Here is a 211,840-nt window from a genome sequence, read left to right on the forward strand (position 1 = left end):
GAAGAAATGAGAGACCCACTAGGTCAGCCAGTCCCACACCCACTATTCCCAGCAACTGCATGAGACAAAACTGAGGGGGCAGTCAGTCACATCCACTCCTGTCCTTTGCTAATTTAGTTGGCTTGCTTGTATATGATTGCTGTATTGAGCAAAGTTCTTTCACCTCTCCCATGCAAAACTGCCCTTTCTTATTTTGGTTCTCTGCGTCTCTGACTCTGTGCTGGTTTCAGTCTGTTTTACCCGACTGGAAGTCACCACAGTTGCAAACCACAACTACAGAGAATGCCTCTGGAAGCTTTTCTATACACTGATCATAAACAAGATTAGAAATATCTGTCCTATAACATCAAGCTTTTGTGAAGTCTCTTCCTATTCTTTCACTGCACTGAGGAACTGTCTCCTCTTTCATTATTAGCGCCTTCATACCTACAATATTTCTAGATGCAATGTTGTGTCCCCACTTATTTCAGCATGTAAGTGAAGCAAAACACATTGAGCAAGGTAGTGTCTTTTACTAAGCCAGAAAATGAAGTCCATATTCACTTCCCAAGAATTTCATTGCTCTTCTCTTGTGCGGCCAAAGTAGCTCCCACTATTTATCTTGCTTTTGCTTGCAAAATCCAACTTGGCTTGACTTTTGACAGTTCCCCCGTTATCCATTGGCCTTCTGACCTCTGCCATATGTCTTTCCCAATCCATCCTTCCAGTCCTTGCAGGCCTTCTATTTACTGACATGTAACTTGATTAGAATAACCAAGGTGACAAACAATAAACCCATATGTTTACTTTGACTTGTAGCTTGTATATCATGACATATTTTTTTCCTAGCATGGGTGCAAGAGCCAGCTCTTCTGAAGGAAAGATCAAGAGGTCAAGGCAAAGCAAAAAAAGAGGAAACAAATGACTAACAGATTCATGCTGAAAATCCAGTAAGTTCTGGTTCTCTAAGTGTCAGGTTTCACTAGACTGACAGAAAAGGTTGGATAGAGTCTAGAGGAAGCATTGCAGAGAATAACTAATTTTAACAGCTGACTACAGAAAAGGACCCAAAGCATTTTGTTCATAGAGCAGTATCTGAAAACATCCCTTTTAGGAATACCTTGACACTCCAACTCTACACACACAGTTCAGACCAGGTAACACTAGTCATATTTTCACTTCCCTCTTCACTGTTATTTATTTAAACCTCTCAACACACTGATGCCAAATGACAGGCACTATCAGAAGGGCTTCACTCCAGTGGAAGAACTTGATTCTATGTTTCAAATCAAAGATTCCTGCAATATATCTTTGATTTATAGCCTGTCAGATTAATTGAAGAGCAGAGAAAAATGTGATATATGTATATATTTTTCCCCCATGAAGGTAGCATGAAATGTCCTGTTCCCCTCTTCTTTCAAGCAGAGAGAGATTGCATCAAGGTATGACCATCACAAGCCACAGTACAGCTGTCAGCCCTAGTGTTCTATTGATTTAGAAACACAGAACTGTCTGAGTTGGAAAGGACTTTTAAAGCCAGTCTAGTCCAACCTCCCTGCAGTGATGAGGGACACATGCAGCTTGATCAGGTGCTCAGAGCTCAGTCCAGCCTGTCTTTGAATGTCTCCAGGGATGGGACATCTGCCCCCTTCCTGGGTTACCTGTCTTCCCATAGCCTTCTCTTCTCCAGGCTGAACAGCCCTCAGCCTCTCCTCATAGGTGAGGTGTTCCATCCCTGGGATCATTTCTGTGGGCCCCCTCTGGATACATTCCAACAGGTCCATGCCCCTCCTATACTGAGCACTCCACATCTAGTATGCAGTGCTCCAGAGTGAGCCCTCATAGCATAGAGCAGAGAGGCAGGATCCCCTCCCTCACTCACCCTGCTGGCCACCCTGCTTTGGATGCAGGCCAGGATACAGCTGGCTTTCTAGACTATGAGGGCACACTGCTGGCTCACATCCTGCTGCAGTCCAGATGTACCCCCAAGTGTTTACGTATGAGATTCACAGAGGATGAAGCTTCAGAACACAGTAAGGATATAAGTAGGAATTAACAAAGACCTGTCCCTACAGTGGTGGCTGGTGACAGGGCTGTCATGCTGGGACAGCTCTGCTGAGCAAGAGACACCACAGCACAGGGGCACACTCTGTACCCATGTGTTAATCCTTGCCATAAACCATCTCTTCTCATCAGAGGTTTTACTGGAGAATGCTTCTGTTTATGAGGCAATAACCATCTTCAGGCCCAAGTAAATTTGATAGCCATAGGTGGAGGAGATTAATGGATAATGCTATTACTGAGCAAACAGAGAGAATGCCAGTCATTGTGGCTGGCACTAGATACTAAAAATATAATTTGTTCTGGCCTCAAAACACACATACATACAGGTCAAAGAAAAAAATCTACCCAAGAAACAAAAGAGGCAGTGACACCTCCAGGTACCTTGATGTGTTTTCTCTTCCCAAGCCCTGAGACATGCAGCACAAAGACTTCTTCTGTTCAGAGCAGGCACTGCTCCAAGATCTGCCCCAACATTCTGCAGCCATCTCAGGTGTTTGCCAGCCTTTGCTCCCCAGCTGGAGCTGAGCATGGGCACAGCCCACTGATGTGTACCCATACATGCTGCAGGCGGCTGCTTGGCTTTTGATGGGTTTCACCAGAAGAGGGATATGGACAGCCATGGAAATAATAAATGATATAAGGAAATTGTATGTCCAGAGCAGGAGACTGAAATCTTCTTTGTAAGCATCAGGCAAAATGGAAAGGCAAATCTGGAAAAGCCAGAGAGCTGACCAAGCACCAGCCTTGCTATGTTGTAGTATGCAAGGGCATGCAACCAAGACACACTATAAAACAATAAAACAATAGTTCGGTCCTCTTGGAGCAGCAGCAAGAACAGAGGCAAGTGGTTTGTGTGCCCACACTAATAGAAACAGTGCCAATGCACTGAAATAAAGAAAGCAGCTTTGGTTTAAGGGTAGAAACTACTACATTCTCGTGTAAGATATAATTTGCTATGAGGTATCTTGCCAAATATTGCCCCTCCTTCTGAACTATGTGCTCTACAAATGTGGGAAAAGAGTGAGGGACAGAAGAATTTTTCTTTACTGCATTTATGCATTTAACAAAAATGTTGAGCAACAGAGGCCATAGTGATGGTTATGTCAACAAAAGACCTGTCTGATCTCAGAATAAATGGTGACTGCTATTGTCAGAGCTACTGCTGAGAATTAGACAGTAATTAAAACACAGTTGGGTCAGGATACCACATTCCCAACAGTTCAAGGTGGAGATCATCATTATATGCAGGATTTTGTTGAAAAGCACCAACAGAATGCTCAATGGCACTTTACAGTAAAATAGTGGCTGACTAAGATAATTCAGTTTCCATCATTTGAAATTCTGACTACCTCCAAAATATCTTAAATTCTCCCTTTAGGAAGGATTTATTCTCAATGCTGATAGTCTCTATCTGATAAATGAGTCATAGAATACAGTGAATAGTCTCATAAATATAACAGCTATGAATGTTTAATAAGTTTGGACCTTCAGAAGAACACCAATTTAAGTCAGCATGCTTAGTAACATTACTCTGTCACATCCAAGTAAATACTGGGATCCACAAAAAGCAACATCTATACCCCTGAGTCAAAGGACTGACAATTATTGCTTTCTGAAGGCTACTGTTTCACCCTTCCCAGCAGCCACAAATGGCTTCCCTTTTGTTAGAAGGCACCTTTTGCACATCAGGCTCTCTCTCCTACTTCCTCCTCTGGAAGGTTTAGCTCCTTCTGCCCATTCCCTTCCTTAATTTCCATTGACAATAGCAGCACATAACTAGTTAACTTCATACTAGTTACTCAGAACCTGCTCATTGTTTTTGCCTACAGTATTGCTACAACATTGTCGGTCAGTCCTCAGGTCCTGCAATCAGTTTTGCTGTTGATAGATTTTCCTTCTCTTATTTTCTATGTCTTTGACCTCTTCTACTTCATCAGTCTCAGGAAGACGAGAGATTTCTGGCTTACAAATTTTCCACCCTTGGAACATCTCCAACTAATATTTTGCTAGTTCTTGTTGTGTCCTTGTGACTACGTTGAGCTGCCATTCCTAAAGCAATTTTACTGTATTTATTTCTTCCTCTCCCAGGATGAGAACACATAGTTCTTATTCACATTGTCTTGAATTCAGTCTTCACAGCACTACACACATTTTCAGCAGTTTCCTTCATTGTAGCTCACTTGAATTGTTTTGAGGATATATCCCAGAACACTACACATTTTCTCTTCCTTTGTTAGTGGCTGCAGTAAACCCATGAGACCAGAACTGGCATCCTAACTGTTGCTTGCCATACTCCATGCAAAAAGACAATTTATTACACTAATGGATTTAACATTCTGCGGCTGAAGATTTACATTCTCAGCCATGCCTGGCACGCAGGGTTGGCAGCTCTGATTACATACCAGATTAGCAGACCTAAATGGCACAGCACATTCTCAGATCTAAACAAAGACCTCTCTAAGCCCCCCAAAAGGAAGCTGTCAGAGGGAGTAAATTATCGTGGCTCGTGGAAGACAGTGGTACAGTTTCACCAGCCAGAGTTCAAGCTAACTTCATCAGTTCCTGAGGCAACCAATCCATGCAGTCATCTCTTTTTGAAGTATTTCTATCACTTGTTTTCTTATTTCTGTCTGCACTTCTGCTCCTAATGCTGATCTTCAAGCTGTCAGGTGAATGGTTCTCACTTCTTTCAATATCATTGACAATGATATGTCAGTATTTTTGGTAACAGTAATGATTTTTGTCTGCTGGTCTAGGTACTTGGCTTGTACCCTTTCACTATTACCAAATTTAGCTTTGCTGTTATGTTGCAATTGTTGTTTAATGCCATATGTTACCATTCCTTTCCAATTAGCTTCTCTTCTAAACACATGTGATGGAGAAACTTTTTATTTTCTAAGCACACACTGCCAGACAAAATTAACATACAGCAAGGCCTTTGTCTCTTAAGTGAGAGCAGCGTGTTTATGGCCAAAACACCAATAAAGTTATGACAACACAACCCAGGAGAATACAACTCAAAGGCTGCCTGCTGATGTCACAGGTTGTATTTTCTTTAGCACAGAATTCCTCTTGCCCCTGACACCAGGAAAAACAAAAGGATAGAGGAAAACAAAGAGAAAGGCAAAGGCAATTGAAAAACAGATGAAGTAAGGGCACATGTTCTACAATCCAATACAGGTAGAGTCTCCGACTCTGCACATTCTCCTTCTTTGTTTAGTTAAAATGAGACTGAAGGTCAAGGAGCTCCTTCCCAACAATCAGACAACAAATGAGCCAGCATCAAATGCCTGTGCGAATCATAGAGAGGAGAACTCATATATTTTACTAAAACCCAGGTTACACCCAGCTCCTTGGCCTCATCTGACCCCAACACAGAGAAAGATAAGAAAAGTCACAGCATCATAAAGAAAACTTCCTTCTCCACCTGCTTTTCAGCTCTGGAGTCCTGTAAACTGACACTGTCCCTTTAAAATTAAGTCTTTTCTTAGAAATCTCAGGGTTTTCATATAACTAGAAAATGTTTGTTTTTGCAGAAATAATTTGTGCATCTTTGAACTGGAACCTCCTGTCCCAGAGTATAAGTTATGGCTGATCATAACTCTCTTCACAGGTAAAGTTTTGTAAAGGAGGAAACTGTTCAGAGGCCTTCGAGTAAACAAGTTTCAGTGCATCCATATACTTTGCACACGTATGTTTCCCCTGCAGAACTGCATATACAAGAGCAGGGCACCACTGTTACTATCTTTAATTAAATGTACTGTCAAAGTGCATTAGACTCAGTCTCAGCACATGCAGCAACCAGTGCACCTGTGAGGTACACGGCCCTTTTCTCCACCCAAACAGCACGAGGATGGAGAAAGACCCTGGAGCAATTGAGTACCCAGGTCAAAGAAGTCCTTCAAAGGGTGAGCGTTTCTGGTGTCCTGAAAAAAGATTTTCACTGGAGCTTAGAATACGAATAAACAATTACTGAAATAATACAAGGTTTTATGATTCTCGACCATGATAAACCTGACTTGCTAAGTCCCACCCAAACTACAATTGAGGCACTTTTTTGATTGCTTCTCTATGTCTCCTGCCCAATAATACAGTAACACTTTACAGAGATGAGAGCTGAGCCTTCAAATTGCAGAACTGGCTTCTAAGAGGAGCCATACATACAACTCACAGGGCATCAGGTCAGTGCCCCTCCAGCTATTTTTTTTTTTTTTTGTTTACTTAATGAAAGGTCATAACTAATTTAAGTCATCCAAGCCATCGTTTAGAGTAGCTGTTCATGACAATGAGAGTTTAAAATTCAACTTTGTAAAAAATTAGAGGAAAGGGATTTAGAGAATGAATAAAGTCCCCCTGCACTGCAGCTGAAGTGAATGAGACATCCTGGTGCTTTGTTTACAGTCACCAAATGTCAGGCAGCACTCAGTATGCACAAGCTGTAGTACACACAAGATCGTGGTTTGCTGCAAGACCCTGTAGCTGTCAGTGAGGAGGAGGCTGCTGTCTTTCCCTCTGATGTTCAGAGCTCAGTTTCACACCAGTGATGAGTTCTGTTAGCTAAGGACTCCCAGAAAGCAGGGAGGACTCAGCCTGGGTGGAGATGGACTTCAGCCATGAAATCTGGATGCAATCCCATGCTGTCAATGTCTCTCATGGATGTATGTCTTTTATTAGGAATCACATAAGGTGGCTAGACAAGAGTCTGATTCCCACCTTTTCCACGTCCCACAATAACTTCTTCAAGGCTATGTCACTGCTGCTTCTTGCACAACACACACTCCTCATGCTCCTCTCCAGTTGTATAGGGCCAGGCCATCCTTATGTAATGCTATTGGCATGGCCCCACTCTCTGCTGCTGTCCCCTGTTCACAGACAATGTCTTACATATTTCAGTCCAAACTCTGACCCATAGCCAAGGAAGCCATGAACACTACTCTCTACCTATACCATAGCCAACAGAGCAGTCCAGGTCCACCTGTTGGCCCCAGCCCCCAGGCTGCTAATAAAGGGTGAAGCAGAGGCACAGAGGTTAAATAGCTCCATCAAGCTATGGAGCAGAGCCTAGTTAGGCATCTTAGAGCTGGGATACAGTTAGACCAGAAAATTTCAAATAATCATTCCCACAAACTTCTTCTGTGGTGATATTTCTAAACAATACCAGGGAACATTCCTTCATAAATTGTGCTGTGTTCCAGTTTCCACATTATAGCTATGATGTAACTCAGTAACACTTTGTCCCATCAAGCCCAGCAACAATAGATTTTAATCAGGGCATTTGTCTCAGAGAGACAATGGGGAGTTTTGATTAATCTGGCACCTAACATTGGCAGTTGCCTATGAGGGATTTTTTAAAATTAATTATTTATTTGTGTGCCCTTGACAGCTCTTCATTATGCCATACGCCAAAGCTGAGGGCTGCCAGGAGAGCTGCAAAATCATCCTATGCCATTTGACATGCAAAGAACATATTTCATTTCAAAAATACACGATTTCTGCAGAAGCACAAGGAAGAAGATGCTCTTCCCCAGATCTCCCATCAGCCAATCAAATGATCATCAAGGACATCACAGTCAACCATAAAGGCTGGTCAATCCTCCGAGACATCACTGGTGAAAACCCCACTGCAGTGATTGAGCAACTGAGAGAGGGGAGTGGACAAGGGTAGCACTGCATCACTGCTCTTCAGTGGGCTGGTTGGTCCTTTTTGCACTTCCACAACTTTTCAAGCAACTTAGACCATGAAAATCATATAAGTTTCTGCAGAGAGTAGAGTCCTCTGCATACTGAGTAGGTGTGGTTGAGATTTCAGCTCAGAAGCCATAGCTTTTCCTGGATATGGTGACTGACAACCATTAAAGACACAGGAGCACAAGCTACAGGCTGGTATGACTGCAAACAAAGAGAAGACCCAATTCTGTTTCCCCATGTATTTCTGTGAGGCTCGATGTTGTGACAGGAAAGAATAGCCAAGATGGTGAGTGGCCTTAATGACCTGCAATACTCTTGATATCTCTGTCAGCAAGAAGTGCCTAGAACTTCTGCCAGGCTTGCAGGGTGGGATGACGTATTTTTCTACTAAGACATATGGATAACTTGCATTGTACCCTCTCACAGTCCCCTCTGGTCACTGCTGAGCAGTCCTTCTCCCCAGCTTGCATGCCAACAGCCTCCCCATGTCACCTGTCCATCCATTGCATGCACTGTGTTCATCACCAGTCCTTCTTGCTACCAAGGCCAAGCTGGTTCCCTGCAGCCACCTACATCCCTCACAATGTAGTCTCAAAAAGCTTTTCTGTGACAGGCCAGGATATATAAAAACTAAGGCTCAGGCTTGTTCTTAAAGTGGGTTATTGCCAGACAGTAATGCTTAAACATTAATGCTTAAGAGCATCAACACTTGAGAGCTGAAAATTTAATGGGAGTTTCTTTTCAAATCAGCCTTTGGCATTTGCAATCCAAGAATAATTGGCACAAGGTGGGGAGATGATGATAAAACAAACAAACACAAGACCCAGTGAATAAAACAGAAGAAATATAGTAACCAAAGCACACAATCAAGTCCCAATGCAACTATTAGCCTCAACTCTCACTCCATCCACAAGACCCTTCCATCTTCTGCTGTCACTACTTTCATTGCAGGAGTTCAAACAAAAAATGACTACTTCTGGTGTAGGTTCAGAGAAAGATAGGGAGCTTCTCCAGTGGAGAGAAATGACAAGTAGCAGGAAATGCCATACTAATGTGTACAAATCATCCTTCTTGGGCCAAAGATTAACAGTTGTTTGTTTTGTGTTTGTTTTTTTTTAATAAAAAAGCAGCTTTCCCAGTATTTTGAGACCCATTAAAATTCCAGGTGTCCATGCTTTCCATCAACACTTTCTTCTACTCTTATGCTTTTACTGTGTTTACAGTGTACAGTACACAAAGTACTGCTCTTGCAAAAGATTTTCTACATGTTGATGCTGGAGCTGGAGAAAATTCTCTAGATCAATGTAGTCAGCAGAGAAGGAGCTTGAAAGTTATTATCAGCATATTACTCATCTTGGTCAATCCCCACCTCCCATTCATTTCAATAAAGTTATGTTCATTTCATTATAAATCATGGTTTGATTTGTCAGGAAGTGAAATGCCCACCCAAGCCAAGATAATATGGTACATTGTACATGTCACCACTACATCTTCAACTCCTTTAGAGTTAGAAGTTGTGAAAGAGAAAGGTCTTCTTATATTAACACTAGATTTTTATCAGATCAAGTCTTGCAGTAGAAAAAAATCATGTATGAAAAAACATATTAAAAATGACTGAAAGTAAAAAAAAAAGTCACTGCTTAGAGCATATAAGCCACCCCCTCGTTTATTATGTAATTTATCCAAAAACCCCTAGCCTTCTCATGACACCTTCTGCTCTATTTGTTTTGGTTTTTTAGGGCTTTAAGATAACAAGTAAAAACCTGCCTGGTTTCTTAAAAGCCTGGTTCATCTCCTACCTTGGAGATGTAGATATGCTTCTCTAAGCAGATACTGCTCCCAGAAGTGATTATATGGGCAACTGTACCCACAGTTACTCAGTGCTCATCTGATCAGAAACCAGATACAGAAAACAAGGGTCCACAGCCAGTGATCCCCAGGTGAGTTCATCATCAGAAAAAGTTATACATTCACCCTTCACTTTCTTTAATATAAGGCATTTGACACAGATATCTGGATTTCTCCTTTGAATTTCATGGGTTTTTTTGGAGTCTAGTAGGTTTAATTACTTCCAGATTTTACAGTAAAAATTAGAATGCTGAAAGAAACTTAATGTATGATTTGAGGTTTTTGTTGTTTTTTTTTTCCTTAAAACATAATCCATTACTATTATTTATGTCTTTGGACTGAGTCAAAGTAAGAAAACAACTGTGACATAAATGACATCTTGATATATTTTGGTATACCACTGAATTGCGTCAATGAAATGACTTTTAGCTGTTCAGCTTAGATTCCTGAGAAATCTTATCATGATTGTTGTGGAACACAAGCCAAAGTTGATGTTGTTTGCTTTTTTAATTCAAAGTGGCAAATTAAGGGAAATGCAATGTGTTCAAGGTGACTCTGAAGGATAACTCAAACAGTGGTTGACTTTGGGAAAGCAGCAATGGCTGTGATTATGTAGAGACACGGGCAATGAGGTAATCATCAGAGTAATCACCAGATATATAGGTGACTTGAGATATGTGACACTGAAGAGCATCATACAGCATGTATCTTTCATTCTTTCTTAGTAAGAAGGCAGTGAATTGACATCTTCATTTCAGCTTTGAGTTTGCCATCCTCTTACAGCAAAACCCACTTTTTTTTTTTTTCTTCTGCTGAAAAGCTTGATTGATAGAGCACATTGCTAGTGAAAGCTGGTTCCTAATCAGTTCCCATAGAATCACAGAATTGCTCAGGTTGGAAAAAACCTTAAAGATCATCAAGTCCAACTGCAACCTAACCGTACTACCCTAACTCTAACAACCCTCTGCTAAATCATGTCCCTGAGCACCACATCCAAACAGTTTTTAAAAGACATCCAGGGATGGTGACTCACCCACCTTGCTGGGGAGCCTGTTCCAGTGTTTAACTACCCTTTCTGTAAGGAAGTTTTTCTTGATACCCAACTTAAACCTCTTCATGCATAACTCCTCCAATAAAACATTTGTTACATTCTGTATACCATGCTTTTATGCTAGCAAGAAGATCAGGGTAAACCTTTCAGCTCTGAGAAGTAATTTCTCAGATCTAATCTGATTAGCAGTTTTCTCCTCTGAAAAATCCATGGTTTCTCCATCACTACCCTTATTTTGTTTACCATTTATGTGGATGAGCTTCCAGCTGCAATCAGCATTTGGGCTTTCAATGGCCTGTGAGTAGACTAGAGGAAGCTGGTTCATTCACTCATCAGAAACGGTCAGCACAGAAAGGACTACATCTACAAAGGAGATCTTGCACCGCACTGAGTTCAAAGCAGGTCTATCTTCTTACACATATTCTGTCTCTCAAGGAAAATGGGGACATTCCATTTTGCTGAACCAAACAGGCAAACAGGAATGCAGAAATAGTGTTCAAATAAAATTGACTATCCACACTGCCTTATAGAATGATGAGCACTCTGCATTGATTTGTTGTTTTTCTCCAGTTAATGCCTCCCAAAGAAATACTACAGTGCAAGGATTTAGCACTAATTCTTTCATTTCTGCCAGGTCACGTCTCCCAGACCATGTCTATGTGCTGCCAGTGCCATGTGGGAGCAGTTTTGCCACAGCAGGGCTACCTGTGATGATTAACAAGCATGTGCACTGAGTCCCTTCTGTGATCATGCTGCTTTGCTAGAACTTCACACTGTCATAAGTCATCCTGAAAGAGCAGCTCTGATTTGGACCTTGTGCAAGAAGTGCCACAAAAGAAATGAAGCAAAATTAGCAGTGCTGGTATCTGTGTATCACTGCAGGTAAACAATTTTACAACCAATCTACGCATTCCATGAACTTGACTAAAATGACTCATCTTGATTTCTTTGATGCAAAGTTGTGGTTGAAAGAAAAAGCCACATCAAGCTGTTTTCCATCTTTAATCTTAAAAATTAATGACACAATGTCTGTTGTTGCAGATAAAATAAATGAGAGCAGTGTGTGTGACGTTTCCTGGCTTGAGCAATCCTAACCCTCTACATGGTATGATAATTCCAAGGCTCTCACAAAGTAATTGAAAGATACCCAGGGCTTATTTTATTCCTGTGCACCCCCCACAACCCCCATTTTCTCTTGAGGGAAAACAAGAGAAAAAGGAAAGCATAATTTTTGTTTTAAAGTAAGTGCAAGAGGTGTAGAGCTATAGAAAAATAGAAGAGTTAGGTTTAAGAAGGGAGCAGCAGCTGGCAAAAGTACTGGTGGCTTCATGCTCCTCAGACATAAAAACTGCGATAGCCCAATAGAGAAGGACAAGAGGACTACCTCCACCCAACAGCTCTTCTGCTCAAGAGGTACCTCCGTCTGGTGATCCTCTAGACAGTCACCCTCAACACAGTTTGCCCCCATACTCAGCACCTATCCACCATGCTGGTGGCAGTGTATTATGGTACCTCAGATAGCTTCCTTCTGGGGCAAGCCCTTTTAGTATACTGTGTCCTGCAGTAGCAGGTATGACACTTGATAAGCCAGGAACTTCCTATTTTTCAAACATCAGTTAGAGCAGATCCACTATTTTTCAGTTAGTGATCTCAATACACTTCATAAAGTAGCAAGAAACAGGTTTTCTCAGCTTCTCTTAGCAAGAACAGGGAAGAGGAAGGGTTTACTCAGATCTGTTAAGAGCACAGAGGAGGCCCATCATGATGTCTATGTGAAGATCTTGCCTCTTGGCAGCTCATAAATTTGCGGAGCCTCTGAAGACAGGGGAAGCCCAGGCTGGAAATGTTACCAACAGGTGCTCCAGTTGTCCACAGCTCCTGCCATACCCATGCTGTGGGATGAAAGGCTGCCCAGGGCAAGGAGTCCCAGCTCCAAGCCCTAAATCTCTGGTGACAGTGGGAACTGGTGTAGCCACAGCTCCCATCCCTTTGTCCCAGAGCTCTCTCTGGCTCCATTTTCCCATGTGGAGGGCCCACTCTGTATGGCACGATACACTAAAGCTGCTTGGTGCTCATCCAGAATTTGTACAGTTCTCTTGCAGGGCACTAACCTCTAGGCATGACCGCCATCCAGATACACTCTCTCTCCACCACACTTTTTATCTTTCCAGACAGTAATTGCACCTAAGGAGGCTCTCAGATAGAGATCAGTAGTAACACTTTCTCCCTCAATGCCATTGTTCTTCCACTACTCAAACGGCTTCAAGTGACAGATTTGAAAAACAGCCAGGGCTTGTAAAGTGTGGGAATGGAAAGTTTCTGAATGCTGGCAAGCGCTTATCAACCCCTGCATTGTAATATCGGCAACCAAGTGGCACTAGAGCTGCGCCAAATTAGGTGGAAAAGGAGTGCACACAAAGAAAGATTGATAGATTTCAAGGCAGAATTGCTACGAACGCAAATGCTCCTGGATAATTTCACCCACTATTTGCTGCAGCAGGAGCTCCTCCTCAGTAGCATCCCTAACAATTGCTCCCTTATGGAGGGAGACACAAACATCGAAGCTTTCCTGCCACAGGGCAGTATCTGCTCTACCTAATTTTGCAGCTTTTAATCCTATACTCTCAATCATAGTTACCTGGGAGAAGTATTTCACTCATTTATGACCTGTGTATCAACTTAAGAACTGAGTGCTCAGGCTGACCTTCAAAGGGAAACATTACTAGGTATCAGTTGCTTCACAGTGCCACAGAAGATGTCCTTGCTCAAGAATATGCACTGAGTGTGTTGGTGCATGTGCACTCTGGTCAGTTCTGGCACAGATTGTGTAATCTCACTGATTTGCATTTGGTGCCCAGCTTACAGCACATGGGAACATCAAATACTTTGCAGTCATACAATGCACAGCTTTTCCCTGTGGTAAAGAGCATCCGGGCACAATTCACAATGAAGCTACTTTGATGTGACAGAATTTCCATAAGAAATTTTCCATGGAGAAAAACCAAAAACAAAAACCAAGAAACAACAACTCATTCAAAACATCGCAGAATGGCTTAGTTCAGAAGGGACCTTAAAAATCATCCAGTTTCAACCCCCTGCCACGTGCTGATTGCCACCCACCAGCTCAGGCTGCCCAGGGACCCATCCAGCCTGGCCTTGAACACCTCCAGGGATGGGGCACCCACAGCCACTCCGGGCAGCCTGTGCCAAGGCCTCACCATTCACTCACTTAAAAAATTTTCCCATGACAACCAATCTCCTCCCCTCCTATCAGCTTAAAACCATTTCCCCCTTGTCCTATCACTATCTACCTACACAAAAAGTTGGTTTCCCACCTGTTTATACAATAAATAAATAAATAAATAAATAAAATTTTTTTTTAAAAAAATCAAAGTTAAAGTTACTAATAGCCCTGCAAAGCTCACAAGCAATCTCAATTAAGATGTTCCCAAGGATGCTGGATGTCCCCACAGCCAGGGGACATTTAAACATATCTTCCTTGAGAAATAGGGAGTAATCACACTGTGGTCTGTTGGTAGAGCAGCTGAGAAGCTATTTCACCATGAAGGACATACGAAGAGCCAAGGGGCAGGAAAACCCAAAAAGACAGCTTGCCCAAAGTTTATTTAGTACAGTGAGTGATGCTTGTTCTGCAGCCTTCCTTTGCTGAAGGCACAAGAGACATAACATCCACTCACCCCATCTGAAAATACATCCTGCCCAGGCCAAGCCTTGTGGCACACACAGCTGCAACATGCCAGGAGATGCTTCAGCCAAGTCACCAGGTCAGGTGCCTTTTAAAAGACAGCCTGCGTACTCCAGGCAGTGAGAACAAAGCATAGAGGCTAAATGACTTAATAAGAAAAAAGGTACCTTCAGCAACTGTGGTTCTACCCACCTCTGCTGCACTTCATTTGCTGAGGTGAACAATGTATTAAATTACACTTAGCCAAGGAGGTGGGGGGGGGGGTGGGGGGGAAAGCCTGAGGAGTTATGTGAGAAAATCCAGTTTTGGAATTGAGGAGGGAGAGTTTCAAATAGCAACGCCTAAATTTACTGTTGATTGAGTCATAGTTTGGAAGTGGTGCTTTCACCCTAAGTGTAGATTACTCAAAGGGGTGGGAAGGATTTCACCACAGCTTAAAGAAGTTGCCAAAACACCTGCTAGAATTTGCAGGGGTCAGGGTAGTGCCAGCACCATGTTATATGCCCACGAGGTAAAACTGAGGTTCTCAGACTTCCATGACTTCATGACAGTAAGTCCTGCCTATTGTAGACTCTCTCTTCAAATTAATATGCACTCAAGGGAAGATTTGCATCTTGAGAAAGCAGTTGCCAAGCTGTATATATATTTATTTGCTGTGAAAAGTTATTAAGTAAATAAATACTCCCCAGTTCACTTTTTAAATTGCCATTTTTATGCATGAACTGAAAGATGATTACAGCTTGGTGTGCCCCTGTTATTTTATTCTCCTCCCACCCAACGCTGGAAAGACAAAACCTTTACTCAGTGGGTGTATTAATAGATAACTGAGGTAAGGACAAGGCATTAAGATCTCTGGTGGGATCTCCTGGCAAGCATTGGGATGCTGAGCAGCCTCTGGGCTGGCCCTGCTTCCAGCAACCCTGCACATAGCAGGGCTGTTGAAACTAGATGATCATGATGGTCCTTTTCAACCCAAGCCATTCTATGAACCTATGAAGTCGGGGCCAGGTGTCTTTCAGAAATTCCTACAACACTAAATTATTTTACAAGTCTATAATTTTATAGCCTTCATCACAAACACAGGTTGACGTCAGTCATGCAGTCTGGCAAGGGAACAAAACATGAAAGAAATTTCATCCATATTGCCAGTTTTCAGGAGCGATTAAGTACAAAATCACCACCCTGTAATTAGCTTAATCTCATCATTACGCCTCTCCCATCACCACCAAGAGCCACACAACCAGCACAGGGCTGGTGATAGATCAGAGACCCACAGGTGAACCAGATCAGAAGGGGCAGCTCAGCACAGGGCAGCAGCAGCACTCTTGGGCACCCCAAGGCTTTGGCTTTATGGCTTGAGTTCTGAAACCTAGTGGCCAGCATGACTATTTTACAGCCCTGAAGAACAATCTAGAGAAGATGCATTTTACTCTGACTTGCTCAGGAATTATCTCATTTATGTAACTGGATGGACAAAACCCCTGTTCACACAGACCCTGAAGAACAAGCAGGTGGCATATCACTCAGAGACCATCAGGATTACTAGATTTTCCCATCACAAAATTTCTCCAAACTAAGCTTTTAGTTTCATTTCTAAGGAGATAACACAAGTTACTATAGACACAAATCCCCATTGCAGAGTCAGCACTGACCAGGCACTGCCAATCTCCAGGGCAATGAGGGAAAACAGAATAGAGAGGTGAGAAAACAGAAATGGAGAGAAAAGGAGAACAACAAAGATTTCTATATAGTTAGACTCTAGTATAAGTGAGAGCTTAATAAAAACCATTGTGAAATGCAGTACATGCCAGTGGTTAAACACATACAAATCCAGCCACTCACCTGGGACAGTCCCAGCACAGCCTCCCCCACAGCCATCAGAAAGGGAGGGTGGGAGGGCAGCTGGTTTATAAAGCCCTGACCTGGTGCAGGGAGGGTTCCTGCTCTGTGGCAGCACGGCTGACCACATCACAGACCAATCTGTGAATCAAGAACTCCTGGGGATGATTGGCAGCTCGTTTGCATCTCTGAGCATTTATTCTCCCAGCTGGAAAAAGGGTTTCCAGCCCTGGCTTCCTTACAAGACCTCAGAATTCAAATGTGCAGGGAAAGAAATGTCATTCTTAACTAAGGGCCAGCATTTTTCTTCTCCAGTACTTACTAATAAAAGGTTTCTTGCCCCCAGCCCACCTGACACCCTGCTGATGTTGTCAGGGACAGATGTGATTCTGAGCCTTGGGGTTCTGAGTAGTGCAGGGATGGGGCTTAGTGTCCTTGCGCTCCTGACTACTAAAATGCCCTGTTAATTTTTTACTTAATGGCCTTTCATGGCTTCAGCTATAAATCTCCACAAAAAGAACCAAGTTAAAAATTGCCTAATGCACAGGGACACGCCCTAAATAGACACAGCAGACAACACATGTACAATCACAATGGATCTGTATATTCAGGTCAATTATTAACTCAGTGATGCACATGAAGTTTAAGGCCTTGCCATTCAGAGCTTAATGAGTTCCAAATAAGATTTCATTTCTTATTTCAACATATGCTTTTTATAATCTTTTATTCCACACCTGAACTCACCCCCATATACATATCCATATATTCTTTCAACTGGGATGGGTGGCAACTCATCAGGACTTCATCATGAATTGGCCACTTTGGGGCTGAGTTCTACTATGTCAAGATTTTATTTTAAATGCAAGTCCAGAAAGGCCCCTGACAGCCCCCTCCCTCCCATTGAGGGACCTTTCTCACAGGGCCTGGTGGACACACACAGTTGGGCCACTAAGCCCCGATGAACACATACATCCCTTCTGGCCATATCCTTGGTTTCGGCTCCTGATCTTCATCTTTACACCACTGGAGCTCAGAGGCATTACATTTAACTATTGCCTTTAAGAACTTCCTCACTGAGAGAGAGCAAGAGGAACATCACCTGCAGGTATGAGAGCCCAGAAGGTCATGGATTAACGTTGCTTGGTGGTGCTCATCACATCTGCAAATTGGCACCATGCTGCCTTAGAGGCAACACAGGAGGGGTGGTACCTATTTTCCTCGCAGGTTGCTTAGCAAGTCGTGTGCTACCAGCCAGATGACTCTGCAGTGAGTCAACAGCATATTGCCACTTTGTCCCCATGGCACTAAAAGTGATTAATGTTGGGTTATGAGTGAAAGCTAAGTTGCTTCACTGCCTTAGTCACTGTCAACTAATAGTGGTGGGTTTGCTTGAATTTGCCATGATGGATAGGCAGAGGATCATTTATTTACTCGGGCTTCAGCTCCAGTCCATCCAGTGATATACACCCAGGGAGGTGGGAGGTCCCTGTCCATAGAGGTGATCAAGAACCATGGAGATGTGGCACTGAGGGACACAGTGAGCATGGTGGGGATGGGTCTGTGGTTGGACTAGGTGATCCTAGAGGTCTTTCCCAACCTTAATGATTCTATGGTTCTATGATACATGAAATAGGAACAAAACACCCCAGCCCTGGCCATTCTGCTGCAATGAAGTGTCTGTCCACCACGTGAATTCTCCATTGCAGTCTGTCTTCAGAGTCAAGTCAGACAGTGATCTACGAGGAATGCAGATAGACAACTCCCCAGTTATTTTGGTAAATGCTTGCTATCATTGTAAAGCAGAACATCATCTCTGTCACAGCTTCCCATGAGTAAAGACATCCTTGCTCACGAGAAGCCTAACCCACTCCCCAAACAATCCTGGAGTACCTCACACCACTGTGTTATTCTGGGGAGGATAGGAAAGAAGCAGCACCCAAAGCAGCTTGCTGACCAACCATTTCTGATGTCAGCTACATGGCAGTGAGATCAAATTTCTGCATGACAACCAAGAAACCATGGACCTCTGATGGGTTATAACCACAGCCTCTTTTTTCCCCTATTAGTTACTTCAGCAATCACCAAATTTACACCCATATTCTCACATGAAATTCACTGCTTTAAGGCCACACCTCTGAGAGTAAGCAACTGTGACTGCCTCAAGAAACAACAGCTGTGGCTATACAAACCCCACCACAACGTGAGGTAGAACTGTTGGAAACTGGGAGTGGTGCTGGAATAATTCTTGACTGGGACAACGTTCTTAGTCCTAAAACAGCTGTGCCAAACCGCTGTCCTTAATGTTTGCAGCCTCCATGCTTTCATGCTGAGCTTCCCTTCCCTGTGCTGCCACTGTCTCACAGCCTCTCATTCTTTACTCAGCTTTTCCCTGATTTTACTACTGGGTGATGTCATGGAGATCTTAATTCCCAAAGTAGTGCCAATTATCCAGAATTTTTTCCTTAGGGAAGATGATTGGCTTTGATAACTCTTCATAAAGAAACTACTCCTAGCATTGCATGTGCTCAAGGCTATCCAACGTAAGGTTTCTAGACCCTCTCCTTACAGTCCTTGCTGTAATATACTAAAAATAGATGCAGAAATCATTGCAGAATCAAGCATTTCCTACCCAGGTAAGCCTGGAAGTATTCAGCTCCTTTCAAACAATGAGAATGAGGAATGTTATTCCTCTGCCTGCTCCACAGCTGGGACTCACACTTTTAACTGAAAGACTGCATTGTTTTATACATTGGAAAATTAATTTTGAAATGCTTGCTGTTGAGGATTTGTATGAGATTAAGCCACAGCTTTGGCTTAGCTCTACTCTTGGACCCTGGCTCTCCTCACCCAATACCAGCTCTTTTCAGCTCCTGTCCAGTCATAACCACAGCTTCTAGGTGTGTTCCCAAGGAGGTCTTTTTCTTATAAGCTCCCCTCTCGGTGTCTGCATTTGGCAGGGCTCACAGACTATTCACGGTCTTGCTTCTGTATTGTATCGCCGAGAAATGGAGCCAGTCCCAACAAGAAGAAACGGCTGCAAGACATTTTGCTATGGTCAACCATCTCTCCTGTCAATTCTGAGAGGGCACTCAGCACCATGCGGCCGCAACGCATGGCTCTCCTGCACACATCCAAGCCAAGCAGAGCAGAGACGAAACACAGGCTTCTTACAAACAGGTTTATTTGCATTTTGACTGGAGCACAGATTCTAGATACAGATTTCTTCTGCACAACAGTACAATAGCCAGTGCAAAATACGCTTTTTCTTTTTTCTTTTCTTTTTTTTTTTTTTAATTCATGTACAAAAAAAAAACCCAAACAAACTAAAAGACAAAAAGTGTGGCAGTATTTACTCACAACTGGTACGCCTCAGCCTCCAACCCACCCTCCTCTATTCGCCCTCACCCATAATGCCAACTTTGGGGTCAGCATTGCCCATCTCCAATGGCTGCATTGTCAGTGAAAAGAAGTAACTTCCATAGCCCTTTGAAAGACAAACACTTGCCCCAAGCAAAATGCAAGAACAGCAGGCTACTTAAGGGAAAAACATAGGCACACTGACTGCTTACCTGCTCTCCCCACAAAGTGCAGAAGTATTTCAAAGGATGGCAAGGAAAAAAAAAAAAAAAAAAAAAAGAGAGAGAGAGAGAAAAAATAAACAGCACAAATCAGAAATGCACAAAAAAATTAGGTACCAGTTTAACCTATTTTGAAACAAAGGCAAAGATACTGAAATGCACCTCCACTCTGCCTTCTGATATTCACCCACGGGAGCAATGACCGACACCAAATGCACATTCCCACTTGGAGCAGTACCCTGTGCTGTCAAGCAGATTATAATCTTAAGAAAATATGTGCACTACTAGCATAGGGTAAAACCATTTTGTAAAAGAAGGAGAAAGGCAAGACACAGCCTGAATACAACCATTTTTTCTGAGAACAGTCGAAAAATGAGAACAGAGACAAAAAGAACTGTCCCAGTCATCCACCTGGCAGTTGCTAGAATTACAGCCAATGCTTAAACAATATGACATCAAGGTAGGAAAGTCACAGTACAGCTGTTCTGCTTAGGGAGTAACTCTTACTAACTTAAAAGCATTGGGCTGCCAAGTTATCCTTAACTAATTGTCAGAAGCTGTAACGTAAAGCTGCAGTGTTAGCTCAAGAACGTACTCATCTTCACCAAGGCTTGGGATTTATATTGCAGAAATTCATCAAGTTTACATCACTCCAAGTGTACCATGCCCAAATCACCCACAGCTCCAGCTGTAGACTTTTTCTACCCAAAGACTGACTGGACTTTGAAGCTTGACTGACAAGAGCTCTTTACATTGAACTGCAGTTAAACGAAGTAGAGTACCGCTTAAAGTCAAAGGACACAAGTACTCAGTACATATATGTGTTGAAACAATACGGCATGTATGTGTATATGTCTATATGCATAAATATGTATATGTTACATTGTAAGGAGAGTGCCTTTCAGAACTTGTCAACTGCAAGAAACATTTTACCACCTGCAAATCCTGAAAGTTCAGTTCATTTCACACCAAGATGATGTGAACTAAAGTATCTTCTAAATTGAGTTATTTTTTATATTGTATTCAATTCAACCTATTCTTCTATCCTTTCATCCCCAGCAGGCCCACTTTAACTCATAGGCTTATGTTCAATGAGAGCCCACTGAGAAGTGGACAGGCTGGGGCATCACACTACTTGTTAATACTTGTACCACCCAGAGCTGATAAGGGTCTGCAGAGCTAAAAAAAAAGTCTCATTTAAATTACTTCGAGCAGGAGGTTTCAATCCCTACTATTGAAAAAAGAATTAGGGACTGAAAAAAAGATATACAATGTAACAGGCACTTAAGGACAGAGCAAATGCAAAACCCCTCTAGGCTGTTTACATGGGGAAAGCTACTTATATCCCATGCCTTTAGCCTATGTATGTTGAATTTAGACATCTAGCCCAGATTAATTATTTGTGCTTCTTTTATTCTTGAATAGAAGGTTTTCCCAACACCCAGAGATGGAACAAGCAGAAATAACTTGTCATTCCTCTAAACTCCAAGCTAGCTGGTGTCTAGATCTTTATAGGTGTGTATGCTACTGGAACACAAGCCTCCAAGTTTCTGCTGGGACAAAGGTTCAGTAAGGACTAGGTTCAACTCTGTCAAGAAAGCATAAGCCTTACGTACACATTAGTTACACAGCTTAACAAACAAGATAGAATAGATAAAAACAGTAGAGCCCACCTAGTAAGACAGTATCCCTACTCTATATAATTGTTTACTCCGGAATACCTTCTTACAGCATGGAAAGGAGAACAAGATATATTGTCAAATTCGTCCTTATATCAATATAAAATTATTTGATTTAAAGAATCTAAACATAACAAAGCCTTAACAGAGTTATTCATGTTCAGAATTAATCACGCAATGCTACTGAAATAGCATCAGGACTTCCACATATACTTCCTTATAGCAAGATTTGCCTCTAAAATAACTAAGAACAAGTTATATTCTTCAAAAATAAGCGAACAGGCCTTAGTTCCTAACCTTGAGGCTGCCTCTGTCCTTCCTTTGCGCTGCTGTGTTTCAGTATTGCTGTGTGCCCAGAATTTCACAGAATCACAGGCTTCAAGGACATTTTAATACTCAGAATCACAGAATGACCCGGGTTGGAAGGGACCTCAAGGATCATGTAGTTCCAACCCCCCTACCTAGCAGGGCCACCAAACATACACCTTTACTAGATCATGTGTAGGTGAATCAGCTACACTCTTCCTACCAACCCCAATGAGCCTTTTAAATTGCCTTCATCAGGTCAGATTCACCTCTCTTTAGTTGTATACACAAGCAGCTAGGCCAGATATACAGTACTGAACCAATACTGCATGAGAGCATGAAAAAACACAGCCAATCTTCTGAAGCATCTTCCATAAGAGAAACGAGGTAACAGCCCTGATACACAGTGATATGTACACAGTGGCATGCAGAGCAGGCTGCAGCACCAGGTGAAACTTATGCCTTGCAGACAGAATAAGGAACATCTACATCATCATTCAGTCCAGGGCAGCTGCAGGGATGGGGTTTGCCTTCCACTGTAGCTCACCCTGGGACAAAGCTCCTACATGCTCACATGACACAAAGACCAGCAAGAACTGCCCAGCCTGGGCGAGAAGACAGAAAGTAATAGAATAGTTCACTTGGAAAGGACCTTCTAAGATCACCTAGTCCAACTGCCTGCCCACTGCGGGCTAGTCAAAAGCTAAATTGTGTTACTGAGGGCATTGTCCAAATGTCCACTCGTAGACACAGGGGAAACAACCACCTCTCTAAGAAGCTTGTTCCAGTGTTTTACCAGAACTAAAAGTTTTGGTCACACATGGGCTTCCCCTTCAGCTGTAGTTTCACTTCAGTGCAAGGGTTACATTTCACGCGGCCACAGCTTTCTCTCAGAAAGATGATGTTTTCCAGCTTCCAAAAGGGAATTTCTTCCCCCAAAGACTCCCCCAGCCACTGTTTGGCCACCATGAGGTCACTTGCCACTTTCTCACCTACACCGCCTGGTCCTTAACAAAGCAGCTTCACGTTCCTTCAGTTACTTCAAGAGGTGGAATTGCCATGTCGCAGAGCCTGAGAGTCACTTTAGATAAATGCTACAATTCACGGAGCACCAGGACAGCCAGTTGTGCAAGATTGTGCCTAAGTATGCAATTAGAGAAGTTGGCTGAAGCTTTTCCCATTGTAACATAGTTTTCTATTCTAGTATTATTTTTGGTGTAAAGAAACTGGTGGGGATGGGTGGTTGTTTTTGCACAAAGCTTGATGTTTTTAATGAAAAAAACTGTTGCTTTTCTCAGTATTTTGCTCTTTATTTCTGTAGGGAAAATTTGAAATGCATCATTTCTGTCAGAAAAAAAAATAACCGTCCGTGTCTGTCCGAATTCTTCCAGTGTCAGCTGGGAGCTGTAATTCACAGGCTGCACGTCCCCTTCTTTCCCAGAAGGCTGAGCTCCCGGGCACCCCTCCAGCCTTCGTGACGCATTCTCCCTTTGATGAACCCGCAGTAAGCACATCATGGGATCTGACATCCAGCCAAAGAGCTCAGCCCCAAGGGAGACATGGCGCTCAAGGCACTCGAATGGCAATTTCTGAGGTCTGCAACAGTAGCTGAAACTGATGCTGCATTAAGGGTCAAACGGATTTAATTAAATATTTCCATTTCAAAACGCTAGAACATTTTATTTGGCGTTTTCCAACTGATTATTTCTCATTTAAAAAAAAAATATATATATTCCATTCCAGGAAAAATTTTGGTATTTCAGCTTTCAACCCAGGTGAAATGAAAGACTCCAGAAGAATGGATGGTCATTTGGCTTGGGAGACCCAAAAAACCAAAAGCCTCCCCCCATGCTAGAAGGGTGTGATCCAGTTTGCCTTTGGACATCAGTGGAAGCCACTCTTAGTTAGCTACATGGAGTCTGGATGGCTGCCCAAAAGACCAAGAGAGGGTGGGGTTGACCATAGTTGGCAATATCTGAAACAGGAGTCAAGAGTGAAAAAACAAGAATACAAGAAGCAGCAACTAAGATGATCCATTACCCAGGTTCAATCTAAACACGGTTTTACATACTGTACTAATTTTCATCTCCTAACTACTCACTATGATAAAAAAATCTAATTCCCAGTTACTGTTAAAGACAGCAGACAATTAACGCTTTGTAGTGTGGAATAAACCCACGGTATTAATTCGTCAACAGCTCTGTAGCTTTCAATAAGCAAAACATTTCCTTGGAAAATCCTCATACACTCAATTCAAGGAGACTATTTTAAAGCTCAAGATAGAATACAGTACTGAACTGCTTGCCTCAGGTTATACGTTCCCCCTTGAACCCTGCAGAACCGTACTGTTGGATGGATGTTACAGAAGCTGTCAGGTCAGACCAAGGTCTATGGACTTTAAACGTATCTACAGGTGGAAAGCAGCTAATTGCAAGCTTCCAGGACTGATGCTCTGAGCAGGGACTGGGCATCAGTTCTATTCTCTGCATTGCTGTCTGATGCAGGTTAAGCCCCAAGCCTTCCACCTCAAAGAGTAAAAGAGGATCCCCAGGGAGCCCATGTCCATCAGCAATGGGGTGTGTGGTGAAAGCCAAAATAATAATAACAAGCCACATTCAGAACTGTAAATAAATCAATTCACCCAACCATGAGGGGTCTAGAGAACTGTCTTGTTGGTTTTTTTTGTTTTTTTTTTTGTCTTTCCCTTTAGTACACGGCAGATGTTTCTAAGCAATATGCAGAAACCTCAGTTTTTAAGACTGTAGAGGAATGGAGGGGGGAAGAAACATGGACAAGCATTGAGAGTGTTCTCAACTTCAGATTCAAAACAAAGAAAAAGAAAAAAAGAAAAAAGAATATCTGCAAAAGCAAGTTTTTCCTTAAGCTGTTTGGTAATTCTTAAGTTCATAGGAGCATTTTATCCAGAAGGTTCTTCATGTTTCCAGTCTAGGTTGTAGCAATCTCAGTGAGGCACTAAATTTTAGGCTGTCAAAGTCTTTCTGTGCAGCAGGGTCATTTTAAAATGATGTGGTAGCCATCATTGCTTTCAGCTGTAACAAAGAAATGCAAAGCATTTTTTCACTGATTTTAGAAAACAACACAGATGAATAACTCCAGATTTTCTTAGTTTTCACTAGTTTGCATTCTTGTTCCACAACCCATTCATGACAATCAGTGTTGAACATCTAGGTCAAAGCATTTACATTAAAAAAGAAACAAAAAAAGCCCAACATATCAGCATTCCTCTTTGCTTTAAGACTTTCTGCTCATTTATGTCAGAGGCGTTGGTGGAATTATGGAAATCTTATAGCAGTGTAACAAAGGAAAACACATAGCAGTCTATCAGTAAATAGATGTAACTTCTTGACTACCTTTAAAAATAACATTAGTTTCCTCTTCAGGACACCAGCACTGAGTTTGTGAAAAAGTTTAGTTGCACTGAACAGAGAAAATACCTTTAGAAACACATAATAAGAGCACCAATAGTTACCTTTTAATGTGCTGATAACAAAACAAGATTCATCCTGGAAGTTCTGCACCATCTGAAGGGAAGAAGAAAAAAAAAAAAACCCACAATATTTTTAGCCATTTAACTCAAGTTTCTTTTGGTGTCAATACTAACTTTAAAGAAGTTACCAAACAAAACCTAGTGTCTATATATTTCTCAGTAATCCCATCCATATATTATTAGATGTACATGAGTGATTACATGAAGTCCTTGCAGCTGTTAATGCGCTTAAGAGAAAGTTATATTGAAGTGCTTTGCCTGGAACTGATCTGGCTGGTTCAGCATTTTACTCATCCTGCTCCTGCAATTTCTTTCAACACTCCAGCTAACCTATTAATTCCATTAAGAGACTTAATCTTTAAATGATGCTACACCATTTTAGTCTGAAGATAGGCCCTCTCTCAGCAAGCATAATATACACATACACACAGGTGTGTGTATACATGCACAGATTCAGCAGAACCATAAAGCTCAGTTGTGTTTACATTAGGCTCTAGGATAATACCTAGAGGTGTTCAGCCCTGAGAAATAAGCTCCTTGCTGAGTAAAGGCATACTGTTAACATAAAGTTATTTCAGAAGTGTCCAACCAGTAGTTTTGACCAGACAATACCTAGAAATGCCGTGACTCCATGGTTAAGAGACTCAGCTCGCTTCAGGTCTGATCTGAACTACTCACTTAAGTTTCATCCATTGTAAATGTTTAATCCCATCCCAGAGCAGCTGTGTGGAAGTGAGGAAATAAATCACCTCCTGGAGGTGACTCCTGCAGCTGAAGCAGACCCCAAAACACCTAACTTCAGAATGGAGGTGATCAGATCCTCTCAACGATAACCCAGAAAATCCAGCTTTATTCAAAACCTTTCTCCTAACTACTGAACACTGTTCAGTACACACAGTAGAGTGCTTTCCAGCTGTAAGTTCTCACAATAAACACCCTCTTCACCTGCTTTGGCAAATCAAACTTCATTGGCCAGTCTGTGTGCCTGCACCTAATGATGCATGAAGTACATTCATGCAGTGCTTCACTCTTCCCACTATACTACCAGAACAAGGAAAAAAAAAACCAAAAAAACAAAAAACTCACAAAAATAAAGCAATAGGTATTGTTAATAATTGACTTCAGTAAATAGTTAGAGCCTTATACCCAAGCTAGTTCAGGTAATTCCCCTACCAAGAGTTGCCTTCAAGCACTTCATGTCCATAAAAGCATTAAGGTTTCAGATTTAATCAGGCTGAAATAGCAAGGAGACTTCAGGAATAAGCATTACGCCCTTCATTTTAGACTCCTGTTGAGACCTATGCTCTGCTTCATTTGTTTTAAAAATGTTTCTTACATATGAAGCTCCCTAAGTGATTCTGGTGCATTAATGAGTAAGTCATTTACGGGGGATAGGGAAGAGGAAGAAGGGCAATTCGCTATTAACCTGCAAGTTAATGGAATGGACTAAATTAAGCCATCATATAATGGGACACAAGCAGTTAGCAGAGGTTCACGAAATCATAGTGTGCATTTACACAGTGCTAACTCTGACCCGGTAGTCAGTCAGTCATTACTTGGCTCTAATGACTGTCCAAGATGTAAGATTAATTGCCCTGAAGATCTGCAAACTTGTCTTCTCCAGAAAACTTTCCTATTCATTTCTAAAGGATCTCCCTTCAGATCTTCATTTGGGAATTTGTTTAAGCAGCCAAAATGAAATGGAAATATATGTTCTATAACACAAAAACTTTAAAATCACACCAAAGTCAATGTTATGCATGAATGATATCAGCTATTTGCTTTAACTTTTTGGGGTTAATGATCTTGCAAAGTTACCTTAAAAATTCACTCCATAATTTAAAAGGTCATTCATACTTCAAGAAGTCGGACAGCTGTTACAGCTCTGATAGTTTGCTTTAAACCCTTACCTCGTTGCTCACTAATACATGGATCCCTGTGGGTCCCTGACGATAGATTCGATTTATCTGCTGTGGAGAAATGCTGTACAAATTTGCAATCTTCTCCATTAATTCCAAGGTGGTCAACTCTTCCAAGAAGATTGCATGATATACTGCAACAAGTTGAAAGTAATTACAGAGTAATTATAGAGTAGTAATTACAGATAACACCAAGATATTCAATATCAACAACCAAATGGGTTTAAGATCAAGGTTCAGATCCTGACAGTAAGTAAGCAAGCTTAGTACATTCAAAGATGACCCAGATAAGGCTCTTGATACTTAATATTTGGGTTCAGCAGGCAAATAAGACCCATGCCAAATTTGCCCAGAGGAAATCATAGGGACTAATGACAACATGTCTCACAGGGCACAAAAAATAATAATCTTATGGGGATGTTAGTATTGTTGGATAATCTACTTCTAAATTTTGACATTTTAAGCTTCTGCTAAGTAGAAAAATACAAGTTTCATAGAAGTATTATTTTATTCGATGTTACAGCCTAACAGTATCAAAACTGGGATAAATGGGGCCTCTTTAAACCATTCAACAGAGCTCAGGCAGAAAGTAGTATTTTCAGAAAACAAAATCCATACGTAAAAGCTTACCACACAGACTGCCATCTCCATTCTCTCGTTTTTGGTGGAGATGGGATCTGTTTTGCTCTGGTTCTTGACAGACATAAATTGTCATCTTGGGTCTTACATTTCTATGGATTATTAAAAGATAATAATGAGTTACTAAGATCTAAAATTGTTCCACTCAGCGCCGAACACTGAAAGATGGAATCATTCAAACTGTTCATAAATAATCAACTCAGTAGAACAGCTTTGATTCTGGTGGCTAAACGACTTCGGAAGTCTGACAAAGTCCACTTGGGAAGTGGTGGCAGACTGCAGAGCACCTTAACTTCCTTCAGGGTTGGATAAGAATAAACAGCATTCAGCATTTGCAAAGCAGTCCATCAAACCCTTCTTTACTGATTTAAATTCTGATCAGATGAGGAACTTAAGATGTTGCCACTTAAATTAAATTTTAGAGTCATTTGAGGCTCTAGATTTATTTTGTTTGTTTGTTACATATGACAGAGATGCAAGACAGAGTACTGAAGGCTGTGTTGCATATGAAGTAGATGCAAACTATCAGCTGATAACAAATAAACCACTGGAGATCCACATTATACTGCTTAATTTTTAACTCACACGAGAGTTTGGGAGCATTTCTGATCTGTGCTTGGATTTGAATACCACTGTCATCTCCAGCCTTTAAAACTACCTTTTGAGGTGTTAAAGGGAGGTCTAAGTGCTACAGCTCTAGGATTAACTTAGAATTAACACTAGAAGTGTATCAATTGGTGCTGCAATAACAAGGAAAGTAGGAAGGAAGAAGTACAAACCTTCCTTTGATTGCATTAAACAGCCGAATTCCATCAGCAGGCCCACAGATCTGAACAAAATCTTCTTTGGACATCTTCAGTAAGTCAGCACCTACATATTTCAAATTGATTTTTTTTTTTTTCAGAAGTTAAGCAAATCTTAGCTTCCAAATTGCATGCATGGGCAACAAAAGAGGGAAGGGAAAGGGAATCCACAAAGTTAAATTAGATAGATGGGACAGACTGCAAATTGTAGAGAGGTGTATGCTACAAATTCATCATTGAGAAATGGAGTGCTAGAATCCATCAGAAGAACAGGTCCACAGGAAGATATTCAAGCCAACACAGAAACAAGCTTCACTAAATGTCTCAGTTTTCTTTGACTGCCACACTCATCACATTGTCACAAAAGCCCCTCAAGGCTTCAGTGTCTTTAATACTACCCCATTCCACCATCTTACTGCTGTGTACAACAGCAGTAAGGAAGGGTACAGCAAAGACAGATCCAGACTCTTCTCAAAGGTGCACAGTGACAAGGCCAGAGACAGCAAATGGAAGTTGAAAGATGAGAAATGCAGATTAGGTAAAAGTGAAATTTTTTCACTGTGAGAGGAATCAAGTATTTGATTAGATTATACAGATCATAGAATCATGGAATGTTTAGGTTGGAAGGAACTTTAAAGATCTAGTTCCAACCTCCTGTTATAGGCAGGGACACCTTCCCCTAGACCAGGTTGCTCACAGCCCCATCCAATCTGGCCTTGAATGCTTCCAGGGAGGGGGCATTCACAGCCTCACTGAACAATCTGTTCCAGTGTCTCACCAACCCTCACAGTACACAATTTCTTCCAGATATCTAGTCTGAATCATGGATTGTTCAGCCTTGGAGACACTAGGAATGCAACTGCACATGGCTCTAAGCAATTTGATCTAACTGAACTTCCTTCAAGAAATGTGTTGGAGCTAAGGAACTCAAGAAGTCCCTTTCCAACTTCACGTCCTTTATTTCCACAGTGTATGTTTTAGCAAATGCTAAACAATCTAAGAACAAAAGAACAAGGGCACTGGATCAGATCAGTGAACCCACCAAAACTGGCCAGCAGTTTGAAAGGGAGCATGAGCTGGACTTACAAGAGAGAATAAAGACAAAATAATTAGATTACTTAAACTCACCCGAAAAACTTGAGAAGAGTCTACAGAATGGAGAGAACCTATTACGATGAAGCCACTGCTGGGCATCTTGAATAGAAGCAGAAGGAAGGAGATGCTACATTGCAAAAAGAATAAGAAGGTCTTGAAATGAACTGTTCACCAGTGTCCTAAAAAAGAAAAGCACCACATTAACATGATCTCAAATACTTACATCATTGCTGGGAGGCAGGAGCTCCACTTGGTGGGTTGGAGAACTGTTGCTAAAAAAAATTGTATGAAGTTGGAAGAGAAAAAAAAAACAGACAAAAAACATTATTTTATATTTTGCATTGCAGTGTCCAACCTCCTCCCCCTCCTCTATTTGGTTCAACTGTTACAAGTTACATACCAACATGGCTTTCACCTCTATCAGATCTTTAAAAAGGTGTCCAAAATCTGGACCAAGGACAAAAAAGAACCGACTGAATATCTGCTTGAGCTTTTTGTTGCTCAGTTGAGCTCTTCCTCAACACTGAGAGAAAAATCTCAGTTCAGTGATCTCATTCAAGGTATTCCATACAAGTGACTTAATAACGTGAACCCATCTAATTATACAAGTTGTGACCCACCAACATGGCTGAACTCAACCATTCTATGAGCAAGAAATCCTCTAGCACTGTCTAATAGCAATTCTTACTAAATTTGAATAATAAAGGACCTTCTAATTCAGCCCTGGTGTTATTTTAAACATAGTAAGCTGCAAGTTAACTATATTAGATGAAAGTGCATTTCTAATAGACTCTCTCAAAATATCAATAGGATTTTCATAGAATCATAAAGGTTAAAAAAGACCACTAAGATCATCTAGTCCAGCCACCAACCCATCACCCATGCCCACTAAACCCTCAATACCACATCTACCCTTTTCTTTTCATCTTCAGGTACAACAACTCCACCACTGGGCAGCCTGTTACAATACCTCACCACTGTTTCAGAGAACAAATTTTTCCTAATATCCAATCCAAGCATTTTCCCATAGGATTAATAATCTATCACTGGCTAAAAAATGCTCAGGAGATCTCCCTGCTAACACTGCTTTCTGCCATTTCAGTGCATGTCTATCCACAGGTTGAAGTTGCTCATTGAAAATCTGTGGTACAACATCAATTAATTAATGGCTTATATGGGAATCTATCAAGGTTGAAGAGTCCTGGAAGAAGAATGATAAGGGCTACACCAAAGTACTAAGGGAAAAAGTGTTGCAGAGATGACTTAGAGGTACTGAGGGTCCCTGCTGTGTATTTCACCCATCAACTACCATCATGAATATTTTAGAACCATTAAAATTATTTCTTTATGATGGCAATATTAATGAATTAAACATGTCTCCTTTTTATCCTTCATCCTTGAATAGTTTCTTAGAATTCAGGCTGTCTTACTCCATACAGCTTCTTGAAATCCCTTGAAAGGGAGTAATACCAGCTCTGAAGAGATGCTGAATGAACCTCACATTATTGTTGGAAGATAGTAAGAATTGCTGGAACAGTGCATAGTGTGTTTCCTGACCTCCACAGAAAGGTAAGAGAGGAAATTCATGGCAGGAATTGCCCTGGTAGTTCTCAGATGATCACCTCCCAGCAATCACACAAGCAGTGGGCATACAAACAGGCCTCTGAATTACAGGGAATTTTTGCCTGCAAGGATTCAAAATCTTTGTGAAAAAATCTCTCTCCCTTTCTAGGAAGGGTGCTCAGAGGCTAAAATGCTCCTTGTACTCTTCCAGGATATGAAATGCCTGGATATGTGAAACATACCCAAAGGTTACCATATCAACAGAAAATATAAAGCATTTATTTGTTACATACCCATCTCCAAGGTTGAAACTGTTTGGAGAACTGTTGTAGCTTGGAGATGGAGCGCTGTTCATTTGATAAGGCAGATCTGGCCAGGGAGAGCACTGTTGGAAGAAAGGCAGCGGGGATACTTTCATGAGGTTGGAAATAAAGGATTCGATTCTCCTCTCATACCACATTCATGCTGTTGCCACGCCACTAACTTCAGCTCATCACTCCTGCTGGGAGGAGGAGACGGGCCGTGGATCCTACGCTGCACTCCAAGCAGGCTGTCAGGGGGCCAGATTGATTCCAGTTGTGCATTCCACATTTCTCCCATTTCACAAAGCCTGTCCCCAAATAACACTGGGCCAAAGTGTGCACAGCTGTAAGTCAGAGCAACGCCAGTAAGTCAACTCAGACTGAAAGCAGCAATGATACAGAAATACCCCTGGTCTCAATTATACATCCCTAATTAAATCCAGGCAAGAGTGACAAATACGCTCCAGTGGCATTGCTTCAGGTTTATACCAGTGAAAAAGCAGAATATGAACCAGCCTGTTAAGACCTCTGGCTATTAGTGGAAGAGCTCGAGATACAAATGTATTATTATGTAGGAAAAAGTTTAAGATAAAACAGACACAAAGCTTCTAAAAGCCTTCACGAACACAGCACAAATTCTATACTCCACCATAAAGCCAGAGCAACCAGCTAGAGCTGGTGACTCTGCTCTGTATTTATGCCACAGTAATCAGTAGGAGAAATCTAGCCCTGTAGAAGCCTCTGACATCAAGAGCTCAAGAAAACGCTCTGCAGGATCCTTGTTTCAACGATAAAAAGAAAACAAGCTGGAGTTTTGGAGTTTTATTATCTCCACATACAGCAGTAGCAAATATTTAACTCTTTAGCAACTCACATTTCCCTGTGCAATATGTCAAAGTGTATCAGAGCTAATAGCAAGTTTAGGATCTGCCAACTCAGTAGAATTAGGTCTGTGTACACAAGAGCCTCATTAACAATCACCATGGTGAGTTAGAGAACACTCTGGTTGCTTCTGGCAACTTGAGGAAAACTGAGTGGGAAGGGCTGGATCTCACAGGAAGTTTACTTAAATTAAGACAAAAAATCCTCAATTTCAGAAGTCCAGCAAGCCACTTCAAAATCAAAATAATAATAATTAAAAAAAAAGAATTAAATCAAACTACAAAACATTCCCACAGAGAGATCGAACAGTGCTTTTCAACTCTTGTTTTGAGCCCTTTTGCTTAGTAATTCCACAGCCTGGGATGAGCTTATACATACATCGCTGCAATGAGGGGACAGGCGTTAACACATTAATCTCTATACTGGATGACAGTCACATCCATAGAACATAAGACATTCAGATATTCCTAGAGAGCCAGCCAAAACCTTCTAAGAGCTGGTATGTGACAGTAGCCTCCAAGGAACAATCGCAGAAAAGCAGATTGATAATTTAATCAGTCAGGCTATTCATGTGTTCAATGGACCCATGTCCAACATGAGCCTGTGCCAGACAGTTCTGAGGAAAATACCTCATACAGCTGGCATCTAAGTGCCATAACAAGTGCCCAGGAGCATGGCAGAAGATAGAGAAAATGTTTCTTTTAAACATGGGCTGTAAAGGGCTAGTTTATACCCTGAAACATAGGAAAGTTTGACATCTTGTATAAACTTCAGCAGTGAGAGACATTATAATTTCACTAAGCTCTCTGGTTCCGTCAGATCTTGGCATAATAGTCCCCACAAGAATCTCCCATGCTCAGTTAGAACTGCGTTTGCTCTGAAATCTGTTTCCCAATATGCTCAAGTAGTACGACATATGTTTAAAACATTTTACCTCTGTGAGAATAGTTGTCTCATAGGAAGGCTGATACTTCTCCTTCTCTTGGGTGGTCTTCTTCTCCATTTTTTCCCTGTCAGTCTTCTGTTTTCTGTCTGCTCCTTTAGGCTATAAGCACAAGCACAAGCTTTCCCTTATGCCAAGTATTACAAGTTTGGGAACAGAAGCCAACAGATTTTTTCTGATCTGTTCACAGAAGACTCCTTAAGATTTATGGGGGCTCTACATACAGAGCAAGACCAGATCTGCATTTTCCAGACAGAAAAATTAATCTAACATCTCAACTGTTTCTATACCACCATCTCCTCCCAATTACCTCCTACTGCAATTCCAAAATAAACTGACCACAATCTTGACATTTGATAATTATCTCAGATCACGAACCCCCTAAGTCATGCATTTCAACTGCATTTGCACCATCTCTTCAGGAACACGAAAGACATTGCGCATAGGAGCAGGAGTGGAGAAGCAGACCCTTTGAGCAAACAGGGCTAATAAAATTTTGTTGTTAAGTGGTTCCATGTTCACCATGTCCATTTAGGAGCTTTAGTGATGTACACAATCATCTTTATCTCCTCCAAGTAGCAAGGAGAGGAATTGTGTGGCAAAAAGCAAAGTGTATTTAAGATCTCCAAGTTATGCCCTCACTGTTCATAGAAGATTAAATCAAAGAAACCAGCAACACCCATGCTTTCTTGATCGCCTACAGACACTCAATCACAGTGGATATACCCTGAAAATTGTTGGTATGACAGATTGACTCAAAATGACTTAAAACAGTATCCTCTATATTCCTTAGAATCTGGACTATGTTTCATATCACTTACAATACATAGAATCACAAAATGGTTTGGCTTGGAAGGGACCTTCAAGATTATCCAGTCCCAACTTCCCTGCTACAGCAGAGACACCTACCTATAAATCACCTTCAGGACACAAACTAAAAAAAGGCAATGGCTTTTAGACACTACTCAACTGTATTACACAGAGATTTATTTTGTGCACCAACACACATCTGATGGGTTTTCATTCCAACCAGCTAAAGTTTGAGTTGTTGGTTTTCAATCAGTATTAAGATTGAAAACCAGCCCAGATCTCCATGTGCATACTGTTCATTCAAGGCACAGTGGACTGGCAGCAGTGTCAGCATGACACTCAGGTTACTCAATTTTAACTAGAATTGCTGTGTAGTTCTCTAATCTAGCTGATGACAGAGCCAGAATCACTTCATACCTTGAACACCTTGATCTGGCAGCTGGCAGAATGCAAGTGTTCTGTATATTCACCATTTTCATTCTGCTTAAAGGTGTCGATTTGCACCCGGAAAGGCACCCCTTTCTCGCCTCCATGTTTCCGTGGAGTAAATTCTGTGCTGATGCAATGCACCTGGGAAAACAAAAGCTGTGCTCATCTCTGGAGACTGTTTGAAGCTGTAAAAAACTGAGTTTTAGACTCCTTGAACTTGCAGGGTTGCCTGAACGTGAGGTTTTGACTCCTCAGAAACTGAAAGAGACAGAAGGGTTCAAAATATTTACATTTCTGTTCTTCTAGTCAAAAAAAAAAGAATTAGAATCCTACAGGGAAACATCACCAGGAAAAGCATTCTTTGATTTAAGCAAATCCCACATACAGATTAAAAACAGACAGTTTGCATTTGAGATAAGAAATACTCATGAACAAGAACAAGAAAAACTAACAGGTTGTGAACAGCTTCCTCCAGACAGAATTCATGCTTGGAAAGCATCATCAATGTGGATTTTTTCCCCTTTCTTCTAAATAGCCTAGCTAGAGCAAATATTACTTCAAAACTAGCAAGTAACCCAGTAAAGTATCCTATAAACCAGTTCTAGTTACACTTGAATGTTATCATTAGCACCTTTCTCTCTTCTTCGTGTGCTGGCTACCTTAACCCTCCAGGTCTTCGTAAGATACCTCACCGCAGTATTTACAACAGGAATATCACTTCTCTTTTACCTGAATGAATGCGGAGGCTCTCTTTGATGGATCCCACAGAAATTCAACCGTGTTCAACTGCGTGGGGCTGGCCCTGGGATCCAAGATTCCAACTGACAGTGGAATATCTGTAGAAGAAAACCCCTAAAATTTTAAAAATATTACATTGAAGAAGAGAAAGCATTTCTATACGATTACGAGATGCATGTGAAAAGCCAAGCCATCCACGATATATCTATTAGTGACCTACAGTCCTATTTCCCACCCAAATGCCCATAGGTTTCCTAAGAGAGGAGTATGTTTAAAAACAACAACAAAACCATCCATGAAAACACGCAGAACAGCATTCAGCACCTCACTTCCCAGCTCTTCAAAAGAACCAAATGAAATAGCCTCACCTATATCAAGGATGCGGTCCCCAGGCCGACTCCACCTCCAGCCCTCCAGTTGCTGATGCTCTGTATATTGCAGGCGTCGGTCATGAAAAACTACACGGATTATACTCTGTTAAGAAAAGATGTCAAGGTGAACAATATGATCTAGAGGCCCTTCTTTTGAGATGACTTTGGTTTTCCATTGTAGGAGTAGAAGCTGATCTGTTACTTCTACATGTTTTTAACCCCCATTCATGATGAGAGCAGAGGTTTCCCCTAAGAGACCCATTTTCATGTTTCTCAAATTCCTAAGAGACCCCTGGAGCAAGAGAGCAATATGCTTCCCCCTTCACAGGGCACATGTGCACTGAATAACACAACCCTACACAGCTCTCTGGGCTTTGGTCTGGAAGCACTATAGCAGTGTCCACCTAATGTTAGGTGCCATGCCATGTAAACATCACTATATTGCCTCCACACCCAAAATGGCTCACTTGTGGGGTGCATTTAAGGTGTCTGTAACACGCTGCATCCCCTGTATCTGATCAGAACACCTGAAAGCCAGTCCACCTGTCCCTGCACAAGTGGAGCTGACATGCCTATACATCCTGTCAGTGGGAATTAAACTTGATTCCAGCCATTAACCACCAGTCTTTGACAATGAATTTGCCCAATGTAGTTAAAGGAGTACAGGAAAGGAACTCTACTGTAACGGGAAGTTTCATCTCTGGCCTGCAATGGTGCAACCATGTCAACAACTGGAGACAACAGGCTGGAACAAAGGCATTCCCCAGGGCAGACAAGTCCAAGGTATCCCAAGATAATAAATCCTTACTCAGAGTGCTACACTAGCATGAGATAATTGCCCTTTATTTCCCAGTTTCTCAATTCCCTGCTCCTACTGAGGCCTTGCACATCAAATGAGTGAGCAAATTTTGCCAGTGAACCTGAGAAAGGCCCAAATCAAACCCAAGCTACAAAACAAGCAAGCCACTGTGGGAATGCCTGCAAAATTGGAATCCAAATCCATATGCTTCCTGAAATGGGCCAAAAGCCAAGTGTGGACCTGCCTAAACTTGGACAATTGAAGTCCAGATTGGAATCCAAATTTTGCAATCAGTCCCAACTTCTCGAAAGAAATCCTGTTGCTGAACAGCCAAGAATTTGGGAGAGGAAGGCTTGAAGGTTGGATCCAGAAACAAGATCTGGAGCCAAGTTTTTGAATTTGAACAGAAACAATCAAGTTCTCTATGTTCAAAATCATGCTCGTTACTGAAGTAAACTGGAGCTATGCAGAACCTGTGTGGCAGAAGAGTGTGAAGGCCAAGGTCTTCTGCATGACATGGAATGGAACAACACAGGTGTGCTGCTCGGGGTAAGAAGGGGAGAAAGGCCTGTCTCTGCAGTTTTGACCATGTTCACCTCTGAACTTTCGGATTCCCCTGAACCCAATATTCACAGCGAAACTCTGGGGTCATGATCACAAACAGAACAAAGGTTCCCTTGAAGCCTTGTAAAGTCAAGCAGCATAGACCCATGAAACTCCAGCACTCAGAATAACTCCATCAGCCCTGCTCCCATTAATAACAACGGCAAAGTATCTTCCACTGTCTCAGTGTGAGCAAGGTCAGGCCCTTCATTAGAGGCTGTATGTAGTAGCAGGAAGAAAAGAAATCTATGTTTCTCCTTACCTTTACATATTTTGTGTTTAAATCTTGAAACTCTCCCAATTTCCTATTCTCAAGTAGACGGATTTCATAAGACTGACCTAGAGTTTAAGGAAACATTTCCAAGGTGTTTAATATGTTGTAGCAATGAGAGTCATGCTGGCATTTACGTGGCTAATAAAGCATACGTTTGATCAGGGAAAGCTCATTTTTGGTAACATAATGCATTTGCCCCAGTAATAAGAGTAGGAACTAAAGCATAGCAGAAATCTGAGGGGAAGGTTTGTCTGATGGCTGCTCAAAGCACTCAGGCACCAATTGCACTCTGTCTCCCAAGCCTGCTACAGCCTTCTAGTCACACTCCACAAATCCACCACAGTGCTTGACACCGGGTTTCCCTCTACAGCAGTGCTGCCTTTATCTGCCTGTTCTACTGAAGCAAAGTTGTGTGAAGAGCTGCTGCACAACAGGTCTAGTCACTGTTCCACTAAAGACAGCAAGGTCAGGGCTGCAATACGTCTCAGTGAACCAGAAAGACAAGATTTGTTCCATACAACCTCAGATGTGACTGCCCAGTGCACAAATCCTCCTTCAGATGCGGGTGAAAGCAGCACTGCATATTACAGTAGGTGCAAGGACTTTGGAATCCCCACTGAAAGGGAGTTGGACCCCACCACCACCACTCCTCAGCATAACGGAATCAGCCAACTCAGTAGAGTTCCTCTAGCTGGTTCATGAAATACCATCACTCTCTAAGGCTGACAGTAGGCCAAGGAAACTGGCGTCCCAAAACCTTATGCACAAATGGTAAAGGCATTACAAAAGCTTACAGTATCAGAACAACTGCACAACAAACCTACAGCTGGTAAAGAGGCAGGGCAGGAACATATAATGTATGCATGTCCTCCGTACCCAGTTTTTCTTGCTCAACACGATATCCTCCCTTTTTACTGAAAAAATGCACAGTTACAACAAGGCAGGCACCAAGAGGGAGAGCAGTTTGGTTCTTCTGGTTCAACCAGCTTCTCCTCTGAACCAGCCCTGCAGAAAACTGCAAAGCAGATAGATCTCCCTCTGAGCAGTTGCTACCAGCGGGGAGAAGAATGCTACACTTCTGGCCTTAGAAATAGAAGAGTTACATGTCAAAAGGGCAATGAATTTCAATCAGGTTCCTTTTTGGGAATCCTGGCTCTCCCACTTGCCCTTGTGAGCACAGACCCTATTACCGGAGCACAGATAGCTGTGCCTATTCAGCTGGCTGGGATGGGGGGTGGAGGACAGCAAGGGCTGCATTGGATCCTCAAATGTTTGCACATCACTTATACTGATGTCAATAGGGGTTCTGCAAACAGGAAGCGACCCTTGATTCCAGCATGTGGCTTAAAGGATGCAGAAGGGGAAGAATAAACCATGTGAAGCACCAAATTAAGCACTGGAAACATACACACATCTTAACCCATCTCTCTGCACATAAGTAAACTGGAATAGGAAGAGTGACCTCCTTTTAGAGATCACTGGACAACAAAAGTAGATACTGCAAATGACAGTGCTGAAATTGAGGTCTTCTTCACTAACACAACAGACTCTCTAGTGTTCCCACTGGTACAGGTTATTATTATTCACATGGCAGTTTTATGACATGTACAGTATCTCCCCACATAATCAATACCGTATTAATGTAAAAAATTCAGGCTCAGGTTCACAAAATCACAGCGATGCAGTTCATCATCCGAAATGAATTTACACAGCCAAGTATCTCTTGCATTCGCAATTCACTACCAAGCAAATATCAGTCTAATCATTGTAGAAAATTAGTTTAGAATTTGAGACCATAAGCTTCTGTGCGACAGTAGAATACGGTTATGATTGTACTCAGATGTGGTTACAGGGAGACAGAAGTGACATGAGCTGTGCTACAGAGGAAGGCAATGGCTGAGCCACAAGTACTTCAGCAAGTACTGCAGGCCTTAGTCTGTCGTGACACCTTTACATTCTGATATATACCCCTACTCTTTGGGCAGCCTGGTTTGCATTTCCTGTGAGATGAAAGAAATTAATCAGCATAAAAACACTGAGCATGTTCCTTTCAAACTGATATCAAGCACTTAAAAACTGTGCAGCATGCATCTTCCATGCAGCTATGTGGGACAGGAATCATCCTGCAACACAGCAGATAACTTGCACCAGGCACCTCATCCTGAGGGGAGGGATTCTGCTTGGATTGAGTCAGAAACAGATTCTGCCCGCTCGTAAGACAGAAAACTTGTTGTGGAGACAGAGTTAATGATAAATGGAAAGTCAAATAAGAAGTAAAATGCACTGATGAAAGATATATGGGTCATCTGATGTAAGCCACGGTACTCAGTTCATGCCATGAAATGCCTCATTCAGAATAGTATTTCATGCTAACTACTTTCCCCTTAACCTCTGAGTGTTCGACTCCAGTTACTACACAGAGCAGTTATCAAAACAAGACGGCTTCCAGCCAAAATTCAAGCAATTTATTTCCCTCTGTGGAACTTTCAGTGAGAATTTGGTCCCAACTCCTCATATTCCCACTGGCACTAAAAAGCCAAAGGCTAAGAAGCTGCTCAAGGCTCTGGCACACAGAATCCCGCACCAGTGACAACTGAAATACAGTGAGTTCCCCAGTACTGTTTTTCAGTTTCTTCACTAATATAGGCTATGCTAGATAGCTACAAGTCAATGCTTGGTAATAAAGCAAAAGAGAGTTGCTGAACGTACTGATGCTGAGAATTCTGACCCTGACCAGGGCAGAAGCTGCTCCTCAGCTGACAAAGGTCTTACATATGCTAGGCTTAGAGGGAAGAGAAAACCCTATGGAAACATCTGTGGCAATGGAGAGCAATGGTAGCATGTTCAACCTGCTGAAACCTTCTCCTTTCCATGCTCTCAACACTGCCCGTAGCTGCACCACCAAGGCAACAAGGGCTCACGACAGCATCAGAACTGTTGACCTGCCTGGTCTCAGGTTATGCTGCAGTATGGGACACACACAAACTAGGGCACCTGAAGCCTGCTATCAATGCCTTTACCACTATCCGACATGAAGAAAGCATTTCGAATGCCAGATCCCCAGAAGAGCTGATGCCAATGCAATGTGCAGTGCTCCTTGCACAGAGCTTGCCACAAGCCGTCTTCCCTACCTCAGGCAGGGAACAGAATGGCAATAAATATTTGAATAACCACATTAAATTCCTGAGATGCAATTTGTCTCCCAGCTTCACTGGAAGCTTTGGGGGCACCAATAAAAACCTGGGCGGGTGATGATACAGTGCAATTTGTATTTTGAGCAGACAGTCCCTGAGCAACAGCAAATTTATGCAATCACCTCCTAGGCTAGGGTTTGAGCAACTCTGTTTTACAAACAAGAGTAATATCCAGCGAAGTAGTAACCACCCAAGTCCACAGAGTTCCTGCTTGGTGATTCATAAAGCCACTGCATCTACCCTAAAGAGGATTTATAGACTGTTTACTGTCTTCATTTTTACTGCCTTTGGTTATTAATGCATATTAAATGCAGGTATGGCCACTTAGTTTGGGGACAAAAAAACTGAAAGTCAACAATTTGATACAGCTGATGAACAATTTGGTTCAATAAAGGAACGCTTTCACATGCTCCGAAGGCTCAAGCCAGCTCAGTTCCAGCCACCATAACACTTGAAGGCTTCTGATTTCAAAAGATTATCCTAAGCTCAAAATCTACAGTTTGTTCCACGTTTATTTGCTACACAACCACAATATCCCACTTTCATTTTTGAGTGTTTTGGTGTTACGTTTCAAGGGCCACTTCCACTATGCATCCTGTGGTTTTCTGCACAATGCATCGATACAATACACTAACTTTCTATTAGGCTGCTGACATTCCAGACCAAATTGACTCAAGTCTTACTTAATCTAGCCAAGTTGTCCGCTTGCCCTTCCAGCAATTAATTAAAACCTAACCTTATACTGGGCAATATCTGTGATAGAAGTCAGTAGACAAGAACAAAATAATAATAATTGCGAGTCCTCTTTCACAGAATGGATCCACACAGCACTAGACAGAACCAGCCTGGAAACTGTTTGATTATTAAGCCAAGCTGGCCAATAAAAATTCCATTTAGCAACTTTATATGGACATCCTAAATAGCACACAGATAAAGGCAAAGGAATGCTGACAGATGAATGCAGCATGCAGGAGGGGGGAGGAAAAAAGAAACAGCTTTTACCCCCCGGCCCCAGGCACATCCAGCAAGCAGAAGGATCACCTTTGAAGCAACCAAATGCAACTATTCAGGCCATCAGGCACACACACACACATTTATCTGACAAGATTAATGGGTCCACAGAGTAAAAAGGCAAGAGTGACAGAGCTGGCATCTCAACTTGCATGCTTGATTGCCCACACCTTTTTAGACAGACAAAAGCAAAAGTATAGCTTAGCATAACACCTGCCAAAGTGTCCCACGTGCAGACACTCTCAAGACAAGGAACAAGAGCAGAATCCTCCCCTTCCAGGCCACAAATGGCGCTGGATATTCTGCAGTTGCTTATTGCATCCTCCTTTGACAAGATGCTCTAGGAGATGTTTATCCAGAGGATATTGTGAATTCAGCTGCTACACAATAGGCCACCCTGAAAGCTCCCGCTATGCTAGGAGCATGGAAATCCTGCAGAGGAGGACCAACTGTGGGCCAGGCAAAGCAAAAGGAACATAAGAGTCATCCTGACACACCAAATCCATCATGTCCCACATCTCATCTTCAAGAGCAGCCAGTTATAAGCGGCCAGGGATGGGGCAGAATGAAGACAGTCAACCCTTTCCTGGCCACAGCTCCCCAGCAGCTAGTATTCAGTGTGCAGGCTGTGTCCACATCAAGCTGTCCAGTCAGACCAATGGTCACAAACTCCTCTATTGCAGAATCTCTCTTGGAACATGGCTATACCAACCATGCTGCACACACGCCTTACTTTAGTACCTGCAGTCTCACCCATCCCTCCACCCATTTCCTGCCTGTTTCTATTCCAAGCAAAGCTACTGGGGTCCCACTGTTTGGAGCCACTCTGATGGGGTTCACTACCCATCTGAGTGCAATAGCAATGATACCTACCCTACTTGCCGTTACCACCAGAGGAGCCTAATGGTCCAGTTCCATGACCAGTTCTTCCACCACGCCATAGAGCTGCACTGTCATCATGCCTCTTCCTGGGCTTCTCCTCCTTTTACAATCTCCTCCCAGCTCTGGGGGGGTTTCTTTGTCCCCTTCTTTCTCTTTTTCTGCCTCTTTCTTGTGGAAAGCCAAGCACATGCCTCAGAGCCAAGTTTGTTGGAAGAAAACTCCAGTGCTCTCATTTACTATATGAACATTTGGTTAAACCCTCATCTTCCCAGACTTCTGAAGATAGTTCATTTTACAGTGGTGACACTTCATAGCTAACAGGCATAAAAGAAACACTCTTCATTTACAGTGGTTTCCACTCAGAAGAGCGAGATGTATATGTAACTCCTACAAGACTACAGCCTAACTTTCAGTCAAGGACACAAAAGCAGTTAACAGACTCAAACACTCTCAGTTGCTACCATCACTGTGTGCACCTGTTCTTCTTTTGCACACACCTTGCCTACTTCACTGAACTCCACCAAGTAATCTGCAGGAAACCTGCTTTAATAGGGGGGTTGGACTTGATGCTCCCAGAGGTCTCTTCCAACCCCTTCAATTCCGTGATTCTGTAATCCCGCTTAATTGAAGCCACAGTATAAGTTTGGGTTTTTAAAACAAATTAATCACTGAAGAAATGATGGACTTCTAATGGCAAACAGGAAAAAAAAAAAAAAAAAAAAAAGAAAAATCTGACTTGAGAAAATAATTTCTTCCTGTATTTCCACCTCTCTAGCACCCAGGACTATCTGGGTCACATCTGCCTAGCTCAGAAAAGCTTAGCCCCCTCTGTGTAATTAAATCAGGCAGGCTTTTTCTGGTTTCAACCTGTACTGAGTCAATTTGGACAACAGGTTTTATAGCTCTGCAAGACTAGCTTGGTGTGTAATATTTACTTGAGCTTCAGATAACTAAGAAGAATGGTCCCTGCCGAGGGTGCTGAAGAGGGATGCAGAAGGGCCAAATATGACTGCTGGCCCCAGTCAGCCCTCAGGGAAATCACCCCCTTCACCACAGTTCTGCAGTAATGTGGAGAAATGCACTAGAGAAAGGAAGCCCCACTCGTGTACCTGGCTGCTCCAACTGACAAATGCCCCATCACTGCAAGCACAACTCAGAAATACAACAGCAAGCCAGGACAAAAGAAATCTCACTGCTCAAGTATGGGCTGTATAATTTCAGAAACATAAAATACATGCTTGGTTAGAAGCAAAAAGGTTTTTTTTTTTTTCAGCCTCTTTAGAGATAAGATATCACACATAATACCCATTGAAACAATTAACTTTGTCAAAAGGATGGTGCTCTCTTAAGTTTCTTACTGCTAATGTATATCTTAATAGGAAGGATACTGCAAGTCATGGAAAGGTGACTGGAAGATTTAAATATCACCAGACTGACAAGTTCATTGATACAGTCCAAGTGTAGAAACTTAGGCAAAAGTTTCTTTCAGAACTGCAGAAATCTCAAAAGAAATGTGGATAACAGAGAAAAGTTTAAATAAAAACGACAGGGAAAGAAAAAAAAATCTTGTAGATATTCGGACTTTTCACTATACTTGTAGCTACTTCTGAGCACTTCCTTCCTTCAAAGATACCGAAGATTTATGGAAGTGGGAGAACAAAACGCAGTCTAGGGGCTTCCAGTAGGAGTTGTGCACAGGCTACGATCCAGCAAGTTCACAATCCCATTTGAATTTCATCCAGATGTTAACAGCAGCATTACCCAATGAATAGAAAACAGGCTCTTGGTTAATAGACAACTGAGATTCTAGCTTCCTAAGGGCAACAGAAGTCAGAAGCTCTACTTATGCAGAGGTGCCCTGTCATCTGAAGCAAGATTCATAGTGAGTTTAGGGATGGTGTGGTTTGGAGACAGGGTTGTTTATCCTGGGCTGCCAAGCAAAGACAGAGCTGCCAAGCATATGGGGAAATCACTGCTAGCACGAATAACGGCTTCAGCTGAGACATCAGGGCTGTCTTCACAGTAAGGTAGGAGACAAATGCCTTCTCCAAAAACAAAGGAGTGCAGCACAAGGTCCAAAATAAAGAAAAAAATAATACCATCAGGAACAGACTTTGACAGGCACTTCTTGAAGCTACTTGAAGCTACCTGAAGCCAGGGATGGAGGCAAGGACCAAAATGGCATGCTGTGCTGTGTGCCATAGGGATGAAGGATGCACGGGTGGGCAGCCACCAGGAAGCACCTGATATGCACAGCCTCAGTGACTCAAAGTCATTTTTGTGCCCAAGAGTTCAGACAAAGAGCAGATGTTCACATGGGACAGACCACCAGCAGCTTCAAACACTCGGGACCTGGCCAGTGGCAGCAGCAATTTATACGGAGAGTTGGATCTTCAGATGGGACAAAGCAGAATCTCCCCACAAGCAGAGCTATAATTAAACCAGAAGCACACCCAGTCAGAGCTGGTCACTCAGCCTTCTCTACACTTCATTTAGGCAAATAAAGAACTGTTCCAGGAAAACTACAAACATTCCGACAGTTGTGACCCCATAAAAACCCAATTACGTATGAGTTAACGTCAACAGAAAACAGCTTTTTTCATTTACTGTAAATCTCAGTATTTAAAACCGAGTTCCTTGCCTGTAGAAGTTTAGCCAACTGCGTGAACTTTAAATGCTTTAAGGGAGGCAAAGGTTCTGTTGTAAGCAATGACATCTACCCAAGCAACCACCTTCCATTTGTCCTCTGTGCTTTCCGCGCCTCTCCTTGGAAGGGAAACCACAGCATGTCTGCAGTGAGCCGAGGCAGGACAACAGCCAAAAAATCTACAACAGCAATTTCAAGTGTACAAGTTTACATACACGCACCTTGGACCCAGATCCACTCCGAAGGACCCAATATCTGGAGCTTGCTTGGGCGCGACAGGACCCAACTCAGTCCATCTTTAGCTTTGTGAGGCATCTGTTGCTTATGCACCACAACAGCTATGCTCCCAATAACATCACAGGTCTTCTCGGATGTTCGTGGTTTTCTCTCATGGTTTGGGTTTTTGGCTTGTTTGTTTTCCGAACTGTCTAGGACTGGCAATAAAACTAACTAACTCTTGGAAGACCTTACGAAGCAGAGGTGGCCAGCCTTCCTAACCCCAACCAGCTGGATGCTAAAATCCTTGCATGGCTGAGGACCACAAGTCACAAACCACAGACCTGGAGAACAGGAAAACCTCACAAGCAGGTGACACCCGGCTGCTCTCAAGCACTGCTAAGGGACAGGGCTGTGTCTGGCACATGGCTGGGTCTCAGTGACTCCTGCCATCAGCCCGACCCACCCTCTATTCGAAACAATTTAGATCTCGGCTCTGAGCCAACCCAACGCTGGTCATGAAACAAAATCATGACTGGAACAGCTCACGCTCCACATGTGGTTCTGGCACTACAAGCCAAGTCCCCCGGGCAATGATTTTTGCTTTGTTTTGTTTCTCGGGCTTTTCTGTGTGTGTGTGTGTGTGTGTGTGTGTGTGTGTGTGTGTGTGTGTGTGTGAGCCCTTTTTTAGTTTTAATTTTTCTTTTAAATGGTTTTATTTCCTCATATTTATTAGCATTCAGATCTGCCGTAGAGCGCTTGTTTCCTCTGCATTCCTCCTGGTGCAGTTTCTGGAACCACCTTCATTGCTCCCATTTCTGTCCATGTCTGAAACTAGTTTCAGCCAGCCCTGCTCAAACCACACCCCATATGACTGCAGACCATGGAACATGCAACTGCACCAAGACCTCTTGCTAAAGCAGTGGTTTGTAATATGGTTGCTGGTTGATTGTTTGTCTGAAAAATCCCTATCCACAAGAGACACTGCAATAGTACTAAAAGGCAGGCTAGTTCCAAAAGCGTTAGACAACATTGTGCTGCAGACTTCTAGACAGTGTAGCTCTGCTGACAGCAGTAAGCCCTGACCAAGGGAGCAATGCCAGCAGCAGCTCCTGGTGTGAGGACACAACATGGTTACCAGCTTCATGGACCTGAGGGGAAGTTGGTTTAAGACACCATGGAAACATGTCCATATTACTGTCAGATGAGTAATCCTAATGCAGTCCAGTAAAGATCTCTGACCATACAGGCTGCTTTAAGAATTAGCAAACTAAGATCACATTGAATTGGGACTAACAGGGCTCTGGCTCCAATTTCTCAAGGAATGTGGGACACAGAAGGGAAGAGATCGGGAAAGACAAGTGTAATGAGTCAGTCTTTGGAAAGCGAGCTGAGGATTTGACTCTAGATGCTTGATTTACTGGCTAGTTCTAGAGCTGTGCCCAGTGAGCATTTGTGGTTTCAGACTGGAACAGACAAGCTTGGGAGCCTGCCACTGGTGAACGTCCCCAAGTCAACTTCACACAGCCTTCCCTTCTGCTTCCTCACCTTGCTGAGAACAGCCTCTCCAGATCAGGACTCCACCTGGATTTTTCCCTCACCTCTGTGGGGAGCCAGGTCTAAAGTCCTCTTACTCCAAGGTGCCACTGACCAACTCCCCATGGCTGCCCAAGGCTCAGCAGAAGCCATCATGCTCTGTAAGACCAGTCCTTTCTTCCACCTATTTCTGTACAGGCACAGTCTCTCACCTGCCAGCACTGAACTGGTCCTGAGTGAACATCCCAAGGCAGGGAGCATAGCTGCTGCACAGTGACAGAAGGTCTGCTGCTGAGTAGTGAAGAGCTCCAGCCAGGGAAGCGTGTTTGGATAAAACTCTGCAACAATCACACAGCCAAATAGTGAAGAGGCCTAAAAAACCCCAAACCAGTCTTCACAGTCTGGATAAGTCACTGCACTGGAGGTGAATGGCTTTGTTGGAACTGGGACAGCCACTCTTTCTTTGTACCACTGTTATTAGGAGCCAGCTGTGACTGAAGCGCTCAGCACAGAGTAGAAGGACATGTTAATGAAGTTAGCCATTTGTTAAGGTCATCTGACCCAAAACTCAAGCATACACGCAAGAAGGGAAGTTTTGTGTAACAGTGTTTAGCCAGACCACGATAAGCACAGAAAGAGGGTAAGGTGCAAGAAGAGACCCTTCACTTATGGTCAGCGTAAGGCAGTAAGGTGTAGGGAATGGTATCAGCTGCTTTATGGAATGGCACCACAGCATGGTCACAGCATGCTGAGGTCAGTCAGCTCTTCTGTTATGCTGCAGCTACCAAGACCTGAGCTGCCCTAAGGTTCCCTCCACATCCCACCTCAGGCTCACACAGCATAGCTCTTCTAGTACCATAATGAACTTTTAGTCTTACTAACTAGAATATGCAAGGGATTTTGGTCTAACAGACAGAGCAAAGAGGAAAACTACAAGTCAGAGAAGCTTAGGGCCAAGGCCTGCCCCTCCTGCCAGAAGGAGTCAATGCTGGGAACAGGAGTGCAGCTACTGGTGTTCATTCTGTAGCAACTTGCCAAGTATGGCAGAATGGCTTCTAAAGGCAGGCATACTGCATAGCCTTGAATTTCAGCTGAATGTCAAGAGGATCTCAAAGAAACTAAGCGGAGCATAGCATAACATGAAAGACAGATTGCTTAGGAACTTAAAGAAGATGGGTGAGAACACTGCTAAGAAGGTGGCAGGAAGATGTGGAATTTCTGTCAAGAATAGGAGGTAATGAGCTATTCAGCTTAGAAGCAAGGAGACATAGCAGCTTGTACAACTAATTACCTTGAAGATCCCATAAGAAAAGATGCTGTTTCCATCCTTCCTAGCAAAGCAACAGCATTACAGTCCTGCCCCGAACCCCTTCCCAGATCTTGCCTACTGCGTGGCTTCTGCCAGTCTCACCCCTGCTTTCTTCCTCCAACCTGTCCAGCCTCACTCCCCAGGGCACATCCCCAACTCCCCCCTTGGGAGATGGAGGACAGGTGCAGAAGATACCTGAGAACTGTCAGCTTGTCAAGGAATTAAGTCAGTACTGTGTCAAGATGGAGCAGGAGACAACTATTCACGACAGTAAGCAGAACAAAGTCTGTGCTCATCTCACCCTTGATATGCCCCACGCCACCTGCTGGGATTTTGCTGTATTTGAATGGGCAAACTGGGAATACATTCACAAATCTCAAGCATCCTCCAATCCACATGGCATTTAACCTTCTTGGTAGAGCCTGCAGCACTTGGCTGGTCATTCCAGCAGTGCTGTCTGAGCCTACCAGCAAAACAGACCCAACAGCCAGACACACCTGAGGTCAGAGCCCAGGGGAGGTCAGGGCTCCGTTCTGCACAAGCACTGAGAGAAATCCAGCCAGAGAGACACTAAAGTGAGCTTCACACTCAACGCATAGAGCTTGAGGAGCTGGGGCCAAGAGCCAGTGTGAAATACCACTAAGACAGGGCAGTAAGCCCTCAGGCTGATGGTACTGTAATGCCCTTGTTATCAACCTGGCAGAAATTAAGCATAGTATCTTGCATAATCTGTGCCTGGAGATGTCTGATCCCTTTGGGACCCACATGCAGGAGGTACTCCAGAGTGAAAGCCAACCTCCAAGCACAGATGTGTATGCACAAGTTCTGACAAAGGAATAAAAACACCCAGGGAAACACAAGGCCTTGCATAAAAATTATGCTATGAGGTTCATTATGGAGGACGTTGCTACTGTGAACCCCATAAACTTGTCAAGTCAGGGACTCAGCAGATTAGAGCTGCACCACCCAGCCAGTCTATCTCATCCATTGCAGCACTGCCCTCCAGTAGCTCTTGGGGGCCTGCAATGTAAAGGTCCCTCCCTGAGTCCAAAGCTTGCCCACCTACTGAATTCACCTGGCCTTTCAAGATGAAGGTAGGAGGCTGTATTTCAGACTGTTGGAGATCAAGCCAGTACCTGACTACACAGAACTGTGCATGCTATAGTGATGTTTTAAGTCAACAGTTAATCAAAAGTACTTGATCATTTTGTATCAGTTGAGGAATCTTTCATTTTTCACGCCTACATGCCACGTTATCCTTTCCTCCATCCCCTCCCCAACTCTTTCCCTCTTTTCCCCTTCCCACTGCCCTCCCAGCGAGGCACCAGTATGGAATTCAATCTCTTTCTCATGAATCACTCCCAGGAAATGCACCCTCCTCCACGCAATACAAACCCTACCTTGGTTGAGATAAGTCAGGGTTTCTTCATGCAGCTTCACAGCAGGGGATGTGGCTGTGCAGAGGACGTACTGAAACGGAGGCAGCTTGGCTTCATTCTCGGGAGACAGCTGTGGTTCCTCCTGCTTGAAGATTGGCAGCGCAAGGACATCTCTGAAACGCACAATTCACACACATATGTACTTACAAAGACTCTATGGAGTATTCTGCTCTCAATCTGGATTTGACCCGTATGCTCTGAAATAATGGAGATGAGCTCCAGAGGAACGCTGAGTTATGACTGCTAAGAATGTATGTAGCCTCCACAGCGTGACAAGACAACCTCTGCCTTCAGGAAGCACACAAGCGCTGAGCAGCAGCAGCTTCACAAGGAGCTGGGCACAGTCCCAGACCCTGCTCCTTTACAAGACGTTTGCACTGACCTGCATGCTGACTCGCAGCCAGACTGCTCCCGGCCCACGCTAACCCCGAGCAGAACAGATGTCAGCAATGCTGAGAGCACAACAGAGCCATTAGCACTAAGAGATGTCAGGAACCAGCATCCTAATCTTCACACATCTAATGCTGGAGAGCCACATTAGACTTTCCTGCACCTCTAACTTCTCTGGTTGTTGTGTTCACCTACTTAAGACACCATATCCTTCCCAAATAGAAAGGTTATGCTGAACACAGAGACAATTCAGTGTAAGTAATCAGATCCTTTCCCTCCACCCTGCCCATTCCCTCTGTACGGTGAAGACCAAAGAACCCATCTGGAGGCTGCATGCAGTTCCGTTCCCCTTGGAATTCCCACACACAAGAAGCTCTAATAAGAACTGTTCAGGAGCATGCCCATGCATACGGGCACACTCCCTATGGAAAGACCATTATGAATTTTCCCTGCCTGTTCCGTTAATGATCCACCTTGCACTCAATCCTAACACCCACAACCTTGAAGGCTGCCCAGGTCACCAGTGAAACAGTGCAGCAGTTTGCAGCAGAGCTGAAGCACCCAGCTCACAGATGGGGCTCCTCTTCCTGGAGAAACAAAGCCAGAGAGCAAACCGTGCCACTCTGCTTAGCAGCAGGGACAAAGGAACACCCCTCTGCTTCCATTCTCCCTCCTAACTGCACCCCGCTGCAATACCACCAACTCCAAGGCAACCAGCCCCATTTACTTGCTTGCATCGCTGACATAACCACCGCTCTTACCCAACTGTGGCCATAGAGAGGGTTTTTTCCTCTCAGCCATTATGATTTACCATGGTAATGAAGTGAAAGAAACGCCTCCAGAAGGTGTCTGAAACAGATACCAAAGCTTTGGATCAACCCCCTGTGAAACATTTTACCTCACCAAAAGCATTCACAACATAGAAAGAAGATGTGAACGGTGTCTGAGGGGCTGAAGGAAGCTCTAAGGTGTAAGTACAAAAGGCTTGTATCGTATTTGCTCTACTCTTCGCTCAAGGCTGCAAACCAAGTCTTGAGAAAAGCAGGTGGGTGAGATCCTCAAATTCTCCTGACATTCGCCTCTATGCTGAAGCATTGGGGTTCTGTCATCAACCAAGGATTGACAGTGTACAGGGGAAGGCAGAAAGGTGTCTGAGGAGGGGCTCAGGAGGATGGAGGTACAGAGAGAGACACACACAGCATTCCTGTGACACTGAATCCATCAGAACTTACACAGATACCACGAAGGCTTTGACTGTACAGAAGTGTGATCCATAGGAAGGGGACTGCACAACTCCAGCTTGCTCAGTGCAGTCTCAACCTGTCTGTGGGTACAGACAGCCCTGGGAAACACAGCTCAGAGCAAAGGCTCTCTCTAGAAGTGTGTGTCTCAACAGGCTCCCAGGAACTGGTCAGAATTACAGCTCTCCACAAGAACTGGGTGCTTAACCCAGAAAGTATCTGAAAGCCACCCAAAGCATCTGAAGCTATCACTTAACAATCCAATAAATGTGAGTTGAGGGCTTTGAGCCCCAGCTCAAGAACCCTCACAGCCACAGCAATAAACATTCAGTACACCAAACAGTGTGGTCAAGCCTGACCCAGACAGGATGATCCTGCAACACTCTGATGCTGCAAACCCACAGAGCACCCTGCAACAGAAGGGACCCTTCAGGACCATCAAATCCAACTCCTGACTCCACACAGGGCCAACCAATAACCAAACCTCATGTCTGAGAGCTGTGTTCCAGCACTCCCTGAGCTCCAGCAGCTCAGGGCTGCACCCACCAACCTGGGCAGCCCATCCCATACCCGCTGCCCTCTGAGGCACAACATCCCCCTGCCGTCCAACCTGGCGCAGCCTTTGGGGTGCACACAGGGTGCCGCAACCCAGCACGACCGCAGCCGTCAGAGCCCTCTGAGATTCCAGCCTTAGATACTCATAAAAAGATAATTCATAAGCACCCAGCAGAAAGGGAACTCCCAAAGTTGCCTGCTTTGTTGTCTTCTGGGGGGAGGAAACACGGGTTTGCTCTACACATGTTGCGGACTATTGTTTCGCAGCCCTTTAGAGCTTAAATTAGGAACAGTTAATTAAACGCGACTGTGCAGAGGCAGGAAAAAGCTGGTTTAGGCGAGTCGAGAAAGTGAAATTGTGAGCTGCTCGCCCATCGTCCCAAAAGAAGGCGGCAGCTCCGCAGCCGAGCCCCGCTAATAGAGAAGGACGGGAGAAAGAAACCCGCAGCTCCCAGCTAGAAGGGCTTCCCCGGGCCATCCCGCCGCGTTACCCCGCGGGGACTCACCGCAGGTAGCTGCCTGTCGAGTGCTGGTTGTAGTGCTCCGGCTGCGTGTGCCAAAACAGCATCTTGGCACAGCGGGGATGGGACGGGGGGAGCCCGGCGCGGTCGCTGGGAGGGGTGACGAGAAGGGTCCCAGCCGGGCTGCCCACCCCGAGGCGCACAGGGCACCGCTGCCACCGCCTCCCAACAGCTCCAGTCGCGGCCCCGACGGCTCCCGGAGCTTTTATGGCCCAGCCCCGGCGGGCGCGGGTTGGCTGCGCTGCGGAGCACCGGGACCTCCCCCGCCCCGCCCCGCACAGCAGCCGCGGGGCGCAGGTGGCTCCGTGCGGGTGGGGCGGTGCGATATGGGGCTGAGTGCCCCGGGACGGAGTTTGTGGCACTGGATGAGAAACGTCCTTCCGCAGTTTGGAGTCCAGCATAAGGATAGATGGTTATACGGTACCAAACCTGAAAGGTTGTGGCCTCAGGTTGTGGTATAGGGTCAGGTTGGGCATTAGGAAACGCTCTCAGAAAGCGCGGGGATGCTCTGGCACAGACTGCCCGGGGAGGTGGTGGAGGCACCATCTTCACCGGTGTTAAGGACCGTGGAGACGTGGCACTGAGGGACGTGGACAGTGGGCACGGCGGGGATGGGTTGGGCTGTACGATCTTAGAGGTGTTTTCCAGCCTTCCTGACCCCGTGGATCAGGTCCCCCCTCCGAATCTACCACGTTGTGCTGCGCGCATCTCTGTGCTCCCCTATGGAGCACCCAGCACTGCTCTTCCACTGCCACAGCCCTAACCCAGGGAAATCTCACAGCATGCTGGTTAGATCAAGGCGGCATAAAGAGGAGCTGGGTCTCTAAGCACACAGCCTTTGGATTAAACAAAAATCAAGCAAAATACACCCTTCAAACATTAATATATGTACTTTCATTTTAGGATGCTAAGTTGTTCCTGAGCCCAAAAGTTTGTTCTGCTGCTTCTGCTGGTCGTTACTGTCCCTACAGCTGAGCACTGAGCAGAAAACGCACATGCCCTCTATCTGCTTCATTAAGTCAGTTTCTCAGCACTTTGAGTCCAGACTTTGCACTGAAACAACTGAGGTAAAGACACATATTCTGCTCTTTTTTTCCCCTTCTGGAAAGCCAAGAAGGGATGTGAGCACCGGAATGTTGTAACCCTGCAGGGCTCAGAACGGCAAAAGCAATCAGGCACTTCATTCTCACCAAATTAAAAGGAAACAAAGCATCCAATTATCTTTGTGGATTCTACCACAAGTATTTAAATTGCTTCTGAAAATCTAACATGAGCTCCTACATCAGGTGAGCAATTTTGTGTTCATGAAGCCGAAAATAAACTGAGTTCAAGGATCAAGGTTGAACATTACCCTGTGCTGAAGAGCTTCCAAAAGCTGCAATTAGCTCATTACGGCATTAGTCAAGGTTATTTATTCGGGGATTACTCCAACTCTCTCCTGTTGCATGGGCCAAAGCATCTGCTTCTGCACCAGCCCGTATGTTCTAATATAATATCATATTTAAAGAGGGAGAGCATTCCCTCTGCCCTTGTTGTCCTGGGGATCTCTGTATGACCAAATCTTTGTGTGCATCCTGAATAGCTCTGTCGCTGGCGAAGAGCCTGGAAGGCAACACTACAGAGTTGAAGCACAGGGCAAAGAGTTAATCCAAGCCAATGTCTGCCAAGGGAAAGTAAAAAGGGAAATCTGGCCCTGTTCTTGCTCACATCTGATCCACCAAGCCCAGGTTTTAGCATTACAGACTGATGGGATGAATTGCTGGGAGCTGAAGTGATCAGCAGAGACCAGGGGAGCTTTGCTAAAGTCTGTGACTAAAGGCTCCTTTCCCCGTGCCCATTTTCTAGACCTAAACCAAAACTAGGCTTTTCTCCTTAAAAAACTATGTTCTGGCTCAAAGAGGAAGGAACACATGAAGTCCTATGGCATGTGTGACAGGGGAGAGCAAAATGCTCAGCAGGATCCTTTCTATCTTTATGACAGTCTCACAAGGCTCCTTGCTGTGACAGCCACCTCCATGTTCCACCTCATGTGTCCCAGGTGATGCCGAGCACCCAGAGGTGCTCACGTGCCCTGATGCTTTGTCAACACAAACGTCACGACACAATGAAAACGGCCCTAAGTGAACTTAATAGCAAAACAAATATCAGAAATAATACCGCACGGGGTGGCTTATTTATTTTCTCATTCAAGTCATTCATTTAAACCTTTGCCATTTTCTCACTTATCAGAGGTCACCATCAAATTTCCAGCTGACACTGAATTTCCAGGCACAACCAAACGCTGATGAACCCATGAGGTGGTGGTTGGGTTTTTCTTTGCCACAGAAATTAAGCCTTGTTTGCAGGCTTTCATCAATGTCACATCCATCATTTTGACTGTCCTGATTTTATCAGCAGCATCAAAAATGTGTTCTTCCTGGTGAACATTTCTCTTCAAGTCATTTTGTTGTGGAAACAGAAATATTTACACAATGAGGATGATAGATGATTGGCTGACAAAATAAGTGCTTTTTAAACGCTCATTATATATCTTATTGGCATTGGCTTTCTCATTGTGAGCTGCAGGCTGCTGTTACCAGCCCTGGCACACTTTCCATCCTAGCAGATGCAGGAGCTGTGCTGGCAAGGCGAAGGGATGTCACTGCCCGATGCCATGCAGGGATGTGACTCACCTTCACCTAGGGCAGACAGCAGCCTGGCTGTGTTTACAGCTTTACTGTCAGAGGCATTCTGCTTCACAGCAAAAAAACAACCCAATATCTGCAGCCGGGACAAAAATTATCTGCGTGTATCCCACATCCGCCCACCAATCTGGTTTGCCAGCCTGCCCCCAAACAGCTGTGTCAGCACAAGTGGGGAGGGAAAGGGAGAGAAGCCTGCAGCAGGGACTGCTTAAAACAGCTTTGCCAGAGAGATGAGTGTGTGAAAGAGCAGGAAATGGTGCCAGAAGATGTCTAGTGGTGGATCCCACAAGAGGCAGAAGAACCCTCTGCAAATGTGCAGACAACAGCAGATGAGGTGGCTGGTGGGGTGAGCACCAGCGCTTCCATTGAGCAGGACTTGGACCATGTCAGGCAGACAGAAACATCCTGGAGTTGAGCAGAGACGTGGTTTGGAGTGGCCCCATGTGCCAGTTCAGGCTGGGAAGCAGCTGGCTGAGGAGCAGCCCTGTGGAGAAGGACCCATGGATTACCTTGAAAACAGTAAGATTACCTCAAGCAGCTGAGAGCAGCTCCACTGATAAGAGCAACACTGGGACAGGTGGCCAGATAGGTGGTAGCATCTCCATTCATGGAGATATTCAAGATTCAACTAGACAGAGCCATGATGGACTCTCAGTGCAAACCCCAGCCTTGTTTCAAGGTGCAGGTTGGGTTAGAGACACGCAGAGGTCCCTTCCCACCAACTCTGCAACAGGTGTGTGAAATCCAGCCACGAGGAGTACTGTGCTCCAGGTAAGTTTTACTGCATGTGTCCCACTGCTCCCTCCCACTGAAGGCAATATCCAGGTTCAGCACACCACTAATGGCCACGCACATGGGCTCTCAACAGCTTCCGAGCTTTTGAGGAGACACAGTGAAGGTCTACATGCTGCTCTACTGCATGTGCTTCCCTGCCCCATTGAGACTCCTAAGCAAAAACCATCTGAAAAGTGGTTATTTTTAACTCTGGAGGAGAGGCATTATTATAATTTCAACCTGGCAAAGCAACAGCAACAAGCAGACACATCCTCTCCAAAGTAAACTCCTCAAACGTGAAATGGTTCCAGGACAATAATTAGACACAGTTGAGCATGTAGAAGGATCCGAAATGCTCCACCCCAGGGCATGTGTCTGTTGTAGGACAGCACTAAGCCTGGAAAAGTACATTGCGGAGCCGTGCATCTCCCCCAAAACACTTCACAGACAGCTTTGGTTCCTTGAAAGGAAAAGCATTAAAACCCTCCATGAACTTAAACCCTCCTCTGCGGGGCTACTGGGAGACACTTTGTGCCATAGCAGAACCATAACTTACAGTTCACATGGCCACTGGCCCTTCACAAATACTATAACCTGTAAAAACTGAAACTATGAGTAAATAATGAGCATCGTCATTATTATATTTGATCTTCACTTCAAAGCGCTCGTCCATTAAATGAGGTTTTCTATACAGAAATACCCTAATTAGATGATTCATGAAAGAAATTTATAACCGAGAAGATAAACTGGAAAAGGAAGTGTGGTTTTCATGTCTTACCTACATGTAGAATGACTGTGATTATTCCCAGCTGGCGTACCCACCCATAAGAGCAGTTTTGAGATGACAGTAATTGGTACAGTTATTCTAATAACATGTTATTCCCTTATTCCTTGTAAACTCATTTTAAGACTCTTACTTTGTTTGCACAGAGATTTTGAAGTCCAAGCGATGGCACCTCCCGAGTCCCTGCACATCTGCTTGCTCGGTTCCTTTCTCATTCCAGCATCCCGGACTGCCCAAGGTGTCAGCTCTCACCTCTGCAAACGCTGTGGGGAAGGACAGCACATTTGTATGAGGTTCACGCGATGTTGCACAGTGTGGATCTTGGCCATGCAGTCACCCTGATGAGATCAACAGAAATTAGCTTGACTAAGACGCAACCAATTTTACTTGTTCCCACAGAACCTGGGGCGGGCATTCTGGTGGGTTAAGGCGCTGTTAATTCCCAAATCAGATAAGATAAATCAGCATCAATTCCAGATCACTTTAACATACACATCACCTGATCGCTGGGGTTCCCTTCTGGTGTTCATGAGGACTTCCAGGAGTGGGATGGGATGGCAGTTTGAGGGCACAAACCACAACAAGTACCCTCAGATAAGGTGATGAAAGAATCCAAGCTCAGAACTGCCTCAAACCAAGGCTTACTATTTGTTTTCACAGTGAAAAACCCAGCCTTGCTGCTGAAATCTCCCAGGGGCAGCAGCGGTTCAGCTGCGCAGTGTTCAGTATTGATAACTCCATCATGGCACACTGAGGGTGGTAACCAAGGCAGGGGGTGCCAAGCAGGAACCACTGACTCTGAGCTCAAGTGTGCCCTTATTTCATAGTAAACTCAAGCCTAGAATTTCAGAGGATGTTTTCCCTGCGTTCTGCATTAATCAGTGAGTGTCAAATAACCAACATTTAAGTTGAGCTCAAGGAAGGAAAGGCAAAAATGACTGTATACTGAGACGGACATCCTGTCAACTTCTCCTGACCTATAAACCACTTCAGATGAATTGGCGATCAATTAACTGCAATTAAAAAGAGAGACATCTAGGGCTCAAACCATCTGCTTTACTCCCATCCTCCAGAACAGGTGACTACCCAACCTCCTCTGTATATTTGGCATAAAACAGTTTTGGTGGTTCACTGCAGGACACGGACTCCTCTGACACTGAAACACAGCATGGACTATCAGACTACTGGTGTGAAATGGGAGGATAAGCTTGTCTCACTTGGCTTTAGAGAAAGGCAGACCTGTGCCTTGTAAGCATCTATTTAGAGCAGGGTGCTATGTCCTGGACTCCCTGCACTGTGCTACTGAGATCCCACTGTCTATAAACACTAGAGAAAATCATATCAATCCTTCCAAACATCTGCTTTCATTTATCAAAACAAGGTTAAGACACTCGATGTCAGTTTATAAACATCTCTCAGGGAAGAGACTCACCACAACACAAACAGAAGAGGCGGTGACAGTGAGCTGGGAGCTGCATTTTGGTTGTGTCTGTATCATCCAGGGGCTTTTCTTTCTTCAAACACTCAAATGGTTTTTAAGTCTGGGCTTCGAGTATCTTCTCTGGACTCTTCTACCCTTAGGAAGGAGTGAGGTTGCACCTTTTTTGACCTTACAGATTTAAGCACTGGTGTGCACTCTGCGTTACTGGTGATTGTGTTCTGGATGACATGGAACCTGTGGGGAAATCCAGAAGAAAATACATTGTGATAATATTTACAGAAGAGGAAAAGGAGGAAGCTAGATGGGAATAGCTGATATAGGACTTAAACGATGTGACTGCAGCCACAGAACAGTCAGCTTTGAATCACAGGACAATAAATCAGATTTAACCAAAAGCATTTTTAAAATGGGATTGTAATTCCAAGTGCCCAGAGTCATAGCACCATTGTAATGTACTTTTATGAGAGATTTAACTTCTGGTCTAAACACGAGGGAAAGTACAGGAGCATAGGAGCAATGCTGCATGTAACTCACAGATTGAGACTGCAGAGCTGAGAGGCAATCATTGCCAGTGGCACTTAGAACAGCTGCGCTTAGAAAAGGTCATTAGGTTTACAGAAGATCCAAAGATGGAATAAGTGGAAGACACGAGTGATACCAGATCTCCTAGTTTGGAGTTGAAGTTGTTCAGATACAGCCAGGCAGGAAAGCAGGAGATGTACAGGGGCAGGGAGCATCAGCCACACACCCAGGGCAATCTGCAGAGAAGGGCATAGGAAACACTCTTTTGGGTAACGATAGAAGTTTATCGCAAGATGAGACTTTGGAGGAGGAGAGGGGTTTTATTCTAAAAACAAGCCTGCTTTTGCTCACAGTCTTGTACCCACGTACTCACAATCAGTACAGGTGTCTGTCAACCAGGAGCTGCTCAGAATCCCTCACAGTGACACAGCACAAGGGATGCAGCTATGCAGCCCTCACCCTGACTGCTGTGCCTGATGGTCGCTTTGGGACATGCTCTGGGAAGGCTGACACCATCTGTCCTCTTTCATCTCCCAATCCTGCCCTAAGCTGTAGGCCATTGGATCCTGCTCACTGCCCTTTCTCTCCTCCCTGAATGCCCCAAGGCTCCATTCCAGCCCTTATCTATCACCCTCCACGATCTCAGGCTTGTCTCAGCCCAGCAGCAGGTTGTCCTTTGCTGCAGGCCATCCTTTCTTTGCCTTATCCACCCTGAAAAGCTGCATGCAGATTCACTATGATCTCAACAGTTAGCTGATGAGTGTGCCACCAAGCCATGCTTGTCTTGTGTAGCCTTTCTCTTGTTCCTGGTGCTTCCCAGCCAGCCACTCCCATCCAAACCTGTGTTTTCACACCTGTTTCAGATCACTACCAGTTGAAGTTACCAGAAACGCCCCTCCAACATGCATGGCCAGGACTGCTGTGAGCTTCCCCCTCCATCCTCCTGCCCAGTCACAGGTGCGCTATTGGCAGCACCCTGGGGGTGCTGCTGTACCATCTGTAGTGATTTAGAGCAACAATCACAGCTGTGATACCTCGCCATCAAACGACAGTGAGCTTCACTCAGTGACAGGCTTCCATTTCCCCACCTGCCCGACCCAGGAGCTGGGCCATCCCCACAGGAGAGCTGGGAAGATGGATCGGTTAATATTTACTCCATGCTCTGGAGATAGCACTGTTTACATCTAATTACATTTTGTGCCCTCGTGTGATAATGTCATCTTGGATTAGAGGGGATTAGTTGTTAATGACATTCCTGTACATACCAGTCTCCTCCAGGGCTTTGATTTCTGCTGAGGTTTTTCACTCTGTGTTCGAATCAGCAAACTCCCCCTGGTTGCATTAAGCAATGAAACCAAGGCTTTTGGGTGGCTTGAACCAACACTGGATGGTACCTGGGTACATCCCAGCCAAGAGCAGGTGGGATGTGGCAGGAAGAGATGGCCATCCCCGACACTACAGCTGGGAGCAGAAGCTTGTGGCCTTACCTTGGCGCAGCAGCAGCATCCATCCGAGGGGGAAGATGTTCACAGATCAAGGTGGGCCACATCACATCAGAAAGTGAAAATATCAGACAGGATTTTTTTGGAGAATGCTTTGCATCAGTGAGCTGAGGGTGTATACAGCAGCTCTGGAGAGCGAGTGGCAGCAGAGTGAAGTTGCACTGAGAAAAGGAAACCCCAGAACAAGATGATAAAGAGGTTTGGATCAGCACCAGAAATTGGAAGCATTTTCTAGAAGCTCATCTGTGGCACAACAAGCACCAGGAGGACACAAAGCAGGATTCTAAAGCCGTAGAAGCCACCAGTAGCTCCCTCCTCTGGTTTTGGCTATTAATTTTAAATAAGGATGGCAGTGAGCACCATGAAAGGGCCTTTAGGGCTGCATTTAGGGCACAGCAGGGCCAACAGCTGCCCAGGGCTGCAGGTACCTCCCTGCAGGAAAAAGCAGGAACAAACTGGTGGGGAGTGGATAGCAGTGGGAGCAGATTAAGAAAGCAGCTCCTATTTATAGAGTGGCTGCAAGAAACGGCCCCTGCAGCAGGGCTGCTGCTGTAACCCTTCCAGTCCCGAGCACAGATGCAGCAGGCCCAGCTTGTGCTGTGGCTGGGCATGGACAAAGCAGGGGAGATGCTGCACTGGGATGGCCCACAGGACAGGGGCAGGAGACTGGGCCTTACTGGGGCCCCTACCCAGCAAGAACCACGATGACCAAGGGCTGTGCTAATCCAGGAACAGAGGAGGGCTCAGGGTGTAACTGTGTCACTGGGACACAGGACTGCTCCTGGAAGAGACCATCCCAATGGTGGCTGGGTCAAGGCACAGGGCAGGGAGCACACAGCTCTCACCACAAGGAACCTCCCCCCAAGAACCCCACAGGTACAGTTCTCAGCCAGCCGCTGTCTCTTCCCAGCAAGACGTTCCAGCTGTTCTCCCCCTAGCTTGTGGCAATTGCTGTTTTACAAGATTATTATTATTATTTTACCACTTAATTGATCTAAATCCTTTCCCTCAGCTTTCTTGTTAAAGGTGGATTTAAAGAGGAGTTCGTTATCTCAGCCATTTTTGAGCTGTTATTAATTTCATCCCTCTCCTCATTAATTACTCGTTACCCCTCTCTCCACCCCATAATCCCCCCGGTCCCATGTCAGCTCATTCTGGTTCTCACTGCCCTCACGCTCCCTTGGCTGCTCCCAGGTGATGTTTTTCCTTCTCCCCTGTTCCTGAGCGGTTCCTTCCTGCTGCCCCTTGTCCTGCTCACATGTGGCACTGAGCTCCCAAGTGGAGGAGATGGGCTCACTCCCGTTACGCTTTCCCAGCAGCTTCAGGCCCAAACATCTTGTCCTTTAACTGGAGGAAACGAAGATGAGGCCCTTAGTCTGGACGTGCTTAGCATCTCCTCAGTGTAGTTACCACAGGAGGTCCATCTGCATGAGGCAGGAGCAGCCCTTCACTGAAAGATTCCACGCATTTTCAACACAGAGAGTGAATCTTTGAGAAGCAAAAGGTTCACAGAGAGTAAATCCCTTACCAAGCAAAGGCTGCTGGAGATGTGCTGGATAACACGCTTCCATTAATGCTCCTCCCCTGAAAACAAACCCACGTTCCACTTGCTCTAGGGCAAACTCAAAAGGTTTTATTATTATTTATTTATTTTTTTTTTTAGCAAATTCTATCACGTAAATGTTAACAAAAAAAAAACAAAAAACCATCTGTACAATTGCCATGATACACTCAAAAGTGAAACAAACAAGATATAAATACAGATATGGATGTAACATGACAAAAGCGGGGAAAAAATAGGAAAAAAAAAAATACATGAGCATGAACACGGTGCCAACAAAGTCAATTCTCGCGGCTGGCGTTTCTTTTCAGAGAGGTTTTCATTCCCATTTCAAACATTGTTAGCAACATTGTCCTGCTGTATTCTACAAAGGTCTATTTTCCTGTCCCTTAACATGTAATATTATGGGGCGGGGAGAAAAGGTTCGGGCGGCAAAGATGTGAGTTAGGTTACTGATAGAGGTTATTGGTAAGCTAGTAGTAAGCGATAAAAAAGACAGTCTCGTATTGTAATCCAGGCAAGCACACATAGTGTACCTTAAGAAAGCCACATGCCTCGATAATTCTGCACTACATGAGAACTACGGTACGCAGACCGGGGGGCAGATGGATCCAGATTCGCCCAATGGCAGAAAACACACACCCGCATCTGAGCTTTCTGCAACCCTGCAGCCAGGAGCCGCTGTCTGCTGAGAGTTCTCTCCCATTCAGACTTCAAGCATGGCGGGCAAGAAAAAACAATACACTTCTTTTGTCTTCTTTTTTCTTTTTTCTTTTTTTTTTTTTTAATAAAGTATGAAAAGTTGAAGCCCTGCATAATGGGCAGCGAGGAAATAAAAGGCAGCTGCAGTAGGTGGCTACTGCTGGGAGAAGGTGAACACAAGCTTCACCGGTGCGGTGAGGCACTGCCTGCATGCAGATCGTTCTCTGCAAACATGCGTGGACGCTGCGGTCTGTAGCCAGAGAGACCTTTATGCTTTGCTGAAGAGAGAAGAAAACGATTGTACGGCTGTTGGAAGTCAGAATGCTGGAGATCAGAGAGGTGACATTCAGAGCTAGCCCTTTGAGTACTTCAAAGGAAAAAAATGATCATGTTCAATATACTAAACAACCCTACTATGTACATTATACGCAGTGTTTTATAAATACCTAAGCAGAATGCCCCCTACTGTATACAGGTATAACATACTTCTAGAGTACTCAAAGGATGAACAGTCCTCGACCGACTCACGTAATGAAAGGAAGGAACACAACGAGCGTCTGTTGACAAACAGAACGGAATCTGATTACGAAAGTAAGGCCTGGTTCTACTATTTTGCAGCCCCAAGTGTGCCAATGGTATCTGAGAAACAGGCACTCACCTCTGCAGCCACAGAGCGTGGTGGATTTCACACCTAATTCCATAGGACGAGCTGCTAACTCCTTTAGTGTCAGCACGGGTGCCAGGGTCAGTTCAGGGACATTACAGTGCGTTCACTCTCAGTGCATACTAACAGGATTTTATAAAGTACAAAATCATTTGAGAAGGAATTCGATTCCCGGAGGTTTGCTACAGTGTGCCATTCAAAAAACAAAACAAAACAAAAAATAAACCAAACCCAAAATGCTCCATCACAGCTGGGAGGAACTAAGCGCCATCGGGTCAGCTATGCTGACTGCTGAGCCCCAGGGCTGGAACAGAAGATGGTGAACTGAGATGGGGAGAAAGAGAGGCATAAATAGTAAGCAGTTAGAGTAACAACTAAAACAAAACAAAGGGGGGGAAAAAACCACCCAACCCGCTACTAAAATTCAACCAAGACAGCAAACTGCTGCCAATGGGTTGGCTGAACGTTTCCTCAAAAGGGAAAATAGATGCACATTAAACTAAAATTATCTGAATCCTTCAAAAAAAATTAGAAAAAACAGAACACAAAAGTCTAACAAGCGTACTGAAAGGTGTTGAAAAGGAATGGTCCACAGACAGGGAGACACCAAGCATGGAGCAGACAATCCTCTCCCAAGCAAGGACGGTTCTTCTGAGCCAGCAGAGAGGGCCTGGAGGAATCCCACGGTCAGACCACAGGGTTCCCCTCCAGCCACAGCACCAGGGAACATGAGGGATCAACCCCGCAGCCGGCCCAAGCCTGGTCTCATCCTGATGACCTCAGGAGCAGGTCGCCTCCGCTCCCATGGCAGACAGGTGAGAGGCTGGAAAAGCTTTGCAGCCCAGCCCCAGTCCTCATATGCCTCGGCCCTTCTAGAGCTGTACCAGCCATCGCCTCCCAGCACAGCTCCTCAGGGCTGGGGCTGAGCCACAGGAGCACAAACTGATGGAGAGGGAGGGCCGCAAGGCTTTATTTCTCCTTGCTGTGCTCCCCTCGCTGCAGTTCTGGCAATGCTCACATGCTGCCACTGAGTCTGCGACCAAGGTGTCCCTTCAGCTCCTCAAAGGGGAAATGAAGGGGGCTGCAGAGAGACCAAGGCACTGAGAGCAGCCAGGGAACACATGCTACAGGTCCATCACCCTCCTGCAATCACTGTCACTGGGGGAAAAACCCCAGTTCCCATCCATAGCAGGTTGGGATGGGCCTGTCTGTCAGCCAGGATCCAGCCTAGGGCCAAACGCAGCACAAGCATCCTCCTGCTCCCCCAGTCACAAGCAGAGGCTGCAGAAATTCAGCCGCTGCTAACAGAAGTTTGGAGCAGGATGGTGCTGTGGGTTATCTGCTGCTGCTGGTTTGGCTCTTACCTGGTCTGTGTCACGGTCTATCACAACCCTTCAAAATGCAAAGCACCCAGCAGGGCTGTGCCTGGGGCTGGCTGGGAAGAAGGAGGCTTCTAAAGGCAGAAGACAGCACTGCAGGCTCTTCAAGCACGAGACAGGAACGACAGCAGGTGAGCAGCACTATCCCAGCCAACCCTCAGCTTCCACAGGGTTGTTTTGTCCAGCTTCAGATTCCCTTTCTGTCCTCTTGGATGAACAGTCTGCCCAAAGCACACTGGATTTGCGTGGATTTAAAGCCATTTACCACCAACATCGATGGGTCCTGGTTGAAGTGGCAAATCAGTCCTCTGTCGCTACAGACTTTAGGAAAAACACAGCCAGTCTCACACAAGGCAGCACTGCCATACAGCCTTGCCAGCTCTGACTGTCCACCCAAGGATACACCCAAGCCCAATCCAACACCCACCGAGCTCGTGTCCAAACGCAGGCACCAGTCTCAGAACAGCATCTGAGGGTCCCTTTGGGGAGCAACAAGTAACCTGAAGAGTCTCGAGCACATGAAAGAGCCGAATGGGTTGGGAGAGGGGAAATATTTACACAGTCAACGAAGGTAGCGAGAGCCCAGTTGCTCTACAAAGCACAGCTGGCTGGAGAGCAGTTAGAGAGATCAGCCATCAGAGGTCTGTCAGAAGAACTATATACAAAAAACTCAGATATTTAAAAAGAACCTACTTTTTCATTACTCACTTGATATCCCAGTATTAAAGCATTAGAGGCTGGAACCACAGCCATATCAGCAAAGATCTCCTCGTGGAGAACTCTGCACATTAGGCAAGCTGCGATAGGAAGTACAAAACAGGACCACAGGACTTGTAAGAGGAGATCGCAGCCAGAACGGCTGTGGCCACAGGGAAAGAGCAGTAACTAGCGCACAGAAACCAAAACTGGGTATGAACTAAACCAAGATTTGTTTGACTTTTACACACGTCCAGGTTTTTTGACTCTTTTGGAATGCTAACCTAAACATATTTCCAAGATTTCAGCAGGCTATACAATATGTTTAAGTATGGCTTTCTGTTGTTCACTTTTAATGAAGACTGCAACACAGACCTTGCTTCCTTTACATTCAATACCAGTAAGGTTTTACATAAAAGCTTTAAGGGACTAGAATACTGATTGCAATAAATATCTGCATGGCCTCCTTTAGCTGATGAAGTGCGCCAGCGAAGAGTAGCAGAAAGGTCTCTGAGAGGCACCGTTGATTGCTTCTAAGTCTACACATATGTCCACGTATCTCCATTAACTGTGCGTTGAAACATCTGAAGAGGAACTGCTGTTGCTGTTGGTAGTTTGGGCCCTCTTTATGTACAAGTTTAGTAGCTTCATCTGAAAGAAACAACAAATATCAGGAGAAGATGCCAGGAAAAACAGATGGACAAAAAACTGACTGCGAGTCTTAACTATGGATTCTGCAGTGAACGCTGTTAGACCAAGTTGGCACCAGGCTCCCTGAGGAAAAGCAGAAGCAAAGCTGAGCTCAATTCGGAACATGCAGAGCCAGGAGAGGAAGCCACTGAGTTTTAATTTAATAGTATTTGAATTAATTGTATGTAAAAATCATCTGTGTTTCACTTCAGCAGTCATCAATTCACAGCCTTCACCCAGATTGCTCTAGGTGAGCAGGTTTCCCACAGAGGTCAGTGGGACTTCAGACAGGTATGGAATTCACTCACACTGCAGTAACCCAAGAGCTATGGTCCCTCCCCTGTGAAATACCCTGAACTCACTGTGCTTGGAGAAGAGAGGTGGGATGGGCTTTGTTCTTTACAGAGCATTCATTTTTAATGACATTTAAGTATCTTCACTACTTGGTTCCTCTAGTGAAACTGCAGCTGTTATGACTACACACTTCCTTTGCAAGGGGTTGTTTTCTTACTCTGCCTTACCACCTTAGGCCCAGATCCTGTAATGACTCACGCATGTATTTAGCTTTAAACACGTAGGCAGCCTGCATAAACTCGGAAGAATTACTCACATGTTTACAGTTAGTTTTGTGGTGGAGTATGTCCGTGGCACCTAGGATACTGGGATTATAGAGCCTCTACAACAACTGCCTAAACATGAATTAGGTAAGTCTCAGCATCCTTAGCTCTTTTTCCAGAGTAAATGGGAGGTGAAAGTAATTTAAGTTGGATTGAATTGTGTTGACTTGTACTGTCTTAAATCTCAGATTCTGTTTCGGCCTACATCACACTTCCTACCCATTAAAGAAACCACTGGTTCAAAACAGTTCAGAGGGCTTCATCTGGAAGTAGCTATTCACATTCAGAGACAACGATGCAGAATTGATTTTAAAATTGCAAAGAAATCTCAGGTATTATGACTTCAAACAGGAGAAGCCTTGTGACAGCTTCCTGAATGTCAGCTCTCGTCTGAAGGACAGAGCTGAACTGAAAATGGATTTCATCTGCAGCATCAGGTCAGAATTTGAGCTTTGCTTCTAACATAAGCATAGGTAGAAAAGCATTCAAAAGGTCATTTAAACTTGCTGGTGTCCCAGGAAGAAAAGGACACATCTGTAATGCTATTAAGAGTGAAGCTCCACCTGCATTTTTACCTGCCCTAATTAAGACCTGCTGCTATAAGGAGATGTCTTGTTCTCCCACCCATCCCAACCACGCATTCTCACCACTCTTCGCATTAGATTAACTGTCAAGCAATAGAGCAGCTACAAATTAATTAATTTAATACTTCAGGTTTGTTTTTTCAACCAGTGAAGCCATCTGATGCGATTCACTGCATTTCACCTAACGATGCAATGCATAAGAGCTAAGGAAAGCACAACTGTCATGGGAATGACCAGCTCAGTAGCAGCTTGCAGTAGCACAAGATCAAATGCATCGAGAAACTGGTCCCTGAATTCCTTTCAAAAATTGTTCTTCAGGGTCCGAAATTCTCACAGTGCTGGACAAGATCCATGTTGCTCTAGTGATGTTGGCAGGATCAGTCAGTCTAACTCATTAGGATCCAACACAGTACAGAGAATTCAACCCAGAGCTACTATAAACGCATTGTTTGTTGTCAAAATACCAAAGGCATTACTCCCATACCTTGCTTCCTGTGAGTTGTGCAAGATGAGGTTTCAGTTCTTCACCAATTACTGAATAAATTGCCACCAGGCAAAATACGCTAGCTTTACGGACACTGCTCTCTGTATTGTCATAACCCTAGGAAACAAGAAAAAATGGTCACATCAAACAGCATGCACCAACATCCTTAATGATCAATACACTCAAGAGTTGTTTAGCCTACCAGATTAATAGAAAGGCTCTTGCAATGTGAACAATCAAAGAGCAAGAGAATACAACCATCCAGCACATTCTATTTATACTATAAAATATCCTTTCTGTAATGCCCTCATATTAGGCTATTAATGTATAAGTCAGGTCTTAGGTTTTATGTCATTAAGCAAGAACGGCTTCCCATCAGGTGGATTCTATCAATTACACACACTCCTGTGTCCAGTTCAGATGACCTTATGACATATGTTATGATCAGGATGTCTTGTATTATGGACACAGTGCTCTGAGTGTGCCTTTAGATGAGTCTTTTCTAACCAAAACCCAACCAACTAAAGGAAATGTGTGAGCAGCAAAAATGGCCCAATGGTTACATCTTTTAGAATATGAAACAAAGCATCGTTTGGTGTTTCGATGTTCTATCCAAATAGGCATTTGGATCGAATAGCTGTACTTAAGCATTCAAAATTGCATAAGTCATCATCATTATAGATGATTCCTCTGCTGGGAAAGCCACAAGGAGTGATGCTGCAGGGCTGGGGCTGCCCGCTAGCAGGCAGTACCCTTGTGCAAGGGGACTGAATACAACCCCACCACAACCAGCACTGAAAGATAAATTCACAATGTAAAATCAAGTCTTAGTGCTGGCAAAAACACAGCTCCCCACCCAGGGTTATAAAAGAGACTGAATGTAGACAGTGAGCAGTTTAGTCTTGATTTCAGAGGGAAAACAGTCCTTCCTATCTGGCCTGCTGTGCTTCTAATTCATGTGCAAAGCATGCTCAAAGTGCAGAACATCTCAGTGATGGTTTGTGCTCAAGGAGCATTTGTGATGTTAGATTCTATACCTGTAACAAGCCAGGAATAATATCAGGAAGGAGTTGGTGTAATGATTCCTTGGAAATCCTCTCAATGACCTTTGTCTGCATCTTGATGGCAGCTAAATTAATTGGATAATCTGCAGTCTGAATGATGGGGCAAAGCACCTTGATGCATTGCTCAGGGTGGATGGAGCTTGCCAGGGTAGAAGCAGCTTCCTCAGCAGCTCTGACGACCTGAAAGGAAAGCAGAGAAAACCATACATGAGTGAGGTTGCACAGCCAAAAACACCTGTGCATACTAGGAACAAATGCCAGGAAATACTTGGGGATGTTTACTAATAAAACGGCAGGAGGCTCATCTGAGAGGTGATCAAGTATAAGAATTCTTGTTCTTCACTGCCGGAGACATGTTTGTTCCAGCCAGACAATGGTACGCAGTTCCTCCCACCTGAAGTAATCATGTCAAAGTTTGGGAATCATCTGCCACCCAAGAAAGACAGGCACTGCTGCCCTGCTAACACAGCACTCTAGCCACTGTCAGGGAATCTAAACCCACCAGCTCGAACTTAATACGAAACACAATTGCTTAATACCACAATGAATGATATTATGCTTTTTAATATGCATCTGCTCTGCTGAGTGCTTGGGTGCCCAGGCTGAGAAAACCATGCCTGCTCACCTGTGTCCTGCCAAGTCCCAGATAAGCACTGCTTACGGAGCCAAGAAAGATTCAGGATAATCTATAACCAGGCAACAGTGCTCTGAGCGTATTTAATACATGAAGACAGTGCTGGGATGTCATAAAACATGACAGGAAGAACAACCTGGAGACAGAGGCAGCACCCACCTTTTGTAGCTCCTTCACACTGTAAAGCAGTCACACAGGGTGAGGGAGGTCCTAAACTCAGTACTACCCTTCACCCAAAAAAAAGGCAAATCCATATATTTCACACTTTTCCCCAGTGGATAGGACAGGTAGATGAAAGAGGAAGGACCTGATTTTCTCCTCCAATGGGAATTTATTTTACATTCTGCAGTAATTGGATTTAAAAACCCCAAAGCAACAGGACAGGAAGCAGGCCTTCTTTCTTCAAGTGTATGTGCTAATTTCTGGGCAACAAACCCAAGGAAAATCTGTCCCAGACAATAAGAAAAAGAGAAGAGACACCAAAACAAATGAAGCCACAGGTCAATCACTGAGACTGAAGCCATGGCTGCTGAACTCTCTTCAATCCCTTCTTCCACACAACATCAAATCCAGCTCTGGGGTTTCTCTTTGACTCAGGCAACACATAAACAGGTACAGCCCTACTGAAGCCCCAAAAGATGTACTTTTGAAAGGAACTAATGTACATAATGTATGTATGTAGCAGGAGCATTTGGAAGTTTATCCCAGTCCTCACTAGGACAGGAATCTCTCTCTGCCTGGACTACAAAACATACTCCAGAAAAGACTAATTAATCTTAAGATAGAAGCAATGAAAAGTGACCAGCTCAGATAGACTACTGACTTAGCAAGTAATTATCCCTGTCTGCTAAACCTGCTTCACCCACAGCCTTAACTCATCATGGCTACAACACAATCACGGATCCTCCACTGATGTTGACAGCTGCTGCCTCCCTGAAACGGGAACGGCCAAAGGTTACTTGTGCACCTGTGAAGTATCCAACAATAAAAGTGATTTTAGATATTTCATGTGGTACAAACATTGCACTTAGGCAAGGCACGGGTGGGAGCCAATCTGAGACCTCGATTGCTGAAGTTGCCTTTGTCAGCACTGCTGCCAATTTGGATTAGGTAAAAATTTCAGTAATTCTGAGGTAGAGCTCTACAGCTGTTCGCACAGTTATGAGGACAGTGTATGAGACCAAAACCTTCCCTTTAAAAGCTTATTGCTATTTCCAAGCATCATGGCTTGAAATACAGCAGCAGTTCTTTACAAAATGAGCCAGGATTTAAAGTGCAAAAAAGGTCATATTTATTTTGCATATCATAGGGTAGGCAAGAAAAACTGTACAGACATAAAATGTTCTGCACCTTTACAAGTCCTTCTTTAGCAAAGCTGGCCATTTCTAGCACGCATCTGGCTGTATTTGCACAGCAGTTGGGCATTTTGCATTACTCCTCCATGCAGTGCACATCCTTTGAATACAGAAGGACATATTACTCACGTCCAGAAGGCTTCCTGCTGATACTGGCTTGTAAACGTGACAACACTGGAGACATTTCCAAGTCTTTCAAGAGCACATCTGGCAGACAGCATCTGCATCCAAGCCACTCTTCAGCATCCCCCTTAAGCATATATTTGGCTTTAATAACACGCTTGAGTCTTACTGACGTCAATGGGGCTCAAGCGTGTGCTTACATGCTTGCTTGATTCAGAGGCTCTGCAGGTAGCTAGCTGCCTTGGAAAGGAACAGCAGGAAACAGAGCGCAGATGAAGGTGCAGGGCAGTACCAGCTGTGAGTGAACCCATAGGACAAGCTCTTCCCTCCTTCATCTCCACTGACACAGAAAGCAAAAACGCAACCAGTCTGCAATACAAATAGCAGTCCTGCCCAGAAGGTCTTTGATTCTGGCTTTGACAGAATAAAGCATTTAGCCATCCAGACCAACTGTGCATCCCATGAGGGAAAGCCTGTCTTTGAATATGAGCACAGCCCATTCAGAGTTGCATTCCCAGTAATGCCAACGAAAGGCAGCAATATTCCTGCAGAGAGGGAACTGCATTATCAAAAGCTGGGAACTGCCAGGTTGTTTGGCAACAAGGGTACGCAATTATAGCTGAGTTTAGTGAAGACATTTTGCCGTGAGGCACAACAACCATGTCTTGCAAATTATATATAAAATATCAAAAAATCAAACATCTTTTTAAATCAGGGTTTTAATCTGACCAGAGTGAAACAACCTTAAAAAAAGAAGTGGAAGAAATGAGCAAACATCAAACAACAGCTCTTCCACCCATCTTTGGGGAAAGATCAGCAGATAGACACTGGGAAGCAATAGGAACAGCCCCATTAGGTTCAAGCTACCAGCAGAAACCACAAGAACTATGTCCATGAAATGCATGCTCTTTAAATATGGGAAAAAACAGTGCTGTTCACTGTATGCTCAGACTGAGGAGCTCACTGTCATAGAAGGATGCAGATAATAGATTAAAAAATAGATAAGGTCAGTGCAGAGCCACTAAAGGTCAGCAGACAGAACTTTCAGCTTGGGACGGCTCTAAGGAGGGAGGAAGTCTTTGATGAAGAACCACTGCATGCTTGCTGGTCATTGTCTACAGCAGGATATGGAGCAGAGTTTTTGTCTAACCTACTGCAATTGTGTTCAATTATTTCAAAAACAAAAAAGAAAACTAGTTGAGTGTTAAAATGATGGTAACAGCTGGAAGAAACAAGTTCAAAAGGGTGCCTACGATGCAAGATCAGTAAAACCAGAGAGAGCCTGCAGTGCTTGAAAAATACTGACACTAAGCTGTGTGTAAGGTATGTCACAAACATGACTTTACCTCCTAGTAAAAGCTCAAAGCAAACCATGTCTGGAACTGAGTAGTTTGATGCCATTCAACACAAGGCAGGTAGGCCAGGAATGCAGATCTAAACGATAGCACTTTGCCTTGAAGAAGCAGGTTTTTCTCCTTTCTAAAGGCTTACCTTTTGCTCTACACTCTAGAGACTAGATTGAGCCTGACTTCTGCTGGTGTAACATAAGCTGTGTTTCCTAGTGGACTCGCTGAAAAAATAACATGCCCAATTCACAGGCTGCGCAGGGCACCAGTGTAACACATTGAGAACTGAGTAGAGCAGCACCCATATACCTAGATGAGAGCTGTATGGGAATACATATTAGATTACAAGCTGGAGTACAAATACTAGCTGCACTACCTCTGTACAATACATGGAATTAAGTAATGTATGTTTTCGTTGTTTTTAAGAGAGAAAAAAAAATCAAAAAACCTTTAAGAGGCTTTTTACTCTGTTGTGATACAAATAAGGGACTAGAAGTTTACTGAGCAGAAAAACAACATTTTGCTTTTGGGCTTACAAGGCACACAGCTTTGTTTTTAGAACCAACTTTTGGCATTTAAAGGTGGTTACTTAAAGCCTGCACAATCTAAGCTGGAGGGAATGGAGGCTTACCACTGCCTAGCCAGGCAAACTCCCATCCCTGAAAGGCATACAGTCTGATCCAGACAGGAACAAACAATTAAGCACTGAGTTTCAAAGCAGGAAGTGGACTCAGCAAGGGGGAGTACTAAGCAGATGAAGAAATCTAAGGGATTCAGAGGAGGTGAGGTAGATTAGATTGCTTCTCCTGGGCACTAAATATTTCATATGTGTTGGGAATTAGATGAAGCACAGAAAAGTACACAGTAAAACATCACCTGTTAATCTGCAGTGCTTGGCAGCTTCCAGCATAGGCTATGAGTTAACTAACCTTGCAGATTGATCATTTAGCATTTTTCTTTAGTAGGCTATGTTTCACAGAAAATGATACCGAGTGTATCATAATTGGAGGACAACTGCAAATCATCTTATAAAAGTCAAGGGTCAGTCTAAAACAACTCAAGTTAGTGACGATTAAAGGTAATACATAGCTGTGATTTGCTCTTTTCACCTTCCTTTAGGTCATTACAACAAGGGTGTTACATCCCAATTATGCCTGTGGATTTCCTGCATTTTAAAAGACCAAAATTAGGTATCTCATACATGGCTCAAAGTCTTTTCCTTACATACATAAAGTACCAATCAGCTAGGCTTTGCTACAGAGAAAAATAGAGCAGCAGAAACAAAGCAAAGAATGAGCTGTCCAATGATTATCGGTAGTGAAGATGCACAGCAGTTTCACAAGATAACTATTTCTATTTGACTATACTAAAGAATAAGAACTTATACTCATTTTGCTGCAACGAATCTGAAGCAATGTCATATCAATGGTATTGGGTCAGCGCACAGCATCCCTCCTTAGTTATGGGTGAGTAAGTACACTGGAACAAATGAGTTAATATTAACCAATTGGCAAAAGAAGGACAGCTCTCTTCCAAGTAACTCCAAACAAAGAGTGATAAAAATCAACAAGATTTAATACCATCCACAACTTCAATTACATTCTAATGCTCTAAAAGTAAGTGAAAGGCATTTACATGTCAACTCCCATAAATATTTACAGTTATGACTGAAGCAGGCTTGACTCTTCACATCATCCCATTAAATTAACAGTACTGAACAGACTATTATACAACAAACGGTGTAAAAAGAGGCTAGCATTAAAAAGTACAAACTAAACATGAATCCCAACTCAGAGCCTCCTAGTCTGTAGCCCAGGGTTATGTTAATTTTGGACCTGCACTGAGGTCAATGCTTTGCTGACCTCCTTCATTTGTACCCACACAACAAGGGGTACAGCATCCACTCCACATCCCGCGTTTTCTGCTCTGGCGTCCCTTAGCTGTGCTGCTTCATTGATGCTACACTTTGCCTTCAACAACAGAAGGCATAAGTCTATGTCCTTCTAGCCATAGCAAAGATCCAACCATTCAAAGGCTTCAGCTTCATTTGGCAAAACACATTCAGGCATCCAAACACATCCAACCATGCTGACATAACATTGATGCTTCCAGTTGTAATAAAGCCACAGCACCTTTAGTTTCAGACTATCTTTTAGCTAAATATTGGCACTCAAATGGAGGAAGGTATGATATTTCACAGAATTGTAGGGGCTGAAAGGGTCCTTTGGAGATCATCTAGTCCAAACCCCCAGCTAAAGCAGGTTCCCCAGGTGCCTGTCAGGTTCTGAAAGTGATGATGGCCATGCTGAACATAAGCAATACTGTATTTGTGAAGACAAATTAACTTTCTTACCAATTTTCAAAGAAATGACTCAGTGCAAATGACTTCTTGCAGCCGTCTTAGGTTAATGGCTCTGCACTGTGCTCCTGTTCAAACTCCTCTCTCTTTGCTTGGTCATTTTATGCTGATTGCTCATTAGCCCAAACATTACAGAAAATGGCAGCAATAATGTACAGGCAATTATCAGTTCCTGTGCTAAAGGGGAAAAACTCAGGTAAGCAAGCAAGAGCGAAGTAGGTACAGATCTCTCCAAGGAGTAATTTTCTGCTGATTCATGCAGCCTGTTTGAAATGATCTCAAACCACAAACCAATTTTGTTTTCTAATACAAGGCAGAAACATGAACCCTAGTGAGATGTCCTATCAGGTTATTTCACTGCTCAGGGATTAGAACTTTCTTAACTCTACTGTATAAGGGGGGAATGGTTTTAGGCTGAGAAAGGGGAGGTTTAGGTTAGATATTTGGAGGAAGTTTTTTACCCAGAGGGTGCTGATGCACTGGAACAGGTTGCCCAAGGAGGCTGTGGATGCCCCATCCCTGGAGGCATTCAAGGCCAGGCTGGATGTGGCTCTGGGCAGCCTGGTCTATTGGCTAGTGACCCTGCACATAGATTTTCAACCCCCTGCTATGATATAACACCTTTTCTCCAAATCATTTTTACAGTATGAAGATTTTATTTTATGTAGTCTAAGGACAGTACGGCCACTGCTTTTAATATTACTCAGTTTCAGTGAAAAATAGAACTATAAGACAGACCACTAAAATCTTTCCATTCTCTATTCAGCTATTCTAAAAGCCTTTCAAACTGGTGAATTTTCACTTAGTCTCTCACTGAGCGGGATCAAGTCAAAGGGCAGCTCCTCCACAACCCCAGGAGATAGCAGTGCTGCAAAGTCAGCAGCGAGTGTAAGCTGGAGGGCCTCTGTTGGATGGCAATCTGTGACATTCTGGCCCAGGGCTATGAGTTCAGCCAACTCAGCCATACCCAAATAGACTCAGTTAATTTTTCACAGACTTAACGGAATCAGCAAATCCCAGGTACAGGTTAAAAAAAAAAGTGTGTATATATATATATATATATATATAAAAATATATATATATATATATATATATAAATGTGTATGTGTATATATTTTTTATATATATATATACCTACAGCATTTTCACAGGTGCATATTCAGCCTAATTCATGTAGACACTCAAGTGAAGATTGGGAAACTTTTCTTAACTTGGTTCTGAGAGCCCCATTTACACAGGGATGAGAAAATACACATACATAGACTGAGAAATACTATGTTCCAATAGCAACATCCTCAATAAACTCTGTGAATAAAGTGGGTGGGACACAAATATCATGCTCTTGGGTTGTTTTTGTAGTGATTTTCTTATATATATATATATATATATATATATATATATATATAAGCTCAAGAAACAGCACACTCCTCCTACAGCATAAGGCAGGTAACACCAGACACCCATTCTTCAGGCTGTTCACTCCTATTACACCACCAGTACCAACACTTAATACAGCTGTACAAACAATTGCTTAGAGACAGAAAAAAATGGAACTACACCTGCAGTGTCCTGCTATGACAGCCATAACCCAAAGGTCTCATTGGAGCAGTTGTAAATGTGATATTTTTTAATGATAACAATGCTATGCAAAACCACTGGAAAAAAAATCAAAGGAATGCTACGTGCAGAACAGCGGCCACTTGCTGAGAGCAATACAGCTCAAACTTACTCTTTTACAAAGAAGTGCCAGAACTCATGACTCTTTGTTCCTGGCTTGAGTTTTACTTTCTGTTACAAAAGCTGATCCTTCCCCTTCCCTGCTCTTCCTCAGAAGGCATCTCACATGCAAATCCTAAAACAAACCTTTCCATGCTATAAACATGAACGTTGTGTGGGGAGTAAGAGGCGTGAAATGTCATGTTTTCAACATTATACCTAATTTCAGTAAAAGCTGTCACTCATACAAGGACAGAGCAGCTCTGAAAGGCATTAAAAGCATCCGAGACCATCTGGAAAGGCACTGCGCCTTTGGAAGATTTTGTGAGGGGGAAAAAAAAAGGGCACTGAGTCAAGGTGAGCTGAGAAGTATGTAACCAGGAAAACTTGCCAATAAAAGGCACTCCTTCAGAACACAATGTTTTGTCTGACTACTTTATCAGGAAATCAATTCACAACTGCTCCTTATTACTCTGAACTGAAAATGACAGGAGTGCAAAAGCTCTAAATTGAGGAGGACAGGCAGACTGTGGCAGTCCTCATTCACTAAAGGATTAAACATTTTCTGCTTCGGTATTTAAGGGATATCCAGCCTGTTAGGTTCCTTCTTCCCTGGGGGGTGTATTTGGTATTGTTTTGATTTTTAAACAGTACAGTTTTGCTATGCACAGCTAATGCAACCTTGTCTCAGTTATGCAATGCTCTGGAAGCAGTCCGATCTATACAATGATCTTTTCCATAGCCAAAAACGCTCTCCAGACAGAGATACCTAGTATTGCTAGTTTAGGGCAGGCCTTTCGTAGGGAAGATGAAAAGCTTTTAAGTTTCACAGGAAGAAGTTTGGTAACTAAGACACTGCTGAAACAGACGGGAATTCACTTGCTGTTTTCCAGGGTTTGGTTCAAACTTGCAGCATGCAGAAGATAGAAAAGATCTATCTTGGAAGCCAATATGCAAAGACTGACCTTTAATGTACTTTGATCTACTTCCAATACAACCATCACGTCCCTGTATTTTTTAGTCCAGAATACTTTTAATTTTGCATAAGTTCTCTTGCAATAGGAAAATGGCACTCAACATTCCCTTGGCTTCCTCTTCACTGCCACAGCTTCTTTTCAGCAGCACGCCCCCTTTGCCCACTTTCTGCTGTTATTCCACACTTCAAATTCTCCACTGTGGCTCCATTTCATACTTTTCACACAGCTCTGCTTTATTACAGCCTTTGCGTTTTTTCAATACACTTCCCAACCCTCCCTGTGCAGACTGAGGGACCACAGTGCCCTTAATGAGCTCCACTAACTTAAGAAAAATGCACCCTCCTACCACTCCCAGAACAACCCACCAGCAGCGGCCTACAACACCAGATAGATCCAAATACACTAAAAATGAGTCTGCTGCTCTCAACGTTTTCCTTCTTGCTTCAGCAAGTATCCATCTTCAGTACTCAGGTGACTTCATATTGTTCTTTTCTACTGTCAAGATGGGTCAGCATGCTTGCTTGTTAAATCTCACATTTCTTCAATATTCTTTTCCCAGCAGCACTGCCAAAACGCTCACTCACCTCCTTGTGGGAATCCTTGTGTGCTTCCAGCGTTTTCATGATGGTCAACTCTGCGTAGTTTTTGAACCTTGCCGGCTGATTCCGTAGGATTTCTCTAAGGACTCGCAGTGCCAAGGCTCTTATTGAATGCTGTGTCAAAGAGAAATCCATGTAAAAAAATGTAATTTCTCATCAAAATTGCATTTTGAAGCAAATTCTCATGGCTCTTTAAAGCAGTAGAAATCTTACACAGCTCTACCAGCTCCAGTGGATCAAGCAGTGTGATCAACAGCCAAAAAACAAGAATTGGTCTGCTTGCTTTCTGTTGCAGAAACATTTATACAAAATGACTGTTCCCTCTGATAGAATCAGAATGACTGTGTTTTTAAATTCCATACTCTTCTGGCAATTAAGTATAAATTAATAGCCAAAGCAGCATAATTGCATTATTGAATAATATATAATTGAATAATATATAATTGAATATATAAAGACATTCAGACTGTATTTGTTTTCCTCTTCCTCTTCTCTTAGCTCTGCAGATATCAGATTGGTCTCCATATATGCAACAAATCTGTTTATCATGTACTATTACAAGAGCAGCTCTGATCTACTGTAACTCCTCTGGAAATTACTTTCAAGAACAGTCAATTTTTATAGTCACTACCGACCTATGTGTTAATCCTTTATATATTAAAAGATCCTTAGGAGAAGGGATTTATAGCAGCTGCTTTACTTACACAACTGTTACATTAAGTTTTTGGCTAGTAGCCATTCCAAATAGATCTATTATTTCAGCAGAGGAATACTCAGCCTACAAATTATGCCCTTTACTTTTCATCTGCAAAACTCACAGATTAGCAGACTTGTACTCCAAGTCACCAGATCTTCATACATATGTGATGATGCTGTGATTAAACATGTAGGACTATCAAAACTCATGTTGATACTAAGAAAAATGATTGTGAGAAAACATCAGCCATATACACTGCCTTCGAAAATTATTTCTGATTCTAGTTCAATTTTCAATTTCTTGTTACTAAACACACAGGGAGTGTGAAGGGAGGGGAGAACAGACACTACGGAGAACCTTGAAATTTGTCATCAAGTACACTAATAATGCAAGCAGTCAATAACCTTAGCAGAAAACAAAACAAGAAATGCAGCATCACTGATGAGATGCCATACAAATGTAACAAATGTCGGTTGAATTGATTTGCAGACCTATCGCCCCAAATAAAGCAGTTCTACTGGACAGTTAAGAAAAATCTACATCTCACATCTTTGTCTCCAAGCGTTTCCAGGAGCAAGAGCAGAATGGTTTTGAAATGTTCCTCCCAAACTCCGAGATTATCCTCCCTTGTGATCTTCAGCAGTTCCAGGAGGGCTCCTTTCCGCTCCTCCACCCGCTCGTTGTGATTAGAGAGCTCTTTTAGAAGATCAGCCACCAAATCTGAATGGTCAATGGGTACTTCTAGGACAAATGGAAGCAAGTCACTTGGGGAAATGGGGGAAAGAGGTCAAAGATGCCATATCACAAACCTTCCATAAAACAAAGAGCATGGAAAAATAGACCACCCCCAAAAAGGTATTAAATCCCAAGTGGACTCTGTCAAGAGGGGAAGAGGACATGAATAGCCCTAATTTCACCTGAGTTCTAACACTGCTCATGAATCTGCACAAGGCTTCTAACAAATCAAGAAGAGATAACAATTGGATTTCATCCAATCCCAATAATTACTTCTACAAGAGGAGAATTGCCAGTTTGTCCCAGACACACACCCAAAACCAGCAATCACATGCGCAACCTTTAGATCAAAGTACAATGAGTCATCAATATAATGCAAAGGAATAAAGCTAAGGGGTGCAGCATCATTTAAATGAAGTGAAACGCTCAATAACAAGCCAATGAGTCATTTGAGAATAAGAGTAGAAGGCCCCCAAACCAGCATCCCCTGAATATATGCTTTATTTAGACGATAAGTGACTAGTTTGAGAAAAACTCCAAGTGAGAAAGTAAGAGAGAACAATAACAAAAATAATAATAATAATAATAAAAATCACAGTATAGTGTTTTCTCCATATCCATAAATCAAGTTCTGCTGTCACACATCAGAACAGGGAATATTTCATGGCAAGCCTTGACTCGCTTGCAAAGTAATACACAACATATACGTGGACAGGCATGTGTCTGTACTGCACATATATAAATATATTAGGAACAGAAGAAGCTGCCAACAGTTTTAAAAGATATGCTAATACAAACCATCCCGAAGTTGATCCATGTCATCATCAAAAACAGCTTCCTTGAGGGCAGTCTTGTCGTAAGTGTTAATTGTGTCGGAGTAAGGATAGGGATTATACTCCCGAGCACGTGGCCCTGAAAAGGCGCGGGGTGGCTGAGTGTTAAGTAGGGAGGTTTTGTTATCTAGAGCCATTCTTCCTCCTTCTACAGTATCACTACCTCCTCGGACATCGCTGGTAGGTACTGCAAGGCCACCATCTCGAGACACCTGGAGATCAAGCACAGGAAAAGGCATAAGACTACTAAAAGGCTACAACTTCCACAGAATTTGAGTTTGCTCACCAACAGAATCACAGCCATTAATTTTGTGTAGAGTCCCTTATATACACATAATACTTAAACTACCACCTCTTTCCCTAATTTAGGTAACTAAAATATCTCATGATCATAGGACAAAAAGCTATGCTAACACTTCTAAACAGAAATATTTCTAAAACTGCACAGGCTAAGAAAAATCAAAGAGCAGGACCAATCTGCTAATAAGCCAAAGAAAGGTACCCCAACATTTATATAATCATAGAATCATTAAGACTAGAAAAGACCTCTAGAATCATTTAGTCCAACTACCACCAATATTGCCCACTAAACCACATTGATGAGTATCACATCTACATGTTTCTTGAACACTTCCACTCTTTTGGAGAAGAGGCATTTCCTAACATCCAACCTGAACCTTCCTGATGCATTTAGAGGCCATTCTCTCTCATCCTATCACAGTTACCTTTGAGAAGAGGCCAACCATCATGTTACAACAACCTCCAGGGCCTCCTCAGTGTCTTTCTTGTAGCGAGAGGTTCAAAGAGTGAAGTGTTAGAAACAATTGAGAATAAAACACAGGAAAAATCCAGTTACCAAGAGCAACTGAATTTTGTGCACTAGTTAACAATCCAAAAGCCAGGCTTGAAAACCGTAAGAATTTTACATATCTCCAAATACTAATCAACTTGAACACTTACCATGTCACAGTCTTTCTTCCCATCACGTTTGATTGGTTCATTCAGGTCCTCTTGACTACGGAAACTAAACTTTTCAATTGCTTCTGTGACTCCACGAAGAGAGCTGTAGATTTCATCAGAATTTAGGTTCTCCGTGTCATAATCCAGCATACTAAAGACGAAATGTATATGAAATGTTACACACTAAATTGGAATCAACTTTTGACTTAACAAATATATGTCAAGTTGGAAACAGATGACTTGGCGTATCATTTCTAACAGAGACTTTTAACAAAACATGAATGGAATTCAAAGTAGACTTCAGGTCTGAGTCTCCTAGATTTATCCCAGTCTGAGAGGAGCTCAACTGAAGGAAGTGGTACTATATTGCTGCAATTGAGGAGAAACCAGGTCCACTGTTGATAACATTCCAAAGCAGTGAAAGTGGTGGCTTCTAACAACAAAAAAACCCTGTTCCCACAAAGGCAATGGAGTTCATACAAAAGAAAAATAATCACTATGAGAACTCAAAGGGTTCTGACGGCTAGTGAATATGAAATCAACAAAATTTAAGCTTCATAACGTATAAAATATATTCTGTCAATGAATTGAAATGCAATAGATTTAAACAGAAATGAAAATGTATCTTGACATAAAGCTTAGTCTATCATATTTCAGTTATCATTTATAGAGTAGTAAAAACAAAACCACTTGCAAGAAGCCTTGGAAAAAAAGATGCATTTCAGTAACGAGCCTTAATTGAGAATTCTCTCACTCAAATCGAGTGCTTTCCTGCAGTCAGTCTGTTTCTCAGAAAGTCTTCAGAAGTACAAAGCCAAAGAGTTATCCAAAATTAAGTACCATGAAAAAAAAATGACCAGCAGGCAAGGGCAGATGATAGAGGGGAAGAAAAAGAAAAAAAGATGCGGCTGGGACAAGAAGGTCCTACACGCTTCAAGGAAATTAAAAGACAATATTGGCAAGACTCTGTGCTACCCAGAGAGAAGCTGAGTCTGCATAACAAACAGTTTTCCAAGACAGATATAAAGAAGAGAGCCAGTAACAGAGAGAAATTTCTCTGTGGGAGCCTCAGATCTGAGCAGAGCCAGAAGGAAAAAAAAAAAAAAGAGAATTTAAGACCTTTACATCAAGTTGTTAGTCAATAAATGACAAGAAGCAGCTCCTTTTAGGTATCAACTTCTATGTCTTAAGAGTTTGGGAGAGATGACAGGATGGCCTTGGAGGAAGACGGCTGGACAAAGAATTGTGTTGCTTTCCCACAAAAGAATGGTTGCTTGTGAGGTGGTAGGAAAAAAATAGAATAAAAATAGAAAATCTCTTTTGAATCCCCGGTACACAGTCATTATTTTCAGTAGAGTTAGAAGTAGGATGTTCACTATCTAGAACTACCACTTTTTCCTCTGAGAGAAACTTGAGAACTTCACACAAAGGATAAAATTTGTGTTGTCCAAATCTTTGGGGATTAACACACTGAAAATAGCCATAATCCCTGGCTCCAAGCAACGCTGTCACCCTGCAGGCACACAAGCACCAGCACAATGCATTCTGGCAAAGAAAATGAAGCATAGCTCTCTGAATTCAGATGGTGTCCAGCCAGCCAGGCCTGGCTAAGAAGTCACCACTGAAACAACAGATCTAAACCAGGAAACGATGCTGGGCATAACCTACACAAGTCAGAGTATTTAGGATCTTCCAGAGAACTGAATTACATCACTGCTTTCCTGACAGCCCAGAAAAGTAAATGCAGTTTCTAAATTCTTTGTGTCAGTAACGGAGAAGCCAACCTTTGCTTCCTACCATCTTGAAAATATTAGTCTTGTGTTCAAGCAAGATTAATCCATAGATCTTATAAGCTTCTTCGAGTGATCAATGGAAGAGTCATTCTAGAAAACATATATTGAGTGTAACTGCGTACCCACACCAAGAGATGAAATGACTTACCAAAGGTCACACAATGAAATCCATGGAGAAAGAAAATTAAGAAAAAAAATAAATCAAGAAACAATCCCAGGTATACTGACACTAAATCTGCCAAAATCTCTGTTCCTTTCCTCAGGAATGAATTTTGCCCAGTGCTGCTCCAGAGAACAGATCAATGTACATCTCCTGCAGTGCAAAATGACTACAGCTATTTATGAACAAAGAACCACTAAAATCTGATGTGTTTTACAAAACACAAAACCACCTCTTACTAAAATCTAGAGAATCCAGTGATTTCATATGTCAAGAGTAAGCTTGTGCAAGAAATCACATTATGGTTGTGACAAAACTTTAAATGTAAACACACATATCATATCTACCAACAGTATGTGTGCTGGAATAATTCACATACAATGCGATGGAGAAAACAAAATGAAATGAAGCTAAACCCATCTTTGAAGGGGAAAAAAACAGCACAAAAAAAAAGCAACCAGTCAAGAAAACTAAAGGAAAGTCACAGGATGAAATAGAAGTGAGTAGAGATGAGCAGCGTTTAGGGATGTCACAGCATTATTTTCCATCTTCTGCTGCACTAAAACAATACAGCCCTTCACAAGCTTATCAAAATAAAATTTGGCTGTTTTGCAGTCTGACATAAAAGATTTTACTTTCATGACCTTTTATTCATTTTCCAATCCAATCTATGCGTAAGTAACTAACAGTTGAGCATCCTCAAGCAGTACACAGTTGGGGTTTCTTGCACTTTCAGGCTCTGGGCTGACTAATGAAAGGAGGAAACATTTGTTCTCAACTAGTGTAAGCCCCCCCCAACTCCTTGGCCCCAGCCAAATAAACATCAACCTCTTCCGCAGATTTCTCAGATGGTCTTAGAACAGAAACTGAATACTGATTTCATGTTTTACATCTTCTATTCACAAGGATACAGAATGTGTGATTCTATTTTCTTTTGCAGTTGTCACACTCTCCCAGTTTTTCAGCTTTCCAAGAACCATTTGTTTGGTTTTGCTTCAACAGCTTTCAGATAGGAACTTCTTCCTTTGAGGGAAGATGATAATACAGCCCTTCCTCAAGTGAGACTCACATTAAAGTCCAAAGAAATCACATCCACAGAATGCCTGCTGACAGGTTATAAGCTTCAGAACAATACAAGTAATCTAACAGAGATATGGCGGATTAAATTTGGTTTTTGAAGACAAGAATGAAGTTTTAGTCTTGTACACAGGTTAAATATCTACAAACAGACAGGAACAAAATGTGAGCATACAAGAGGAGGAATAGTGATCACAATTAACTGTCAACTTCTTAAACCTTGTGGGAAGGACACAAAATTAATTTCAATGCTACACAGTTCCAAGATGTTCCACAATCATCATGCAAACAGCTGGTGAATCACATACACATCACCCTTGCTGGCCACCAGATACTACTGCAAATGTGAAATCACTATCACAACAAGTGCATACAGAAAGTGCTCAACAATTGTGTTCTGCATTCAGGAAACCCAGCAGGGAGAAATAATTTGGAAGAATTCACTCTGTTTTTCCACTGGCGTGCCACATCTCCCCCACAAGGAGAGCAAGTAGCTGATTCATCTCCCCAGTCTGAGAACTAACATCATCCCAATTTCTTTTTCAATTGAAGCCTTTGGAAATCATTTCCTATGCTTGAACAAATTATAAAGTATGAAAGGTAAATAGTACTGTGACATCTCAGACAAGTTGGTTTAACAGGTAGCTTGTTACCTGGGAGAATAAGAGCGTCTGAAAGTCTTGTGGGAAGGAGCGGTGGGGATGGAGTTAGGCTGAGAAAGGGGAGGGGGGTGCTTCGACAGCCCATCTGCACTCCAACCCCAGAACCGACTGCAGTGACCAGAGAAACGAAAGAGAAAAACAGAGAAAGGAGAGGGAGAAAAAAAAGAAACTATAATCTGAGTGGCTTAGTGCTGTCATGCTGCCTTGAAGAGAGAAAAAAAAATTAATAGAAACGAAATTAAACAAGAATACTCCACTGACCCCCTTGAGTCATTGCTTTGGCCTTTATCATTCATTTTCACTTTTTTTCCTACCTTAAAGATATGGCTCACATGAAAATAGTCTCGCTTAAATTGCATAAATAGACGTAGTCTCTATAAACAACACTTAAAATGCTTTAAGTGAACAATCCCTGACCAAACATCTGTATCCAAATTCTATGCAGGTAATTGCAAGCAACAGGATTTCCTGGAAGACAGGAGAGCTGGAACTGAACTTCATGAAATAAACACAAATCAGACTAGAGCAGGGATGAGTCGGGTAAACCAGGGGCTTGTTTGTCTCTGCAGACAACCTGGAAAGACTGAATGAAACCCAGCCTTACAACTCAGTTCATATTCCCCTTGAAACCTCCATAGGGGCCACTTGGTTACCATCCAGCACTGCACCTTTGGTCAAATTTGTCTGAATGTGGTTTTTTTTTTTTTACTTTTGCCTTGTTCCCTTTTGTGTCACAGGAATTATCAAAATCATCTTGTAAACAATACGAATGTTTCAGCTCGTGGAATATTCAGCATGTCAGTTTGTTTCCATTAAAATTAAACATACTTGTCTCAGAAAGTCACACAAGTGTACACAAGTGAAAGATACTGCAAGAGTTGCTTCAGCACAAACAGCAGCAAGGCCAGCTGAAAACACATCTGAAGTGTGACGTCAAATTCACATGTTAATCAGCAACCAGAAACACAGCTACTACATTCAACCACAAAGATGCACCAGGCATTCAGAATGCTGATAAGAAACCTCACCGCTCAAGGTCATGCCTACCTGCAAATGGGCAACAGAATAATGCAGGCTTGTCTTTTTTGTATGAGGTGGGTGGTTTATTTTAATTCTTTTTCCACATCCTGCATTGCTCAACTTAAAATAAACTATAATGAATTCTATATTATGTTATTTTCTATTTTGAGTAAAAAAGCAAGCATATAAAGCTTTCAAGGCCAAATAAAGCTATCAGTTTGTTGGGGTGTTTTGTTGTGTGTTCTTTTTCTCCCCAACTATGCACAAGTTTCCAGGCTGCTAATAAATGAAGACAAACCTCTCCATTTAAGTCCTTCAAATATTCCTAATGGATTGTAAGTGAAAAATTCACAATCTGTGTGTGACATCTTTGCTCACAAATGGTGGTTTTTAATCAAAATAGCATTCACACACTGGAGGAATTCTTAGTTTAGTATTTTTACTTTTGTCATCCTGTATCACTTACTAAATCTGTGATTTTCTCCATCCAACACAAACACAAACCATCCACCTGTACATCGCCCAGGAAACATATACATTACTTTTACTCAGAAATGTTTGGCTTTTTTCCCCCCCCATCACTTTCCATTTTCCTGAGTGTCTTCCTTGCTTTTCTTCCTCAGAAAGATCACTCTTGCTCTATAAGTTCCCTCCCAAAAACAATCTGGACAACAGAAGTATGTACAAATGCAGGACCAACTCACAGATGCAGTGGATATGTTCTAGTGATTATGAAACAGAACAGGATGGAGCAAATGAAAGCGTAAGGAAGGGCTCTGTCCAAAGCCCCATGTTAACCTCCTGAAGACACTAACAACCAGGACTACTTGAGCAGCTGTTATCATCTAGATCAGCAAGTTAGCTGTTGGCATCAAAGAAGTCCAAAACAAACATCCAAAATCTACCCAGATTGTTCAAACACATGAAGATACATACATAAGTTACTGGGAATTCAATTCTAATAGTAGTAATAAGGGAGAAGCAACATGACCTAAGGGCAGTAACACACATACTTACTGTAGACAGTATCAATATAAAGCTGTGTCAATTTACAATAATTGACAACATGGTCCACAAACCATTAATAATATGGGACAGCAGCTATACTCACTAGCTTTTTTAAATATATATTTCTATACAATCCAAGTTATCCCATCTGTGTGGAAGATTAGATATCCAAGCCGCCAAAATACACATGGATCTAAATATGACTCTTCCAATCTGCATATCAAGAGAAAGTTCAAAGGAAAGTAAAACCTTCAAGTCAATGATGGCACTAAGAACTGAAGATAATCTTTCAACTGGACTGCACTCAAGTTGCATATACAAGGCAGAGACACAAACAGGGCAATATCAGCAGGCAACAGCACACCACACAGACATCCTTGTTACAGCACTTTGGGAATGGGTCCCATAGAAGGTATGACCAAAACCTGGTTCAAAGAAGGGCTATACAGAGAAATAGCGATAACTTTCATCCTTTTACATTGCTACTAGAATGACTTGAGTCTGCTAGTTCTTCAAGTTTATAGACTGAGAAGTCACACTTTACACCATAAGCTGAATTGCAAACCACAAGTGCTTATAATGCACTGATGACAGAAACATCTATACAGACATCATGTTGGTATACTGCAGTGTATCCTACTCACAACATCTGATAGCACATCTTCCAAGGCCTTTTTTTCCTTAAAGAACCACACAGTCTCCAAAAACAGAACCATGTTCTCCCTTGTCATGACCTCAAAAAGCATGCTGCAGAAGACACATTCAGGGTGATACAATCCAGCAGAACGTCATAAACTACAGCCACTGATTTGTAATGCTTGCCCACCACCTTTTCTACAAGTGGTAGAAATCTGCTATTGCTGTTGCCCACAGGTTACAAAAAAGGTGGAAGTTCTTCCCGATTAGTTTAAATGGCTTCCACCTTGACCTACAGTGAATTATTATGTAGTCTTAACTAAATACAGCAATGAAGCAGGACACACTAATTGAAAAGACACTTAAACTTTGGGGTCAACAACTTCAAGGACTCCACAGAAAATCAAAGGAATTACTCATTTTGAAAGGACACCCCTGGATCAGTTTACCAGTAACAATTTTGGTCTTCACAACTTAATGGCAGAACGTTCTAGAAATAAACATCCTCTCTAATAATTCCTTCAGAACATATTCCATGTAATAAACTCTCCAGTTGCTAACCCCCAAAAGCTTTGAAAGAGCTATGCTAAATTGAGTGGATGATGAAAGCTTTAGTCTGCACTTTGATACATACAACCTGACATCAAGATGTAATAAAAATGTAAAGACAAACAGAATAGCAGTGAGCGAAGAGGCAAAAACAAGTCGCGTCACAGTGGCAAAACCCAAAAAGCATGGCAAAAGATCATGAATTTACAAAAAAAGAAAAAGCCACATGTAAACGTGGCTGGCAAAGTTTCAATGTAACCATCAGGAGATATAATCTGTTTGTAATTTCAGTGACAAATATCAATCAGGAGAGCAACAATACTCAAGCTAGTAGAAAAGGAAGCAACATTGCTGGAACCATTCCCCTGAAACCCTATCACTTAATTTCTTAATGAAACCATTGTTGAAAAGCCTCATAATAGGCAACTTGACCTTGACTTGTAAACTTTCAGTCTGGTTTTAAATTACATCAGATTTAGGATTACAAAGATGTATTCAGATATACAGCATTTCCTCAGGATACTCTATGCCCTCCCTCATACGCTGCTGGAATAGTCTAACTACTTCATTAAATGCAAACAACCTGTGTTTTTCTGACACAGGGGAAGTCAAATGCTAAGCATCCCCTACGGATAATGTTTAGCAAGTCATGACAGGGCCGATTAACAGATTTCAGTGTAAATTACTAAACTGGACTATGAATTACCATCCTTGCCCAGTATGTTTCCTTCTGTTTCTGCTTCAGCCACAGCAAAGTGACTTCTCATAATAAGGCAGAGCATTTAAACTTTCCTAGCATGAATCATCAAATCACGACCAGGTAACAACCTAATACCTCCATATTTCTAAGGTCCCAGAGCACACTGTTTAAATCCGTATCACCTCTAAGCTTTTCTGGTCCAAAAAATATATATATATATTCTTAGTATGCAGGAGTTTATGTTTACAGAATAAAAGGTTTTGGAGAGGACTAATATATTCTAGGGTAGTACCTGCAGCTTCAGTAAGACACCTGATTGCAACAGACACACTGCCCAAAGGATGAGGATGCTATTCTGCTTTTGGCCAAGGTGGGAGGTGATTTGTGAGGTGTTCAGCACTGAAATACTGTCACAATCTGTATTCTGCATCCCCACAAAGCATAAAAGAGGATCAGGGGAAGTTCAGCACTTCGCTCTGCAGCACAAGCACTGCACTAGTCAGATTAATTACTGATCATAAGGGCACACCCAGAAAGCAGACAACTGAAACCCTTGACTTGAAAGACTTATGTACCTTCTGATATTTGCAACCTACACAACACCTCATCACTAATGCTGCCATGTAATATTACCTTTATTAAATCCACAAATGTGATTCTGGAGAAGGCCTGGTCATGAAAGAATTAATATGAGAACAGACATTGAGGTTACACAGATCAGCGTGAGGACTCAAACACTGAAGTCAATCACCAACCATGTACTATCATGTTTAAAGCCTACTCCTTTGGAACAGTTTACTGTAAACTTCTGATCTCTCATTTGTTTTCAAAGTGAGTCACATTTTGCATTACGCATGCTCAGTGTCGAAATCCTCTAAAAATTTTTGAGTGGTTTAATTAACCTGCCTGCCACATTACCTTGGAGACAGCCCACCATGGGAACAGTTGGTAGGTGAAGTCAAGGGGCTGGTTCTGCTGCTGGAGTGCCGAGATGGAGCCCTACCAAGAGTATTGCTGGGGGAACCCTGGCAAAGAAACAGAAAAACATGGATTAGCAACACGTTGCAACACAAGGACAGCAGTACACAACAGCACCAACAGGTCCAAATACTGCCTTTGTGCTAGACGAGCTTGGTGCAGTTTTTGCTCTTGATCCAAAAATCTGCAGCCATGGCTCTCATAGTCAGTAATATATTCTTGACGACACTGTGCTCAGAGGATGAAGAAGCACATATGTACCTCTCTACTGTTCACAGAACCCACAGTTTTAACTTTGCAGCATGTATGGCCTGCAAATACTGCCAAGAAAATGGTTTACCAATTCACCAAACTACCCAGTTTCTCAGACATTATTTTTCAGCTTCGGAACATGTAGGCCATTACTCTGTCAATTTAGCAACTTAATTATGCAGCTATTTTACGCACTGTCTAAAGCATTCTGATTGTGCTTGTTATGATCATAAGCAATCAAACTTATTTTTCCACTGGCCAGCATAATCATTTATACCACAGGAAAATAAGTAGAAATTGTTCCCAAATCTGACTCACTCCACAGAAGAGGAAGATAAATGAGGTGGAAGGGACTAGAGAATCCAGTCCTTCCTCTTGGAAGCCTAATGCTGCAATTTACACAAAGGTCTATTGTCCCTATGGAAGGGCAAAGATGAGAGGGTTCAAATTCCAGCAAACTTCACAAGATTTCCATGTACACACACACAAAAAAAAGGCAAAAAACCCACACCCTAAAACCTCCTTGCTGCTGAGGGGAAAAGAATGTTTGGAAGCAAACTAGCTCCCCATTAACATTCTCTCATATTATATATGCAAGCACTACATTAAAAATAACTGAATTATTTGTTTTAACAGACTCATTAAAGTAACATCAAACAGAAGCCTCTGCTAATATATCAAGACAACAGCTACAGATAGTGCATGCTATTGGACATCTGCAAGAGCTTTTCAACGAGCTGCTGTCTTTAAGGCTTTGCTGTTTGCAAGAACATGGGCCTCTCACCACACTGGTGTTACTGGAGTTCTTGAGGTGGTTGTGCAGGAGCTTGGTAGCACCATCCTGGAATGTTTTTGGCAAGGCACCAAGTAACATGGTAAACTCGGGAGTGTTCAGTTCAAAGAGAGAAATCAGGACTATTTGTGCTGCCTGAAAAGAAGAAAATAATGTTAGTTTCTATTTCAAGCAGGCCATTTGTTGCTAACAATTCTTAGAGCAAATTATACAACTTCACTTCAGAAGATTCCCATATTCAGCTTCTGATACGTACCTTGTCACATGGCACAAGGAATTACTAACTGTTAGTTACGCCTTTGTAAGCTTCAAGCTTACAATACACCTTTGCATTTATGTCATTTATTTCTCAGATCTGCACGATGCACTCAGGTGTGCTATCTCACAGCTAGTGAGAAAATCTAACCATTCTCCCATCCAGCACATACTTACTTCCATTGAAAAGTTACTGCAAAAAAATTTCAAGAACCAAAAACCAAGAGTTCAGAGAACTAAAAATTTAGGACTGCGATTTGTCATTCCAATACTTACTTCTTCTAGTGAAAAAGAAACTGGTTCCTTTCCCACCCAACCTCTCCTCCTCCTTAAGGATCCAGTAAATCTGTTTCATCAGACAATCCCTGCTCCTGCTTTCTCACCTCTCCCTGCTTCACCCACTGTGGCTGTTTCAGCAGCTCAAGTTTCAGGCTCTATTGGAAGACCTACCAGGATGGCGAGAAGAATCTTTCCCTAATTCTTGGGCAAGTTAAAGCCAACCAGATTCCTTGAATTTACTAAGTAAAACAAAACAACTGGCAATTTCACTGGGCATCATTTTAACCTATCTACCTGGAAGTCTGGCTGCCAGAACAGGTTCTCCGCTAACTCCATTAGTAAATGCACACTATATTGAGAAGATACAACATAAAAGCTCATTCTAAGATCAGTCAAAATAAAGCAACAGTAAAGGACTTCTGATTATTTGCACCATCATCATCTCCTGGTGTCAGTGGCTACATCCCTATCTCCAGAACACTTATCTAGATCCTAAAGCAGTGGCTTAGGCTAACAAAGAAAGGAAGCTACCTGTGTTTTTATTTTGGACCAGCATGCATGCTTAGGAAGAGCAGACACTTATGTCTCACCCTTTTGAGAATTTTCCAAGACTTCCCAGGAATCAAAAGCAACTTTAAAGAGAGCAAAAATATAATTCACTATTGTGGTGATAACTGTACATTCATTGTTCTCATCAACTAAAAGCAGAAGGAGCTTTTAGTAAATAACGCATCCATAAAGTTGTGATAATTAAGTGTATCTGCACTTCCCTGTGAAGTGGAATCCATTATCAGATGATGAACTTGGGTACACAGAAACCCTTTCAGAGTGGAGAAGCATCAAAGTACCTCATTGTTTCAGTATGCAAATTGCAGTTTGAGCGACACTGATCCATCTACTCATCTGGTCAATTTGCAGTAACACAGCTTTGCTTATAAAAAAACATTTTACACCTCTAGATTTCAAAGCTTAGTAAGAAATATCCTTTTCATATAGCTAACAAAGAAACTGAGGTACACAACACCCAAAGGGCTTTCTTTCCATGGCCTGCAATGAACAGGTCCCCAGACTCTTCCTTTCATACAGATCATGCTGCATTCTACCAAAATCCCACTGACTTGAACAGAAACACAGCATGTCATTATTCACTTCACACTTAATTCTAAACATAAGAAGTGGGGAGACAATTTTTCCCCACGGCTTTCTCAGCTCCAAACTCAACTGTCCTTTGGCCTGAGTTATGGGCAACTCTGTCATGAAGTTTGCACGGTATCCAACAGGCATCTGTATTTCTGTCAAGTTTCGATTCAGCAAGTTTTCACCAACACAGTATTTTCTGTAATGAAAATATTACTGCAAACAAGATCTCAGATCAGCATGTTGAACCGAATGCAAAGTGACAAGTCATGCCAAAGTACATTCCCACTTGTGAATGCCATGCACATCCTGGACTGTTAGGAAATGGACATGCAGATCTTCTGTGTCAGAACAAGCAGATCTCATGTTCACAAGGATCAGAAAAACAGGAAAACTGATCAAGAAGGTTCCCAGGTTTAAAGAATGCTCAAAAACTAGAATATCTGCAGATATTCTAGCAGTCGGGTGCTGCCCAAGGTACAGTGAGGCAGGAAAGGATTTAAGATACCTTTGGCTCCACACATCTCTCACCGGTGGGTTAAAAAAAGCTCATCCTTGGAATACTCCTGTGTAAAAACAGCAAAAAAGGCACAAAAGTATGTGCGCTCCAACACATGGTATTTCTGAAGTTATCTTCCTTGTTGTATGCCAGAGATATAACCGCATCTCATCTCTGAGCAAAACCTTCACCAAAGCTCCATCAGGCGCTGTACTGCAGGAGAATCTGGAAGAAGCACTGGCTCCCTGCAATCACTTCAGTTTCGTTTTAGTTTTTTATGCTGGCTTTAACCAAAGCAGAACTCTATCCACACTCCCTCTTTGCACAAACTACAGTTTGTTTTTAGTAATGTTTGCTTGTCTGCCAGTATTTTGTGTACACTGTGCTCTTCAGCAGCTTTGTTACTGCCTGCAAGTAGGTCACTGGGCTTTGAATGGAGGATTGAGCAGCAGCTCACAATGCTGGTAGTCTTATGTGGCCCAAAAGAAAGCAGACCTATAGTCTACATTTCTGGAAAAAAAGCCAAGTACTACTTACAGCCTGAGAGATGCTCCAGTAAAGCTCTCAAAAGCAGCACTGGAGTTATGTGTGTTAAACTTGGCTGTGTTGCATTTAAGCAGTCCTCATCTAGTATATACTTAGTCAAAGGATTTTTTATTTTTTAGCCCTAACTAAAGCTTTTGAGCTTTAAAATCTGTGAATTTTCAGCCTGTGACAGGCTATAGAATGCTTTCATAACCACTGGTTATTTCCAAGAATCTCAGTGCTTGTTTCATTACATTACTGAACAGGTAGGATAAAAGCAGGCAATAACAAAACCCTTATTTCTGCACATAACATCCTCCATGCAGCACATGTGCTTGATGATATATAATTAGAAGAGAGCAGTATCAGAATTTTCCTCTGCCTCTGTATACCCATTCCACTAGTGTAGAATGCTAATCCATCTCCTATCAGTGACAGATAACGTAGACTCTATAGATGACCTAACCTTACTTAATGAGGCAGCTCTCTGCTAGCTTGAGCTAGAGAAACCCCAATCAATTCAGAGCTTGCCTATGCTAGTGAGGGAGTCTGGCTCCATGTCAGGCTGCTGAATCATTTGCAAAGGGCTACTTATGTAACTTTGTTATTTTCCTTAGAACAATGCAGCAGGGCATCAGGTTCCACCAGCTGGCAAATGCTCCCCAGATTTCATACTTCTGCCAAGCAGAAGCCTTGCTGTCTCACCGCCAGCTGCTCAATGGACACAAGTGCTGTAGCACCTTTGTGGGGTTAGTTTTTGGATTTGTGTATATGAATCTAGCAACCTCTGCAATACAGTTGAAACATTAAAGACTCTTTGAAGCAGTTTGGGCTCATTAAGCAAAAAGATTGGGCTAACTGGAGAAATATTAAGTGAAAATGCAGTCAGTGACTTAGGCTTAATAGCAGTGCCTGGTGATTGCTGCTGCAACTGGTCTGCTAACAACCAAGCAGAATGAGCAGCTACCTGCCTGAACTACCTCAAAACAGTTTTCAAGTTATTCAAACCTACAGTGGTAATGAGCTCACTACATTGTGGCCTACATAAATGGAAAGAACCCCAAACTATGTTTCTGAGATGCAAAAACAAGGGTTAACAGGAAAGCAGAAAGCCAAAAATTATTTCACACACAGACACACTTTTTTCAGGCCCCCAGTTGAGGCCTCTTTACACAGCTAGACAGTGGCAACTGCAAACAAGATTAGTGTGATTAGTGCACACAGCTTTTAGTCTACCTGTTTACATTTTTCTTCCAAGTTTCCTTCACCGGGCCCTGAGGAAGCTGTAGTTGTCCTAGCTGGCAAATCCTCACCTACCCAACTATGCATGGTCTGGGTTTGACAAACAGGAAAGGTGGTATTATTACGAGAAGGCACAGGTTTCAACTAAACCATCTAAACAGTACACATGCTATCTTTTTGCAGATGAGTTTAATCAGTGGCTTGTCTTATTTGAAGATGCAAAAGCCATTAATATTTGATACTACCAAAGTAGCATTCCTTTCAGCAGATGGCAGCACTGGCTGAAATGTAAATTCAGCCACAACTCTCAAACATAAGTATCACCCCTCAGTGCTCCTGGTCGGCTTATTTTTGGCAGCTTCCTGATGACCTCCACAACCACCTGAGGTGCAGTGCCCCAGCAAAACACTGGACTGAGATGGCACCAAGGTGACACAGAGCTGGCATCTGCACACACCTATCCTTGTGGATGTATCTCTCAGGAGGAAGAAACAGAGGACAAAACAGAGAACTTGCAAGCTCCAGACTCAAGTTTGGTCATCTAATAGACCATCATCAGCTACAGATGGCTTATATGAGGTGACTGGTCTGGAGAAGTTCCAACGCCAACTTCTGACAAATATAATCACATTCTACGTGCGTTATTGATTTCTCCATCCAGTCTAAGGCAAAAGCATTAATAACTTAAGGCAGACTGGAACTCAGAAACACCCTCTCACATCCCTTGGAATTATACTAAACTGCAGATCCAATGCAGATCCACAGAGATGGGGAGGCATCAGTGACACATTAAGCAGCTTGCATTAGCACACGCTGGCATAGGACAATGTTTCAATTCTCAGATGAGCGCAGCTGATGCTAAGCGAGTTAATTCACATCCATGGAGAGTGTTTACAGGCTCTAAACAAGTGTTATTCTGTGTATTTTCCAGCAGACAGTTAAGTGTTAGCTGGCACTAAGCAAACAATCTATCTGCCAAACCAAACCTCCTCCTTGTTCTCTTTTCTTAGACTACAATCAGATGAATATAGACATCCACGTCACTGATATGGTACTACGACACAAAGGCTTCATCAATTCATACAATTCAATTTTCATCAATTCATAACTCAGTTTTCCCAAGATTTACATTAGACTATGCTCTTTACATCTGCATCCTGAAAAGGAAGAAATTGTTTTTAATCAGATTTACATATAGAATTCATATATAGACTAAGTCCACAACGCTACTTTGTTTTATACAGTACACAATACGTCATGTAAAGTTTTTGTCAGTCCTGGATGGTTGCATTACATGTGTCAAAGACACCACAAACTGATGCCAGATAAAACTACGCAGCACTAAATCATTACATTCTGATTACAGATTAAGACTCCTTATGTTCTCTTTTGTAACCTGATCACAGCAAAGGCTTTGACAAAATTGTTCATCACTTCCGCAGAACCAGATGCTATCCCAGAAGTCAGGCTGTTGAAGGCTACCCTGGATGATCTTTGCTCCGTGAGGCATTTACAGCAGAAACAGGTTTGATAAACTGTTAAAGTAAGTCTGGTATTATGTAAATCCAAGCTCTGAGGGGGAGATTCCCACATATAAGTTAAGGAGGAAGAAACGTTTCTGAAGTTCTGTTTGCAACAAAAACACACCCTTTAAGCTGCAAGAAGTTTCAAATCCTGATTTTCCAAACAGACCTGTCACTTACAGCCACGCAGGTGTGCATATATTTCTATATACGTGGCATGTACACAAACATGTTATGCCCAGACATATAATAAAAGCGTGAATATACACATTCTATGAAGCAATTTCTTATCTCCTACTATCAGAAAGCAGGCTCTCATTGTTTGAAGCAAACTGAGAAAAGATAATTACTTCTATTAAAACTGCTTCCAGCTCAAAGGATGCTAATGAAGCTGTAAAAATCCAAGAGATTCACTTTAAGGAAACCTGCCCCTCATACCATGTTTCCAACAAAGCACGTGATGATTTTCTGGCAACCGATGCTTGGAAAAACAATTTGCCTTACACTAAGTACACTAAAAATATTTGGGTTCTCATGGCTTTGTAGCATCAAATTCAAAACAAATGAAATGAGGGCTACTGTTTTGGAAACCTTGTTAGGACACCAAGATCCTTTCTGTTCTAACAGCATTAAGTCAAGTAAACACTGAAGTCCACCAAGTGCCACTTATGATGCATTACTCTATTTTTCCTAACACCAACTATTAAAATGCCTGAAAAAAGCTCCTTTTTGCATTGAGATCTATTTTGACTTCTTTAGGAACACCCTTTGACTAAAAGGCTGAATTCAGCATATGTGCATAGTCCCTCCATAAGCTTAAGGTCTCATTCTCTCTGGTAAATCAGCTACTCACGGGAGTCAATGAGACTTTACATGCTGTAAGAATATTGCAAGAATTTTGGAGAGCTCTCCATACAAGGCAAGGCCCAGCCCACTGGGGAATACTGAAATAATTTGCCATTCAAAAGCGTTCCTGCAAATACCCTTTGTGCCTCTGCTACTGTAAGAGGCCACAGCCAGCAGTATTTACTGCCCAACATTAAGGGCCAATGATGCTCATTGGGAGGCTCTGGGCGTGCTTTCACACAAATCTCTGTCTCAGAACTGCTTGACACCACTAAAAGATTACAGCTCCAGCAGACGCTTTAGAGGCTTCATGACATCAAGCTACAAAGGAATCCAATTTCACTTCCTTAGCAGTGTTTGCCTATCTATTGCTGGTCCTGGTGCAGACATTGCAGCGACATCTAAATGATCTATACTATCTAAAACTTTCTTCATGTTTTAGACATCATTTCCTTCTTAAAGTGATAATACCAGTATTTCTTGAGAAATTATATCAAGGAGTACTAATTAAAGAAATATATATTAACCTCATTGGCTGAGCATATGAAGAATTTGTTGACCTGCAGCTTCTTCTCTCAATTAATCAGCCAGAGTCCAATTAGAAGCCTCAATCTAATTTCCATTCTCAAACAGATCGGCTCTTCTCCAAGAACAAAGTATTTTCCCACACAAAGTCCAATAACGTTACTCCAATTCAGAATTTCACCTCCATGAAGAGAGTACAATAACTTCACCAGCAACATTAGTGAATGTGTGGTGGTTACTGACAATGTCCTCAGACCATCCATTACTACCAGCATCACCATTTTGAGTTGTTTTTTCTATGCCATACCCAGTGGTGCATCCTTGTTTGGGGAAAAAGCAGGATTCAGCTGAAAGCGCAGAGAAGGGCAACACTTGAACTGCATCTCAGTTTCCCACACAGTGCACTGTGATCAGCTTCTACCAAATAGCTTTTGTTCAGCACAAAGGACAAATGTCTTTTACCGTTCTCCTACCACTGCTTGCAGGAAGTAAATCTTAACTTAATGCAAGGTAAACATCCAGAATTATTAACAATCTTTAAAACAAAACAAATATTTACCTGTAGCACACTGCAAATCACCTCATTTTAAACATAATGCCTGACAATAATTGTGACCATACATTCATTGCTACTGTCAACAAGGGTTCCTACCCTGAGAGGGGATCATGACTTATAGTCAATATCAACTGTGCTTTCCACAAAGAACATCATGGCTTTTTTTGTGTGATAACAGAGGTTATTGTTCTATATAAGAACAAGCTGACTTCTGCACCACAGCATTTCCTTTGACTTTGTTTCTTTATTATTTCAGTAGCTATAAAACATGATCTGGAGTTCAAGTCAGACGGGTTAAGCTGGCTCATTAAGCATGCTTAAGTAGTTATCATAAGACTATGCAAAGGTTTATTAATAGAATATGTACTGTTCAGTTAAAAAAGGACTTTGTACTAGATGCCACATTTTGTTCTAATCTTCTCTGGTGCCTTAACACTACGGGCACGGAACCTCCATGATCATCACATACGCAACTCTTTGCTCCCAAGCATTTGTAAGAGTTGAGTCAATGGCAAGGATTATCTCAAAGCTAGATTCTATTGAAAAAGTGCCTTCTTTTGCATTTGTTACACACCTCTTGCAGCAGCCGATCATTTGGAGCCTGAATTGTCCCACCTACTCCATAAACTCAACTGCTGCCACCAAGGTTATATTTTGACAAGAGTTTCAACTGCACAGCCTGCTTTGCATTTAGAACTTCAGACCTTGAATGTTTCCTGTAGTGATACCTTCCACAAGGAAAAAAAGTTATGATCTATCCCTAATAATAAATATCCCTATCCTTGATATCAAAAGTGGTACTTTTTGCTCCAGTTATGGTCTCCAGAAGTGGAGGACTTGTTTTTTTAAATGTTCTTCGGAACGTTTCACCTGTCTGGGTTGGTCCTTGATAATCCAGTTTGTTACTGCATAATGAATTTATTAGTGTGTTAACTATAGCCACAGCAGAGATTATGGCCAATGATCGCTTATAAATCCTTAGCTGCATTGTTTCCTCTACAGCCTGTAGTTTGCACTATGTTCTTAATAAAATCATAGTACAGTAACTGCATGATGTAATAAAGATCACCTGTGCATTCCTTTTTAGTACCCTGAGATAGCTTAGCTGCACTATAATTAAAAAGCTACAGGCATCAGAGGCAGATCTAAGTCACACACAGGTATAATAAAGAGAATTTAGATTTGGTCATTTCTTATTGCCTCCAAGGTTCTTGCTCACATCCTGCTCAGATGGAGCATGCTGCAAGTCTTTGAGGCAGACAGAAGAACAGTCACTGCACTGTGAACACACCCCCACAGATTCACAGCTGACAGCCAAAACTTCAGCAGCTGCTGAGACACTCTTCACTCAATTTTTCATGCAGCAACGATGACCCCTAATGGTGGAATATTACTTCCCGAGCAATATGCAGAAATTTACTTCCCAAAGTATAATTCTAGTTAAGGTTACAGATCCCTCTTGCCTGCAACTACCATAGTGAACTGATTGGGGTTTACTGGAACTGTAAGAAAAGAAGTCTCTTCCCTTTTAATTCTAACCTCATATACAAAAATATCATAACAGAAATACACATTCCAGATTTAATTCGAGGACTTAATGTCTATTTTCTGAGATGGGCTACCTTGAAACAAATTTCAGCCACACTAGTGCAAGTAAACCCTGCAAAAGGTTTTTTATAAAAGCAGATGAGATATACAGTCAAGTGTACCAGAAAGCAAACAGCTTGCACTCAAAAACCTCTGAATTCTTGGGTGAGCTATGAGATAATATTGCCGCTTCAGCACCTTTGATACTCAGTGATCATTTCACCAGAACTGAATAATCAACAAAAATAATTTTATTTCCAAAGTTATAAAATAGTTCTATTCTAGCATTAAATCAGTACTAAGTGTGTGCAGCATAAAAATCTCATACAGTTTTTAAGTTCTGATATCAAGAAAATTTCAAAGCTTGTAACTCCTACTGGAATCTATTCCTATATCTGGGCAGGGAATTGGAGGTAATTTTAAACTGCGTTACAGATGCCAGGTACATAAAAAGAAGTTTCACTTTTCTCTTGGGAGAGATGAGTATCACTATCTACTCCATTTTAGCTTACCTGGCACTTGCATCTCTAGCAAGAAAAGGAAGAAGTTAGTTAACTTCAGGCATTATCTAGGCCTGACCTAAATGTGCCATTATTTTTCCAGGTTGAGAAAAACATGCAGTTTTTAAAAGAAAAAGGCTGAGAGCCCTTGGCAGCTTACTGATGTGTTTACTTTCTTTTAACAGTACTGTAAGACAAAAGTTGTGCAGATGTCATTTGAGTCTACAAAGTGAGCAAATAAACAAGAACCTACAGATATTTTCAGACTGCTCAATAAGAAGCATATTTACAAACTCTCTTCCCTTTCCACACAGCAATAGTAGCTAAAGTTACACGGCTGATTCTACTGAATTGGCAATTCAGCTTGGATGTTAAGGTATGTAAAAATCAATCTAATGAATTTTTAATTAACTTTATAATCAGTTAACTTGTGGGGGGGAGGAGAGGGTTCTTTGTTGTTTTTGTTTTTCCTTTTTTGGAAGAATAAGGACTGCAAATACTTCGTTATTCTGGATTACCTTTCTCACATCTGAGCTCTTTGGTTCTGTTGTCCAAGTTATAATTCTAGACACAGCAAGTCTTGTCTCACTAGAGTTCACAAAGTCTGTTGGATCCATCTGTCTTGCCAAGGACTCAATGTATTTCAGGATAGCAACTTTCACCTGAGAAGTGAAAAGGTATCTATTAATCTTATAAACTAGCAAAAACAGAATTATCCTTTAATAAACAGATATTACTACAGATTGACAAGACCTGCATTGCACTGGGGAAAAAGAACATTTCCCTGCTACATTCTCCATGCCAGTTACCAAAACCAAATACAACTTCCTACACAAGAAAAATTTTGTCTGGACTGGTCCATCAGAACAGGCTTGAAATATGTATGCCTGCCTGTGCATTAGCATGAGCACATGAGTTCTCCACTACACTGTTCCCAACAGTACAGAACATTTTAATGTGCTGCAGTTGCATATGATTTGCAGAGTTTGTGGTGTTCCCATAACCTTGAAACAGCGGCCTCCTGAAAATCAATCTGCACAGCAGTACCCTCTTGAAAGGATTCATTAACAGAAAGCTCTGAATCTTCAAATCCTACACAGACTCTATGGGTTTTGTGCAACAAGCACTTGGTAAGTTTTCAACCCCACCACTGACCAGAGGGACCCTGGTCCTTGCTGTCCTGCATAGGCAGGCTTCTTCCCATCAAGGTCAGGATGAGGAAGAATTTTCAACACCTAAACTTCAATACTTTTTAGTGTGCCTAAAGCCCAACACTTACTGATTTGCGATGAGTCTGAAAGCCTTATTTTTCAGAAACTTAGTTTTATGAATATAGAGAACTAGGAAGTAGGATTTTCAGAAGTATACTGACAGCCAACTCCTGCTGAACAAAAAAATCCTCTTTTCTAGATCTCACCATGGCTTTACCTACAGCTTTAGATATTTAAAATACCAGACAACCTCAATATCACCAAAAGCAATCTGAGCAGGTAAGGAGTCGGGATTCCAGAAACTACATCTCTTCCTTAACAAGATATGCAAATTAATACAAAAAATTAATCATAACGCTGATATCATTTTAGTAGTATCAGGAGCATATAATTAGTCATCTTGTCACAAATTCTGTGTTTTCATTATACTTAACAAGGTAAACTATGATGACCATACTTATGCTTCATTGAAAAGGTTTGATACTGACCTTGAGGTTTGGTGTTTGGGTCTGATCCACAATAAACCTCATCAAAATGTTAAACTGTTGATCAAATGGAAAAGAATCCCTGTCCAAAGAAAACCAAAGCAAAAATGTGATGTGATATACACTCTCAAGACTGAATTAACTCTATACATAAGAGGGTACATAGTCAAGTTCAGCATCTACCACACTTTTTTTCTTCAGTTTACCATCAACCCCATCCAGAAAACTCCAAGTTTAAGAATCAGCTGATTATTGTTTCACTACAGGCTAAACACTGCTAAGTCAATAGCCACCATACACTGTTAGTCTGCCTTCTGTACACTTCTCCAGTTTTTGGCACACCTGGCCATCCCCTCTTCATTTCAAGCTGTGCTTTTTTCCTTTCTTTTTGCCTTATCGCTAGTAGGAAACTGGTTTCTCTTTCCCTCAGTGTTCATATCTGGCTTTCATTACTCTTCTCTATCCTTTTTTCTCCTGAGTAACTATTACTACTAGTACTATTTTGTTTGTTTGCTTTTAAGTTATCCTTTTCCATGGACATTCTTAGGGGAGTACAGAGACTATAGAATTGGTATGCAAAGAGCAGTAACATTCAAGGTCTTATCCCTGACGTTATCTGCCATTCAAACACATTTAAGATGTTATGAACTTTGTGTTAAAGCATAATTTGTGTAAAGAACATGTAAAGCAATTATTTTTAATCAAAATGAAAACTGATGCCCAAACACATGCAAACCAAAAAATGCAAAATAACGTAACTGATCAATTATACACTTGAAATGTTGTGCTTTAGGTATATGACATAGTTTTGTTCTCATTTATGCTGGTGTTCAGGATTGAGGCCTCTAAATACACAGTAGCACTGAGTTCCTAAAACACTCATTATGTGCCCTCCCATAACCCTGTGAAAATGGCAACACTGTGCAGGTTTAAGTACTCTACCTGGTGACATCCAGAGCTTTCTGAACTTTTGCCTGCACAGACCCCAGCAAATCTGCTCCCATTTTTTTCAATAACTGTGTCAGGAGAACAAAAAGCCAATCCTGCAAGTCATCTTTGTGAATGATGATGAAATCAACCAGGGTTTCCAGAAACATGCTGAAGACCTATAAGGAAAACAAGCGTCACAAAAAGGAAGGCTATGCTTCAAACAAAAACTAATCAAAGCCGAGAGTTTTAAAAACCTAAGTTTCAGAATTATTGTTACAGACAGTTTCATGAATGGATGATTTTAGTGACCTCATTGCTTTGAAAATAAATATCAGACAGACATATATAATGTGCAGTATTAAAATACCACAGGAAACAAATGAAGGAAGAGGAGTAGAATACACTTACTCTCTGTTGTGAATTCCACAGCAAAGCAGACCATGCAACAAAACAAACAACTTGTTAGCACACAGTGATCAAACATGATTGTCCATATGCAGTTTGTCAACATTAAAGATGCATTCATTCCAAGTTTACACTTTCTTAATACAAAAATACCTTCTCAGTAGAGTTATTTAAAACATTATATACCTTGCATCAGATCCAGCTAATGAAAAGCAATACCCTTAAAGTCAACAAGTGAAGAGAACCTGATGATTTTATATAGCTGCATAATGTTCTCCAACGTTATTCCTTACTTGCCCAGCTTATTCTAACCTCTAAGACTATGGTCCCATATGCTGTCCCACGCAGTCTTTAGTGACAGCAAGGACAGTGGGTAGAAAAATCCCTGTTCTTGCAATAAACAACTGAAGTCTGACTTCAGTTATACTGTAGCAAGTACGTGATTGTAATTTGCACTTCAAACTGATTAGTTTTTGGCAATAATTCTATAAAAGCAGTGAAGAAAGAGAATCACTGTCGTGGAGAACATACTTTGGTTAAGCATGTAATAAACCATCACTTTATTTACACATTGCTAAAACAGATTTGAGGTTTATAAATGCCAGCTTTCCCCAGCAGATGGCAGGGGTAGAAACACAAAACATTCATCTTTGAAGAATATACAAATATAGACACGTGGTAATTCAAGAGAATGGCACAGTCTTTGTGATCTTACCTTGCTGTGAGGGTCAGCAAACATGCGAGTAAATATTTCACACAGCCTTTTTAATTCCACTCGGCTAGAATACATAATAAAAAACAACATTAATGCTAAATCTCCTGCTGGAAAAAAAAACAAACAAGCTAAAACAGTGCCATCTGAAAGAGATATAACTTTCTATTCAACATTTAAGTCACTTCTGAGAACTCCTATGTACCTCTAGGCAAAGCCTTCACTGGCATTCCAGCTCAGGTGCTTAGTGCCAAAGCTCTTAATTGCCAATATATTGAATCACAAAATCACCAAGGTTGGAAAAGACCTACAAGATCATCCAGTCCTACCATCCACCTAGCACCAATAGCTCTCAAAAGAAAAAACCAAAACCGACACACTGGTTTTGCAGCAAATTGTCTCATCAATAGTGCAGGCACCAGAACAACCCTGAACTAAGGTGTGAGCAGACCAAAAGCAAGCTGAAAGGAAACATAATCTAAAGAACTCAAGCCATATTATAACATATGGACTCCACCACATTAAAAACCTGTACCACTTCCCACCTCAGGATTGCAGCGTATCATGAGAAGTGCTGAGCATTTTTATGATGGCAACAGGATGACCTTCCCAGGCTGGCTCTCAGTACATACTTATCCAGACTGTTAACAAACACTTTCAGTCAGCATAAAGACCTTTTAAAAGCAAAACAACTGCACAAATACAAGCAGGTAGGAACTAAGTTATACAACCACCACCTATTAATCTAGTCATAATTTAATTTCATAATATTCATAACAAGAAAATAAAAATGTCATAGCTATTAGCAAACGCTATCTTCAAAGGACTCAGAAGAAACAACTTATTTCCAAACATATTCACCATAAACCAATGACAAAAAGCCTGAGGTGCAGGAGTCAGTTAGTGAATGTGATTTACTCCACAGTTAATCTGACACGTGGCCATGGGAAGCTTCCCCATGACTGTTGTGTAATTCTAAGATCTGGTTTTATGTGTTACACGCCAAGGGTGTTTGAAGAGTTTATTTGGCTTTCAATAAGGGGAAAACATCTCTCTCCTACCACACAATCTCAGAGTTGGCACATCTATTTCACTGCCTTAATAAACTTCCCTCTATATTACAAATTACACCATTTATAGGACACTCAGGCTTTTGATATATTTCAAGAGTTACAAATGATCGTACTTGATGTGTTAGAAAGAGTCAGGAGTAATTACACCTAACACAGCCTTCACAAAGAGTCAAAGTATACCCAACACAGGGAACATCATTTGATCTCATCTTTTTGAAACATACACACCTTGAGTTTTATGAATAAATGCAGTCAGTGTTTGCTTCTGAAGTGCAGAGGAAAGAAAGCACTGAACATTCAAACGGACTAATGTAAAAATGGTACCACCCTTGGAATGCATTTTCATTTCCATCATTGTGGGAAATCTTACTGTGCTGCAACAAGATAGTATGCTTGAATACTATCTATGTCATTACTAAAACTTTCACACTAACAATAGTGACGACAGCAGAACCTCTTCTGAAAGTAATGACATCCCATACTGTGGATACAAAGCTTTCATAGATGTGAAAAGTACTGTGTACATAAGGGAAGAACATATTACTGACTTCTGACTACAGCCATCTCCCATGAATGACCAACACTGCTAAAAGGGTCACCTCAGCGTCCGCTGGCTTTTCAGTAAGTTCTGGAGACCTATGAGGCCCTCCTTCCTTTCAGACCAGTTGGAGCTGGCACAGTGGTTCAGGACCTCAGCCACATCTTCGGTCTGCCGCAGATAGTGTGGAATGCCTCCATTCCTGGAACCATAGGAGCGCTCTGAGCAAGCGCTTGATGCATCACTGTTAGCGTCATCATCAGAGTACATCCCATAGGGTTCATATCTTCTTCTCACTGGCTTTTTCTGGGAAAGGGGAAACTCAGACTAAATAAATTATATACAGTTACATCACTTCCAAAAGAAAAGCGTTCTACCCATAATCATTAATCTAGGAAGATTAATGCCATTGTTATAGTGACATATTTTTAAGAACATCACTGAGCACTGCACACTTATCTCTCTCAGCAGAGTGAGATCTCACTCATTTCAATGAGCGTGAATGACTAGGGAGAGCAGGACCTGCCTTTCCCAGCATGAAAGCTCAATACTTATGCTTCACTGCAATTAGCTATAGCTAATGAAATCATAAGTTTTATTGTAAATAATAGTCAGTTCCATGGTTGCACGTTCTGTGCTGAGATAGCCTCTATTTCAAGAAAAAATAAAGATAAGGAAGAAAGAACTGTAGGAATCTGTGCTGGCATGTACAGCCATTTTGATATTGATAATAGAACAACTCTAGAAATGCACTGGGATACAGGACAGTCTAATTTCTCTGTTAGTACCATCTGATTTTTATTTTTTTTCCGTATTTATTTATTTACAGAGGTTCCTAAGGGAGATGAGTAAACAAATCCCACTCATTTCCATAGCATGGGATAAGTAGATCACATCCTTGACAATCTCAGTCCTTATAGAATGGATATTACAATAATTTTGATAGCTCTACAAGTTGTGTACTACAAAATAAACTTTTAAATAAATCTTAACAGAACAAAATTAGTAAGACAATGTATCAGGAAAGACTGCCTAAATTCTAATATTTTTGATACAAAATTCCTTCCAGTGTCCAGTCCTGCAGTTCTCAGACTTGTGAAGCCAATACAGTTTTGCTCACGCTAGGACTGCAAGACTGAAGTGAAGAAATTAACTCAAGTGCGGTATTATGGGTGTTAGCAATAAGGTAGGGAAAGCTGAAAGTAGAAATAAAAAGTCAAGAAAGCAGTAGTACCTTGCTCCTGGAGTCTCCTAACAGCTGTAGAGGCAGGAAAATATTGAAGGGTGGGAAAAAGCATAGAGAATTATGTCAGAAGCTTATGTAGGATTTTTGGTTTTGCAACAAAAACGTATAGCAAATGCATCTTAGCAAATTAAAAAAACACAACAGTTTAAGCAAAATAAAAATGGGTATAACAACACCTGGCTTTATTTCCTCTGTGCTAAACTAACTTGTATATCTTTCTATTAGCAATACTGGAAGCAAAAATCATCTGTTACTACATTTTTGATGACATCTATATATGCGGTGCCTCTGCCTGCTTCTCAGATATGCTGCTTCTGGAAGATACCAGTTTTTGGTAGTGATTTTTCTCCACACATTCTCAGTAGCCTTTGATTTCTCAAGTCTTAAAGAGATTCTGATGTCAGGAAACCACTATCTACAGTACAGCACATTTAATCAACTTCACTTAACCAGGTTTTCTTTCAACACGCAGTTCTTATGCTGCAATTTTTTATATACATTTGTTTGAAGCTTAACTTCTTTAAAGACTGGCTGGTTGGCACCCACGACTTCAAGGCCTTCACACCAAAGATTCCATCACCCTTTGAGCTTTCCTGACAGATCCAAGCACTGATTCTCAGTATAGACAGTGTGTTCTTAGGCCAAGTCCAGCTCTCAGACAGAAGCAGTGGATCCAATGAGAATTCTATGCATGGAGCAAAGGTTATAGAATGACCCACTGAATTTCGTTTAAACTTGGCTGAGGCCATCTCTATAGAAGCTTTTTTTTTTTCTAATTTCTTAGTACAGGAAAAAGAACGCTTGTTTGAGAACAAGGATGCTGTGTAAAAGCTGGCATCACACTAATCTTTCAAAATGAGCCCAAACAGAGTTTGTAAATTGCTTGTCAAGAGGAAGCAACTCAAAAAAAAAAAAAAAAAAGATCAAACAGAGGTAGTGAGAAGAAGGGGACAACAAGATCGCATTACGTCCCTTAAAGTCATACAAATTCAGACTAATCATCTTACACCAGTCAAGGTAGCTGAAATACTTTCCAACTAGACTTACAAATTTCCATTTTAAATGTTTAATTCTTTAAATAAGATTTTAATATTCCAGTATAAAGTTACCAAGTTTCAAAGAGCGAAATATTTAGAAATGAACTTCTAAGTCTAAGCTGAAGTCAAACCAAGGAATCTTAAGTGATCAACAGTGAACTGTAATGCCACTGTTCCCCTCTCCTCCTCCCTCAAGTAACCAGTACTCACAGCTCACATTCAGGGATACAGCCTGATTCCACTTACATAGGCAAACTATCACCTATAACTATACTGTGAACGACCATGTTGGCAAATTTGAGGTGCTGGGAGCAAAAACTGGCTCATGATCTACTGAATTTGGTAATGAAAATGCCCATTAACAATTCTGCCCACTAAATGCAACAGCACCATTATGTACTGTCCTAACTCAGCATGATTCGTAAGAAATTTATTTACAAAGGGAAAAAACACTTTTTCTAGGAGTACAGTAATAATACTCTAGGAATAGAGGTGAGGTGAGCTACATGGTGGCCGAATATGAAAAGGAAAATGATCTTAGCCACTATTAGAGAAAGTAAACTAGGAAAAAGGAAAAAAAAATAAACCCAAATATTTCATAAACATTATTTGTTCTCCAAGACACACAGACAGCTGCCTACTTCAAATATATCACGAAATCCTCATCTCAACTTAGGTCTAGAGATGAGGAAGACCCAAGGTAAGCTGTAGTACCCAAATAATACAAGAGAAAATGTCCCTGCCTCTTAAAACACCCTCTGTCTCATCAAACCCAAAAGTAAATCACAAAGTTTATGACAGCACTCAACTTCTGAAGAGCAGAAAACATCTGTATTCTACTCAAGAGATTTTATACTGCTGTAAGATTATATAGAACAGTACATTTTTAATAACGACAAACAAATTCACTTTGAAATGCACTTAATATTTAGAAAATATTGGTAGAACGTTACTCAGACTCTTCAGTTTAACTGCATGAAATGACATCAATTACAGAGAAGCCAAGCTATGAGCTGATCCAAATACCTAGCCAGGTGCAAATAACAGAGCACGACATGGCATAATTCTCAGTTCTTTCCCAGACAAAATCCTCATACAGTTAATGGAATCGATGGAATTCCCTTACACCACAGGTGCTGAGCACCCATAAACTGCAGCACACAGCTTCCAGCAGCAAAAGAGAAGACAACAGCTCATTCAACAGCTTCTCCTGTAGCTCCAGTATTGAGCCTCATCAGTCTAACTGTGGAAAACTAACATGGAACAAGGAAAAAACATTGCTGCTGATACACTCATGCACTACACAACACGAGGTAACTAACTCTACAGTGTCAGACACTCAGCACAATCAGAACAAGGCTACTTAGAAAGAGGAGAACATACGTACAGGTAACTTTAAGCCCCTTTCCGGTGTTGGAAGCATTTTGTATTTTTCCTCTTACCAGTGCATCAGCCACAGCAGCCTCCAGGTCTGTGCTTGTGCTCAGGACTCGCATGGCATTCACAGAAGCAGGCATCCTGCCTGACTGTCCGAGTCCAAACCGGTCTGCACAAAAGACAACATTGAAAGGGATTGTTAAGTAAATTCACATTCACTTGGAATCCTAATCAGGTGTCTGAACAGAAAGGATCTGGGAACTCTCAATGCTTTCTCATTAAAGACTCTTTCATCCACAACTCTACAAGAGTTTGCCATGACAGTAAGAAATAAACTATTGCTTGTTGGGTCCCTGAGACAATTTCAGATCCTCAGGGCTTGTCTTTTTTGTTTTTGTTGGGTTTTGGTTTTAAGATGTGAAGAAGGGTATCTAACTTGTGTTTATCTTTAATAGAAATTGCTTGGGGTTTTATTTTAATGTCAGAGGCAGACGTGCAGGTCCCAGTCTGGCTCTCAGAGGAATCAACTGAAGACTTCTCATTAACTTCTGAGAAACAGAGTTGTGCCCAACGTAAGAGTATGTTAATACCAGAGCACTCATCTCATAGCTAGTTCTCAGGCAAGTACATGAGATCATCATCATCACATTAGCTCTCTTATGTTGCAAGGCTTGATTAACCAGAATATCTCCCCTAAGCCTCAAAAAACAAAAATAAGGTTTATTATTTGTAAAGTTACTCCAGTTTTGTTTTATTGTTGTTCTCGAGAAGCAGCTTAAATGCACACTGAACTGAATGCAATTTTTAAGTTTTACAATTAAACAAATGTTTTTGGGGGGATCATACAATATCACCTGCCTCCCTATGGATTTGATGGCAAAGCTCTGAATGACATCCCCAGTAATCACTAGCTTATGTTATCATTTGCCCAGAGTCTGATAAAAACATTGCAAAATGAATTCCTTTGAGCAAAAGCTGTATTTGGAAAGCCATCACTAGTGGAGATACAGCAGAAAGCAACCAGGGCCATGGGCCAGGCTCCAACAGCACAGACCCTCCAGGTCAGAGATCTATTTCTGCAATCCTGGCTCCAGAAAGCCTTCATTTCAAGTTTTTGTTTCCACATGGGGCTGTCTTTGCTCCAGAAGGGCTTGGAAAGCTCCTCCTGGGATGTACCTTATACCACATGAGCAAATGCTGATGCACACTGGACGCCACAGAGGTCTTCCAGTAGTTCTATATTCTAAATCTATATTTAAATTAAAAAGGAGGAAGACTGCTTATTGAAATGTGCTCCATCATGGATTTCCACAAAACTGAATGTTACATTCAGCAGTTTACTGTGCTTATTTTTAAAAACTTATCACAAAGTTTTGCTGCTTTTCCCTTTAGAAGCCTATTGCACTGAAATCTCTGTTAAGGAATCTGCTCACACTGCCCTGCAATAGTTGAAAGCAGAGCCTGAAGCCTGCCAGTCTGCCGTCCTAATTTTAAAGCTTTACCTGAGCACGTCAGAGCAAGGATTAAGCTACTGAGGGGAGAATAAAAACAACTTCTTAAAACCTGAAGTATACTTGAGGGGAAAAAAAAAAAGATGGAGATTAGCATTTCTTTCAGAAGTGTGACCACAATTTGCTCTTTCCCAGCTACGCAACCAGACGAGACATTTCTGATTTACAACAAAAGCACAATTTCTACAAAACACATTACAAGAGGGAAAGAAAAAAACAACCAACAAAAACAAACATCTTAGAACTACTGCCAAAAAGTAACCAAATGATATTTCACAAAGAAATAAAAGTTGTATGTGTTATTACTATCCCCTTTTTTAATGCACTTGGGTTGAAGAATCATTTCAAATACGTAACTGAGACCATTCATCCCTAAAATGGAAAGATCCATTTACTGTTAATGGAAGCACAGAAGATGATAAAGCATTGAGTCGGACTGAATTTAAAGACACTATTACAGAGATAGGTACTAAAAGATGTAGAAAAGACCAGTATTTTTCCTAAGTGCAAATGAAACCTGGTACAACACAGGGGCTGTAAATGTTAAGACAAGTTCTGGACTCAGTTATATTTAAACCAACTAACTTGATGATGTTACTCAGGTGTTACTGAGAGCAGAATTTGGCTTCATAGCTTTGACATGGCACAATACCACATTATAGAACTGTTACACGTTTTCATGTTAATTTAGTATTACATTAGAAAAGGGAAGATAGTTTTTGGGTTTATTTTTTTTTTAAAATGAAGAACAAAATGACAAAGTAATTCAACTGTAGGTCAGTTTAAATACCCAGCATAAAAAGGAAAAACAAGAAAACAAAACAGAGCTTTTAAATCAAATTGAATAAATACAAGGTGGCACGTTGTCTTTTATCCGTCTCCAACTGCTATCAGGAAATCTTTAAAATAATTCTCGCAGTGACCATTAAATCCATCACACCCATACGTGGGCTTTTCCCACACTGCTGCCACACCTCAACACACACATCTGATCTTAGAAGGGACCTCAGCATATCTTCAGAAAAGGGCAGGGAATGCATCTGGCTCAGAAGAATAACCCTCAAAGGGGAGCCCAATGTTACTGTCAATAGATAAGCTGAACAGTAGGTGCTCTGGTCACACACTTTTCCTTCTGGCTATTTTCATTATTGTTGCTGCTTAGTGAAAAATTTCAGCAAGTTCCATAAAATTCCTCGATTTTGCCACTTCTTCAGCCTTCTTTAGGATAAAGATAAGCATATATAATCTCATTATGCTTTGTACCAAACCACTGGAGCCAAGCATGAATTGACTACCATGCTTTGAGGAAAAAAGCTTAAGCTTAGATCCGAATTAGATCTGAGGGCCCTTTTTGATCTTGAAAATTGTTGTGTTCAATACAAATTCAAACTGCTGCTTTGAAACATGCCAGAGTCAAATCTGCTTGCATCATTTCTGCAGCAGCTTGACAGAGGAAATGTTTTGAGAGTTTAAGTGACAGCACTTTAACTACGCTTAAGAGGAAGAGAACATTTTTCACTGCCTACCTGAAGGAACTTAATTAAATAACTTTTAGTGTCACTAATTCCTTATGCAGCTTTAGCTCCCAATCAAACACTAAAGCTCTAATTCATCTTCTACATCATCTCTGTACCTACTATTGAGTTTCTGATGACCTAACACTAGCATCCCTCATTCATTTTTGCTTAAGACTCCTAGTGAAATACCCTGTTTTCAAAGGGAATTGCATGTATTCCATAGCTGCAAATCCAGAACAGGAGTGGAGAAGGCAACTGGAATCTGAAGGTTTTTCTTGCTGTTTTCTAACTGATGCAAAGCCCACTGAAATTAAAGGAATTATTTTTCCAGCAACTTCCATGTGCTTTGCACAAGGTCTTCACAAAGGATGGACCAGCACGTGTTATGCTCCAAAGTTCATTTTGAAAGCTCATCAGGTGCTGAATTCTTGCTGCTTTTGTAAATATCAGGCAGGATCCCACAAAGCACTTCAATTAACAGAGACAGGAGCCTGAAAAGCTCAGTAATAAATGGAATGAGACCCACTGGGATCCTGTCCTAGACATTGGGAACTGCTACACTGCTGAAGAGGAAACAGACATGAATTGCAAGGACTCCACATTGTTCAGGGTTTAGCCCATGCTGTACAGCTGATCCAATTTACAAGAGAATTGAGAAAGCCCTGGATCACCCTTTGTTTAAACACTGCTCACAACGTTCCTGAAGTACATAAAATTAAAAAACAAAACAACAACAACAAAAAAAAAAACAATCAAGAAATGAATTTTAAAAGAAAAAGCCACGTTGCACGAAACAGAACAAAAAGCCTCGCAGTGGTGAGAATCACATGCCAAGTGCTGGCTGATGCACGTGACAGCAAATGTTAAAATGGTGTAAAACAAGACTACATATAAGAAGCAGATTCATGCAGTTAGCGCTTGTTCACCTGACTGCCCAACAGAATCAGCAGTGGAGAGAGCACTAGTGGACCTGGAATGACGTCGAGAAGCTGCAAGTAGAAGGAATGGCAACACCCACAGGATTAACACACATTTAACCCAAGACAGAAAATGCCACAATCCAAAGGGGATGCACGTGAACACTACCAGTAAACGTGTTTCATAGTGACAGGGAAATGACGCTGTATATGAATGCATAACAAATACAGTGCAAGCCCCACAGTGTCATCTCCATCTGTAGCTTCTCCTCCCCTCCCCTCATGACCATAAGAACACGATGCATGACAAAACTCATCTCTAACAGTCACAAACCCAGTGCAGTTTCAGCAAAGAAAACCAGTGTGCGTCAGTCCCATTCCAGAACCACAGATCTGGAAGATGGCCATCATGACAACATGGAGCACATAACCATAGAGCAGGATTTAGATGTGTCTGATCTAAACCCCAACGGGAAGCCATGATAAATGGTTAGAAATTGTACTTGCAGGTCTTTTTCCAAAACATTCTAGCCTATGCATGAAAAAACAATGCTCACAAAAAGAATGAATAACTACAGAAGTAGAAAGAGTACAAGGAGTCATACAGGGAGGTCAGCCAACAACTTACAGCTCTTTAGGTTTTGATGTAATTTTCCTTCTTCATATGAACACGCACATTGGAGCTGTTGCTACTACCAAAAATCTTTTGCTCTAACAAATCTTGCATACGTGCTTTTTTCCAGCTAATTCACATGTGAAGTGAATATGCAAATACATTTATCTAGCACTGTACCTATGTATACAAACTGTTAATAGCAACAGCACAGACAGTAGCAGAAGAGCTGAAGCCAGATATAGCTCCCACTCCAGTTCCCATCTGTCAGCAGCGTATGAATCATAAAATGCCTTTGGAGAGATTTTCAGTTATTGGATTCAGCACAGAGGTGTGTTAGTTCTTTATGAAGGCAAATGGAAAGCCAGCCCAGACTTTTCTTAACTACAGGAATTTAGTTTTTCTGAAGAGGACTTTCCTGTGTCCAGCAATGATTATGTTCACCTAATTTAAACAAAAACCTGACCCAAACACTGATTGTCTGTGTGAGGAATTTGTCACCAACCAGACTCAAGGCCTTGTTGACGCAACATCGTAACTAATACTGTCAAGAAACTGGAAAAACAAACAGTATCCAATACAAATTAGCTTTGTTAGTTGCGTGTATGTCTGAGCAACTGTAAGTCTCCACATAAGCATTAATAAACAAAATAGAAATATGAAAGAGAAGCATGCAAAGTGAGAAAAAGTTCAAATTTCCTCCCAGTTGTGACAGCTTGGCCAAAGCTCCACACAATCTGCAACGGGCTCTTTAAATATGTAGAACACACGCATTTGTTCAGGAGAACAATCCCACTGACACCATAAATAAGTCATGAGAGACTTGCAGGATCAATGCAGGATTACGGTCTGAACCCTCAACTAAAATTCTGAGCTTGCAAATGTTTTCTTCAGAGCCACCCATTGTGTCTCTGTGGATTTCATTTAAAGATTAAAGCCCAAGACAAAACCACAATAGAAATAATAAAAACAACTTATTTCAGTAATAGTTTTTAAATAAATCAAATAATCTATGCTTCCAGGGAGGGAACATTCACAACCTCACTGGGCAGCCCCTCCTCTGGAGTCTCACCACTCTCACAGTAAAGAATTGCTTCCTAATACTTAGTTTAAATCTACCCTCTTCCCAGTTTAAACCCATCAGTTCACTCAATTGAACCTCCTCACTTGGAATGGAAGGCCTTTTAGGTGCACAGAGACGCACATCTGCAGGGAAGCTTTGAAAATAAGCAACTTGCAAGGCCAGGATGTCAGTGCTGACACTGACCACAATACGGCTAAATGCAGGAATCCTGTCATTTACATATAGCTAGATAAGTAAAATTCACTAATATCAAGTTAATCTTCATGAGTAAAAATGGACTACGGTATTTAGGGATTAATGTAAGATTAACTGGATTCTAAAAATACAGTAATGGAACCATCTTGGCCTAAATTGCTATATATATGTGTGTGTGTGTATATATATATATATATATATATGTATACATACACACACATATATATACACACATACACATCGCCTACTTTCAAATGACTTACAAGCCACAGAATTAAGTTTGTGAACTTAAGTTGTGTTCCAGCTTACATCATTCAGTGAAAACACAAGAAAAGGGACGACAATAGCAACTATATAGGGTTACCATTACGGTGATACTTTTCACCCACCTTCCATCCCCCCCTTTCCTGACTGTATAACAACTGCATTCCTAGTAATGAATTAAACTTCATTAAAATGAAACACTCCTCCTCCCAACTATGAGATATGTTACAACCACTGTAATACATAACTGTAATTGAAATTTCATATTCAGTGTACAAGCCAGACTTGGAAGTGGTGCACAAAATTCACACCAACTGTGATACTGAAACGCTACGTTGAATTTTTTAGATCAAAGGCTCAAGATGGTATCTCGATTTATGTTCACTGTAATGGAAGAAACATAGCAAAAAGACAATACAAACAAGTTAGCCCTGACATGCAGCATGCTTAAAACATTGCGGCTGGAGAGAACAGCCTCATACAAAACTGAAGCTACACAGTTAACTGCAAAAACAAGCTACAGTTGGATAATTACTATCTCTTTAAGGCTCTGGTATCAAATGAACTTCATTTAACCGATAAAAAGCCTCTTGAATTATCTAAAATTTCTCAACTCTAAGTTGAACTCCAGCCATATCTCAGGAAAAACTGAGATATTACAGATAGATTATTAAATGAATTAAATCATGAAGTTCTGAACCAAAAACCTTCCTGAAGATTCCACTCTAAATCACTGAAATCAATGGGAATCTTGCCAGCGATCTCACATGGATGAAGACAGTGACACTCTCTCCCCTGATAGCATTTGAAGTTGGTGTAAGTAAATGAATCAATGCTGACAATAGCTATTTAGGTTTAAAAATTTATGCAAAGGACAACGTAATAACTATGAAGACCAAACAGGAAGATTTTGCCCATTTATCCTTTTTTAAATAACCTTTTTTTACTATTTGATTTGATGCAGAATTAAGTTCAAAATGTTATGTTCTACTTACACAGCATTCCTTACAGCTGTATTTTATCACTTACGTGCAAAACAGATCTTGAAATAACATTCTTCAGCCTTAAGCAAGAGCTTTCTTCTCACTTTTAATATACATGCACAATGTTAAATTACTATACACAGGAAAAGGGCCTGGAGATAAACTACACTTAATTATGTCTGAAATGAGACATTTTTCATACAACAAGCAATGTAGTTGGTTGAATACGTATGACATGGTATCTGATCGGAAACATTAACTATCCTGTTCTCAGCCTCGTGCTGAAAAAAAAATCAGACCTGTGGTAAGCATAATGAGATTTTCTATTTATACCATGCACCCAAACTGTATGATAGTGATGCTCCTTTAAAACTTTAGCTTTTCCGTTTGTCTGCTTGAAAGTCTTCTATGAAATGGCATGTGCAACTTGTTAACTCCCGATTAAAAGTGTTGAACAAAACCCATACAAAAAAAGATCTTCCATCTCTACGTTGGAGGATTTAAAATAGAAATGACATTGTACCTACTTGCAAGAAAATCAGATCATGGATAGATTTACTTAACAACAGACTACAGTGGTACTGACTGCTTCACTGTGACCTAGAAAACGCAAGCTTGCTCTCCCATAAATTTCCATCAGTGCTGTAAAGCACGGCAGCCCCACACAATTTTTTTTTAATGAAACTGAAACACAGCAAAATTCGGGCTACACTATTTTCATACTAATAGTGAAATGCTGAGAACCAGAATTGAAGCATGCAGAAGAAAACAGAAGGAAAACAGGGTTGGAAATAGGGAACGTGTCAGGAATCTAACAGAAGACAGAAAACAAGCTCATTTCACCTGGCAGCATCTTGAAGGGGCAATCAGAACAAGGAAAAAGGAGGGGGGAAAAAAAAAATGGATCCTTAAAACTCCAATGCCTACAAAGTACTCACCAAGTGGAGGAAAGCCCCGAGCAGGGCTTGTATCTCGACTGCTCTCACGGCTGGTATCACGGCTGCACCCCTGACTCATGCTGGGTCGGGGGATACGACTGCTCCGTGCTAGCATGCAGCATGGAGAGTTTCAGAGAAGGTGAACAAGTTTAATGAGGACAGAAAAGCTCAAAGTCAAGTCACATTTCTGTTAGTTAAGGTAATTATTACATTAGTAATCATCAGTTCCAGCAGCCAGCTCAGGCTCTTACAAACCAACTATGCTACACGCTGAGCTGTGTCTGTGATGTGAAATTTCATCAGTATTAAATGTCTGGCTGATAGTATCTTTGTTTCTTAAGCAATCCAAGTTTTGTCATTCAAGTGGAGCAGGACATCTTCAACTGTTTAGGGAAGCTCTACAATTACAAAGCATGCAAAACAGATGAAGCTACATAAAACTCTCATGAAAGATTTTTTCCTTAATTAAAAGATAAACACCCTTCTGGAACAAAGAAGAAGCATTTTTAAATGAGATCAAAGTGCTTTAAATGTCTGTCTCAATACCAGTATAATATCTCTGAAGAGATTTGGTTTTTGCAAGGATAACTTTGTCCTGAACAAATAACTTAAGGGAAAAAAACAAAACCTGTGCATACTAAAGAGACTTTTCTCTAACAAATGATACTGGGAAAATATTCAGACCCTAAATACCTGGAAGAAAGCTTAGGAAGTGGTTTGAATTAAGGTAGCAGCAGCTTCTTTTTTAAAACAATAGATGTTTAACTTCTGCTCCTCAACATTTCCAAAACCTTACATTTATGGATGAGACATGCACAAATAAGGAGAGCCTTTAACTACAATCTTTGACAAAACCCTGCAACGAGACTTATCTGTGGTCTGGCAGCTATAAAGCATTCAGCATCCCCTAACAGGCTTCTATCTATCAGCCATGTCAAAGCAACTCATCATATGCAGCCTTCATTTGGCCAAATACACAACAGAAAACAGAAGATGAAGTGGCTTTCATAATAACAAGTGATCCCACTTACTTCATTTGAAGTTTTGTCCACAGAGGAGAAACAGAACTAGTGCTTTCAGAAAGATACTGGACATCATGGATTTGAATTTTAGGTTTTTATAAGGACAGCAATTTATTCCTATGCAGATTCTTTGCCATTGACATGAAAGATGATAGCAACAAGTTACTGAAGAAAGCTCTTCGCCCAGTAGAGAATAAAACATTTTTGGATGCTAAAATGGCAACTAATTGTCATGAATTTATTTTGAAGAACTTAAGTGCTTCTGTGAACTCACCAAGAAAGCAGATCACACGTTTATGCAGCTCCTCTTTTTGACGAGGAGATTCATATATATGAGAAAAACCTTGCCAGAAAATTCAGTCTGATTTTGAATGGTCACTCATGCCTTGGGTGTATTAGTATCCTTTCAAGCAAAACAGTACAGCACACAATAGAAACTTTTGTATTTAAGCTTTAAAATTTAAATAGAAACCACTGCCAGATTCTTGGTTCTCTCCCAAATTTGTAAAACCCAACTAATATCTTTAAGATGAATTAATGGTTCTGATGGTTAAACTTCGATGTCAGACAATACAAGATGAGACAGTGACCATGCTGATTTGATCAGTGCGTGTCAAAAAAGCCTATGTGAATTAGATGGTCTTGTAACAAATAAGGGAGACGAAATAATAAAGAGTTTGAAATTAGGGTCCTCGAGTACAGTGACCCCATGTCAGGCTAACAGGAATAAAGCTGTAAGGTAAACTACAGACTGAGGTAACAATCTGAAGTCTCCTGCACAAATACTTGCTTCAGAATGCAGGCTCTCTAGAAGCCAGTTCCTCATTCTTGGGTCTCATGCTTCTATGTAGATAATGGAAGCCTTCACATCATGTTTGCACAAGTAGTGATTTCTCTCAAAAGAGATTTGTCAGTCTTTTCTATAATGCAACCACAGTCCAGCAAAGGCTCTTCAGAGAGAGGGAGTTGTGAATGATTAAAAAAAGTAACTGATGTACACAGTACATCCTCCTTCCATTACTGATAATGACGGCAGCATGAAGTATGAAGACAAAGCACTATAAACTACATTAAAGCAATCTAGTAAGACAAAGCCAAAGATGAACCACAATATTGACCGCACAGAGAAAGCCCAAAAGCAAACAGTGAATTTCATGAGCAATGATCCAAAGATTTACACGTTACTGAATAGAGAAATATAACAAAACAAAAGAATGGACTGAAAAGAACAAAATGATGAATCTGTTGTGGACTCCCAGGCATCTGCCCCACCCTTCTTTCTTTTTTTTGCTGTTTTGTGCAGAGAATATTGGATATCAATTATTCAAGAGTATTTTCATCAGGCACTACCAAAATTAAGGGCCAGTAGCATTGTTATTTAGACAAGCTTCTCATATAACCAAAGCCTGACTGTGTTTTCAGAAGACAAGAATTTCAGAATTCCCAAACTCTGCCAGCAGAACTCAGTAATTCCCCTGTTGATCAGTTTACCACTTGGGAGAAGTCTACATTTCATTAAGGTGTGGTTTTTAATGATTTCTAACTACACTGATGAAGCCTGAAAATGCTGCTAAAGCAACCAGTGCCAAGGTACTGTACTGTACAACCAGTAGGGTACACCCAGCAGAGACAAGCAATGAACTGCCTTTCACTTTCCAATAAGCACACACAGCATAACTACTGATGGAAAACCTGCATGCTATGTGCTAACTAACTGTGCCTGCATCAATTTCTGCAGAACAACATTATCTCAAATCTCTTGCTTCTTTCAAATCCAACTGGCAATCAAAGATCAAGTTCCTCACCTTCTAGGTTCATAACCTGGGAGGTGCCATGGAACCTATATCCCACTCTGATGGTGGGCTCAAGGGGAGGAGCAGGTAGCTGGCCATAACACACATCTACGCTGCAGTGCCTGCCAGGATACACAACCTCCTGAGCATCCAACATCTCCAATGCTTTCAGCAAATGAGAGGAATATGAGTGTATGGATGCCTACAGTCAGCAATGAAAATTAATTGGGCAACAAGCTAGTGGAGCTTACAGGCATCCACGTGCTAGGCTCTATTAGCTTATCACTGCCTTTGCCTTCCAAAAAGCCTGATAAACCTCCAGTGAGTGGCTGTTGTATAAAGCTCCACTCCATGCACAGACTTGCACTGTATGCTTACTCTTGCACACGCAGCGCAGGACCAGCTGAACCTCCTAGTCACCCTTGCAAAATACTACACATCAACTCAATGCATGAGTTATGAACAGAACCCAGGAATCACCCATTTCTAACAGCTTGATCTGCAAGATAATTCAACACCCTCTGCACTACAACATGACCATGTAAGTTAAGAGACACTTCAGTCCATAGGTCACGAACATGCTTGTCAAGCACATATGTAATTCCACAGAGCTTAAAGGATTGCACACATATTTAATACTGCATGTAAGCTCAGGTATTTGAATTAGTGTGAGCAAAAGTATATTGTCGTACTTAGGATCAAGGTGAATGGGAGTCCATTTAATGAAATGAGAGAGTGAAAAAAATGTGTCACAGAAAGACAGAAACTGAAGCAACACAACAGAAAACAAAAACTGTAGCTACTTGTAAGTTGTAAATACAATGGGATAATGGTATAAAGATGACAGATCAAAAATTACCTTCCTTCAAATCAATCTTACCGTATTCAAAACTCAATAAAGAGATCATTACTGCAACTGAAAGCTAAAGCCAACGCAAGTGTTAAAACTACTGCTCTCATGAGAGCCTGAAAGAACAGGCTTTGGTCAGCCATCAACGTGGGGATGGGTGAAAAACATACATCTGATAAATGTCAGCATTCTCTCACTCTCAAACAACACTGACTGTGTTCACAGCACATCAAAGCAGTGAGAGACATATTACACTTCCAAAGGATTTCACAGCTCCCATAATATACCTGAAAGCAGGCAACCCAAGAGTGAGGATTTTAGGAAGTTAATTCCCTTCAGATGCTAAACACTGTTTCAAATCAGATCACGTTACACGATGATAAGCTTAAGTACATTTGATGGTACTATCCATCATTCTTCATTTACTTTGAAAAACTAAGCTCTTCTGCAGAGTGATAGCACAACTATTTGGAAAACACCACATTTTGAAAGTTACGAACAGAAGAGCACAGAGCATCCATAGAAAAGTCATAAAATAGATCAGACTAAGAACACTACTAAAAGTGGAAAAATAATCACAATAATCATGCAGTATTTTTAATGACTCCTGACAGCACATACACTCAGGTGCTTCTCTAAAAATTCCCTACATAGAAATGCAGCTTACATTTCAAATATAGTTGCTCCTGTAATAGTTAAAAATTTAATTGCCAGCACTACAGTTATTATTTCAATGTAGTCTACCAGTAAATTTTTTGAAGATATAAAATACAGTAGCAGTTATTTGAAAGTATGTGAACTTCAACCTTCTGAAAACATTTGCATTTCAGAAATGAAAGCAACATCTACGTGCTTAACCCACTGAATATCTTTTTTCTTTTTAATGTAAACTCAGATACACAGAAATTGCTATGTGATGATGCTTACCCACCTGCTTATTAAAGAAAAACAAGTCTGCTGATAAATTTGAAAATAGAAACTATGGATTATTTCCACAATAGTCTCTAAGCCAAGAACTTTGGAAGCAGAATAATTAAAGCGTAAGTTTAAAATACCATCTAAAAAGTGGCTCCAAAATATTCCAGGCAATAAGCAAACCACTTAAGCTGCAAAAATTGTTAAATAATCACAGAAGGTGATTCTCACTCCTTGATTCCAGCTAACTGTAAAATCACTCAGCTGATCCTAAGCCACTCATGTGAGTGGGGTACCTTTGTTTTGATACTTATTCATGGCAACCTTTTTTGCTGCCTGACCTAAAAGCATCACTCATGTTGTATTTCAAACAGAAGATATAAACAACTTTAGACATTTCAAAACTATGCCTCAACCTAGAAAATTACAATTAATTTCCTACAAACTATAATAAATAATAGCACATTTCTGGAAATAAAACATTAACTTGCCAGTTGAGGAATTCAGAAGAAAGACAACAACCATGTACATGTTTCCTATTCAACAGGAAAGCCCATCCTTTGAGCACGCTGACCAATGTGTCACTGCAGTGACTGTTCTTACCTAGTCCTATTCTGTTGGGACTCGTCTCTCGACTGCATCCTTGGCTCCGGGGGATCTTGCTGCGCTTCTCTGAAGATGATGGCACTGGTTGAACTCTGGATGTTCCACTGCTCAAGCCACCATAGGTGCTTCCTAACAGCTTACCCGGAGAACTAGATCGACTACCAGCTGGAAGAGAACCAGAAATGAGGAATACAAACTGTTAAAAACAAAAAACAAAGCAAAACCAACAAACTCAACATCTTAAATACTCTGATGGCAAAACCGCAACACAATCAGCTCTAACAGTATGACCCAAAGCACACAGAAAATTCATGGGACTGCTTCCCATGGGTTTTAAGAGGATGACTGAAGAAAGCTCGTGGACAATAAACACTGACATTAGCAATTCTGTACATATGAATGGTGCTACCCAATCAAGATCAAGACCAAAACAGACACTGCAGTGCAGGAATAACCTAAGCTGAATTTCAGTGAGCTTGTGGAGATGCCAGGATCAGCCTCGCAGCAGCGATGTAGGGACTATAGGCTACTTTGCCTCAACAAGGAGCAACAACAATTGGCTCATGTGGAGTGCCATGCAGCAGAAAACCAACTGCTGCAAGGTAGTTCAGCCATCTTCACGTTACACTGCAGTGGTGGCATTATATTCCAACAGTAATTCAGGGAATAAAAATCATTACCAACAAAAAAAGAACACTGTCTGAGGAGTAGCAAGCCAGCATGTTGAAGAGTAAACCAACTAACCCTGTTATATTTGTAGAGATGTTGATTTACTTGGGTCTGACTAAAGCTAATTGGTTATTCTTCAGCTGGAGAAAGAATATTTTGCAAGCTGAACAGTTGACAGGGTTTATTTCTCCTTGTCTGTTTGAACTGTTCATGGCAAGTTTACATTTTTTCCAAGCCGTGATGTCTAGTCTGCTGACCAAGATTTATTTACAATATTTACATTCCAGTTACAGCAGACACTTGTCTGAAATATTCGTGCTGTCAAACTCAATAAGGTTGAACCATACAATTATTTTTATCCAGAGAATCTTATTTTTGTAACACGTTTCTGTAGAAAATTAAGTAATGCCGGCTTTAAGGTAACCAGGGAACTATGAAAATAAGAGATTTAAGACCCCTTTTTGTTTGTTTAGTTACACAAAAGACACACTGAACATTTGCCATTGATACCATCCCTAATATCCAACATTTTGTTGCTGTTGCTAGAATAGCAAGGAGAATCACATCTTAAAAAGGTTACAGAAATGTTCTCTGGCAAATTCACATTTTGTACAAATATTCAAGTTGTTTGCTTTCTAGGAAGTATCCACACATCTCAAATATTTTAAGTCCCGAATACTGTTATGATTACTAAGCATTACTTAAGAGATAAAGGTTGTTCTTAATTAGAGAAGGTACACAGTTTTACTAACCTGATGGACAATCCAATAAAAGCACGTATTATTTTAACTTGCTTGCTCCCCTCATTTCTTGAGTAAAGCCATTTTGAATCAAATTACGTGTTCCGATATTGTGTGTGGTTCTGGGTCATCCCCCTCCCACCCCCACAGAGTGAGAGCAGTTGTGAAAGATGCCAGTTTCTCTCACAGTTCTCCTACCAGTTACAACACTGCACTCACTGATGTCAGAGGAGTCTCACCAAAATAACTGTAAGAGGAATTTTGTGAGGAATTTGAACTTCACTGCAATACCTATAACAATGAGCCAGCTTCAATACACAATTTATGCTTACCATGTTTGATTACTATGAGAAATCTAGGTCATTTGCCATACATATTGATTTTCTAATTTTAGGAAAATGCTTTTTAAGCCTTGATAACGAGGAGAGAATGAAGGAAGCTAAAAGCTTAGCAGTTAAAAAACTGAAGGAAATAATGTGAGAAAGCAAGAAAGGGAAAATGTTTCTTACCACCAGCAGGATTAGCTGATCTGGATCCTTGATTATGAGGGCAGACCAAAGGACAGGCAAAAAGTGGATTAAAAGACATGAAGACAATACAGCGTTCAGCATGCAGTTTATGCTATACACAGACAGATATATTCACAAATGTGCCACTCCAAGAGCCCCTGCAGAATGCAGTGAGTTAATGTGCAAATGCAAGTGATTTAATTTCCAAAGGCTTAACAGCTTCTCAGCAATATCAACCCACACTGAGTTCTGCTTAAATTATACCCCAAGCCCATGCTGTAAAACTAAAACAAAGCTACAAATGCATAGGCATACAAGTTTGTTCCTGTGAACATATTATACATTAATTCATTTTTTACTTCATGCAATGTTTGGCTTAGGAGATTAAAGATCATATCTAATTGCGCTAGGCTGGAATCAAGATTCAACAAACTAGACCAACAAGAGGTACAGATGTGACTATCCTACAGCCTCCTAAGTACATAGCATGAAAAAAAAATCAAACCCATAATGTTTGAATCACTCCACGCTTCCTTACATATATCTGAAACTTGTCTTATCTGATCATTTCACAGAATCACAGAACTTTAGAATTTTAGAACAAAGAATTACTTTTTCCACTAAAGTAAAAAAAAAATTAAAAAGAAATTTTAAAGAAAATTTATGGCTTTGAATCAAGTTCTAAGTTCTAAACTATAGGAATTCAGATCAGAATACCAAACCCCCAGTTCCTTCGTGACTTCAATGTAGACTTCAATTCAGCCCCATCCTAACTATAATACTTATCTCTTCAGACATCCTTGGTTATCATGATGCTATAAACTGCTTACCCATATCTACAGCATGATAAAGCAAAGCAGTGATGGCACAAACAAAGCAGAGCTTTTGAATAAGGCAAAACAACTTGAGAGGTTCCCTCCCCCTGCCCTGTTTCTTTTGAAGTTTGAGTGACAAAATTCTCTTTAGCCACACAACAAATATGCAGCAACACCACCTGCATGGCTCCTAGGAGAAACCACAGCTTGTAAGGTAGTCAGGGAGCACGGATGCATCATGTGAATAAAGAGAACAGAATCATCTCTCCCTCGTATCTACAGAAAGTAGGCAGCGTTCTATTCTAAACTGATGCTAAAGCACACATTAACTTTAAACAGTTCACACTGCACATACAGAAATACAGTAACATAAGCAGGAGGAGCTTGACAGGGCAAGAACCCAGGACAGCAATTAGCTACAGAGATGAGGGCAATTCAGTGGGACCCAGTACAAGTTTAGTCCAGCGTGTCACAAAAATCTGCAGTTCTGCTGCACAATAGGTTAAAAAATGAAGCAACTAAACACACTGTTTTGGTGCCCTTTGTCAGGAAGAACATATACTGAAAGCTAGCTAAGTGGGGATTCATTATGTCACATGTCCAAATATTATTCACTAGAAGGGAGCCCAATTCCCAGCTGATGCTACCACAACTCAAGAGAAATGTATTAATAACTGTTTTTTCTCCTCCCCCTGAAACAAAACGCTTCTTACGCTGGGACTGGGAAACCACTTTAGCCCGGCTGCGGCCTCGGGTATCAGCAGGTGTTGAGGTGACGCTGGTGGCACTGCCAGAGCTCTGCCTCCTTGTACGAATCCGACCTGCAGGAATGCAAAGACCAAACTGTTAACAGGTTTCTTCCAAAGGCAACAGCCATTTTTCAAGCACCATCTGTTCTAGGCTCGCAGCATTGCTATGCACACAACTAACCAGGACTCAGAAGGCAAATTTTACAAGGAGACGCAATGAGGAACAAGGGAATATACAGTGATGGTCTACACATCCAAAACTCTTTTTGCTTTCAGTAATGCCATCAGCCAGCTCAATTAACAAAAAAAAAAGTGACCTTCAGTGCCTGTGCTTCTGTTCCGTAGCACCTTCTTTACTAAAGAAGGGTCGCAAGAAAATCCAGTTATCTAAACGTGACGCCCTGCACAAAATAATTACTTTCTGATAGGGTGATCCCCCTGTCGCAGATAGGCACAGCAGCTGCAGCCACAAATTCCATCGCTGGGATTTCCAGACCGCAGCTCGGTGCTTTCTGTCCTGCTCTCCATGCACACTGCAGTGAGTCTGCCAACGCTGCCCAACCACGCTTTTATTTCAGCCTTATTCACATCTCCCTGCTGTTTACTGATCCCTTGTATTTATACTGAGATCAGGGTAACTTTACTAGTAACGGTGATTCCCCTTTAACACAATCAACATAGTGGAAAAAACATTCCATGTGTCTGCCCTTTATTTAGGCAGAGAATGAATACAAAGTCCCAAAGTGTTCTCGGTCCTTTTTCTGTCCTTTACTCCTGAAAAAGCCACAGTAATTTGAGCTAGAACAGCTTACGAGGTCATCAGTTCATCCCCTTCCTGGGGCAGGGCTGTTCCCCTCAGAATGTTCTTTCCAGTGCAAAGGTTCATTATCAGTCTCTAGCTAATGGGAAAGAAATGATAATTAAGAGTAACACAAAGAAAGCCTCCACCAGCACTTTCAACAACTCTGTTCTCTGCCAAATCTGAAGCTGTTTCTCAGGACTAACGCCAGGGCTATCCTGCATTCAGAGGATGATTTCAAGTCCCAGGCATAATAATGAAAGGAAAAACACAACAGGTAAGATAACAGTCTTGACAACTGCGTCCACCAATTAGATATTTATCTCCTACCCCGTGTGCCCACCATAAGCAAAGAAACACAAACAAGGAGATGTACACCTCCCACCCAAAAACCAGGGGAGGTTCACATGCAGAACAAAGACAGTGGCACGCAGCCCCAGGCTGAGCAGAATGGGAGCTCTGTTCCTTTGCATGAGCTCTCAAAACATTCATAACATGGGCTGCATCTTTCTGACAGACAAACTGACATGGAAAACTTGGAGAAGAAAGCTTAGATTTGTTTTCAGTGGGAAAAAAAAGGCACCTGTACTTTACAACATACCTCATTTTGAAAACAAATCGGTAGGCATACAGAACTATTCTAAAGCCAGTTAGGATGGACTGAGCCAAGATGAAGAGAGCCAAGAAAGAAGACTATATTCAAATCATTGTTTATAATTGTGATAGAAAAAATGATTAGCACAAAACCAGGAAGACGCAAACAAACTGGCAGCAGTTGGTGTACAAAGCAAAGAAGTTAAACTGAAGCTTAAGGAACCAGTAATGGAACTGACCATCCACCCTTCCACAATGCCTGCAGAAAGTCTGCAACCCAAGTTGGAATTCAAGGCCTGGTAACAGGCAGCACTGGCAAACACAGTGATGTGTACATCACTGCAACTACTGGCATTAACATGCAACTACCAGCAAGATTAGAAAGTACTGTTTTATTTTGAAACCCCTAATGGTCAGCAGGAGGATTCCTACCAATTTGGTCAGTTTCTGAAAGCATGCTCATGAGCAGGATGCTGCTTCATTCTGGGCTTGTAGATTTTGGTCTGAAATCTGATGTGGCCCAGAGTGTGCCAGGGAGAAGACCAGGACAAAAAGTTGCTCTTGAGAAGAAGCTATAAAGTTTCATCACTTCACACAATCCGTATGTGAAATATCTCCATCTTTTCCTCAAGTTAACTGACCTCCACACACACGCACAGTCCTTAAGTTAGTCTTATCCAAAACCTACTTGCTTTTGTAATAATGCAAGGTGGAAAATCAAGGTTTTAAGGTTAAGTTTTCCAAGTATAATATATACGTTAAAATGTTCATTTACACAACACAAATGTCTCTATTACATTTCTTTAAGCATTCCATCGGCAAACAAGAGCCTGCATTCACATCCACATCTGCACACAGGAGTGCCTTGTTTAATCCCTATCATTCTACCACAAATAAAACATTTCAAGAGCAGAAATAACATAGCAAAAGTTAGGCAGGCGTTTTGTTTTTGTTGTTAGATGCAAACAAATCCAACTCCTGAACATTCTTTGCTTTCAGACAGGTTTGTCTCCATATCCAGCTCTAACTGCAAATGAAGTCATTCCTATTTTATAGCTGTCATTACGCTGCTCTTCTTAAAAGAATTATTTTAACCTGAGAGCAACAGCACAGCAAATAAACAAAGACTGCCCCAACTAGTTTCCAAAAGCCTTTTAAAAAGGCCTTTGATCTAAGTCTGACATGCAAATGTGACACTTTGCTGGTACAGAAAGTATTTTTAAAAAGTATTTTTAAAGACTCCATATATACGCTTTGCATTAAGAAATCATCTGTGGGTTTTTTGTGGGTTTTTACAACGATTAATGGATCAGAATCAATTTCAAGCTGTCTAATACATGCCTAAATCTAGGAGGGTCTTTAAAAACAGACAACAACAAAGGAATAAGTAAAGTAACTTAGTGTGATTAGGAGAGGCTTCACACAACAACACTGTTCTAAACTGCTCCGGGTGGATACTTCTGCTCTGCCACACTGTGCCTCAGAACAAACACAGGCATGATGAGATCCAGCCTGCAAAGTAACTGATTTTCTAACACTCCAGAAATCACAGGTGGTATACAGCAAACCCACGACTAAGTTTAATCAGTTCTGTGCTGTGAATAACAATGCCTACAATCACACAAAGTACATGCAGAAGCACTGGGATGGTAATGGTATCATCACAGATCAGATCACATGTTCCCTGGAGCTTTTCCCCAATTTGGAAAAAAAGAAGAATCCTGAATAAGCCTCTGGGTTCCCCCTAGGTGTACATGTGTCATTTGGTGTTAATACATCTGTGAGGAATACACACAGTTATATGATTTGCATGTAAACCTGTAAAAATATGTCCTTCTTACAGTACGCAAGGTACAGATTCCATACATAGCACACATCCAGCATTAGTAGTACGTGACCTAACTTTGCAGCACAACTTCCCCAAACACGCACTCAACCCTTACCATCAATATACTCTATCACTCGGTTTTGTGTAAGATCTTCTGACACAGGAGAGAGTTAAAGGAGCAAAAGCAGCACTGCACTGCTCTACACCACAGGCAACTCGTGCCAGCACTTGCAAAGGGATCGACCAAGTGAAAAGAGAAACGTACTACCTGAACACATCAGTTTAAGCTACCATGTTCAGTCACATATTTGAGTTAAACCTTGTTGCTGAGGTCAATGAAGAGCTTTAAAGCAGAGAAGAAAACAGGAATAGTCATTTCTTGAAACTGTTATCCAAAGCCTTTGTTAAGACTCAAGATGCTACATCTTTTTAAGTCCAAATTATTTGAGAACAATGATAAGTCAGACTTCACAGCACACAGGCAGATTACCTACACAGATTAAAGGTATATATAGATTCATGCTACCTTTCCACAAAGAACACTTTTGCAGCATTTGCTAACCAAGGTGGCACTACTTAGAACAAAAGAACCAGTCCTCTCCTCCTAGCTTGCCAGGGCTCAAGCCACTTTTATCTTGCTCCTCTTTTGAGATGCCTGGCTCTAAACCAAAACACCAAGGAGAACTAAGGGCAGAGCAGACGGGAACTGCCAAGTTTGCACAATACTGTCTCCCAGCTGAGGGGAAGGTGCAAAACTTCTACACTGTAGCTACAAAAAGTCTCGATGGGAGCCAGACTGCAGATTAAACAATGCTGAATGACGTGCAGAAACACACACGCACAGAGGAAAAGAAAACAAGGATTTGCTCTTGTAGTAGACATTAGTAACCTCCAGCCTTCCCCCCCAGCAAGTGAGTGGCTGGTTTCTATTACAGATGTTTGCTTTTAACCAAACCCCATCTGCATCCAGTGCAATCAAACTGGAGGAAAGCAACCCTAATTAAAAAAATAAAAATAAAAATTGCATAATGACAATAGAGCGTTTAATAAACTAAAAGTGAAGGCACACCAGAGGACAGCTCCTGGAACAGACCTCCACAAACACCATTACAGTCCAGGAGAGGATCTGTACATCGCATAGGCTATTTCAGAAATTCACAATAAACACTCAATGTTTCTATGTTAGGGTAAAGAAAAAACAATTCTGAAAACTATGGAGAAGAAAATAAATGAAAAAGAAAGGCCAGTGAATTGAAAATTAAAAAAAAAGCTAAGGATAAACAGTTTGGAACTTTCATTTCATCTGACAGTGACTTAAATACAGGCATTTAGGACAACTTCATATTCCTTATCACTGGGGGATCACAAAGGATTAGATTCTGAACATCAGTTCACCTTCCAACCGTAAGTTTCTGAGCCAGTTCTGAAGATGGTAGACAGTTCTCCCACTAAATATTTAATTGATGCAGCAGTAATAGGAAGGAAAGAAAATACGTGATGGCAGCACAGCAGCACTTCTTGGAACACGACATCCAAATACAAGCACCCATCAAGGATACTAACAGTCCCATCAAACAGTAATAGATCCCTTGAAAAGAGACTTCTAACAGGAAAAAATTGGTTGGTTTGGGGGATAAGTGTCTTCATCATATGTAGAAGGCCTTGTTTTCAATCCCTGTCTGCCTCAAAAAACAAACAAAAAACCAATGATTTTGTTTTGCTTGAGAAGAAATAAAGAATAAGCTTTGACAAAAAGCCAGATCACCAACCAGACTGCAGGCCTTCCCAAACTAGCAGGCTCAGTGTTCTTGAAAGAAAAAACAAACTCTCCTCCAACTGTTTTAAATGTAAGCCATCTCAGTTAACAATAAAGTGAGAGTGCTCAGGTTTAAAGAGGTTGACTCAATACTCCTTCCCTAGAGATCATTGTTTACTTTCCTCATTTTTCTGCCATGTGATCATCTCATTCAATTCTCTTGCTGCCCAGTCTCTTCCTGAAAGCATTTGGCAGTTGTGACCTGAGCTTTGGATGGAAAAACACAGCAAACCTTTACACAACATAGAGTAAGAAAACACTAGCCCTGCTTTTGTAATCTGTGCTCAGGTCACCGTCAACCAAAAGCGCTGCTGTAAATAGGAAGACACACATGCAATTCTGTGATTAGAAATCAGTCATGAAACCAGAATAGTGCCATTAGCAGGGAGCAGCTTAAAGAGAAAGTAAAGAACACCCCATGGCATCAAAATGAGCAGGACAACCATGCAACACTTCATGCAGGTCACCAGTGAACATGGATGAGAATCGTTAACACTTTGAGAACAGACCAGGTAGAGTGGTACGACTGTAGACACATCTGAGTTACATAGAGAGACTGCTTACCCTCAGTTTTAGTGGTAGTACCATCTTTAAGCAAATTAAAAAAAAATAAGGCAAGGATTAATAGGGAAGAATTATTAACATCAGCAGAAATGGGCACTATATGTTAGCTAGAGAAGTATGGAAAGCAAATTAACACAAACAAATGCAAAAAGTTTGAGCAACAAATCAAAACCTGATGAATCTGTAGAACAAGGTTACAAGTCTTTCTTTTCCACATTCATCTAATGTTTGTCAAACCCCATTTTCTTTGTTTGCCTCACCATTTCTCTCATGGAGACACAAAGATAACAAATGTCCCTGTTAGCTCAAAAGGAAACAGACAGACTCCTTTAGGTGCAGCCATGCTTGCATTAACTTGAAGAAACACAGTGCATTTCCTGGTTTTCCCCTTTAGTGTCTTAAGAGCAAGAGTAACACTGTACTCAGTTTCCAGGCTTCGAGAACAAAACCAGCTTTAAGATTTTCTTCCCCACTTGCTGTTCTTCCTTGTGACATACGATAGCGCAAAAGCACATTTGCCACTGAAGCCAGTACATCGTGCATCTGAAGAGTGGCTGTGTCCTTATGTTCTGAAAGCACACTCTTAAGCAATCAGCTCTGTGATCTGTATTAAGTGCTCACTGCAGTGCATCTAAATCTTGAACTAAATATGAACAAGCAATATAAATCAGAATAAAACATTAACTTCTGAAGCAAATGCAACCAGTACATTAAAGACACTATAAAGGACTTCAGATATAGAAGAAAAATATCTACAAAGAGAATCTATAAAAAGCAACCTTATTTCATCTGAAATAAGATCAAATGCTCAACACTAAGGAAAAACTACATTTCAGCTGACTCAAGGAAGGAATGAATACTATTAGCACAGCTCAAATCAAGACCACTGTCTCTGACACCCAATAGACATCCAATTTTTCTCCCTCTTGTAAATGTAGAATCAATAAAAACCACAAGAATTAGATTAGTATGCAATCCGCAGAACATGGAATTATTTGGTGTTGGTCACTGCCTTCACTTCCTGCTTTAGCAAATTAGCAGCATCATCTCCAGGAGAGAAAGATCAAATGCAAACTTTGCTGTAAGAAACACTGGTGGGTACCTGACAGTGATATACAATGCTTGGACAAAATAGCACAGTGTGGCTACAGTCCAAAACTAGTCAGCAATATCTTACATCCCAACTGTGTGGTGAAATGGGAAGGTCTGCTTTTCTTCACTTTTGTATCTTTTTGCAAAATAATCAAACTCAAAGACATACTCCTCAAAGCACAGAACAATTAATGGAAAACCAGTGTCAAGGAAAGAGGTAAGGAAGAGAAGGGAAGGAGACAGAAGGAAATGTCAAAAGTAATAGAGCACTAAGAGTTTTCCTCAAAAGCATCACGGAACCACAACAAGATCTGCTCTTCCCCAGAAAAAAAGGCTGAGACTATCAAAACAATTCACAAAAATGAGAAGTTGTTCCAAGTAAGCTCCTTTGCAGATTGCCTGCTTAATTCCAAAAGGCAAGAGATCGCACATTTATGGCCAATAACTGTTAGTCATCTCAGAGAAATGTTCTTCCAGTTACAGGGTTTGACACTCAAATCAAGTTATCTAGGCACTTCCTCAGTAAAGAAAGTTGACTGCAACAGTAGAACATATAGCTTTACCTAGTGATGCATAGGAGCCTGGGGGCAGGGCTGCAGCAGAACTGAAGGGGTTGGATGCTCCAGAAGATGTCACTTTTGACTTGGCACTAGCTGCTGCATTCACATCAACGTCACTGCGGGATCGCTGCAGAGATCCTGGTGTTGACACAGATTTTGTACTTACTGTAGATGCTGCAGATGGGAGTGGGAGACCCAGAATAAAGAAGATTAATTTTTTGAGCTGTGTGCCTCAAAGAGCATGGCAAGCTGTTTAACATACTATTTTTAACACTCTGTAATTGCACTGAAATACTTAAAGAATGTCTTACCAGGGTAATGTAGGTTTCCCCACAGTGACTGAGAAGATATTTCGAGAACTCCATCAGACACTAATCCTAAATGCCAAGAAAAGGCTACCAGGCCAGCAATATAACAAAACCCATCACCAGCTTGTGAGTTGCCGGCTAAAGAAGACCTGCAGAGGTTCTTCAGCCCAGCTTCTACAATTTGCTGGAAGTCTTCCTACTTTCCTTCTCAAAGATCTTGTTGCGAGCATCGCTGTTCCCACCACTCCTTGTTGTTTACCCTCTTAAGCAAAAAACCTGTCTATTCAGCTGTAAGCACGCATGCATTTGTGGGCACAATAAGGTAGGTGCCACAGAAAATTCTCCCCAGATCCAAGGTATCAGCAAAGTATACTGATAGAGGCAGAAGACATCTCTGTTGTGATCTGTATTCAAATTTACTTCTTTGGTTATTAAATGCATTTGCTTAGGACAGGAAGGCTGCCTGTACTTGTCGACAGAAATGTATAGAAGCATACAGGCTTGGGTTGGGTACATGAATGAAGAAAACAAACACACCTACTGAACAAGGAAGCATTTTTTCTTATGTATTCCCTTGTTGCTGTACTTACAAAGCAGTATCAGCAACTCCTGGTCACACCCAAATATTCTAATGGTAAAAACAGATTACTCAGAAGATAAAATTTAACACTGATTCTGAATTCTGAGTAGACATTGTCTCCAATAAGTGCTGAAATCATAAATAAAAAGTGAGAGGAAAGAGTAAGGGTGAATGCGCCAGTAGACTATCTAGTTGCAAGAACTAGCATCAGTAGGAATTAATTACAGTTATTTCACCACTAAACTTATTTTAGCTACAATTTTTAAAGCTTTTTAGCCTTCCTTCTGATGCAAACAATAACAAAATATCAGCTTTTAAAGGCACTGCTGTATCAGATGCTGATGTACAAAAATGGGGGCACAACCCTAAAAATAATATAATAAGGTGCCATTTTTAAGGAGAGGTAAACAGAAAAGTTGTCCTTTGCACACTGTAGTATCCAAAACACTCATTCTACTTCATCACAATTCCTTAGCAACATCTCACCGCATTTTCAGCTCATATTCTCACCTCTTGATGTAGTACTTCCAGTAGGACTTCTTTTGGCAGACAGTGGACGGCTGGAAGTTAATGTAAGTATTTATTAAAACAAAATTGGTATTTCACAGTCACCAGTAACAGTGCTTCTCTGTTCCCTCAGTACATAACAGAGTTAACAGGAGGTTATTTATATTCAGGAATAGATTAACAAACTTTACTTTTTTAAAATATAAATACAGCATCATTATGAAATTCTCTGCAAAAGCACTAAGAAAAGATTTATCTATGTTATTTGAGCAAGAAGTGATTGTTAAGAACAGTCTGTAGATTTAAAGAGTTGTATCAGTGTTATGGGTACTTTTAATGAGTCTTCAGTTGCAGATGTTTGCAGCCTAATGTGATCATCTCTTTAAGATAAGCAAGAATACATACATGCATCAGGATAATGCACTTTATTTGAATATAACATTAGCTAGATTTTGGTATAATTCAGGTGTTGAGGCCACCAATAACAAGATAAGACAAGCAAAGAACAGAGTACACAAAGTAGTTCATGTGAATTTGAGGAAGCAATCGTAATCTCTGCAGTTGTTTAAATCAAGAGAGAAGTAACTCTGCCCAATGACATACTTGAGACTCTCCTGGGAGCTGGAGGAGGAGCGATCTGACTGGGGCAAGGACACGATGCTGTCAGAGTTCTTCAAATGCGACTGCAGGGCCTTCTGGTAGGAGGATTCCAAGGTGTGGTACAAATGGTCTGCCTCTCTGCTGAAGTGACTGTGAAAACCCCAGTAACACCTGGGAACAAGGCACAATGCTGTTAGTATTTCCTTGTCACATTTTAAAGGTCAGTGAAGCGCAGGTATAGTCGGAACCTTTTTCACTAATGGCATCAGTTGGCTGCTTAGCCCAGATATTTCAATCATTTACCGCCTCTGTGCACTTGAGACATACTGCAAGTAATGAGATTGCAAGAATGACAGCCCCAAAGAAGACAAAGCAAACAAAAATAAGATGGGTATATACCACCTGGGGCTCTGTGAAAACACAAGTTACCAAAAAGGCTTTGTCACAAAGGAAATTCTCACATCAGTTCATCTGTCTACTATACATAAGAGACAGACCCAGACTAGAACCTTAATCAGAATGAAGTTGTCTGAGGGCTGATCAACTGATAGCTCAAAAAACAAGCCAAAAGCAGAATACACATGCATGGGTCTGATTCAGGAAATCACCAGCAGGTGCTTTCTTCCTCAGCTTTAATAAATAGCTCTTGTACATTGCTGCAGAGAGAAATCTTTTGTAGAGCTAAGGCTGCTGACGATCTTTTGGGAATATTAAAGAATAAAATGATTCAATACACTTCCAATCAGTACCATGCTGAAAGTAAAAGAGCATTTAAAGAAGTGGGAATTCCTCCCTGCTCCTCATCTCCTGGCCAATGCTAAAACACCATTCACTCTCATCACAAAGGAGATGAAGTCTCTCAGCACTTTTCAGGGGGCAACTAAGGGGCAGTTTAAGAGCAAGACCATTAGCTCAAATGAATCAAGAATTGTTTGCATGAGACAGACAGTCCTCAGAGAAGTCACATGCATTCTCACACCAGTAAAAGGAAACAAATTTCTGTCTTACAGACAGTAGCACTTAATTAAGAAACATGGGAAAAAGAGAATTAAGCTTGATTTCTGAAGTCTTTTTCCATTTTCCCTGCTGCCTTTTCAGCTTAACTAGTCACCCACTGTGAAATCTCAGTGTACACTGTACTTTTCCAGTGATGCAAACTTTCCCTTTCAAAAGGATTTAAACAGTCCTACTGTGAAACACCTCAGCCTATAATATAGCACTTAGGTTAACAAAATATATTGTACAGTGATTTCTTGTTTAACAGCACACTTTCTGAAGAAAAATGTTCCCGTTGTCTTCTGTTCAGCAGAGCACGATTCCAGTATAAGAGCAAACTATCCTAAATACAGACATTGTCAAAAATGCAAGGGATCTTGAACAGAAAAAACACCAATTACATTTTCTGTAGAGGTACACAAAGATATTGTTTCACTGTCAAAATAATTCCTTTACCTGGGATAATGTTTAGCAGCGTACCAGCACAGTGACTTTTATTTCAAAAATAACAAACAACACAGTATTGCATGTAAGTAAAAAAAACCAACAGAAATAATAGCTTTCTTACACTAGATAGAAGAAATTTCAGTTAAACCCAGGGGTCTCAAGCATCAAGAAGATAGACAAGGCCACTAGTTGAGAACACCAGAATTATAGTTTAAGCTCAAGTAAATGGTTTACCCACTCAGACAGGAAAAAATACAATTAATTATCAGAGACCAAAGTAAAATAAGCACAGTTGGAAACCAATACATAAATATATAACTGAGCCCTATGCAATCATTTCACATGACATTTTCTGCTGACCACTCCCTTCGAAAGGGAAGAAGTGCTAGGCTCAGTTGCTAGAACGTTACTTGTCTTTCAGAGTCTCCAACATGTAATACCATGACTCACAGCTTAAAGAATAGGCAACAATAGCTTCTACTTACTTTCTTGCTTCTATCCTGGCTTCAGAGTCTGCATCATGAATTCCCTTCTTTATTGTTTCAGCTAACACTGATATGTGTCTGAAATAAGAAAGATACAGAGTCCAGCAATCCACAACAGTGTGCTACATTTACAAACAAATAACTAATATGGTTTTGCCTTGGTGTCCCTGAACAAAGAGCGCTTCCCATTTCCACTCTATATATTTTGTAGCTTTATCTACTCCTTTAGGTCAGTTTTATTTCATTCACACTGCTGAGCATTCTTCATTGGTCCATCTTTAGTCAGCTAGTTGAAACTGCCTGGGCATAAAAATACATTCCTTCACCCTTAAAGACCTGGTCAGCCCAGGGCTAAAGAAATTGGGTCCCAATAGGTATTCCTTCTACTGTTCATTAGCCTGAACTACTCTGCGAGGCTCAGATGCTCCTGCTAGATGTGCAGCAGCCATCACCTCATCTTCTCACTTGAAGGTGCAAAAGGAAAAAAAAATAAATTCTATCAAAGTTCAGAGATTTGTTCAGTCAGGTTTTCTAGGGCTGGCATAAGAAATAGACTCACTGAACTCTGGCTGCCAGAACTACATGGATGAATTATATACATGCACACACATAGATGCTTTTCTTGCCACAAAAATATCTTCACTAGGACTACATGAATCTCACCTCTAAGACTATCCTTCCTACACACCTAACCTCCCAGACATTAGTAGGCTAAAATTAACCACCTTCTTGAGCTCACCTTTCTAGGGAGTGGGTTTGCCACTCCTGCAGCAGCAGGTCTAAAAATTCAAAACAGCGCCTGAGAAGAAAAAGGAGAAAGGCTGAATTATCAAAGTTGAGAGGTACATTGACTTCACAATACCTGCCACTGCACAGTAGTCACCTTTCATTACTGTCGTTCTCAGGACATAAGAATTCAGGAAGAACCAGAACAGAAACATCAAGAACTCTACAAATGATGCCAATAAAAACTGTAAAGTAACTGGATTCATCTCTCTAGAGAGTCTGAAGAGAGAGCTTGATGTAAAACAAACCAAAGGCCCCGTTAGATACAGGCAAAGAAGATATAAATTAGTACCACCCTGTGCTCACAAGGTTTCAAGCTTCACAAGGAAACTCTGCATCTAGCTTCTTTTCAGCTTCAGTCTCCCTCATTTACAGAAAGGAAGGCATTTGTGTGCTGTGATTTTTGTCAAGGTTTGTCACAAAACTCATCAACTATAAAGACCTTCTTTTCATTTAATTTGCATAGGCAAGAGTCTCCCAGCGAGGCTGCCAGAGTGCACCACACCTCGATTTTCAATGTAGGGAGAGCACATACTGCCCAGTGATACCACAGAACAGCATTTCTGCTGACTGGCTCAAAGAAAATACATCACTGCAAAGATTAGTAGTAGGGAAGAAAAAAGCAGGTCTGTGAGAAAAAGAATAGTTAAAAAAATGCTAATATGACATTGTTAAGTAGGCATAGAGATTAAAGAATGTGTTTCTTTTAGATAAACTGCCTTTTCTTCTCTGTGATGCTGCACCTTATACATAACAGCTGACTTTGAATTTGTTCCCAGCTCACAGGGAAGAATAAGTTGAATTCTCTAGAGCAATGTCTATAACAGCTCTTACCACGAATATGATTTTGATAACAAAAGCATACATGATTCTATTTACCAGAAAACAACAGCAGAACTTCAAACTAAATGCTCACCTTCTAACCGCAACAGACTTGGAGGTACAATTACTGGTTATGATGGGTATTAGTCGGGGGATGTGTGTATGCTAGAACAAAAGAAAGAATAAAAACAGGAAGAAAACTTTACAGTTTTGTGGAATAAAAAGTAATCTGCATTAGCCACCTGAGCTCCGTATGCTACTTTTATCTTCAGTTCTTAAAAATCAAACTGCTAAATAAGGAAGCACTAATGAATATGGACAGATTGTTATTATTAAATATATATATATTAACAGTAAAAATACTTTTAACAGATTTTCTTTTTTCATCTACCAAAGCACTGAAGTCACGTCAAGAGGATCTGAACAGCCAGTGGTTACAACTCAAGAGCTGGCAGGCTGTGTGCAGCTTCCCTAGCAGAAGCCACCTCTGCAACCCAACAGTTTTAGGCAGCATGTGCTGTCCCTGAGGAGTTTTTAAGCACATTAAGTCTGTACTGCAAGTCAAGATTTAAAGCTGATTAAAAAAACATTGCTCACCTCTGAGGGCTAAAAGTACCTTACTCTGTAAAGAAACATTTTTCCTATCACTTCTGCCACTTTTTCCTACTTACCTATTGTCATCTAGCTACAAGACTTTATTACAAATGGAGACAGACAAGCCTAGCACAATCAGAAGAGCAGATTTGACATTTTATCTAATTTTCATGGCAGTAACATCCATATTTTCTCAGAAACATCACAGCATTTGGGAACAATAAAATGTTGTGTTCTCTTTTGACTGATACTTACTCGAATGATTAATCTAACTGCTACAACACCAGAAGTGGCCATGACTTTGGCACTATTTGGAATTAGATTAAAAATTGTTGGCATAATGGCTTCTGCCCCATGATCAAACTTGTTTCCCAGCACTGATGATAAATGCCTGTAAAACATAATGAAGTCATACTGTTAAGTGTGCTGAGGATTAAACGAGTCAGACTTCCAAAGAATATATAACATCAGACATCTAATATCTCACTCTTCACAACTGTCACCTCCTCTCCAACTCCGAAGAGCATTTTGTCTTTGAAATAGTTCCTTTCATTTCAAGTTCATGCTCTTTTTTCAGCTGAGCTGTGAAAAATATTTACTAACAAATAAGTGTGACAGTAATAATAGAAGTATTTCTCCAGACTTGTTAGTTTCTCTAAGTGATCAGTTTCACATTCATATGCACAAATTTCCACAAAAAGTACTGCTAGAAACACTACAGGCTCATTTTCTTAAATAATTTCACTAAGAGTGAACAGTCAAAAATAAAATAACTCATTCTGAACTGGAACAAAACACATTTTTGCACATCTCAATCTTTTAAAACTCAACAATATGGGTTTGTTTAACTATAGTTAGTAGCCTACATGAACATTGTCTTAAATGGCTGTAGCAAGATTTCAATCTATTAGTTAATTTGTACATGTGTTCTAATAGCACCTAACCAGCACCCGTTCCATGGTCAAGCATGTTTAGAAAGTAAACTTACCCCAGTGTGATACAAGCTTCCCGCACTACCTGAGATCGCAGGTCTTTAGCAGATAATTTAAACGCTCCATCCAGGAGTCGTAAGTGTTGGAAGAAGTTATCATATTCTGCAGCTCCAGCCAACAGTAAGGAGCGGATCTTTTTCAACTGTTGACATGACAAAACAAAGCAGTGACTGTTAATGAGCAATGTACAGAAGGACAGTTAAGTCTACAGCTCATACTTGGTTCACTGGGCCTCTCTATAACACACTTCTTGATAGCAAGCATTTTTATTTCAGACTTTACATACAACTCACAGGTTAACATACTAAGAATATAAAGCAGCATAAACATGGTAGCTAACTGCCACAGCAGTCCTCAAGTATTACATAAGACTTCTACAACTGTATTGTTAATGACCCAAACATAACTTCTTAAGCCAAAAGATACCAAAGATTCATTTTATTCTTCTCAATATTCAGCTACTTAAAACAGTTTCTGAAAGCTTAGAATCTCACATGGCTAGCTATCTTCTCTGAAAGATGGGTTGACTTACACTCAGAGCTGAGTTGTTGTACTGACTTACATCTAGAATTTTTCCTTGACTAGCAAACTTCTAGCTTTACATCAAGATTCCCTGAATGACTTCCAGTTCAACCTGATGTTGACTCATCAGATGCCTTTATATCAAAACCAGTATCCTCCACAGACGTGGCTTAAACTCAGTCTCATAAGGAAATATTTCACCTAGGCCTGGGAAAACATAACAGATGCTCACCACTTCAATTGCATTTCAGCCTTACTCTCGAGATTCTCTCAGCAAATTCTTTCATGGGATAAACTCAGTGAAGGAAAACCTCATACTAATGGAGTTCATGACACAGTTCACTACTTACAGCAGATACTCTCTGTTCCCAGTCATGTTTATCGTCAGATAATATCTCTCTTATTTTGTTTATGGATTCCTCAAGATCCCGGCTAGAATAAATCTGTAAATTTAAATACAGAGTAGAATCATAACATGAGATTTATTCCAGAAAGCAAGATCATTTCTCAACTACCATCTTATTTCCTCTTCCCCTCAATGCTCAGCCGTCACCTATTAGACTCAGACATGCTAGTTATGCATAATGCGAAGAATTTACAGAAATCTCCTTCAAAAATTATAACATGATCAGACAATAACTAAACAACTGTCATCTATTATTTTACTATAGCTTCAGAATCTTAAGCAGCATTTCTGTACTGTACACAGCAAAAAATGTTAATGAGAAAAGTTAATGTCAAATACATCACTGGCATCTGCAATAACGCAGCCAATAAAATGCTAAAATTCCTGCTTTATGGAAGAGATAACTGGATGTGCTTTATGGAGCTAGTCAACAGTCACTGCACATAACCAGGGAAAACTAACTCATTCCCACACAGAAGAAAGACCTTAAAAGCTTAACTCTAAATTGGCTATTAAAACTTGCAGGTCCTAAAAACGTTCATACAATTAAACAGTCACCCTGTATTGGAGCACAGAAGAAAGCTATCAAGAGAATGAAGTCAGTCAATTTGAAAGCAGATTCACTAAAAATACACAAATGTATCAAAAAAGATTCTAGGCTGAGCTGGGAAAAATCATGAGCACACCTATGTGATCTTCTTGTCCCAGTGGGTAAACTCTGCAGAAGGAGAGATGATGCACCCCACATAACAGCTACCTGACTAAACCTACCAGCAAACACACACTGTTCCACCATAGCAATCAAAACAGCAGAAATCCTGAAGGCACAATTAACCTTTATTGCTTTCAGTTTCCATATGACACAAATTAAATGTAGAGAGTCTTCTGGAGACTTTATGTTTTGTTTGACCGTATACAGCACTGTTCAACATGCCCCATCCAGTGCCAGCTCAGTATCTTCTCCTCCTATGATACCTGTACCACAAACCTCCTGGCTCCCTTCTCTCCACTTCTGACCATTTCACACCAATCTAATGGCATCTACCACCATTTTAAAGTTCCTTCCCTACAACCTTCAATTTCACTTTCCCTTAAGGGAAACTTGCCCACATGCAAGCAAATAGCAATTTATCAGTGATGAGAACTAGATTCTACACCTATCTTTTGCTGTTTTGTGTTATGTACTTTAGCTTATTATTCTACTTACTTGAACAGTTGGGACATCTTCAAAAGCCTTAATGAAGTCTTCTTCATCCACAGCACCTGCTCCCTCTTTGCCTGCTGACGAACAACAAAAAAGCCTTTTCAATTTTCTTATCAACAAGAGAATCAATTAAGAAACCATCAGCTATCTATCAAGGCACCTGATCAAGAGAAAGTTCACTATCCACACAACCTCAGAGTGCTGCAAATTTAATAAAAATAGAGGCAGGAAAATACAGCACCAGGCATGAAGTGCACACATTCATAGCATCCTTCAGCTCCAAGGCACAGAGGGCATACTAGGGAAGTCATTATAGTAGTCACTCAACAGTTAGGGGACATAGTCTGAAAGATGAAAGGGAATATTTACTTTCATTATAGGGGATATTTTATTTTAAAGGATTTAATCCTATCTATAATAGATGAAGGTGCAGATCTCCTGACACCTGCACAAGCAGACAAATGATAAGGAAGATAAACAGTCTCTGGAATATTAATCACATTAGAAAATGTGAAAGACAACTTCCTCCATTTCTCTAGGTCTTTTGTAATTACATTTAGAATTGATCACATTCCAAATTTATCATTCCCTTCTCTTTCACCTTCACTACTAGCAATGCCTGAAGGACTTAGAAGAAAGTCAACGTGTCTGTTTTAGGCCTTAAGTTTTAGCATGTAGCTGTAAGCAGCCTGCATCAGTCCAGCAGGAGAGTCACAGCTATAAAAAAAACACAAATTCACACTATGCATCACTGACACATTTCACACTGCATAATAAGGCAGTTCCAACCTTACACAAAGGCAGTGTATACCAGAGGGATGTGAGGAGCGTTTGCAGACTCATACACAATGTACAGACTCAACTGCATTCAGGCAAACATACATGTAACAATCTCACATGGGAAACAACTGCTTCTGGGTACTGGGAAAATGATACGGCCTGAAAATTCTGGAAATAAGCTCAAACATGAACACTAGGATACTCTGATATCAGCTTACTTGAGGACTTGGATCCCAGAGCTGCAGACCCAAGTCTGCGAGTAGTCCCCATTCCAACTCTACGTGAGTTTGCAGGGGCCTTTGAAGACGTAGAGGAGTTAGCTGAGGAAGGTCTGTTCCCATCCACAGAGTCTTCATCGTCAAAATTTTTATCTGCCAAAAAAAGAAAAAGCATAGTCAACCTATCTGGGAGTTTTAAAGGAACATGCCAATGCGATGGCAAACACACTGCCTGGTCTGCTGAAACATGAGCTGGATCTGCTCTGCCAGTTCCCAGCTAAGCAGCTTCTTCATGATGGCAATCCAGTATCCAGGAATGACCACCAGCCACCAAGACCATTTCTGCGCTGCTGCAGCCACTACTTTATAACACCTTTCAACGAGTGCGTTCTGATGGAAGAAGCCACAAATCAGCGACAAAAAAAGATAAAACCACAGCTAAAGCTTGAGCTGACCACAGTCTGCTTCTCCAGTTTTCTTTTTCATATGAGCTGTTTTGAAAAAATAAAAAGCAAAACATGAGCAAATCCACATGCAGAACGGATCAGGAAGAGCCAGCTGCCCTTTCACACCATGTTAACTGCCTGCACAAGATCAAGAACAAACAGACTAATCCAGGAAAGATCACATGGCAACACCTATGCTGCTGATAAGCCACAGACATCTCCCTCTGGGGCCATTAATCACAGACCCAACCTAAAGCTGCACACCCACTTCTATGTTTTTAAGTTATCAGCAGAGCTTCCTTGCAACAAAACAAGGAAACAGCAAAGGATTATCTAAAATTAAAAATAAAAAAAATTAAGGTGGGCTGAAATGTATGGAATCCTTTGTGTCCACCCAAAGGCCCTATTTCCAAACATAACATAAATTAACTTAAAATGAATTACAGTCACTTTGATTTTCACTGAAGGTCAATTCAATTCCAAAGGAGTGCTTATATTGCACTTCTACACAAATTAGCTAATCCACTTTAAAAAACAGCCTTAGGTTGGGAGGTGACAAAACATTTGGACAGCTGATAAAGACGAAGTGCATAATTTATTGAGGCTAGGAAAAGCCCCTCAGTCCCCCATCATTCAGCTTTTCCATACTAACATTTCATTCAGGATTTGAGATGTGATCCATGCCCGTCTCAACCCAATGATTCATAGTATGGCCCAATCTCAGTGTTTTGGGAGTATTTCCTTTGTGAAATTTCACTCAACAAACATCACAAGCAGGAGCTTTAATCCATCCCTACTCAGGAAAGCGCCTGGGAGTATCAAGTAACCAATACAGGCTCCTATTGGACACTAATGATTAAAACTCAATACACGTTGAGGTTCTCATAAGAAAAACTGGTAACAGTAAATGCATATTCTAATGGAAGGAAAAACAACAAGAAAAGCCTGCATTTTCCTTAGCCTTACTTTTCCCTCCCCAGAAAGGCTCATTAGCAGCTAGATACAGAAGAGCTGTCACAGATGATCTAAAAGTCTAAAAGCTACATCTGCAACCTGTATGTGTGTGCAGGATGCCACACTGAAAGCACAGCAATGAAATAATATCAAGACAGCATCCAAAAAGGTTAAGGAAGGTGGTCAAGGATAGCTGTCCCATTGATTTTAACACTCAAAAAGCCTTGGATTGTGGCAAAGGGATAGTAAAAGAAGAGTAACATGTAAAGGAAAGCAGGGGCAATAACACATTTCAGCTGCTGCTGAGGCCAAAGTGAACAAGAAAAAGCGAACACAGGAACTTTATGACTGAGATATTTAAGGTCATATCAAGAAATTTGAGGTCAACTTAAGGAGAAGAACAACCACCATTACATTTAGGACATGGGATCCATCACACAGCGTCCTAAAGCAGCCATGGAGACCACACTACTTCCCATTGACACTCACTGTTTTGTTCTGACATACGTAATTGAAAGTGTAACATTCTTGAAAAGAGCTCAGGGAAAAGCCACAAGAATGACTGGAAAATACATTTTTAATTAATTTAAGTGAAAGTTCATTGCAGGGGACTGTTTACCCTGATGAGATGCTTAACAAGTTGTTTGACTGTATTCTGTTAACACAGCAACTGAAGACTGCATGTAGTTTTCCAATGTGATTTATTAGTGTTGTTTTTCCATCTAATAGAAAAGGTTCCTTACCTGGCAAGATCCACTCCAGGAATATATTAAAAGCATTGAATTTTGTAGGCTGTATTTTTGCTTTTAGCTTCCTCTGAAAGATGCAGTCTAATTCAAACAGGAAATTTATTTCAAAACCAGTACTTGGTTAGAGTTGCACTGAAGGGCACAGTAGATGAAAATAAGACTCTAAAACCTGTGACCTCTGAAGCCTACAGAAATGGGTTTAAGTGAGGATGATAAACTCATACAGACCTCAAATACTCCCAGGCCAAATTCACACTATTTACATTTATTCCAAATGCCCATATTTAGATACTAGGCAAATGATTACTTATAATATATATAACCAGCCAAGAGAAAGTCAGTCATTCTCAGGCAATATTTTATTACTTCAAAACCACTTTCATCTGGTAATGCAATTCTCCATCAGTTGTACTACTATCTAAACACTATTATTTAACTTCCTCTTCTATCCGTCCTCTTAAAACCCCTCCAAAAGGGGCTGAAGGTGTGGTTTGCTACTTTATAACACATGCAAATTCAGAAAAACATTATAAAGATTGCACTCCTGTAGTTGATTTAATTGCTAAAATGCTATGTAAAACAGGCTTCTCCGAGCATTAGCCAACAACACACACACACACAAAAAAAAGGGCAAATACAAAAGACAACCAGCCCACAGTTTTGGAGATATTTAGGTTACAATTCACAATCTCATCACCCTTTTCATTTAGTCTATAAATATATAGTTAACAGAATAGCCCTTCAATAGCCAAACAGCATTTTGTAATCTGAACAGTGAACAGAGCTACATTCAGAACTGCACACTAAGTCTTCCAGCAGCACGTGTGCAGGACGGAAAGAGAAACAAAGAACTGAAAGAAACCTGAACACACAAGATCAGAAAATAAGAGGAAAATAAACTATTATGCATTACCACGAAAAAGCCTTTTCCCCCCATTCATTGTCTGGGCTCACAACAATCATTTCAACTAGGATCATATATTATTTTCTTTTTCGGTCCATCTGCAAACCACGAGGTGCCAAATTCAGCATGGGTGTAACTCATCACTCTGTCAGAGGTGCACCAAAGCAGAATGGGTACCAGGCTGCAGCATTAAATAACCGCTGATATTTTCCCACCCTAAGAGCCCCCCAGTGCTCTCCGCCACAGACATGCCCTGATAAAAGAGACCTTTGTCTGCTCACCACTCCGCTGTCTCAGGGAAACAACACAACTGGCTTGACATTTTTCAATTCCTTTACATTATTTAAGAAGAAAAGAATTGCTTACAAGTACATATCCTTCTGCAAATAAGCTTCCTCAACATTCCTTCGTATTTTCCATAGCGCGCCCAGATGTAAGAGTGCTTCACAGCGAGCCGCGGCTTTCAGTCCAGAGCATAATCAATCATTGCCCCTGTATTCATTAAGCATGCTGTCTTGGCACATGGATTTAAACAGCTACGGCCTCAGTCCTCTCTAGCAGCTCTATGGGATTCTCAGGAACATCCATTTCGGCCCGGGGAACTGCAGTGCACTTGAGGAAGGGAGCAAGGGGAATGAGCAGCACACGCTGCAGCTGAGCTGCTCTGCCCGGCTGGGCTGGCTTGCACCAGGATCCAGCCTGGCTTTATCCCCTGGGAAGCGCTAACAGGAGCATCTCAACAGCTGTCATCATTTGGCCATGACGAATAAATTTAGTCATTATTCATTTTACAATGTAACCCCTTCATGGCCTGGCCAAGGTGTAAAACAGGGCAAAGAAAGCACTAGTTGGTCAGGAACCACAGCAGATAAGGGCCAGAGCTTTCTCTGCCTGAACCATCAGCTGGGACCTTTTAATGCCAAGTAACTGGGGCTCAGACTCCCTCTCTGTTGAAGTGAGATGCTTTCTGGCTTTTAAAATACAAATCAGCTCTGTCCATACTAAAGGTGCCCTGCCACAGCCCGCAGGCCCGACTGCAAGGCTCTGCACCTGCCCTCACCCCGCTGCACTCATTTACCACATGCCCCAAATCCAAACCTCGGTGCAGCAGAAGGGAGCTGGCAACTTGTACACATCTCCTTTGACAGCACGACACCTCCCTTCTCTCTTCACTTGCACACTGAAATGTAAGCAGTTAAATCTTTATGTCGGCATCTAAGTGGAGTGTATTTATATACACAATACAGCAATGACCACCAACCTGAGATACGGTGGTACTTAGTGCCAATCCAAAGATATCCTGGCAGGCCAGTGGACGAATGCTTGTTTTTCATTTTTTAACAATCCTTCTGGTATCAGGATGCTTTTCTTTAGTCCAAAAAGTGTCAGTTATCAATTCTTTGCTAGGAAATGAGATTCATCTTTTTAGCTGCTGCCTCATTCTGTCTATTAGGAGCGAATGAAGGTGCTCATAACCTAATGAGTCAACTGCCATCACAAAGGTAAATAAGATTCCTGACAGAAGTAACATTTGGAATTGCTTTCTGCTCCAAATATATCACACTCACAGACAGGCAATTGTTTTGATATACATTCTGCTCAGCCTGCAAGCAAATAGACACTGACATTTCGCAGCATATTGCTTTCTGCCATCCCTCTAAGCAGAAAAACAATTGGATACTAATGGCAATAATAAACAAGTCACATTTCTGCTAGTGCATTTATTACACCAATTCAATATAATAAAGTTAACCGAGGAAATGAACGCAGGCCCTGACATGACATCCAACAGTAGACACACACACAGGCCACCATGGGAAGCAACTACCAACTTTGTCCCACCAGAATGTAAAACCTGCTCCCAAGCTGAGGGAAGAAAATGTGAGACAGACAGATGCGCTCACAAGGCAGAAGGAGAAAAAGATCTGTTTCTCCTAAAGCCATCCTTGGAAACACAATACTCTCAAAGTGCCCTTTCCAAGCAGCCACACAGCTTTCCACCAGCCCACAGTCACACTGGGAAATCCACAACACACGCCTTGCAAAAATAAAACCCCACTCAAAAGCCCAGGTTTGCATACGGTTTCAGTTTCAAGAACCAAACCAGCCCTGCCTTAAACTACACAGTCTCCCTGTCAGCTGGGCTTGTTGGTTGGCCTCTCAGAGCACAGCCCACAGTTAATAGCCAAGCCACCCACACAAAGATATGGCTATCTCTGAATGCAGCCTTCCACAACCACACCAGTTATTTCCAAGCCTATCACGTGCTCCACAACAGGGTGTTAGCTCTGTGTTTCACTGCTGCAGCTCTCCTTGCTGCCTTCACTTTTTTCCTTCCAGACCCTGGAAAACACCCATTAAATACAGCAGCAGTAGCTGCAAGCAAAACGCACCTCCTCACAGCAGCCTCGTTAGCATAATCTTCACAGATATAAACACAAAGTGGGTCATATAACCTGAGCCCCAGAGATACCAATCAATGAGAAAGGCTATTTATACAGGATGGAGCAGGGGGATTTTTAGAGTCAGGAAATATCCTTTTCCAGCAGTACAGGAATTAATTGCCTTATTGAAGGACTGGGATAGCTGCAGGAAAGCGTTCCTCGATTTCCAAACAGCAGATAAAGTACATAGCTTTCCATTTCAACTAAATATTAATCCTCAGTGCTTTACAGTGCTGATGTTAGGCTCTACGTTCTTAAGAATACACTAAAATACTGAGGCAAATAATTTTAAGAAAGGAAGTGAATTATTCTGGTTTGTTTGCAAAACATTAAAAATTCAATTGTGTAGCAGCAAAGGGGCACCACCTCCCCATGCACACACAAGCAGTGAAGCTCTGGTTGAAAGGTAAGCTCGCATCTCTGATCTTGCTTATTATTTATCTTTCTTTCCATTAAAATTGGTTTATTCAAACAGAACACCTGCAAGTGGCTCAGCAAAACCAGAAATCACATCCCAACATATGCAAGTCTTAATTTAGCTCTCCTCAAACCATGACTTGAAGCTGATCCATAGCATTCTCTGTACCTTGCAGGGCAGGTTCACAGTAATGCTGCACAGGAGCTGCTCAGCTGAGCTCCCAGGGAGACATCTGCTGGTGAGGGCTTGGTTTTTTACTTGCCAAATCCCATCTGAAAACGCAGATTACCAGAGAATCAATGGGCGGCTTTGTTTAACCTGAACTGTCTGCATTCTGTTTGAATGAACTGAATCAAGAGGCACACCAGGAATGGAAGCCTTTAAATGGACAGATGCTTTTCAGCCAGGAAGGACCTGAGCACGGCGTGCAGGCTGACCAGGTGCCTCCAACCCACATACCACGGTCAGGTTTCCAGCTATTAGCACCATCTGTTGCCATGATGTCACACAAAAAGGCATCTTTTCCAGCCTGCACAAATCCTAGCCTAGCCCAGTAATTATCACTCAGTTTAGCTCACCTAGACGCTGACTGCTCTGTAACTCACATCATTGTCAACAAAAGGAAATTGCGTTTTCTACTGCTGTTGCATATTGCTCCTGAAGGGCTGCTCGTTTTATGTAACACAGCGCTTTGCGTTGTAAAGCGTTGACAACAAATACACAGAAACATAGCCTGACATTTTTAGGACAAATCACTGTTAGAAAAAGGACATAAGCATCTTATTGCCTTGGGTTTCCCAGAGCACACTGCAGCGTGGGGAAGGCAGAAATACAGCAACAGTAAGCTGTTAAAAATACACAGAGATAAACATGCCAAACTGTAGCCCTGTCTCCTTCTGCTATAAGTCTCAGGATAGCTGGGTCTGTGAAGTTACCCCAGGAAGGTGTGCACAGAGCCCTACTGAAGATACAGGCTTGGCCCTGTCCAAGACCTTTGTTCCCTCCTACAAGATGTTGGGGCATCTCAACACTTCCCACGCAAGCTCCTCCAAGCCAACAAACACCAATGTGAGCAGTTATTGACATCCAAGGAAAAAACCAAGGCCCTCAGCCTGCACCCCCTGGAGCCACAGACAAGAGGAGCCAAGGCTTCTGTCCTGAGGCATTCATCTGCCTGGCTAAAGGCTAATGCAAGAACAGATACTGCAGCTGCAGACACTGGATGGTGTTATGCACATTACACATCAATGATTTCCACCCTGAATGCCTGGCCTGATGCATAATTAATACATTGTGATTAGTTAACCATTTGAAATACTGTAAAATGCTCAGTGGGCCAATAAGCATGAGATTAGACTGACTAAGACCACAGGTGGTTGAGACAAAAGAATCGCCATAAAAGGAACAATAGGGCAGCATTTCTACAACCTATACACATATTGAGAAAGACTTAACTACAACAGGTATGATCAGCACAACAACCAGGAGTTTATAGCATAAGCAAATGCATAATATCATGAAGCATATTGCTACAGCCTGTGAAGGCCCATAAGCAAACACCAAAGAATCCTGGTTTATTTAAAAACGATTTGAAGCTGGATTTTATGACGAAGGGTATACTATAAAAGGTTACCAGACTTGGTTTGAGATGCTTCTGCTGATGGTAGATGTGGCTGGCAACAGCATCAGGAGCTCCAGAGACAACCACTAGTGAAGCTGAAGAGTTGCCTTTATGCTCTCTGCAGCACTGGACTGCAACCGACACCAAGAGAAAGAAGAGAGGGACCTGCCTTGATGCTGATTCTTGCTCCAGGGTATTTAGTAGCATCGAGGAGTAACTACTGACTGCATCAGAACCCTCCTGAGGCACCAAGAGAAATAAATGTTTCTGCTGAATCTAAATGGTAAAGCTGGCACTTGGAGGAATCTCACCACTCCATCATCTCAACCAACCTGTGTATTTGCAATCAGTCTGGCCCTGAGAAGCCACATGCACACTGGATCTTACAAAAGATGCTTTAGAACCATTATGCCTAAAACTGCAGGCTGCACCAGTGTTTATAATGTCTACAAAGGCACATTCAATATCAACCTGAGCTTACTTAAGCATCTTCTTTGAGCTGGCAGTAGAAATATATTACACACAGGCACAACACCTTCCTTTGGTATACACTGGCAGAGAGCAGCAGTGGTTAGCCATGAATCTAGCCATCTTTGTTCACCCTCTTTTGAGACACTGGGAATAACACCAACTGAATAATCACCACTTTACATTTCCCAGAAGTACTGTAGGGAAAAACAATGAAAGCAGGCTCAAGAGAATCAGTGACTTCAAATGTAGCCTTGAAAAACACTTGTTTAAAAAGCAGAAGCCTGTAGATAAGAGCATGGAGTGGTTTCAGCAAAATGGTGGTCAATTTAATACACATTTCAGTAGAGAACATGGTTTCATAACATAGCTAAAAAGAACCGAGTTCATATTTAATAGGGCTTTCAATATAAGCACAGTCTGAATTCCTCATTTATGAATGTAAAGCTCCAAATCCAGACACCAGTTTCATAAGCCTTCTTCACTTACCTTCAAAGCTGCATTTTAAGTAAACCACTGCCTTAAGGAAAGAAGTCTTAGGGAAAAATGCTCCAAAGCCAAAAATATGTCAGAGCTTATAAAATATTAACACTCTGCATGGCTTCTGTTTTCCCAAAGCGTTCTTCCCCCCCTTCCCACCCTCCAAACTCCTTTAAAACAAAAGATATATTAAGCTCCTTCCCTTCACAGTCCTTCGCCATATACAAATATCATCATTAGGCACAGCAAATAAAACCATCATGTTTGGGCTGGTGGGGAAAAGATACAAGGGCTGAGTCAAGACCTTGTTGCCATTTTATTTCCCTTTTGTCATTAACGATGTTAGACTACTGAATTTATATTCCTATTTTGGAGGGACTGTTAAACCTTCAACAAGCAAGGGACTCAGAACTAGAACAACGTTATGACTAACAAGTAAACTTCTGATTATTCTGACCTGAATTCTAGCAGTTCCCCTACCATCTCTCTACCACTTGACTCTAATTTTGAGACCACCTGACCACCAAGAAAAGCAAAACCAAGGGACTAAGGTAGGACTAGTGGTTGACTCATTTTGACATCAGTCACCTGCTTGAGACTGGAGATCGGAATTTGTTAAGAGGTGGTGGAAGCTGAGCATAAACCTTTTACAAACAGACAGAAGATCTCCCCTGGTATAAGGACAAAATCTGTTGGGTAAAATGAAGGTTGAATTCCCCTCTGGACTCAGACCCACAATCAAATTATTGCAGCTTAACAAGTTATAAGACACCGCTTGGCTGCAGAAACAGCCTTTGTGCTGCTCTTAAGCTACAGCAAATGCAAGGTAATATAATTTAACCTTCTTTCTTGAGGGCTAAGTTAAGCCAAGCAGAATCGCCCACATTTACCACAGACAAAGAATACAAGAATCAAGCACAACCCAGCTAAACGTTTCACCCTGGATACAGCCATTACAGTCTTCACAAAGCAAACGTGGATTTAAGTGGAATTTGAGAGATTAAAACCCAGAAAGGCTTACATGTCAATGCTCGGAACGCCGACTGCAGAACCTGCATTACTCATTCTCACCACTGTTAGGGGAAAAGAAATAAAATGAAATCCTCCTTCACTGTAACACTTTCACATACTGCTGTGCCAACCTGCAGCAGCTGATGTGGAATGAAATGCAGAAATGGTGGTGAGCACTGCTGGATTCCATCCTGCCACCCTCATTGCTTCAGAAAAACCACTGAAACCACCAGGTGGGGGCAACAGCAACCATTTGCATCTGAGAAGTTAAACACCTCAGATCTGAACACTTATGAAGAATTCCAAATCTATCCTGATGCAAAGAAATTCTTAAGCCCAGTCTTACAGAGATGGGGATTTTCTCACACTGAACAAAACTGATCTACATCTATATAGATATCTGGTTTTATACTGGCGTGCTTGTCTCCATCTAAGACTTGAAAGGAACAAAGTCAAAAAGAAAATGTCACTGTATGAATGTAGGGAACCATTTTGTAAACAGCTTGAGATATCTTCTCTCCCTTAGGCAAATCTGGATTCCACTGCCATTTTATTTTGTACAGCTGTGACCCTGAAAGATCACTGCACTGATAATACAAACAGACACATTAGATAGCAGCTCCTTCCCCCCTTCACTGTCAGTCCTGGAAAGAACTATTTCCCTTTATATATGACATTTACATTTTTTCCTAAACTGCAAACCATAAGTGTACTCCATATTAAGAACTGGCTCCTAAAAACAAGCTTTGCCCTTTTTAGCAGGCTATTCATGCTGAAAAAAGAAGTCAACAAGACTATTGCAGACTCTATTACGCTACTGTATTTCTGCTGTGTAAAATACTGGGTCAAGCAGTAAATAAAGCCATAAATATATGTGTTGGCAAGAAACATTTCAGTTTTAGGATGTACAGTCCACCCTAAAGCTTATACTTATAAAGCTCCAAAATTACAGGGATTTTACTACATAGCCTCAAACACGGATTAGCCAGCACCATGATACCTTGCTCTACAAGCAACAACCCGTTCCAGCAACGCCCACGCTGAGCCCACACCCTGACAGCTCTTCCTGCCAACTGGAAGGTGTAAGAAAATAAAACTTAAGAGATTATTCTCTCCACTTGGCCATCAGGCACCATCCATCCATCCATCCATCCTTTCAGTTCACTGGCTAATTATTTGTACTGCAGCAACACCAAGAATCCAGATGATGGCAACACCATAAATAAACATCATTTATGGATCAAAAGTAGCCTAACCAGCAAGTAATTTTTAGTTAAACATATATTTCAGTTGCAACATTGTTTAATAGCAAAATTCAGGATTCCAGACTCTTATGCATTTGCTATTTTTCCTGCAGATCAGAGCAGAATGAGGAACCATGTCAGCAATATGCTCTGTACAACTAAGTGTTAATAATCACTGTGGCAGGCAGGATTACTATCAGTAGGCTCATAAAATAACACTCAAACTCTATGACTCAAACACTATCAGGTATGGAAGTGCTAATAGCACGGAGGAGGTGCGAAAGTAGAGACAGAGCTGACGACCAAATTAGCAAGTTTTTATTATTAGCATCTGTTTCCAGGCATTGCTTACTTAGACCACCTAAAGTCTCAATATGAAGAACAAGCATTAAAATAAATCTGCATACATGATTGACTATAGTCTGTAAAGATGTGAGCTGAAGGAAAACAGGGAAGAATATCAGCAGTAGCAGATTAGAAAATGTCAGACTGGGTTGAAAAAGAAAATCCAGTAAATCATTCTCCAACCAATTCAGTTATTGCCAGCATGCAATATAAGCTGCTAGTACCTCAACAACCAAGCAAGCAGCTAACAGCAGACTGCTTCCAGCAGCAAAGCTCAGAAGGAAAAGGACCTGCGGTGAATCATTCCTCACACAGGGCTATCTGCTTTACCAGCCATCAGTCTTCATACAGATGAGGTTTTGGGCCTCCCTCAGGACATGACAGCAGGATGAGCCTGGCTCACTTGAGGCTCATGAGTAAATCACTTGGGTCTCCTTGAGACACTTGAATCACCCACCTCAATCACCTGCACTTTACTTCCAGGCAGCAATAATTACTACTTTGCACAGGCAGAAGCTGAGTAGTGCAGTTACACAGTGTCTGGGTGCTGACTGCATTGCTGCAGCAGCATGAAGCCATCATCAGCATCTGCTCCATGTGCACAAACAGCAAAAGATGGAGCCGGGGCCCAAAATCTTCTAGCCTACCTGAAAGTTTTTGAAGAAGCAGAACTGTAAATACAGCATACAGTTCCCATAGAAGGGCTACCCACTGATAATGAAAGGACTAGGGCTTGTGTAGGCACAGGCAACAAAGCCATGATGTACAGCAAGGGGCAACTGAAGGACAAAGCTCAGAGTAAGCAGCACAGACAGCTTTTTGTCCTGCTAAGCTTCAGCTGAGCTCTAAATATGAAGCCATGCTGCTGCTGCCGCCCCTTTGGTGAGGGTTTCTTCTTGGCATCACTTAGACTGAATGATACAGTCTGTTGCCTCCTGACTCTACAGCTGAAGTAAGCCATGCCCTACATTTGAACTTCTCCATGCAAGTCCTGTTCTTATTTAGGCTCTGCACTTAGAAAGAACGGTTCATTAACAAGGATAACCAAAAGGTCAACAAGCACCTTTTCAGAATGAAAAAACCCAAAATAAATCCCCCTCAAACTAAAAATAAAGTAACAAATAAGGAATTTCAACTCTTGAAATGAAGAATCAAAAGCACTGACATCAAAGCAGCCTCAAGCCACTCCAAGGCTCACTCCTGCAAGCACACCACCATGCTGGCAAATCGTCTGGTTCTTTTTAGCAGCCATCTGTGCTTGTCTTCACTCACAGAAGAATCAGCAAACAGAGGAACGGGCACATGTGAAGTACAGCACGTGACAGACAACTATATTTACACTCCTCACACTCCCCGTCTTTGAAAACAAGTTCAGGTGTTTTAATTAGCAGACATCACAATACCACCTTCGCACACTGGCATTAATAAGAAGTCAATAGCTAAGTAAGTGGCCTCATTTGAAGCTGTTTGCTTTGCCTTCTTTCCCATGCAAAGCTTCAGGGGTCCTTACTACCACACAATCTCTGCTTAAATCACTTAAATTGGAAATAAAACCAATCGAGTTTCCACCAAGAGGCAGAACATAGGGAGGGAATGGAAGTCCTCTGGCAGATATTCTGTGTTCTATTACTGTTTGTTTAGTTTATTATTATTAATATTTAAAAACCCAGGATCCTAGCAATCCCTGCTAACCTCTGAAGACCCCTTCCCATTCACACACCGAACAACTGATGATTATTTTGTTTGGGGAAGTTTGTTTTTTTTTTTCCCTTGGTCCCAGTTTATATTAAAACAAATATAACTTTGGTTCCTTTTGTAAACATCGTGTCTGCAGACTGTCAAAAATGAGTTCAAAAACATTCACATTTCCTATGCAGGAAACTGGAATAGAGTTCAGCCATCAAAATATCTTACCATTAAAAATAAAGGTTCAGAAGAGCCAGAACGGGTATTTTTAAGTATGACATGAAGATTTAATGGAATGATACAGCTTCATCCATAACAAGCGGATCCTCTAGAACAACTGGAATATATCTATGTTAAGTAGAAACCTTCTGAGTTTCCACGTTAAAATCAAAGAGTAATCAGCATCTTAATTCTCTATTGAAATACGCTTGTGTACATCTTGACAGTCATCCTGATGATGGATCAATAAAATTAGAATAAAGTATTCTCATCAATTCTATTCTAACTTCAAATTACCAGAGGTTAAACAGCATCGATACACGCTGCCTTTTTTAGAGGTGCCTCTCTTGTGGCTTGTGGGTGTTTTATGCTGACATCAGGCTGCGCTGCTGGCAGAGGTCACATTCTCTCCTGCCTTTAGCACTGTTATCACTTTGGATAAACCAAAGTGTTCGGTAACAGGCAAACATGCTATATCAAGTGACACCAGCAATCTTTGCAGCTTACTAACACAAACAGCTATGGAAATGCCTAGCCAAAAGCAGCTGATGATTTTGGAGGTCTTATATAAATCCTGTCTCCTAGTGAATGAAAAAAAATAATTCAGGTTGAAAAGGACCTCTGGAGGTCAAGCAGTTCAACCTCTCGCTTTCAGGAGAGCTCAGAGCCGTACTCAGGCTGCTCAGGGCCTCATCCAGCCCAGATTTACAAGTTTCCAAGGATGGAGATTCCCTAGGTGACCTGTTACAGTGACTGACCAGCCACATACAAAAAGAAATTACCAGCTCAAGGAAAAAATAAGCATAAAGCTGTGCTGGCAGTCCCCACGGTACAGAAGCAACTAGAACTTGCATGAAAGCAAATTAAAATCTCTTGCTGGAGGTCTTACTTTTCAATTCGGTGTTCTCTGGAGTTAGTGGTATCTGGATTAAAGACAGAAAGTGAATGTCCTAGCCCAAAAATTAAGAGATGAGATGCTAGCCAGAATCTCCTTTCATTGCCATTTGTACCTCATCTTCCAACAAAGGAAGGGAGCAGAGACCACCTGCCTTCTGATGGGATCACCGGTGGCACAGAGCACTACCTCACACTGCTCAGGTAAATGCTCAACCCCAACTGCTAGTATGAAGCATTGCCCAGGGAAGGTAAGTGCTGCTTTAGATGGCTCTGTGCTGCAGCCTTATAGGATGGATGCTAGCAGAAAGAACCAAACTGTTCTCCTCCCACACTCTGGAGGCCCACAGGGAATTTCCCACTGCAGCTGATGGTACACCATGCCTACTTATGCTAAATAGTTGTTCCCCATGGACCTTTCCCCCACCAAGAGTTTCAAACAAAATCCTAAAAAAAAGCTTATGTTTAAAACAGACCAGTTGGATAAAAGAAAGGCTCCATGTTTATCTATAACTGCTCTGCAGCATCTAGCACAGCTCAGTCACAAAATCCCCCCAGGCCCCAGGATCCTACCAGATCTCCCACACTGTCAGGCAACAGCACGTGCAGGGCTGCTTAAATCATCCATGTCCATCATGACACGGACAAAAATAGGGACAAAACTGCTTTAGAACTCATTTATTAGGTGTCAGGAAACAACGTGGAGAGGAACAACAAGCAAGGAGAACACTTCATTTGAATAAGCAGGAACTAACTTAGATTCTTAGCAAATACCTAGAATAGTAGACAAGACGCAGCATATTACAAAAACCAGACATTTGAGGAAAGCATCAGATGAGTATAAAGCTTAAGGGGTTGGGAGGCTACAGAATAAGTTTCAGGGAGCTGGTGCATAAAGATTTTGCCTGTGGAAGTTCAGGATCAGGTCTGATTTAGGTCTCATGTGAAAAAGAGCGTAATTGTCTCTCCACATCATAAAGCTGTGTGTGATAAGAAATCTCTGCAGAATCAGCTCAGCCCAGCACAAAGCTCAAACAGCAGGAGTGTAAATCAGAGCTGAAATGCACTGGCACAGCTACAGAGGGAGAGATGCATCCCCAGCCACTGCCTTTACAGCTCTGGCTCCTGGACTGCCCTGTTCTCACATTCATGAGCAATAATTGAGGAGGGGGGGAGGAAGGCAGTGGAAGAAATCAAATAATCCAAAACAAAGTTATACCCATTCTTCACAATGCGCTCCTAATTAGAAATGTCAGGTCTCATTATGAGCCAGAGCTCCACGAGATTGGAAACCCGTTACTCAGGAGAGATGGGTATGGAAGACGTGCATCATTCCTTAAGAAGACAGATGCACCTTTCCCCCCCCCCCATCACAGCCATGGAGTACAATCTCATTAAGTGGGACAGCTGCAGAAAGGAAACACGAGGAAAAGTCGTGTCAACACCATTTCATACATGAAGGTGTGACTCTTCCCTCCCTAAGACTTGATACAGTCATGCCTACCACACACAAAGCTATTACAACACAGTCAAGTAGTGTTTTACAAAGCGCACTGTTCATTTCACACTAAAAACTCAGTCAGCTCTGTTAACATCAAAGAACAGATCTGCAGTAAAGAAACAAGTGTCAGTTTGTCTTTCCTGTGTCTGCACATAAAAGCTCAATGCTGTCAAATCACCATTCAGCCTGGCCTCCAGAGAAATCCCATCATGTTTCATATTTGTTGGACCCGAGCACTGGAATCTGCATCTATACCAGGCACCTCCTTCCGAGCACCTACTGGTATTCATTACAGCGCTGAAGAAAGGTGGGCCAGCTCTGTGAGGAAAATGAGCTGGGCTGGAAATCCAACCACTGTAAGTTTTGCCATTCAGGTGACACCACATAGTGAATGCAGTATTTTACATCTACAGTGCACTGTGTGTCCTTAGGTTCACCTGGCTTCACTACGAAGGCCAACTGCAATGAAAGAGTCATCAGCATTCCTTCTCAAGGCTTTGGCTGCAGTGAGCTCCCTGCAGGCTGCATGTACACATAAACAAAACAGATTATTCAGGGCTGTCCATGGTCTCAGGCTTCAGAGGAATAAAAAATTAAAAATTCAAACTGCTTTGCACAATGCAACAAAAGGATTCCTCTGTCAGAGCAGCAAGGCAGAATTAAATCCCTCAGAGGGCAAAAGAAACCCAGTCATTACACAGTATTTGCTGTCTTAATGCTACGCTACAAAAATAGGACACTCATCACAGTTGGGTTTTGCTCTATTTCACATCACTATATCTGAGCAGCAAACATAACAAAGGAAGAACGTACTGTAATGCTAGGACAGGGCCAAGTACAGACAACATGTTAACTGTACTTCATACTGGATTAACAAACCAGTGCCTGTGCTTAGAGAAAACGACCTCTTCATGCCCCTGTCTTACAGGGTTGTAACTGCAGTGACTTGTTCTACAGCTGTATGTTAAAGCCAGACAGACACACTATCTGTACTAGTATGTCTATGTCTCAGAAAGGCACTCAATAGCATAATCAATCTAGCCTAAGATAAGATCAATTATTTGAATATGCAAAATGACGAGATTTAAGGCTACCCTTAAGCTTGCAAAAGCATTCTTTAAAGTTCTTTAATAAACAAGCATGCTCTCTTTAGTTTGGATACTGGAATACTTGATTAAAATCTCATGCTTATGGGAGCAGCAGCTGCTGTGGGTACATTATAAACACCATGTTCATCCACAAGGGCAAGGCTGATCTTCGTCATGCAGGGACCCATCTTGTGCTCTAACTGCTATTAAAATCCTACCCTGTAGGCTCACCAGTTACCTTGGGGTGAAAGCTGTCCTCTTCAGAAGCTGATGGTTGCAGCAGTCAATCTCAGTTAACTTGTTACATGCTTAACCCAAAAACAAATCTCATCAAATGAATAAGTTGCTACACAAGAGGTACAAGAAATTTCATCTCCTCCAAGCAGCTTATGGCAGCTGAGGCTGCTGATTAAGGACAGCAATTTACTTCTAACTGGAACACTGATTCTGTACAAAAACAGCCCAGCACATCAGCTTATAAGAACTATCAGGAGACTACTTTCAAGCACCCAATATTCAAGGCTGAGCTGCAGAATCAAAACATGAGAAAGGAAAAGAGGAAAAAAAAAAGAGTAAGGCAACACTGCTCAGCTGCTTTTGGAGGAGGCTAAATTATTCATGGACATCATGCAAAGTTATCTGCATCAAAAATACTTCTGCAGCCCTTGCCCTGGTAGCAGAAAGCAAGCGATACCATCATTCTGCTCAGTGAAATACTTTCCCGTGTTTCCCCAACATGCATTGAAGCCAAAGCATGTAAAACACAAACAAATCCAACCAGCTTCACTCCTGATGCCCACCTTCTTTTAGGATATATGAGTAATTTGTACTCCTGCCTCTTTGAGAATCATTGAGAACTGAAAGCCGGGCTTACATCAGTGCTACACTCAAAGTGATGCATGCACATGCATGTGCCATCCTATTGCTAATAGGCTTTGGTAATACATCCCAATTTTGCTATTGATACTGGATTGTAGTGACAGTAGCTCTTGAGAAGGTAAATATCAACACACCCAGCATCCACGCAATTCAAGTACTGACCCTCTCAAACTTCCTAAATTTCATCTGCTGAATCCACACAATGCAATAGGCATTTCAACAGGACGCCAGTACGATGAATGGAGAAAAAGGAAGAAAAAGGATCCAGCTTTTGCACAAATGGCTAATAGAAAGAGTTCCTCTCAAAGCAAAGAGAAGAGGCACTGGGTTCTGATGTACCAAAAATAAACGCAATATATACTTCTACCCTATAAATTAATCTGTCACAAGTGCCTAGATCCAGAGCTCCGCTGCCTTTCCATTTCCCCTGGTTCCCTCCTGCCTCTCTGACTTCCACAGACAGCCTGTCACAGAAACGCAGCTCAAACAAACCCACAGAAAGATGGTGGTACCTCAACTCAGCACGTTCTTGGCACTACAATTCAGTGTTACCTCAGAAGGAGCTGCAAATTAAATAAACTTCCCAACTGATACTGCAAAAGCCAACGATCAAATGCCTTAGTGACAACTCGAAAACATCACAAAGCAGCCTGAAAACAGCTCCCCTTCACCCCTGTCACAATGTGTTCTGTGTCCTCATGAACACATGCTTTCCCTTCACCCCTGTCAAGCTGATCAATCATTTATAGTATTTCATAGCAGCTTACACTGAACTCGATGTCACTGTGCTACAGATGCTTGCAGGCTATTTGTTGAAGCTTCACTTTTACTGTGAGCTGCCTCAATATCTTCATAGTATTACTAAGAAAATTAACAGGAGAATATTAAGAGGCTAACAAATACACCCACCAGCCCCTGGTACATTCAGTAGCGCTTACCTTTGCCTGTAGTCATTATCTGCAGTGTTCCCAAGCTGCTGGGAAGAGCTCTGAGCCCTGCAGTGTGTGTCTCTGTAACTTACCCACCAGCAAACTCTCCACCTCCCAAACGACTTCTCCCTATGACCGAGCAGATTGCCACCCCTCCTCCAAAATAAAAGCCTGCTCTGCACTCAGCTGAACACGGTTTGTCCTCCTCTGCCTGTTAGCTCACATCACTCCGCTTTAAATGTAAGGGTTTAAAATGTAGAGGGCAGGAACATGCTTATTTACAATGCTGTGTAATAGAAAAGAAACAGAGGAAGTCTGGCCCATTTCTATCCTCCACAAGTAGCCAACAACACTGATTCAAAAATCACTGTATCATTTTCCCAACCCCCATGCACGTGAAGGAGCATTTCCTTGCTTTTTTTATACATTTTTGTTTTCTGTTTCAATGTGAAAACAACATCCAAAGAGAATAACTCATAATGGAAAATTTCTTTGCACAAATGCACACAGCTTCAGCACAGTGTCAGTTCTAAACCCGTGTTATCATAGCCACACCTCCCAGTCTAATTCTGGTGCTGCTGACAAATCATATCCCACCCACAGACACATGGCAACATCCCACATATGTAGGTTAGTTTTCTCCTTATAAACAACAGGAAAACAGCATCCAGTGCCTAGGTTTACTATCAGCATAACATGGGAATCCAGAATCACTCATTTTCAGCTCATTGCCTCTGAGCCATCCATCAGCTTGATCGCCAACCAAGGAACAGACCAAGCTCAACATACAGCTTATTTCTCTTAAACAGCGCCTCAAATACAGAAGTAGTTCTGTATTTCTTCTTCACAGACTTTTGGCAGCTGGAATCACCTTTGCTATTTCACACTGTTTTAATCCGATTATTCTTACAACTCTCACAAAACCAGGCAACTACTAAAACCGCATCCTCCTCTCACCTTACTCTGCATAAACATACCAGGACATTCAAACCCACAGAGCAAAGACAAGCTTTATGCACAGGTCCTTCCAGACATGAGGCTAAGGAAACCTGTGTTGCGTGGATTTCTTGCATAAGTGGAACTGTTTATGTCCAGCAGCCCCTCTCCATATCACAGCCAATTACAAATCATCGTGCAATGCCACATGAAGACAGCAGCAGACTAGCAGGCAATTATTGGCTCTTTCATGCTGAAAACGTATTTGTCCCAGGGGAATAAGGCATAATTAGCAATAGCAGTTACACAAAAAATAATTAGCCTGCTGAAAGCTTCAAGGAGGAAAAACTGTAATTTTTGCTTGGAGAGGCTGACTAATTACATGCCAAATAACAAAACAGAGATGCACTAAGCATCACTGAGAAACCCAGCATGGATTTTAACTTCATATTCTAGACAGAAAGGTCTTCTGGTAGCCTAGCAACAAGCAATACTTCAGCATACCAAAGCTTCCCTGCCTTGATGAAACACTGATGCAAACCTCCCCCACCCCGCTGCTCATTTGATTCCTGTATTGTTACCAAACAGTGAAAACAAGATCTAGCAAAAAAACCCCAACAAATCCAAAATAAACTATTCAAGATAAACTCAAAGCAGCACTAGCAATTCAAGGCATAGAGTGGTAAATAAATGTCTGAAAATAATTCATATTTTGTGTGTAACAAAACTCATATTCTGATTACAGATGATTCACTACTTATACATGGGATCAGAACGTGACCTGCTCTTTTAAGGACCTTTACTAGTAAAGGTGAATCAATTTTTGTTCACCTGGGAATCTGTGTCTCAGGAAGGATGAGTTAAGACAGATCAGCACCTGCACCCATCGCACCCATCACTGGGAGCAGCCCAGAAAGCTTATCACAACCGAATTTCAGAGCTAGAAAATCAGTATTAATTTTAATTCTCCAGTGACAACTTATTATGGCATCTTTCATCACCTCAGAAACAATTCTTGCCATCCCAACCTGCTCCTGTTCTGCAAGAAGTCAGGTCTGGCAACTGCTAGTCACCACTACTGCCTTCACTCCATCCTGCTCTGCCCTACCCAACAAGTACAGATTCCATGTACTCACCTGTGAGACCACACAGTTAGACTGACACTTTGTTAGTAATCTGGTTACAGAATCTAGTAATCAGATACAACCTCAGCTAGTTCTACCATTTCAGAGGCACGCCTCAACCCTGACCAACATAAAGCCCTTACCCTAAGGTGGAATCTGAGACTAAATGTGTTCACTGTCAGGCAGGTCTGTTCCACTGACTGTTCTCCACCAGCAGCACCAGCCCCTGTCCCACCTAAAATGTGGGAGCCATCCAAGGCAGAAAATCTAGAGCAAGCAGATGCACCTTCTGCAATGCCATATTGTGCTGACAGATGCTTACAGAACTGAAATCTGCACTAACATTTGTTCATCTGCTTTCCCAAACCTCTGGGAGGCTTATGCAGCCTGTATAGAGCTAGAAATTGCACCATCTAGCTACAGAGTGGCACTATCATGAGCTATTCAGACACAACACCAGTTTACTGTATTGCCTATTATGAATCACACCACAACGTGTGCTGGGATGGTCTGGGGACCAGAACCATCTCTAAAGCCAATAGTTAGCAACCAGTAGCTCTGATACCATTCAGGATTGTGCATATCTGCACTATAACTGCATAATAGCTAATAACTGCACAGCTAAAACTTGCACTGCAAGTCTCAATTAACCTCAGTCCCCCACTCTTCACTAAAGTTCAGTTTTTCCACACATCTCACCTATCTCGTATTAACACTTATCAGTTGTGACATAAGATTTTCAACAGAGAACACTTTCATTTGGGTTAAAAAAACCCCATGTAAACTTTAACTTAGCTAATGCCACAGTCAGCTCCCAAATCTCTTCCCTCCTCCTGGAGAATAAACCCAACAAAAACCCCACCCTCAGTCATCAGCCCAGCACATTATTTGTTTAAAATGATACCACAGCAACACACCTCACCACAAGGCTCAGTGCCTACCTCCTCGAGCTCCAAAGAACAGCAATCTACACAGTACAACACATGAAATTAAAGTCTGCTGTACTTTAAAAATGAGCATGGCAAGAAGAAGGGCATCTTAGGAATGAAAACACATATTTTCCCCTGTTGTAAAAGAGCAGAGACCTCTGCTCTCTTGGCTTCCAAGACAGCTGTGGAAAAGAATGAAGACACAATCTCTCCTGCTCTCAGCTTTGCAGAGGGCACAAATCTGAGAGGCCCCTGTAGCACTGAACTCCTGTTTTTCACCTCTGCTTTACCCAGCTATTGGCAGAACGATCAATTTCCTCCTCTGAACCAGAAATTCACTCAAAAACATTTCTAAAAGTAAGCGGTACATGAAAAGCAGCAACAGGCTCTTGCTTAAAAGCAAGCAAAATCCAAGTCTCAGATGAGAAAAACAGAATAAAGCTCTGTTGAGAGCTCTGACCTTTTACCAGTCACTCACATCCAAAAGAAATGAACTCAGAAACTGCAAAATACAATTCCCAAGCAACGTGAACATCAAGCACTGTGGGAATACAAGAAAAGCTGTTCAGAGCTGCAGCTATGGAGCAAGATAAACAGCATGAGAACCAAGGACACCTCTGGAAGGACAAGCGTCTCACAGCTCTGATTGGATACGTGCCTGCATGGACAGTTGAAAAGTGTTTGTAAAATGCTCTGTTGACATGTAAAGGTGGTTAGGAAAGTTGTAAGGGTGGATGGGAAAGTTAGAAACAAAAACTTGTGAAGGTATAAGGGATGTGAGAACTTGTAATGTCTGCAGATGTGAATGGACGTTCCTGAGTTATCATTCGTACTCTTAGCAGTTTTGCATCCATCTGAATGTCTCACCAATAGAAAACTAGTGAAGATGCCAAAAAGAACACAGGGATTTCTACTCACCACTCGAGCTCTGGATCATGGTTCCAGATTTTTGGACCTCGTCAAATTTTGTGAAAATTACATTCAATCTGGAAGTCAAAGAAATAAATCCGCAATCAATAGCTGAATTTAATCTTTAGGAGCCTTCTAATTCAAGATGTTACAGGACAAATTTCATGCCAACTCGGGGCATTGGGAACACTATCAGAAACATCAAGGGAGAGGGGAGTTACTGTAAAATTCAGAAAAATCAAATCACAACATGCAATGGCTGATAAAAAACAGAAGAGGAATACCACAAAAATGAAAGAAATATGACTGGAAATACAACACTACCGGAGATGTGGCAGATCTCATTGTAAATACATCTCCAGTTCATGATTACTTTGCCTATTTTTAACAATTTGCAGAATAGAAAAATAAAATGCAAACTTTGCACAACACTCTTGTTTGGCCCTGACATTTCTTTCCTAAGCATGTCACAGGCCCAGTGGAGCATAAGATCTTTACAGCATCTCATTATTCCTTCCTAGAGAGCACACTCCTCGAGGCCATGCTGCAGCAGATGTTTCCACTGGAAAACAAGAGACAGCAGCATTCCTTCCATCTGTGTGCCTCTGAAACAGCCTCCCCCCATGCTCCCCCTGTGCACTGACACACTGACATCTATGCCATCCTCGGGTCTAATTACACTCTGTCCTGCATTCTAGATAGTAAGTGCATGTAGGATGGAAGAACTCTGACCCCAGGAAGAGGTTCAATTATGAAGCATGTGAAGCCTCGTAAAGGAAAGAAGAAAATAAAAAGAACCCCCAAACAGTTAAAATACAAAAGCCATTTTCAACGTACCGAGATTGGGGTAACCCTTTTTTACTGAGATCAGCCCTTACACGTTCACCAACATGCCTGTAAATTTCCACAAGGCTGTTTATTGCTGCATCTCGAACCTGAAAGAGAAATGTGAGAGAAGTCAATCATCTACACTCTAAATAAATAAATCCCTGCCCTACCTTGGAGAAAGAAATTTGAGTATTTCTCAGCAACAACAGCTGCCACTATATGCAGAATATAATCGGTCACTGTGGGCTGCAAGGCCACACACCACCCACGGCAGCCAGGGGCTGTGACCACCCAACAAGCAGCTCTTCTGCTGCTCTGTCCATAGCAGCAACAGCCACAAACACATCCAGCCACAGAAAACCTGGAAGGATCACAGGGCTGCATGAAGCTGATCAGAGCTGTGCTTGCAGGACTGGGCAAAACTCATAAGAAAGCTTTACTGCTCAGTTTTATTTTTCAGAAAATAGTTATTTAAATAGTAATTACAGCAGATGCTCACTGAGTTCCATAAGCTGTTAAGAACGGTATTAACTAAAACCAATAAAACCTGAACACCATTCCTTGTGAAAAGGGCAATAACAAAACAGCTTCTGATATCCACAACAAAAGGGAGAAAATACCACACTTGATGGAGATCTTTGTTTCTCCATCATATTTCACCAAGAGAGGGCAGCATTGACCGAGCAAATGGCCCTGATGTCCCAGAGCTCAGAACATAACGCTGCCGTCAGACTGGTGTGTGACCAGCTCAGGCATGAACTTTGTGCAATGAGGTGCAGCAGGTCCCTAAGAGGCTGATCTCTTGACTCATCTCATTTCCCACTGGGAGCTGAGATTGGGCTGTGCCAGGCACATGAAAGGCAGCAGGGAGGGAACATATTTCAGTCCCCTCACCAGCTTTCTGGTTTCTGCAACGAGCTCACTGATGCAAGGGGCACAACGCCTCTGTGCAGCAGCAACTCAGCATCCTGAACCCAGCATCCCCTCGGAGTAAGTTTGCTCAGTCACATCTCGGGAACAGGGAGGACCCTGAACCTTACACTTCCTTAGAAACCTTTGAGAAGGAACCAGTTTATCCTCCCTGCACTGGTGAAAGCAGCAGGAGAAGCTGCTTCCTACTTGGCCCTCTTCTTTAGCAAGGGGAGGCTCCAGAGCCAGTACAAACCCATTCCCCAGTTGTCCACCTCACACTTGCCCTCCAGCTACATTCCCACTCTAAACCTGGATCATGAGCACTACCCATGCTGGATGGAGATCTGCAATATTCAGAACCTGTAGGTGCTTGCACTACATAACATCCATCTCAACTCTGCTTCCTCACCACCACCCCCCCCTTCTCCTCTCACCAGCTTTGCTCACATCCAATTTCAGACTAGGTTACAAGCTCTCCTTGGCAAGAGAGCTCTCTCCCATGCAATAGAACTGGGGCAACCCCAACTTAATATGTTAAAATTGTAACAAAGATGGCAGACAAGAGAAGGACAACCGCATCTTCCAAATCAGGATAGAAAGCACATAGTAGAAGCAACAGATACTTATTGCAGTATGTACTGCTGATGTCAGTTTCTTATACAACTTTATCTTCCCTCTGCCCCTTGTTCAGAACCTCCCCATACAAGCTCTGGCAGTGCACATGGCCAGGCTGTCAGTCTGGTCCTGTTTGCCCTCCCTGCCCAGACTGGTTCTTATCTGAAGGTACACAGATGCTTCACTGAGCCCTGCAGCTTCCCCTGCACTCAGTAAGGTACAGGAGTAGCTCTCTTCCCACAGAGGTTTCTGCTATGTTCCATATAACCTGCAGATTTTTGTTGTTCTGTTGAACTTCTGATGCTACTGCAGGCATACTTCAACTCTGAGCCACTCAAAAGCAACCAAGAGCTTTTCATAAGCATCATTCACCAACAGCAGCGCATTTGTCAGCTAATTTATCAGCCAGAACACAGAGCCCCACCTACTGACAATGGCACTCAACACTACTTTCAGAAGCAACTCACAGCAAAATCTTACCTGGCTGTTTGGATCTCCAAGTAAGTTACATATATGTGGCACTATCTTACTCAGCGTTAAACTCTGAGCTCCAGATCTGAGAATAAAGAACAAAAAGGGCATTGGTGCGAACAACAAATCAAGTCCGCAAGCGTAACTTAGATTTGGAGGAGGTTCTGACTTACACATTGAGTGTTGCAATAAGGCAGAGACAGATCCCTTCTCTTGTCCGGAAATTCTTGTGTTTGAATCCTCCTAACATCCTATCCCACACGTACTGTGGGACATAGAAAAAAAAAAGTGAGACAGAAAACAGAAGCAGTAAAAAAAACCCTTTAAGTATGACTAGTTCTTTGCTGAATTCATAGTAACTTGCCATGAACTAAAATAACATGCGCTGTACAAAGCAAGAGCCTTCCAGCACCCAGAACAACTACACTGACTGCCCCTTGATGGATCCAAGCAACATTCACACACTCCCATGCAGGCTCTGACCACCCACCCATCCAATAGCATTCTCACATAACATGAATCATCCATAACAGAGGCATATGGAGATTAGGGCTTTAGAGACGGACACAGGAGAACACCCTTGGATAGAAGAGAGTGAGGAAAAGTTAACACCCAGACAGAGCACCAGGACATCAATAACAACTCAAGCAGCTCCGCTTCACACAGCTCCTCTCACACACCACACAGGGCTGTGCAGCTCACCTGAGGATTAGCAGCCTGTTCCATGATTTTCAGCAGCAAGGTCTGATCCTGCTCCCGCACAGAGTCCTTGGAGTCCCCCAGCCTATCCAGCAAGCTGGGCAGCACTGCAGAAAGAGAACAGCAACATCCAGATCTCTCAGAAGGAAACCACCACAGCCGCACAGCCCCTCTGCTGCTCACGGGGGGGTGAGACATCACTAAGTGTGCCACGGGTGGGACACAGGGGAAAGGCAGCATGACACACAGCCCTTACCTGTGCCAATCTGGGCCTTGAAGCGGTCCTGCAGGCGGGACACCAGCGCGGAGATGATGTCAATCCCCAGCAGCACCACCTGGAAGCAGAGGACAGGTGTCAGCATGAGGCTGAGGGCCAGGCAGGATGCAGATCCCACGGGCTCTGCTTCACAGGGTCACTGAGCTGCGGTATAAACCCCCCCCCGCTGTACACGTGTAGCGTGTGTGCAGCACACGTACAGACCGCAAGCAGGGAGAGCTCGCTGATGCCGGCAGGGGGCGCTCTCCGCCCCGCCCCCTATGCAAATCAGCCGTTGGCGCGGAGCACGCTGGGAATCGCCGCTCCGTCCGACAGAACGCCTTCAAACGGGGCCAATAAGGGCCAATAACACGGCCCGGTGTGTTCGCAGCCCGCGGAGCGCGCTCCCGAGCCGGTGGGCACAGCGAGCAGCGCCGGGTGCGCGCGTCCCCTCACCCTGAGCTGAGGCGCGGTCGGCTCGTGCTTAGCGCGGGCGCGCGGCAGCCACCACCAACCGTCCTTATCTTGGGGTTGCGCGGCCGCTCGATGAACGCGTGGTGAGAGCGGCACTGCTGACAGCTCGGCAACACAACCAGCGCCCGCTGCCTGCGGGGCGCAATTTTTGGAACCAAGCACCGGAGCCACAGCCCGGTGTGTAACCATACAACGCGACTGCACCGCCACGTGCAACTGCATCATACACCGTGCACATGCACGGCGACAGCCGCGTTCTGTACTGCAAGACAAATGAGCTCAGCTCTCTTCAGCTCCCACTGACCTGAGTCTGTCCTTTGCCTTTTTGGCTGTCATGCGAGATGTGGAGCAACAGCTGAAGCGCTGCTCCACTGAGCTCCCACACCACAACACAACATCTGTTTTCCTCCCTCAGACTGCAAACAGCCTTTGCGTTGCTTCCAACAGACACTCAATTCTATGACAGAATAGCAAAGCGTAGTGCATCTACATTAGGGCACAGCCCTGGGCCACTGTGGTGCACAGCATGCGGTCAGGATCCCACAGGCAGGGGCAAGGCTCCTCACCAGGGCACCAGAGCAGCAGATGTCTGCAGAACAGCTCTGGAGCACCACAACTCAATTATGGACTTGCAGCTTTTCTAACAAGCTATCTGGAAAATCCACTTGCGTACAGGTAATATCCCACACCATCCAATACAGCTGATATTCCAGGACTGAAGTAGGTGATGGTCATCACCACAGGGCAGCTATTTGGTACCTGGAAGGAGTTAGCTTGCCTTCCTGCAGCCCTGCTGGATGCCCACCACTACAGCACTGTCCCCCACACCAGCAGCCTGGCAATAGCTGGGTCAGGGTCCAGCAGCCTTAACATCCACTGCCAGTGATTTAAAACATGCATTAAGACTAGAAACAGTTCTATGTATTTAGCGAGAAGCAGCCCTGTCCATTTATGAATGGATTTAATGAGCTCCTCTGTCACCAACACCAAGGCTTTGCTGGCAGATTGTGAAACAGATTTGTTTTAATCCCTCTGTAGGCACAGAAGCACATAACAGACAACTCTTTGTAGTTCCCCAAGGCTCCAGCTCTGGGATCCAATCCATGACAATCTTGGATTTCTAGTTTTCTGTAGGCACCAGCTACTAAAGACATGGAGCAGGCAGCGTGTCTTTGAGTGCATGTAGTGTGTGTGTGTGTGTGTGTGTGTAATGAAAAGGCACAGCGCTTTTGGTTTATTTACCTGGGAGGTTTTGTTTAACTTGACAACATCTGATAAAAGTAAAAAGTTCAAAGCCGCACACAGCGATAGGCTCCAATTACTGCTCCTCTCTATCAGTCTGTGTCACAGCAGCCTGGCTCAGGAAGGAGGCTGCAGCCTGCCAGCTCCTTGCAGTATGCGGCACTGAGAAGAGGAGGTTGAGTTTCACAGATAGCAGCTCTGTCAGGCTCGGAAACAGCACTTAGAGAAACAGGAGTTCAGATAAGGCAATGCCCAAAGATAGTGCCAACACACGTAAAATGCTTTCCTGATAACACTGCTGATTTAGAGATCCAACAGCAGCTTTTTCTTCTGTAGAGGCACTGTAAGAAAAGCTGTGCTCCTCAGCTGCTAAGTCTAACACAAAAAGAATGACATCAACTGATTAAGGAGGGAACCCAACCACGGTCGTGTCTCTGTGCCCTTCATCTATTTCCTCCTATAACACAGAGTTAAGAGCAACCTGGCAGGATGGGGGAAATATAAACTGATGTTTTTCAAGAGCTTTCATATCCTCATCTGGAACTGCAGAGCATTATTACTACCATAAACTTGTCATGGTGAGATCTAGCAGTCCCATCTGTATGTTGGAAGGAGTGTTGTTTGGCTATTCCATATACATCTGCCTGCAGTGCTGGGGCTGTGCCAGCATGCGGGCCAGTTATAAAGTTCAGCCTAAAATCTATACGTGCAGGGGGGAAAAAAACCATGCGGAGCTACTCTGTGCACTCACATCACCATTTAAAGAGATTTCTCCTCTCTCCTTCAAAGGACTTAAAATGTTTTGAGAGCATATATATACATTCTGTTCCTTCTCTTCAAATTCAGACATCAAAGAAGATGCCTCAAACACGAAGCACCATGGAAACAAAGCACAGATTCTTCATTAACTCTTTCTATAAAGAAAATAGCTGCAAGAGACACAGGCCCTGCACTCTTCTGGCACATTTTGACTTTCTGTCAAGCAAATCATAGAATCATCATAGAATAACCAAGGTTGGAAGAGACCTAAAAGACCATCCAGTCCAACCATTCACCTCTTACCAATAGCTCCCACTAAACCACGTCCCTCAGTACAACGTCCAATCGCTCCTTGAACACTCCCAGGGTTGGTGACTCCACCAGCTCCCTGTGCAGCCCATTCCAGTGCCTCACCACCCTTTTTGAGAAGTAATATTTCCTATTGGTAAGGAGTTACCTGTTCCAAGGAACCTGCTTTAGCAAGGGGTTGAACTAGATGATCTCCAGAGCTCCCTTCCAGCTCCTACTCCTCTGTGATCCCAAGCTGCTGCAGGCTGCTTCTGACCCATCACACTGGCACAAACCCAGAGCATGAGGTGGTGCAGTTGTCTGCACCCACAACTTTCTCTCCAGAAACAGGGCACAGCAATCTGCAGTCGCTGCACATTTCTTACCCGCAGATGACTTCATTCAGACCTTGAAGACTACCCAAATGTTACTAGGAGGGAGAAAAACAGTTGCAGAAACACATTTTTGGATCCTAAGCTGAGTCCACTGGGCAGCCTGGATGCTCTTTCAAGAGTCGCCCAATTATGTGCTGACCTGACGTAGGCCTTGCTGGTTTCTTGGATGAAGTGACTCATCAAATAACCCAAGAGAGTGAAAACTTTTTACTTTGTAAGACAGACTAATTCAGTTGTATAGTTTTACCACAAAATTCCCCTGGTTCACTAAATAATTTGGAGTACAAGTCAGGATATGGCAGCACCAGCACCTCTGGTGTCATTTGTACTCAGCAAGAAACAACACCACGGCAAAGCAGTCTCACTCCCCGCTCCTCAGAGCTTAAGCTGAAATCCCTTCTTAAAAGGGCTTGAGAAGGCTGTAATACCCATCAACACCAGCACTAATTGTATTGTTCCTTTTGCCTGCGTGAGGCAGCATGCAGGCAAAATAACATGCAGGCCAATAACACTCTTCCAGTTGACAAAGCCTCTGTGAGGACACGGAGTGATGCTATTCTGCTTCCTGGACAGGAACCAGGAGGCTGCCAGTAGACTTGCACACAGCACAGCCAGGGCTCGGCTCCAATCCTCCAGTCCCTCCACAGGAGGCGCAGCTGGCAGGGGGCAAGCAACAACATCAGGGAAGATCTTAATGGCCCTCCTGGGCCAGGAACCCATGTGCCTGCCCACAGAGCAACTGCAAGGAACAGCCTGGTACAACATAACCCACGGCTGGGGATTCTGAACTTTGAGCCTCTGCTGCCTGTGCTCCTGGAGCTGCTGCACTGAGCGCTGTGCAAAGAGCCAGCCCGGCACATCGTGCCCCACTGGTCACACTGCAGCTCTCCTTTTCCACAAAGTTCAAACAGGAGAGCCCGAGCCAAAGGAAGCAGACCTAAAAGCCACCAATTGCTCCTTTCAAGCACTCGCTATGTTCTTCTGGCCTCTATCAATATAGCTTTCCAGGCTGTGCAGGCAAGAACTTCATTCAGACTGCCTTGGGCCCTTCTGTCTCTGAGGGTTATGTTCTCAGTGCACATGTATCGACTGCCTCATCTTTCACAAAAATCCCTTTAATTCATCTCATCGCATTCAGCTGTAGCACAAGTTCCTACACCCGGGGTGACAAATCAACACTGTGACCCATTTGTCTGCCACAGCACGAAAGCTTCACCACGTTGTCTCCTTAGTACGACTGGAGCTGTGCGCACCCCATCTGCCAGCCTGCTCTTTTCCCTGCCACATGCTGTGCCTTTCCAGAGATTAAAAGTATCTCTGCCCACGGGGATGCTGTTAGAGCTCCATCCCACATCTCCCCCCACCTCCTCTTTGTTAATGACACCGCTATAGAGCTAGAGCAGAAACCTGGAGAGCACGGAAACCAGAGCAGCAAGCATAAAACAAAGACTTCTCCAGAGGATCTTTTCTTAAATAACGATGTTACACCTTCCAGGGCATGCAAACCACTAGAGGAAGGCATCAGCAAGGACCCTGCCTTTGTGCAGCTCTACCTGCCTTTGAACCCTTTGGTTATTCAGCATCTACCTGGGATGAGAAGTGCCTCGATCTCAGAACCTCACCAAACCCAGCAGTTAGAGATGTCTCAGCACAGCCAAGCACTGCCCATGCACTCCACACCAAAGTACAAACTTCCAGTTTCAGCTGCCAAGCAGGCAAACAGCTGCAGTGGGAACACTGAAGAGATTTTGCTCGCATGGACTCCAAGAAGGGTGGTAATCAACTTTTCCTTCTAAAAGAAGGATAAAGATAAATCCTCTTAGATTACTTGGGAAAGAAATTAGCATAAAGAGCAGGAGGACACTGAAACCAAGTAATTCAGGAGGCTTGGAAACCATCACATCATTTATCTTAAGCATAGGCCGGGCAACTGTCTGACTGAAGATATTAAGGCTGAGGTGAGCCTAAGACTCCCTCTCCCCATGTCTGAAACTCACACTACATCCCTCCTTCCTTTCCCTGCAGGACTCCTTCACCAACTCCACAGCAGCAACTCCAACTTAAACAGAAAGAGCAGACTTTTCTTCATCACAAAACCATAGTGGGCCTGGCTCTGAGAAGTACGTGTGCTGTGAGATTTCTTGGCAGGGCAGCCAAGGGAAGCTCTTCTGAGAAACGCTTCTTTCTTTCTGCAAGACACAAGGAGGCATTTGGATTCCATCACAGAGCTGCTCTGAGATCCAATAAAACTCATATTTGTGACATCCATTATTTAACAGCAAACAATAGGTCAGAATACACTTCTGGCTATTCAGAAGAGCTCTCTAAACACCCATGCATCTAACTTCACAGACCACACATGTGGATATTGTATGAACAAAATCTACATTAGCACATTCAGCATGCTCTGGACTGATTCCCTTTGCAATACAACCCAGTTGTGCTGCTTTGCCACAGCGAGACCTGCTTCTGAAGCCAGACTAACATAGGCCAACCCATTCCCAGTTAATTGAACCCTTTTCTACAACACTACCAGTGAGCTAAAAACATTCAGGAAGTCTCCAGGCCACCCAAATCAATATAAAACTCACTTTAGGCTTGCAGTGTTCATTAGGGACATTTCAATTCTCCTGTACTAAATGGTGTCAAATCAAACGAAGAATGTATTTTAAAAGGGTCTCAGGAATTTATTGTTCTACGAATAGGCACCAAGCCCTCCATTCCTTGATCCTGCAAATAGGCTGGGCTGGCTCTTCTGTCTACACAGCACTGCTCAGTTGCAGTGCAGACCCTCCAGTCATTCCCTAAGAGCCCTGGGGTGTCAGAGGCACCACCAGGAACCACTGCTACAGCCACCAGCTCAGCAGCAGTCAGGCCCTTCCTGCAGCTCCTGAACAAATTCACTTGGGTGGTTTTAGGAACAAGGCCAACAGAGCAGCCCGGGTGCCTGAATCCTGCCAACACGCTTCTCCCTTCTTTAAGCACGCTCCTCTAGACCTTGGGGAACAAAGCATCATAAACTTGGAATGAGAAGCAGCTGCAAGTGGTGTTAGCTCCAACACCTGTGCACCTACATCAGCAAGAGAAAACGGCTTTTTTCCTGGAAGGGTATTGCCTTCCCAGCAACAAAACCTGAGTTTTGTAGCTTCAGAAAAAGACTGGGGAAGAGAAATCTTAGAGAATAAAGTCAAAGAAAGGCAGAAGCAGCAGCAGCATGTACCTCCTGCCCAGCTCAGGAGCACGAGCAGGGCACACACCCTCAGCAGGGCCGCAGAACAAGGACGCTGTCGGCTTGGGAAGTCACATCTTGCTGTGGGCTGACACACAGAGAGCCAAGCTGCCCGGCCTGAGCCTCACTCATTTCCCAGTGAGCAGTCGGGGCCAGAGAGAGCAGAAGTTCACCGGCCAATTTCCAGTGTTTGCTGTAGGACTGCCCTGCCTCTTCATTTGTGAACTAGGGTACACATGCAGCCTCCCCATTAGTGCCTGGTGACTGAAGACCATCCTATCAATATTTAAAGCAATCCAATTCCCCTGACAGAAGAAAGCACATTTGTGCCAAGTCGATCATTAAATCAGGTGAGAGGCTGCATGCTTAAGCGATGGGTTTGGCCATTTTGCAGGTCTGAAAATAATTCCAGATCCTTCTGGATGAAAAGCAGAACTGAAAGAAAAAAAAAAAAGAATTACATTAATCTCATCCTTCCAAAACTATTTTCTTTTCTTTTGATCTGGCATCAAAGACTTTCAGGATGTGCCTATCTTAACTATGCCAGTCAGAAATGCAGTGCATCTCCAACTACTTTCAGCATATTAAGGGAAATGAACGTGCATTAAATATTTCCACATCAGATCTTGCAAGGAGAAACAGAGGTTCCTCTTACCAGGCAAGATCGTTTAGAGGAAGGGGTTTCTGTTTGCTTGCTTAAGTACTGAACAGCTCTGGCAAAGGCCTGAGCTCTCAGGCATCAACAGCAGCAGGGCTCCAGGCAGACACAGTTCACACTACCTTAGATCACTACACGAGGCATAGTCCATCATCACAGTCTGAGACAACCCAAGTCTAGAAAACTATGCAAAGATGAACATATGAGGCTCAAATGTCCTTCCTTTAGTGCAGACTGAACACATACTGTTCTTTACTAGCAAAAGAGCACCAACAAAACTGAGAGACTGACAGAACCTCTGCGAAAGGAGCACTTAACTCCCCTTAGCTCTTCTCTGAGCGCAGACACAAACCTGCTTTCAGCAGAAAGCTGGAGCTCACAGCAATAAGGAAGAAATACGCTGTGCAAGTCAAATGAATATGCTCCTTTTCAAGTTTCTTTTTCATCTTTTGATACTAGATAAAAGAAAAATAAGACCCATCTTGCAGGTATGCAAGCGCTTCTAAAATGAACACTGAGCAACAGAGGTTCAAAACCTAGACACAAACACAAAAACAATATCCACATGCAGCCTTAACCATGTCAGCTGCAAATACACAGAACCCATCAGTGAGCACAGAGATCCTGCAGCTGAGGACACTCTTCAGTCTCACCTGGGGGCAGCTCCCACCTCTCACCCTGCCAAGCCCTCAGCCTCCGATTCCAAGGAACACAATGCACCTCCAGCCCTACAAGGATGAAGGCACACTGTGGCTGTGGGGCAATCCTCACAGCCCCTCATCAGCTCTCACATCTGCTGCAGAGCACAACTCCCCTTTGTGACCAAAGACTCCAAATGACACCCAGTTAGTGATTCTGGTTAGCCAGTCACTCTTTTCCCTGCTAGTTACACCTACACTGATTCTGTTCAAGTCAAAGGAGATCCTCAGTATTCTCCAAAATAACCAAGAACAGAACACAGAATGTCAGACCAGCACTGTTTGGAAGCAAGGGAACAGCCTTCTCACACCACTGTTCTGGGAAGGGCAAAGGAAACAGCAAGGACAAGAGAACAAAAACTCATTTAAAACAGTGTTATCTCTCATCAAGCTACATTAAAGGAAAGCCAGCAAAGCCCGTGACCTCTTTACTCCTCTATTATTTGCACCAAAATCTGATTTTTAGAGGCAGAAGGGGCTCATTAGGTCAGTTAATCTGACAGCCTACACAGTACAGTTCATGGAATCCCAACCAGTTCCCTCCTGCACCAACACCAATTATGTTCTGTGAACAGAGCGTTTCTTCTGGAACAGCACTGGGACTTAATCTGATATAGGAGCTTCCAATCAAATAAAGGAAGAAGATGAGAAGTAAGAATTCTGCACAGTGATTTATTTTCTGTTAACAATACAAACGTTGCATACACCACAGGAAAACGCAGACACGAGGATCCTCCACCCCAGCAAGATTCACACGCAGCAGCTTCCAAACTTCTGGAGCGTACATCACCTTCGTACCTCTATGATAAGGCTGTGGATTACTCCAGAGCAAATGCAAGCATATAGGCAGCGGTCTCACTTCTTTCTAACTATCCTTCATAGCTCCCTAAATGAGGCTCTGAGCTCCGTAGGTGGCAGAGCTGCAGTACTGCACGCACACCAAAGGGGCTCACACTGTCCCCATGTCAATTCCTGCCCCCAGAAGAGCTCAACACAGAACATGAACAGCCACACAAGTTCTCCCCATCTTCTGTTCCATAGAAGCACCATACAGCTGCTGGGGTCACTTGTTTTGCCTGACTTCAGAGGCAGCAAGAGCTGTCTGTCAATGAAGCAGCAGATTCGCCATTGTCCCAGCCCTACCACACCTTTCCTGATTAAAGAAGGCAGCTCTAGAGAACTTTCAGTTGCTGCTCAGCCAAGTTTGGTTGCAGAGCTGTTTTCTGGCATACACTCTATCATCACACGGCTGTTCCCACAGCCCTAAGTGCCTGCCTAATCCCCAGAGAGCAGCCCCCAGCAATGCCTCCCTTCCCTCCCCCTCAGCTTACAGGTGCCAGTCACCTACAGCTGCTGATGATAGCTTTGCAGTAAGCAGGAAGATAAACAGTCTGCAGTAATCTCTCTGCCCTCCCCAAAGTATTTGCTGGCTCACCTCTCATTCCAGTGAGCATCATTTTGAAGCCCTGCCCTCAGCTCCCTTTGCCTGTGTGCTTACCTCCACACCCTCAATTAAAAAAGGCACACGACAACCTGTCCTCCCGGAGCATATATGCCATGGGGAAGGCAGACTATCCATCCTTGTCTTTTTCCACAACTCCCCATTTCTCAGACCAGCAGCTCACCTCTTCTCCACCTCATTCACCATCCCCACATTCCCCACAGGGCGCCTTTAGAGCTGCCAACACCACTCAGCCTGCAAGACAGTCCTTTGCAGGCCATGAACTACTCCAGATCTGTCTTAAGAAATTTCTTATGTGCTGGAGACTGAAGGCTCTCGACAGAAGGAGATCTACACCACATCATTCAGACGCCTGAAGTGCAAGCCAGGCTAAGAAGGCACACATCCCCAGAAACACTTTAATTCTTTCACCGAGGACCTTCAGGAGAAGGGACACATCCAACTGATGCTCTCCTCACACAGGCACACTGAACTGTCAGCTCACAGCTATTACTGCTGCTAAAAGAACACATTTCTTAAATCCCCTTAATTTCTGCCTACCACAGTGAACAAAGCAATACCAAGAATTCTTCAAATCACAGAAATCATTGTAGAAATTGCTCTTTATAAGAATCACTTTTCTAAGTTTTCCTCAAAAAAGAACAAAAGTTAACGCAACAACTCACATGCATTTACATCAAAAAGGCAGAGGTGTGGAGAACACATACTTGTCAGTTCCAAATCATAGTGCTGGAAGAAGAACTAAGCTGCCAGGTAACTCTGCACGTAGCTGATGTGGGTGAAGGCACAAGGAGATGCCACAGCCTGGCCTGGTCCTACAGGCACCACATAACACCAGCCTCTGCCTCAGCTCTGGTGTGCTGAGCCCATCAGAGTCACATACGCTTCAGCTGGCACCCCAACAAGCCAGCTCCCCTGCTGAGCTCTGCCTATTTCCCAGCCTTAGTTCTTCCAGCCTTCCTTAGCCTTGCCCCTTTTCTCACATGGCTCCACACTCCCTCTGCTCCTGCAGCCCCACATCATCCCAGTCTCCCACATTCCAGACCTAATTTCCCATTCTCCTTTCAGTCAGCTTGTCCTCAGAGACCACATCCACTTTCACAGCCATTAAAAAGCAACAGTAACAAACTCCAGAGTTAGCACAAGAGAAACAAATTATGATTTCAGCCGCTGGCACTGCAACCTGTAAGAGCAGGTACCTCCTAAAACCTGTGTATAGTTACAGCTTTCCACACAGAATCCAAAGAGAAATTCCTTCTGCAGGCCCAGCAGCTCAGGCACGCACTGCAAGCAGCACATCAGTAGCACTCTCCATCCCTCAGGGCCCAGCACTGCTACGTTCCCTTGTATTTCTCAGCTAAATGAGCTACACAGCTACCTTCTCCAGGGCCTTCATTCACTAAGCCAGAAGTACACCGCAGCACCCACCCAAGGGCTGTTCTGTCCACAGCACTCTAATTAAACTGACATAGGAATGTGTCCAGATGTGCTGCGTACCACAGAGCAGGGATACAAGCAGTAAGGAGCAATGGGGCCAACCGCATCAACTGTGAGCAAACAGGATTCTCTCCAAAACTTCAGTGTGCTTTACTCCTATGTGAAAGCTGCAGAGTCACCTGTATTTAGAACAGAAATACAGGAACTGCATTCTTGAAAGTCAGATAAACAACAGGAAAAGCCTCTTACGTTTAGCTATAAATAACACCGAACAAGGGACATCTCAATTTAAGCACTGAATAAGCAAAGAGCTCCTAACTGTTAAAAGCAGGTATTTGTTACGTGTCACTGCACAGACCATACTCACTCCGTTTGCAGTAAGGCTTCCAATCAGAGCCAGCATGACTGTCACCGGCTATTAGTCAAAGAGGGAGCCAAGAGAATACAAGGTAAGAATCACTACCTTCCAGTGGAATACAATTTTGACAAAGAACTACTATAATTAGTAGTAAGAGCTGTTTCTAACATACAATTTACAGTAACAACAGAGGTGCAACTGCAGAACGCACTGAGTGGAAGCAACTGGAGTTTCTCTGTTTGCTGTTATCCAATTCTCAGCCACTCAGCCAGGCACAAACTCGCCGCAAGCAAAGTGGTACCACCAAGGTTAACCCTGCACTGCTCCCACTTCTCAGAGGAGATGCTGCCAGCCCACAGCCTGTATGCCATGCCCGCCCTGCACTACAACAAGGGCACTGCAGGACAGGGCTCTACCACCTCATTTCACATTGTCTCACCAAGCTCTCTCAAATAAGCTACTTTTGGAGATGAAAAAGCGCTACTTAGTAAGAAAATTATCTCACACTTAAAATTCAGGGCCCAATCCTACAGGCTCCTTCCTCCAGCTGAACTGCCAGCCACGCTATAATCAAGAACCGATCTTGCTTTCCACGCTCTGATAACTGGGACTGTGCTCTGGGTTGTGAATACTCAAATGTTGCTTTGTTTTAAAGTTTCATATTTGGCAACAAATGCAGTAGCGAACAAGGAACAACAGAGCGGTCTCGTTACAAATGAGATCTGATCTCGGAAGTAATGAACCATTTGTAGGTGGCAGCATTCACTTGGAGAAAACCAGACTTGTCTGCACTGTGATCCACACCTCCCCTCCTGTGCTTCAGGGTCTGGTCACAGAGCACACGGGATTCAAACAGAGGCAAATTATCCTGCAGCCCCACCAGCCTGTCCCGATGCCCTGCAGGAAATCTCACCTTTCAGTCTCAAAGGAAGCTGCTGCCAAAGGGAAGCTGAGCCAGAATCGCTTACCTGAAAGGGAAAGCATCCTGCTATACACACAGTGTAGTCCAGTGGGCTGCTCCTCTAAGAACCAACGTAGCTGCACTTACAGCCATGGACACTGAATTTTTCCTTTATTTAAGTGCCAGGATGAAATAAACGTATCCATTTGCATTACTATACATCAATGCTATTTCAGGCAGACTATTAAGGAAGAGACATTATTGTAATTGTACCAAGCACAGGTCATTCGTATGCTCTACACTACCCGCACGACTTGAGAATTCTTTAATTTATTCTATAAAATACTTATAAACTATCCAAATCATTGCACAATCACTCCTAAAATCAAATAGACGTCTTACTCTCATCCACTCCTCTTAAAGAGTTTTCCAGTTCCTCATTTCACATCCAGCCTAAATTTACACTGGCCTGTCCCTACCCATCTGTTCTTGTGCTAACCTTGCCCTTTAGCTCCAACAGTTTCCCCCCACCCCACGTCCACCCCTCTGATGTATATTTATAGACAGCCATCAAACTCCCTCCCTCTCAGCCTTCACTCCACAAGCTAAGCAAGCCGAGCCCTCAGCTTCCTCAGGCCAGCCACGCTCTCCAGCCCCCTGAGCACTGCACTGGCCCTTCCCTGCACCTGTTCCAGCCCAAATTCCTTCCCCGAGCACACAGCCAGCACCGCACAACACATTCCACAACAGGGCCCAGTAAGGCCCTGCACAATGGCATTAGTGCGCCCTTATCACCAAGGGACTAAATCCCCAATAATCTGCCTTTTCCACACAGGCATCAGCTGTGACCCTCAGGCTGCAGCCAGTTAATGTACCCCCTGGCTTCCCATGGGACAGCAAATCATGCGAGACCTCCGGAAAAAAATACACAACAGTGACAAGCAGCACATTGCTGCAGCTGACACACTACACCAGCATTAAAGGAATAGCTTTGTCCTCTCTATTTAGTAACTGTGATGGTGGCGAGACCCCGGGGCTGGCTCTGTCTGTCTGCCCTCACAACCCAACACTGCAGAGCTAAGGGCAGGTCATCACAGCCTCTGCACAGCGGCTGCTGCATTGCCCATCCCAGCAGTAAAACCCAAAGTGAAAAGGGACTGGAGCAGAAACCAGGAGAGGGGGCTCAGAGCCACAAGGCAGATGGATATACAAGTGAGCACAGTCATCAGTGACCACCCAGCGTGAGCCCCAGAGAGAAGAGACACAAAGTGACACAGACCTTTGGCCTGACCCTACCCAAATTCATGCCATTACAAGAACAAACTCGAGTCCTATTTATTTCAACACCAGGGCTCTCCATGCTCCCTAAGGATTTCTGTGGGTTCTCACTAGTTATATTTCATTTCAGAACATCTTGGTGAGTAACTGAAAGATCCTCTTGTCTGCTCCACACGGGATCACAGGCTTATTTGTTGTTGCTATACACAACCAGAAGCACAAACACACTTCATAAACCAGTCAGAACAACATCACTACCCCACTGTCCAGTTCCCCCCACTCCAGCTGGCTGAACAACCCAGAGCCACTGCTACCTGGGAAGAGGGGAAGATAAATCCATAGGGAAGTTCTCAGTGCTGATTTGCTACACAGCTGCCACACAGAGCAGTCAGAAAGGCAGGCACTGCACACACAGAGGAACAGTCCTTTAGCTGGCCTGGGAGCTGCAGGGAAATAACTTCAATGCCTACAGGAAACTGGATATCCTGGAGCCAAGCTTCTGCTCTTTCCTAGGTTTCAGGCAGGAAAACCCACCTATCAGGAGCTTGCCAACACCACAGTCTAAAAAATCAGGGCCATATTCTGCAAATACAGTTGAAGCCCAATGATTTCTTAGCCCTTCTGAGACAGCTTTTCTCCCCACACAAGAGTTGGAGTCAGAGTTCATTCTGCAATATGACCATACACATTCAGGTACTGATCTCAAAACCACTCTCAGTGACCCATTTTCTCATGCCTGTTTGACAATAGAATAATTCTAGTTCATATTTCTTTTCATTAGGTGTTACCTCTCCATAGTAAAGAGGCTTTCTGGAGAGAAACCATTAAATGAATGCAACTATCACTGATCTTCACATATCCCTCAGCATCCCCAGCTAACAGCTGTTTGGGAGCCCTTTAACTCTTCTTCCCCAGATGCCAAAGACTCCTTTCTCTATGGATTAAGTATTCAAGAGAGCACACCTACCAAATTACCATCTTAGTCCATATCCATGCTTGATAACTGCTTCTTCAATCAGGACTTTTTCCACTGAATTTCATCCAAAATAAACACGGTACAGAGAACAAACTTATGCCTACAGAGAACAACCATTCATCAGCTTAAGTAACTCTAATGGATGCCACTTTAAACTAAGCCTGCACCATCTGTTCTACCCCTCAATTAGAGAAGCCAAAAACATTATTCAGTGCAGAGTTTAAAGAAAGCCAGCTAATTTATGTAAGTTTTCCTTCTCCTCAGCTTAGTGAAGCATGCTCTTGTAACGTCTGATACGCACACACAGATGAGAAAGGAAGGCTGCCTTCTCTAACACCATTACGAGTTCTGTCAGGGGAAATAAAATTCCCCTGCAATACTTCACGTGTTTCATTTTTAGGAGCGTGGTATCTCTGTAAGTAACAAAACCCATCAGGATGCAGAAGAATCAAATCAGGAGTCCCACACACAGCAACAGCAGGGCACAGCTCACATCCAGACAGATGTGGTCTATGCACCAGGTTCATCTGGAAGACCCCTGAGAGAGAAAACATCCTCAGCTCTGGGCCCTGTTACCAGAGTCAGCTCCTCACATTTCTTATAGGTCAACCTGCTGGGTACAGAGCATCACTCACACCGAGCTGCACTGGAGCAAAGGGACTGTTCCATGCAAGGGGGAGACGATCCTCCCCCCGGCAATTGAAGTGAGTACAGAAGCTCCAAAATAATGGTTACTTTTTAAGAATAAAATGCAACAAATCTCACAAAGTTCTTTACCTATTTTCACTTCAAACTACCCTCTCCTACCATTTTTCAATGAGATGCCGAGAGAAGGTCACTGCTAAACACCCTCAGTTCACCTCCAGAAGCATCAACACCACCTTAAGATCCTTTATGCAATCCTCTGCGTCCCACCACAAAACATCGCTGGTTCATCAGTCTGGACACACAGGAAGTCACACTGACCACAGACATGTACATCAGGAGATCCGGACCTACCTGACAAGATCATACCAAATGCTGCTCCAAGCAGCTCCAAGTAAGGTGGTCTGCCAATGACTCCCTGCTGATTTCACCACCCTCCCCCTCGCTATTGGATTGTGAAGGCAAGACAACACACTGAAGCCTCTAGTATCACCAATAGTTTCACACATCTCAGTGCAGGCTTTAGTTATTCCAACGTGAAAGAGAAGATGGTATTGGCTCCTGTCTCAGTGCTTCACAAAATACTGTCAGGTTAAATAAAAACAGTGTATGAAAACACCAAAGTCTCAAACTGCCAGTGATGGTCATGACTTACACAGCTCAAACCAATGACAAAGACAATTGAGTCCTCCCCAAGTGCACAGCAGCAGCAGCTGAAGCTCCCTTTAGTGCAAACTGAACTGAATTATGCCAAAGATGTCACATTTCACAGCAGTCTGGAGGAAAAGTACCAGTAATATAAACACAGGCACTAAAACAAAAGAGATTGGCATATGGAGATGAAACACTAGCAAGATATTAAAATAAATATCACTTAACTCCAGGTAGTCTCTGCTTGTCCCACTCAAAAGTTTCACATATGTGATTACAGTCATTTACTGAGAAAACAGCCTCCAGAAACTTGAGATAAGTCCACGTTACCCTCACTAGAACTTCTTAAATGAAACCAAACGCCACTCATAGAACATGAGTGGAACCACTCCAGTATGGAAGTACCACTGGTTTATTTCTGGATAGAACTCCACAATAACCCTGTTAATGAGCTTCACCATCAGGTCTGTAGGAGCTTTTACTCACAGATTTTTCTGGATTTACCAGAAAATACCAAAACCTCCTGGTCTTCCCTCTAACAACAGTCCAAGTATCCCAGCAGCCTTGTCAGCGTGCCTTGGGAAACAACCAGAACGCAACTTCTCCAAAGCACAGCTGCAAACCCCTCCCCATTGAGGACACTGCAGACAAGGGAGCAGAAGCAACACGACAGGGATAACAAGGCAGCTGAGTTCCACATCCCACTGCTGTGGATGCAAGGTTGTTCAGTTCAAGAGAACGTACATGCTCGTTACCTTTCCTGAGCTAACTGCAGTAGATCAGCAGTACTTAAATTATCTCCAAATAGTAAAAAAAAAAAAAAAAAGAAAAAAAAATCTAGCAAGAATTAAGAACAGTATGAAAAGCACAGGCTGTACATATGTGCTTTTTGCCATTTTTATATGGCAAGAAATCATCCACACTGTCAACTAATGGGATGATCAAAGCGTTCCACAAACAACCAAGGCATACAAAGAAATCAGGATGTCAGAGTATGAGCACCCAAAACAAATCCGGTTTGCTGAAGTGTAATTGCCGTGAATCCCTGATATCATACCAGCAATCAGCTATCAAGAAATGGGACCAGGATGGTTGATTCAGTGTAATGACCAGCTTGCAGAACAGCATATTACGAAGTACGCAACACAAGTTCCACTTGGATCAAGCATCACTTGGAATTCAATTACAATCAAAATCTTCATTGTAATTTGACAAGTCTTACCTTATAATTGCTGGAATTCACCCAAGAGGTGGCCAGTCCATCAACCATTTTATCCAGCATCGTCTGATCATGTTCCAGATCAGCTGACTTCTGTTTATCTGAGAAGTAATCTATCAGTTCCTGACCAACCTGAAGTCTCTTCCCAACATCCTTCTGCAGCACCTGCGCTAAGCAGTACTCCATACTGGGCTCCATAGTGTCTCAGAAACACAGCACTTGCAAGAAAGCCAGAGGGCAGACAGTCCAAAAAATCCCTCTGTGAACGTACGCAGGAGGTCGCCTCTTTGTTCAGTGAAGGTTACTGAGGGCCTGGGTTTCAAAGATGCAATTCTGAGAATGGCAACAATGCACCATGTGTGTGTGAACAGCAGCTGGCAGGATATTAAAAGTCCAATTTAAATAACTAGTGATAGATGAAGCAATGAGCAGTGCTGTACTGTTGGGTCTGCAATAATTCTCAATTCAGCAGTCCATTCTGAAAGAAAAAGAACAGTATTATAGGTTAAATTAAGAACAGAGCAGAAAAAAAAAGATTGAAAGCATGTCACAAAATAGGTTATTCACATACAGCTGCAAAGCTGCGATAAGCTGGATACGAACATTGTTCTATTTTAAGGAATCAGACAAGGTAGGTCAAGACAAAAACCCCTGGTTATTCTTCACAACAGCACTTAGCCAGCAGATCCCCAGCAGCAGCTTTAGAGACAGACAGCAAATCTGGACCTTCAGAAAGAATTAATAATCAATATTCTTCCAAACACCACCATCACCACTCACCTACAAAAGAACAGACAAAGCCCTCATGCAGGCCATCAGGAAAACACATCTGCATTAAGGAGTGAAAGCAGGACGGCATCTGGATCCTGTTTGGACCGCTGGCCACCAGCAGTCAGTGCCACCAGCTGCCTGCAGGATTCAGCCCTAATGCTGCGCTCCAGGAACCTCAGCAAGCAGTTTTCAAATACTTGGTGCTCAAGGTGCTTGCAGGCTGAATCCTGACACAACCCAAAGCACAGACCCAGGAAAAAGCACGGCCTGCTGCAATAGCATAACCACGGCTCAACCAACAGGGCCTGCGGCATCCTGAGAACCACAGCCGTGGAGAAGAAAGGCCAGGCCAAATTTTGCTGCCACTCAAAGGCACAGCATCTTTTGTGAACAAAAAGTTGCACGTCTGAATTTGGCCACGTTCCCCAGCATTTGAAGCTCTCTTCTCCAGGGACTGCATTAGAAGTTGTTGGGGTTTTTTTTAAGGGTTTTTCTCTACCTCCAGCAAACCATCCCCTCCAGGCACAGACCTCCAGCTGTCCTCCACCAGCCAGGGCTCCCACTGCAACCATGCTGCTTCTGAACCACTTCCTCTTCCAAGTTAGCTCTTTGAGTAGGAGATGATAAAAACCCAGTATACCGTTTTGTTTCCAGCCTAGTAGCCAAAACTCGAAGTCTGCTCTGCTTTCTGCACCAGAATAAGGAAAGCAGGCCAAGCTCAGTGTGAGGCATGAGGCTGTGGAGCAGGTACCTGCTTCAGTACACAAGGGAAGCTGGATGCACATGCTCACTAATTGGAAGCACTGGGCTGCAATGCTAAATACCTTCCATTTGAGCAAACAAGGCCTTCACAAAAGTTAATAAAAAGCAAAGCAGGTCTGAAAGCAGATGAGACGCTCACAAAATCCCTTGCCTGGAAGTAAAAGCAAACTTGCACAGCACGCTGCATCAGCTCATTATCTCACCTCCATCCTCCTTGGCCACACTTGCACACTGCTGCATCCCACAAATGGCTCCAGAGGCTGCACCACGATTCACCAGGCAGGATGAGTCCCCAGAGCACAGATCCTCCCCCCACCAGCTCAAATCCCCACTGGCTGACAGTGGTGCACAGAACTAAACTGGTTCTGTACAGCCAGGGACACACGTCAGCCAACTGCCTGGCAAGCCCTGCCATCAACCAGAAGGGCTGCTTGATGCCCTCAGACTGAAATCCCTTCTCACCAGCAAAACCTGACCCTCTGGTGCAGCAAGGAGGAAGCATCAGCTGCATCTACACAACACCTGGGGCTCTGTCAGTGCCATGGGGCTCGAGCCACTTGCCTCTGACCAGCGCACCCACCTGAGCTGTCCAGACAGCATCTCAAAGCCTTATTGTTTTATAAATCCTATTTATCTACCTATTAAGTGGGAAACACAATCATGTCCTCTATTACTAGCTTCTCTGTCAGACCATAGGTAAGACCTTGACTTCCAGTTCTGAAATTGTCAACAACAGCCCAATCAACACTCTAAGTCAGAGCAACCCTTATTTCTTCCTTTCTAAATGAGCCTCAGGTTCCAAACTAGCAGAGAGCCATACCTCCTCTGTACTACTGGAGCTGCAGCTTCTCCATTGTGTCAGCTCAGCACTAACTGAAATACTCTGATCTCTCCCATCCTTACAGAGCACAATATATTTCTGGCAGCCAACAGCAACAAGAAGTGATAGTTTAAAAGTAAGCTTGACAAAGAATCAAAAATAATTTAAAAAAACATTCCCCAAAGTGACACAGGTGAAAAACTGGGCCACTTCCATCACAAAAGCACAGCAGTCTTCCACTGAGCCTCCTCATCTGTGCCTTTGAATACAGGCCCATCCCCACCCTCCAGCAAGGGCAGGCCCTTGCTTCTTGCTGAAGGCGCTCCTTACACCTTAGAGGGTCTATCACACACTGCACGGCCTATCTGAAACATCCTACCTATCTGAAACATCCTAACTGCGTGGCCTGCTTCTGGATCCCACTTTCAACAGGAGATTGGCTGATGTGGCCAGGAAAGTCCCTTAACTGCTCTTAACATGGAAATGTGGAACTTGCTTAAACCTGGAAATTAATTGAGATTCCAGGAGGGTGTGAATGACTGCGACATACCGCAGAATAGCCATTGCTGATTAACTTCATGCCGACAAGTCCCAACACATCCAACAAGCCATTAGGTGCCCATAGGGCCGTGAGAAAGAAACAGCCAAACTTTCAAGCCTTTCTATGCAGTTTTCATTTGAAAGTATCTAAGTCTCTGCATACAAGCAGAGAACAATCTCTTAAGTCAATAAGCCAAAAGGAAGGGCTGCACCTACCTTTGTTTTAAATCTAATACGCTTTTCGATACATGAGTTAGTCTGCTAATTACCCTCCTTTCCCCATGAAAGTACCTCCTGAGAAAACCAAGACCCAGGCTCAAAAATATGAACCTCCCAGGTAGCAAAGAACACAGCCGCTCCATCAACACACCTGAAATCCATTGGGCAGATGCTCTGGAAAACAAGCTCGCAATCTCAGCCCTAGGAGGCCACTTTTTTTCCTGCACAATCTCATCACCACTGGTTGTGGGTAGTGTTATAGGGTACAAGCATTTCAGGCGAGGATTTGGAGTAGCACCTCTCCCCCTGAAGCAGAGTCACACAGGCCTGGAAACCAACAACTCAGTGGCACAGATCACGTGCTTGGAGCTCCTCCATGTTTCAGAAGAGCTGTAGATGCAGGCTCTGGAGCACGGCGCTGTCCTGGTCCTCCAGCTATGCTCGCAGCTTGTAACAAGACTGACAGTGCCAAGATGGAGATTAAATAATGCAAGGTGAGGAGGGGAAACATCCCAACCACACCAGATCTGCAATGGCAAAAATACAGCTCCTTCTTTCACTATTAAGCCATGAAAACAATGTGCTCAGCCAAAGTCCCTGCCAGCAACACCTACATTTTCCACCAAGAGCTATCCAGCAGAAAGTCATTAGTGAGGCTTAAGTGTAAAGCCAGCTTGGAGCTCAGAACGGTGAGTTAAAGGAGAAAGCAGACAGACTGAACAGTAGTATCAAAGCTAAGGAACTTCAGGCTATCACTGTAACTCCACCAAAGCTGGTACAACTTACAGCAAAGCAATTGGAATAAGTCAATTCAAGGAGCACAAAGGAAATACTCATTACCCAAAATGGACCCACTTTCATGCCACCACGTAACCCAATGAAGTTTTTTCAGTGCACAGCAGAATCCCACTCACTCCAGACTAACACCCCTGCTCTAACCACCACGTTGAGTTGGCACCTTCCAATTATGCGGACACCTTCACATAGACCAGTGCAGGTCACAAGCTCCCACCAAGCAGCCCCACACAGAGCTACCCAGGGGATCACGGGCAGCAATGCTCCACCTGTCCTCACAGGTCTTGCCAGCCCTTCCTGAAGGTTCTCCTGCCTGCTCCCAGCTCTAAGCTGGTCTCAGCAACTCCCAAACCAGCCAGCCCTTTTTTTGGGTGCAATGTTTTGTGCATAGTGGGGTGTAGCAGAGCAGCTGTATGAGTAACACAGTGACACAAGAGTGCCAACAAGGCTCCCTCACAGGTCTCGGGACATAACTGCATGCAAGCTTCAGTTTAAATTTAGTTTCATGTATATGAGACAGACTGCCTTGAACCTTGACTTTCCACAACAAAGAACAGCTCCTCCCAACCTCCACCCGCCAAATGCAGTAACTCTTCAGGTACCTTTTATCAGCTCCAACAGCTGAGTGCTGCAGGAGGGCTGTGCCTGGTCCCAGCAGCAGAGCCCTGCTGCATGTAGAGGCACCTGCAAAGCAAAGCCCAGCCAGGGCCCATAGCATGGCAGCTCAAAACCCAAGCTGTGAATGAAGGGAGGGCCTCTTCAGTCCTCCATCTCCTTATGGCCTTCTCCATGCCCTGCCCAGGGGGGCTCTGGTATCAGTCCTTCACAAAGCTGGACACTCACTAAGCACCTAACTGGACCTGCTCCTCCCTAGATATGCAAAAAGCAGCAGTTTGCAGGAGAAACCCCCCAGCACTTGGCATGGAGAGGCTCTCCCCTTTCTCCACCTGGCTCCATATGTAGGAGATAATGTTTATTTAGTGCCCAGGGGTATTTCACAATCACTGACTGCTTTAAATCAGTAATTAGTGTTGCCTTGTACTTAAGCCTTCCCCTAATCCAGTGATCCTTAGAGTTCCAGCCTAACAACTCCTGTTCAAATAAGCTGGAGCTGGTCACCATTGGAAGGGGTAGCTGCTCTCACCTTGCTGTAGAGCCTGCCGTGTCCCCTGGACCCAAACAGCACCAGCTGCACTAAGGCAGCTCCTCTCCAGCCCTGCTGCTGGGCTCACCTGCAGAACCACCTATGGCTGAAGGCTGCTGGGACCCTGCTATGTACCAGCTGTTCTTCAGGCTTGCTTGCAGTCTATGAAGGGGCTTTGCCTTTAAAGAACAGACAGTAGCCAACCCACACCAGCACACAAATTCACTGCCACAAGGAAAACTGAAGCAGATTTCCAGAATGAAGATGTCTGAAAGATTTCCAGGGCTTAAGCTAAGACCCTGCAGCCCCCTGCAATCCTTCCAGGACAGACACTGGCTGTGAAAGTTGCATTACCCTGCCCTGGGTAAGATAAGCTTTTAGACAGCAGGCCTGCTTGTATACCTCCATAAGGGTTTGCATTGCTGCCTCAGCAATGGGACAGCTCACAAAGGTGCTGATATCAATGAGGCCTCATCAATCTCCCAAAACATCTCTGCAGCAAGCCAAGACTACCCTGCAGGCTTACAACCTGTGTGTGTTCCCGGCAGCCTGGCACTACAGAAAGCACTGCACTGAGCAGGAGCCCCTCCTCCAGAGTGCGGCAGGAGGACGCATGAGTTGCAACGGCCTTTGTTTTCCTAATACAGATTTCCCCTAATTTCCCCTCTTCGAAATTAGCACTGACTCTGGATGATATCCAGCCATACAGTTACAGTACTTTAAAATGGAAGTGTCTGGCTCCCTTCCTACCACAATCAAGTGCAGGGCAGTTTCCCAGCACCCGGCTTTAACCCTGTCTCCTGTCTCCAGCAGCAATGAGATCTGCTGGAAAAACATGGGAAGAAAAGAACACTTGCACCTGGAGCCTTGCTGGACAGTGAAGCTGAGCTGTGGGAGGTTTAGAAGTGAAATGTCACTGAAAATGAGTGGTATCCCATTGATTCCCTGCTCACCAGCAGGAGCTTCCAGCACTCACCTGAGTCCCGCAGTCCCTATCTGCACTGCAACAAATGCAGTCTTGTAGGCTCAGACCACTGATTTACATGATCTTGGAGATGAAAAGCATTTCTTAGTGTTAATGAGAGAAAAGGTGGGAGAATACCAAGAGCCTATTTTGCAGGCAGGAACGGGGCAGAAACTCATTGCCTTTCCCAGAGTCACTGCAAACAAAGCCTGCAGCAGCAGTAGGAACCAAGGGCCAGATAGCACCGTGGGGAAATAAAAACCCATAGTACCACATGCTGGGTACAAGATCCGGATAATCTAGTTCTAAGAGATCAGTGGGTTGTGGTAGAAATGCCATATTCCACAAATCCTCCAGGAGCCTGTTATCCCCAGCAATACATAACTGGTCAGGGACACACAACACAGAAACAGGGCTTTTGTGTGTCAGCCCAAGCCAGAATCACCCTGGCAGCAAGTAACAGAGAGGGAAGTGCCAGTGCTCAAGTGCCTGTGAAAACCAAGGCACTGCTACTATGAACACACACACTTCAAACTGAACGAGACATTCACTCCAGCAGGCCTGGACAGTACCTGTAACACCATGGAATGGGACTCCAGCAGATCCTAAGTGAGTCACTTTGAAAACTTTATTTTGGTCCTGGGCTCCAGGGGCAGCTCAGAGACTGCAGCTGTAAGAAATAACCTGCAGAGAAACAGGCACACCTGTGAACCCTCCCTGCTGCTCAGCATCACCCTGAAATACAGGTCAGCACCTGACTCCAGCTGGACCAGATCCCTGCTTCAGCAAATCACTGCTGGTTCAATGCAGCTTTCTGAAAGCTCCTGGAATGGAAAGCACCTGCAGGCAGAGCTGAGAGAGGAACCCAGCCCAGCCCTGAAACACAAACGTTTCTATCAGTAAGTTACTGATGATGATGCTTTTCTAACAGGTCTATGACAGAGCCAGGTACTAAACAGCACAAAATGCCAGGGAACTTGTCTGTGTTGAGTTCCTAGATATCCAGCTGTGCAAAACCTCTTAATTAGCTCACATCAGTGGTTCAGACAGCTCTGAAGGCTGGTAACAGGTAACCCAAAATACTGAAAGAGCTGTGAAGAAACATGCTCCAAACTTCTGCATAGGCTGATGAAAATGAAGAGCAACGTGAGGGGCAAAGCTGAGGATGTTCTGCACGAGGCTGCCACAATCGGTGCCATTCATCAAGGCAGAACTGAGCCCCTTTCCTCACATGCAGATTGTTTGTTTACAATTTAGTAGAGTCTGAAGAAATCAATGAACAGATTGGTTTCATCTACTCACTCAGCTGCACTACCTTGTGATACCACACACTGGCAAGAGCTGCTGGAAGGTGCCCCAGCCCCATCAGGATCCAGAAGGGAGCTTCAATTGTGTGCAACCAAAGCTATGGATACCCCATCCCTGGAGGCATTCAAGGCCAGGCTGGATGCGGCTCTGGGCAGCCTGTGCTGGTGGTTGGTGACCCTGCATACAGCAGGTGGGTTGAAACTGGATGAACATTGTGGTCCTTTTCAATCCAGGCCATTCTATGATGCTGTGATGACTGCAAGCTCCAGCCATGGCCCAGCCACTGTGATGAGAGGCTCAGAGTGACACACGTGCCTGATCCAAGTAACATGAGGCATGACGGGTACCCTAATGGCAGCTCTCTTCAGCTACAGCTCAGATTTAAGGTTCTAACAGGACTTCAGAGATGAAGCGTATGGAGGACCGGCTCACTTGTTCACATGCACTCTCTGCAATTGTCCCTCTGGGGAACATCACACAAACAGAGAAACCCCTCCCGGCCCCCAAGCACACCGTTGTCACACTGTTGTCTCACTTTTAGCACTGCTGTCAGCCAAGTGAGGCAAGGACTGAGCGTTCTTCTTGGAACACAGACATTTCTGAACCTGTCTGATCAATCACAAGAACTTCACAGGAACGCTGCACACATCACTGTAGAAAAGAGATCCCGTTTGTGCTGGCAGTCATTAAAAAAAGCATGACTATGAAATAGAGGCTGACGGTGATACAGTCGTTATCCCATCCCTCTGGTAACTTCCAGGCTTTCATCCTACTAACGGATGGGATTCCACAGTGAAAAGAGGCAGGAGCTGGACTTGGCCAAGCCCAACACTGCAGCACAAAGGCTCATCCCATACACAGAGCAATACTGCTGCGATGATGAACACCCTGAACATTGCAGTGCTACGGTTCCATCCTGCTGCAGTTCAGTCTTTGACTATGTCAAAAACTTTCCACTTTGGGAAGTTCCCAAACCCGTCCATCCCAAACCTCTACAGCAAACCCTTATTAAACCCAGCACGGTTGTTGCTCCTGATGCCTTCGGGAACGACCGTTTGAACGGCGGGCTCGTACCATCGGGCGTCAAGCGATGACACTCGGCTTTCTCTCCCACCAGCAACCACAGGGTGCCGCCAATGGAACCAAACAATGGAGATAACTCTTCAAAAACACGCACAAGAAACGTGACGGACTATGGGGCTCCGATAACAAAATGGACTCCATCGCATCCGCGTGAGATGCGCCCACAGCACCGAGGCGGACACCGCGCCCCCGCCCCGCCGGCTCCAGCTCCGCCAACGCTCCGACGGGCTCAACCCTCCGACGGGCCGAAGCTCCCGGGGAGGCGGCGGCCCTTCCCTTCCCTTCTTTTCCTTTCCCTTCTTTTCCCTTTCTCTCCCCATCGCTGCCGGTGCGGCCATGTCCTGCTGCAGGTGTCGCGGGGCGGCGCGCAGTGCCCAACAGCGGCGGGTGACCCAGCCCACAGCCCGCAGCGCAGAGCGGGATGCGCCCAACGACGGCGCAGCTCTTTGTGCCCATCCGCGGCCCCGCGCCCAGGGCCCGGCGGCGCTGAGTTAAACCCAGCCCCGCGCACACAATAGGGACGGCACAAGCCCCGACCTCCCACCCCCCGCTCCTGGGCCCTGCGCGCCCCCCCCGCGACCCCGAGGGAGCCCGGCCCCGGCAACCGCCGCCCCGCTCCCCTCGCGATCGCGCTCCGCTCGCAGCCCCGCGGTGCGGCGTTACCTGTGGGGCTGGGCGGCACACACACGGCGGTACACGGCAGCACACACACATACACACACGGCGGCGGGGCGGGGGCCGGGCGGGCTCAGTGCCGGCGGCGCCCGCTGCGCTGCATGGCTGCGCCCGCCCCGCTGCCACGGGAAGAATGGGAGCCGGCGCGCATGCGCCAACCTCACCTCACGGCGCAGGCGCGGCACCGCCCCGCGCCTCTAGAAAGCTCCCGGCGGGCAGCGCGCATGCGCGGCAAGCCCCCGGACGGCTCCTGCACTGAGCGCGGCTCTATGGTACGGCGGGGAGCTGAGGTCAGCGCTCTCCGTGCGCATGCGCGAGGCGGCACTCACCGCCGTACCTCACACAGCGAGGGAGCGACATCCACCTGACAGAACTGATCCCAATGGAGGGACCCACATCCACAATGAGAGGGGCTCTCACTGAATAGAACCACAGCATGGTTGGGTTGGAAGGGACCTTAAAACCTAGTTCCAACCTTCTGTCATGGGCTGGTTACCATCAGATCAGTCCCATTCATCGTGGCCCTGAGCATCGCCAGGGATGGGGCATCCAGGTAGAAACAACTCACCGTACCTGAACAACCTGCTCCTGCCTTTTCCTTTAGGGCCCTTTTGCACAATGTCTGCTCAGGAATCTGAGGGCTGAGCACTCCGAGGTGAGACATGCATTTACAAGTGACATGAGGATATTTAGCTGCCCATGAGATCGCAGCACTGGAGCCAAAGCCTGGCTGGCCCTGGGTTGTACACTCGTGTAGACTTGGAAAGCCACATTTCCTTTAGGTGCTGTCACAGCTCCAGTGCTTGCACAGACAAGGGATGGCACAACTTATCCTGATTCTTCATAACTCCGGATCTTTCCCTTTGCCCTAACGTGGCAATGCCACCTCACGCACTGTTCACCTGAACACACCCATGCTGTGCTAAGGACAAGGCAGCACTGCTCCTGGCACAGAGATAAATAGCACAGACTAACACAAAGTGCTGACCATGCTTTCGAGTGGTGTTGATCTGCTCTAGCAACATCCCTGGGCAACTCACCTTGTCTACCCCTCACCTGTGAAGCAGGGAACAAGCTCCTTGCTTGTACCGTGACAGAACACTTGAAACAGAGCATTAGCCAGCCTGGATCAGCTACAAATGTAGTAATTCCTCATTCTTTCCCTTGCATGTGACAGCTGTCATAGCCCCAGATGTGAGCACTTTCAGCTCAGACAATACGCTACCTTTAATTGGTGCTTCCCTGCCAAGCCTTAGTGTTCTGCATCAGGCTCTTTCCACGTGAGAGCTGCCACTAACAAAACAGCACGCTGACCCACTTAGCTCCTGTGTGAAGGCATATGAAGCCGTGCTGCAGTCACCAAGCAGAAAGGAAAATCTGATAACAGTAGGCTTGGATTAAAGGGAAGTGAGCAAATGGCTTCGAGGCTAACAGTGTGCATGTGGGTACGTCTGTGTGTGCCTGCAAGCTCACAGTCATTTGGCCACTCAAGAAGAAAGATAAAATGTCACCCCCACACAGTGTCAACTGTGTTTGATTCAAGGTTTTCCATTGGCAATGAGGTCCCACAAGCCGTGCAAACACCTCCCAGGCCTCCTGCACTGACCTGCAGGCAGTGAATGGTCACCCTGGCCACAACATCAAGGCAGCGTTAATTGTGGTGCTGTTTTGTTTTGTACCTTAGGAGTCCAAGCTGAAACCCCCCATAAACTGGGTGCTGGCTACTGGAAAGCTGGTGCTTCCAGCCCCTTCTGACCTGAGATGGACTGAATGCAGCGGCCTGGGAGGCAAATGGTGTCTCGCCTTGTGCGGCCATAGGCAGCGGGCCTTGCAGTTGTGTTGCAGTGTACGTGCCCCTGCTCTTCCTGGCAGCCCTCAGGCCTCTGGCAAAAGACATTTACAGGTCAAACTAACAGGCATCCTATTTTTGTCTTACATTTAAATCGACGTTCAACAACATTTCAGCCCTATTTCCTCTTCCTACATAACATCCCATGTGCACATTCAGATGGATTTTTCCCTTCCTGTTCTTTTTCTCTTTCATCATCTGCTGTTTCCATTTTACCTTTTTTCCACCATCCAAACACAATTAAAACTCACATCTCCTGTTTTATACATGCACATCACACACTCACGTACCTTACCAGCATGGATCCCTTTCATCTTTGAAAAACATTTCCTTTTTCTCCTCACCCAAATATTAAACCAACTGGAAAGTGACATATCGAGGTTAGGAATGCAGCTCGCTCTTGATAGGGGAAAAACGCTGAGCTTTGCAAGAAGCCAAATAAGTGGATTAAGATCCTTTCTAAAGATTAGCTCACCCTTCACCCCAAATGCAGATTCCCACTGAAATTAATGGATGCTCTTAGAGCATTCAGTAGGAGGGCTGACACTGCCCAGCAGTGCAGCACACACACAGCAACAGCCCCCTCAAATCACTGATTGCAAACAGCCCTTAAAAAACAGTGGATTGAATCTCTATGGTGTATTGACAGAGCAGGATTTCACCTTGTAAAATTACAAACCAGTTAAAAATAAAAAGATGAGCCAGGAGTTCAGGAACAAAACAAGGGCTGCAATTCACCTGCCGTGACTGCATTGACATTACACCAGAGGATAAGGTTTGCTTTAGGACTGTGCGTGCTGCCTTTGAACTGAGTGCTTTGCACTTGCACAGCTCTGTCCTGCCCAGTCACACAGCCCTGCAGCTCCAGCAGCTGCAAACGTGGATCCTTTGCTTTCAGGAAACAATTCAGTAGAGCACCCTTGAAGCATCACCCAATTAATAAACCACAGAACATCATACTTTACATAGGAAACCCGTGGGAAATGCTTTATAGCCTTGTTGTACATTTCCTCTGCCCATCCTGCAGGCTCAGCTTGGCATCAGGAGTCACACTGGGTTCCTTCCAGCTCTCCCAATACAAATCCCAACCCTGCAAGCAGCAAAGCAGCTGTGCTGCTGCTATCCTGGTACAGACCCTGCTCACTCCCCTGTTGTAACCCAGTGCTTCTGCAGGGCATGCTGACAACTCTGTGACAGAGGTGACTGCACTTCCCTGCCCATTTGTAAAGAACAAGAACCACACACAAGCCAGGGGAACCGGCGGCAGTGTCCAACTGCAGAGCAGTCTGCGCCCCAGGTTGGTACCTGCTCACCAAGCCCTCATCTCAGCCAGCACCAGAAAAATGCAAAGGAAGGAATGGAGCATTCCCGACTCACCGAAAAACATTTTGTTTTTCACCTGTGCCCAGGCTCCAGCAAACAGACGCCGTGCTGACATCAGCTTTGTGCATCTGGATGGTGCTCCACAGCTCCTGCTTCACTCTCTCAAATAACAGACAGCATATCCTTCCCCAGCATATGAGATCCATAGTAACTGCCCACAGGAACTCAGCTGTGTAAGTAATCCAGCGCTCCCAGGACAGCTAAGCAGCTCTGTCCCTGAAACGTGCTTAATTAATGCTAGGTGAGAAGCAATGAGAGGCCTCGCCATCCTCATACATGAGGAAAATGTCTCACTTCAGTAGCATTTGCACAGCACGGTGCACAAACAGCCCTGCCCAGCCTCCTGCATCACGCAGGCAAAACGTGGACCAAACAGCCCAGCACAGACAGCTGGGAGAAGAGGAAGGTGCCAGAGCCCCCCACCCCTCCTGGTACTTTACATGGAGAGCAGGGATGCCACTTCTCAGAGCCACAACTCCTCCCTCGTGCTATGAGCCATTTGCAAACTGGTTTTAATCTTGTTCCTCGGGGCTGCAGACATTTAAAAGCCAAGCAAGCAAACAGGCTGGTTACTGGAAAGAACAAGTCACTTGCCCAGCCTGCTCTCCTCCCTCGAGGCTCACAGGCAGGCACTGCCATCCACACCATCCATTGCTATAACACTGCTCATGTACCATGAGACCTGGGGACCCTACCCCACATCTAACAGGTGATAAAAGCAATCCCATGTAATTCCTTCATCCTCTAGCAGTCTAACACTGCCAAGTTCAGAAACACCTTTTCCTCCAGATTGGTTTCATCATTTCTACCCTCTATTTTTCAGCTAATTTTGCCTTTTTTTCTCTCTTTTACTTCCAATGTTTCATGTATTGGGGAACACCATGCACTCCTAAGCTGCATTCCCTGTCCTGTGAAGCAGAGGAAGCTTAATGAGTGTAAATGAGCAGGCTTTGCTAAAGAGCATCTGTTTCTAAAGCTTGAAAATGGTACTGGGTACCAAGCCTGGAAAGTTTCTCATTACAGAAACGCAGAGAGCTTGCAAACAAGATCCCAACACACCTTGCATCACTGTAAGAACAGTGCACAGCATGCCCTACATCCAGGAGCTTTATGTTTGAGCAAGAAGAATGAACCAACGACTGCAGAGCTGAGAAATGAAGATCAGACCGAGGCATAACTCATGACACAGCACGGCTGTTCATTTGCTACGGAAACTATGTTTGGCAAGTATCAGGTGTCTGAATTTCTGCTTATGTGCATCTCCCGGGACAGCAGTATATTAATAACTCAGGCAGCCCAAAAACAGAAACTGTCACCAAGAAAACTTACCCTTCTGCTGAGAGCTCCCTGCTTAGTGACTGGTACTCAAACGGCACAGGTTTGTGCTCCCTTATTTTAAGAGTCACCATCTAAGCCAACCTCGATTCAAAAACCAATAAGAAAGGGAAAGAAAAATGACAGCAGGAAGCAGGTCTTGTTATAAACAGAGCTTTCAGGAATGTCTTGCTATCAAGGCTCACACTGCCACACAAATATGAGGGAGCGAGTTCAGATACACAAACCTTTCCAAGGGATCCACAGAAGCATGCAAGTAATGTCCTCGAAGCTCACACAACCAGACAAGCATGACAGGCAGTATGAAAAGAAGCCACAGAGTCCAGCAGGGAAAAAAGCGGCAAACATGCAGAGGGTTCCAGGCATGGGCAGAAGAGCTGGCACAAGGAGCAGCAGCAGAAGGAAACAGCACAAGCTTAAAAGGCAGGGCAGGGAATGGGACACGTGGGAAGGAGTTACTCAGACCTCAATGAAAGTGAAACTATATAAGTTACTTTAGATAATGTTGTCTTAAGAGCAGCTTTAACTGAAGAGCCTTGGCAGAAGTAGTATTAATGGCAGCGGCACCAAAGAAATGGGCATATTTAGGATTCATGTCAGATTTCTCCTGTATTCTTAAGTCATCTTAGAGGTGCATCAGGCACAGCAATGCAGGTTGGGGTAGATGGGTTTTGCTGTACATGCAGGAGGTCAGTTCCCAGCACTCAGTCTGGTTGCCAGAGCAGCGTGTCCCACACCGTTGCAGTGCTGCCCTCCTGTGTCAGGCTGCATTCAATGGACCTGGCTCCAGATGCAGCTGGATGCAGCACACTGCGAACAGCCACCTCCACTAATACAACACAAATACGCATTTTAAAAGAAAACTGTTTGCTCTGGGCAGATACATTTTATTTCTCTTCTGTTTCTCTCTGTTGTATCAAGTCTTGTAATAACCTTTTCCAGCGCTGCTTATCTAACACACTCAAGGTGTGTTGGTATTTCTGCCAACCATGGTGACCACATTAATCTCGAAGCACAATGCAAACCTTAACTACAGACGTATGGATGTTCTATGGGTCTGAGGTGTAAACACTGCCTGTTTCACATCAATAAGCAGATGCTCCCCCCCTCAAAAAGTGGCTGGTGGTGATCATCAGGCTGTCAGTGCAACTCCATTGCATGCCTAAGGTGACAAGTGTTTGATAGAAAGACAAACACACCCAAGTGGCTTCCCCAACAGCAAAGGAAAGTGATTTGAGTCACTGAGAGAATATCATTATAATCACATCTACCTCCATTCCTTCTCACCTTCCTGAACCCTTTTTAAATCCACTGACCATTCCACACTGTGGCAAAGGGTGACATTGCCAGCACTGCTGAAAGCAGGACTGAAAGCCGATGGCTCAAGGGGGCAGCATGGTGTCCTGGCTCTGCACAAAACAGCTGAGGGAAAACCTGACTGATCACCAACAAGATGAAATGTAAGGAATGTCTCCCCTTCTATTGGTGTAATTACGTGAGAAATCACACACAGCACAGACTCGCAGTTAAACAGAAGCATTACCAAAGCCAACACAACTAAGAACAGTTAAAAACTGTATTTTAAGTCATCGTGAATAAGTATAAAATACAGATGCCATCAGCATGGACAGCCTGACAATTCCTTTCAAATCTGTGGGTGCTAGAAACAAATGACAGAACCATCACAAGGCTCTGCCATGACGGTAGGCACTTCTGAGTGCAAAGCCAAGACAATCTTCACAGGCAGAGAAGACAGAGCTCCCAGCAGCCAGCAGCAGGGAACTACTGCTGAGTACTTCCCTGCCCATGAAAGACAAGCAGCCCAGTCAGAAAATCTGAGACAGGGCAGCAGAAGCTCCACCTCATCGTTTTGATTTGAAGAAGAGGAAAAACGTGGCTACGGCCATCAGAACTTTAAGCCTACTTTTGTTTCTTTGAGTTGTTTTTTTTCCTTGGCCGTTTCTTTGGTCTCTGCGCAGCTTTCTTAGCGCTTGGAGGGGGCAGTTTGATCACTATTTCATTGTCTTCTGTGTCATCATCCGCCTGGTGAGCTTTCCTGCGCTGCAGCACTGTAGGAGTACAGACCGGAGTAGGATCCTGAAGAGAGCAGAAAAACACAATTCATTGCAAAGCAGCTGCCAGAGAAAGTCGTCACTGCCTGCGTGGTACCACAAGGCACCTCAGTGCAGCCTGCACAGCTTCCAACTGCAGACTTGAGCCGCTTGGCTCAGGATGGATGGATTGTGGTGCTGGGCGGCAGCACCGTTTGGTCTTACCTGGCTGGTCAGAGAAACATTCTGCTTGGCCTTGGATGCTTTAGCTTTCTTCCACTTGGCAGGAAGGCTCTGTGCAGCCTAGGAAGCAAAACAGAGGAGGGGAATCACTACAAACTTCCCACACGAATAGTTCTTTATAACTACAAAAGCTTTGCTACAGGAATCACCCAAATCACACGGGTTGGAGCTTGGGAAAAGCCTGTGTTGCTCTTCTGTGTCCTACAAATCTAAACAAGGGACTATCACCCATTGAAACCAGCCCAGACTCACAAATCCAGGGAAGCTGTACTTGATCCCCTTTTCGGCCAGTCTCTTCCGCAGATTGTTCTCCTTCCGCAGCAGCCGCTTGGCCATCTTTGCCTTCTCAACCAGGGAACGGACCTTGTTGTAGCGCTTCACCGCCGGCTGGGACGGCTTATGGAACATGCGGTGGCTGTTTTTGAAGAGGTCTGCGTGGACCCTTTCGGGAGGCATGAACTGACCTGTATCATGTGCATGGATCACACTGTAACATCACCCACAGCCACACTGAGCACCGTTATGGCGCTGTAACACACAGGAAAACCCCTTGGGGCCAAAGAAAACCAATAAAGACACAAGATTCTTCACGCAGCCCCCCCAGAAGCACAAGTGTGTGTGGGTTTGCTGTGCTCATTACAGACCGTGACCCGGGGCTGTACTCACACTTGAGCAGCCTCTCAGAGAACAGGTAATTGTTCATCGTGTCTGCCACGATCTTGGCCACATCGTCAGACTCGAACTCGATGAAGGCGTAGCCTTTGCTGCCTCCCGTCTGCAAACAACAGCACAGGGCAGCCTGACGCGATGCTGTGATACCTCAACGACTACATCAAAGAATGGCAGAAGCTGCCATTGCTCAGACCCGCCGTGCAGCAGGAGCCCCCTGTGCCCGCTCGGAGAACAGCAGCCGATCACTACGCACCTTCTTGCTCCGTGAGAGCCGCATTCTCGTTACGGTTCCGAACTGCTGGAAGTATTCCCGGAGCTGCGGCTCGCACAGCCCGCGCGGGAGGTGCCCCACGTACACCACGCCCGGGGTCAGCCGCTCCTGCGGGACACAGCGCCCGCGTCAGCACGGGACGGAGCGGGATGGAGCGGGTCGGGTCCGTCCGTGCGCCGCACTCACCTGCGCCGCCTTGTTGCTGCGGACACGCCGCACCTTGTTCTGCACCGCGCGCTGCAGCTGCGGCTCCAGGGACAGGAACGACGGCGGTGCCGCGCCGCACGAGGCCGCCTCCGCCGCCATGATGCTCCTCACCGCGCCGGGCGGAACTGCGTCATCTCCCCTCGCGGCGGCAGCGCTGCACATCCGCCGTCTCCCAGTCCCGGTGTCTCCTGTAGCTCCGTTCGCTCGGCCCGCACAGCGCAGGGCGGAGCCATCGCCGCTGGGCGCCGTGACACCGGCCGCTCCCCGCACTGCTCCGCTCCCTTCAGCCCCGGGCTGTTCATCAGGCATCGCTCGGGGCAGCCCGAGGCGGTGTCGGTGCGGCGCCATGTCAGTGAGCGCCATGTTCGTGGCGCTGCAGGGCGCGCTCACGGCCGACCAGGACATCAGAGAGGTGGGAACGGGACGGGACGGGACGGGACGGGGTCTGGGAGCTGTACAGCAGCACGGCTGTGCTCTGTGTCCGCAGGACATCAGGAAGGTGGTGCAGGCGCTGGAGCAGACGGCCCGGGAGATGCTGACGCTGCTGCAGGGGGTGCACCAAGGGAACGGCTTCCAGGACAGTGAGTGCGGGCGGGGACTGACACGGGGCGTGTGCAGCGGTACCACAGGAATCGATATGGGGCCAAACGGCACGGGACTGTGCAGTACCGAGGGGTTCGGCCCTGTACTATATCCCAATATATATTATTTGTGCTTTATTTAATACTAATAGCTACTTGAAGGCGAGAGGTGGCTGTGAAAATAGTAGCACTCGGTGACTGCAGCTGTATTTCCGTGTGCTTGAAGTGGTGCTGCTGCCAAAAACCGTGCTGGGTGCTGTGATCTCTATTGGGCCGTCACAAGTGGCAGCGCTGCTCCCTGCTGCTACAGCTTTTGTAATGAGTCTTTATCAGCAGCTGGAGAGAGATGGAAACTTGAGGAGACGGCAGAGAGACAGTGAAAAGTACTCAACAGGTTTAAGCCAGGCAGGGCAATTTGTAAACCCAAAGGGAAGGGCAAAGGGTGGCTCAAGGTATCTTCATAGAACTGTGTGATAACTGGAAGTTATGGGCTCTGTCTGACCTTGCACTCGATGCCCCTTTCAGCCTTTCCCCACCTCCACTTCTCATCTGTCCTCATCATTACACATTTGTAGCCCTGTTCCATGCAAAACGCTGGGTTCACCCACAGCATAACTTCTATCACACGAGTAATTAGTCACCGTTGTTTCTTTTCCAGTACCAAAGAAATGTCAGAAGGCTCGGGAACACTTCGCTACAGTAAGAACACAGATGGAATCTCTGAAGACCAAGTTTCCTGCTGATCAGTATTACAGGTGGATCTGAGCATGGGGCGAGCGTATGTGGCACCTCTGATTTAGATGAGTGGTTGAAGGGCTCACAGGCCCAGTGGTTCTGCTTGAGAAGTGCTGAGCAAGTGCGAGATCTTAGGAAGGAAATAGTGAGGAAATTGATGTTCTGTTGTAGCATCCCTTGGTTGTGAAAGCATTCACTGCTCCGTTAATTGCAGTTAAGCTGTTAGGCCTAAATCTGCCACAAAACAGCTGTTTGATGCTGCGGATCATGAATGAAATCATCGCCTTTGTTTGATTTGTGGCCAGAAGGGGGCAGTGTGTAGCCAGGACAAATCACAGGCCAGGGGTGTCAGCTCAGAAATGCTGCGGGGAGACAAGAGGGAAGGAGGACACTCAGCTCGGGGTGATTCTGGGGACCGAGGAACGGATTTCAAGCTTAGTGTGGTTTGGTGAGCAAATAACCTCACAGAGTGCGACGTGTACAGGTAGGAAACGGCCTGTACTGCAGGTGTCTGAAATGCTCGTTCCTCAGTAATAGATGTTACTTATTGTTTTATCATGATTTGGTGTTTTCTTCAACAGGTTTCACGAGCACTGGAGGTTCGTGCTGCAGCGGTTGGTGTTTCTGGCAGCGTTTGTCGTCTACTTGGAGACAGAAACGTTGGTGACCCGAGAAGCTGTTGCAGAAATACTTGGGAGTAAGTTGGTTGTGACAGAAAAGACCTGTGAACGTTGTCAGGTGTTGTAGCTTGGAACTGGAAAACTGAATGCAAACCAAGGTAGTTCTGCATCAGTAAGTTGTTCATTGCAAAGAGTGCACGCAGAGCGCCTCCTGCCAAACAGTAACACAAGGATGGCTGCTTATTTTCCTCACCTTCTGGTTTGGTGTTTATAAAGCAAAGATGTTTTGATGCTGTAAGAGAACTGCTGCCTCCCACAGCTCAGGATTTTGGGGGGGGGGAACACCAAAAAAACTGTAGACCTCTCTGCTCTATGTAAATTCACTTATTTTGTTAGATTAATCGTAACCTGTTGCAAGTTCAGTTGAAGATGTAAAGGATGCTAAATCAGAATGCTATGGAGAGGCAGTAATTGCATCATATACAGGAAAGGGATGGTTTTTATTTTGTAATAATATTTCGTAAATTCGATATTTCAAATTGGCTGCAGTAAAGAAATGCAGTTTCAGCTTGTGCTCATGTCCAGTATCACGTCATCACACTCTGCCTTTTTTCAGTTGAAGCTGATCGGGAGAGGGGCTTCCACCTGGACATTGAGGACTACCTGTCTGGTGTATTAACTCTCGCCAGCGAGCTGGTAGGGAACATATCCTTGCAAACTTCTGACTTGAAACTGCCATAGAAGTAGCATGTTACTGCTTTCACTGTCCCAAGCAGTTTGTGTAATGGTGGTTTGTATTTGAATGAGTCTGACCTTTGGCCAGCTGCCTGTCTGTGCGTCAGGGTTGTTCCTCACTGAATATATCAATATTAAGTGTTAAATGAGGCTCTGGATTGAAAATTCACAAGTCTGGTCAACCAAAAGGCAGACGTGAATTTAATAACCTGACTGCTTGGAACAGATCGGCTTCATTTGCTAAAGGAACCGATGGGGAGAAGGGGAGTGGCTTGGGTGTGGTGTGTTCCCGTGATGTTCTCCCAGGTGATTTGTGCCTCTGCTCCAGGCCAGGCTGGCAGTGAACAGCGTCACAGCCGGTGACTATTCTCGCCCTCTCCGCATCTCGACTTTTATCAATGAGTTGGATTCGGGCTTCCGGCTCCTCAACCTGAAGAACGACTCCCTGAGGAAGCGTTACGACGGCCTGAAATACGACGTCAAGAAAATCGAGGAAGTGGTTTATGACTTGTCCATCAGAGGACTCAATAAGGAGGCAACGGGTGGCGTGGGCGGAGAGAAATGAAGGATGCTCATTGTAACAGCACCGTTGATTACCTCAAATGGTTGCCAAGTTGGGAGGCGTGCGAGCAAAGCCTTCCTGCAGTAGATTAGAAGAAGTGCAGCCGATAGCTGCTCTCTATTTTCTTACAAAAGGCGTAGTATGGGTGTTAGATCTCAAACTGTTTTGTAACATCACGTAGGTTAGCGCTGCAGACCCTCTGTTCCCACTTCACCTCCTCTGTCAGAACACACGTTGCTGTTCTGTGGTCAGTCACTCCCACAAGCCAGGATTCTCACTGGCTCTGTAGCATTGTTCAGTGCTCTGGGAGTTGTGTGCTGCAGCTCTTTCTACTCACAGCCCTTTAAAGATGTGTGCACAGCACGCGGCTTGGTGCAGATATGTGTGACATCTTAAAAGCACACTCTGTAAATATCAGTATGGAGTTTCTAAAACACCGGGTATCGGGGTTTTTTTTTGCTTTTAATTTTGACCTCCTTCAGTTAAGCTGAACAGATTTGCATTACTTTTATTAACCAGATCTTTTAGACTGGCTCCAGTTAGTGCATCTCCCCTTGGAATCAGTGTATTATTACACCTGGGCACGTCTTTCTCATTTCCCCCCCCCCAAGGTGTTGCTGCCAAAGCGTTCAAGGCTTTCCCAACTCCCTGCTTTCACTGACTGCTGCCTCATTGACTGACACGAGTAAATGCTGGGTTTCAACGCAGTCATTTACATAGGGAACTCTGTAGTTGATGAGTCGAGAAGCGTAAAGTGACCAACTGCAGGTAGGATTTGAGTTCTAACAACCTGCACAGGCCAGGATTCTACTGTTTCCTGTGTTTAAAAACCAAAAAGCTCACACAGTAAAACGTGCGGCCCCAAAAAGGTCCTTTGCATGTGAGAGATCTGCAGACAGCACCAGCCTTTTCCACCTGTGCAAACAAACAGCTCCATCCTCCCAGTGCATCTGTTCTTCTCAGTGTCTTTCCACTTTCTTCCTCCAGGGGGTGCAGTAGCGCAAGGGAGAGGAGCAGATTGTTTAGGAGGAATATTTCCAGAGGATGAATATGAACAATCAAGCTTACGTGGGTTAGTGGGTGTTTCACTTAGTTGACAAACGTTTCCCATTGTTTCAATTACGTTTTTATTTTGTTTATGGAAAGAAAATGTTTTCTTGGTTACTTGGGCCAATAAAAACTGCTCTTTGGCCATTTGGTAACTCTGCTGTTGTCTGATGATGTTCCTGCCTTTCCTGGGAGCTGCACCTGAAGCATCGCAGTTCAGATTCAGCTTTCAGCTGTTTGTGGGCTCGTTTGGGGTGTATGCTGTTAAATGGTGCTAGACAAACTGCACGCTGATTGGATCGGCTTAAAAAAGCAACTAATATTGACTAGTTAAATGAGTTAAAATGGAGAGATACGGAGGAGTCTGTTAATGCTGTGTCCAAGATATGGCAAGGTTTGTCTTCAGAGTGCCTCATAATATTTAATGTTTGTCCTCATCCTCACATTGGCAGATAGCAGCGTCTCCCTATCACAGCTGAGGAGAATGAGGACGTAACTTCCTGCAGCCCTTGGTGCTGAGCTCAGCTTTAAAAGCGTGTGTTTGTTCCCAGCTTATGCCACTGCCTGCTTCTTATTTCAACCTTGTGAAGGTGGGAGGAAGGAAGAAATTAAGCCAGTTCTGCCATCAAAAGCAAAGGCTCATGAAACATTGCCCTAAGGCTCTGAGACTGGGACCAGGGTTACACAGGAAACATGTGGGAGCAGAGGAATTAGAGGCTTCCTGAGCATCGTTCTGGTGCCACTCGGGTTGGAGGGCTCTTGGCATGTGGGCAGGTTTCTGGTTGCAGGCCATGTGTTAAGGCTTTTTGCTGGCTCAGTGCTCCAGCAGCTCTGGGTGTGTTTGGTCACAGAACAGCTCTGCTTCCTGATGTGGAATCCCATATACTTACCCGGTAACTCGGTAGATGCCAGATCTGGCAGCTGCTGCATCTCTTGTGGCTTTCTGCAGCCGGTGAGACAGCAGTGCTGTGCCACACGTGCTGACGTGAGGGTGCTGTGAGAGGGACAACTGGAAGAGCAGGTCTCTGAGGGCTTCCAAAGCCTGCCAGCCATGGCATTGTTTTGTCAAGGGCTGCATGAAGAGCCAGTGCCTGACAGTGCAGTGTCACCTCCCCAAAAGGTGTTTAGCAAACCCCTCGTTCTGTCCTGCTCCTGGTTCTGTGAGAGCTCAGCATCTCCCTCTGGAAAAGTGTTATTTGCAAGAGCCAGTCTGCATTTCCCAAGCTGGGTCTGGGGAAGAGAGAAATAAACTGCAGAGGCAGAGCTCTGAAGGCTGCAGAAGCTTAATGGCTCATAATGGATGAGATGTTTAACTCGGAACTAACTCCTACTGGGCACTGAACACACTGCAGTGTGCGGGCAGCTGGGAGGGGAGGCAGTGAGTCAGTGAGGAGCACTGGAGAGTCTGACTCAACAGGCAGCACAGCTGCTCTGAACCGCTCCAGCCTGCAATGCGTTCCAACCAGCGCTCTCCTGGACTGTCCTTGTATTTGCTTACAGCCTTTTTCCTCCATCTTGACGTCATTTCTCTGCTGCTTCTTTGCTTCAGCAAAAAGGGCAGTCAAATAGTTGATTAACTGTTGTTTGTTATGGCACTGCCTGTTCAATCCCTGCGGATCAATGAAAGTACTGACCTGAAACCGCTCAGGAAATAGGGGTGAGCGGTGCCATAGCACAGGATGCAGCAGAGACCTCAGGGTGGTTGTTTAACCAGCTCCGTCTGCTGGAATTGATAAACTGCAGCCTGAGCCCAGCGTCCTCTTAGAGCTGGCAGCTGTAAAAGGGCACATCATCACCTCCAGACCGCCCTGTTCTGGTGCCAGCACACGCCTTTGTGCAATGAACTGGATGAAGGAACTGCTCCAGCTGAAACAATCCTTTTCAGAGGTGCTTGCTCCAAGCCCGGTTCGCTGCACAGCACTGCACACCGTGTGCCAGCACACACAGGGAGCCTCCTTCCTCACCCTGTGGTGCCTGCTTTAATTGTTCGCTGAGCTGCCTGATTTCCTTGCAGCCATTAACTGCTTCCAATTGTTAGGACCTGCCGAGGATTTTGTCTTAGGGCAACCAACATGCCTTCCCTTCCTGCAAAGTGATGCCTTCTGTGCTGTAGAACCTCATGCCCCTTAATCAGTCGGTAAGGTCATTACACACCGAGGCAGTAATGTCACTACGTGTTTGACTTTGAAAGGAACAGTCCTTTACAGCACAGCATCTCTTGTACGTGTGCTGTAGGCCAGGTGTAAATTAATTAGGATACATATTTCCAGGCAGGTTTTTCTCCCTGTGTTCATTGCCACTTCTGGTTTGCCCTGGGCAGCCATCGCTGGGGCACTGCCCTGCCTGAGGGGAGAGTGACTGGCCCAGAACAAGCCCTTGCTTGAAAGAAGGGGGAGCACGCTCTTGTCTGAACGTTTGTTCAGCTGCACGTTCACACTATACACGCTGTCAATTTCTTCCCTCCCCCTTTTTTTCCTGGTTAGTTACCAGTCAGACTCATGCTAAATTCCCGCTAACGGTTCTTTATGAGTTCTGATGAATTAAGGGAGTGATCTGACTTTCTTTGTTCCTATTCATCCCAGAAGGATCTCTTCCTTCTGTCCTCCTTATACCAACAAGATCAGTTGGAAGGAGTCTTGCAAAGCAACCTTAGCTTTGTCAGTCATGAATTCTGAGAGGCATAGAAGTATCGCGCAGCCCTAAGAAGGCCAGTTTGGAACAAATAATGACTTCCTGGCTTGCAGCCTCCCTCCAAGCATCATGTGTAATGACAGCACTTTGCCAGGCTAATCAGGAATGGAAAAATACCGCACGGCTCATCTCTAGGGCTGCCCAGGAAGATGTGTGCATGTGATACTGAAGGACCTGCAGCTTCCCAGGAGACAGAGGGACCATCCAGGTTCAGGAAGGCGCCTGAGGACGATGGAAACTTACAGCCTCGTTAATGTGCTGGCGCCGCTCACCCTCCCTGTGCAGGCTCACCCCACAGCACCAGTGTTGGCAGGGCTGGAGAGACCGCTCAGTGCTGGGCTCCCTTTCAACACCTGTAAGTTAAAAGCAGGCAAGCAGCTGAGTACACACTGGATACGCAGAAGATAAATAACATTCAAACTGTCCGGTGGGGCATGTTCCACAATCAGACTGTCCCTTACCGTAGCAGATGTCCCAGACCCAAGAGCTTGTGCCGTTTCCTGGCCATAGCTTTTTTTAGGACAGCACCGACTACATGTTGTTTGTAACTCAACACGGGGCAATTATGGATGGGCTTTTCTTTGGGGAGTGTGCCTGGTGCACAGGAAGCAGTGGAGGCAGGAGGAAACAGGAGGCAGTGTTTGCAGCAGCCGGGCTGGCAGGTGTTTCCTGTCATACTTAGAACCCAGAACCTGAAAAACCAAATCGTCCTCATGCAAGATTGATGCTGAAAAGTAGACCTTCTCCATATACTTGTTGGTCCCTAAGCTTTTGGAGCAGCCAACGGGACCGGTGGTAGCTTGATTTAAAATTATAACTGTACCAAACAGTTCACCTCTGGTTTTGAGTGTGAATTGGAGAGAACCAGAAAAGCACTGGAAAATAATTGGCATCTCAGGAAGCAGCAGCAGCTCTGTGGCTGTGAAAGCCACTTGCCCTTTGGATAATGCACTAGGCTTACTGTCCTTATGTCTTCTCTTAGCACAACTGCCACGGGAGGTAACGAAGAGCAGGATGCTGCAGTGCTCTGATCGTGGGAGAGAAAAGGAAGGCACAACAAGCTGTTGCTTTTTGCATGGTATGAGAATGAGGCTCAAAGGCGGCTCGATGCGGATCTGTCATGAGAGCATCGCAAAGTCTTCATCCAGCAGCTGCTCCGCTTCTGCGTCAATTGATTTGAAAAACAAACAGCAAATTAAAATGAACGCCCCATGCTATTCACTGCCTGTTGAGTGTATGTTTGGGGGAACAAACAATTTGTTGTCTAACAGCTCAAAATAGCTGCAGGGAATGCCAGCTCGCTTCTGCTGCTGCCCTGACAGGCGCTTTGCCAGCTCCGGCTCAGTGCAGTGTGCTGCCACCCTCATCTCGGGGACGTGTCTGCAGTGTCTCCAGAGGATGCAAATACTCCTATTTCCTCACAGACAAAACAAAGCACTAAAGAGAAGATGCAGCCAGTAAGCGTGTTTCACTGCTGGGTCTGCTTCAGCACCCAGAGCAGGACAAGGAGCCACAGCAGCCACAGCAGAGGGACAAACCTGGATACCCTGTGGAGACCTACTTAAGTGTTGGGTCAACGGGGACCTTACAGAATCAGAGCCTACCCACCTCTGTGGAGGCAGCCCTGTCTGCCTTTGTGGGCCAGCTGATGCTGACCTCTGGACAGATAAACAAATATGCTCCTTGTGTGTATCAGAAGGATCTTGTTGATGGCGAGTGATGCCGATTGGCTTTGTCCTGACCCTGGGGATCTGAATGAATGTTTAAAGACTGTTCTTCGAGTTTCACCAACCAAAACTGAGGCTCCTTTAATTTCGCCTCTCGGGCTGTACCGTGGCCTTTGTCGTGTTAGTCACAGCATGGCATTTTGCTGATGGTGTAATCGCGGGGCCACAGCCAGTGGGAATGTCAGGCTGAAAAGGTTAGGTCCTTTTTGCCTTTTACCATTGTTCGGCTACAAATAATTTCCCTGCCGAGGAACTGAGAGCGGTTGGACCTTACAG

The 211,840-nt window shown here is 43.3% G+C and overlaps 4 protein-coding genes and 1 non-coding gene across 59 annotated transcripts; 2 read left to right on the plus strand and 3 right to left on the minus strand.

Moving 5' to 3' along the window:
• Positions 1-23,027: 23,027 nt before the first annotated feature.
• TFCP2L1 (transcription factor CP2 like 1) lies at positions 23,028-52,554 on the minus strand. Of its 5 annotated transcripts, XM_015868828.3 has the most exons (15): positions 52,343-52,550; positions 49,612-49,763; positions 37,405-37,481; positions 35,738-35,843; positions 35,361-35,467; positions 34,620-34,772; positions 33,384-33,494; positions 31,559-31,650; positions 29,926-29,974; positions 29,736-29,829; positions 28,584-28,674; positions 27,796-27,896; positions 27,157-27,299; positions 25,229-25,280; positions 23,028-24,788 (listed from the first exon to the last, which is right to left on the minus strand). In XM_015868828.3, the coding sequence occupies exons 1-15, from the start codon at positions 52,402-52,404 to the stop codon at positions 24,751-24,753; spliced, it is 1,428 nt and encodes a 475-aa protein (XP_015724314.1). In that variant the 5' UTR covers positions 52,405-52,550; the 3' UTR covers positions 23,028-24,750. The 5 variants fall into 5 exon arrangements, 4 of the variants coding, with proteins under 4 accessions (XP_015724314.1, XP_085409431.1, XP_085409433.1 ...); XR_014948300.1 differs by lacking the exon at positions 29,926-29,974 and having other exon boundaries at positions 29,736-29,881; positions 52,343-52,553; XM_085553305.1 differs by lacking the exon at positions 27,796-27,896.
• A 9,121-nt stretch (positions 52,555-61,675) lies between these two features.
• On the minus strand, positions 61,676-195,041 carry CLASP1 (cytoplasmic linker associated protein 1). Of its 50 annotated transcripts, none has more exons than XM_085553247.1 (43): positions 194,844-195,041; positions 185,778-186,252; positions 169,105-169,183; positions 168,852-168,955; positions 168,323-168,414; positions 168,159-168,234; positions 166,161-166,258; positions 165,333-165,400; positions 143,146-143,298; positions 142,151-142,224; positions 140,888-140,980; positions 140,012-140,157; positions 139,279-139,414; positions 138,524-138,594; positions 137,561-137,620; positions 136,822-136,899; positions 134,897-135,064; positions 134,297-134,346; positions 132,902-133,072; positions 131,247-131,270; positions 125,610-125,717; positions 124,082-124,108; positions 122,161-122,328; positions 116,978-117,085; positions 112,910-112,972; positions 109,021-109,124; positions 106,530-106,553; positions 105,357-105,601; positions 103,688-103,751; positions 102,580-102,743; positions 101,641-101,719; positions 100,460-100,603; positions 94,399-94,494; positions 90,459-90,602; positions 89,363-89,469; positions 84,523-84,639; positions 80,840-80,990; positions 79,845-80,091; positions 78,859-79,049; positions 77,600-77,728; positions 68,479-68,685; positions 67,442-67,558; positions 61,676-65,717 (listed from the first exon to the last, which is right to left on the minus strand). In XM_085553247.1, exons 2-43 carry the CDS (start codon positions 185,970-185,972, stop codon positions 65,631-65,633), a joined length of 4,827 nt encoding a protein of 1,608 aa, XP_085409373.1. In that variant the 5' UTR covers positions 185,973-186,252; positions 194,844-195,041; the 3' UTR covers positions 61,676-65,630. The 50 variants fall into 50 exon arrangements, with proteins under 50 accessions (XP_085409373.1, XP_085409372.1, XP_085409374.1 ...); XM_085553246.1 differs by having other exon boundaries at positions 78,859-79,052; XM_085553248.1 differs by having other exon boundaries at positions 78,859-79,052; positions 142,151-142,221; positions 194,844-195,027.
• Positions 169,618-169,734, plus strand: LOC116653712 (U4atac minor spliceosomal RNA). The gene has a single exon (XR_004308098.1). It is a non-coding gene; the product is annotated as a U4atac minor spliceosomal RNA (small nuclear RNA).
• A 5,943-nt stretch (positions 195,042-200,984) lies between the features above and the next one.
• Positions 200,985-202,977, minus strand: NIFK (nucleolar protein interacting with the FHA domain of MKI67). Its single transcript, XM_015868775.3, has 6 exons — positions 202,846-202,977; positions 202,642-202,767; positions 202,383-202,491; positions 201,969-202,180; positions 201,699-201,776; positions 200,985-201,519 (listed from the first exon to the last, which is right to left on the minus strand). The coding sequence occupies exons 1-6, from the start codon at positions 202,963-202,965 to the stop codon at positions 201,343-201,345; spliced, it is 822 nt and encodes a 273-aa protein (XP_015724261.2). The 5' UTR covers positions 202,966-202,977; the 3' UTR covers positions 200,985-201,342.
• A 31-nt stretch (positions 202,978-203,008) lies between these two features.
• TSN (translin) lies at positions 203,009-207,301 on the plus strand. Of its 2 annotated transcripts, none has more exons than XM_085553308.1 (6): positions 203,009-203,278; positions 203,354-203,447; positions 204,106-204,225; positions 204,764-204,879; positions 205,419-205,498; positions 205,866-207,301. In XM_085553308.1, exons 3-6 carry the CDS (start codon positions 204,215-204,217, stop codon positions 206,100-206,102), a joined length of 444 nt encoding a protein of 147 aa, XP_085409434.1. In that variant the 5' UTR covers positions 203,009-203,278; positions 203,354-203,447; positions 204,106-204,214; the 3' UTR covers positions 206,103-207,301. The 2 variants fall into 2 exon arrangements, with proteins under 2 accessions (XP_085409434.1, XP_015724260.2); XM_015868774.3 differs by having other exon boundaries at positions 204,106-204,202.
• The last annotated feature ends 4,539 nt before the right edge of the window (positions 207,302-211,840 follow it).

This window comes from Coturnix japonica, chromosome 7, assembly GCF_054131305.1.
Source record: "Coturnix japonica strain WE chromosome 7, WE-NBRP24, whole genome shotgun sequence".
Lineage (NCBI taxonomy): Eukaryota > Metazoa > Chordata > Aves > Galliformes > Phasianidae > Coturnix > Coturnix japonica.

What these genes read in the sequence shown, in the direction of transcription:
- CLASP1 (XM_085553246.1), bottom strand. Translation starts at nt 185,972, where the DNA reads ATGGAGCCCAGTATGGAGTACTGCTTAGCGCAGGTGCTGCAGAAGGAT. An exon ending in AACAGGCTGCTAATCCTCAG is followed by an intron (nt 168,415 to 168,851) that starts GTGAGCTGCACA and finishes TATGTCCCACAG; the next exon opens with TACGTGTGGGATAGGATGTT. An exon ending in TGGAAGAAAAATGTAAACAG is followed by an intron (nt 90,603 to 94,398) that starts GTAGACTAAAAG and finishes TCTTCTTTTCAG; the next exon opens with GCAGCACAAATAGTCCTGAT.
- NIFK (XM_015868775.3), bottom strand. Translation starts at nt 202,965, where the DNA reads ATGGCGGCGGAGGCGGCCTCGTGCGGCGCGGCACCGCCGTCGTTCCTG. An exon ending in GGCTCTCACGGAGCAAGAAG is followed by an intron (nt 202,492 to 202,641) that starts GTGCGTAGTGAT and finishes TGTTGTTTGCAG; the next exon opens with ACGGGAGGCAGCAAAGGCTA. An exon ending in CTCTGAGAGGCTGCTCAAGT is followed by an intron (nt 202,181 to 202,382) that starts GTGAGTACAGCC and finishes CACATGATACAG; the next exon opens with GTCAGTTCATGCCTCCCGAA.
- TSN (XM_015868774.3), top strand. Translation starts at nt 203,213, where the DNA reads ATGTCAGTGAGCGCCATGTTCGTGGCGCTGCAGGGCGCGCTCACGGCC. An exon ending in AGGGAACGGCTTCCAGGACA is followed by an intron (nt 203,448 to 204,105) that starts GTGAGTGCGGGC and finishes TTTCTTTTCCAG; the next exon opens with TACCAAAGAAATGTCAGAAG. An exon ending in TGTTGCAGAAATACTTGGGA is followed by an intron (nt 204,880 to 205,418) that starts GTAAGTTGGTTG and finishes GCCTTTTTTCAG; the next exon opens with TTGAAGCTGATCGGGAGAGG.
- TFCP2L1 (XM_015868828.3), bottom strand. Translation starts at nt 52,404, where the DNA reads ATGCTGTTTTGGCACACGCAGCCGGAGCACTACAACCAGCACTCGACA. An exon ending in TCGACAGGCAGCTACCTGCG is followed by an intron (nt 49,764 to 52,342) that starts GTGAGTCCCCGC and finishes TGTGCGTTTCAG; the next exon opens with AGATGTCCTTGCGCTGCCAA. An exon ending in ACTCTTCTCAAGTTTTTCGG is followed by an intron (nt 28,675 to 29,735) that starts GTGAGTTTAAGT and finishes TGAAATATGTAG; the next exon opens with GTGCTGACTTACTGAAGATG.